Here is a 272,541-nt window from a genome sequence, read left to right as displayed (position 1 = left end):
ACCGGGAGCAGACGGGCTCGGCCCCGGGCCGGTGAACGCCTGGCTCCGGAGAGCATCCCAGAGACAGCTTCGCCTCCATTCCCGTCCCCCCGCAGCCCCGGGGGTCCCGTCCCCTCCCGGCACATCCCTCTCCCCTGCCCAGGTCTCCTCCATCAACCGCGTGCTCAGGACCCTGCCCAGCGACCTCCGGCTGGCGGCCGAGCCCCGGGACCCGCGGGGTGAGCCTTGCCCCAGAGCCCGGAGCCCTCCTGAGCTCCCCGGCCCCTCCGGGAGCCCCAGCACGGGCTCCGGCCCCAGCATCGGCTCCGGCCCAGCCCCTGCCTCTCTGTCCCCGCAGGGTCCCCTCCGGCCGCCCCCCCCGTCCCGCAGCCCCCCGCGGCCCCGGGCAGCCGGGAGCCCCCGCCGGGCTGCCCCGGGCACAGGAGCGGGGGCAGGAACCGGACCGTGTTCTCCAGGCAGCAGGCGGAGGCTCTGGAGGAAGGTGCGCTGCCCGAGCAGGACGGAGCGGGGCTGTTCTGGGGGGGCAATGCGGCTTTCGGGACGGGCTCGTGCCCCTGTGGGCGGTCCGGCCATCGCTGCGGGGCCTCAAACCACCCCAGAGCGCCCCAGAGCACCCCAAACCACACCAGAGTGCCCCAAACCACCCCAAACCGCCCCAGAGCACCCCAAACCGCCCCAGAGCACCCCAAACCGCCACAGGGCGCCCCAAACCACCCCAAAGCGCCCCAGACTACCCCAAACCACCCCAGAGCACCCCAAACCGCCCCAGAGCACCCCAGGGCACCCCAGCCCGCTGGCCCCGCCGTCTGGCTGCAGTCACGTCCCGGCATCTCCCGCCCGGGTGCCGGGGTGGCTGCCCCGCCCCGCCGCCGCTCACCCGATGTCCCTGGCAGCGTTCCGGAGGGGACAGTACCCGGACACCGCCACCCGCCAGAGCCTGGCCGCGGCCACCCAGCTGCCCGACAGCACCATCAGGGTAAGGGGGATCCCCCTCGCTCCGAGCGGGAGCGCGGCCACGTCCCGGTGCCCGGAGCAGCCCGGAGGGGCCGTCGGGACCGGGGCTGCCAGTGCGGGGGACAGGGAGCCCTCCTGCCCTCGGGGACATCCCCGAAGCGCGTCACCGCTGCTGGCGACAGGGGTGGGGACGGGCTCCGGATGGCGGGAGGGACTCCCCAGGGCTGGGTTTGTCCTGGCTCGGGGGTCTCTCCATGGCACACTCCCTGGCACACTCCCTGGCACACCTGGCACAGTCCCTGGCACACTCCATGGCACACTCCATGGCACACTCCCTGGCACACTCCATGGCACACTCCATGGCACACTCCCTGGCACAGTCCATGGCACACCTGGCACACTCCCTGGCACACTCCATGGCACACTCCCTGGTACACTCCCTGGCACACCTGGCACACTCCCTGGCACACTCCCTGGCACACCTGGCACACTCCCTGGCACACTCCATGGCACACTCCATGGCACACTCCCTGGCACAGTCCATGGCACACCTGGCACACTCCCTGGCACACTCCCTGGCACACTCCCTGGCACATTCTCTGGCACACTCCCTGGCACACTCCCTGGCACACTCCCTGGCACACTCCATGGCACATTCTCTGGCACACTCCCTGGCACAGTCCATGGCACAGCTGGCACACACCCCTCACGCGCTCCTCCCAGCAGCTCCAGACGCACATCCCTGTGCCCGTGCCGAGCCTCCCTGGGTGCAGGGCAGCCCCTTCCCGCCCAGCCCCAGCCCCCTGCCGGCCCCTGGGTGTGCAGGCAGTGCCAGCAGCGAGTCCCCCGTGCCAGGGCAGCGCTGCCCATCCCCGCAGCACGGCAGAGCGCACACGAGAGCAGCCCCGAGGGTGCCGTGCCCTGCCCCGGGACACGCCCGGAGCCTGGCGTGTGCTCCCGGCCCGTGGGGTGGGGAGGACGCAGGATCAAAGGCTTCCTCTGCCCAGGACCGTGCCCATGCCCGGGATGGACCCCCTGTCCCTGTCCCTGTCTATTTCTGGGATCAGGATCCTTCCCATGCCCAGAATCAAACCCTTTGCTCTGCCCGTGCCCACGTGCACGCCCGGGATCAGGACACGGGCATTCCTCTGCCCACGCCCGTGCCCATGTGTGGGATCGAGCTCCTTTCTGTGCCCGTGTCCCTCCCGTGTCCCTGCTCGCTCCCGGGCCGTGCCGGGTCCGTGTCCCGGGGCTCAGAGCTGTGCCAGGGCCCTGGGACGGGCGGGGGCCGCAGCCTCAGCTCCCGCCTCTGCCCAGGTCTGGTTCTCGAACCGCCGAGCCAAGTGGCGACGGGAGAGCAAGCGGCAGCTGGAGCCTGGCGGCGCAGGTGACAGCCCGGGCACTGGGGACGGGACGTGGGACCCAGGGGCGCCCCTGCGAGGGAGCGCGGCTGACATTTGGCGCTGGGACCCCGGGGATTGAGCCAGAGCCCCGCTGGGAGCTGGGGAAGGGACACGGCCACTCCCCGTGCGCCCCGGGGAGCCGGGCCAGGACATTGTCCGAGCAGGGACACTGTCCGAGCAGGGACACTGTCCGAGCCGGGACACTGTCCGAGCCGGGACATTGTCTGAGCCACACACCGTCCGGTCCGGGACACTGTCCGAGCCGGGACATTGTCTGAGCCGGGACATTGTCCGAGCCGGGACACTGTCCGAGCCGGGACACTGTCCGAGCCGGGACATTGTCCGGTCCGGGACACTGTCCGAGCCGGGACACTGTCCGAGCCACACACCGTCCGGTCCGGGACACTGTCCGAGCCGGGACACTGTCCGAGCCGGGACACTGTCCGAGCCGGGACATTGTCCGGTCCGGGACACTGTCCGAGCCGGGACACTGTCCGAGCCAGGACATTGTCCGAGCCAGGACATTGTCCGAGCCAGGACATTGTCCCCGCCCGTGCCCACGCAGGCTCCTGGTGCGACTGGATCCCGCCCGCTGTCGGTCCCGCCGCCGCAGCCGCCGCACGGGTAGGACATGGCCGCTCCCGGGGTGCTGGGGACACCGCAACAAGCCCGGGCACGCTCTGGAGCCCGCGGTCCCGTCGGGAGCCCTGTCTGGGGCGTCCGGCCCTCTGCCGGTGCCCTCGGGTGACGTGGTGCCGGAGCAGCTCTGTGACACGGCGCTGTACGATCCCCACGCAGCCGCTCCCGGACCCCCCCGCGGGCTCGGCGCAGCCCCTGCACGGCCTCGCCCCCCACCCGCGCCCCCCGGCCCCGCTGCACCTCTGCGCCTCCGGGCCCTGCGCCTGGGACGACGCTTGCTGCGGTACGAGCGGCCGGCCTGGGCCACGCCGGGCTTCTGGGGGTCCCCTGGGTGTCCCCTCCCAGGGCCCGGCGTGCCGGGGGCGATGCCTGAGCCCCGTGTCCCTCCCGCAGGTCCGGCTCCCGGCGGCAGCCCCGCTCCAGCGCCCTGGCAGCCCCTGGAGAGCCCCCCCTTCGCCCTGCTGCCCCCCGGGCTCACCCCGCTGCCAGCCTGGGGCCTGCAGCCCCGCTGAGCCCCCCGCCCGCCCCCGCAGGGATGGGGCTGTGTCCCGGCAGGATGGGGGCTCCGGCGCCCCCCGAGCCGGGGATCGAGGATCTCCGTGCAGGGCGGGCTCCGGGGGCAGCCGGGCCAGCACGGCCGGGCCAGCCCGCGGCAGGTCCCAAACCGCCTCCGGACGCCGCTGGACCGCGGAATTCAGGATCCCTGATTCGATCCGGGAGGGTGCCCACGCTCCAGCGCCTCCCCCAGAGCCAGGACAGCTCTTTGGAGCCGCGATCCCGCTGGAGCAGAGGGGATGTCCCGGGTCTAGGGACCCCAGCTGGGACCGAGGGCACCGCGGGGGTGGCACCGGGGGTCCCGGCAGGAGCTGGTGACAGAGGGGACAGCCCTGGGTGGCCGCAGCAGCTCGGGGGGCACCTCCCGCAGCTCCGCGTCCCTCGGGGCTCCGGGCTGCTGCCGTTCCCGTTATTAAAGCGCTTTTCCCACCCCGCCCCGAGGGCTCCGCGTCTCCTCCCGAACCGGGCCAGCCGCGCTCGTTCTCCCTCCCGGCTCCCGGTGCTGCCCGCAGCGGAAAGGCGCAGAGACCGCGGTGCTGGGGAGCACGAACAGCGTTATTTCAACACGAACGGGGCTGCGGCACGGGGGGCGGCATGGGACGGGCGGGGGGACAGAGCGGCCCCGGGGCTGCGGCCGCCTCGGGCCCCGCGGCGGCGGCCGAGCCCGAGCGGAGCGGGCGGGGCCGCGTTCTGCAGCCGGAACCGCGTCCGCTCCGGCTGCGCTCAGCCCAGCTGGCTCCTCAGGAACTGCAGGAAATCCCTGAGCAGGTTGCAGAACTGCACCAGGCTCTGGTACGGCACCGAGATCAGCAGAAGCCTGTCCGGATCCGGTGCCGGTTCCCGCTCCTCGGGCACCGGGGGGATGGCTGGCTCTGGTGTCGGCTCTGGCACCAGCTCTGGCTCCGGCTCGGGCACCAACTCTGGCTCCTCCTCTGGCTCTGGCTCCTCCTCTGGCTCCTCCTCTGGCTCTGGTGTCGCCTCTGGCACTAGCGATGGCTCTGGCAACGGCACTGTCGTCGGCATTGTCGTCGGCTCTGTCGTCGGCACTGTCGTCGGCATTGTCGTCGGCTCTGTCGTCGGCTCTGTCGTCGGCATTGTCGTCGGCATTGTCGTCGGCTCTGTCGTTGGCTCTGGTGTTGGCTCCGGTGTTGGCTCTGGCATCAGCACTGGTGTCGGGTCTGTCACCAGCTCTGGCTCTGGGGTTGGCTGTGGCACTGGCTCGGGCTCTGGCGTCAGCTCTGTTACCAGCTCTGGCCCTGGTGTCGGGTCTGTTACCAGCTCTGGCCCTGGCACCACCAGCTCTGGCGTGGGCTCTGGCACTGGTGTTGGCTCTGTTTGTGCCTCTTGTTCTGGCGTCGGGGTCTCCTCAGAAGCCATGGTGACCTCTGCCTTAGGAGTCGGGGCGCACTTTGGCTCCGGTGCTGTACCACTGATGTCTGCAGGGCTCAGGCTCGTCTGGATCAGGATCCAGTTGTAGAAGTGCTGAGTGGAGGTGTAGATTCCGGGGTGCCTGGCTCTGTCACAGCCTCTTCCCCAGCTGTTCAATCCCACCAGCCAGTAGTAGTCAGCTTCATTGTCCTTGCAGACGAGGGGACCCCCGCTGTCCCCCTGTGCCAGGAGAGATGGTTCAGGGACTGTGGGGGGCTGCTGCCACCCCGGGGCCGGCTCCTCTCTCCCAATCCCGGGGCCGGCTCCTCTCTCCCAATCCCAGGGCTGGCTCCTTTCTCCCAGTCCCTGCCAGGTCCGCATTCCCAGCACATTCCCAGTACAGGTCGGGGGCTCTCCCATCCCTGCACACGGGTCCCAGATGTGCAGAGGACAGATGTTCCAGGGTCACATCTGCACTTTGGGTCTGCTGGGGTCACTGGATGGGCGTTGTGGGCAGGAACAGGCCTTGGGGACAAGGGGACATAGGACATGGACCTGCGGGTGGGGAGGGGTGGACATGGGACAAGCTTGGCTGTGTGGGGGGGGGCTCCTACCTGGCAGGTGTCAATGCCGCCCTGCGGGTACCCAGCACACAGGTTGTCAGCATGAACAGCCCCCGCGTACCACCGGCTGCTGTTGCAGAGCTCTGTGTCCATGAGGTGGACCTTTGCCTCCTGCAGCACCATGTTTGGTCCCTGAGCTGTGGGCACAGAGGGGAATGAGCCCCAGCAGCTCGGTACCCATCCCCTCCCCAGCCTGGGGTGAACTCCCTTCCCAGGCCTGGCTCTGCCCCTTCTCCACAGAGCGATGTCCATCCCCCTTCCCACAGAGCGTGTCCAGCTGTGTCCCTGCCCCTTCCCCACAGAGCAATGTCCAGCTGTGTCCCTGCCCCTTCCCCATGACTCAATGTTGTCCAGCTGTGTCCCTGCCCCTTCCCCACAGAGCAATGTCCAGCTGTGTCCCTGCCCCTTCCCCATGACTCAATGTTGTCCAGCTGTTTCCCTGCCCCTTCCCCACAGAGCGATGTTGTCCAGCTGTGTCCCTGCCCCTTCCCCACAGAGCGATGTTGTCCAGCTGTTTCCCTGCCCCTTCCCCACAGAGCGATGTCCAGCTGTGTCCCTGCCCCTTCCCCACAGGTAATGTTGTCCAGCTGTGTCCCTGCCCCTTCCCCACAGAGCGACATTGTCCAGCTGTGTCCCTGCCCCTTCCCCACAGAGCGATGTCCAGCTGTGTCCCTGCCCCTTCCCCACAGAGTGACGTTGTCCAGCTGTGTCCCTGCTGTTGGCCTGGGGAAGGGGCCAGACCCATCTCCCCGAGGTTTCACAGGGCCAGCAGGAATTGTTTGGGTGAGCAGGGACCTTACAGCTCATCCCGTTCCACGCCCTGTCTTGGCAGGGACTCCTTCCCCCAGCCTGGGCTGCTCCGAGCCTGGCCCCACTGGCATCCTGTGGCCGGACCCTCTCTGTGCCCAGCCCGTGTCCCTCTCTGTGCCCAGCCCGTGTCCCTCTCTGTGCCCAGCCCATGTCCCCAGGGTGCCCAGCCCATGTCCCCAGGTGCCCAGCCCATGTCCCTCTCTGTGCCCAGCCCGTGTCCCCAGGGTGCCCAGCCCGTGTCCCTGTCTGTGCCCAGCCCGTGGCCCCAGGGTGCCCACTCCGTGTCCCTGTCTGTGCCCAGCCCGTGTCCCTGTCTGTGCCCAGCCCATGTCCCCGGGTGCCCAGTCCGTGTCCCTGTCTGTGCCCAGCCCGTGTCCCTGTCTGTGCCCAGCCCGTGTCCCTGTCTGTGCCCAGCCCATCTCCCCAGGTGCCCAGTCCGTGTCCCTGTCTGTGCCCAGCCCGTGTCCCTGTCTGTGCCCAGCCCATCTCCCCAGGTGCCCAGCCCGTGTCCCTCTCTGTGCCCAGCCCGTGTCCCCAGGTGCCCAGTCCATGTCCCTGTCTGTGCCCAGCCCGTGTCCCTGTCTGTGCCCAGCCCATCTCCCCAGGTGCCCAGCCCGTGTCCCTGTCTGTGCCCAGCCCATGTCCCCGGGTGCCCAGCCCGTGGCCCCAGGTGCCCAGCTCACCCTCAGAGCACACATCCTGTTGGGGAACTCACCTCTGGCAAAGTTCCAGCCGGCGATGTAGCAGGATTTCAGCTCCGAGACCCTGAGCGAGGCGTCGGGCACACAGCCCAGCTGGATGTAGTCGCTGCACTCCACGGGCTGCTCCAGCTCCACCAGGGCAATGTCGTTCCTGGCCGTGGCAGCCACGTAGTGCTGGTGCACCAGAAGCCTCTGGATGCGTCTCACCACAGCCTCAGGGCCTGGCTGTCTCAGATCTATGGCCCCAATCACCACATCCCACATGGAGATGCCCCTGGGGAGCAGATGGACAGAGGGGTGACAGGGAGCAGAGCCACGGGCTGCAGCAGCCCAGCATTTCCCGGCCTTCTGCTTGCCCAGGCGTTGCAGCGCGATGCAATTCCCTGTTTTAGCCATCGTTTTCAGTGTGCATACCTTTCTCCCCCTTGCCTCCTGCTAAGTGCTGTAAGCTTGACATTAGCAGGGGCAGTGATTGCTAAAGTTCAAAAGATGCTTCTCAGCCCGGGGTTCTGCTAGGTGTCATTGTCCCCTGAGACTCCCTTCACCTGTTTTACACCTATCTTCCCTGTCCCGGGTTTAAAGCACACTGAGCCGTGTGGTCCGTTGGAGCTGTACAGAGTCTAAAATTTCTTTTTCCTTCACCTCGCTAGAGCCTTTCCAAGTAAAATGTTTTTTATTGCATGATGTTTATTTTGAGCAAAGACCCCAGACGTTCCATCCTGTGGGACCCATACCAGGTGGACAGGGAAGTGGCCCGTGGTGCTGGGGGCTGGGCGCCTGCCCGCTCTGGGGACATCTCTGTCCCTGCTGTCTCTTACCCGCCCTGGCGAAGCAGTGTGCGACCGTGAGCACCCACTGGGAGCTGAGGAGGACACCCGTGCACATGTGCCACGTGCGTTTTCGTCTCCCAGGTGGCCTGGATGCTGACGATGCCGGGCCAGGCCCCGGGCTGGACACTGGTGACACCCACACGGGACGTACCAGCAGCAGAGCTGCGGTCGGAATCCAAGGGCCGGAGCCCACAGGTGCCCCTGGAAGCACAAAGCCATCACTGCCCTGCTCGGGGACAGCAGGGACAGGGACCCCCAGGGGCTCCTCTGTGCCCAGGCTGTGCCAGGCAAGCCCCGAGTGTCCCCGAGCCCCCCGGGGCCACTGACCTGCAGGTGTCCCAGGTGCCCCCACGGGCCCGGCCAGGGCCAGCAGGACGAGCAGCCCCAGCAAAGCCATCGGTGCCAGCACAGGTGGCAGAGAGAGCAGAGCTGTCACCTCTGGTGACACCCAGGGCCCTGGCAGTGCCCAGGGTGCCACCAGGCCGGGGTGATGTCACAGAGGGGCCGGTTCCATGTGCGGGGCATGGCGGGGAGGGGCAGCTCGGGGTCACAGAGACGTGGAAGAATGGTCTGGGGACAGCGCCCCAGAGCACCAACACAGGGTGAGAGTGGTCAGACCCTGCTGGCACTGGGCTGGGCATGAGCAGCTGCAGCAGCCCTGAGAGAAGGATTTGGGCGTGCTGGGGGTGAGAGCTGGACCTGACCCAGCCCAGAACCCCCCAGCCCTGGGGAGCAGGGCAGGAAGATCCTGCCCCGTGCCCCCTCAGGTGAGACCCCACCTGCAGAGCTGCCCCAGCCCTGGGGACACAGCAGCAGCACCTGGAGCTGCTGCAGAGCCCAGAGAGGCCCCGGAGCTGCTCCAGGGCTGGAGCCCCTCAGTTCCCAGGGAGCCAGGCTGGGAGAGCTGGGGGTGCTCACCTGGAGAGGAGAAGGATCCAGGGAGAGCTCAGAGCCCCTGGCAGGGCCTGCAGGGGCTCCAGGAGAGCTGCAGAGGGACTGGGGCCAAGGCCTGCAGGGACAGCACCCAGGGAATGGCTCCCACTGCCAGAGGGCAGGCATGGATGGCATCTTGGCAATGAGGAATTCCTGGCTGGGCTGGGATTGCCAGAGCAGCTGGGGCTGCCCCTGCATCCCTGGCAGTGCCCAGGGCCAGGCTGGACACTGGGGCTGGAGCAGCCTGGGATGGTGGGAGGTGTCCCTGCACAAGGAAGCATTCAGTACCTAGTAGAAGACAGGATGCTAATTAATGAAAGAGATTTTTGTGTAATTTAGAGCCAATGAACATTTGTTTCTTTGTCGGCTCAGAATGCACAAACAGGTGACAAACTTTTGCCCTGGGGTCCCTGTGGGGGCCGGAACATTGCTGGCAGCAGCCCCTGGCCAGGGGCAGGGCAGGGCCGGACTCACGGACGCTGAACCAGCGCGGTTCGAGTTTTATTCATCCCGGCGGCTCCGGGGCATTCCGGCCACGCCAGGAGCAGCCCCGGTCCCTCCCGCAGGGGACAGCGGGGACAGGGCCCGGCTGAGGGGGCACTCGGACACACCGAGGGTTCTCCAGCTCCTCCCCATCGCTATCCGGGGGTTCGGAGCACCGGGATGCTCCTCCAGGCCCGCCCCAGGGGGACATCCCCTTGGAGAGGGCTGCAGGGGGGACAGCGACCAGCGTGGGGACAGCACGGGAGGGGCGCGACACTGCTCGTCCCGCTCCGCTGTCCGCAGCGGGGACACTGCTCGGTGTCACCTCCCCGCCCCGCCCGCCACAACTCCCCTGCAGGCTGGCACTGAGACCCCCTCGGGGCCACACGGGGGCCACACGGAGGGGACACGGGGGACACGGGGGACACGGGGCCGGGGTGGGCACGAGGGGATGGGGGAGAAACGGGGAGACAGCAGGACACACGGGGACACGGGAGAACACTGGGAACACGGAGGGGACATGGACGGACATGGGGGAAACAACGGAGGGACACGGGGGACGTGAGGGAACATGGGGAGGACATGAGGGGACACGAGGACACATGAGGTGCGGGATGGGACACGGGAAGAACACAGGGGGACACGAGGGCACAAGAGGGGGCCAGGGGAGGACAGAAGGGGACAAGGGGGGACACGGTGGGACACGGGGGGACACGGGAAGAACACAGGGGGACACGAGGGACACGGGGGACTCCAGGGGACACACGGAGGGACACGGGACCGCCCAGCTGTCACCGCCGTGCGGCGCCGGGCCGAAGGCCACGCCCCAGTCACAGACCACGCTCACATATCGACCACGCCCATTCGGGAACACAGCCGTTCCTCGTCGCACAGGCCACGCCCCCCACTCCAACGGGCCACGCCCACCGCCGCGCTCCGCGGCGAGCGCGGAGACCACGCCCCTCATGGACATAAGCCACGCCCACATCTGAGCGCGCGCACGGCCCCGCCCCGCGTCGCAGCCACGCCCACAGATCGCTTTATTTGGGGCGTGGCTCCGCCCCTCCTGTAACCCCTCCCTTTGCCCCGCCCCTCCAGCGGCTTCCGGCGGAAGTGGCGGCGCGGCGGAACCGGCCGGAGGTGAGGGGGAACCGGGGGCTCGGGCGGTCCGAGGGGTGAGGATGGCGGGGCCCGGGATTGCGGGGCGGCCGGAGGGGTCAGGGTGGGAGTCGGGATGGTGCCCAGGGGCTGACGGTGCGGGGCCCGGGTGGTGTCCGGGGGGTCACGGTGGCCCTCGGGGTCAAGGATGGAGGCTGGGGGTCCTGAGGGGTCACGTTGGGAGTCAGGGTGGTCCTGAGGAGGTGACAATGGAGGGTCCGGGAGGTGTCTGGGGGGTTAGCGTGGTGTCTGAGGGCTCAGCATGGGGGTCCCGGGAGGGGTCAGGAGGGGATCCGGGAGGGGAGTTCAGAGCGGTGTCCTGGGGGTCCGGGTGCTGTCCTGGCAGAGTCAGGATGGTGCTCCTGGGCAGGTCAGGATGGGGGTCCTGGGCAGGTCAGGATGGGGGTCCTGGGCAGGGCATGGTCAGGGTGGTGTTTGTGATCTTTGCTGCCCCTTTTGATGTCCTGGTGGGCCTAGGGGGGTGCTCCTGCCCATCCCAAAGGTGCCCTTTCTCCTTGCCCTGCTCCCCCCAGGTTGCCCCGCCATGGAGAAGTTCGGGATGAACTTCGGGGGCGGCCCCAGCAGGAAGGAGCTGCTGGAGACCATCGAGACGCAGAAGCAGCAGCTCCTGCGCTTCCAGGCGCGCCTCAAGGACGTCGTGCACGCCTACAAGAGCCTGCTGAAGGAGAAGGAGGCGCTGGAAGCCAGCCTGAAGGCGCTCTCCGTGTCCCACGACGGGGAGCTGGCCGTGCCCCCGCCGGCAGCCGGGGACTCCCCGGACGACCGGAGCTCGGAGCACAGCGAGGACAGCGCGGGGACGGCCGCCAGCACGGACACCGCGGCCAGCCTGCCCAGGGGGGACGAGGAGGACAAGGCCGCGGCCGCCCCCTCCCCGAGAGCCGAGGGAGCGAGCGGCGCCGAGGGCGGGAGCTGTGCGCCGGGCGAGCCCGGCGGCGCTGCAGCAGCTGAAGGCGCAGCTGGCCACGCTGACGGGCGCGCTGGCCACGGTGACGCAGGAGAAGTCGCGCATGGAGGCCTCGTTACCAGGCGGAGCGGCGGCAGATGAAGCAGGAGCTGGAGGAGGCGGCGGGCGGGCGCGGCCGAGGCCGAGCGGCTGCGGGAGCTGCAGGAGCAGCTGGGCCAGACCCGCGGCCGCCTCCTGGAGCAGCAGCGCGAAGCGGGAGCGCGAGCAGGGCGACCACGGGCTGATGCTGCGCGAAGCTGCAGGAGCTGCTGCGCCGCCGAGCGGGACGCGCCGTGCCGCCGAGCAGGAGCTGCAGCAGGCCCGGGAGGCGCTGGCCAGCAGCGCCAGCGCCGCAGAGCGAGCCCAGGGCCACGAGCAGCAGGCGCGGCAGCTGAGCCAGGAGCTGGAGGAGCTGCGCAGGGAGCTGCAGGGCGTGCGCGAGGAGAGCGGCAGGGCCGACCCGCGCATCCAGGAGCTGCAGGAGGAGATGGCCGGCCTCAAGAACCACTTCCAGCTGCAGCTGGTGCAGGAGATGAAGAAGGTGATTGCTGGCTGGGAATGAGGCTGGTGCCCAGGGACTGGGGCTAGAGGAGCCAAATTCCCTCTCCCAGTCTCTGAGAGTCCAAAGAATCCTGGCTTGGGCTGATGGGATGACAAACTGGGGAACAGCTCTCTGTGGGATGTATCCAGGGAGTGGGGCTGGAGTCAGACAAATTCCCCTTCCCAATCACTCAGATTCTGGGAGATTTGAAATAAATGGACAGGGTGCCCAGAGCAGCTGGGGCTGCCCCTGCATCCCTGGCAGTGCCCAAGGCCAGGCTGGACACTGGGGCTGGAGCACCTGGGACAGTGGGAAGTGTCCCTGCCATGGCAGCCCTGGAGGGGCTTTGGGGTCCCTTCCCACACAACCCATTCCAGGATTCCAAACACACAAATACCTAAAAAGCCAGAACAGGGAGGTCTCTCAGGCAGGGTTCCTGGGGTGGGAAGGGCCCCTTGTTGGTTTGGAGCAGAGCAGGGACCCCGTGTGACCCCAGGTGTGTCCCTGTGTGACCCCAGGTGTGTCCCCGTGTGACCCCATGCTGCCCTAACCCTGCCATGTCCTCGCACAGACAGCCCAGGCCGAGGAGCAGCTCCGGCAGCGCTCGCAGCGGGAGGAGCAGCGCGTGGCCGAGCTGGAGGCCCAGGTGTCCCAGGTGTCCGAGCTGCTGGGCACCTACGAGAAGGCCAAGCAGAGGGACCAGGGCACCATCCAGAGGCTCAAGGACCGCATCGTGCAGCTGGACCTGGAGAACAAGACCTTGGCCATCGCCGCCTCCAGCCGCTCCCTGGGCGAGGTGGCCGTGGAGGAGGCCACCCTGGACGTGAGCGTGCTCAAGGAGAAGATGGAGAAGCTGCGGAAGCTCCTGCAGGCGGCAGCCGGGAAGGGCGCGGAGGCGGAGGAGCCGCAGGAGCCGGAGCCGGCCCCGGGCGGCGGGGACGGGAACGGGGACAAGGCCCCGGGCGGGCACTGCCAGCAGGAGCTGAGGCAGCTCAAGGAGGAGTTCGAGCGCTACAAGGTGAGGGCGCAGCAGGTGCTCAAGAGCAAGGCCAGCAAGGACGTGGGCCTGGCCAAGGAGCTGGAGGAGGCGCGGGAGCAGCTGGCGGAGCTCCAGGAGAAGCACGTGCTGCTGCAGCTGGCCGCGGACGACACGGAGAAGCGGCACCGGCAGGAGCTGGAGGCCAGGAAGCAGGAGCTGTCCCAGCTGCAGCAGCTGCACCGGCAGGAGCTGGAGCGGTGCCAGCTGCAGTTCCGGGAGCGGGCGCTGCGCCTGGAGGAGGAGATGCACAAGCAGCGGGACCGGGCGCTGGCCGTGCTGGCCGAGAAGGACCGGGAGCTGGAGCAGCTCCGCGCCCTCGCGCTGCCCCACGGCCCCAAGGGCTGCCGGGACGGCGGGCCCGGCCCCGGGGACGCTCCCAGCCAGGACTCCTCGGAGATCCTGCCGCAGGAGCTGCAGCTGGGCTCCGGCTCCGAGCCCACCTTCTTCCTGTACGCGGAGCAGCTGGCGCGCAAGGAGGTGGAGATCGCGGCGCTGCGCAAGCACCGGCACCGGCTGGAGGTGCAGCTGCACCAGCTGCAGGGCAGGGCCCTGGCCGAGGAGGACCGGCACCGCGAGGAGGTGGCGGCGCTGCGGGACGAGATCCAGAAGAACTGCCGGGATAAGAGCAGGGAAGGAGCCAACCTGGAGTACCTGAAGAACGTGGTGTACCGGTTCCTGACGCTGCCGGACGCGCGGGGCCGGCAGCAGACGCTCACGGCCATCCTGGCCATCCTGCACTTCAGCCCCGAGGAGAAGCTGAGCATCGCCAAGAGCTCGGCCCACGGCTCCTGGTGGCCCCACGGGAAGAGATGAGGGCTGGGTTTTGTTCCCTTTTCCGTAAGAGCTCCTCCCGAGGATTGACCAAAACCTCGTCCCAGCCACGCCCACATCTCTGTAGGATTTGGGCTCCAGTTGGGGTTTTTAGCACTAATTTGCAGTGAGGTTGTGCCAACTTTTCCAGCCCCAAAGCCTCTGTGGTGGGAATTTGCTTCGAGTTGAGACTTGATTTGGAAACCATGGAATTGAAGATGCCGAGGTTTTTTAAAGGTGGTTTAAAAGCAATCCCTACCTGTCAGACGTGGCATCGGGTGGAATTCACTTGGATCTTCAAGCTCCAGCCAGGCTGGTGACTCAGGAGATGAAAAGGAAAGTGGGAAGCACTTTAGGTGGAGCTAAAATAGCACCAGGCCATGGAAAGCTCAGGAAGATGGGGCTCAGTGCAGGAAATCTTGGGCATTTCCCCATAAGGTTCTTTTCCAGAGCCTAATTTAACCAGTGGATGCAGCTCCAGGCTCATCCAGGGGCTCAGGCTCTCTTTCCTTCCCAGGGATCCTCTCTGGGCAACCAGGGATTCTAGGAAGGAGAAAGGATCTCCCTGTGGATGATTCCCATCCTGAGGGTGTTGTTTTCCTGCCCCACGTTTGGAATTAAATCCTGGCTGCTAAAGCTAGGCCCAGAGACAGGGATAGGTCTGGATTAACACCCGCAGGGGTCCTGGAGCCCAGTCAAGAGCAGGTTTGGGAGCAGCTCCTGGTGCTGCAGTGCCCAGAGAGCCTTGGGAAGGATCAGCCACTCCTGGCACGGCCAGGGACAATGACAGGGACATGGAACTTCCCTCCTTTGCTCCTTGGCTGTCCTGGCCCTGTCAGCAGCCAAACTCCCTGGATTCCACTCTGGCCAGTGCAGCCCTTGGTGCCAATTTCTCCTCCAAAAAATCCTCAGGGAAAACGTGCCCCGGGCAGAGCCTGTCCCTGCTGGGAGGGGGCCACAGCTGGGGGATATTCCCTCCATCCAGGGATGTTCCCACCAGGAACAGCGGGATCCAGGTGCTGCCCTGGTGGGAGAGTTTGTCCCAGGAATGTCTGAAACGCTCCTCAAGGATCAAAGTGCTTGCTCAGCAGGGGAGAGCCCAGCAGGGCTCCCAGCAGGGAGCAGGGAATCAGTGTGGGATCCAGCAGGGAGCAGGGAATCAGTGTGGGATCCAGCAGGGAATCAGTGTGGGATCCAGCAGGGAGAGCAGGGAATCAGTGTGGGATCCAGCAGGGGAGCAGGGAATCAGTGTGGGATCCAGCTGGGAGCAGGGAATCAGTGTGGGATCCAGCAGGGAGCAGGGAATCAGTGTGGGATCCAGCAGGGAGAGGAGAATCAGTGTGGGATCCAGCAGGGAGAGCAGAGAATCAGTGTGGGATCCAGCAGGGGAATCAGTGTGGGATCCAGCTGGGAGCAGGGATCAGTGTGGGATCCAGCAGGGAGAGCAGGGAATCAGTGTGGGATCCAGCAGGGAGCAGGGAATCAGTGTGGGATCCAGCAGGGAGAGCAGAGAATCAGTGTGGGATCCAGCTGGGAGAGCAGGGAATCAGTGTGGGATCCAGCAGGGAGCAGGGATAGTGGGATCCAGCAGGGAGAGAGGGAATGGGGCCAGAGGGGGGGCAGGGAGGGGAGTGTGGGCCAGAGGGGTGTGGCCAGGAGAGAGGGAGTGTGGGTCCAGGGGGTGGGGGGAGCGTGTGTCGGGGGGGGTGGGATCCAGCAGGGAGAGCAGGGACAAGGCAGGATCCAGCTGGGAGGACCCAGATCCATCCCAGTGCCCTCTGTCTGTCCCTGGCAGAGGAAGATGAGGAAGCTGCTGTGGGGAAGCATCTCCAGGAGTGCCCAGCTCCGTGTCACTGTCACCCTCCTGCAGCTCCCAGTGCCAATCCTCCCTCTGCTCCCCTCCAGCCCCTCTCCCTCCTGCTCCCTCCTTCCCTCAGACCCTCCCTCCCTCTTCCCTCTCTCCCTTCAGCCAATATCCCTGAAATAAAGGTAAAATTCCTCTTTGAGGGGACTCTGGTGGCCCCTGGCTATGGGATGGGCATTGCTTGGGGTTTTTTGTGGATGTTGAACATCCTTGGGTTTAAAATTATCACAAAATCATTAAATCCCGTGATTTCCTGGGAGTGTGAGAATGGGGATGGTTCATTCCTGCACCTGCGGTCGGGCTGTGGCAGCTGAGGGGATGCAGAGGAGTCTGGCACTGAGAATCCTGGCATGGTTTGGGTGGGAAGGGACCCCAAAGCCCCTCCAGTGCCACCCCTGCCATGGCAGGGACACCTCCCACTGTCCCAGGTGCTCCAGCCCCAGTGTCCAGCCTGGCCTTGGGCACTGCCAGGGATGCAGGGGCAGCCCCAGCTGCTCTGGCAATCCCAGCCCAGCCAGGAATTCCTCATTGCCAAGATGCCATCCATGCCTGCCCTCTGGCAGTGGGAGCCATTCCCTGGGTGCTGTCCCTGCAGGCCTTGGCCCCAGTCCCTCTGCAGCTCTCCTTGAGCCCCTGCAGGCCCTGCCAGGGGCTCTGAGCTCTCCCTGGATCCTTCTCCTCTCCAGGTGAGCACCCCCAGCTCTCCCAGCCTGGCTCCCTGGGAACTGAGGGGCTCCAGCCCTGGAGCAGCTCCGGGGCCTCTCTGGGCTCTCCCCAGCAGCACAAGGAGCTCCCGGCTGCTCTCCCGGCTCTGCCTCCTCATTGCCGCTGTGCCCGGGGGCATCCGAGCGCTCATTTGGGCTCTCCCGTGCCTGGGGCTGATCCCTCCCCGCTCCCGGGGCTGGCACGGCGCCGCTGCTCCTCTGGGAAGCTCCTGCTCCTCTGGGAAGCTCCTGCCGCCCCGGCCGGGCAGGTTCCTCCGGCTGCACCGCGGCCGTGTCCCACAGCTGGGCGTGGGGCGAGCCCGGGCAGCAGCGGGAGCCGCTTCCAGCTCCCTTTCCATCCATCCCGGGCTGCGGCCGGGAGGCTCCGGGCTCCGGCCATGGCCAGAGCGCAGGAACAGCCCGCGGCTCTCTCGGATATCCAGGTAAAGGCGTGCGGGGCGCTCCGGGAGAGGCTCAGCTGAGCGCTGCGTTCCCATTCCAGCAAAGCCTGCCCGAGGGGTTGGGCCAGCGCTTTGGGGACACCAGCGGGGCAGGGTGACAGCCGGGCCGGGCTTTCGCTGGGGCCGCAGCGGCTCTTCCCTGGCTCCTGCCCCGCTCTGCCCGGCGCTCTCCCGGGCCCGGGATCCGCCCGGCTCCGGCGGCCGCTCCGGTTCCAGAGGCGCCGTCGGGAGCCGCTCCGGTTCCTCCGCGGGCGGGACGCGGCTTCTCGGCGCTCCCCAGCCCCGGGTGAGGGAAACCTGGGAGGCGATCCCAGCGGGAAAACTCGGGAGAAGAAGCAGGGAAACCCCTCCATGTGCAGCCACCGCAGAGGGGCTGCTGTGGAACCGGCCCTGCCCCTCCGCTGCCCCCGAAACGCCTTTGCTGCGGTTCCTGGGCACGACTTCGGCCAGGGGTGGCCGAGGGACAGAGTCCGGCCGTGCCCAGGGTCCCACGTCGCACCCCCGTGCGGGCTCGGGGTGGCCCCGCTCCCGGCCGGCCGAGCCCGCGCTCCCTCCGCGCCTCCCGCAGGTCCTGGTGCTGGCGGGCGTCACCCTCCCGGCCGCGCTGCTCAGGTGCGTCCTGTCCTGTCCCTGTCCCTGTGCCTCGCCCGGGGCTGGCACCTGGCGCTGGCAGCGGCTCGGCGGCACATTCATCACCCGCCCCGTCCCCTGCAGCCTCCTGGGCAGCGGATCCGTCCTCGCTGTCACGTCCTGGCAGGGGCGCTGCTGCCACATCCAGGTGAGTGTCACCAGCTTGTGGTGATGTCACTGCTGCCACATCCAGGTGAGTGCCACCAGCTTGTGGCAATTTCACTGCTGCCGCATCCAGGTGAGTGCCACCGGCTTGTGGCGGTGTCACTGCTCCACATCCAGGTGAGTGCCATCGGCTTGTAGCGGTGTCACTGCTGCCACATCCAGGTGAGTGTCATCGGCTCCCAGGGACACAGGGCTGGGTCTGGCCCCAGCTAAGCCCGAGTCAAAGCCGAGCCAACCCCGGGTTTAAAGCCCCGGGCAGGGGACAGGAGGTGCAGGACGCCCCACACCCGCCCCGGCCCCAGGAGCCGCCGGGCCCAGCCCGGGAAGGGCCGCGGGAGCTGCCGGGGAACGCGGCCGCTGCCGGCAGAGCTAACGCGGTGCCCTGTCCCCAGCTGCGCCCCCTGTTCCTCCTGGCCCTGGCAGATTTCCTGGGTGCCACCGCGCTGCTGGGCACGGGAACCATCCCGCTGCTGCCGGCCCCGCTCTCCGTGCCCGCCTACGCCGCCTGCCCCTACGGGCGGATGCTGACCACGGTAAGGGGACGCTGCTGGGGACAGCTGAGGCTGGCGTGTCCTGGGGACACTGTCCTGGGGTCCGTTCCTCGGGGTGGGCACCGGGACAGGTCTGCCGGGGCCGGGGTGTGGAGCACGAGGAGGGATCGGCCGGGGGCAATGGCGGTGTCGGGGGCAGAGGGAGGGTGCAAGGAGCCCTGGCGGCGCTGGACACAGCACGATCCCCGGTCCCTTTCCCTCGCCTCTCTCTGCCAGACCTCCTACGCCGTCTCGTTCCTCATGGTCGTTGTTTACGCGTACGAGTCGCACCGCACCGTCCTCGGGGGGCGAGCCCGGCCCCCGGCAGCGCTGCAGGTCCGAGCCCGGCCCGGGCACAGCCGGGAATCGCCCTGGGCACACGCGGCGCTGTCAGGGCAAGGGAGCAGCGGGGCGGTCCAGGGCAGCCCCTTTGCCCGGGAGTTCGGGGTTCCGCAGGTCCTGGCGGAGCGGGGCGGTCCAGGGCAGCCCCTTTGCCCGGGAATTCGGGGTTCCCCCGGTCCGGGCGGGGCGGACCCTCGGCTGCGGCCGCCCCTCAGCCCCGGCTCACGGCGGTTCCCCGCAGGAGCGGAGCCGCTGCCTGGAGAGCGCCTGGCAGGGGATTCCCTACGCGCTGGCCTGGTAGGTGCCCGCTGCCAGCCCCGGAGCGCCCGGGCCGTGCCGGGCTGGCCCGGGGCTCTCACCCGTCCCTCGGCCCTTGCCCAGGCTGGTGCCCGCGCTGACGCTCCTGGTGCAGCTGCTCGCCCGCGGCGCCTCCGCCGCCGACATCGCGCCCGTGGCGCCCTGGGCCGGCTCCAACGACACCTTCAGCCTTTACTGCTCCAGGTAGGGCCCTTCGCCCCCCGCCCTGCCCGGGGCAGCCCCCGGGACACCGGGCGAGGCTTTGGGACCTCCAGCACCGCTCTGTCCCTGCAGCTGCCTCCTCCTGATCCACCCGAACCGGGACATCTGCTCCCAGGTGGGCGCTGCCCCTCCCTCGCTGCCCCCCACCCGCTCTCCCTGCGGGGCCGGGGGGCTCCGGGGGGCTCCGGGGCCCGGCCCCGCTCATTCCTGCTGCCTCCCAGACCGGCGGGGGCAAGAACGCGGGGCTGGAGGAGAAAATCATCTTCCTGCTCTACCTGCTGCTGGTGCTCGGCTGCTGCTCGGTGAGGTCCCGGCCCTGGGGGAGGCACGGGGGTCCCCAGCGCCGCGCTGACCCCCGCCCGCCCCCAGCTCCTGTACCGGCGGGTGCGGCTCCGCTGCCGGGGCCGCGCGGCGCTGCCGCTGCTCAGCCTGGACCGGGACGGCGGCTTCGGGGGCAGGAGCGGCCGCAGCGTCAGCAAAGCCTTGCTGTGCTTCCAGCTGGTTTTCCTGCTCTGCTGGACGCCAGGCAAGGCCGGGGGGGTGTCCCCAGCTCCCCCAACCCTGCAGGGTCACACTGAAGGTGTCCCCAGCTCCCCCAGCCCTGCAGGGTCACCCTGGGGGTGTCCCCAGCTCCCCCAGCCCTGCAGGGTCACACTGATGCTGTCCCCAGCCCTGCAGGGTCACACTGATGCTGTCCCCAGCCCTGCAGGGTCACCCTGGGGGTGTCCCCAGCTCCCCCAGCCCTGCAGGGTCACCCTGGGGGTGTCCCCAGCTCCCCCAGCCCTGCAGGGTGACACTGAGGCTGTCCCCAGCCCTGCAGGGTCACACTGAAGGTGTCCCCAGCCCTGCAGGGTCACACTGATGCTGTCCCCAGCTCCCCCAGCCCTGCAGGGTCACACTGAGGCTGTCCCACAGCCCCCAGCCCTGCAGGGTCACACTGAGGCTGTCCCCAGCCCTGCAGGGTCACACTGAGGCTGTCCCACAGCCCCCAGCCCTGCAGGGTCACACTGAGGCTGTCCCCAGCCCTGCAGGGTCACACTGAGGCTGTCCCCAGCCCTGCAGGGTCACACTGAGGGTGTCCCCAGCCCTGCAGGGTCACAATGAGGCTGTCCCCAGCTCCCCCAGCCCTGCAGGGGCACAGTGGGGGTGTCCCACCAAGGAATGTCCTTCTGTGTCTCACCCACAGCCTTCCTCCTCACCATCCTCTCCTTCACCAGCATCAGCCCTGCCTCGCTCTTTGTGCTCTACGTGTCCACAGTGAGTAAAGCTCCTTTTCCAGGGTTCCCAGGCTGGACATTTGTCCCCATCCCATGTGGGAGCTGTGACAGCCCTTAGGGACACCCCAGGCAGGGTGAGGACACAGCCCTGGGCCCAGCGTGGCTCTTCCCACTGGATTTTGAGTTTGGATTTGGGTTGGGATTTCCCCCTTTGGCTTTTCCCGGGGGCTGGACACGCTTTAATTGGCCACACCAAGAGGAAAGTCCCCCCCCCCGTGTCCTGTGCCACCCTGCCTGGGCTGTGCCTGCAGGGACCGGCAGCCCTGACCTCTGTCCCTGTGTCCCCAGGCCCTGAGCGTGTCCCTGCAGGGCTTCCTGCACAGCCTGGTCTACGGCTGGATGAGGGAGAACTTCCGACGGGAGGTGCTGGCCCGGAGCCTCTCCCTGCAGAGCCCCGGGCGGCTCAAGGCTTTCTACGACGACTCCCTGGGGGCTGCTCCCTGAGCTCCCACCTCCTCCATTCCCTGAGCTCCCACCTCATCCATTCCCTGGGGGCTGCTCCCTGAGCTCCCACCTCATCCACTCCCTGAGCTCCCACCTCATCCCTTCCCTGGGGGCTGCTCCCTGAGCTCCCACCTCATCCATTCCCTGAGCTCCCACCTCCTCCATTCCCTGAGCTCCCACCTCCTCCATTCCCTGAGCTCCCACCTCATCCATTCCCTGAGCTCCCACCTCATCCACTCCCTGAGCTCCCACCTCATCCACTCCCTGAGCTCCCACCTCCTCCACTCCCTGAGCTCCCACCTCATCCCTCTCCCTGGCAGCAGCCCAAAGCCCCGTGGGGATTTGCACATTCCCAGCAGCTCAGGGAATCCTGGGATGGTTTGGGTGGGAAGGGACCTTGGAGCCCCTCGAGTGCCACCTCCCACGGCTCCGTGCCCCAGTGGGATCCCCTGGATGCAGCCCCTCGTGCCTGGAGAGGTTTGGGGAGGGCACAGGTGGGGCTGGGCAGGTCCCACAGCGCTGGAGGCACCTCAGCCCCTCCCTGCTGGAGACCCCCCAACTTCCACAGATCCACAGGGATGGAGCACAGAATCCTGGAACCACTGGAGGGGCTCTGAGGTCCCTTCCCACCCAAACCATTCCAGGACTCCGGGGTATTGGGCTTGCAGGAGATGGGGTCTGGCCTCCTTGGGAGGAATGCAAAGCTAAGAACACATCCCTGAGGGAGAATTCCCGAAGGAGGAGGTTCGGGCTGTTGAGGAACAGCTACAAGAGATGGCGGAGTCCCCATCCCTAAAGGGATCTCAAAGCCCTGCTGTGGCTGTGGCACTTGGGGACACGGTCAGTGGTGGCCTTGGCAGTGCTGGGAATGGTGGGACTCGATGGGCTCCAAGGTTTTTCCAACCCCAATGTCTCTGTGCTTCTGTGATTCCGTGTCTTGGGAAGGGCAGAGGGACACACAGCCACCCCCAGTGCTGTGAACCCTCTGGAAAACCAGGATGGCCACGAGTGACCAGGAGCAGGGACAACCATTCCCCACCCAATAAACCTCCCCAGCCTCCAAACCAGGACCCAGTTTGGCTCCAGGGTTTTTTTAAAACCACGATTTCCTGCTTTACAGGAGGGTTTGGGGCCTGCACGGACACACCTGGGATGTGGAAGGATTTACACCCTCCCGAAGGATATTGCTCAGAACTCCTTACTCCAGCAGGGCAGGGGCTCTGAGACACCCAGCAGCCTCCTGCAGCTCTGCCTGGCTCCAGAGGGGAAATTCAGGAAGAGTTCAGCCCCCTCTGAACCTCCCAGCCCTGAGAATGGGCAGGGACCGATGGAAACAGCACAGCTTGCACTGGGAGCACTGGGAGCTGCCCCAGCTCAGGGCAGGAACAATCCAACAACCCCACCACGGGCAGAGGTGCTGGGTTCGACCCTCCGGGCTCCCACATTCCTCCCAAACCCTTCTTTTAGGCTAAAATTCCGTCCCTGGATGGAGCCCCTGGTGGTGCAATGCAGTTTTGGAGTACCAATGCCCCGGTCCCAGCAAACGCATTCCCGAGGCAGGAAGGGGATCCAGGCACAGGGGCTGCTCTGGAGGCAGGGGCAGAGCAGCAGGGCCCACTGCAGCTCGGCACAGGCTGTGAAATCAGCTTCTCCAGGCTTTATTGGGCAGGGGCTGGCACGAGCTCTCCCAGTGCCTCGGGCAGAGCCCCAGCCCCGCTGTGTCCCTGGAGCTCAGGCTGGGTTTTCAAGCAGAATAAATAGGATTTGGGGCCAGCTCCTCCCAGCAGCCCTTCCCAGGCCCTCCGGGGAGCTCTGATCCCTGCGGATGCTCCAGCCCCTCCTCTGGCTCTGCCCTGGAGAAACAGAGCAGCAATTGTCCATGTCCAGCACTTCCTCCTCCTGCTCCCCCGGCGGTGCAGGGGCAGGGACAGTACTGTCACCTCCTGCCCGTCCCCAGGAGCTGCCCTGAGCACAGCCCCTGCAGGGCTGCTCCTGCTTCTGCCGGGCGGGACGGGGCTGCGGGAATGCCGAGGATCCAAGCACGGGTAAGGACGGAGTGTCCGGGCGGTGCCCCTGCCCTGCCGGCGCCCCCAGGGGCCGGTGCCGCGGGACAGCCCCAGCCCAGCTCCGGGAGCGATCCCGGCTCCGCCCCGCGCTCCGAGCGCCATCCCGGCCGGCCGGGCCGGAGCTGCCCCAGCGGCTGCAGCGGGCTGGCACAGCCTGGGGAGGGTCTCCAGGAGCCCCCCGGCTCAGGGGTGGTGCAGCACAGTCTGCAGGTCCTCGGGCAGCGAGCCGATGATGGTGTCGATGTAGAGACCCACCCTCTGCAGGGTCTCGTCCTTCACGGGCAGGTGCTGGCAGCGAGCCCTCACCTGCGGGAAATGGGAATCAACACATTCCAGGGGCCTTTCCCCTCTGCCGGGCTCTGCCTGCTGCAGCTCAGGATAAAAACGGGCAGGAAACGCCCCCTGAGCCTCGGGAGGGGAAGGACTTCCCTGGATCCTCCTAATTCTGAGGGTTTCACATAAACACCAAACTTCCCTGGATCCTCCCAACTCTGAGGATTTCACACAAACACCAAACTTCCCCGAGCTTCCCAGCCCTCCAGGGAGGGAGATCAAGGTTTTCCATGGCACAGGTGTGATTTGTGCCATGGATTTCCCTCCACCCAGAGAGAGGAAGGAGTGCAGGGGGAGGGAGAGAGGGAAAGGGACTCACCAGCTTCTCCCGCAGCTTCAGCACCAGGTCCACAATCTCCACCTCGGACTTGTCCTTCATCCAGGCCACGATGTCCTAAGGAGAGAGTGGATTCCCTCAGGGACACTTCCCAAGGGATTCCCCTAAGGAAAGCCTGAAGGTGAGCAGGGGTTTCTCATTCCTGAAACAGTGACAGAGCCCCTCCAGTGCCACCATGGGCAGGGACACCTCCCACTGTCCCAGGTGCTCCAGCCCCAGTGTCCAGCCTGGCCTTGGGCACTGCCAGGGATGCAGGGGCAGCCCCAGCTGCTCTGGCAATCCCAGCCCAGCCAGGAATTCCTCATTGCCAAGATCCCATCCATGCCTGCCCTCTGGCACTGGGAGCCATTCCCTGGGTGCTGTCCCTGCAGGCCTTGGCCCCAGTCCCTCTGCAGCTCTCCTGGAGCCCCTGCAGGCCCTGCCAGGGGCTCTGAGCTCTCCCTGGAGCCTCCTCATCTCTGAGTAAACCCAGCCCTGTCCCTGTCACCCACGGCCTCACAGACACAGCCCTGTCCCTGTCCCAGCCCTGTCCTTGTCCCTGTCCCTGTCACCCACCGCCTCACAGATGGCCTCCAGGTGCAGGGCCTCGAGCTTCTGGGTCATCTCGCGGTGCCGCTGCCGGAACCAACCGTCGAAGTTGGGGGACTTGAAGAATCGCCTGTGGAGAGGTCAGGAATTGTGGAATTGTGGAACTGTGTGGTGCTGGAGCTGGCAGGGACCCACAGGGACAATCCCATCCAACAACCCCACCCTGTGACCCTGGGAAGGGGTCAAGGGGACACACCAGGACATGGGCACAGATTCCCAGAGCAGCTGGGGCTGCCCCTGCATCCCTGGCAGTGCCCAAGGCCAGGCTGGACACTGGGGCTGGAGCACCTGGGACAGTGGGAGGTGTCCCTGCCATGGCAGGGGTGGCACTGCAGGGACTCTGAGGTCTCTTCCCACCCAAACCCATTCCATAATTCTATAGTTATTGTTTCTGATCACTTTCTGGGATTTTTTCATTTTCTATCTGTGCATTTCCCATTTTCCCTCCTTGGGTGCCCAACTTCTGCATTTTTCCCACTCCTATTGCACCAAGTGTCTTCTCCATCCCAGTCAGAACGAATTATCCAGGAAAACCCTGGACCAACTGCCCTGCAGGACCTCCACTTGTTTAGAACACACAAACCCCAGGCTGGATTTGCTCTCCCTGAGCATCCTGAGTTAATCCATGGCTGAGTTCTGCAGGCCCCGCAGCTCCCACGGGGTCCCAGTGCTGGCGCGGGTTTGCTGCCCATAGGGACTGGCCCAGCTGGGGCTGGGGTCAGGATTCTCACCTGTAGAGCCCCAGCCAGTCCCCCTTGAGCACACAGGTGAGCTGGGGGCCAGCGTGCTCCAGGCTCTTCATGAAATCCTCCTGGCAGAACGGGCGGATCTGGGGGGGATTCTGCACACGGAAATCCACGTTAGTCCATGGAAATCCATAACAGAGCATCCCAAACGAAACCAGGAAAACAAGGGCTGCACTTCCAGTGGGAAAGGTGCCCAAGGCACTGAGGATAAAAACACCCCAAGGTCGATCCTCACAGGAGATTCCCAGTAATTCATCTCCTGGCAAAACCGGGAATATCTGTCCCAGGAGTTCTTTCAACTTTTTAATGACTTTTTAAAGCAGTAAACCTCCTCTTCCTTCAACGGGGGAGGTTCCCAGGAGTGTGCCCAGCACCCTGTAACCACTCCCAGTCCCAAAGGGAAGGAGGACTGGGAAGAGCATCCTACCTTCCACGGAGTGATGGCTCTCTGCAGAGGCATCAGGCTGGCCATGTAATGCTCCTAAAACAAGAAAAGATAAAAATAAAAAGTAATAACTTACAGGTGAGGAGCCTCTTGTGGTGCCCCTGGCAGTGCCCAAGGCCAGGTGGACATTGGGGTTGGGAGCACCTGGGGACAGTGGGAGGTGTCCCTGGCATGGCAGGGGGATGGGATGAGTTTAAAGGTCCTTCCCACCCAGCCCCTCCAGGGTTCCCTGCTCCAGGGTCTGTCACAGGCTCTGCTCCCCGTCCCCCCAGGTGTCCCTGCACTCACCAGAGGGATGATGAAGCTCTGGGTGAGCTCCAGGAGGTGCCTCCTCAGCAGAGCGCTCTGCACCTCCGAGGGGCGCTTCCGCTGGATGCCCTGCGGGACAGACGGGGTCACCCACAGCACAGCCGGGTCATGTGGGGTCACCCAGTGTCACCCACGGCACAGCCGGGTCACATGGGGTCACCCAGTGTCACCCATGGCACAGCTGGGTCACATGGGGTCACCCAGTGTCACCCACGCACAGCCGGGTCATGTGGGGTCATCCACGGCACAGCTGGGTCATACGGGGTCACCCAGTGTCACCCACAGCACAGCCGGGTCATGTGGGGTCACCCAGTGTCACCCACAGCACAGCCGGGTCATGTAGGGTCACCCAGTGTCATTCATAGCACAGCCGGGTCATGTGGGGTCACCCAGTGTCACCCACGGCACAGCTGGGTCACACGGGGTCACACAGGGTCACCCATAGCACAGCCGGGTCATGTGGGGGTCACCCACGGCACAGCTGGGTCATGTGGGGTCACCCAGGGTCACCCATGGCACAGCCGGGTCACCCAGGTGTCCCCTCACTGTCACACACAACCTGCAGCTCTGCAGCCACAGGAACCGGGTGCGAAACCCAGGTGTCCCCTCCACCGTCCCACACCAGATCCCCCAGCTCTGCAGCCCCAGGAACCCGAAGCTGCGATGCCAAACCCAAACCCCAGATCCCAAACCAAACTCCAGATCCCAAACTCTAGATCCCCAGATCCAGATCCCCAAACTCCAGATCCCCAGATCCAGGTCCCACAGCACAGATTCCACCCTCTACTCAAACACCTGAAAATTTCAAGTTTCACTACACACAACCTGGGTTTTTTTTTTTTTTTTTAATATAAATTATTCCCACTCAGTTTATTGTTAGCACCAGGATTTAATCCTCAATATCAAGTGGAAAGTCCTAAACTGGGCATGATGAACGGTCCCAGCATGGACTAAATCATCCCAAAGTGTAAGTTCTGCTCCTTTGGAGAGCTCTGTCTGCTCAAACTGAGCTCTTGGTTCAGTTTCCCACCAGGACAGAGTGGGAGGTGCTTACCTTCAGCAGCCTTTTGATCAGGGTTTTGTCTTTGTGAAGGAATGTTTTATAGGAAGTGTAGATTCCTGGACGGGAAAAACACGGGATCAGGAAAAATCAGGAGTCACAAATGGACACAGCTCCCTGCTGCCAAATCCCCAAGGGAAGGGTCGGTCCTGAGGGATTCCTGAGGCCTGCACCCACCTGGTTTGGTGTCCAGGGTCTTCAGCTTGGCCAGCTTCTTCACCTTCACCTGCTTGGGCAGGTCTCCTGTGACACACAGCGGGGACAATTCAGGCTCTGTCCCTTCCTGCTGGGACTGCACCTGGGGACACCCAGCCCTGCCCTTGCCCACCCTCAGAGCAACCCCAGCTCCCTTCTCTGCTGGAATTCTGGGATGAGGATGTGCTGAAAACCAGCTCCTCCTCCCCAGGGCTTCCTCAGCTTCCCAGTCAACAAAGGCGCTCGATAAAGGAGAGGAGCTTTCTCTCTCTCCCCACCTCTCTCAATTCCCTGCCCAGGAAGCTCCAGGACAGCAATTCCTGCTCCCCACACCCTGCCCCAGCTCTGCGCTCATCCTGCACATGGCCACAGCCAGAGGTGAGCTCCTGTGGCTGCTGGGCTCTCCCAGGAGAGGAAACCACTGCCAGGGCAGCTCCCTGCAGCCTCCAGCTGCTCTGCCAGCCCCACAGAGCCCTGGGCCAGCTCTCCTTCCATCCTGAGCTCCCCAAGGCTCCTGAGCTCCCCTGGCAGACACCCTGAGCTCTCCCTTCATCCTGATCTCCCTGGTGTAGGTACAGTTTGTGGTGATGGGGAGTGGGGCTGCCCCAGCCCATCCCCAGTGGCACAGCTGGGAGTGCCCAGGTGAGCAGCACTGACAGCCATGGAGTGCCCAGGTGAGCAGCACTGACAGCACTGAGCCATGGGGTGCCCAGGTGAGCAGCACTGACAGCTGTGAGCCATGGAGTGCCCAGGTGAGCAGCACTGACAGCCATGGAGTGCCCAGATGAGCAGCACTGACAGCACTGACAGCCATGGAGTGCCCAGGTGAGCAGCACTGACAGCACTGAGCCATGGAGTGCCCAGGTGAGCAGCACTGACAGCACTGACAGCCATGGAGTGCCCAGGTGAGCAGCACTGACAGCACTGAGCCATGGGGTGCCCAGGTGAGCAGCACTGAGCCATGGAGGGCCCAGGTGAGCAGCACTGACAGCTGTGAGCCATGGAGTGCCCAGGTGAGCAGCACTGACAGCACTGAGCCATGGAGTGCCCAGGTGAGCAGCACTGACAGCACTGAGCCATGGGGTGCCCAGGTGAGCAGCACTGACAGCACGGACAGCCATGGAGTGCCCAGGTGAGCAGCACTGACAGCACTGAGCCATGGGGTGCCCAGGTGTGCTGAGCAACCACCCAGGCAGCAGAGGGCACACAGGTGCACTGCATGAATGTGAGGGCATAAAAGGGTGGGGGAAAAACAGCAAGGGCAGAGGCTTTGCAGCCTTCTGAAGTGGAATGGTGTCACTCTGCATAGACAGATGCCTGAAGCCTTCTGAAGGGGTAAGGTGTTACTGTGTATGGGGGAATGATTAAAGCTTTCTGAAATTGTGTGATGATGCATTGTGTATTGTGACTGTCTTGACTGTGACACCCTGGCAGCCACCCTGGCCCCCTGAGCTGCCCCTGCAGCCACCCTGAGCTCTCCCTTCATCCTGAGCTCCCTGGGCAGCCACCCTGGCCCCCTGAGCTGCCCTGCAGCCACCCTGGGCTCACCTGACATGCGGGGCTCGCCCACCCGCAGGATGTGCGGCCAGTGCTGCAGGGTCTTGATGAAGAAGGGGTTGGTGACGCCCACGACGATGTTGGGCCTGGAAGGAGGGGACAGGCTGAGCGCTGTGGCCCTGGGTGTCCCTGAGGGGAGGTGGCAGGGCAGGGCACTCACGGGGCCTGGGTGCGCGTGGTGTATTCCTTGAACTCGCTGTCGTGGATGGTGAAGTAGGGCCGGAAATCGCAGCAGTAACGCAGCGGGGCCAGGCAGCTGCAGGGACAGGCACAGACCCATGCAGGGTCACCCCGGGCCAGCACAGGGGACAGTCCCTGCCCTGGGGCCGTGCCCATCGGCCTCCTGCCCCCCTGGCCACCCTGGCCTCGTGTCCAGCCGCTGGCACAGCACCCCCAGGGCCTTTCCCAGCTTTCCAGTCCCCCTGTCCCAGCCTGGAACGCTCCAGGGGCTTGGGCTGACCCCAGAGCAGCACCTGGCCTGGCTGAACCTCTCTGGGGAAGCTGCAGGTTTTTGGGGTTTTGTGCTAAGGCAGAGCTCTGAGCTGGGGGGAGAACAGTCCTCAGGGCTGGACCTATCAGGGGAGCTTCCTCTGTACTTCTCTCCATCCTTGATAGAAAATGAGCGTGGAATATTTGCACTTTGTCTTGCAAAGCTCCCTCGAGCACCCTAAACCCAGCCCAGGTGAGCAGCACAGAGTGCATGTGGGAGGGAAAAGCTGCCAGAATTTGCTGCCACAGCTCCCAGTCCCTCCCACCCTGGGGGTGTTACCTGGTGAGGGCCAGGACCATCTCCGAGGACATGGTTGGGGACGGTGCCATCACCACCATGGGCTCCCCCAGCAGCATCAGCTCCCACAGCATCTGGATGTGGATCAGCACTGGCTGGAAGCACCTGGGACAATGGGAACAATGACAGGGTCAGTCAGGATGGACCAGATACAGCTGTGGCCTGCAAGCCCCCCCAGGTGTGCTCCTGGCTGGGAATTTGAGATCTAGGATGGACTTCCAGCATTCCACAGGGAAATTCAGGTGCTTTCACCTGGGCTGTCACTCAGTTGTTTCATACAAGTTTAAAGGAAATGCTCTAAGCAAAGTCAGGCAATCTGTGATCAGAGTGTCATGGAATGGTTTGGGTGGGAAGGGACCTCAAAGCTCATCCAGTGCCACCCCTGCCACTCTGGGGCCTCCTCTGGGCTCTCTGCAGCAGCTCCAGGTGCTGCTGCTGTGTCCCCAGGGCTGGGGCAGCTCTGCAGCTGGGGTCTCACCTGAGGGGGCACGGGGCAGGATCCCCCCTGCCCTGCTGGGGATCAGCCCAGGGCTGGGGAGTTCTGGGCTGGGTCAGGTCCAGCTCTCACCCCCAGCCCCCCTCTGCCCCTGGGGCTGTGCAGGCACAACCCTCAGCTCAAACCCTGCCCAGAATCCCAAAGGAGTCCCTGGAATGCAGCAGTGTTTGATTGTGCACCATCCCTGTGATTTATGGGATGCTCCCAGCAGGGAGAGGGCGGCAGGTGGAGGGGAGAGGGTTGGGAGGAGCCTCTCACCTGAACAGATCCAGCTCATGAACACTGGGGAGAACCAGGGGGGCTGGTAACAGATTCTGGATGAGGAAGGGAGAAAAGGCTGTTAGTAGCTGTTAGTGAACTGTGAGGAGATGGGAGCAGCCTGGCTGGAATTGCCCCAGCCAGGCACAGGGAGCAAGGCTCACACCCTGAGGTGTGCACAGGAGCAGGGCTGGGCACAGCACTCCATCCCAAACTAATTCCTGCGCCTACAGACTAAGGAAGAGTCCCTTCTTTTCCAGATGGGAAAGGCTGCCCATGCCTGCTCCTTTGTTTTCCAGGGTTTCCTCTGGTGGGAGAGCGTTTGAGACACAGCAGAGCCAGCGGGGTTAGAGATGTGGCACCAAACCAGTGTTAGTCACAGCACAGAAAGGGAAAGGGAAGGAAACCAAACAGAGTTGAACCAAAACACTGAAATAAATTCAAAACAACTCCAGGGTGAAGGCAGGAGACCCAGCAGGGCCTGACTTCCCAGGAAAAGCAAGGGGAACAGTGAACAAAGCACCCAGAGTGGGTGCAGAGAGCCCCGAGTGATTCCAGGCAGGAGAGCCTGGCGTGGAACTGCTGAGACCACACTGATCCCAGGCCAAAGGGTTCCCAAGAGGCTTCAGGATCCAGCTCCTCCCTCCGTGCCAGCCCCTCTCACCTCCTGGTTGCACTGCTTCACTGGGCTGGAGCCTGGCTTGTCCACCCGGGATGGGATCCTCACCTGCAGGGCAAGGAGAGCAGGGATCACCCTGGGGTGGGACTGGCAGGGCAGAAAGTGCCCAGCCACCATCTCCAGCTGGAAAGGCTGTGGGGAATGTGGGGTGAGCAGGGATTTCACTCGCAGGAGCACGGAGCACAGGGCCCTTCCCGCAGGCTCAGCCCAGTACCTGGATGACAACTCCCATCACGGGCAGGTTCAGGGTCTGGCCAGGCACCGGCGGTGGCCACTGGTCGATCTCGTTGCACACTGAGGGACACAGGGAAGGGAAGAGTTTCACCCGAGGGAAAATCCAGCTCATCCTGGCATTCTGAAAGGGAATTGTTCCCTTTCCCAGCTCACACATCCCCCTGGCTTGTGGCAAACCCAGAGCTGATAGATCAGGATGAAATGACCCAGGTACAAAAGGCCTGATGGAGGTGCAGCAGATTCCTGGCTTTGGGAATACCCCACATTCCTTGGGAACACCCGACATCCAAACTGACAGCCCCATCCCCTCCCTCCCCACAATGCCTCCTTTACACCTGGTTATCCGCTTGGACAAGCAGGACAAGTTCTTCCCTGCTGGCATTTGCTCCAGAATGAAGCCATTTGGAGCATTCCAGCTGTTTTCCAGGAACCTGCTGATGCAGCCCCTCTATCCCAAGCTGGAATCCCTGTCCCCAGCTCACCTGCCTCCAGGCAGGGCTCCAGCTTGTCGAAGTATTCCGGAGCAATCAGCTGCAGCAGGCACTGGAACAGGTTCACGTAGGGAAGGCGGGACACGAGCACCAGGGACTGGGAATGGCACATTTGGGATCAGGACCCCCCTGACCCCAGCAGTGCACGTTTCTGTACTGCTTAGAGAGGAGTGAACTTAAAAAACCCAGCGTTAAACCCATGGAGCAGCTCCCAAGCAGCACTTTGGTGGAGTTCTTGCTGCCACCTGCTCGTGAGCCAGGATTTGGGAGAGCAAAGGGAATGGGAGCATGGCCTGGCAAAAGAGAAGCTGGAGAGGGAATAAAGGTCAATTGCTGGTGGGTTCAAAGCTCCCCAAAACCATTTCAGGTGGAGAAGCACAAAGGAGCGACTCCTGAAATGGGAATTGGGCAGATAAACAAAGTTAAGGAATGCTGGGTAGGACAAAGGAACTTGGAAAAACAAATCGTGTCCAGGAAGGCCTTTTTTGTTGTGATTGGGGCCTCCTTGTGAAATAAATCCCTGTTTTTTACAGCTGTCCCAACCTAGCCCCACTGGATGTTTCATTGTTACACTGGCTCTCCTCTTCCTCTAGCCATTAATGAATGCATTAATTAGGAATGCAGGAGTCATTTAAACCCCTCCTGTCCAACCCCAAACTTGGCCATTTGAATTCAAACCTCATCCAAGCGTGACAATTCCTTCCCTGAGCAATCCCACTGTTCCAGTGGAAAACTCACTGGTTTAGTGGGGATGGAAAAACTGATTTCTGCATTAGCAGGAGTCTGAAAGGAGCTCCTGGAGGTGGAGGGCACGAAGCTCAGGACACTGCTGGGACTGAGATGTCCCCATGGACCAGCACAGGACAAGGGGGAACGGCCTCAGGCTGGGCCAGGGGAGCTCAGGGTGGAATCAGCAGGAATTTCCCCATGGAAAGGGGGTCAGGCCTTGGCAGGGGCTGCACAGGGAGCTTTGGGGTGCCCATCCCTGGAGGTGTCCCAGGAATTCCTGGAGGTGGCACTCAGGGCTCTGGGCTGGGGACAAGGTGGGCACTGGGCACAGCTGGGACTCCATGGGCTGGGAGGGCTTTTCCAGCCCCAGGGATCCCGGGATTCCAGACTCAGCACTGACCTTCTGGAAGTAGCCCCTCCTCATGGAGCTGTCCTTGACCTGCCGGAAGTACACGTACCCGAAATAGTGAGCAGCCTCTCGCTGCAGGGACAGAGGGACAGGGAGGGACAGAGGGACAGGGAGGAACAGAGAGGGACAGTTAAGGACAGCCCAGCCCCACTGCCACCAACCCCTCCTGAGCCACCCCCCTGCTCTGACACCTCCCAGCCCTCCAAGAGAGCTTTCCAGGGGACACAGGGAGAGACACAAGTGGAGCCCGGCTGGGGGTGCTCACATGGAGAGGGAGATTCCAGGGAGAGCTCAGAGCTAAAGGGGCTCCAGGAGAGCTGGAGAGAGACTGGGGACAAGGGGAGGAGGGACAGCACACAGGCAATGGCTCCCACTGCCAGAGGGCAGGCATGGATGGGATCTTGGGAATTAGGAATTCCTGACCCTGGAATAGAATTCCCAGAGGAAAATCTGGGGCTGCCCCTGGATCCCTGGCAGCATCCAAGGCCAGGCTGGACACTGGAGCTGGGAGCAGCCTGGGACAGTGGGAGGTGTCCCTGCTTCAGTTCCCTCTCCCAGCATTGCCAGGATCCCCCTGCTTCAGTCCCTTCTCCCAAAATAACGGAGGTCTCCCAAATTCAGTTCCCTCTCCCAGTGGAACTGGGGTCTCCCTAATTCTGGTCCACCTCCCGAAGTAGCTGGGGGTCCCCCTGACTCAGTTCAGTTCCCTCTCTCCGATTCAATTCACTCTTTGATCCCCCTGACCTAATTCCCTGTCAAAGCAGTTCCCTGTCCCCTGATCCAATCCCACCTTTGATCCCATTCCCTGTCCCAGCAGTTCCCCGTCCCCTGATCCCATTCCCTGTCCCAGCAGTTCCCTGTCCCTGATCCAGTCCCACCTTTGATCCCCTGATCCCATTCCCTGTCTCAGCAGTTCCCTGTCCCCTGATCCCATTCCCTGTCCCAGCAGTTCCCCGTCCCCTGATCCCATTCCCTGTCCCAGTAGTTCCCTGTCCCTGATCCAGTGCCACCTTTGATCCCCTGATCCCATTCCCTGTTCCAGCAGTTCCCTGTCCCCTGATCCCATTCCCTGTCCCAGCAGTTCCCCGTCCCCTGATCCCATTCCCTGTCCCAGTAGTTCCCTGTCCCTGATCCAGTGCCACCTTTGATCCCCTGATCCCATTCCCTGTTCCAGCAGTTCCCTGTCCCTGATCCAGTCCCACCTTTGATCCCCTGATCCCATTCCCTGTCCCAGCAGTTCCCCGTCCCCTGATCCCATTCCCTGTGTCAACAGTTCCCCCTGATCCCATTCCCTGTCCCAGCAGTTCCCTGCCCTGCTCTCCCTCCCAGTGGGCACAGAAGGAAATCCCTGTGCTGAACCGCTCTTGTCTCACAATTCCCACAGCCAAGAAAAGGAGGATTTTCCGCAGGGACCCCAAATCCACGGCATCCTTGGCTTTCCCCGGCAGTGAGAGGGCCAGGACCCACCTGCAGCGTGAGCGGCGCCTCCCGGTTGTAGCGGCCATCATCCTGGAACGGGGAGCTCCGGGAGCCGCCGGCCTGGCGCAGCCGGAAGCTGAACTGCGTGTCCCCGAGGCCACCTGGGACAGAGACAGCACACAGGGACAGTGGCAGGAATGGCAGAATGGGACAGGCTACGGGGAAATCCAGCAGGGAATGGGGACGGACAGGGGAGAAACCAAAGCAGAGAAATCCAAAAGGGGAGGCAAAGGGAACAAGGAAGTGAAATGGAAATGGAACTATAGGAAAAAGCCTTTCCCTGGCAGGGCGGGCAGGCCCTGGCACAGGTGCCCAGAGCAGCTGGGGCTGCCCTGCATCCCTTGCAATGTCCCAGGCCAGGCTGGACACTGGGGCTGGAGCACCTGGGCCAGTGGGAGGTGTCCCTGCCATGGCAGGGGTGGCACTGCAGGGGCTCTGGGGTCCCTTCCCACCCAAACCGTTCCAGGATTCCATGAAAATGCAGAAACCCAACCCTTAAAGCCCCAGGGCCTGGCTGGATGAGCAGATTTATTTCTCATTGTCCCTTTGTGAAGTATAAACTCAGGTTTGGGAACATTTCTGCTGGAAGTGTCCCCTCTCCTGCTCCCAAACACAGGCATGTGACAGCTGCCACCCCTCCTGGCCACATTGGGAATTCCCTTGGAGCACAGGTTCCCACCCAGCAGAGCACGGCGGCTCTGGCCCAGCTCCCTGCAGTCCCCTCGGCCCTGCTGCACCCCAGGGACTGTCCTTCCACCTGGGACACTTCTGTCACCCCCGAGTCACCCACCTGAGTAGGAGTCTGGGAAGGACAGGTAGCAGATGCTCGTTTTCTGCAAAAAAACAACACCCAGTGAGACCCCCAAGAGCGGCTGGCAAAGGAGGGAGGAGGGGAAGGAAGGGTGGTTACCTCCTTCTCGGTGAGCCTGAAGTCGTGGGGATACACCAGCTGTGGAGAGAGCAGAGCCTGTCAGCCCCTGTGCCCACAGCTCCACACACAACATCTACTCCCTGACCCCAACAGAGCCCACGGGACAGCACCTGGGATGATTTAAACTCTGAACCTGTCTTTGAACCCGGCTTTATTTGCATTTCTGGACAGACCCAAAGGCTCCTGGTTTAGATTTATTCCTGGGAGCTGATGGCCAAGTGAATGAACAGCCCCAAATCCTCTGGGAGCATTCCAGATGTGCAAACATCTGTTCTGTCAGGAGCAGGACAGGACACACAGGAGGGACAGGGTGGAGAAGGAGCTGGGAAAGAGCAGGGGGGTGTGGGGGGATCACTGCAGGGGGGCACTGGGAGGGCTCAACAGCCACGGCTGAGACAAACCCCACAGGGAGGAACCCTATAACCTGGGTTTGATAACCTTGGAGGGCTTCTCCAGCCTGACTCTGTGCTTCTCATAACGCATGGAGACCACAGAGTCAGGGAATCCTGGAATGGTTGGGGTTGGAGAGGACCCCAGAGCCCCTGCAGTGCCACCCCTGCCATGGCAGGGACACCTCCCACTGTCCCAGGTGCTCCAGCCCCAGTGCCCAGCCTGGCCTTGGGCACTGCCAGGGATGCAGGGGCAGCCCCAGCTGCTCTGGCAATCCCAGCCCAGCCAGGAATTCCTCATTGCCAAGATGCCATCCATGCCTGCCCTCTGGCAGTGGGAGCCATTCCCTGGGTGCTGTCCCTGCAGGCCTTGGCCCCAGTCCCTCTGCAGCTCTCCTGGAGCCCCTGCAGGCCCTGCCAGGGGCTCTGAGCTCTCCCTGGATCCTTCTCCCCTCCAGGTGAGCACCCCCAGCTCTCCCAGCCTGGCTCCCTGGGAACTGAGGGGCTCCAGCCCTGGAGCAGCTCCGGGGCCTCTCTGGGCTCTCTCCAGGTGCTGCTGCTGTGTCCCCAGGGCTGGGGCAGCTCTGCAGGTGGGGTCTCACACGGGTGGGTCCCGAGGAGAAGGATCCCACAGAGCCCCTGCGGAAGCGCAGGAATTGCAGCGGAGCAGCAGGAGCCGGCACGGGCCGGGCTGAGCTGGAGCTCCCGTGTCAGCCTCGGGAGCTGTGCTCCAGAAGCAGCTGCTGCTCCAGCCAGGAGCTCCCTCAGCGCCTGACTCTCCTCTCCAGGCTATAAATAGCCCGGGTGGCCCCGTGCAAGGGGCTGGACGTTCACCCAGCTCCGACAATGCCCGCGGATCCCTTGGCCAGCCAAATTCCCAATTAACAGCGCTGCTGATGAGCCCTGCTGAGAGCTGAGCTGAGAGAGAACGGCCACCAAAATCCCGAGGCAAAATGATCCCCGAGCAGCTCCAGGGACCTCAGCGAGGAGAGGGAGGGCTGCGATTGTCCCAGGGCATCCATCACCTCCCTGCTCCCCTCGCTCTGTGCCAGGACCCCAACACTTCCCTGTGGTTGGGACTAATGAACCCCCACCCCAACATTCATCCTGTTAGTTCCCAGGGAATGGTGGCCAGGCCAGGGAGCCCTGGACAGCTGATCCTGGTCCATCAGGAGCCTGTGAATCCCAGGAATTGTGCTTTCCTCAACATTTGCTGCCTAATTCAGAGCAGGACCTGGGACAAGGCTTCTGCTTCTCCTGCTGGATTTGAGGGGGGCTTTGCCAGAGAATGGTTGGAAAATCAGGTTTTAACCTCCAGGGCTGGAATTTATTATCTCAGAGGTCTTTGCCAACCTTAATCCCTCATCTCTGCTTCCCCTTCACTTTAACTCTGCTGTTTCTCTATGTTTGGGGTGCAGGGAAATCACCAAATATCCAAAAGTTCGAAACTTCAAATCCAGGCCAAAAGGAATCTGAGTCACCATAACTTTTCAAAAGCCAAAAAAAGGCAAATGGAAAGGATATTTGGATGTGTAGAAGTCCCTGGATGTCTCCAGAGCAGCCCAAAAGGGCTTCAATCACATCCTAAAGTGTTTATTTGATTATCTGAAGGTGGAGGAGCCAGAAACAGGAATTCTATTTAATTCTGCCTTGATTTGGGTTTGTGGGAATCGCTGAATTCCAGGATCTTTGGGCTCTCCCTCAGAGCATTCTGGATTTCTGAATCTCCCAGAGCTGAATTTCAGGGACCCTCCAGGTTTGTACCCACAGAGACCCCCGGGTTTGTATGGCCAGACCCCCTAAATTGGTACCCCCAGAGCCCCCCAGGCTCCCACAGCTTCCTTCTTCCTGGCTTCCCTTCCCATGTCTCATCCCTGCTCCCTCCCCTTCCCTCTGGGACAAAAATCCACACTGTTTTTCCAAAGGAAGGGGGACAGTGGGGCTGTGTCATCCCCACTGACACGTTCCCAGTTTTCCTAAGTCATTTGTGCCACATAAGGAACATTTTCCCACTGAAACTTATACAGGCAAAGAGAGGAAAGTTCCTTTCCAGGGATGAACAAACTACATTCCTGCATCCCTCATCCACAAAGGCAGACAGGTGAGAACCCACCTTTACACATCAAAACACAACTACAAAGTGTTGAATTCGCCATGTTAATTATTATCCCAGTATTCCTCCCTTTCTTGGGGTATTTCAGGCCTGGTTTTGCAGTAAAAAGGATCAAACAGGTGAAACTCGGGTCTGGAGGAGATTTTTTTATTGACTTTGAGGCTTCAGGGAAAGAAACAAGTGTTCAAGGCAAGGGAGCGGCAACAAGGTGGAGCTGGTTCCTCCTGCTTCCCATTCCCTTTGGAAGCTCCAGCATTTAAAACTGGGAAGGCTGAATTCTCTGAAAACCAGAGCAATCTCCCTAAAAAGGGCAGAGCAAGGAGTGACTCCCACAACCACACAAGAAATAAGAAGGAATTTGAGGTGATGCCTCAGGTTCAGACAAACCCACACTTCCCTGCTTTCCTCAGAGAGCAGCCCCTGAGGAGCCCAGCTCCCCCCAGACCCCCCTGCAGGACCAGCACTGCACATTCCAGGGAACTGGGAACAGCTGTCCAGCCCTTCCTGCCCCAATCCCACCCCTCGGGCCCCACAAGGGGCTCAGCCCTGCTCCAACCCAGCCAGGCAACTTCCCTTCCCTGGGAATCCTGCACGGACACCTCCCTGCGCTGGCTGCTGGGAATGTGTGTCTTTGGAATCCTGGAAATGTTGGGAAGGGATCTCAGAGCCCCTGCAGTGCCACCCCTGCCATGGCAGGGACACCTCCCACTGGCCCAGGTGCTCCAGCCCCAGTGTCCAGCCTGGCCTTGGGCACTTGCCAGGGATGCAGGGGCAGCCCCAGCTGCTCTGGCAATCCCAGCCCAGCCAGGAATTCCTCATTGCCAAGATCCCATCCATGCCTGCCCTCTGGCAGTGGGAGCCATTCCCTGGGTGCTGTCCCTGCAGGCCTTGGCCCCAGTCCCTCTGCAGCTCTCCTGGAGCCCCTGCAGGCCCTGCCAGGGGCTCTGAGCTCTCCCTGGATCCTTCCCTTCCCTCCCAGCCGGGCTCCATGGGACGTGTCACCCCGGGCAGCTTTTATCCCATGACGAGGATCCATAAAGGTCTCTTGGATGCTGCCCTGGCCCCTCCCTGCCCTGTGCACCCCTCACCCCAAATCTCTGCTCGGGCCCCCCTCCCCTCCCTGTTTGCTGTCCTCACCCCAACCCTGATCCTCCTGTCCACACCCCCAGCCGTGATCCCGCTTTCCCCTGTCCATTCCCAATCCTGCTTCTCCCTCTCCATTCCCAATCCCCTCCGTCCCCATCCCTAATTCCCTTTCCACTCCGCCATCCCTGACTCCCTCTTTCCCCATCCCTGCTCCCTCCACACCCCCAGTCCCTGACTCCCCTTGTCACCTCCCTGTTCCCGATTCCCTCTCCCGATTCCCGCCCCTCAACCCCAATCCCTGATTCCCCCTTCTCTCTCCCAACTCCAGCCCCTCAGCCCAATCCGTGATTCCCCGTTCCACCTCCCCATTCCCGCTCCCCTCCTCTCCATCCCGGCCGTGTCCCCCGCTCCCTGAGGCGGGGTGCCCGTGCCCGTGGCGCACCTCCATGGCCTGTCCCAGCTCCAGGTCGAAGGTCACCACACACACGCAGTCGATCCATGCGGCGAAGCGGCCCCAGGGCAGCGGGGAGGCGGCGGCGGCGCGGCGGGGCCGCGGCCCGGCCCGGCTCAGCGCGTCCATGGCGGCGCCGCCCGCGCGCGGCCCGCCCCGCGCCGCGCCCCCTGGCGGCCGGGAGGACCTCGCCCCGCCGCGCCCCCTGGCGGCCGGGAGGTCCCGAGCGCGCCGCCCGCACCACCGAGACGGGAGCGGGCGGGGCTGTGCGGGTGTCATGGCGGCGGCGTGAGGGCTCCGCGGCGCTTGGGTCTGTTGAACCCGCGGCAGCTTCGCCGCTCGGCGCCCGGCCCCTTCCTGTGCCGGCCGGGGCCTGTCGGACCCCCGCGTGTGCCGGCCGGAGCCTCCCCGGTGCCCGGCTGTGCCCCCCCCGAGCCCCCGTTCCCGTTCCCCCCGGGCCCGTCCCGCGGGGCCGGTTTTAGGAGCGCTCCAAACACCGTTTAGAAAAGACGCTGTTTATTCCCTGCCGGACGTGAGGAGGAGATTTCCACAAAGCAGGCTCACGAAGGGGTAAAAAATGGCATCTCTGTTACAGGAGAAGTTGCACAGACCCGCCCCGGTGTAACTCGCACTCTCCACCTGCCTAACGCACAATTCGTTGTGTGACCTAAGCTGAGCCAGCTGAAAGTTGACTTTCACTTGAGAGAGAGTTCTTTTATTGAGCCACTCCTATTGTAGAAGTTACCTGACGCCTCAGTTACGTTTACAAAGGTGAGAAAATGACAGCGATTCCTTTAGGAGCAGTTTTCCCCGGGAATGAGGATGCACCGGGGAGCCCCGGGGCCGGGAGCTGCCCCGGGGGTGTTCCAAGGCCGAGGGCAAAGGCTGACCCGGCATTGTTAGTTACCGTGATCTTTGTGGGATTCCAGGCACGTGAATGCAGTGCACGAGCTGCTGCCTGCTCGGGGACATCTGGGAAATGGGCAATATCGGGGATAAATCACGGATCTGCGGCAGGTTTGCTGAGGAGCACCCAGGCACTTTGGGGGGTTATTTATCGGCAGGGTCGGGCCCGGAGCAGAGGAGGAGTAGGAGCAGTGTAAAGAGAAAGTGTGAGAAGGAACAATTCCACCCTGGCAGTGCCCGAGGCCAGGTGGGACAGCGCTTGGAGCAGCCTGGGACAGTGTCCCTGCCCACGGGACTGGGTGGGCTTTGAGGTCCCTTCCAGCTAAACCATTCCATGATTCCAGAGTGCCCAGACGTGTCCAGGGGACCCCGAGTGTCCCCCCAGGCACCCCAGGTGTGTGGTGTCACAGCAGCTCCTGGCAGGAGCTGTTTTCCTCAGGAATCCCATGGCCAGGCTGCCGAGCTCCCACAGCAGCATCACCCCCGCGGGTTTGGTTGTTTATTTTTGGCACGTCTTTGGCCCCCCCGTGCAGTTTGTTCAGTTGCAGCCCTTTAATGTCCTTGCCCCACCCCTGTCAAACTCCCCTGGACAGGGAGCAGAGGAGCTGCACTTAAACAGTGCCCTGTCCCGTGAACTGCTAATTAATGCTGATTGTTATTTATTACAGGCTTGTAATAAAGCCTGCAACACTGCATTTACACTTGCCGCACTTGGAGCTGATTCGTGCCACACAAGGGACAGGAGGAAAAGATAAGGAAAATATGAATTAAAAATATTGGACATTTTTTCCTCAGTAACTTTTTGTCCCACAATAAAAATCAGTTTTAATCTTGTCCCAGGGGTCTCCCATGGCTGATTTCACTACAGCCACGAGCATTCCCATCTGGCCAAGCAGAAGAAAATTAACTGTGAATAAAAAGGGCAATAAAAGTGCTTAGAACATCTGAGAAGTATAAAAGTGAGGGCTGGAGGCTTTCCATTAGAATGGGAGCAGAGCCCTGTCCCTGAGCAGAGAACTGTCAGGGGCAGAAGGTCACACCCAGCATCCCCATTCCTTCACAGAGAATTTCCCAGAGCCACAAGGCAGGACAGACAAATGTTGGAATCACAGAATCAGGGAATCCTGGAATGGTTTGGGTGGGAAGGGACCCCAAAGCCCCTGCAGTGCCAGCCCTGCCATGGCAGGGACACCTCCCACTGTCCCAGGTGCTCCAGCCCCAGTGTCCAGCCTGGCCTTGGGCACTGCCAGGGATGCAGGGGCAGCCCCAGCTGCTCTGGCAATCCCAGCCCAGCCAGGAATTCCTCATTGCCAAGATCCCATCCATGCCTGCCCTCTGGCAGTGGGAGCCATTCCCTGGGTGCTGTCCCTGCAGGCCTTGGCCCCAGTCCCTCTGCAGCTCTCCTGGAGCCCCTGCAGGCCCTGCCAGGGGCTCTGAGCTCTCCCTGGAGCCTTCTCCCCTCCAGGTGAGCACCCCCAGCTCTCCCAGCCGGGCTCCACAGGAGGTTTCCATGGCCTCAGGACCTGCCCCAAGCAGTTTTGGTTTCCTGTTGTTGAAGCCCCCGAGACCTCAGGACTCCTTTGCCGGCTCCTCTCGGTAGCTCCCGGCTGGAGCCCTGCGGGGCTCGGGCTGTGCCCAGCCCAGGGCTGCTGGTTCTGGCCAGGGGAGGCTGCGGAGCGGGATTTCCCCGCAGGGCTGGGTTTGGTGCTTTCAGGAGAGGCTGCCGAGGGTCCGATGGCAGGGGCCGGCTGGTCCCAGAGCCCGGGCTGAGCTGGGAGCTCCGGCTGCTGCTGGACCATATTTGGGAAGGTCGGCGGTGCAGCCCTGCGAGCGCGGCGCTGGTGCCGAGCGCGGAGCTGCCGGGGCGGCGCTGGGGCCGCCGCTCATCTCCCCGGCAACCCGGCAAACACAACATTGCCCAACCCTGCCGGCTATAATTAACCGCGCGCCCCGGCCCCGCAGGAGCCGCTGCCCTGGCCGCCTGCGCTCCCGCACTGCCGGGCGGGATAGTGTTCCCCAGAGCCGCGAGGAACATTCCCTGCAGCCCCGGCAACGTGCGGGGTGCCGCAGGCCAAGGAATGTGAGTGCTCCTCGGGCTGTTTGTGCTCGGGCGCTCGGAGCTGTGGGATTTGAACCGGGCCCGGTCACTCGGCCCAAAAGGCAGCCGGAGAGAAACGCCGGGGTTTGGAAAAGCTCCCAGAGCAGCGCTGGGTGCTCGGCAGAGTCTGTGGCTGCGGGAGAAGGGAGGAGATCTCGTCCCCTCCTCCCTGCAGGGCCGCTCAGATTAATGTCAAACTGGCGCTGGGAGATCCTGTTCTGATGCCTGCTGGAGCCACCAGATCACGCCTCAATCCTGAGCCAAGAATAGATCCCAGAATTCTTCATCATCCACAGCCTATTCTGGGCCTGCAGCCTCCCACCCAACGTGTGCCCGCTCCCGCTGGGAATCCTGCTGAGGCTCAGCTCCGCTCCCTGCCCCAGAGCTGGGAGCTCTGCAGCCAGAGCGCTCCTTGTGCTGAGGGGCTGCCCTCACACAGAGCACCTGCAGGGAATCCTGCAGTGGTTTGGATTGAAGGGGTCCCTAATGTCCCCCAGTGCCAGCCCTGCCAGGGACAGGGACACCTCCGTGAGTCCAGGCTGCTCCCAGCCCCAGTGTCCAGCCTGGCCTGCCACGCCTGGGCCCAGCCCCTCGTGTCGGCGCTGAGGACATTCCAGCAGTTGTTCCCAGTGGGATCCAGTGCCCTGTGTCACACCAGGGCACAGAACCATGGCCTGGGCTGTCTGTCCCTGTCCCTGCTGGGAGCGGGGAGCTGGCAGCTCCAGCCCCTGCTGCTGCCAAGCCCAGAGTTCAGCTGTATCTTAGCGTGTTCCAGAGGGCTGCAGCAGAGACGAAGGAAGCTGTTCCAAGGTTGGAACTCTAGAAATCAGCTGGAGGAGTCAGGCTGTACAGCCCCAGCCCTCCTGGGGGTGGGAATGGGCTCTGGGGGTGGCTGGAAGGTTTGGGAATTTGCTTGGATGGTTTCGTCCTGTCCCCAGAAGCCACAGTAAGCCACAAAAATGCTTTATAAGCCCATTTCCCTCCAACAGACGAAACAGGGAAGTGAAACTCCTGAGGTTGTGCTATTTTTTCCTGCATTAATGGCCACCAATGTGCTAATTACCACACTGAGTGCCATATAAATTCTAGGAATCCTTCCCTTGCAGCCCTCACACTGGAAAAGCGTCCATAAACGAGGAGTTTTAGCCACTCAGTCATGGGGGACACTTCTAGTGGCATTTTTGTGGCAGCAGTCCCATGGCCAAACCCAGCCTGTGGCAGGGGGTGGCATGGGATGAGCCTTAAGCTCCCTCCCAGCCCCGACCGTTCGTTCCAGGATCCCGTGATTCCGTGCCCCCTGCGAGCAGGGCAGTACAAAACCGTCCCTCTTTTCCCATGGCAAAGGCCACGTTTTCCCTGTAAACTTTAACCACGTGCAGGAATCTGTGCAGGGTCAAGGCCTCAGCGAGGGCAGCACGGAGCAGCTTAGTGGTAAATCTCATGGCAAGAATTCACTTTGGAATGAAGGATTGGATGGCTTCCTGCTGGTTCCTGGAGGATGCTGGCACTTGGAAAGCAGTTTATCCACGAGACAAAGACAAATCCGGGCACGGCGACAGCGGATCCAGGAGCCCAGGCTGCCAGCATGACTCAGAGATCCCTGCTCCCTCTGGCTCCCTTTTCCCTTCCCTTCTCCGTGCTCACCCCACATCCCTGCACACGGTGGACCCTGTCCCCACCCCAGTCCCCTGACCCCCATCTCTGGGGTCCCCCCTTGCAGTAATGCTGGGGCCAGCTGAAAGCCAAGGAGGGGCTCCCGCTGTCCCCCCAGCCGCGGGGTCCTGTCCTCGCGCTCCTCCTGCTCCCCCCGAGGCCGTGACCACCCCCGGGGGCCGCAGCTCGCCCACCCCGGGGTCCCGAGGGCTCTCACTGTCCCCTCGCCCCTGTCCCCGGGGCTGGGACCGCCCCACCGTTCCCCTGTCCCCGCCCTGTCTCCACCATCCCCGACCCCCTGTCCCCGCGTCCCCATCGCCATCCCAGTGTCCCTGTGTCTCTGTCCCCGTCACATCCCCGTCCCACCATCTCCCTGTCCCCAGTCCCCGCCCCCGAGTCTCCATCTCCGCCCCCGAGTCTCCGTCCCCTTATCCTCATTCCGGTCCCTGACTCCCCATGTCCCCGTACCTGTCCCCCACCCCATCCCTGCCCCTGTCTCCCCATCCCCATTCCCGTCCGCGTGTCCCCATCCTTGTCCCACTGTCCTCGTCCCCATTCCGCCCCACTGTCCCCATTCCCGTCCCTGTCCCCCCGTCCCGTCCCACTGTTCCCGTCCCGAGTCGCGATCCCCGTCCCACAGTCCCCATCCCCGTCCTGCGGTGTCCGTGTCCTCATATCGCCATCCCCGTGCCCATCCCTGCCCCCGTCCCCGTGTCCTTATATCCGTGTCGCCATCTCCGTGTCCCCGTCCTTGTGTCCCCATCTCCATGCGCTCATTCCCGTCCCCCTGTCCTCGTCCCCATCCCTGTCCCCGTGTCCCCGCGGTCCCGCCTCAGCCACGCCCACCGCTGACAGCACCGCCCCCAAACGACCACGCCCAACTCAGACCCCGCCCCCTCTCCCTCGGCCCCGCCCCTCTCCCCCGCCCTGAGGGAGCCGCGGCGCCGCCGCCATTTTGGAGCCGCCGCCGCCGCCGCTCCGCCGCCGCTGCCCGCGCAGCCCCGGCCGGCCCAGCCCGCGGGCCCGGCCCGCAGCCCGGCCCGGCAGCGCCCGAGGGCAGCCCGGCACCCGCAGGTGAGACACGGCTGTCACTGCCGCCCTCGCGGGGCCAGGGTCGGGGCTGGGCCCGGCGCCGCGGACTGGGCCCCGCCGCCCCCCCGCCTCCGCTCCGGCCTCCCGGAGCCGCCCCCCGCGCTCCTGGGGTTCGGCACCGTTTGGGGGGTTAAAAACCTCCCCCGCCGAGCTGCTGTCCGGGGCTGGGCCGTGGTCCCGGCCCTCGTTCCGTGCGGATCTGGGTTAAATCCGCCTGCTCTGCGCGTGACAGTTTCCTTTTGCCGTGTTTTGGTGCGTGCGGGGCGGGCTGGCGGGGCTGGGGGGCTGGGGCTGCGGCCTCCAGGTGGTCCTGGAGCTCACCTGGCCGGCCGGGAGTGGCCGGAGCTGTCGGGAGGGGTGGCGGTGGCAAGGTCAGGGGTCAGGTCACCCTTCCTGCGACTCAGATCCCCCTCTTAGGGCTCAGCGTGCACTCCCCAGGGTCTGCCCACCTTCCGGGGGTCCCCTGCCCGAGGGTCGCATCGCCCCCCTGGGGGTCTGGTCCCTTTCCCAAGGGTCAGGTCCCCCTCTCGAGGTTCTCATCCCCCTCCTGGGAGTCAGGTCAGTCCCGGAGGTCAGGTCCCTTCCGGGGGTCAGATCACCCTTCTGAGGGTCCCCCTTCCTGGGGTGTGGTTCCCCTCCTATGGGTCAAGTCCCTCTCGGCTGTCTGGTCCCCTTCTGGCGGGCCAGATCCCCCTCCCAGGGCTCTGCTCCCCTTCCCAGGGGGTCTGCTCGCATTTGCGGGGGTTCTGGTTGCCTTCCCGAGAGTCTGGCCTGTCCTCCGGGGGTCAGGTCCCTCCCGGGGGTGAGAGGAGAGGGATCAGTGGTCCGGGTTCCTCTCCGGAGGGTCTGGTCCCTTCCCGGGGTCAGGTCACCCTTCCAGGGGTCAGGTCCCTCCCGGGGGTCACAGGAAGGGGGATCAGCCTCCCACGGGTGTCACCCTCCTGGGGACCTGCCCACCTCAGGGTGCAGAGTTTGCCCGTAAATGTCACCGTGCTGGTTTTATTAATGGCCAGAAACCGGGGTAGGAGTGGAGGCCCCCTGGAATCACCACAAGATTGATCTGACAGGAAAGCGGCTCCTGGCAGAGGCTGGGAGGGCCCTGCTGAATTTGAGGGCCTTGTTTTGCACCAGCTAAAAAAAAACCAAACTAGGAAGTGAAAAAGAGAAACTGAGAGAACTTGGAGGGGCCTAAGAGGTTTTTCCTCTCTTGATTCCCCGCTTGGAAATTAATGTTTTAAAAACTTAAAGGTTGTTTGCATTGTTTATTTTGTGTCTCAGAAGGGAGAAGGTGGTGATTCCAGCCCTGCCCAGCCCCACAGGTTTGAACCAAGCTCTTAGAAGCAGATTTGGGTTATAAAGCTCTGTTTAAAGCCTGATGAGAGAAGAAACATTTATGTTTTCTCTTATTACTCTGACACTTAAAAGCGAACATGCTGCCAAAATACTTCAGTGGTAAAAAACACCCTTGGTGGATGGTAGTATAGGGATTTCCATGGCAACCAATGGTGATCTCATGGGAAGCAAATTTAAATTTTGGGCTGTCAGTGGGAGCACATCATGGCCTGGGCTGGCCTGGATGACATTTGCTCGGCAGAAGGTGATGAGGGCTGGGTAGGAACAAACTGGCCTGAAACCAAGGCTTGTTCTCTGTGTGTACACTGATATTCCTGGTGCTTTTTGTACTTCTTTTGGATTAACGTTGAAATCCAAGGATGTGGGACGAGGTCCTGGCTGGCAGTGGGGACAGATTGGTGGTGCAGCAGCAGGTGCCTGTCGGGCAGGTGGTGCAGGAAAGGTTCCTGCAGAACCTCATGCTGGGGGAAGGTTTGTTGTGGGATGCAGGAGCTGTGGAGCATCTCCTGCTCAGCCTGGTGTTCCAGGAGCTCTGCGTGTGCTGTGGGAGGGACAGGGTGGATTTCTGACTTCACAAATTGGAAACTGTCAAAAATAATAACGACGAGGCAGCACTGTGTGAGAGCTGCTGCTTGGGGGTTTGTTACCAGGAGAAAAGTGCTCTGTGGGCTTACAGGATTTTTGGGAAGCTCCAGGCCACTGCTGTCAGAGCTTCCCAGGGGAACAGGGCGCTGGGGGGCCCAGCTGTGTTCCAGAGTGGGATCCCCCGGTCCTGATCACACTTCCCTGGTTGGACTGGGAGACAGCTGGAGGGAATCCCATCCCTGCTGTTCCCCACAGTGAGATCCTGAGCAAGAAGGGGGTGTTGGTTTGTTAGTGCTTCCTCTCCTCTTTGGTAGGGAGATACCCCAGTGTTTTCCTGTGGTGCTTTTCCATGCTCTGTGTAGGGAATGCTTCGTTTGAGGTCTCCCCTGAGTTTTCTGGTGGCAAAGGGGACCCAAAACTTTTCTTCCCTGAGCGCAGCAGTGGTGTAGAGGAATTCCAGCATCACAGAACCATGGAATCTCCTGAGTGGGAAGGGCCCACAGGGGTCACAGATCCAGCTCCTGGCCCTGCACAGACACCCCAGCAATCTCAGCCTGTGCATCCCTGGCAGCGCTGTGCAAACGCTCCTGGAGCTCTGGGGCTGTGCCCGTTCCCTGGGGAGCCTGGGCAGTGCCCAGCACCCTCTGGAATAGAGCCCTTCCTGATGGCCATGCTATCCCTGCCCTGGCACAGCTCCAGCCGTTCCCTGGGTCCTGTCCCTGCTCAGCAGAGTCTGGGGCGAGCTCAGGGCTGGGAACAGAGGGATGAGCTCTCCTGCTCTCCTTGCTGACAGCCAGGGGTGCAGGTGGAGCAGCCCTGGGTTCTGTGCTCGGGATCATGACTGTGGATGTCATCCAGCAGGATGGTTTAACAGGGGCTGCGAGTCAGAGTGCCTGGAGGGTAGGAGCTGCAGCTCAGCCATAAAAATGGGCAAACTGGAATGCCAGGAAATAGGAGAGTCTCTTGTTGGAGTAAATCTTGGGTTTGGAACAGGAGTAGAACAAGAATAACTGGGAAATTTGGGTGCAAATGGTGCGGGAGAAACGGGTGAGGTCTGTGAGCTGAGAGCAAAGGAGGAGCTGGGTGCTTCAATCATAGGATCAAGGAGTATCCTGAGTTGGAAGGGACCCACATGGGTCATCCAGTCCAGCTCCTGGCCCTGCCTGGGACCCCCCAAATCCCACCCTTTGCATCCCTGGGAGCATTGTCCCAGTGCTCCTGGAGCTCTGGAAGCCCCAGGGCCATGCCCATTCCCTGGGGAGCCTGTGCCAGGTTGTCAGAACTTCAGAGAACTTTACAGCGAGGAGGGTTTGTGGAGGTCTTGTTTTGCTGGATGCAGAATTCCTGAAGAACTAATTGAGGGGTTAATAGAGTGAGTTAATGAGTGACGGCAGTGCTCCGGCCGGGTTGCCAGACATGGAGCCTCTGCTGGGAGCAGCAGTCCCTCACTCCTGGCCCTATCTATCGGGAACACGGCCCTGCTCCCAGTTGCATTTACGGACTGCAGTGGTTTTACCTCCTTTTCATGGAAAATCCGCAGATGTTGGGGTTTATGGAAGGCTCAGGGAAGGAATGTGGCCTCTGTGTGACCAGGAGTAGCAGCAAAGGCTCTTAAGTGTCTCCTTTGATTCAATATTATTGGAAGCAGGAGTGTGTTGTCTTTCCTGGCTGCTGCTGTGTTTCTTTACTTGAGCTTTTCTTTTTCCCTCTCTGCTCCCTGTTCTTCCCACCCTCCTCCCCTCAGTCCTGATGGACTTCCCTGCTCCTTGTTTTGATCCTACCCAGCTGCCAGCACTGCAATAACCAATATTGACATTATTATCACTGCCTGGACTATTTTTACCTGCACCTTCACTCTGGTTTGGAGGGAAACTTGGGCAAATAAATATCAGTTATCTCAGGAAATGAAGTTTTTGCAGCCAAGCTTGAAAATATCAGACAAAAAAGGCTCAGATTTAGGTGGAATGTGAGTGCCACACATATTACTGTTGGATGAGGTGTGGAAGTGGGAAGTTCCATCTTTGTGTTTGTTAGTGCCTGTTAGTCCCAGATGGAGCAGAGGCACCTCAAGAGTGACAGTAATAAACGTCTGCAGGGCCTGAAGCCTGACCAAAATTGTCATTTTTGTCAGGGGCGCCTTTAAACCAAACCCCACGTGGCACGGAGCCGTGACCGGGGGCTGTCACCACAGCGAGGGTGAGGTGCTGTCAGGAGGAAGTGCAGCTCCTCTGCCTGAGCTGGCAGCTCTGCAGCTGCTGGGCTGGGATTGCTCCTCCTCGTCCTTCTCAGTCTCTCTTTGCTGTGTCCCCCTGTTACCTAAGAGCCGGGAGCTCTGGGGGTGGCTGTCCCCGGTGTCACGGTACCCACACACCCCATTCCTTCTCCTGGAGTCAGCCTGGGGTGCCTGAGGACACCGGGATCATCTGGGCAGGAGGGGAAGCTGGAAGGCATGAGGAGAAAACCTTCTGGTGAAATGGCAAAGGGCAGGGAGTCACTGGGGGCAGGCAGAGCTCAGAGCTCTTCCCTGCCCGGGGCAGAGTGAAAAGCTTCTCTGGCACAGCTTTGCACAGAATCTGCTGAGCTGGAAGGGAGCACAGGGATCACAGATCCAGCTCCTGGCCCTGCACAGACACCCCAATGATCCCAGGGAGGGGATTGCATCCCTAGGAGGGGAGCTCTGGCAGCCTCAGGGCCATGCCCATTCCCCAGGGAGCCTGGGCAGTGCCCAGCACCCTCTGGGGCAGAACCTTTCCTGCTTTCCAGCCTGACCCTCCCTGGCACAGCTCCAGCCATTCCCTGGGTCCTGTCCCTGCTCACAGGAAGCAGAGACCGGAGCTGCCCCTCGGGATGAGGCTGCAGCCCCTAGGGAGGTCTGAGCTTGGTCTCCTCCAGCTGGACATTCCAAGTGCCCTCAGCTGCTCCTCATGTGGCCTCTCCAGACCCTTCCCCATTCCCATGTCCCTCCTTTGGATGCTCCCCAGGAGCTTTAGTTGTTTTGTGTATTGAGGTGCCCAATCCCAGGAGTGGAGGTAAGGCCTCCCCAGTGCAGAGCAGGACAATCCCCTCCCTTGCTGGTGTCCCTGATGCCCCCCGAGACAGGGATGTCCCTCCTGGCACCAGGGCACAGCTGACTCAGGTCCCCCTTGCCATCCACCAGGACCAGGTCCCTTCCCAGAGCTGCTCTCCAGCCTCCCCATCCCAGCCTGTGGGTGGGTGCATCCAGGGCTGCCCTGGCCCAGCTGCAGAATCCAGCACCTGCCTGTGTTAAACCTCACACTGCTGGGGATTGCCAGCCCTCGGATTTGTCCAGGTCTCTGCAGGGCCTCTCTGCCTTAGGCGAGGCAGCAGCTCCTCCCAGTTTTGTACCATATGTGCACTTCCCTGGTGTCCCCTCAAGCTGCATCCAGGTCACCTGTGAAGCTGCTGAAGGGAGCTGGGCCTGAGCTGGAGCCAGGTGGAACTTTGCGCAGGAAAACTTCCCATACATCTGGACTGCTCAGTCCAGGGTTTGTGTGGGCCTGGCAGTGCCCCTGGTGCCTGTGCTGGGACCCTGGGCTCTGGGCTTGCAATGGGATTTCAGTCCTGCAGTTTGCTGCTGCTCAGAGCTCTGTGGCCTGGAGTGACACTGATGACTCCGGAGTCACTTTGATTCTGATTTCCCTGGGCAGCTTTTGGAACAGTGGCAGCAGAGCAGAGCCTGGCACTGGGAGAGGCACAAACCTGCAGGAGTGGGGATGGTCTGGCTGCTGCAGCCACAGGAAGGAAGAAGGAAATAGAACACAAGAAGCTGCTTCAGTTTCAGTTTTGCCTTTGATTCCTTGTGAGGACTGAGTTCTGTCACACCTCAGAGAGCACACTGCTGGCTCTGCTGTGACATTTGGGGTTTTCTTCCGTGTGGCAGTCTCTTCCTTTCCTTCCGTTCCCGTAGCCCTGCACAGCCTGCAGCTCGTTCCAGCTCCTTGCTCGGCTGTGCAGCAGGCTGGGATGAGAAGGTTGTGTTTCCTTAGCTGTTTATTTGTGTTCTCTTCCCTCGGCAGATCCCCCGGGACGCCGTTTAATTGAATTCTTTTATGTTAAGATGGATTTCTTTTCTTTGAGAAGGATAATTGAGCCTGTGAGCTCACAGGTTGCAAACCGTCCCCGTGTCCCCGAGGCAGAGGACGAAGGGCAGGGTTGCCCCGTGCCAGGAGCGGGCAGAAGGCCAGGCTGCCCTGTGCTGGCACCGCGTCCGTGCGGGATGGCAGCGGCACAGCCGTGGGCACGGGGCCAGCACCGGGAGCTCCGCAGCTGGAGCGGCACGGCAGCGCTGGCACCAGGGACAGCACGGGCACCTGGGACCCAGGAAGGAGCACAGTGACAGGGCCAGGGCTGTCCTGGGATTTAACCAGGGCGTGGTTGGATGGCGCCGGCAGCATCGTGGTGCAACGTGTTCCTGGTGTGGCTGTGCCGGTGCTGGGTTCACAGGGAGCAGGACTCAGACACCTCCCCTTCCTGGGAACTTCTGCTGCTGCCTCTGAGAGCCTGCAGCTCCTGACAGCAGAGGGACTGGAGCTGCTGGAGTGAACCCAGACAGGCCATGGTGGTGCTGGAGCCCCTCTGCTCTGCAGCCAGGCTGGGAGAGATGGGAATGTTCAGCCTGGACAAGAGAAGGAACCAGGGAGAGCTCAGAGCCCCTGGCAGGGCCTGAAGGGGCCCCAGGAGAGCTGCAGAGGGACTGGGGCCAAGGCCTGCAGGGACAGCACCCAGGGAATGGCTCCCAGTGCCAGAGGGCAGGCATGGATGGCATCTTGGCAATGAGGAATTCCTGGCTGGGCTGGGATTGCCAGAGCAGCTGGGGCTGCCCCTGCATCCCTGGCAGTGCCCAGGGCCAGGCTGGACACTGGGGCTGGAGCACCTGGGACAGTGGGAGGTGTCCCTGCCATGGCAGGGGTGGCACTGCAGGGGCTTTGGGGTCCCTTCCCACCCAAACCCATCCCATGACTCTGCACTTCTCTTTCACTGAACATGAGTCCCACTGCTGGAAGTTCTGCCAGGCAGTTGGAATATGGGGCTGCAATGTGACGGGGTTGTAGCAGTGGGGATGCACTGGTGTTGACAGCAGCCATGGTTCTGTGTTAGGTTAAGTCAAGCTCAGCCCAGGGAATGGAATATCCAGGTTATCCTGAGAGCCTGGAGCCAGACACCCCATTCCTGCTGAGCAGGTGCTCGGTCTGCACCATTTAGCAAATTGGAAAACACCAAAGGATGTTTTTTCAGCTTAGCTCTGCAGCTTGTTTCCTTTTTATTTTTCAGCTGGAAGATTGTTTTTCTTTGTGCTCAATTGTTATTTACTTCTTCTGCATTCTCCTAGTCCTTGTTCCCTGCCATGGTTGGAATGAGGTGGTCTTTAAAGTCCCTTCCAACCCAAACCATTCTATAATTCCCTGATTTACTGTGTCATTATTTAATGTTGTATTGTCCATGGTATATCCTAATTGTTCTTCCATGACTTTCTAAGTATTTCCCTATCCCCAACAATGTGTTTCATACTTTGCCTTGGCTTTCCAGGGGCTGGAACCTCTCCCTAAGTTCACACCTCTGTGATGTAAATCCCTCTTTCTGAGGTTCAGTGGTTCAGGGTTCCTTTTTTAGTGAGTGGGGGAGCCAGGTGCTCATTCCCTGTCTGTGCAGGGGTCTGAAATAGCTGAGTTGTGCTGGAGAAGCGCTCCTTCCTCTCCTGCCCAGGGAATCTGTGTGACTGACTGGCATCAGTCATCCTCAGCATAAATAGCTGCACCTCGGGTGAGACCCAGCCTGGACAGGGGACACCTGCAGGGCTGGGACAGGGACAGGGACCTCCTCACCTGGGTCAGGCAGCCTGAGGAGATTGGGCTGGGTGCTCCCCAGCAGCTTTTCCAACCTCAACGATTCTGTGACTGTGAGATGCTGATGTTTTGCCATGTCCAAACCCTGAGCTCTGCCTGGGGAACCTTCTTCCTCTTCCACAGCGGGTGGATGAGTTTGCTGCTGGAAGCAGGGAGGGATTCAGAACCGTAGAGATCTCTCTAGGGCCAAAGCACTGAACCAAATCAAAGTTGTTGTTGTGCACATGCCCAGCACAGCTGGTTTTCGGTTCTGTGAGGAGCATGGGGCACAGCTCTGCTGCTCCTGGCATCAGGAGGATGTGGAGCTGCTGGAGCAGGTCCAGAGGAGCCCAGCACGTTCATACAGAGACAGCCTGGGAGAGTTGGGAATGTTCAGCCTGGGGAGGGGAAGGTCATGTGGAAACCTTACAGCGCCTTCGAGGATCTGAAGGGATCCAAGAGAGCCAGAGAGGGACCCTGAATCAGCACTGGAGTGCCAGGACACAGGGAATGGCTTCCCACTGCCAGAGGGCAGGCATGGATTGGTTTAGATTGGATATTAGGAAACAATTCCTGCCTGGCAGGGTGGGCAGGCCCTGGCACAGGGTGCCCAGAGCAGCTGGGGCTGCCCCTGCATCCCTGGCAGTGCCCAAGGCCGGGCTGGACACTGGGGCTGGAGCACCTGGGCCAGTGGGAGGTGTCCCTGCCATGGCAGGGGTGGCACGGCAGGGGCTCGGAAGTCCTTCAGGCAGAGGATGGGGTTTCCCCACCTGCTTCAGTGCCTGGCATGGGGAGGACCCAAAGCTCAGAAGAAGTTTATCAGTATTTTACTGAGTTTGTTCTTTCTGCTTTAGAGAAAGTTTGTTTAATTATGGTTGGTCCCAGACTGCTGTGTGTGACTGAGGGCTCTGGAAACTCAAGGGTGAGGCATCCCAGGAGTTTCCAAAAGCTATAAGGGGCTTTAGGGTGCCAGATGTTGGTGGGGGGTTTGGGATTGGTGCCAGCCATGACTGCACACCCGATTTCATGGCTGTTACACTGTAACTTCCTCTTGCAAAAGAGGCAATTTCAGGCCTTCTGTTTTTCCTTCCCTTCTATCACCTTTGTTCTGACACATGAAATATCTGGTGCAGGGCAGTGATGTTAGTGTGGGGGTCCAGTGTGTCCATGGCCTCCCTGCTCCTGCTTTGCCCTCCATTTCCAGCAGCAGCTCTGCTGAGGAATGTTGTGTCTTGCAGGAAAAAAATGGCCACTTCATTTTTGACAGCTGAATTTTGGGCATCAACAGCAATTTCCCCATGGAAAGGGGGTCAGGCCTTGGCAGGGGCTGCCCAAGGAGCTTTGGAGTCCCATCTCTGGATGTGTCCCAGGAATTCCTGGAGGTGGCACTCAGGGCTCTGGGACAAGGTGGGCACTGGGCACAGCTGGGACTGGATGGGCTGGGAGGGCTTTTCCAGCCTCAGGAATCCTGGGGTTCTTAGAGCTTCTTTGTGCTGTTTTCTCAAATACCTGGAAGCAAATGCTGAAATGAAGCAGTGCGGTTCCCAAGAACAAAACTGTTGAGTTATTTTTAGTTTTAGAAGAGGAAAGCAAGGAGAAGTATTGAATGTATCCTTGGGGTTTGGATCTGTGCTGGAGTTTTCCGAGGAGCAGTGAAGTGAGACGGGATCACCGGGTGGGCACAGGAGACTTTGGCCACGTGGGGAAAATCCTGTTGTGTAATCCCAGTTTGTTTGGAGCTGTGGACAGTGCCCTGCTCAGGAATGTGTCATTTTGGGAAAAGCAGGTGGGATCACCACCAGCCAACCAGCAGGGCCAGTGCTGGGGGAAGCAGGAGGATCTCCAGGGCCCTGCTGAAAGGAGCAGTGCCCTGCTGGGTTTAGGTTTTGATGCTTCAGGGGCAATTCCTGCTGAGGAAATCACTGCAATTCCTGTGGGTTGGCCCGTTCGGAGTCCTGGGGGGAATCACGGGATCCCAGGATGGTTTGGGGCCTTAAAGCCCCTCCCAAGGGCAGGGACACCTTCACTATCCCAGGGGACTCCAGGCCCCACCCAAACCATTCCAAGAGAACTATTGATGATCACTTGTGCAAGGTGGATGTTCAGTTACTTTCCCAATGTTGATCCAATCTCTAGGATTCTTTATTAAGCTTGGAAAAACAAATGTCATCCTTTTCAGTCTTTTGAAATGCTCACCCTACAGATTCCATGGGTTTTATGAGTGGTTTTGGTTATGATTGAGGGAATTCAGTCACAGTGTGAGTGACTGCTTGGATTAGTGCTCCAAGCCCGAGTTGGATGGACATTTCAGCTGGAATGCTGTCCCCTTCCTGCTGCTCCATCCTTCCTCACTTCCCTGCCCTCCCTCCCTGCTCAGACAATCCTGCAGCAATGTTGGAAGCCAGTTTTGGGGTATGATCCAGCTGGTTATTTTTTTTCTACTAATACTGCATGGCAAAGGAAACCCATTTTTTCCCAGCAGTGCAGGTTTAATACCCAGCAGCCGCAGCCTCAGATCAGGAGTGTATCCTGCTGGTTTGGGATTCCCAGAGCTGGTTGAGCTTTGATGTTTCTTTGTCCAGGTAAAACCCACGGAACTCCGAAGGGTGGGTCTGAGAGTTCCCAGGGATTGTTTTCCTTTCAGGATGTTTTATGATGGATGAAGCCTGGCTCATAAAAAGAGGTTAAGTGGTGCCATGCAGGGAGAACAGCCTGGTGGTGCCTTGTTCTGGGAAAGATGTTTTACCCAGTTCTGAGGAATTGGGTGAAGAGGGAGGAATTTCCCCATGGAAAGGGGGTCAGGCCTTGGCAGGGGCTGCCCAGGGAGCTTTGGAGTGCGCATCCCTGGAGGTGTCCCAGGAATTCCTGGAGGTGACACTCAGGGCTCCAGGCTGGGGACAGGGTAGGGGTTGGCCACAGCTGGGACTTGATGCTCTTTTCCAACCTCAGCCATTCTGAGCTCCTTCTGAATTTTAACTTTTTAAACTTTGCATGGCCTGTGTCTGTAATGCCCTGAAAGCTTGAGGAAATGAAAATGCATTTATTTAATGTCCTGTTTGAAGGCTCTGCTTTGCTGGGGCCTTGGATCTGGGTCCATTGTGTGGAGGGACATTGGAATATTCTGGTAGGAGCTGCAGTGTGTGACTGGCTGGGCTGTTCTGGTGAGGTACAGCCTCAAACTCACCTTGGGAGCTTTGAACTGGGATGAAGGACCAGGGAAGGAGCACAGCAGTTGTTTCACTGGCTCACTTGAGGCCGTGTGTTGATCAAATAGGCGTCTGTGGAACGGGCAGCCCTTGATCTCCCCGTGGGGTGCAGCAGGAAATCTCAGTTTGCAAATGCTGGCCCTCAGTCTGAGTACAAAGAGGTGTCTTTTAGTACCATCGCCTTAGTCTGTGTGGGCAGCAAAGATGAAAACATCCAAGGTCCGCGGAAGGACAAAGTGGGATTTCTGTGAAACGCTGCTTGTGCATCCCAGTACAAACCAACACCCTGCTCGGAGATCCCAGTCTGGTCATGGACAGGCATTTCTGTGGGGCTGAGCTGTGGTGACCCGGGAGAAAATGTCACTTGTTGCTCAGAGCAGACAGAGTAACCGGCCCTGAGCGGCATCAAAGTGATGCAGGCAGGCCAAGAGGGAGGAGCCTGGAGTCCTGCAAGGGATGGAAATCAGCGCTTCAAGCACCCCAGGACTTTGTTTTGCTGGTTTAATATTCAAATGCAGCTGCAAATCTCACACTCAAAGGTTAATATTTAATGGGAAGCCCCGAGTCCCCCCAGGGTTCCTTGGGACTGGTGTTGCTTCCGTGGGGTCAGCACAGAGGAGTGGCTGGAAATACCAATCCTGCTGAATTATTGCTGAAATACAGGTCACAAACTGGGAGATTCCTCTGCCCTTAGAGCTGATGTGAGCCCAGCAGCCCACAGAGGTGAATTTTAGGGATGTATTGAGCTCCATGTGCGCCAACTGAGCTGGTAAAAAAGGCCTTTTTTGTGCTGTTCTGTTCCCAGAGCGTTTGGGATCCTTTTCTGCAGCTTTTTCCTGCAGCTTTTGAAGTGCTGCGGTTTCGGTTTCTTCGTGTCTGGGTGTGGAGCAGTTAATTTAAAAAGTAACATTTAAATCAAGAAGCTGTGCAAATTCTGTCTTTAGCATGGGGTAGGGCAGCAATTAGGAGTCTGCTTAACGAGATACTGGGTGAGGATAAGGTTGATGATCAAAACAAAGTACTCCTGATATCATCTCTGTCTTTGGGAGCTTCAGAGGCCGGGAAGGATTAGAAGGAGCTCTTTATTTCGGGTGTAGATTTGTCCAGCACAGAGGCCTTCAAGGGTTTATTGCCAGGGGCAGTTTTTTGTTAAGGAAAAAGCCCAGCACAGCCCCTTTCCATGCAGAGCAGCATCCCACTGTGCCTGTGGTTTTGTGCTGGTGGCTGGGGAACCTCGGGTGGTGCTGAGCTGGGTGGGAGCTTGCAGAGGGATGGGGACAGGCTGGATCCATGGGCTGAGGCCAGCAGGGTGAGGGACAGCCAGGCCAGTTGCAGGTGCTGCTCTGGGGTCAGCCCAAGCCCCTGGAGCGTTCCAGGTTGGGACAGGGGGACTGGAAAGCTGGGAAAGGCCCTGGGGGTGCTGTGCCAGCGGCTGGACACGAGGCCAGGGGGGCAGGAGGCCGATGGGCACGGCCCCAGGGCAGGGACTGTCCCCTGTGCTGGCCCTGCCCAGGGACCCCTGGAATCCTGGGGGCAGCTCCGGGCCCCTCCTGCCAGGAGGCGAGAGCCCTGGAATGGAGCTGGGAAGGGGCTGGAGAACCAGGAGGCTGGGGGAGCTGGGAAGGGGCTGGAGAACCAGGAGGGGCTGAGGGAGCTGGGAAGGGCCTGCCAGGAGGGGACAGCCGGGGGAGCTGTGCTCCAGGGCACAGGGACAGGAGCACAGGGAACGGCCTCAGGGGGGATTTTGGGGAAATTCCCCCATGGAAAGGGCTGTGCAGCCCTGGCACAGCTGTCCAGGGAGCTTTGGAGTCCCCATCCCTGGACTGGATGGCTTTGGAGGGCTTTTCCAACCTTAACGGTGCCAGGATTTTGTAATGCAAATGCAGAGATCTCTTTAATTTGTCAGATATTAAGGAATAATGAAGAAATTCATCTTCATAGCTACCAAGGGGAAAACAAAAGGAGATTCTTGGCAAAGTGGTGAAATATTTTGGTTGAAATTTTATCTGTGAATTTTAAGTGTATGCAAGTGGTTTTCAATAAGCAGCTTGGGGCAGGGAATGTCTCAGGGAGCTGAAATGCCTCTTTTGGGGATGTGTAGCAATGATGAACCCCCAGTGAGTTGGGATCACTGCCTCCAGGCCTCTGGTGTGTCCTGCTTTGCCTTTAGTCAGGGATTCCAAAAAGAATTGAGCAAATGAGAGAGGCAGGGAGCAAAGGGAAAGGTGCTGAATGAGGATGGAGTTATGTAAAATCCTGATGTCAAAGGAGCTGTTTTAATTTTGTGCTGCCACTTGGGAGGGGTCCCAGAGCTGCAGAGCTGTCCCTGGGGGAGAACCTTCCACAGGTCCTGTCCCTTGGCTGTTCCTCATGGCTGGCGCGGGATGGGCTCTGGCATGGTGTAATTTGAGAACAGAGGGGCTGGGTTCATGGAATTGTGGAATCCCAGACTGCTGTGGGTGGGAAAGGACCTCAGAGCCCCTCCAGTGCCACCCCTGCCATGGCAGGGACACCTTCCACTGTCCCAGGCTGCTCCCAGCCCCATCCAGCCTGGCCTCGAGCTGCAGGATTTGTATAGGAAGCATTTCCTTTCCTCCTTTGGAGTTTCTCACCATCCTTGGTGCCTCCACCATTGCTCTGAAGAGAAATCCACAAAGGTCTTGGATTCAGTCTTTGCTGTGTTAAAGATGAATATGGGAATTGTTCCATCTTGGAAGCAGAGACAGAGTGTGTTGCTCAGGAGTCTGAGGTGGGAGCCTAAGGAGGTTGAGAGAGCTCTGAAATAACTGAGTAGCTCATGATTCTCTTCCCCTGGCAGACTGAATTCCAGAATCCCAGAAATACTGAGGCTGGAAAAGCCCTTTGGGATCACTGAGTCCCAGCTGTGCCCAATGCCCACCTTGTCCCCAGCCCAGAGCCCTGAGTGCCACCTCCAGGAATCCCTTGGACACCTCCAGGGATGGGGACTCCAAAGCTCCCTGGGCAACCCTTGCCAAGGCCTGACCCCCTTTCCATGGGGAAATTCCTGCTGAATTCCTGCAGGATGGTGACTTCTTGTCTCCCTTGTTCAGCACTCACAGGAGGAGGACTCCCAGATGTGCCTGCAGCCGCCATCAGGGCTGACCTGAGACATTTACAGGGTGCTCTGAATTCTGGACAGTGTTTGCTTCTCTCTCAAGGAAATTTGGGTCCTTTTTAGGGAAGTGAAATCGTGCAGTCGAAAAATGTTGATAACCCAAACGATCCAGTTTCTTGGGGATAAAAATACTGGCGAGTGTAAATTGTTGTGAGGTGGCAGTGGGGTGTTATGTATGAGCCTGGCACCGCTCCTCGCCTGCTTTCCTGGGAGTGCTTGACAGGTCTGGGAATGGATCAGGGCTGGCTTCCAGCTGGGCAGGGAGGCAGAGCTGTGTGGCAGGAGGTGAGAAAGGGCTGCGAGTGACCCTGGCCCTGCCCTGGGGGTCACCAGGCAGCGGTGGGACACCTGGGCACCCTCCATCTCCCTGCAGGTGATGCACTGCAGGCTCCAGCTTCTTCCCAGGGAGCCCTGGGCTGGGATAACCATAACAATAACAGCAACAGCAGTGCCTCTGCTTGCAGGTGTGGGCAGTTCATTGCCATCAGTAACTGCACAGGGAAGTCCTGGGCTGTGTTTCCTCATCCAGGGCTGCCTGACCTTGGGGAGGGACCTGCTGTGGTTTAGGTGTCTGACTGGAAAGCCACAGCAGCTGCACGTGCATCCTGTGGTGTACCTGGAATCACAGAATCAGGGAGTCTTCAGAGCAGGAGGGGACCCACAGGGGTCACAGATCCAGCTCCTGGCCCTGCACAGACACCCCAGCAATCCCAGCCTGTGCATCCCTGGCAGCGCTGTGCAAACGCTCCTGGAGCTCTGGGGCTGTGCCCGTTCCCTGGGGAGCCTGGGCAGTGCCCAGCACCCTCTGGAATAGAGCCCTTCCTGATGGCCATGCTATCCCTGCCCTGGCACAGCTCCATGGCGATTTGAAAAGATTTGGAGCAGGCTCTGGCAGCACTAGGTGCTGGTTGTGTGCTGGATCAGCTCCTGTGGAAGATTCCCAGAGCTTGGCCAAGAGTTTAAAATAGTAACTGGTCTTGGTGGCTTCTCCAGTTACCAGGATCATTCCAGGGATCTCATGATTTGCATATCGTTTTCCAAATGTCCACATGCAGAGGAAAAGAAATTTGCTGTTGCTCTGACCCTGAGGTGATGAAGGAAGAGTTGAAATGATGTTTGTCAGGAGTGGATTTAGGGATGAGCTGGGGCTGGGAGCAGCTGGCAGCATTCGGGCAGAGAGGGGTGGGCTGGCTGCTCCTCCACGGGGATGGAACCGGAACTCCAGGAAACTGCCAGAGGGCAGGGTAAGGTGGGATACTGGGGAGGAATTCCTGGCTGGGCTGGGATTGCCAGAGCAGCTGGGGCTGCCCCTGCATCCCTGGCAGTGCCCAGGGCCAGGCTGGACACTGGGGCTGGAGCACCTGGGCCAGTGGGAGGTGTCCCTGCCCGTGGGCACCCCCTTGTCTTGTCCCTCCAGGCCTTGTCCCCAGTCCCTCTGCCGCTCTCCTGGAGCCCCTTGAGGCTGTGGAAGGGGCTCTGGAGCCTTCTCTTGTGCAGGTGAGCACCCCCAGCTCTCCCAGCCTGGCTCCAGCCCTGGAGCAGCTCTGTGCTCTCTGGACTCTGTCCAGCAGTTTGTCTCAGCTGTTGTTTATTTACTGTTAGAACCAGTGCCTCTGGGAATATTTCAATTCCTGAATTATGGTTGAGGTTCAGAAGAGTTGGTGGAAGGATCTTTATGTATGTATGTATTTATTTATTTATTTACTGGAGATGAGGAAGCAGCAGAGACCAGAGCCCATCCCAGTGACCCCTGGGCTGTGTGGAGTCAGGGATGGGCTGCAGGAGTTTGTGGGTTAGAACTAACCAGGACTATCTGGAGTGACCATCCTGGTCAGTTGGTGTTTGTGGTCACTTGGCCGTTCTGACTGAGCATTGCGGCGGTGCCTGTGTGGTTTTACAGCTCTTCCACCCTTTAGTCCCTGAATTCCTGGCAGAGACAAGGAGGCTTAGGGAAGAGCTGCAGGTGTCAAGTTCAGCAAATCGATGCAGGTGTTGATGGTATCAAACCCCAGAAAATGGGAGAACCTCTGGACCATTTTTCCCAGTCTTTGCATCACTCACTTCTGCTGGAGAGAAGAAGCTGAAAAGTCCAACTGTTTTAGGCTGGGATAATTTTTTTCCTTTGAGTGTATTTAGCCATGGAAGAGGCTGCCCAAGGAGCTTTGGAGTGCCCATCCCTAGAGGTGGCACTCAGGGCTCTGGGCTGGGGACAAGATGGGGATTGGGCACAGTTTGGACTGGATGGGCTGGGAGGGCTTTCTCAACCTCAGGGATCCTGGGATTTTGTTGTGGCTGCTCTTGAAGCAGGTGGGAAGAGGCTCAATAAATCCCAAAATTCATGTGAGTGGACATTGATTAGGGAATAGTTTGTGGTTGTTCCATTCTCCTGTCAGCAGTGCAGGTACCCTGGGAAATGCTGCTTTTCCTTAATTCCAACAGCTCAAACGCTTCCTTTATCAGTGAAATCTTGAGGGAAGTTCTAACTTATATAAAAGGTTGAATTTAGCTCATCTGGGCTGATAGTTCTGATCAACCATGATAAAGTAACTGAGGCAGTGGGAAGACTTGAAATTTTGTTAAAAATAGTTGGGTTTTGTATGTGCCTGTCCTTTTCCAAATGCTCCCATCCCACTGCTGCCTCCTGGGATGTGCCATGAGATGTATGGGAAAGGCAGGAATTCTGTTCCTCTTGTGAAGCTCATGTTTAAGGGTTAAATGGAACTTTTGATTGTTTTTATTGAGGAATTCCTGATTGTCCTCATTCTTTTCCAGTTCCTTTTGCAGACAATGAACCTTTACCTTGTAGTTGGCTCAGAGCAATGGTGGATATGGATTTGCCTCCGGGAAGGGGCACTGCAGCCTCTGTGCATCCCTTCTCCCTGGTTAATGGGCACTGCAGCCCCTGTGCATCCCTTCTCCCTGGAGAAGGGGCACTGCAGCCCCTGTGCATCCCTTCTCCTCAGGGCAGGGGCACTGCAGTCTCTGTGCATCCCTTCTCCTGGTTAAGGGCAGGGGCACTGCAGTCTCTGTGCATCCCTTCTCCCTGGTTAATGGGCACTGCAGCCCCTGTGCATCCCTTCTCCCTGGGGAAGGGGCACTGCAGCCCCTGTGCATCCCTTCTCCCTGGGGAATGGGCACTCCAGCCTCTGTGCATCCCTTCTCCCTGGGGAATGGGCATTCCAGCCTCTGTGCATCCCTTCTCCCTGGGGAAGGGGCATTCCAGCCTCTGTGCATCCCTTCTGCCCACCCTGGGAAGGGGCACTGCTGCCTCTGTGCATCCCTTCTGCCCAGGGAAGGGGCACTGCAGCCTCTGTGCATCCCTTCTCCCTGGGTAAGGGGCACTGCAGCCTCTGTGCATCCCTTCTCCCTGGGTAATGGGCACTGCAGCCTCTGTGCATCCCTGGTTAATGGGCACTGCAGCCTCTGTGCATCCCTTCTCCCTGGGGAATGGGCATTCCAGCCTCTGTGCATCCCTTCCCTGGGAAGGGGCACTGCAGCCTCTGTGCATCCCTTCTGCCCAGGGAAGGGGCACTGCAGCCTCTGTGCATCCCTTCTGCCCAGGGAAGGGGCACTGCAGCCTCTGTGCATCCCTTCTGCCCAGGGAAGGGGCACTGCAGCCTCTGTGCATCCCTTCTCCCTGGGGAAGGGGCACTGCAGCCTCTGTGCATCCCTTCTCCCTGGTTAATGGGCACTGCAGCTCTGTGCATCCCTTCTCCCTGGTTAATGGGCACTGCAGCCTCTGTGCATCCCTTCTCCCTGGTTAATGGGCACTGCAGCCTCTGTGCATCCCTTCTCCTGGCTCCCCTGGAGCAGCAGGCACAGAGCAGGAGGAGCCCCTGGCAGGAAGATCAGGTGGGATCTCAGGAACAGGTTGTTCCCCAGAGGGTGCTGGGCACTGAGCAGGGCATGGTGCTGGCCCTGAGGGTGCCAGAGCTTCAGGAGCGTTTGGACAGCGCTCCCAGGGAAGGGATCTCGGGGGTCTCTGCAGGTGATCCCTGTGGATCCCCTCCAGCTCAGGATATTCCATGACTCCAAGGACAGTTCTCTGCTTCCATCCATGTGCTGGGTGTTGAATTCCCAGCTCCCTTAAGCAGAGGGGCACAGGGAAGGATCCAGGCTCTGCCAGAGCCCATCCCTGGCCCTGCTGGTTGGACTCAGGGATCCTGGTGCAGGCTCTGGGATGGCTCTGAGTCCTGTGTCCAGCAGGGATGTGTTACACACACAGGAGCTGCACACGTTCTCACAGGAACAGCCACAGCAACAGTGGATCTGCTCCTCCTGGGCTCTGCAGATCCTCCAGCAGGGCTGCTCCAGGTGGAACTTCCCTGAGGAGAGCTTGGGAGGGGAGCTGGGATGTATTGAACAGTTGTTCATGACTTGCTAATGTGTAAATGCTTTTCCAAAGGCACTGGGGAGGTTTTTAGTGGGTTTTAGTCTGCTCTGTAACGAGTTTTCCTTAATTTGTTCATATTATTTGGGCCGTGTCTTTCCAATGACAGCCACAGCTCTTTGTGGATATTTGGGATATTTGGGACCAGCTGCTGTCTCATGGAAGGAGCTGCAGGTCAGCAGCCTCTTGAACTGCTTTGGCTTTTGCTCCCACCAAACTTGGGGTGAGTCCTGTGGGCGTTTGGCCAATGTCCCTCCCGAGGGGACACGGCTCTGTTTGTGCTGCCCTGTCGGTCCTGGCACCTTGGCAGGGTTTGGCTGCCGTGGGAATAAAGCTGGATGGGAGGGAATTGTGATCATCAGCGGCTGTGCCAGCCCCTTGGCCCTGAGGAGCACTGCCAGCAGCTGCTGCTGTCACCAGGCGTGTCCCTTGGCCAGCAGATGTGTCCTGGTGACAAAGGAGTGACATGGGGTGGTGGCAGGAGTGCTGGCTGAGATGACACAGCAGTGACACAGGGTGGTGACAGGAAGTCCTGGCTGTGGTGACACAGCAGTGACACAGGGTGGTGGCAGGAGTACTGGCTGAGATGACACAGTAGTGACAAAAGGTGGTGGCAGGAGTGCTGGCTGAGGTGACACAGCAGTGACAAAGGATGGTGGCACACACAGGGAGTGCTGGCTGAGGTGACACAGCAGTGACACGGGATGGTGGCAACACAGGGAGTGCTGGCTGAGGTGACACAGCAGTGACATGGGATGGTGGCACACACAGGGAGTCCTGACTGAGGTGGCACAGCAGTGACATGGGATGGTGGCACACACAGGGAGTGCTGGCTGAGGTGGCACAGCAGTGACATGGGATGGTGGCACACACAGGGAGTGCTGGCTGAGGTGGCACAGCAGTGACATGGGATGGTGGCACACACGGGAGTACTGGCTGAGGTGGCACAGCAGTGACATGGGATGGTGGCACACACACGGAGTGCTGGCTGAGGTGGCACAGCAGTGACATGGGATGGTGGCAGGGAGTGCTGGCTGAGGTGGCACAGCAGTGACATGGCATGGTGGCACACACGGAGTGCTGGCTGAGGTGGCACAGCAGTGACATGGGATGGTGGCACACAGGGAGTGCTGGCTGAGGTGGCACAGCAGTGACATGGCATGGTGGCAGCAGTCCTGGCTGAGGTGGCACAGCAGTGACATGGCATGGTGGCAGGAGTCCTGGCTGAGGTGGCACAGCAGTGACATGGGGATGGTGGCAGCACACAGGGAGTCCTGACTGAGGTGGCACAGCAGTGACATGGGATGGTGGCAGCAGCAGTGACAGGCATGGTGAGTGTCCTGGCTGAGGTGGCACAGCAGTGACATGGCATGGTGGCAGGGAGTGCTGGCTGAGGTGACACAGCAGTGACATGGCATGGTGGCAGTAGTCCTGGCTGAGGTGGCACAGCAGTGACATGGAATGGTGGCAGCAGTCCTGGCTGAGGTGGCACAGCAGTGACATGGCATGGTGGCAGTAGTCCTGGCTGAGGTGGCACAGCAGTGACATGGCATGGTGGCAGCAGTCCTGGCTGAGGTGGCACAGCAGTGACATGGCATGGTGGCAGCAGTGCTGGCTGTGTCCGGGGTGTCCCTGGAGGCTCTCCAGAGCCGTTCCCAAGAGGATGTGACAGAGCTCAGGGTTGCTGGGGTCGGCCAGGCTGAATCCCTTGGTGTCCTGGCTCTGCAGGGACGTGCAGTGCCTGTGGGAACTGATGGAGGGAGGCTCAGGTTGGATACTGGGAACAAATTCCTGCCTGGGAGGGCAGGCAGGCCCTGGCACAGGGTGCCCAGAGCAGCTGGGGCTGCCCCTGCATCCCTGGCAGTGCCCAAGGCCAGGCTGGACACTGGGGCTGGAGCACCTGGGACAGTGGGAGGCGTCCCTGCCATGGCAGGGGTGGCACTGCAGGGGCTCTGGGCTCCTTTGCCACCCAAACCATTCCAGGACTCCATGGTTGTGGAATGCAAAGCCAACTGAGACTAAGACAAGTTCTCCCTTCCAATGTCCCCATTGCTCCCTGTCCCAGCTTCTTCTGTGCATTCCATGTGTTCTTCCATGGCTCTCCAGCCCTGATCTCTCCAAAGCATCAGTGTCCATTTAAGCCAGAGCTGTGCAGTATTTTATGGAACTCTTGGCATTTGTGGCCCAGCAGAGAATTGCTGAGGAGGTTCTTGTTGGAGGTGTCCCTGCTCATGACAGGGGTCAGGCTGTGCTCCAGGGAACAGGGACAGGAGGAGAGGGAATGGCCTCAGGCTGGGCCAGGGAAGCTCAGGGTGGATGTCAGCAGGAATTTCCCCATGGAAAGGGAGATCAGGCTTTGGCAGGTGCTGCCCAGGGAGCTTTGGAGTGCCCATCCCTGGAGGTGTCCAAGGAATTCCTGGAGGTGGCACTCAGGGCTCTGGGCTGGGGACAAGGTGGGCATTGGGCACAGCTGGGACTGGATGGGCTGGGAGGGCTTTTCCAGCCTCCCTGAATCTGGGATTCTGTCAAAGACTTTTGGGCACAGATTCTGGGGAAAAGGGTGACAAAGTTTAGAAATAAAACCCTGAACAGTTTTTGTTCAGATCAATGCCCTTGGTTTGGATGAATGTTGTACCTGCAGTTAAGTAGTCACTGATTGGATGATGAGGAAAACATTTATTTTCACATGACATTTAATTTCCATTTGATGTGGCAACCTGCTGCTGGCTGGTCTCTGTCTGGGTGTATCCCACAGCACACCAGGAATTCCTGGATTTTAGGAGATTGGTTAAAGCCCAGCTTGGAGTTGTGGGGGAGCTCATGGGCTGAGCCAGGCTTAGCTCTTCTCCTGTGATCCCCTTCCACTGTCTGTGGTTGTTCTGAGCCTCATCCAGCCTGGCCTTGGACACTGGGCTGGGCAGTTCACATTTGCCCAGTGCTGCAGGAGGGGGGGAACTGGGATAACTGGGAGGATCCTGAGTGGCCTGATTGGTGATTCCTTGGCAGGGACTGTCAGTCCCTATGACCTTCCTTTGTGCTGATTGATTCTGTGAAAGTTCATTTAGGGAAAAAAATAAAAGCCTTTGGCCCTCAGGTACCTTTGGTTAATAGTAACTTTTAAAAATCTTTTCCAGGATTGGAAGCTTGCAAAGGAATTCACACTGGATGAAAACCATTTCCTGAAGCTGGGTCTATTCCAGGAACTGTAACCCAAATGTTTCTCTGTCCGTGGAGGAGATTTCACATTTGAAGAAACTTCTACTGAAGGTAGGAACATCTCCCTGTCCTTTTGTCTTGGGATGGTTGGGTGGGAAGGGACCTCAGAGCCCCTGCAGTGCCACCCCTGCCATGGCAGGGACACCTCCCACTGTCCCAGGTGATCCAGCCCCAGTGTCCAGCCTGGCCCTGGGCACTGCCAGGGATGCAGGGGCAGCCCCAGCTGCTCTGGCAATCCCAGCCCAGCCAGGAATTCCTCATTGCCAAGATGCCATCCATGCCTGCCCTCTGGCAGTGGGAGCCATTCCCTGGGTGCTGTCCCTGCAGGCCTTGGCCCCAGTCCCTCTGCAGCTCTCCTGGAGCCCCTGCAGGCCCTGCCAGGGGCTCTCAGCTCTCCCTGGATCGTTCTCCTCTCCACGGGGACATTCCCAGCTCTCCCAGCCTGGCTCCCTGGGAACTGAGGGGCTCCAGCCCTGGAGCAGCTCCAGGTGCTGCTGCTGTTGGCCCCAGGGCTGCTTTGCAGGTGGGGTCTCACCTGAGCAAAGGGGTAGAATCCCCCCTCCCCTGTGGGATCAGCCCAACACTGGGAGACTTCTGGCCAGGGCCTGTGAAGTTCCTCATTTAGGGACCAATTAATTCCCAGTAATGAGGATGAGCTCTGTGATGCTGGGTGCTCAGTTCTGGTGGCTGCTCCTGGGATTGATCCTGGTATTTAATACCTTGAGTCATCTGAGAGGGAATTGTGGAGTCCCAGGGATGTTCCTGGTGATGGAATCTATTCTGAGGAGCTCAGTCCTTGTCCCTGTGCCATCCTTGAGCCTGGGCTGCCTTTTTCCCCATGGAAAGGGGGTCAGGCCTTGGCTGGGGCTGCCCAAGGAGCTTGGAGTGCCCATCCCTGGAGGTGCCCAAGGAATTCCTGGAGGTGGCACTCAGGGCTCTGGGCTGGGGACAAGGTGGGCACTGGGCACAGCTGGGACGGGCTTTTCCAGCCTCAGGGATCCTGGGATTCATGGTGTGCTGGCCAGGAGCCTCCCTAAAACCAGGTTCAACTGGGAAAAAGTGCCTCTCAGAACCTGAGCTCAGGTCCATAATGGCTGGAAAGGGCATGGAACTCCTCTTTCCCTGTTCTCCTGGGCACGGCTGTGGCTGTGGCAGGAAATTCCCTGTGGAAGTGCCTGCCCTCATCCTGGGGCAGGAAAAGGGAACAGGGTGGGATCTCTCACCAGAGTTCCCAGGGAGGAGTGGGAACCATCCCACAGAGCAGCTCAGGGCTCACAGCAGGAGCTGCCCTCTCCTGCAGCAGCAGTTCCCTTGTGGATTCTCTGCCCTGGCATTCCCTGGAGGTGTGGGAGCAGCAGGATCCTTCCAGTGCCAGCAGTGGAGTGGCTGACTTGGGCATTTTCCTCTTGGGAATTCTGTTGGGAAAAGCTCCCCTAATGCTCCAAAGGGAGAGATTTTATGTAAAAAAAGTTCTCCTATGGAAATAGGTGATGAGTTAAAGATGCACAGATTGGAATGGTTAGGTGGGATATTGGGAAGGAATTCCTGCTGGGAGGGTGCTGAGGGCTGGGATGGAATTCCCAGAGAAGCTGTGGCTGCCCCTGGATCCCTGGAAATGTCCAAGGCCAGGCTGGATGGGGCTTGGAGCTCCCTGGTCTTGTAACAGCTTTGGTAGGCCCAGCCTAATTATTTTTGTGTCCCAAGCAGATGTTGATTCCCTGCTGTTCCTCTTGGGAACAGTGATCCTTCTGGAATCGCTCCCAAATCCACTGGTTTGGGATCTGCCTGTGCCTTTTCCTTTTTCTAGTTCGTGTTTATTCATTTCTTCCCTTTCATCCCGCTGCTGAGCTGCTGAGTCACCAAAGGGAGGGAGTTTTGCTCTAAAGCTGTTTGGGAATTCCATGCCCAACCCTTCCGTGGGAATTCAGCTGAGCCATTGATCAGCCTGGCCTTGTCCATCTGTGTTTTCCAGGTGGATTTTCCAGTGGTGGAACAGTTTGCTGGAAAAGCTGATTTGGGGGTTCACGTCCGCAGGTTCAGTGAAGTGAGATTTTATTCCCTGGAGCTGAGATAACTGTTACGGGATAACTGGAATTAAAGGTGGAGACTTCTTGGATGGATGTGTGGTCCTGGTGTTCTCCAGACTTCTTCCCATGCTGGAATTGGAGGGAATTCCCTACGTTTTTGGGGGGTTTTTTGTTGCTTTGTGTAGCTAAGCTTAAAATGATTTATTCTTATGGAGGAAATAGGGGAGATTTTGTATTAAAACTTGGTAAAAAAAAGAATAAGCTTGAAATTCCCATCAGGAATCTGTGTCTGTCCAGGCTAAAATCCACCCTGGATGGAACTGGGACCTGTTCAGCTGGGCCAGAGCTGCTGGAGTTGGGGTTGGCTTTGGGATTTTGTACTGGATGTTACCGGGATGGCAGGAGGATCCCAAAACTCTTTTTGAGAATGTCCCTCCTTCAGCACTTCCATGTGCCTCCACCTAGTAAAAACATTCAGTGTTTTATTTTAGCAGGAATGATCTTAAATGGGCCTAAAAAATCAGAAAATCTTGGGAGTTTTGTCCTGATTTCCAGGTTCAATTACCTGGGGGTTTCCTGCCCCTCTGTGTTCACTTTTCCTGGCACTGGAGTGCACAGAGCATTTTGGAAAGGCTGGAAAATGCTGTGCCTGTGTTTGCTGAGGCTCAGGGGGGCCCTTGGTGACACACACCTGGCTGGGAATAACCCTGGGAGAAATCCCAGCAACCCAGGGGCCGTGGGATCAGGGAGGCTGGGAAAGACTCATGGACCAGGATGTCACCTGGGAGTGACCCTGTCACCAGCACCACGCCCCCGGGTCCCCTTGGAGTCACCTGGGAGTGACCCTGTCACCAGCACCACGCCTCTGGGTCCCCTTGGAGTCACCTGGGAGTGACCCTGTCACCAGCACCACGCCTCTGGGTCCCCTTGGAGTCACCTGAGGGTGACTCTGTCACCAGCACCACGCCCCCGGGTCCCCTTGGAGTCACCTGGGAGTGACCCTAGCACTGGCACCACACCCCCGGGTTCCCTTGGAGTCACCTGGGAGTGACCCTGTCACCAGCACCACGCCCCCGGGTCCCCTTGGAGTCACCTGAGGGTGGCTCTGTCACCAGCACCACGCCCCCGGGTCCCCTTGGAGTCACCTGAGGGTGACCCTAACACTGGCACCACACCCCCGGGTTCCCTTGGAGTCACCTGAGGGTGGCTCTGTCACCGGCACCATGCTCCTGGGTCCCTTTGGAGTCACCTGAGGGTGACCCTAGCACTGGCACCACACCCCCGGGTTCCCTTGGAGTCACCTGAGGGTGACTCTGTCACCAGCACCACGCCCCCGGGTCCCTTTGGAGTCACCTGAGGGTGACCCTAGCACTGGCACCACACCCCCGGGTTCCCTTGGAGTCACCTGAGGGTGGCTCTGTCACCGGCACCATGCTCCTGGGTCCCTTTGGAGTCACCTGAGGGTGCACCTGGCACTGACACTACGCCTCTGGGTCCCTTTGGAGTCACTTGAGGGTGACCCTGTCGCTGGCACCACGCCCCCAGGCTGCTTCCCTGCTGTTCCCACTGCAGTCCCCAAAGGGAGCCTTGGTTTCCTGGAGTTGCCAGCAGCAGGAGGCTGGGTGATCATCCATGAAAAATAAATAATTAAAGGACAAATTCCCCATTGGAATTCCCAGCCAGGAGCTCCTCGGGCTCAGAACATTCTGTGTAAAACACTGATGTTGTCCTTTATGCAAATGAGCAGCTCTGGGGCAGGTACTGTCCAGGACACAGCTCTGGGGAGGGTGGAAAATGAAACAAAACTAAATACAATAAAATAAAATAACACAAAATAACACATAACAAAATAAAATAAAATGTGTCCTCTCCCTAGCTCCTGAGCAGATGGAGAAGGAGAAAAAGAACAGAGCAGAGGTGGCAAAAGGGGTCCTTTGTTTGGGGGTTTTAACAGCAAGTGCATTACTTGTTGGAACTTTCTATAAACTCAGCTGGAATTCTGTTGGCAGGGAATTGAATATTCCCAGCCCTGAGGAGGCAGGGTTTGTTAGTCTTGGAATTCTGTGTTGGAACAGGGAGATTAAATATCTCCTGCATTGTCCCACAATTGAAACACCCCAACACTGTTTTTTATCATGAATAGGAATTAATTTATGGGTTGGAAACTGGTGCTGCTGTGCTGGGACAGGGGGCTTCAATCCAGGTGGGGCCCAAAGACACACCTACAGAAATCACCTTCCCTGGTGCCTCGGGCTGGGGGAGGGCGGGCATGGATGGGATACTGGGAGGGAATTCCTGCCTGGGAGGGCAGGCAGGCCCTGGCACAGGTGCCCAGAGCAGCTGGGGCTGCCCCTGCATCCCTGGCAGTGCCCAGGGCCAGGCTGGGCACTGGGGCTGGAGCAGCCTGGGACAGTGGGAGGTGTCCCTGCCATGGCAGGGGTGGCACTGCAGGGGCTCTGGGGTCCCTTCCCACCCAGCCCATCCCAGGATTCCCTGAGCTGTAGTGCCCACCCAGAGGATCTGTAATTGCTCTTGTTAATGAGCTGTCCCAGAGCCTGGTGCCCACAGGGGTTGCTGTGGGGCTCTCCTTGGCTGCAGCCTCGCTGCTCCTTCCCAGCCCTGCAGCTCCTGCAGAGCCTTGGTGGCAAGCACAGGCCTTGGGGTGGCGCTGGAATTTCCCTGCATGGGGCTGGGAGATGCTCCCTGGAATGTATCTCAGGTCCAACCCCACAGCAGGTACTGACACAGAGCTGCCCTCCTGGAGCCCTCGTGGGTGTTGCTCTCATTGGATATTCCAGAAATAAAATCAGCAGCTGGGAAGGGCTGTGAGTGTCCACCTGAAAAAGGGAAAACATCTCTGCTTTGCTGGTGGCGAGAGTGACCTAAATTTAAGCGCTGAGATGGAAGAAGTAGAAGATACTGTGGAATCAGAGAGTTCTGGAATGGGTTGGATGGGAACCTCCAGTGCCAGCCCTGCCATGGCAGGGACACCTCCCACTGTCCCAGGCTGCTCCAGGCCCCGTGTCCAGCCTGGCCTTGGGCACTGCCAGGGATGCAGGGGCAGCCCCAGCTGCTCTGGCAATTCCAGCCCAGCCCCTCTGCACTCCCGCAGGGAAGGTCAGGCAGCTTCTCCTGGAGATGTATAAAAAGCTCAGGAAAGCTGTGGAATTGCTAGGATTACAATGGGTGTCAGTTTGGAAGGTGAGAATTCTGTGTGGATTCCACACCAATGGAAGGACTGTTTCTGCATTTGGGTTGACTGAGCCCCCAAACCTCCTTCACTGAAGGCCTTTGGTGCCAGATTTTCCCTCGGTGAATTTATAACCAGGCAGAGATGGTTAAAAATACCCAAAGAACAGTTTGTGAGGAACACACCGAGCCCAGCAGTGCTGTCACTGCAGTGTCACGTAGGTTGAACATTCAGATGGCTGCTCCCAACTCCAAAATTCAGTGCTAGAATCCCAGAATCCCAAAATCCCTGGGGTTGGAAAAGCCCTCCCACCCCATTCAGTCCAATTTCTGCCTGACCCCCACCTGTCCCCAGCCCAGAGCCCTGAGTGCCACCTCCAGGAATTCCTGGGACACCTCCAGGGATGGGCACGCCAAAGCTCCCTGGGCAGCCCCAGCCAAGGCCTGACCCCTTTTCCATGGGGAAATTCCTGCTGCTGTCCAACCTCACCTCCCCTGGCCCAGCCTGAGGCCGTTCCCTGTGCTCCTGTCCCTGTGCCCTGGAGCACAGCCCGACCCCCCCGGCTGTCCCCTCCTGGCAGGGACTTGTGCACAGCCACAAGGGCCCCTGAGCCTCCTTTGCTCCAGGTCAGCCCCTTCCCAGCTCCCTCAGCCCTCCTGGTTCTCCAGCCCCTGCCCAGCTCCCTCAGCCCCTCCTGGGGCTCCAGCCCCTTCCCAGCCCCATTCCCAGGACAGGCTCCAGCCCCTCCAGAGCTCTCCAGAGCTGCCCCCTGGATTCCAGGTGGGAAAAACCTGATGTGTACAAGAAACTTAGTTTTTCCCCTGTTCTTTGTCTTGATTCTGTGAATGCTTCATGTGAAGACTCACTGTGGAAGTTTCACCCTGAAGGACTGAGAGGTTTAAAATCTAATGGGAACATTGGGGTCTTCAGCTTTTAACAAGGCCCTGCTCTGGTGACTGGAAGGCAGAGCCCCCTCAGTGTCATTCCTGGGGGAAAATGGGTTTTTAGGAGGACAATGTCCAGGCTGTCCTGTAGCTGATGGTATGCAGAGTGCGACCAGCAGAGGATCAGACACAGGGACATTTTTGAATGCTGGAAAAAGCCAAAGGAATGGATGGAGAGAGTTCTGTGTGCAGAAATGGGGATGTGGGTTAGGTTAAAAACAGCCTTGTGATCCTGGGTATGGAATCACATGGTGCTGCTGGATCATCTGGGAATGTGGCACAGGGACACGGCTCAGCCCAGGGGCTGCGTGTGCAGAGTGTGGGAGCCAGGGCTGGCACTGCCCAGGATGTGTCCAGAGGGAGCTGTGTCCCTTGTGTCCCTGGGGATGACAGCCCCTGCCTGCTGCTTGTGTTAATGGCTGCAGAGGGACTGGGGCCAAGGCCTGCAGGGACAGCACCCAGGGAATGGCTCCCAGTGCCAGAGGGCAGGCATGGATGGGATCTTGGCAATGAGGAATTCCTGGCTGGGCTGGGATTGCCAGAGCAGCTGGGGCTGCCCCTGCATCCCTGGCAGTGCCCAAGGCCAGGCTGGGCACTGGGGCTGGAGCACCTGGGACAGTGGGAGGTGTCCCTGCCATGGCAGGGGTGGCACTGCAGGGCCTCTGGGGTCCCTTCCCACCCAAACCATTCCAGGATTCCATGAATTCTGTACCTGGTGCTGTGGCCAGAACAGGACTGTGAAGGGTTGTTGAGGAGCTGAGGTGAGATGGTGAAGGGCAGAATTGGAAGAGGAAATGTTAAGCAAGAGGAAGAGCCCTGGAAGAGTCTCCTAGGAGTGGTTTGATCAGTGCCTTGCTTTGGTGTGACTCACAGCTTTTCCAAAATTTCAGGTATTAGGAAAGCAAAGTGGAAAAACATCATTAATAGAACTCACACAGAGAAAAATTGGGATAACTGAAGGACAAACTAGGGTCGGGGTAGGAGAGGATGGAAAGGGAGGATTCAAAGTGCAGTGCCCCAAGAGCAGCCCTGAGGGGCTGGAGTGTCCAGGGAATGGAGCTGGGAAGGGGCTGGAGCCCCAGGAGGGCTGAGGGGGCTGGGAAGGGGCTGACCCTGGAGCAAAGGAGGCTCAGGGGCCCTTGTGGCTCTGCACAAGTCCCTGCCAGGAGGGGACAGCTGGGGGGGTCGGGCTGTGCTCCAGGGAACAGGGACAGGAGCAGAGGGAACGGCCTCAGGCTGGGCCAGGGCAGCCTCAGGGGGGATTTTGGGGAAATTCCTTCCCCAGGAGGGTTGGAAAGCACTGGATGGGCTGGAGTCTTCATCCCTGGAAGTGTTCAAAAAATGTGTGGAGGTGGCACTTGAGGACACGGGGTGGCAGTGGATGGGGTTGATGGTGGGACTCGATGGTCTCAGCGCTCTGACCTCAGCAATCCCGTGATCATCTCAGTAGATGTGGAGCAGTAACCAGTGCTTTTGTGACCCCAGCCAGTCGTGTCCCATCACCATGTTCTGGAAGTTTGATTTGAACACAACGTCACACGTGGACAAGCTGCTGGACAAGGAGGATGTGACCCTGGAGGAGCTGATGGACGAGGATGACGTCCTGCAGGAATGCAAGGCCCAGAACCGGCGGCTGCTGGACTTCCTGTGCCAGCAGCACTGCATGGAGCAGCTGGTCACCCTCATCACCCACGAGCCCCCCGTGGACATGGACGAGAAGGTCCGATTCAAGTAGGTATTGGATCCCTGCTCCCGTGGGACATGCCAGCCAGGGGTTCCCGGGGCTGAAAACAGGGATTCCACCTGGCTTCTGTCCTACCATCAGGGGTGGCACCTCCTCGGAGCGAGGGAGGCTTTGAGCACTGGGGATGTTCCAGCTTTTGGGGTTTGGAGGGAATTGGTTTGGTTTTGATGGTTTGACATTGAGTTGGTCTCCAAAAAAAATCCTGTTTCAAGTAATGTCTCCAAAAAAACATAGCTCAGGTAATGTCTCAAATAATCCAATCTGAAATAATGTAAAAAAAATCCTATCTCAAATTAAGTCTCAAAAAAATCTTATCCTGCTGTTGCCTCAAAATCCAAAGGCCCCCGAATAGGTTTTTATAGGAAAGGGAAGCACAAGAGGTAGAAATCTCTGAACTCAATGGGTTTCCAATCCCACAGAACAAAGTGAGCAGGAAAATGAATAAAATCTGGGGTATTTTCAGTGTGCTGCCCTTCCATATCCTGCTGGTTTTAGGGATCACAGCTTTGGGCAGGCCCTGCCTCGCTCAGACCACGCTGAGCTCCTCACAGGGGTTTGCTTCTCACCAGAGTTGTGTTTATGTATTTTTAACCCAATGTATACTCAAAAATATTGACATTTGGGTTTGGGGAGTTTGTTTGCTTTTGTGAAGTTCTTACAAAGTTTCTATAAAAATAAAAGGCTGCTCTAACAATAAATAAATGAAACTGGGCAGGTTTTTCCTGGTGGGGACGGATCAGGGCTGGGGTTGCTGGAAAGCCACAAAAGTGCCACGTTCAGGTGTGATTTTGGGTAAGAGTTGATAATGGTGTGGGGTGGCTGTTCCCAGGTGAGTGAATGCCCAGGAGTACGTGGGGTAATAACTTGGAATATCCTGTGGCTGCTGTGCCAGGATCCTGCTCTGAAGGGTGAATTTGGGACCCACCTGCAGAGCTGCGTCAGCCCTGGGGCCAGCAGCAGGACCTGGAGCAAGTGCAAGGGGCTGGAGCCCCTCTGCTCTGGAGAGGCTGGGAGAGCTGGGAATGTTCCCTGCAGAAGGAAGGGGTCCAGGGAGAGCCTCCAGCACATTGCAGGGCCTGCAGGGGCTCCAGGGAGCTGCAGAGGGACTGGGGCCAAGGCCTGCAGGGACAGCACCCAGGGAATGGCTCCCACTGCCAGAGGGCAGGCATGGATGGCATCTTGGCAATGAGGAATTCCTGGCTGGGCTGGGATTGCCAGAGCAGCTGGGGCTGCCCCTGCATCCCTGGCAGTGCCCAAGGCCAGGCTGGACACTGGGGCTGGAGCACCTGGGACAGTGGGAGGTGTCCCTGCCATGGCAGGGCTGGCACTGCAGGGGCTCTGAGGTCCCTTCCCACCCAACTCATCCCAGGATTCCATGATTGTTACCAAACAGGTGAAGAATGAGGAAAGGGGGGCACAAGGACAGAGGTTTCAAGAAGAAAATTCCTGCTGGGACACCGAGGGCTGATGTTCATGGAGAATTTTCTTGGCAGCTCTTGGGACTCCCAGGCAGAGCAGGCCCAGAAGCGTCTCCAAAGCCTGGAGAGGGGAAGGAGGGTTTGAGCTCATTAGAAACCAGGGAGGCTTTTGGGATAAATAAAGGCTGAGCAGGAAGAATGGACTCTGTGTAAATCCAGATGGAATCCCACTTTGGCTCTTCAGGAAAGCTTATAAAAGTTGGTGAAGTAGAACAGGGAGAAACTCGATAGCTTTAGAAGGATCTGGGGCTGGGGATGCGTGGAGAGGGGATCATCCAAGGGCTTTATCCCTGGAACAGTGGGATGGAGGTTCATAAAGTTCAGAGGGGAAATTGCAAAGAAGAAAAGTCCCCGGTAAATCCCCATCCAAACAGAACTTGTGGAATGAAACACCTGAAGGGAGGCTGGAGCAGGAAAGGAGAGTGTGAATTTTGGGTCTGCCAGTGAGCTGCTGAGCCCAGGGCTGAGGGAAGCTCAGCTTGCAGGGTCAGAGGGGGAGTTCGGGTGAGGTGAGGTCCCTGCAGCCTGGGAACCTCCAGGGCTGGGATGTAGTGCCAGAACGGGAATGGTGAGGGGTTGGGGCAGACCTGGGGCTGTGAGGGCTGCAGGAGCAGAACCTGCTGGGACAGGGAGAGCTCCCATTTCTCCCCTGTCCATGGGATGTGTATCCCAGCGAGGCTCTACACGCAGATCTTCAGGAATTGTAGATGTTTTTTGCTTGGAATGAGCCAGGAAAAGGAGAAAAGAGTCCTGGTGTCCCCTTGGGGCTGTAAGGGATGGAAGGGCTGGAAGGTCCCTCTGTGGTGGTGACAGTGACATCCTCAGCCTCAGCTCCTTGGGCAGCACCAAACCTGCAGTAGTAGGGCCTGAGGGGCTTTTGGAACCTCCAGGGCTGGAACTGCAGGAACAGGAGGAGGCTGCTGGGGGAGGGACTGGTGCAGGGAAAGGGTCAGAGCTCCCAGCTGGCCTGGAAGTGACTTGTCCTAGTGGCTTGTAGGGAATGCAGAGATTGGGAAAGATCCTGGTGTAGAAACGTGGTGTGGTCACAAATCACTAATAACCCATTGTGGGAAAAGTGTCCTCCCCAGAGGGAATCAGTCATGGGATGGGTTGGCTGGGAAGGGCCTCAGAGCCCCTCCAGTGCCACCCCTGCCATGGCAGGGACACCTCCCACTGTCCCAGGTGCTCCAGCCCCAGTGTCCAGCCTGGCCCTGGGCACTGCCAGGGATGCAGGGGCAGCCCCAGCTGCTCTGGGCACCCTGTGCCAGGGCCTGCCCACCCTGCCAGGCAGGAATTCCTTCAGTTCCTGAGGTGTTTGTGGAGGGCAGATCCCCAGAGAGTTCCCATCTCACCTGTGGTGGCTCTGGGTGTGTCACTGCAGGTATCCCAACACGGCCTGCGAGCTGCTGACGTCGGATGTGCCGCAGATCAACGACAAACTGGGCGGGGACGAGACCCTGCTCAACATCCTCTATGACTTCCTGGACCACGAGCCCCCCCTGAACCCCCTCCTTGCCAGCTTCTTCAGCAAGACCATCGGGAACCTCATTGCACGGAAAACAGAACAGGTGGGGATGGCTCTGTCCCCATCCAGGGAATTCCCTGGCACTGCCCGTGCTGTGTCCTTGCTGTGAGCTCGTGGTACTCCTGGACTTGGGTTTAAGGTTGGAGGTGAAATGGGGTCCCTGGAAAGTTCTCAGAATTCCTCAGTGCAGGAACATGCTGGTGTGGACAGACTCTTCCCAGAGTTTTGGGTTGGGATCTGCCACGGCTGGGATATCCCCATGGCACAGCTAAAGCTTCACTTTTCGTGCCAAGGCATTTTGAGGATCATCAGAGTCATCCCAGTCCATAAACAAGGCCTCAGGCTCATCCTTATGGAAGGGGTTGCTGAGGCATGGGCTGAACAGGGATTCAGGAATACTCACATCCCAATAAATACCAGGGTTGTAAATGCTGCCTGGTAGGGAGTTTGAGAGGAAAGGAAAATCCTCCAGCTTCACTTGTTTCCATGGCATTGGGTTTCTCTGTGGCACAGAGGGGAGAAAAGTTGGCTGAAAAGATCTGATTTGGTGTTGCCTTGGAATAAGAATTATTCTCTTGTTCCCTGGAGAGTTCCCAGCCCAAGGTCAGTGGTTGAGACACAAAGGAGAAGCTCTGGGAGCTGGAGGGAGTTGTGAGGGAGTTGAGGGGGATCTGTGAGGGAGTTGTGGGGGATTTGTGAGGGAGCTGTGGGGATTTGTGAGGGAGCTGTGTGTCCTGCTGGCAGCTGATGGAGGCTCCTGTTTCCACAGGTGATCTCATTTTTGAGGAAAAAGGACAAGTTCCTGAGCCTGGTGCTAAAGCACATCGACACCTCTGCCATGATGGACCTGCTGCTGCGCCTCATCAGCTGCGTGGAGCCCACGGCGCTGCGCCAGGACGTGCTCAACGTGAGGGCCTTCCCCACCCGGCCCCTGTCCCTGCCTGGCTCAGGACAGATGGGGCCTGTGGGTGTTTCATCCCAGGAGCAGATCCACCCCTCTGGCAGCTCCTGTTCCCAGGGCTGAGGTCGCTCCATGGGGTCCCTCAGCCCCATTGTGGCTCCAGGGCAGCAGCCTGGGTCACTCCTGGCAGCAAAGGGGTTCCTACTCGTTTTTCCATGGGGTAACCTCTCTTTAGTCCAGCTGGAGAGCTTGGAGAAAGGGAAACTGTGTTTTCCCAGTGTTCAGAAATCCAGACATTGATTGGGACAGTAATTAGTGTAATTCCTTATTACCATGTTCAAGGAATCATAGAGTCAAGGAATCCTGGAATGGTTTGGGTTAGAGAGGACCCCAAATCCCATCCAGTGCCACCCCTGCCATGGCAGGGACACCTCCCACTGTCCCAGGTGCTCCAGCCCCAGTGTCCAGCCTGGCCTTGGGCACTGCCAGGGATGCAGGGGCAGCCCCAGCTGCTCTGGCAATCCCAGCCCAGCCAGGAATTCCTCATTGCCAAGATCCCATCCATGCCTGCCCTCTGGCAGTGGGAGCCATTCCCTGGGTGCTGTCCCTGCAGGCCTTGGCCCCAGTCCCTCTGCAGCTCTCCTGGAGCCCCTCAGGCCCTGCCAGGGGCTCTGAGCCCCCTCAGAGCCTTCTCCTCTCCAGGTGAGCACCCCCAGCTCTCCCAGCCTGGCTCTGGAGCAGAGGGGCTCCAGACTCATCCCTGGAAATGTTTTTCCTTGTAATGGAAGTTTGCTCATTTCCCAGGCAGCTGAGTTTGGGCATTGTTGGGATGAGTCTGGGGGATGTCAGACATGCAGCAGTTTTCCTGGAACAGGAATGGGATGTGAATGGAAATGGGTGGAGATGAGGGGCTGAGCCTGCACGTAAGGCTGGGAGGGAGTAGTGGCAGGGAGCCTTTGGAGAGGACCTTCCTGGTTTGCCTGGGCCAGAAAGGGGGATAGGGAATGGTTTGCATGGAGAACAGGAAGTTGTGGGGCAAGGTGAAGGTGCCGTGACAGCTGTTCCAACATCTGGCAGGAGGTGGAATTGCTGAGTGTGAGCAGCAGGAAGAGCAGGAGCTGCTGGGAGAACGTGGTGGGGTTCTGCCACCACTGCTCAGATGAGGCTGAAGCATTCCATGTTTTCCAGAGGGGCCTGCGTGTTAGTTCCATGGCAGGATGCAAATCCAAATCCTTCCCCGTCCATGCTGATGCAAATCTGAATCCATCCCTGTCCCTGCCTCAGGGATGGGATTGGAGAGGGAAGGAAGGGCTTCCCGTTCCTGCACAGCTTCCCAGAGCCCCTCTTGCTCTGAGTTCCCGGACATCCATCGAGGATTTTCTCTGCTGCTCTTTTCCCTGCAGTGGCTGAATGAAGCCAGGATTATCCAGAGACTCGTGGAGCTGATCCATTCGAGCCAGGATGAGGATGTGAGTGGCACCAGGGCTGGGGATTTGGGGGGCTGGATCCTGCAGGGTCTGGGAGATTTCCATTTGCCTTGTCCCGGTGACCTGTGGAGGAGCCACCGGGGATGGCCTTGGGATGTCCCATCTTCTGCTCAGCACCAGATGAGGGGTTTTGGAGTGGTTTCATCTGCTTTTGACTTATTTTACTCCAAATTTCTTGGTTCTGCTGCTTCAGTTCATCTCAGTCCTACAGCCAGTGAGAATTTCCCTTGCGATTAGGGAGGAACCTGCTGTTCGTGGAAGATCTTTTTAAATCACTTTATGCCATTTTCATATCCTTATGGCCCCAAGTAGGAATTCAGTTGTAAAGTCCAGAAAATGCAGTTCTCTGAGCCCAATTCCCTCAGCTCATCCCAAGCAAACTTCCCTCTGTGAGGGGAAAACTGGGAACATCCCCATGGATTTGTGTTGGAGCAGATGCTGAGGTACAGCAGCTCCAGAGAGGCTTTGCCTGATGGCCAGAACCGGAGGATGAATTCCTCAAACACCCCTGGAAAGCCTTTTAAATCGCAGGAATGAAATGGTGAAGGGTTTTCTCAAGCAGGAAAGCTGAGCAGTGGGAGGAAGGATGGGATGTTTGTGTTGCAGATGTGCAGATTAGCAGGATTGAGGAGAGAAAAAGGAGTCCTCACCCCTGAGCTCCTGAATGGTCACGTTTGGGCCAATCTCCTTTGAGTGCAAAGGCTGTTGGTGCTGCAGCTCCAGGAGTGTCCAGCCCTGAGTGACTCCAGGGGGAGCAGGAGTGGGGTTGATCCCAGTGAGAGCACTCCCAGCCTGGCTTGGTCCCGGCGTTGACGCTGCTCCTGTCCTGTTTCCAGAGGCAATCCAACGCTTCCCAGACCCTGTGTGACATCATCAGGCTGAGCAGAGACCAGAGCACTCAGCTCCAGGATGTCCCGGAGCCAGATCCACTTCTCACAGCACTGGAATCGTGAGTACGTGCTGGGGGCACTGGGTGCACTGGGAGTGGCTCCTGGAGTGCTCTGCAGGGAGCAGACAGAGCAGGGATGTGCCTTTGGAGCTGGAGCACCTCTGAATGGCCTCTTCAGTGATCTGGGGGTTGGGGCTCTGTCCAGAGGCAGGATAGGGGGTCAGGGAGCCCAAAGGTCCCAGCCTGATCCAGGGCAAGGCAAAAACCCAAGGAATTCCAACCTGGAGAAGGGAGGGTTGTGTGGGGACCTCACAGCACCTTCAGGGTCTGAAGGGATCTCAAAGGAATCCCAGGACCTTTAATGAGGGCTGTGATTCCCTGCAGTGGCAGGGGTGATGGCCATGGATGACATGGTACTTACAGACTTTTTTGGTAATTTTAGGCTTTCTTTGTAGTTTTGGAGAGGGCTGTGGGACCCTGCACTTCCAGGAACCATCTCCAGAATTCCTGCTCAAAATAAAGGAGCATTTTGGGCAGAGGGGTTCTCTTACTCCCTTTTCTGCTGAAGGTCACAAAGCTCATTACCCTTCCTGGCCAATTTTCCCAGCATTACAGTGACCTTTTGGGTTCTGGATAACTTTTATCATTCCTGAGCCAGGAATGAATGATCAGCATGAAGGAGGTGGGATCAGGGAATGAGCCCCAAATCCAGGTTCAGGAGCTGCTGACTGGGTGCAATAAAGGGAATTTGGTTCATTACAGAAAATTGCCTCCTTTTCCTGCCTCTGCCTCCCCTGCTCTGCTGACAGAGGGTATTTAGATGCTCCTTATTAAAATAATCCTCCCTCATGAATTATTCAGCTGTTTTTACATTTTTGTCTCATATTTTATTTATACCCATGGAAAGGAGACTTTTTGAACATTAGAAAGTAGTCAGGATTGGGCTGTGAACTCCAGGATTGCTGGGTTTGGCTGGACGTGGGGCTGGGGAAGGCAGGGAAGGGAAAGGGACTTCCTCAGGGCTGGATTTCGGGGAGCTGTCCCTGAGGGACAGAGCTGGGATGTGGTGGGGAACAGGAGCTGCAGGAACTGGAGCAACAGCTGGCAGAACCAAAGGACACAGTCTTAAACTGCGCCAAGGGAAATTCAGGTTGGATAGCAGGAAAAAGTTTTTCCAGAAAGGGTGATAAAATTCTGGAATGGGGAGGTGGTGGAGTCACCATCTGTCTGGGGAGGTGGTGCAGTTACCATCCCTGGGTGTGTTTAACAAGCCTGGATGTGGCACTGGGTGCCAGGGTCTGGCTGAGGGGTTGGAGGTGGACTGGACTCGATGACATTGAAGGTCTCTTCCAACCCGGTGATTGTGTGATCTGGGGAGCAGGACTGGCCTCAGCCTCCTGTTCCTGCCACCCGTCATTCCTTGGTGTGGCACAGGGCAGTGGGAAGAGTGGGATCTTCCCTTTGCCTGCAGTGGCTGCCCAGACAGTGCCTGGCGGGTGCAGCAGGCGCAGCCCCGTGTGAGTGAGCCCTGTGTCCCCAGGCAGGAGTGCGTGGAGCAGCTCCTCAGGAACATGTTCGACGGGGAGCAGAGCGAGACCTGCATCGTCAATGGAACCCAGGTGCTCCTGACGCTGCTGGAAACGCGGCGCTCCGGGTGAGCTGGGACCGCCGGGATTGCTGGGATTGCCGGGATTACCGGGATCACTGGGATCTTCAGGGTCACTGGGATTACTGGGATCACTGGGGCACTGGGATCACTGGGGCTGCTGGGATTATCAAGATTACCGGGATTGCCGGGATTATCAGGATCACTGCCGGGATTACTGGGATCACTGGCATTGCTGGGATCACTGGGATTACCAGGATCACTGGGATGACTGGGATTACCAGGATCACTAGGATTACTGGGATTACTAGGATCACTGGAATTACCGGGATCACTGGGGTCACCGCGATCACTGTGATTACCAGGATCACCGGGGGCTCCAGGCTGGGCTAGGGGTACAAAGGGAAAGGCACTGCCCAGACACAGGGAATGGCTTCAGGCTGCAAGAAGGGAGTCCTAGATGGGATATTGGGAGGGAATTCCTGGCTGGGAGGGTGGGCAGGCCCTGCTGCCCCTGAATCCCTGGCAGTGTCCAAGGCCAGGCTGGACAGTGGGGCTGGGAGCAGCCTGGGACAGTGGGAGGAACAAACATTTGTTAGGTAACTCTTGCTGAGCCGTTTTCTTTGGAAGTGTTTGGGAGTTTGGAACTCCAGGAAGCACTTTGGGAATGTGGTTTGCCAGCTCTGCTGGGAGGTTATTTCTGGTCAGCTCCTCCTGAGCTCAGCACAGGTTTGGTTGTGTGAGCAGCACCTGGGAAATGATACCAATATTAACTAATACGGTATAATAAATAATAGAAATAACTAATATAATAGAATCAATACCATGCAGGTATGGGAATGTGTTCAGGAGCTGAATATTATTATTTTTCATCCTCATTTTTGAAGAGAAAACCACTGACATGGCCAGTGTGACTGGAGGCTCTTTAACAAAATCTCCACCTCTGGATACTGGGGGCAGTTCTGGACCCCAGGAGAAGGAAGATGGAATGCAGGAAGTGTAGAAGGAAAATGGTTTTAGTGGAATTGCTGATTAAACACCAGGTTGGGCACTGGTTTAATATGATAAAGTCCCAGAATCCCAGGACGGACTGGGTTGGGAGGGACCTTGCGGACCCTGGTATCACTTGGTTGTTCAGAATGGGAAGAGGGAATGCTGAGTGACTCCAAGTGAATCCTGGTGTTCCCTCAGGGTGGAAGGCCTGATGGACTCGTACACTCAGGGATTCGAGAGGTCTTACACTGTCAACAGCAGCATCTTACACGGCATCGAGCCCCGGCTCAAGGACTTCCACCAGCTGCTGCTGTGCCCACCCAAGGTACCACCAGCACTCCTGGGACTTCAGACAGCTCCAGCACAGACACGTGGCCAGGGAGGGGAAATCCACAGCAAATCCTCTAGCTCGGGTGTGCAGGGATGAGCAGCAGGAGCCTGAGAGTTGTGTTCAGGGAAATTTTTGGGACTGGGGAGATGGGAAGGGATGGAGAGGAAGAAACTTTCAATGGATAGTTGGATTTTGATATTCTGATTTGGAAGTTAAATCTCCCAGTGGCCCCAGACCCATCCTCTTGGGAAGGTGGTTTAGGTTTCCCTGCTGAGAACATTCCTGAAATGGGTGGGTTCTGTTAAATCTGACAATTCCAGCTGGGGTTGTTAGGGATCATCCAGTGCTACTCCATGCAGGGCAGGGTCACCTGGAGCAGGTGACACAGGGACATGTCCAGCTGGGATTGGGATGCCTGCAGAGCAGGGGACTCAGGCCCTCCCGGGCAGTGCAGGGTTCCAGGGCTCTGTCCCCTCCATGGGAAGCTCTCGCCCCTGGTGGGGTGGAATTCCCAGGGTTGGATTTATGGCCAAGGCCCTGTAGAACCCTGGTGCAGGTGTGCTGGGGGAACGCTGTCCTGCCCTGACTGCCCTCCCTGCCCTCAGAAACCGGCGATCCTGACCACGCTGGGGGTGCTGGAGGAGCCGCTGGGGAACGCACGGCTGCACGGCTCGCGGCTGATCGCGGCGCTGCTGCACGCCAACACGCCCAGCATCAACCACGAGCTCTGCCGGCTCGGCACCATGGAGTTGTTACTTGTGAGTGTCCGGGGCACCGGCGGTGGGACCTGGGATCCCTCCTGTGCAGGGCTTGTGCCGGGGGGCCACAGTCCTGGCATTTCCCTTGCCTGCTCCAGCTCCTCTTCCCCTGGAGGAGCGTTTGTGATCCAGATCTGACTGTTTGGGGTTTTGGACTGAGCCTCACACTTCCTGTTCCATGTCAATTTAGTGGAGAAGGTGTGAAACAGTCTGTGCTGTGTGTGTGAGCTCCTGGAATGATGAGAGATTAATTTTCTCCCAGGATCCCTGAGGCTGGAAAAAGCCTCCCAGAACCTGGGCAGCTGTAAGAGAATTAATTCCACCCTTAGTAGTGGTTTAGTTCCTGTTTTTCCTAGGCTTCATTGAGCCCCAGCAGAGTTAAGTTGTTTAATTCAGTGTGTCTGTGCTGTGAGTGCTGTGTGAGAGGATTCCTAAGTGCTCCATTTATTGGGAATATTCACTGATTTCCCAGCAGACTGAGCGCCCTGGGAATGCAGAGCCCAGCCTGCCGTGGGTGCTGGCATGTAGCAGGAAAACTGTTTGATTGGAATTGCTTGATCAAACAACAACTTGGGCAACAATTTAATATCCCAGAGTCCCAGAATCCTGGGATGGGTTGAATTGGGAAGATCCTTAAAGATCCCTGATATCATTAAAACCAGGAAAATTTATCCTGAGTAAACTCTTCCATCTCTCATTTCTCCTCCAGGATTTATTTTTTAAATACACGTGGAATAACTTTTTGCATTTCCAAGTGGAGCTGTCCATAGCAGCCATCCTGTCCCACTCGGTGCACGAGGGGAAGCCCAGCCCGGGGGAGCCGGGCAGCAAAGAGGAGGCTCCGAGCGGGAGCGCGGCCCCGGAGCCCGCGGAGCCCGCGGAGCCCACACAGCCCCCTGCCGGAGGCACCGAGAACGTCATGGTCACCCACGTGAGAGCTGGGCTGGGGTCACCAGGGTCCTTGGGCTGGGGCTGGGGTCACCAGGGTCCTTGGGCTGGGGCTGGGGTCACCAGGGATCTCTGGGGTGGGGCTGGGGTCACCAGGGTCCTTGGGCTGGGGCTGGGGTCACCAAGGTCCTTGGGCTGGGGCTGGGGTCACCAGGGATCTCTGGGGTGGGGCTGGGGTCATCAGGGATCTCTGGGGTGGGGCTGGGGTCACCAGGGTCCTTGGGCTGGGGCTGGGGTCACCAGGGATCTCTGGGGTGGGGCTGGGGTCATCAGGGATCTCTGGGGTGGGGCTGGGGTCACCAGGGTCCTTGGGCTGGGGCTGGGGTCACCAGGGTCCTTGGGGTGGGGCTGGGGTCACCAAGGTCCTTGGGCTGGGGCTGGGGTCACCAGGGATCTCTGGGCTGGGGCTGGGGTCACCAGGGATCTATCGGATCAGGCTGGGGTCACCAGGGATCTCTGGGGTAGGGCTGGGGTCGCCAGGGCACCTCTGGGGTGGGCTGTTCCAGAGCAGGCACTTGTCTCAATGTAGATTTTTTTATTATTATTTATTTTATATGTAATTTTTAGTGGGTTTTGTTATAATTTATTGCCTTTAAATATTGTTTTTATTATTTATTATCAAATTTTAGTGGGGTTTATTATTATCTATTTTTAGTGTGTTTTATTTATTATAATTTGTGGTGGGTTTTTTATTATTATTTTTATCTATTTTTGGTGGTCTTTATTACTATTTATTATCATTTGTAGTGGTTCTCATGGAGCTGTGGTTGCTTTTGTGCCTTTATTTGCAGCATCCCATTAAAACTCCCCTCATTTAATGACCCTGTAAATCCCTTGGTATTTATTAAAATTATCCCCATTTATTATTGAAATTCCATTTTTTAAAGTAAAAAATACTACAAATTTTGGACAAAAAACTGACCAAGACCATTCCAGCTGTCAGTAGCCAGGCCTCAGTGAGGTGGCTGGAAAATGCCAGCAGAGCTTTAATTCCTGCTGCTGGGGGGCTCAGGAGCAGCCTGGGGATGCTCCAGGTGTTGCTGCTCTGCTGGGATCCTCTGGGGAATAACCAGGGAGGAACTGGGCTCTTGGGCAGGGGAATGGCTGAGGTTGGAGCTCCTGAGGAGCAGCCAGGGAAGGAGCAAGAGGATCCACAGTTCTCCTTTGGAAAATCCTAAATATCCTCCCTTTTTCCCCACAGCTGTTTCAGAAGTGCTGCCTGGTGCAGAGGATATTGGACGCCTGGGAAGCCAATGACAAAATCCAGTAAGGAATTGCTGGCCTGGGGCTGCACATTGACTTTGGAATATTCTTGGAGGATTTCTATTTTAATGGTGTCCAAACAGACTTGGATTTTGGTTAAGATTTGGAACTGGGGTGGTTTGCATGCTGACAAGCCAAATTCCCAAATTTCGGACAGGATTTGAAGGCATGATGGGGTTTATGGATGTTTCCAACACCCCACCCCAAACAGTCTTCTGCTTTCCTGCTTTTTCAGGGAATCCCATGGAATATTCACTTTTTAAACTTGTTTGTTTGTTTGTTTGTTTGTTTGTTTGTTTGTCTTAAAGATACAATTTTATTCTTCCTGGAGTAGAAAACTGTTGGAAATTGGGGTGGCTGAGCATTTGTGGCCTGAATTTCCTATTTTAGCTTTATAAACCCCTTGAATTTTGTGCTGATTGGGCTGATAAGAACTAAATATTCTAAAAGAACTAAAACATTAAAGTGGAAATATTCCAGAGGCTTCGGTTTCTGTGTCCAGCTCAGTGTTTGGTCCTCCCTCTCTATTTTGAGCTCCTCATGGCTTCCAAGGGCTTTGGAGTCCCACTGGAATTGTTTAGGCCATAATTGATGGATTGAGATCTGGATTACATTTTTTTTTGTTGGTGTGGTTTGGAGTTTTGGGTTTTTGGTTCTTTTTACAGCCCCTTGTCCACATAAGGAATTGTGCTGGGCATTTCCTTGCCCACTTCTGTAGGACCAAAAATATCCCTGGGTGCTGCTTGGGAGTTTTCCTGATTAAACCAGAAAGGAACCAGAGCTCATCCCTATTTCCTGCCAGAGTTCCAGTCACCACCACACTGGAAAGAATCTGAGTGGAAGGAAAAAAATAGGGATTTGAGCAGAGGAATCTCAGCTGGGGCTTTGGGAAGGTGGAGTTTCCAGGAAGGTCCTTGGCTGCTCTCAGTGGGCAGATGAAGGCCAGCAGGGACCGACCCTGCATCCCTGGCAGTGCCCAAGGCCAGGCTGGACACTGGGGCTGGAGCAGCCTGGGACAGTGGGAGGTGTCCCTGCCATGGCAGGGCTGGCACTGCAGGGTCCCTTCCCACCCAAACCATTCCCTGGGCTGGTTTGGAGCATGTTTTCACTCTTCAGGAAGGGAAGCAGTGAGGAGCCAGAGCAGGGACTAAGGGCTGCTTGGGGTCTGTGTTGGGAACTGGTTTTATCCCAGGGGGAATCCCATGGTTGGATGGGAATGTCTTCTGTTCTGGGGGAGTCACTGCTGCAATCCCAGTCCCACCCTGGAGCTCTGCCAGTAGCTGTGCTGTAGATCCTTAACTTTGGGAGTTTTCTTCCCTGGGAATTACAATCAGATTTATTTGTGCATCTTTTCCATGTTTAGCTCCTTGTTTGGAGCCCCTCCCATGTTACCTGAGCAGGAGGAGGGATCAGGAGGGAACAGGGCAAAATGAAGGAAGGTCCTTGTCCTCAGGGTGAGCTCACCCCATCCTGCCAGAGCAGGGCTCATCCCTGCGTGGGGCTGAAATTCTGTGGCCATTGGGGCAGGAATTCTGTGGCCAGTGGGGCAGGAATGCTGTGGCCAGTGAGGCAGGAATGCTGTGGCCAGTGGGGCAGGAATGCTGTGGCCAGTGGGGCAGGAATGCCGTGAGCCATTGGGACTGGAATTCTGTGGCCAGTGGGGCGGGAATGCTGTGGCCATTGTGTCTGGAATGCTGTGGCCAGTGGGGCAGGAATACTGGGGCCATTCCCAGGGCTCTCTCCTGGCTCTGTGGTTATCCTGGCTCCATGGGCATCCCATCCTGGCTCCATAGGTGTCTCGGCTTCTTTGATATCCTGGCTCTGTGGGTGTCCTGGTTCTGTGGGTATCCCAGCTCCATGGCTATCCCAGTTCCATGGGTATCCTGGCTCCGTGGGTGTCCCAGCTCCATGGCTATCCCAGTTCCATGGGTATCCTGGCTCTGTGGGTATCCCAGCTCCATGGCTATCCCAGTTCCATGGGTATCCTGGCTCCGTGGCTATCCCAGTTCCATGGGTGTCCCAGCTCCATGGCTATCCCAGTTCCATGGGTATCCTGGCTCTGTGGGTATCCCAGCTCCATGGCTATCCCAGTTCCATGGGTATCCTGGCTCTGAGGGTGTCCCAGCTCCATGGCTATCCCAGTTCCATGGGTATCCTGGCTCTGTGGGTATCCCAGCTCCATGGCTATCCCCGTTCCATGGGTATCCTGGCTCTGTGGGTATCCCAGTTCCATGGGTATCCTGGCTCTGAGGGTGTCCCAGCTCCATGGCTATCCCAGTTCCATGGATATCCTGGCTCCCAGGGTATCCCGGCTCCGTGGGTAGCGGCTGCTCTCTGTTCCAGGGCAGAGGGCGGCAGGAGGAGAGGGAACATGGGGCACCTGACCCGCATCGCCAACGCCGTGGTGCACAACATGGAGAAGGGGCCCATGCAGGCCCAGATCAGTGACTTCATCAAAGGTACTGCCTGCTCCTCCTCTTCAGCCTCCTTCTCCTCCTCCTCCTTCTCCTTCACTTTTCACTGCTCTCCAGGGAAAAATAACCCTTGGGAGCTCCTGGGAGGGCTCACTGCAGGTATTTCTTCAAGATCCTTTCCCATTGGAAAGTGTTCCCGGGGAAATCCCACAATATCCCATCATTTAAAGTGTGGTGAGACCCCATTTGCCTGCTCTTGGTTTTCACACAGTGAGGTTAAGGTTGGACAGTGGGAGGTGTCCCTGCCATGGCAGGGGTGGCACTGGATGGGCTTTGAGGTCCCTTCCCACCCAAACCCATCCCATGATTCCATGACTCTCTGAGGAAAGAGACACAAGGTTAAGTGTCCCCAGATGTGCTCATCAGGGATATTCCCATTGCCAGGCTGTGTCCATCCTGCCCTCACTGGATCCACTTGGAGAACTGTTTTTGTCCCATGGCTTTGGGTGGGAGGAAGGAAGATTTTCCATTTTCCACATTTTCCATCCCCACGGCTCAGCCTCTGCCGGGCTGGGAGGGGGCACAACTGGGCAGTGACAATCTGAGGGCACAAACTTCTGCTCTTTCCTCCTTTTATTATTTCTCCATTTCCCTGCCTCAACCCTCAAGTTCTGCTCATCTTTGTGCTCCCAGTTGTGCTGGGCTGGGAGGGATGGGAGAGCAGGGCAGCCCCAGTCCCCAGGAGAAAAGGGAAGACCCAAGCACAGCTGGAGCCCTGCTCGGGGTTGTTCCCAGCAAGGTGAGAGAAGCTGTGAGTCCTTAGCCCAGGTGAGTCCCCAGGGAGTTCAGCTGGCTCAGAACTCCCATGATTTCTGTGTCCCTCTCATTCCAGAGTTGCCTGAGGACTGCAGGGGCAGGTGGGAGAGTTTCGTGGAGGAGACGCTGACGGAGACAAACCGGAGAAACACGGTGGATTTGGTGAGTTGGTCACTCCAGTGCCTGCTGGGCTTCCCCTAACAGAAGAAAGGGATATTCCTGGTTTTTCTCATTTTCCTGCTTTTGCTGAAGAACGCTTCAAGGCAGAGTAGAAAGCATTTCCATAAACATGTTTCATAAGAGTCCTTCAGCAGAGCTGATCTGTGGTGCTGAGCTGGTCCCTAGGATTCCTTGGGGCAGCTCCTGCCTGGGCAGGAGTTTGGGCTTTGGTGGAACGAAACACTGGAGCTTTTCCAGCTTTCCCTGGTTCCCTGACTGGTTTGTGCTTTCCCAGGTGAGCACCCACCACCTGCACTCCTCCAGCGAGGATGAGGACATTGAAAGTGCTTTTCCCAACGAGCTCACTCTCCAGCAGGTGAGTTGGGAACATCTTCACTATTCACTGTTTGCTGCTCCAGTTGCCTTTGGTCCATCCTGGTCTGGAGCAGCTTCCTGAACTCTGCTCCCAGTCTGTGTTCAGCTCCTTTGGGCTTTCCCAGAGCAGTTCCATGGCCTGGGATCCACCTGGGAGCAGGGCAGGAGGCATTGGGGCAGGAATCCCAGAGCTCTTGTATGACCCTGCTCTGGGAAAGGGTCACAGTGAGGATTTCACACTCTTCCCTGGGATTTTAGTGCTTTCCTGGAGGAGCTCCACTGACTGTTTCTGGAGTGTCTCTGAGCACCCTACTGATGGATTTTTTGGGATCCCTTCCCAGGCCTTCTCTGAGTACCAGATCCAGCAGATGACGGCCAATTTTGTGGATCAGTTTGGCTTCAATGACGAGGAGTTTGCAGACCAGGATGACAACATCAAGTGAGTCTGGGGGTGTTTGGTGGCAGCACCGAGTGAGTCTGGGGGTGATTGGCATTTCAGCCTCTTTGCATCCCATCCTCCCTCTGCTTCAGGTTTACAAATGAGCCTTGTTATCCCTCCTCAGGTTGTAAACAGCTCCTTGTTTTCCAGGAGCCCAGCCCGATCTCCAGAGCCAGGTGGAGAAGCAAGGAAAAGTATTCCTTCATTTCAAAGAGGGATATTTGAAATAAAGCAGGCAACTGTTGTCCAGCCCTGGTCTGGAATGAGTTTAAAGACAAAGCATGAGAGCAAACTCTGGGCAGTTAAGCAGATCTTTTCCAAGGCATTAAATCCTTATTGAAGGAGGAGTGAAGGGACAGTGCTCTGTTGGAATCCATGGAAAATGCAGCCATTTTCCCTCTCCTGAGGAAGGGAGGAGGGATGATCAGGAGCAGTGGCGGTTCAGGGAGACAGGGAAGGAGATTCAGTGTTACACAACTTGCTGAATCCAGAGCTCGGAATTTACTGCTTTTACAGAATTCCTTTAATCCCATTAAAGCTGCAGCTCATCCTGTCTCCTTAGAAATATACCTGGCGCTGGGATAATCCCAGTGGCCATAACAGTCCTGAAATTGGGACCAGTTATGGGCTGAGCAGTGTTCCAGGGGATCCCAGTGCTCCTGGGTTTGTCTCCATCCCAGGAATTTCTTGGGATCCAAGGCAGCACCTCTATCCTTCCCATCCAAGGTTTTTCCTGAGCCTCAGAGATGTCAGAAAATTTAATAAGGCCAAAAAGTTCTAGAAATAGAATCAGAATTGAAATGGACAGAAATTGTTCTGTTCTTCACATAAATATTTTTAAAATAAAATAAAATAAATAAAGACTTTTCACTGCTGGCAAATACATCTCCATGTGAGTGAGGGGCAGGGAGGAGTTAAATCCCTGTGGAGCTGCCCCAGGGGCCTCGTGCCCAGTGTAAAATGAACATGAAGCTGGAAAAAGTCTGCCTGGCATGTTGTAGCTCCCTTTGTGATTGGAAAAGGAGAATGTCCTGCAAAAAGGGGAATATTCTGGGAGTGCTGCTCCCTGCCAGCTGTTTCCAGGTGGTGGACACTGGGCTGGAAGTGAGTTGGAATATTTAAGGACTATCAGTCATGTGTCAGTCCCTGGGATTGCAGGAGTATTGAACAGGAGAGTCTTTCAAAGAAAATTGCACTGGAAAAGCTACAGATCCATGAGTGGGGAATGAACGCTTCCTGAATCCAAATTCTGGGAATTGGGAATTTCTGGGCCTGCAGCACCCTCTGCTGTTGCCACCAGGGGCTCCTGGCTTGGAGTGGGAATTGGGTCATCGGGGATATCCACATCCTGGGATATTCACAGAACAGCACACCTTGGGCTTTGAGACTGAGATTCACAGAATCCCGGGATCCCTGAGGCTGGAAAAGCCCTCCCAGCCCATCCAGTCCCAGCTGTGCCCGATGCCCACCTTGTCCCCAGCCCAGAGCCCTGAGTGCCACCTCCAGGAATTCCTGGGACACCTCCAGGGATGGGGACTCCAAATTTCCCCTGACAAGGCCTGACCCCCCTTTCCATGGGGAAATTCCTGCTGATGTCACCCTGAGCCTCCCCTGGCCCAGCCTGAGGCCATTCCCTCTGCTCCTGTCCCTGTTCCCTGGAACACAGCCCGACCCCCCCAGCTGTCCCCCAGGAAAATCCCTCCAGTGCCCCCCCTGCCATGGGCAGGGAATGTTCTAGGCTGGAATAACCCTTCCCTCGGTGAGGGGACACGGTGGGCAGGAGTGGCTGTGCAGGGACCCCAGCCCAGGAGTGGCTCTGGCTCTGCTGCTGTCCCTGTGGGAAGCACAGGCTCCTGGGAGCCACCCCTGAGGCTCTTCCCTCCCTCCTCCCTCCCAGCGCTCCCTTTGACCGCATCGCCGAGATCAACTTCAACATCGATGCTGACGACGACAGCGTGAGTGGGGCTCTGGGCCGGGGCTGGGGTCAGTGTGCTGCTGGAAAGGTGCTGCTTGCATGCTGAGAGAGCAAAGATTTGGGGGTTTGGGCAATGCAGAGGGGCCTGAGAGAGCTGGGCACTGCTGGCCCCTCAGGGCTTCCTGCCAGGAAATGTTCCCTCTGAGGCAGCACCCCTGGCACAAGGGGGAATCTTCCTCCCTCCCTGCAGTGCCACTGTGTTCTTAGAATCATGGAATCCTGGGATGAGTTGGGTGGGAAGGGACCTCAGAGCCCCTGCAGTGCCAGCCCTGCCATGGCAGGGACACCTCCCACTGTCCCAGGTGCTCCAGCCCCAGTGCCCAGCCTGGCCTTGGGCATTGCAGGGATGCAGGGGCAGCCCCAGCTGCTCTGGCAATCCCAGCCCAGCCAGGAATTCCTCATTGCCAAGATCCCATCCATGCCTGCACTCTGGCAGTGGGAGCCATTCCCTGGGTGCTGTCCCTGCAGGCCTTGGCCCCAGTGCCTCTGCAGCTCTCCTGGAGCCCCTGCAGGCCCTGCCAGGGGCTCTGAGACATACCTGTATTCCTCTCCTGTCCAGGTGAGCACCCCTAACTCTCACAGCTTTAGATGATCTTTCCGGACACAGATTAGGGAAGCATAGGCAGAGATGGATTTCTCATGGATCTAAACATTGCCAGGCTGTTCCTTTCCTTTCTTGGTTTATTGCCCCAAAGCAAAGCAGCAGCTGGACTGTGGTGATCCCAGGTGATCCCAGGTGGTCCCAGTTCCTGAGCAAAGCTGGATTTGGTCAGCCCTGAGACTTGGGCTTAAAGCAGTGTCTCCAGAGACCCTGTGGAATGTGATTTGCCTTTGGTCCTGCAGCCCAACGCCTCCCTGTTCGAGGCCTGCTGCAACGAGCGCATCCAGCAGTTCGACGACAACGAGGAGGAGGAGGATATCTGGGAGGAGAAGGACATCTCCTACGCCACCCAGGTCAAGTCCAGGACACGGTAAGGTGAAAGCAGAACTCTGATTTTCCCCCTGCTGCTGGAAATCTGCACATTTCAGTCCAGGCCAGGAGGAATTCCTTGGGTTTTGTGTCATTTTGGGGCTGTGAGGTTTTGTCTGACACAACCTTGAGCACTTTCCCTGGCACTTGTGCTGGGGGTTCTCCTAAACTGGAGACAGATCCAGTTCAAGGGAATTCATTAACAATGGGAACACCTAATTAATGAGTCTTCCATCAAACACATTAAAAACCCCCACCCTTAGTGTGAAACACTTGGAATTTGCTCCTTCTCTCATCCTTGGAGAGGAGGAGGAGGAGGAGGAGGAGGAGGTGAGACTGAGGGGAGTGGGCAGAACATTCTTTCTCAGAACATTCAAATCAGAAAAGTGAGAACAAGAGGCCTCCCAGGGGCATCTCGGGCTTTGAAATAATTTTTCATCCCTTTGACAGAGCCACTCATTAAAATAAAGTTATTTCCATAATTCCCAATCTGCAATGTGATCAAAGGAAACAGAGAAAACATCCAAGACTTCGCTGTGTCCTTGCCAAGCATCAACAGCCTCAGGCCCTGCCTGGGCACAGGGTGGGCTCCACACCAGTGTCTGTCCCCTCTCTGAGCACTGGTTTGTGTGGTGTCACCAGCCCTGGCTCTGTCCTGCACCTCCAGGGAATGCTGGCAGCAAAGCCCTCGGGAATCTGGTACAATCTCTCTGAGCACCCACAATTGACCTGAGCAGTTGGGGGAAATATTTTGGGGGAAACAACCCTGGCAAAGGCTCTGGGCTGTTTCCCCAGAGACAGGGAGGAGGCGCTGAGGGATCCAGGCATGGCTCATTCCCAGTTCCCATTCAGGTTTGGAGCCTCACAGACGTCAGAGAGCTCCAAGAGTGACCTGGAGAACGGGGACCACGACGGCAGCGTGGACTCGGAGGAGGAGGAGGAGCGGCCACCACCCCCCTCCCCACACAAGAGCAGCACCCCGGAGCAGAAGGACTCAGACTCCTGCCAAGGTACCGGGGTTGGGAGCACATCCCTGGGGCTGCAGGGGTCACAGCAGCACTCACACACTGCCAGCTCCTCCTGGCCAAGGGAAATGGGAATGTCAGGGCTCACTTTGTGCCTCTGGAGTCCCTGGAGCTGCAGCCCTGCCCCGGAACAGCCCTTGAATGTCAGGCAGCCCCACAGGGTGAATCCCATGGAAAGGGTCCCTGCCCATGGCAGGGCTTGGAATGAGAGGAGCTGTACGGTCCCCTTGCACCCAAGCCATTCCATGGTTCTGTGGCTCCCTGAATCCCAGCTCCTTCAGTGCAAATCCCAATCAAAGCAGCAGTGCAGGGATGTGACCTGAACTCCTCCCTGCCCATTCTCCTGCTTTTCCAGCTGTGCTTTGCCTGTGGCAATCCCATCCCTACAGTGACTGGAGCAGGAGTGCAGAGGGACAGGCTTTTCCTGGAATCCCAGGAATGGGTTGGGTGGGAAGGGACCTCAGAGCCCCTGCAATGCCCCCCCTGCCCTGGCAGGGACGCCTCCCACTGTCCCAGGTGCTCCAGCCCCAGTGTCCAGCCTGGCCTTGGGCACTGCCAGGGATGCAGGGGCAGCCCCAGCTGCTCTGGCAATCCCAGCCCAGCGCCTGCTCACCCTCCCAGGCAGGAATTCCTTCCTAAGATCCCATCTAAACTGGAGCTGGAAGCCATTCCCTGTGTCCTGTCCCTCCAGGCCCCTGTACATTGTCATTTTCCATCTTGTGCTCCCTTCAGGGGTTTTCACAACTCTCTGTGTAAATGATGCCATGGAAATGCTGGACAGACACGGTGCTGTCAGCAGAACAATTCCAAGGGACAAAACACTTTCCCAACCATCCGTTTTTCCATGCTTTTTGAGTGCTACACCATTTTTTTGCTCCTTTGTGTTGCCATTGGGAGCACCAGGCAGGATTATCCTGTGATCCTGCTCTCTGCACCCCTTTGGAAGTGTCAGATAATTCCAGTCCATTTGGAAGAACCAGTATGAGCCTCCCAGTCCCAGTGGGCTGTGTATGGCAGCCCAGTCACCCTCTGGAGACTCAGCTGGAATTTGGGATCAGTTTTGGGGATGCAGCCCTGGAGGGGGCTCTTGCACTTGGTTCTGTTCCTGCAGAGCTCTGCAATCCTCCCTCTGTCCTGGGAAAAGCTAAGGAAAAATGCTATTCCAAAGGTGGGATTTGTAGGACTGGAAGTAGGAAGTGGGACTAGAAGTGGAAGGAGGTTCTGGAGGAGGAATTGTCCAGGACTGTGAAAAAAGCAATGGGTGATTTTTAGGATCTTAAATATTGGAAAATATTGGAATCCCGTGATCATTTCTTTACTTGAAACCCAACCATTGGAGATGGAGATGGGAGCTTTTGGCAGGGAATTGAGGGACTTGGAGCTGGGAATCACTGGCTTGGGGGATGAAGCCACCCACGGTGTTATTTGTTTCCATGGATGCCTCTCCTGGTGATAAACACAGAGGGATTTCTGTGGGATACAGACGGGTGTGGAAGGGGGGCCCTGGGATGGGTCCCTGTGTCCCTGGGATCCCGGGGATGTTCCTGGGATGCACTGGGATGTCCCTGGGATGCCACTGGGATCCCAAGGATGTTCCTGGGCTGGGTTGCTGTGTCCCTGGGATCCCCAGGGTGCAGTTGGAATGTTCCTGGGATTCCCCTGGCATCCCAGCGGTGTTCTTGGGCTGGATTGCTGTGTCCCTGGCATGTCCTTGGGATGTTCCTGGGCTGGGTTGCTGTGTCCCTGGGATCCCTGGCATGTCCCTGGGATGTCCCTGGGGTCCCTGCTCTGTCCCTGGGGTGCTCCCGGCCGGCTGTGGCTGGGCTGGCACCCAGGCTGTGGTGTCCCTAGGGGCTGGCTGGACGGCCGTGTTCGAGCCCGCGGGCCCCACGCCGCCCGTGGCCATGGATGTGGGCTCCAGCGTGTGGGACTCGGCCGCCCCGCAGAGCAGCGCCCCGGAGGAGAAGGGCTGGGCCAAGTTCACTGACTTCCAGCCTTTCTGCTGGTAAGAGCCACGGAATCCCAGCTCCCCTGGGGCTTGGGAACCGGGGAATATTTGGGATACGTTTTGATGGAGTGCCTGGCTGTAATCCTTTCTTCTTCCCCTTCCCATCGCTTCCATTTTATTGTTTAATGCTGTCTGATGATCCTTGATCAGGGCTCCTTTGTGCTTTTCGCTGCTTCCCAGTGCTTCTGACTGGGGTGGGACACAGCCCCGCTTTCTGTGTCCTCACTGGGGTAGAGAGCCAGGAAATGAGGTTTAGAGAAATTCACAACAGTGATGGGAAGGGAGAGCAGGGCCGGTGGCTGCTCGTGGGGCTGTTGGGAGGCTTTGGGATGATCCTGGCTCTGTGCTCAGGGCTCTTCCCTCCCCAGCTCCGAGTCCGGCCCTCGCTGCAGCTCCCCCGTGGACACCGAGAGCAGCGGCACCGACAGGACCCCGGCGCAGGGCCAGGACAAGAACTGTGAGTGACACTGGGCCACACGGGCAGCTCTCAGCCCTTGGGAGCTCTGCATGGAGCCCCTGGGGCAGGAGAAACCTTCCTGCAGGGCCCCTGCTCTGAGCGTTCCCTGCGGGATCAGTGAATGAAACAAAGGCAGAGATGCCCAGGGTTTGTTGGGACAGTGTCAGCAGGGAAGGGATGGAACTGTAGTGCGTTGGAGCTGATATCACAGGGACACTTCATTTATCCCTGGAAGTGTCCCAGGCCAGGCTAGACAGGGCTGGGAGCAGTCTGGGACAGTGGAAGGTGTCCCCGCCCATGGTGGCACTGGGTGGGCTTTGAGATCCTTCCCACCCACCCCATCCCACGATTCCCAGACCATCTGCAGTGGCTGCAGGCCCTGTTTGACCCCTCGGGCCAGTCCAGGGAGCTTTCCCGAGGTTCCAGTGTGGGCTGTTCCTCCCCCAGCCAGCACTGCTGCCTCTCCCTGTGTGTGGAACGCGTGTGGGACACGGAAGGCACCGCTGGTGGCCTTGGACAGCAGCTCCTCGGGCAGCTCCGAGAGCGACGACGACGACGACGACAAGGCCAAGGCTGGCACGGAATCCACGGCCACGGCACAGGAGCCCGGCAAGGACAGGGCAGCTCCCTCCAGGTGGGAAGGGATCTGCGTGGGCTGGGATGGCCCCTGGGATGGCCCCACGTGGTTCCAGTGTCCCTTTTCCAGTGGGGTCCGTGTCCCGGTGTCCCCTGGGAGCAGGTCCTGCCCTGGCATGGCAGGGGGGTGCTGGGGGACATATTTAGCACAGGGTTATTCCAAGGAAGGGTTGGGGCTCCTTTGGGCCACTCCATTGTCACAGGAGCATCTCTGTCCCTGTCCTTTGGCCCAGCCCCAGTGTCACAGGAGCATCTCTGTCCCTGTCCTTTGGCCCACTCCAGTGTCACAGGAGCATCTCTGTCCCTGTCCTTTGGGCCATTCCAGTGTCACAGGAGCATCTCTGTCCCTGTCCTTTGGGCCACTCCATTGTCACAGGAGCATCTCTGTCCCTGTCCTTTGGCCCAGCCCCAGTGTCACAGGAGCATCTCTGTCCCTGTCCTTTGGGCCACTCCAGTGTCACAGGAGCATCTCTGTCCCTGTCCTTTGGGCCATTCCAGTGTCACAGGAGGATGTCTGTCCCTGTCCTTTGGCCCAGCCCCAGTGTCACAGGAGCATCTCTGTTCGTGGTCTGGGATCCAGCCCAGGGCAGGATCTGGGCAGGATCGCTCAGAAAAGCAGAGTGAAGGCTCCCATGAGATCCTCCTGCAGCCATGGGGGGAAGGTTTAACCCACTCAGGTTCTCATTTTCCCCTCAGTGTCAAAGGCATTCAATGTTAAAAGCACCAGGAAAGGCTGGAGCAGATCCAGGGATTGGGCAGGTTTGTAGGAATTGGATCCTCAATCCAGCTTGCTCCAATCACAGGGGATGAGATGAGCCCAGCCCAGTCAGCATCTGCTGCATCCACATAGATTTTACTCAGTTCTGAGATTCTGAGGTTTTTCCTCATACTCTTCCATGGATTTCCTCGTGTTTTTTACCTGAGGCCCTTGGTTTGTGCGCCTGACTCAGGATCAGGAGTTTCCTTCAGCAATGCTTGGTGACAGTTTGGGGTCATCCCTGGGTGTGCTCAGCCAGCAGCAGCTCCCGGGGGCCGGGGGCTGGGAAACCACTGGGATTGCAGAATTCCCTGGAATTAGGGCAGGAGTTATCCCAGGGTCTGTTTGGTTGGAAGCAGCTTATTCTGAGAAATGCATTAATTCTGATAATTGCATTAATTCTGATAAATACAGTTGATTTTGATAAATGCGTTAATGCAGTTAATTTGGATAAATGGATTCATTTTGATAAACACAGTTAATTTTGATACATTTTCCTTTGATAAATGCATTTGTTCTGATAAATGCATTAATTCTGATAAATGCACTCTCTGTGCCTGGGAATGGCCTGGTGGGAAGCAGAGGGTGAGGGAAGGCACAGCAGTTCCAGCTGTGCTGAAAGCAGCCTCTCCTTCTCTGGGATTGTGTGGAGTTGGATCCATTGGATCTGATCCAAGCTGTGCTCCAGGTGCCTTTCCTGCCCTGGCCCATGGTGGGGGCACAGCAGGACCTTGCCTGGGGGTGCCTGGGTTCCCAGTAGGATCAGGGAGTGCCCTGAACTGGACTCACAGGGTCGTTGGTCCAACTGCCCAGGACAGCCCAACAATCCCAGTGTTGTCCAGACATTCCTGGGGCTCTGGAGCCGTGCCCATTCCCTGGGGAGCTGTTCCAGTGCCCAGCACCCTCTGGAGGAAGAGCCTTTCCTGATACCCCTCCCTGACCCAGCTCCAGCTGTTCCTGTGTCCATCCTCTTTGAGATGTTCTCACCTCTTCCCTGCTTTCCTGGCAGGAGGGAGGTGTTTGTTCCTGGTTTGGCACATTGGGAATGTTTTCCTCTCCAGACAAGTGTCTGTAGCACATTCCATAGGGATAGAGCTTCCCAAACCTGCCTGCCTTTGCCTGCCTGCTGATTCCATTGTGGCAAAGAGCACCCAGGGCCTCCCCTGACAGGTGTCTGTGGCTCTCCACAGCTGTGTCCATGGCCAGAGATCCCAGGGGAAGCTGAGGGAGGACAGGGGCGGTGCCACAGCTGGGACTGGAGCTGCTTCAGGCCTGGGCTCCCAGAGGGAATCACCACCCAGAGCCCTCCCAGTGTCCTCAGCTCTCCCTGACCACTCTGCCTGCAGTGGGAATATCCATTTCTTACCACGTTCCTTAATGATTCCAGGGAAATCAGGAACATTTTGGAGTCACTCTGTGGCTTGTGACTCTCTCCAAGCACTTCTCCAAAACCTGCACCAAACCCCATTCCTGTTGCTGTAGGAGCAGTTTTCCATCCCCTTGTGCCCCTGGAATAACTGAAATCCGCACAGGGATCTTTAATTCTCCTTGGAGCTGCTCTGGGACTTAGGGTTTTCCTTCCCCTTGTCCCTGGAATCCACGTTGGAGGTCTTTTATCCTTGGAGCTGCCCAAGGCCTCTGTGGATTCCATGGAGAACCAGATGTTGCAGCCCAGTAAATCCTCCAGATGTTCCACCTTCTGTGAGCCCCATCCTCCTCCCAGGGGGATCCTTAGGGAGATGCAGCTCAGGAATTGCTCTCAGCTTCCCAGCTTGGATCCCATTGCCTGGAGAGGTTTGGGGTCCCACCCCTGGGGGACCAGGGGACAACAGGACATCCCCCACAAACTCCTTGTTTGGGTTGTGTCACCCCTGGGTGACCAAGGGTGTGTGTCCAGCTGGGATTTTCCAGGAGCCCGGGGAAGGCAGAGAAATTCCCAAACCCCCATGGGTTCTCAGGTAACTCTGGGATCCTCCTGTCCTGGAAACTTCAGGGACTGGGCTTCAGAAGCTTCTCTCTGAGCCATGGAAATGTCGAGCTCCAGTTTTTTGTGTGGGAAGTGTTTTTTTCCCAGCGACATTCCGGGGAACACAGCTCCCTCCCTGTGTCTCTCCAAGGTGTATTTTGGTACTTCTGAGGATCTTGTGAGCCCTGGAGAAAAGGGAATGTTTAGATCTCATTATTCCTCATTTTAATGTTGTTTTTTTTTCAAGATAAGTGCTCCAGAAATAGAACCCCAGTCTCCAATCTCCATCACATGTCCAATTATCCAGCTGGGATTATTTTATTCCATAAACTCCCCCAGAGCTGGTGACAGGATTCAGCTCAGCCCTCTCCAGCTTTTTTCCCTTTTGTGGAGGTTTGCTCTGGGAGAAAGGGAGAAAGAATTGTTCTGCATGGAAACTGGGAAGAAAACATTCCTGGGGCAGCTCATCCTCTGCCTTGGAAGCCAAAGAATGGGATGTGCACAGAAATCCCTTCTCCAGCTGCAAATCTGGGTGGGTTTATTCCAAATGAAATTGGGAGGGTTTGCTCCTGCAGTTCTCCTTTCCCAGGATTTGAGCTTTGGTTGTTGGTGCCTCCCTGGGGACATTGTCCCTCAGGTGGGACCTCCATGGTCCCTGGAGTGCCTTCAGCATGTTTGGACATCCAATCCGTGGGGGTTTTCCTCCATGGGATTTTAGGATCTGCCCCTAAACCCAGGATTTTCTGGGTGTCCCAGAAGCCTGAGGAGCCCGTGGCAGAGCCTGTGGAGCAGAGCAGTGTCTGTGTCCATGCCCAAGCAGAGCAGGCTGTGCCATCCCAGCAATGGCAGTGGAAATGCTTTGGGAACTTCCAGACTGGATTTGCACAGGAGTTGGGAATGCCTCCCTCGAGGAGCTGATCTGGTGTGTCCTGTTGGGTTTGGGACCTGGAGCCTCCAGGATGTGCCCGCTGATTTGAATCCCAGCTTATTGCCAGTTCTCATTCCCAATGGGATCTTTAGGCCTGTGTGAGGAAAGCAGGAGGAATTTTGCTTTCCCCATTGGAATTTGAGCCCCATTCCAGTGTGAGTCTGCTTTTCCCGTGGGCTGAGCTCCACTGACGTGTCCCTGCCCTCTCCCACAGTGGCTCCGACGGAAAGGCTCCGGAGACGCTTCCCGTGGCCGACTCCAGTGCCCCCTGTGCCCGGAACAGCGCGGCCACGCACACGGACGGGCACCAGAGAGTGGCCACTGCTGTCACAACTGCCACAGAAACGGCCACGAGAGACAGGTGAGCACAGAATCCTGGCATGGCTGGGTGGGAAGGGACCCCAAAGCCTGCAGGGACCCTGCAGTGCCACCCCTGCCATGGCAGGGACACCTCCCACTGGCCCAGGTGCTCCAGCCCCAGTGTCCAGCCTGGCCTTGGGCACTGCCAGGGATGCAGGGCAGCCCCAGCTGCTCTGGCAATCCCAGCCCAGCCAGGAATTCCTCATTGCCAAGATCCCATCCATGCCTGCCCTCTGGCAGTGGGAGCCATTCCCTGGGTGCTGTCCCTGCAGGCCTTGGCCCCAGTCCCTCTGCAGCTCTCCTGGAGCCCCTGCAGGCCCTGCCAGGGGCTCTGAGCTCTCCCTGGCTGAGCATTCCTAACTCAGCCTGCCCTCATGTTAGAGATGCCCCATGCCTCTGATCACCTTGGAAGGAGTTGGAACTAGACAGCTTTTAGGTCTGTTCCCACCCAGGCCATTCCCTGATTCCACACTGATTTTCCCTGTAGTATTCCATGAGGCACTGGGGGAGTTTCTCCACAGGGAGCTGAGAACACTTCACTGGGCAGACAAAACACAACCCAAGGGAGTGGCTCAGGTCCCAGCAGAAAGGCGTTCCCAGGAGGGATGAGGGCAGCTTTGGGAGCTCTCCTGGCCTGTCCCATGTCCCTAAGGCTGCTCCCTGGTGTCCCTGCAGGAGTGACGAGGCCTTGCCCTGCACTGAAGCCACATTGAACGGCCCCGCTTGATGCCGCCGCCGCCCTGGGACGTGTGTGAGCCAGGCCAGGCTGCTCCCTGGTGATGCAATTTGTCAATTCTTTTTTTTTTTTTTTTCATTTTAATTTTATTTTTTAATAAATGCTGCATTGATGAGAGCGAGCTGGCGTTCAGGACCAGACACGCAGATCCAACAGCACCGATCCGTTCGGAAAGACACTCGGCATTGTCGAAATGTAGCATTGAGTTCAGTCCTCACGGGAATGACGGGCTCTTCCCAAGCCTTCTGCCTGATTTGAGTTGTCCCCTTCCCCGTGCCCCTGGTTTTTGTTTTGGATTTGGGGTTCAGTGCTGTTTTCCCAGTGTTATTGCACACAGTATTCAGCTTCTCTTGGGAAGGTAGCAGGTCCAGCGGCGGCCGGGGCCAGCGCACAAATCCCGCAGCCGTGTGACCAAAGTTCCTGATGGAGCTGTCCTCGGGCAGCCTTTGCACCGCTTTGTAGAGCAATAAAGCCTTACCAGAAACATTTCACAGGAGAGGAGGAATGCCAACACTTCCGTGAGGGGGAGCAGGGAGGGCTTGGATTGGGTTGGCAGGGCCGAGGCTGGGGTTGTCCCCGGCCGGAGCCAGGGAGTGACACTGAGGCCCAGCTGTCCAGGGAACGGGATGTCCCTGCCTTCCAGCCCTGCTCCGGCTCTCCATGGACACGTGGTGGATCAGGGCAGGGGCTGGGCCGGGGCAGAGGTGACCTCTCCTGCTGATGTCCGTGCTGGCCACAGAGGACCCTGCCCACGAGGAGGTGACCAGGGGTTTGCTGGCTCTTTGGAGAATGAATTAATGTATTTGCAAATGATGATGGAAATCCTTTTTCTGTTTGTTTTGTTCTGTTTTTAAAGTTTTTAATGGATGCAGGAACAGCAACACTTTTGCACTTTGTACCTGGTGATGACAGCATTGGGGGAGGGCATGGGAGAGCCCTGGGGGACATCCGGATCCCTCAGGGGGGATGGGAGAGCAGGGCCAGGCGAGGGGAGCACCTGGAGCTGGGATACGGGATGTGCCCAGGCTGGAGCTCTGAGCTCACTGCCAGCCCAGCCTGGGGGGCACTTGAGGGGCACTGGGGGGTTGGGCCACCTGGGGCAGCTGAGCTGGAGCCCCCGGCATGTGGAATCCTGAAAAATCCTCCCTTTGGAGCAAAGGCTGGAGCTCGACACGCAGGGAGCCAGACTGCTGCTTTGGGATGCATTCCTGAGGGTGGGAAGGACCTCACACTCCCAGCAGGCACAAATCCCTTGTTTGTGCTGTGGTGTCTGCTGTGGGATGTACTCAGCTGGGCAGGGAGGGCAGTGGGGGGACCAGGTGTTCCCACTGTGGGGCTGCTCTGCTGGGTCCAAGGGCGCCGTTCCCACAGCCCCGCTCAGCCCTATGTGCCCAGGTCAGTTCTGCTCGTAGGGAAAGGGCTGGATCCCTGGAACTGGGGTGCTGAGATGGCTGGGATCCTGGAGGTGACTGGGGCTGTGGGCCACTCGTGTGCTGCTGGCAGGGCTGGGCTGTCCCCCAGCCCCAATTCCTTGGGAATCGGGTGGTGCAGGGCTCTTGTTCGGGAAGTCTTCACTCGCTGCGTGTAATTTAAAATTAATAATTTAAAGTTAATTGCACTGGGTGGGAAAAAAATCTCACTTTGTGCTTTGCTTCCCCTGCTTGGTGTTCAGGGATCAATCCCTCTCCAGCCAGGACTCTCAGACAGGATCAGTGGCTTTGAGGTCCTGATTGGAGACACGTTAAAGTCTTAATTTTCCAAGGATTGGTGCTAGAGTTCTGCTGGACATCGGGCATCCTTGGGGCCCCAGAGCTGATTCCATGGAAGCTGAAGGATCCATGTGCTGGTACAGCCTGGCTGGATCCCGGGGGATGCCAGCGTGCTCTTCCAGCCTGTTCCCTGTGCCTGCCCCAGGGCCAGCTGTGCCCAGATCCGTGTGGGATCAGGGGATGAGGGGAATGTCCTCGGCAGGCACAGCTGGATCATCCTCCCAGCTCAGATCCCTTCCTGTGGGAGCAGTGCTCTGGGTGGGGTCTGAGGGATAGGACAGGGCCTGCCCCCCCGAGCTGCTGAGCTTTGGGAGCAGAGATTCCACCTGGACAGGGATGGGGCAGCAGTGACCCCACGGTGGCTCCCAGAGACGGGGCTGGCTGTGCCTTCTGCTGCAATTCCAGCCTGGTATTCCTCAGCTGTGGCTTTGAGTCCCTGAGTGTCAGTGAGAGCTTTAATAATAATAATTATATTAATAATAATGATTATAATAATAATAATATCCTTGGACATATCCAGATCCGAACACAGCTCATTACTGGGGGCTCATTAGTGGGTTAATTTATTACTTAGTGCTGAGACACATCACTGGGGCTTGGTCAGACCTGTGGAGATGCACAAGTTCCATGGGTTGGGTGCCTGTGGATGATCCCTCCACAGCTGGGATTGAGGCTCTCAGTTCATTCCACCTCTCCACTCCCCTGGAGTTGTTCTTCCCACCAGCCAGGGCCTGATCCAGACCCAGCTCCTGCTGCTTGGGCTGCCGGGGTTTGCAGCTCTGAACAGAGCCAGAGCTGGTTCCTGGCCTGGCTCCAGTGGTTTTGTGGGGAAACCAGGAATGGGAAATCCTTCTGAAGCAGAGCTTCCAGTCCCTCTGGAGACACAGCAGGTGTGGAGGGCTTGGAGTGTCCCACTTGGGGTTTTCCTTCTCCCTGTGCTCCAGGGAAGGGCTTCCCAGGGCTGGAGCAGGATCTCTTGGCTTCTGAGCATGGAATTGCCTGTCCCTGTGTCCCCTCATCCCCTGGCCCTGCTGGGCTCCGTGCCCAAGTGATGAAGGCTCCCCCCCAAGTCCTGCTCCATGCTTCCCTCCTGCCTCGTGCTTGGAGTCTGCCATGTGCACAGGGTGTCCCTGGGGCTGGGATTGCCCCTGGGGCTGCTGAGGGTGTGCCTGGACACAGGTCTGTGCCATTCCATGGATACTCATCCGCACACACTTGCATCTTGTGAGAAGCCTGGGAAGGGGGCACTGGGACACAGTGAGCTGGGTGTTTATCTCCAGGGTCAAGACCAAGAGCAGCAAGGCCAGGTTCCTGGGGGATGGTTCTGGAATGTTCCGTGCAGTGGCTCTGCCCGCCTGGGCGTTGCTGTGGGGATCTGGTGATCCGGCTGTGCCAACTGCTCCACACTGGGATAGGAGGGGAAAGGGTTCCTGGGCACAGTTAGAGCTAAACCTCATCCCTTTGGCCAATCCTGGGTAATCCCTGGATCCTGGCACACCTGTCCTGGGCATGGGAAAACCCCGTGGCTGGGGAGCATCCCCATCCATTGTCACATCAGGTGCCCCTTCCCAGTGTCCCAGGTCCTGTGGGGCACCTGGCTGCAGAGTGAGGGAGGGGAGCAGGGCTGGAGGGCTGGGAATCCCAAATCCCAGTGTGTGTGGGGCTGTGATCCCATGGCAGATGGAGCATTCCTGGGGCTCAGGACAGGCTGGGGGTTCTGTAACCCCTCAGTCCAGGGTTATCCAGAGGTGTGTCCAGAATTCCTGCATGTCCTGGAGATTCTCTTCCCACTGCACCCTGACAGGGCAGCCAGCAGGGAATATTCCCATCATTCCCTCAGCAATTCCATAGCCAAAAACTTCCCTAAAACAGAATCCCCTCTCCTCCTGAGGCAGGCAAAATCCCGGGTGTCTGTTGGGGTCCTGTGTCCTCAGCAAAGCCCAAGGGAATTCCCCCAAGTGTCCCAAGGCTTTGCTGTCCCTGGGATGGAATCCCAAGGTTTCTCCCCGAGGTTCCATCAAGAACATCTCTTTGGAGAGCTGCAGGTGTGCAGGGAATGGAAACCCTGGGGGGCACAGATTGGAAAACAAAGAAAAAAATTACTAAAAAACCCCCAAAAGCCCAGTGTTTCCCTCAGTGTCTGTTCCAAAGGGCTTGGGGATCCCAGTTCCCAGACTTCCTAGTGAAAGGTTAGGAGTGGACGTGCAGGGACATTCCCAAAGAACATATCTGAAGGAAATATCATTTAAATTACTTTCTTGTTCTCCAGTGGCATCCCAGAGTCATTTTTCCCACACTGGCCAGGGAGCTGTCATTAAACCCCTGATTTATCAGTGGCAATCCTTGGAGCTCATCCCTGTGCCAGGCCTTGAAATCCCAACCCCTCAGGGATCCCCCTCATCCTGAGGGGACCTTGCTGCCCCCACTGGGTGGGCTGGGAATTGATCTGTTGGGAAAAACAGAATTGATCTATTGGAAAAAGTGGAGTGTGGTGCTTGGTGAAGGGCTCAGGGTGTATCCTGGGTGTGTCCTGGGTGTAACTGGGGTGTATCCAGGGTGTATCCGAGCCGTACCTGTCTTCCTGCAGTTGTGTCACTCATGGACTGGCTCTGAACTGGTTTAGACTGGGGCTCACTGGGCTTGGTGCTGCCCTGAGAGAATTCCTGGTCCCCTCCTCGCCAGCTGCACCTGCACGTGTTGGGACTGGGAGCTCCTCCTGCCAGTCCCCATTCCCACTCTCCTGGCTCTGTACCACATTTGGGAAGCTGTTCCTGCCGTGGAACATTCCCCATTCCTGCTCTCCTGGCTCCGTCCTGTGCTGCTTCCCTGTGCTCTCCTCTGGGGGGACAGGGATGTGTCCCCCTGGAATCCTGGCCGTGTCCTCAGGGAAGGGCTGGAGGCTGCCCAGTGTCCCAGGCTGGGACACCTGGGGCCCTTGGAATGGGGTGTGATGCTGTGGTGTATCCGTGGAAACCCGGGGTGGAGGGGTTTCCTTGTGACTGTTCTCCCTTCGACTCATTACCGGGATTTTTCCCTTTGCTCTGCCGAGATTGGATTTGGGATTTTGGTGTTCCCAGGCAGGAATCGGCTCTGGAATCAGCAGTGTTAATGAATAATTAGTGTGTAATTACCTGTGTTAGTTAATGACGTGGCAGTGGCAGGAATGGTGCCCTTGAAGCATTGGAACAACCCCAGCATTCTGTCAGTGAAAGTCTGAGATCCTTTGGAAGATGGGTTGGATCGGTTCCCGTTGGTTTTGTCCTGCATAATGTTTCTGACTTCATCAGGATTGTTGTTGGGCTTGGGCTGAGAATGGGATTTTGGATCCTGGTTTTTCCCTCTGTGGTGGGAAGTTCCAGCAAACCCAGGAGTTTTCCAGGTGTATTTAGGGCTGAACTTTGGGACAAGTGGAAAAGGAACAATTTGTCTCCTCCCCGGTGGCTTTGCTCACCGGAACCTCTCTTACCTCATCCAGGAAGGGCTTTGTGGTGTCCCAGCTCCCACCTGGATTTGTACAGAGTTCCTGGTATTCCGTGGTGGTCCTCACCTCTCCCAGCAGTGGGACATTCCCATGGAAACTGTATTTTTGTATTTGATGCTGATGGGAAGAGAGGGATTTTCCTCTCTCCCTGAATTTGGGGCTTTTCTGGAGGGCAGAGCCTTCCCTTCTGTTTTTGATTCCCTCAAATTCCTTGGACAGATGGAAACGAGGGATAAATCCTTTCTCCTGTAATTTTGATGCTCAGAGGTAGTTTTGCAGAACTCTGTAGGAATTCTGGGAATGCTGTAGGGATTCCCCTGGGGGGCTGGGTTTGGTGCTTTTGTAGTGAGGCCACTGCCAGAGGATCCCCTTGGCCGGATCTCATGGATCCAAACATGAGGATCCCCAGGCACAGCAAACGTTCTTTTCTCCATGGAAATGCTTCTCCCACTCTCCTCTTTCCCAAACTGCTGCTGGAGAACCTCGAGTGGCCCCTGGGGTGCTGGGATTGTGACAGGGAATTTTGGCTGCTCCGCTCCAGAGCCCAGAGCTGGGCCTGGAGTTCCCTTGTTCTGTGGTCCTTGTGTGCCTTCCATGTCCTCCTGTGAATTCCTGGCTCCCTGGACTCGTCTCTGGTCCTTGGAGTCATCCTTTGTTCCTTGCAGTTCCCTGATCCTCGCATCTGTTCCATGCTCCTTGCAGCTGTTCCCTGGCCCTCGTGCATTCCCTGCTCCCTGCAGCCATTCCGTGCTCCTCAGCTCCCTGTTCCCACTCCTGCCAGTGACTTTGCATGGACACTTCAGCTCTTTCCCTGCTCCTCTCTGTGGTCCCAGGAATGTTCAAACTCCAATCTGTGTCTGATTGGCCATGGCAGAATCTGGAAAAATGGGGAAAATCCCCTTCCCTTCCCTTCCCTTCCCTTCCTTCCCTTCCCTTCCCTTCCCTTCCTTCCTTCCTTCCCTTCCCTTCCCTTCCTTCCTTCCCTTCCCTTCCCTTCCTTCCCTTCCTTCCCTTCCTTCCCTTCCTTCCTTCCCCTTCCCTTCCCTTCCTTCCTTCCTTCCTTCCTTCCCTTCCTTCCCTTCCCTTCCTTCCTTCCTTCCCTTCCTTCCTTCCCTTCCCTTCCTTCCTTCCCTTCCCTTCCCTTCCCTTCCCTTCCCTTCCCTTCCCTTCCCTTCCCTTCCCTTCCCTTCCCTTCCCTTCCCTTCCTTCCCTTCCTTCCCTTCCCTTCCCTTCCCTTCCCTTCCCTTCCCTTCCCTTCCCTTCCCTTCCCTTCCCTTCGTTAATTTGCAGTTAATTCCCGTGTATTCATCACATCCCTGTAATTCCCATCCCTGCTGCTCTCCTCCCTCCAGACCTGCTGCAGCTTTCCCAAAAAAGGTTCTGCTCCCTCAGACACTTGCAGCTCTGAGGCCCCTTGGATCCAGGAGCTGTTCCAGGGCACGGTGCTGACCCCACTGGTGGTTCCAAAGCAATCCAAAGCCTTGGATTTAGTCTGGAAGGAGCCACCTCTTCCCATTCCAGCTGGGATCCAGTGCTGTTCCATCCCAGATCACAGGAAACAGAGGAGAATGTCCTGTGCTCGAGCCCATGGGTAACAGTCATTCCCAGTTCCCACTGTTGAGTGCCTTAAATCCATCCCAGTTCCAATGGATTTCTGTTCCCTGTGCTCTTCCCCCTACACCTCACAGCTCCTTATCCCACTTAGTGCATTCCTGTATCCCAGTTCATCCCTGTATCCCAACTAGCCCATCCCAGTGTCCCAGTTTGTCCATCCCAGTGTCCCAGTTCATCCATCCCAGTGTCCCAGTTCATCCATCCCAGTATCCCAGTTTATCCCTGTATTCCAACTAGCCCATCCCAGTGTCCCAGTTCACCCATCCCAGTGTCCCAGTTCGCCCATCCCAGTGTCCCAGTTAGCCCATCCCAGTATCCCAGTTCACCCATCCCAGTGTCCCAGTTCGCCCATCCCAGTATCCCAGTTCACCCATCCCAGTATCCCAGTTCATCCACCCCCAGTGTCGCCACGAGCTCCGGGCAGAGCCAGATGGGATTTGGTCACGGGAACCTTCCCTGCACTTCCCCTGGGTTTGGGATGTGAGGAGGATGTTTGGGAATGGGGCCCTGTCAGAATTCAGAGAGCAGAAGGAAAAGGTCCTTTGGGAATGCTCAGCTCCTGGGGTTCCCTGTGGGGCCGTGCAGGGAGAGTTGATCCTTTCCCAGGGGATAATGGAGATCCCGTGGGAGTGGGGCTGTGGGGCAGGGAATGGGAATTCTGTGTCCATTTCCTGTCTGCTCCAAAGGGATCCCAGACTCCAGCCTGGGCATCAGAGCTGCCTCTGAGTAGGACAGAAACTGGGCTAAAAGCACCAGAAAGAAAGGATTATTCCTGATTTTGTGATGGAATGGAATTAGTGTTTAATCCCAAATATTTTATTATTTAATGGAATTTAAATGAAAACTTCCCAGACTGTAAATATTCCCCCCCTCTTGGAATATAAACATTCCCCTGCTGGGTCTGGGGTTTGTGGAATGGAAAGGGATTTTCTGCCAGAGAATTCCCTGGTGAGCTTTTCCCTCTTAAAATTGTCCTTGTGTCCCCTGGCAGCCGATAGTGGCCAACACCGGGAATGCTCCGGCCCCCCGAGTGCAGGGCCAGTGCTGGGATCCAACCTTAAACCTGGACCTGGGCGCAGAGGGAGGGGCTGGAATCAGGGGTTCCCTGGGTTGGGTTGGGGTTTCCCTGCCTGGGATCCCCCTTTTCCTGTTTGGGATCAAAGGAGGCGCTGCGGGGCCGGAGCAGCCGGATGTCCTGGATTTATGGATTTATGGCTGATTTAGGAACAGGACCTGACCCCCCACCCCCATTCCCAAGGGAGCCAGAATCTTCCCTGTGGTTTCCCGTTTGGCTGAGGCTGTGACTCAAACGTTGGACCATGAGACTGATGAGGAGAGACCTTGGGATAAAAATCCTTGGGATTTCAGGGAAGGAGGTGGTTGGTTTCTCCCCCAGCCTTGGGAACAGGCAGGAACATTCCAGAGGGGATGGATCCATGGAGTGGGGGCAGAGGGGACACTGGGGACAGGCAGGAGCATCCTGCCTGTGGCAGCAGGAGCTGCTCTGAGTGTGCCCCTGGCTCCTCCTTCCCTCCCCACGCTCCCATTCCCAGTGTTTGCTGTAAATAGGGAATATTTATAAAAATTTATTGCAGAGATTTCTAAACTCACCCGAATCCCATTTTTCCCAGAGTTTTTTGCTTTGCTGGGATCTCCTGGGGCAGGAGATTTGCACCTTCCCAATGGGCTCTGGCGTCAGTACAAATCAATCCAATCCCAATCCCAGTCCCAGTCGCAGGTGCTGGGCAGGGCTGGGAATTCCAGGGGTCCCAGGGCTGAGAATGGAGCAACTCCTTCCCTTAATTTTATCCCTGTTCCATTTTCTCCATGTGGGAGAGGCTGTTCCAGGCTGGAGCCGTCCCAGGGTGTCCCTGGCGCTCTCGGAGGTTGTGGATTTTCCCTTTTCCTTGTTTCTGTCTTTGCCTTCCATGTCCGACCCGGCTGCAGAGGCAGTTGAGGGGAATTTGGGTGGAAATACGGGGTTTTCCAGGCATTCTCCTTGATGTGACATTTTCCAAACCTTTCCTTTGTCCCTCCTGAGTCCCGGGATCTGCGTGGCCACAGGGGATGATCCCATCCCAGTCCCCAGGGGTTCCTGGTGGTTTTCCCTGGTGAATTTGCTCCAGCAAATCCCTCCTTGGCTCCGCTTTCCCGCCCGGCCTCCTCCGTCCATCCGCACTCGGAGCATTCCATGTTTGCTGTTGAGTTGGAGCCTCGGGAGCCGCTTTGCCAGGGCTTTTCCGGGGCTTTCCCTTGCAGGGGCTCGCCGGGAACATTCGGCTCTGTGACTGTTAGCACAAACCATGGATTCATCCCCCGGGAGACCCCGGTGCCGCCTCCGGCCCAGAACCCCAGACTGATCTCAAAGTGACCCAAGCCAGGCTGTTTGTTGGGAACAATTCCAGATCTCCGGGAGAGCCGGAGGTCCTGGGACCACAGCAGTGCCTGGGGCTGGCAGGGCCATCCAGGCGTCTCCTGGGGGAGCGGATTCTGGCTGGGATCAGCGCCCATCCTGGGGCTCCGTGCCCATCCTAGGGGTCCGTGCCCATCCCGGGGGCTCTGTGCCCATCCCGGGGGCTCCGTGCCCATCCCGGGGGCTCTGTGCCTGGCTCCTAGCCTTGGCTCATTTTGGGAGAAGGCCTTGGGAATGGCACCTCTGCCATCTCCACATCCCGGCTGAGGCAGAGCTGATTCCAGGCTGTGGGATGGGAGCTGGAGCCTTCCCTGGGCACAGGAGATCCCGTAACTCCAACAGCCCGGGCAGGGGGAGGTGCTGCTGCCGCGGGGTGGGGATTCATGGATTTGGGAAGGTTGCAGGAGGGTGCCCAGGCCGAGCCCGGATTTTCAGCGTTGTTCCGCTCCTCCTCCTCTTCCCGCTCTTCCCAAATCCTGCCGTGGTGTCCCGAGCTGAGTCTCCCTGAAAATCTGGCACCGGGTTCATCCCCAGTTCCCGAGGGAGTTCCCGAGGGATGGGGTGTCCCGGCGGGAGCAGCGGGCGGGGCGGACTCGATGCCTTTCTCCACAACCACCGGCCCCGCAAAGCAATAAAACCACGGAGGGGCCGCGGGGAGATGCCGGGATCCGCTCCCGGCCCGGCGCCGGGCCCGGGCGGGCACGAGGGCGATGCCGGGGGAGCCTTCTCACGATGCCAACTGCCCTTAAACTGGGATCCGGGTCTTTGTAAGCAATGTCTGTGTATTATGTGTAAATATGAGGGACAAATTTGAAATTACTGCCTTTTCCCTGTTTATTTTTCTGAGTAATTCCAGATGTACTTTAGTCTCTCTACTGTCAAAACTTTTATATTGTAAATCTGATGCTGGTGGCTTTTTTGGTTATTTTGGTTTTTGGTTTTGGTTTTGTTTCTTTTTTTTTTTTTTGTAAAAAAGCGACCAAAAAGAAAAAAAAAAAAAAAAAAAAAAGAAGAAAAAGGAAAAAAAGTCTGCATCTCTCTATGTTGTCAGTTTTAGGCTGTAAATTCCAACTATCAATAAAAGCTCAAAATTCACGTGCCAGTGCTGGGTTCCTCCATCCTGCAGGACACACCAAGGGTCCCGAGGGGCTCTGGGATGGTCGGGGCCAGGAGTGGGGCTGGACTCCTGATGGAATCATGGAATCCCCGAGGCTGGAAAAGCCCATCCAGTCCCAGCTGTGCCTGACCTGCACCTTGTCCCCAGCCCAGAGCCCTGAGTGCCACCTCCAGGAATTCCTGGGACACCTCCAGGGATGGGCTCTGCAAACCTCCCTGGGCAGCCCCCGGCCAGGCCTGACCCCCTTTCCATGGGGAAATTCCTGCTGTGCCCACCCTGAGGCTGCCCTGGCCCAGCCTGAGGCCGTTCCCTCTGCTCCTGTGGGGTTGGAATGGTGGCAGCCGAGCAGGAGCGGGTGGGACAGAGCGGATCCAGCGTGCTGCAAAGGTTCCTGTGCCAGGATCCCCCAGCAGCTCTGCCCTGTGACACAGGAGCTGAGCCTGTCCTGTGCTGGCCCCAGGCTCTGCCCTATTTCCCGGTGCTCAGCAAGGCAAAAGGAGCGTCTCTCATATTAATTTTTTTATTAAATTCCGTTAGTTTTCTCTTTATAGAATAACCTTTTCCTCTAGGCACAAATACAATACAAGGACTCTGCATGTTTGACACAATGTACAGAAACTTCAATAATCTACAACTGCTCAGGTAAGTTACAAAACCTCCATGTTACACCTGCACAGCCAGGATGGTACAGAGGAACGGGGGGCGACTGTACAAAGAGCTCTGCACTGAAATAAAACGCTGGACTTTAAAAACAAGACGGGTGGAGGGGCTGGCGGAGCTGGGGGGGTCAGTCCTGGGGGTGCTGGGGGGTCCCGGGCAGCAGTGGGGTCGCTGTGACCCCACGGTGCCCTCTGGGGTCCCCCCACGCCGAACCCCCAGTTCACACCAGTGCGGGGGCAGGGGGGGCTGCAGGAGCCAATTCGGTACCGAGAGCCACCCCCGGCACTGAGGGGCAGCAGCAGGGGGGGACAGCAGGGCTGGGACAGGGACAGTGGGACAGGGACAGGAGCTGCTTTCCTGGGGCCCCCCGGGCTGGGCACAGGCAGAGCACAAAGGGGGCACCTGTGGGGGTTGGAGGCAGGAGAGCCCTGGGGCGGGGGGGGTGTGACCTGTGCAAAGGAGACCCTGCAGAGACCAGGTGGCACTTGCAGGGCTGCTGCCCCAGCCCTGCCCCAGCCCTGTGCAGCTTCAGCCAGAGGGGACCCTCATCCCGCGGCTGGTTTGGTCCCCACCCCCCGGGAGGGGACAGAGGGGCACCCAGGAGGCTGCAGCATTTGGCACCTCCCGCAGGGAATGTGTCCCCCGGGACAGCCAGCCTGGAGGTAGAGACTGTCCCAGCCAGGACAGGGACCCCCTGGCCACAGCCCGAGGAGTTTTTTGCCCACTACGAGCAGAGTGGCCACAGCCATGTTTCCCCCCCCTCCCAGGGACACGGAGCCAGCACCTGCAGCACCCCAACATTCCCAGCATTCCCGTTCCTGTGCACAGCTGGGAGCGGCTCCAGGGTGGGACACGATACGGGATGGTCCCGGTGCTCTGTGCTGTCCCCTCTGCCATCCCCTGAGCTGCAGGTCCCGGCTCCAGCAGGATGGGAGCGGAGCCCAGGACTCGCTCCCAGGCCGGGAGGGGCAGGGCAGGTTCCGGGGGCTCTGGCAGACATGCAGGGGGGCAGGACGAGGGGCAGGACAAGGGGGCAGCTCTGCCTCCCCCAGCAGTGTGGGGTGGGGGTGTGGGGTGCAGGATCCCCTGCCCAGGGAGCTGGAGCGGGGCTGGGGCACACGGAGGACACGGGGTCACGACACGGCTCAGACGGGGCCGGGGGCGGGACGGGGCCCCCGCCCGCTTCAACGCGAGGAATCCCTCCCTGTGCCACCCCTCCCCGGACACGCCCGTCCTGCCCGGTGGGTGGGAGGAAGGGCCGCTCCTCCTCTCCCTCAGTCCCGGGCTCGGCCTCGAGCCTGGCGCTGCCTCTGCTCCCGCTGCGGGCCCGGCAGCCGTGCCTGGAATTGCGGCTCCGCTGAGCCGGGCTCACGCGTCCGACAGGCAGCTCTGGATGCGGTCGATCCACTGCTGGGCCAGCTGCACGTCCTGGGCGCAGAAATTGTAAACTCGTTTCGTCGTCTTCAGCTGCGGGCAGAGAGAGGAGGGGCTGAGGGCCACACCCGGGACAGCTCCGGGGCCGCGGCGAGCCCGGAGTGACCCGAGTGACCGGAGTTGCCCAGCGCCAGCCCCTGGGGACACTCACGTCGAAGAAAGCTTTCTCATCCACCGTCTTGGGGGCCCCCATGGTGGGGGTCCCCGGGGTGATGGACTCCACCTCGGCCAGGTCAATGACGCCCTTGCACTCCGTGTCCATCCGGCTGTCGTAGTACCGCAGCTGCAGGAGAGCCGTGATCAGGGCAGGGCAGGGATGGGATGGGACAGAGGGACAGGATAGACCCCGGGGCCCACCCGGTACCTGATGTTTGGTTTTATCCAGCACAAACCACCGAGACTTCCAGGGTTTCATGAAGGCGCCTTTCTTGTACAGAGACCCCTCGTAGGATCTGCAGGGCAGGAAGGGGCCGGAACAGCGGGGTCAGGGATAGAAACCCACCGGGACCCACATCCTGCCCCCCGGGAGGGATCCCCCTCCTGCTGCCACCGTTCCCAGCCCATTCCCAGCCCCGCCTGCCTGTTCTCGCTCTCGGACATCTGGAACTGGCTGTAGAGGGTGGAGGTGCTGCGGCGGCCGCGCGGCTTCCCGCTGGACGGGGTGGAGGTGCTGCTGGTGTCGCTGTCCAGGCTGAGGTTGAGCGTGGAGCCCACCCCGCTCTCCTGCAGGTACACGCCCAGCGAGCGGCGCTGGTGGGACAGCCCCGATGACATCAGCAGGGAGCTGGGGGTCTGCGGGACAGGGACAGCGTGAGGGGGGCTGGCGCTGAGCTCCAGCAGCAGCAGCAGCAGGAGAACCATCACCGCAAACACCAGAACCAGCAGCAGCAGCACCCAGAAGCAGCACCAGCCTGCCACGCCCTGTCACACACCTCTGTCACAGTCCTGTCACAGCCACTGCCACACGATCACAGCCCTTGCCACAGCTACACTGTTTCACCCTGTCACATCCTGTGACAGTGCCTGGCACAGCCCTGTCACCCCCTGTCACCTACCCTGTTGCCCTCCTGCCGCCCCTCCGTGCGCTGGGACGCTTTCACCTTGTCCCACGTGTCCTTCCAGCGCTCCGGGACCTGCCCCAGCTCCATCTCCAGGTTTTGCAACTCCTGTGGGGGGATTCCAGCATCAGCCCCAGAGGGGACAAACCCCTGGGGCCGCTGTCCCTGTGCCAGGGCTCTGCCAGGTGCCATCCCCGGGGCAGGATGCCCACCTCGAGCAGTTTGGAGATGGCGTCGGGCTCCACGCGGCTGCGGTTGTCGTAGCAGGGCCAGATGACGCGGCGCTTGCTCTGCGGGGCCGCCGTGTCCTGGCGATCCGGCTCCTCGGCCGGCTCCGGCTGCCCCTGCGCCAGCTCCCAGTCGTACGGGGGGCCCTCGGACAGCGTCTCCTCCGTGTAATAATCCCACACCTTCAGGTTGGAGATGTTGCTGTACGGCCTCAGCACCTGCGGGAGGGGTGGGGGCAGCTCAGGAAGGGCAGCAGGGCCAGGCTGGACATTCCCGGCCAGACCGAGGGGACAGTGTGTCCACATGGAGAGCTGGGGGCGTCCAGCCTGGAGAGGAGAAGGATCCAGGGAGAGCTCAGAGCCCCTGGCAGGGCCTGCAGGGGCCCCAGGAGAGCTGCAGAGGGACTGGGGCCAAGGCCTGCAGGGACAGCACCCAGGGAATGGCTCCCAGTGCCAGAGGGCAGGCATGGATGGCATCTTGGCAATGAGGAATTCCTGGCTGGGCTGGGATTGCCAGAGCAGCTGGGGCTGCCCCTGCATCCCTGGCAGTGCCCAAGGCCAGGCTGGACACTGGGGCTGGAGCACCTGGGACAGTGGGAGGTGTCCCTGCCATGGCAGGGGTGGCACTGCAGGGGCTCTGGGGTCCCTTCCCAGCAGACAAATCCCAGCTCCAGCTGCTCCTGCAGGGAGGATCCTGGGGTGCTCCCAGCCCCGCTCCAGGTGCCCCCAGCTCTCACCTCCCCATCCTCAGGAGCGTACAGGTAGTTGAAGAAGATGGGAGCTTTCTTGTTGAGGCGGTCGATGTAATCCCAGATGGATTTGGAGACCTGCTGGCCCTTCCGCTCGCCCTTCTCCTCGTACAGGAGCCCTGGGGGACAGAGGGGACAGCGGGTGTGACGGGGGCAGGGGCAGGTGCCATCCCTGGCCCCGCACGCCGCGCTCACCCAGCTCGATGCGCTCGTAGTCCGAGTCCAGCAGGAATGTCCGGAAGCGGTTGGAAATGTAGTGGTAGCTGAGGAACTTCAGGTAGTACTGGCTGAACTCAAACTCCATGGGGAACTGCAGGTGGATCTGCAGGAGAGCCCCAGGATGGCTGGGATCCAGGCACATGGGCTGGGCCGGGCCCTCCCGCCTGCCCCAGGGGACACTCGGGGGTTCCAGTAGGCACTGAGGGGTCCCTCAGGGGTGCTGGGCTCCCACTGGACACGCATGGACTTGGGGGCGCTTGGGGGGCACTCAGGGGTCCCCCCTGTCACTCGGGGGTCCCGTGGCCCAGGTGCCAGGGCTCACCTGGTGCACACAGTCCAGGAACTGGAGGAAGATGGGGGCGAAGCCGCTGCTCTGGCCCGCCAGGGTCTGGGCGCCGCGGTGGCTGAAGCGGTGGCCGAAGGACAGCCACTCCTTCTCCACCAGCAGCCGGAAGCCCTCCAGTGTCCGGTAGTAGGGGTCGGACAGGAGCTGCACCAGGGACACCACCTGCGGGGACAGGGAGCTCCAGGGGCCGTGGGGGGACAGCCACGGGGCCACCCCGGGCAGCGCCGCGCCCTCACCTGCGTGGTGATGTCCCAGCCGTCCTCCAGACTGACCAGCACGGACGAGCCCGTGTCCAGCAGCTCCACCACCAGCACCGAGATCTGCAGGATCTTGTGGATCTGCCAGGGCAGGCCCAGGAGTGAGGAGGGCCAGGGAGTCCCTGGGCTGGGTGTGGGGGCGGTGTCCCCTTCTCTGGAGTGAGGCCACGCTCGGGGCTCACAGGGGCCACCACCCCGCACTCGGACATGGCGGCCGCAGGGACAGGGGACCCTCACCCCCTCCAGAGTGGGACCCCTCCCACGGCTCCACACTGGACCAGCCCCCCTGGGCTGCTGCCCTGGCTCATCCTGGCACTGCCCTGTCCCCGCCCCTCTGGAGCATCCCGCGGGTCCTGCCTGGCATTCCTGGCCAGCAGCTCTGCCCAGCACCATGCAGCTGAGCTCTGGATTGTCCTATGCTTGCCCCTCACACCCGCTGGGTGTCCCCAGGCTGTCCCAGTGCTGCTCTGCACAGGGCACTGGAGCCCATCCTCACCCAGAGCCCCAGCAGAGCCCCCGGGGGAGGGGAGGGCCCTGTCTGTGGGTGACTGACCTGGGACAGCCACTCCGAGTCCTCCAGGGAGCGCAGGTAGGCCACGCTGGGGTCGCTGGAGGGGCAGCCGGGCACGCAGGCCTTCATCAGCTTCTTGAAGCTGGCCTTGACCTGGCGCACGTCGAACACCTCGATGGGCACCACCTCCCAGTGCTGCAGCGGGTCTGGCTTCACGCCCTGCAGGGGGACAGCATGGCCTGGGCTGCCCTGGGCTGCCCTGAGCCACTGGCACCCTCGGGATCAGGGAATTCTCTGGACTGGAAAAGCCCTCAGAGACCGTGGAGTCTCCAGCTGTGCCCCAGCACTGCCAAGGCCACCACTGACCCTGTCCCCAGGTGCCACATCCCCACAGCTTTGAAATCTCTCCAGGGATGGGCACTCCAAAGCTCCCTGGGCAGCCCCAGCCAAGGCCTGACCCCTTTTCCATGGGGAAATTCCTGCTGCTGTCCAACCTCACCTCCCCTGGCCCAGCCTGGGGCCGTTCCCTGTGCTCCTGTCCCTGTGCCCTGGAGCACAGCCCGACCCCCCCGGCTGTCCCCTCCTGGCAGGGACTTGTGCAGAGCCACAAGGGCCCCTGAGCCTCCTCTGCTCCAGGTCAGCCCCTTCCCAGCTCTGTCCCTCCCCGAGGTGCAGGCTGTGTCACCTTCAGCTGGGACTTGTCCCCGATGATGTAGAGCGAGGCGCGGTGCTGCCGCAGGAAGGAGGGCTCGGCGGGGGTCCCGTTGTGCTGTGTGCCCAGCAGGTCCTTCCCCGCCAGGCGGGACCCGATCTCCACGTTCAGGGCGTAGCTGCTCATGCGGCCGCTGGCCCGGATGCTGCCCCACTTCCCTGCGGGAGCGGGGCCGGCTCAGGGCGGGGCCGGGGCTCGGGGGCTGCACAGCCCCACGTCCCCAGCCGGGGGGCCGAGCTGTCCCCGCAGCCCGGCCCGGGGGGCACATGCCAGGGAGGTGCTGGGCACCAGGTTTGCTTTGGCTCCTTCTCCCTCCGGGTGCTGCAGGAATTCCTGCCCGCTGCATTCCGGCCCCATTGGCTCCGTGTCTCGTCACTGGCACTGTCACACCCCAGCCCAGCGTCACCGGGACCTGCCACCTGCACCACAGCCCTGCCCGCTGTGCCACAGCCCTGCCACGTGTGCCACAGCCCTGCCACCAGCTGCGCCCCGCCCCGGCACCACCGCCCCGCACCGCAGAGCCCAGGAGCCCAAAGCAAACCTGGCGAGGCTGCCCGGTACTTACCGTGCCCGTGGCACACCTGGAGCAGCGGGGGCTCGGGGGGTTACTGGGGTTACTGGGCATTAGTGGTGAGGGGCAGGGAGTGAGGGAGTGAGTGAGTGGGGTCAGTCACAGTGGTCAGTCACTCCCGGCCGGCTCGGGCGCGTCCGTACCTCGGGGCGTCTCGCGGCCCTTCGGCGACGCGCACTTGGGGGTGGACAGGGTGATGACCCTGGCTCTGTGACCCAGCCCTGGGGGCACAGGACGAAAGTGACCTCAGCAAGGGACACGGAGCCACAGACAGGGAATGGGATGGAGACGATGGCACCGGGGCTGTGGTGGAGCCCTCCCTCCCTCCCTGCGGCTGCGGCTCGGGGGAGCACCTCCTCTTCCTAAGGAATCACCTGCTCTCCCCAGGGGATCACCTGCTCTTGCCCAGGAATGATCACCTGCTCTCCCCAGGGAATCACCTGCTCCCCCCAGAGAAGCATCTACTCTACGAGAGCTGCCCAGGGCTGGGGGTCTCGGTGAGGCCCCCAGGCAGCGCCCCTGCCCCGTCCTCACCTCCGCGGCTCAAAGTCCCAGGCCCTTCGTCCTTCCCTCCCATCACCTGCTTCATGAGCGATCCCAGCTTAGGCTGCTGCCTCTTGTCGGAGAAATCTGCAGCACCAAGAGAAGGTCAGCTCCCGAGGCCCTGCCCAGCCCCGAGGCCCTGCTGGAGCCAGGCAGGGCCGGGAGCAAGCGGCAGCAAGCGGAGCCCCGGGGATGCGGAGCCAGCGGGGGAAGCACCGTCCAGCTGGAGCCACGGAAAGCCAGTGCCCGGGGCAGCCCTGGAGGAGGGGGCTCGGCCCCCAGCCCACGGTGGGGTCACCCTGTGCCAGCCCTGCCAGGTCACCCGTGCCACCTCAGAGCCGGGCTGATCCGGCTGCGCTCTGGACACGTCCCCTCACACTGGGGAAAGGCCTCGGAGGGGCTGCTGGGAAGTTCTCTGCCTTCAGGGTCAGGGAGACCCCCTGGGCTCCCCAGAGCCCCCAGCCCCTGGTGTGTCCACAGTGATGATGATGGGTGGGATGATGGGACAGCATGGATGGCCCTGGGACAGCATGGATGGCACCAGGACAGGACAGATGGCACTGGGACAGCATGGATGGCACCAGAGTGTGGCAGGACAGGATGGAGCTTTGCCCTGCAGGAAGGGCCAGCTGGGAAGGGACAGTTGGGATGGGACAGTTGGGATGGTCTGGCTGGGAAGGGACAGCTGGGCACAAACTTACCAGGGGTCCCCAGACTGACCCCAGCAGTGCTGAGATCCTGGTGGGAAGGGTCTGTCCCCACTGGCCCCCAGCACAGGCTTTGGCTCCCAGCGCTCCCAGCTCCAGGGACACTGGGATTCCCAAACCCCCACGGCTCCCAGTGCTCCAGGGACACTGGGCTTCCCAAACCCCAGGGCTCCCAGTGCCCCCAGCTCCAAGGACACCAGATGTCCCAAAGCCCATCCCCAGCCGCAGCCAGGCAGACCCAGCTGGAGCTGGGAGCTCTGGAGAGGCGGCGCTGCCTCCTGGGATGTGGGAGAGCAGCTCCCTTGGGATGCAGCGCAGGAGGCAGGGCTGGCAGGAGCCCACCTGTGCCCCTCCCCTGTGCCCCCCTCACCTGCACTGCTCATGTGAGCCGAGGTGAAGCCGCTGAGGGTGTTGCGCCCGCCGGCCTCCGAGTAGTGGGGCATGGAATTGATGACGGCCTGCAGGTACTTCTCCTGCTCCAGGCTCGTGGAGTCTGCCTGCGAGGGGCCTGCAGGGGACACCAGTGTCACCTGGGTACCCCCAGGCTGTCACTACCCAGAACCAGGAGAGGGCAACCACGCAGACCTGGGAGACCCCTGGGTGTCACTGCCTGGAGCTGGGGAGACCCCCAGGTATCTGCACCGAGCCAGGGAGATGCCCGAGTGTCACCTCCCAGAGCTGGGGAGTCCCCTTACTGCCACCTCCCAGAGGCAGGGGACTCGCAAACACATCACACAGAGCTGGAGACCCCAAAGTGTCACTGCCTGGATCCTGGAGACCCCCAGATATCACTGCCTCAAGCCAGGAAGATGCCTGAGTGTCACCACCCCAGAGCCAGGGGACAGCTCAGTGTCACCCCAGAGCCAGAGACCCCAAAGCATCACCACCCTGACCCAGGGGACCCCTGAGTGACACTACCTTGAGCCAGGGGACCCCTGAGTGACACTACCTTGAGCCAGGGGACCCCTGAGTGTCACTGCCTGGAGCCAGGGGACCCATGAGTGTCACCACCTTGAGTCAGGGGACCCCTGAGTGTCACTGCCCGGAGCCAGGGGACCCCTGAGTGTCACTGCCTGGAGCCAGGGGACCCCTGAGTGTCACTGCCTGGAGCCAGGGGACCCATGAGTGTCACTGCCTGGAGCCAGGGGACCCCTGAGCGTCACCACTATGATCCAGGGGACCCCTGAGTGTCACTGCCTTGAGCCAGGGGACCCCTGAGCGTCACCACTATGATCCAGGGGACCCCTGAGTGTCACTGCCCGGAGCCAGGGAACCCCTGAGTGTCACCACCCTGATCCAGGGGACCCCTGAGTGTCACCGCCCCGACCCAGGGGGGATCCCACAGCCCCAGCCCCGCGTTCCAGCCAGGGTGGGAGGGTCACCTGGGGTCGGGGCGTTCTGGGACTTGAAGAGGCCGACGACGCCCTTGCCGTGGAGGCCCCCGGAGCGCAGGAGCACGGCCTTGGTGCGGGAGTTCCTCCAGCACACCACGGGGAAGCGGCTCTGGCGGTAGCAGCGCGAGATCCGCTGGATGGTGTTGTCCTGGATGCTCTGTGGCACGATCAGCAGCCCGGGGTAGCTGTGGACACAAACCCCGGGATGGCACGGCTCTCCTGAGCTGCCTTCCTTAGTGCTTTCATTATTGCTGAGCTCCACCTGGAGCCAGCACTGATCACCCTTCCCCACACTGCCGACTGCTCCTTGGATCATCAAATCACAACTCTGAGTTGGGTAACACCAACCCTGACAGGCTGCACTCAACAAAGCCTGAGGGAGTTAAAGGCTGGACACCTGGGAGCTGGAATTCATGGCCCTCCAAGGACACCAGGGAGCCACTAGGACTCATGGTCATTGAAGGACACAATCGAGTGACCAGGACTCATGGTCATCCAAGGACACATTAGAATGACCAGGATTTATGGTCATCCAAGGACATGTTGAATGACCAGGACTTATGGTCATCCAAGGACACGATGGGATGACCAAGACTCGTGGTCATCCAAGGACACATAGGGGTAAATGAAGACAAAGGAAACACTAACAAAGACACTCCAGTCTCAGTGCTGGAAACTGCCCATGTGGGAAAAACATGATAAAAGCACCGGAAAATTCAGACTAATCACGAGAAGTGAAAAATCAATAATCAGTAGAGGGCAGAACAGCGATTAATGAAGAGGACTGGGCAACTTGGAACCAATGAACATTGGCTGAAAATGTATCAATAAGTGAGAAAGTCATGGGGGGTCCAGGCTGGGAGCGGTTGGCCAAGGGCAAAGCCGTGCTGGCACCAGTTTTATTGATCCCGGTGGCTCTGGGTGTCCTGGTGACACCAGCAGGGACCAGCAGGGCGGGCTCACCTGCGGCAGATGGCGTACATGCGGTTGACGGTGGAGATGCGGAAGGGCTCGTTCTTGGAGCGGGTCAGGCTGCTGCTCAGCGTGCCCAGCCCCAGGCGCTGGTAGTCCCGGCAGCAGGCGCGCTCCACCACGTGCGTCATGGTCATCTTCTCCGACGGCCTCATGGTGCTGCTGGGCGTCAGGGTGCTCCTGTCCAGCTCCTCGGACACTGCGGGGACACGGCGGGGCTGGCACACCTCGGTGCACACACACCGTGTCCCAGAGCAGCAGGAGGAGATGGATGGGTTGGAGCAACGTCCCACCCTGCTGCTGTCACCCGTCGGCCCCAGGAGATTCTCCAGCCAGCCCAAGACGTCCCTCGGTGCTGGGCTCTCTGCCTGGCCACCACCAGCAGCCAAGGGCTGGGACAGCACCGGGAACCAGGAGATGCTCCCACCCTGCTCCCACCGCAGGGACACCGGGACTTCTCGCAGGTGCCACTGCTCCCTGGCCTCCCCAGCGTGTCCCCAACCTGAGATCTCGTCCTCGTTGTCCTCGGGGAAGTGCTGGCTGCCCCGCTGCTCCCAGGCTGGAGGCGTGTACTTCTTGCGGGTCACGTACTGCCGGCCGATCGTCCTCTTGGCGTTCTTCACCAGGTTCTTGGACAGTGTCCTGGGCACACGGAGGGACAATGCTGTCACCCAGGCAGCCAGAGCCAGGAGCAGCCCTCAGCCCTGGTGGTCACTGTCACACGGGAGGGGACGGACGCGTCATCTGCCAGCGACTTGGCCCTGCAGGAGCCCCAGCACCTGCCATTCCCAAGGGATTTGGGGAGCTGGGATGGGGCAGTGCCCCACCCTCCGGATCAGAGCTGCCACAGGCTGAGCTCCAGCTCATCCCAGGGGAGAAGGGCTCCAAATCACAGCAAGGGACAGGGATCCAGCACAGGGACCTGGGGACCCACCACAGGGACCAGGGGATCTATGGCAGGGTCATTGTCAGCCAAGCCTGGGCTCAGGGCTGCAGGACTGTTCCCCAAGTCACCCAGTGCTGCAGGACAATGTCCTTGAGTCACCCAGTGCTGCAGGACCATGTCCCCAAGTCACCCAGCACTGCAGCACTACATCCCTAAGTCACATAGCACTGCAGGACCACGTCCCCAAGTCACCCAGTACTGCATCCCTGAGACACCCTGTGCAAAATCAGTGTCCTCGAGTCACCCAGTGCAGGAATAATGTGTCCTCAAGTCACCCAGCACTGCAGGACAATGTGCCCGAGTCACCCAGCACTGCAGGGCCATGTCCCCAAGTCACTCAGCACTGCAGCACCGTGTCCCTGGGCCACCCAGGCCACTGGAACCCCTACTGTGGGACACCTCAGGCAGGGGATGGCACCACAACAAGCTCCCACTTCCCAGTGTGACCTGTCCTTCCCAGTGGGACTGTGTGGGGCTGGGGACACTGCAGGACAGGGGACACCTGCAGCTCTTTGGGCTCCACAGCTCCCTGCCAGGAGGGGACAGCCGGGGGGTTGGGCTGTGCTCCAGGGAACAGGGACAGGAGCAGAGGGAACGGCCTCAGGGTGGATACTGGGGAAACTCCTCCTGGAAAGGGCTGTGCAGCCCTGGCACAGGGGTGGAGTCCCCATCCCTGAAGGGATTTAAGAGCTGTGTGGATGTGGCACCTGGGGACATGGGCAGTGCTGGGAATGGCTGCAGTCATTGTCCCACAGGGCTTTTCCAAGCCTAAGGATTCTCTGATCTCCAGTGACAAAAACCTGCACCAGGATGGGTCTGAGCAAGGAGGGCTCAGCTTCCTGTGTCCCCTTCCCGGAGTGTCCCCAGCCCAGCGGCTCTGCCGGAGCAGGGACAAGAGGGGGAGTCCCAGAGGCACATGCAGGTGTGATCCCCCCTCCTGGCACAGGTACCTGAGCGAGGGGTTCTTCTCCTTGGCCTTGGGCTGCATGGCCTGCTTGGGGGACTGGCCCACGGTGAAGGCGAAGGTGCCGCGCACGTGCTGGGGGTAGCGCAGCTTGTGCAGGTGCTTCCGGAAGATCTCGGCGCTGTCCGAGGCCACCTCCTCGTCAAAGGCGATCTTCAGCAGCTGGGGAGGCACAGGTGAGGGGTGACAGGGGGGTCAGGCCAGGGACAGCCCTTTCCATTGATCAGGGCAGGGCTTGGATCCACTCAGGAGCACCATGGGCACAGGCTGGACTGAGAGCCTGCCCTACCTCTCCCTGGATTCCCATTCCCTTTCTTCTGTCCCATTCCCTTTCCCCTGTCCCATTCCCTTTCCCCTGCCCCATTCCCTTTCCCCTATCCCATTCCCTTTCCCCTGCCCCATTCCCTTTCCCCTGCCCCATTCCCTTTCCTATCCCATTCCCTTTCCTATCCCATTCCCTTTCCCCTGCCCCATTCCCTTTCCCCTGCCCCATTCCCTTTCCCCTGCCCCATTCCCTTTCCCCTGTCCCATTCCCTTTCCTGCTGGAGTCCCCACTCCTGCTCCTGGGTGTCCCTGCGCACGGCAGGTTTGGGAGCTCTCTCCCAGCACGAGGTCCCACCTGGAATGTGCAGGAGCGCAGCTGCAACCCCTCCTGGATGAACTGATCCGCCTGGGCCGGGATACTGATCTTCTTCTCTTTGGTCAGCGAGGCGATGGGGAAGGACCGGATCACCACCTGCTCCCCCACTGGACACGGGACAGAAAGGGGTCAGTTCATCCCTGCCCCAGCCACAGGCAGGGCCAGGCCACCCCAGGCCACCCCCAGTGTCTGTCCCATCACAGACATGGGTCCATGGGACACAGCAGCCAGAAACAACCAACCCCTGATTCCCAGGGATCACTGACTAGCCCCCTGATCCCCAGGGATCACTGACCCTGATTCCCAGGGATCACTGACCAGCCCCCTGATCCCCAGGGATCACTGACCCTGATTCCCAGGGATTACTGATCAGCTCCCTGATCCCCATGGATCACCAACCCTGCTGCCCAGGGATCACTGACCAACCAACCCCCTGACCTGCAGGAATCACTGACCAGCTCCCTGCTCCCCAAGCATCCCCAACCATCCCTCTGACCCCCAGGGACCCCCACCCCCCTCTCCTGAGGCCGCAGCCCCTCACCCAGGGGGTCGGTGGGGGTTCCCTTGAAGATGATCCTGTAGGTGGTGAGGAACACGGCTCCCTCTGCGGGGAGCAGGGGGCGCCCCCCGATGCTGCCCCCGGCCCCCTCCTCGCGCCCGTCCGGCATCAGGTACACGCGGAGCCCCTCCATCACACACTCCTCCCCCAGCAGCAGGTTGGGCCGCAGCAGCTTTGGCTGGGGGAACAACGGGGGGCTCAGGCCCGTGGGAAGGGTCTCACAGCCTCCCTGGTTCTGCTCCCAGCCCAGCAGGGCATTCCTACCTTCTGGATGGGAGGAAGCCTCTTGCTCTCCCTGTGCACGGCATCCAGGGTCTCGATGTGCATCTGCACGATGTCTGTGGGACAGGGGGTGAGTCCTGCCCTGCCCAAATCCCACCTGTCCTGCCCAAATCCCACCTGTCCCTGCCCGAATCCCACCTGTCCCTGCCCGATTCCCACCGTGTCCCTGCCAAAATCCCACCTGCCCTGCCTGAATCCCACCCTGTCCTGCCTGATCCACCTTCCCAAACTGTCCCTGCCCATCCACTGTCCCCCCAAACCACCCTGTCCCTCCCAAACACCCCTGCCCTCTCCCGCTGTTCCTGCCGGATCCCCGTGGCCACCCCGGTGTCCTCACCCGGGATCATGACGTGCAGCCCCTTGAGGTGCTCGTTGGTGACGCCGCTCTCGGTGCACACCTTGTCCACGAAGCGGTTGATGAACCTCACCACGGAGTTGGCCACGTCCGAGCTCTCGGCGTCCTCGAAGCCGCTCTCGGTGTCGTAGCTCTCGGCCACGCTGCCCGCGATGCTTCCCAAGGGAAACGGGGACGGGTCAGCCCGGGACAGCCCCGGCCAGGGACCATCCCTGCACGGACCCGGGAGAGCTCCCACTCCTCATACGGTCCCAGGAGAACTCCCACTCCTAGTAAAAACCCAGGAGAGCTCCCAGTGCTGACACAGACCCAGGAGAGCTCCCACTCGTGACAGAAACCCAGGAAAGCTCTCACTCCTGGAAAAAGCCAGGAGAGCTCCCTCTCCTCATAGGAACACAGGAAAGCTCCTACTCCTGATGATCCCAGGAGAGCTCCCAGTGCTGATACAGATCCAGGAGAGCTCCCACTCCTCATAGGAGCACAGGAGAGTTCCTACTCCTGATATGATCCCAGGAGAGCTCCCACTCCTCATGGGAACGCAGCAGAGTTCCTACACCTGATATGATCCCAGGAGATCTCCCACTCCTGACAGAGGCCCTGGAAAGCTCCCTCCCACTCCTGACAAGAGTCCAAGACTGTTCCCACTCCCAGCATGGACCCAGCAGAGCTCCCACTCCCAGAAACCCCCCTGGGCGCCACAGTCCGCCTCAATCTTGACATAACCCTGGAATCCCAGCATGGCTGGGATTGGAAAGAACCCTCACGGGGGTCCCACCCCCAAAGGGAGCAGGGACATCTTTCCCTGGCAGCAGCCTGGCCCACCCCACGAGCTGTGTCCCAGCTCGGGTCACCGCGGTGTCCCCAGCACCTGTTGGTGACGAAGCTGTTGCTGACGCTCTCCACGTCGCCCAGGCCGGAGCTGCGCAGCAGGCGGTTCTTGCTGGTGTCCAGGGGCAGCAGCAGGTAGCTCATCCTGTTGGCGTAGTGGATGGCCTGGCTGAACACCGTGCTCTCCTCCTTCTGGATCAGCTCCTGCTGCTTCTCCCGGCTCATGGTGGGCCACAGCCGCAGCTGCTCCGACGCGATCTCCAGCGCCGACTTGGCCTCCTGCGGCTCCTCCGCGCTCTCCTGGGGCAGGGGGAAGGGATGGGGCTGGCTGCATGGACAGACCCACAGGGATCTCCCAGAATTGGGGTGCAGCCCCTCGTCCTCAGCTGAGCAGGCAGCTGGGCTGGGATTGCCAGAGCAGCTGGGGCTGCCCCTGCATCCCTGGCAGTGCCCAAGGCCAGGCTGGACACTGGGGCTGGAGCACCTGGGCTGGTGGGAGGTGTCCCTGCCATGGCAGGGGTGGCACTGCAGGGACTCTGAGGTTCCCACCCAATCATTCCATGATTCTCCAACTCCATGATGAGCCCCAGCCCTTTGGGAAGAGCTCTCCTGGGCCACCCTCCCACCTGCTCCGTGTGGTTCTCCTCGGCGCTGTCCAGGTAGAGGGCCCGGATGTGGTTCTGGACATCACAGTAGAACATGGCCTCCCAGAACTGGATGTTGGTCCACACCACGTGCTCCTGCACGCAGCTGTAGGCAAACTGGGTGATGCCAGGGCTCAGTTTCTGTGGAAGGAGGTGGAAAAGGTCCATCTGCACACAGCCTTTGTGCTGAGCTCTGCACTCAGGTGTCCCTGCTCCTCCGACTGGCCACTGGGAAAACCCTGGGCAGGCAGGAGGGATGTCTGCACCAGAGCCCCTCCAGCATCCCCTGAAAATTCTCTTGCTCAGAGCCCACCCAGAGCCAGAGGCTCATCCCAGCCCAGCCTGACCAATGGGATCAAGCTGGCATTCCAGAGCAACCCCCTTCCCACAGGTGTTCCAGCCTCCCCGGGAGCCTCAGGCCAGTCTGGGCTGGGTGGAACATTCTGGGCAGGAGCTGTAGGCTGACAAGCCCTGAGGGGACACCCCCCTGCAGCCTCTGCCACCTCTGGGGGGATCCTGAGGGCTCCGTGGCGGGGACACTGCGGTCACTCACCCTGCAGAAGGCGGTGACCAGCGGCAGCAGGGCGGCGGCGATGCCGTGCTCGTCCATGGCCGTGCAGTCCTGGGGAAGGAGCAGGGGTGACCAGGGGACATTCCCAGGCCGGCCCCTGCCACGTCCCACGGGAAGAAGGAGCCCCCCAGCCCTGCCCTACCTGGAGGCAGCAGTTCATCATGCGGATGACGAAGTCGAACTGCTGGTGGTCCAGCACGGCGCGGTTCTGCTGCACGTGCAGGTGCAGCTCCTGGGTCAGGCAGTGCCGCGCCGCCCGGCCCTTCATGGCACGCAGCACGGCCGGGAACAGCTGCGGGAACGGGGTTTGTGGGCTGCGATGGGCCTGGACAGCCCTGCTCCCACACAGAGCGGGCCCACGCCAGTGCCACGGGATGCACTCGGACATGGAAATAAAGCAGGGCAGAATTCCAGGTGTGGCTGGCAGGACATGGCCATGGAGGAAGGGGAGGAGCCCAGGGGCACTGGGACATGGAGCAATGGAGCTGGGCTGGTGTGGAGCCACCAGCCAAAATCCCAGGAACACATCACAGGTCAGTGGTGGCCATGGCAGTGCTGGGGAATGGTGGGACTTGATGGTCCCAGAGGGACTGCCAATCCAAATGGCTCCATGGTCCTGTTACTGAGGTGGGAGTGGGGCTCTGCTCCAGGGAACAGGGACAGCAGGAGATGGAACAGATTCAGGCTGTGCCCGGGAAGGCTCAGGGGAGACAGCAGCAGGAATTTCCCCATGGAAAGGGTGGTCAGGCCTTGGCACAGCTGCCCAGGGTGGTTTGGGGTCCCCAACCCTGGAGAGATTTCAAAGCCATGTGGATGTGGCACCTGGGGACAGGGTCAGTGGTGGCCTTCACAGTGCTGGGGATGGTTGGACCCGATGGGCTCAGAGGGATTTTCCAACCTCAGTAACTCAGTGATTCCACAACTTTCTGACCCTAAGCCAACCAGCAGGACATGGACACAGGACAGAGAACGTCCTCTCCATCCACAGAGGACACCAACCCCCCCATCCCCAGCCTCTCTCACCTTTTTGGCCTCCAGCATCTTGTTCTCGAAGACGTAGGAGATGCAGTTCCTGACCACCTCCAGGCGCGGGGCGCTGTTGGCCAGGGCGTTCCCGTTGCGCTCCAGGATGGCAGCTGGATGGAACAGATCCCGTCAGTCTGGGTGGGGTGGGGTGGCACCCTGGGGGGACACCGTGTCCCCCTGCTCCAAGTGACCACGGGGCCTTCATGGGCCTTGGGAGCCCCTGGGCAGCTGAGGACCCCAAGGGGGTCAGAGCTGCTCTTTCTCCATGTTTTACTCCTGTGGTGTGACCCAGAGCAGGCCCCACATACCCATGGGGTGTCCCAAGGGCACCACGGCCTCCAGCAGCTCCCAAAGCAGGGCCTCCTGTTCCCCACACACCAATGGGGGTCCCAAGGGCACCATGGCCTCCAGCAGCCCCCCAAAGCAGGGTCCCCCTGTCCCCCACACACCAATGGGGGTCCTGAGGGCACCATGGCCTCCCACAGCCCCCCAAAGCAGGGTCCCCCTGTCCCCCACACACCAATGGGGACCCCAAGGGCACCATGGCCTTCCGCAGCCCCCCAGAGCAGGGTCCCCCACACTCCACGTACCAATGGGGGGTCCCGAGGGCACCATGGCCTCCCACAGCCCCCAAGGACAGGTCCCCCTGTACCACACGTACCGATGGGGGTCCCGAGGGCACCATGCACTTCTTCTCAGCCTTGACTGCGGGCGGGGCCGTCTGCAGCTTGGCCGTGGCCTGGTCGATGATCCACTGCACGGTGCCCTCGTCCAGGTGTGGGAAGGGCTTCTGGTGCAGGCGCAGGTGGCAGCCCTCCGTGGGCTTCTGCACCTTGTGCATGGTCACTGCAGGGTACGGGTTCTCCTGCACAGGGACGGCTCCGGCTCAGCCCTCAGGCCACCCACCGCGTGTCCCCTCCCGGACAGGAGCCCCCAGCCCCCTGCTCTGCTCCCAGCTGGAATGTGCAAGGCCCAGGATCTGCTCCCCCAGGCCCCAGGGATGCACAGCTGTGGCATGGCCATGAGCCAAGTGCCACCATCCCAGCCAGGCGAGGCTCCCAGGGGACACTCCTGCCCTCAGGCGCTGCTGGGCTGGGGAGGCTCAGGGTGGACATCAGCAGGAATTCCCTCCTGGAAAGGGGGCTCAGGCCTTGGCAGGGGCTGCCCAGTCCCCATCCCCAGAGGTGTCCAAGGAATTCCCAGAGGTGGCACTCAGGGCTCTGGGCTGGGAACAAGCTGGGCACTGGGCACAGCTTGGACTGCATAGCCTTGGAGGCCTTTTCCAACCTCTGTGATTCTGGGATTCTGTGATCCTATAAAACCAGGGAATCCCACTCCCAGGACCTCTGGGCATGTGAGGATGTGCCTGACCACACATGACAGCGCAAGGAGGGACAGGATCTGTCACCAGGAGCTTATGGAGGGAGGACAGAGTGACCAGGACTGCACCCAGGCTCTCCCTGCCCCATATCCCCCAGCACATCCCCACTCCTGCCCGGGGGCTCCAGGACTCACATTTTTGTAGAGTTTCTCTGCCAGCTCCTTGATGTGCCTCAGGATTTTCTGCTTGTTCCCCTCGTCCGCCTTCATGCGCTTCACCTCGTAGGCCACGAGCTGGGGAGGACAGGACAGGGGTGACAGGAGCAGCTCCAGGGCCTCTCCCAAACCCAGGGCCACGCAGATCCCACTCAGGCCATGGCAGATCCCGCCTCAGACCCCATAGATCCCACTCAACCCCACAGATCCCACTCAGCCCCACAATCCCACTCAGATCCCCACTCAGACCCCACAGATCCCACTCAGACCCACAGATCCCACTCAGGCCAACGCTCAGCCCCAGCAGATTCCGCCCAGCCCCACAGATCCCACTCAGACCCCACAGATCCCACTCAGCCCCGCAGATCCCACTCAGACCCCACTCAGACCCCACAGATCCCGCTCAGCCCCAGCAGATCCCGCTCAGCCCCACAGATCCCACTCAGACCCCACAGATCCCACTCAGCCCATGGCGCAGATCCCACTCAGACCCCAGCAGATCCCACTCAGGCCATGGCAGATCCCGCTCAGCCCCAGCAGATCCCGCTCAGCCCCCCAGATCCCACTCAGACCCCACTCAGCCCCACAGATCCCGCTCAGCCCCAGCAGATCCCGCTCAGCCCCACAGATCCCGCTCAGCCCCACAGATCCCGGGCTGTGGGAAGGGAGCTGCCCCGAGGCCCCACCTCGTCGAAGAGGTCGATGGGGCGGTAGGGAGCCCCGCGCTCGGTGACAAAGCCAGCGAAGGCCATCCCCTCCAGCACCTTGGTGAGGAAATCGTCCTCCGTGAGTCCCCGCTGGCCCAGGAACGCCGCCTGCCAAGGAACGGCAGCGCCATCAGCAGAGTGGGTGACACCAAGCCGTGGGCGGGCACCTGGGTGGCACTGGGGCAGTGCCACCTCCTGCCCTGCGCCACCCGGGTGGAAACATGAGCCTCTGGCCCACGGCAGAAGGACAAGGGGCAAGGGAGGGGCTCTGGTGTCACCCTGGCATGCAGAGGCAGGACACAGGGCCAGAGGGCCAGAAGGACTCTGGGACATAGGGGCACAAGAATGCAGGAACACAGGAATATAGGGACAGAGGAATACAGGGACAGAGGGATACAGAGATGCAGAGACATAGGGACACAGGGGTACAAGGCCAGAGGTACTCAGGGACATAAGGTCAGAGAGATTCAGGGACACAGGGACAGAAAGGCACAGGAACACAAGGCCAGAGGGACTCAGGGACAGAGGACTGCACGTGGTCCCTCAGCAGTGCCAAGATCTCCCAAAACACCCAGCTGCAGGCCTGGGCTCCCTCCTGGCTGAGCTCTGCAGGAACACCCAGGCAGGGAAGCGCTCCTGCCCCGGGAGACCTCGGCACGCTCGAGGACAAACACGGGATGCAGGTGGGCTGGCAGGGACGCTGGGGAGGTCACTGCCTGGAAAGGCAGGGCTGTTTCCTGCACTCAGCTGTCCCAGCCTGGCTCAGCCTGGCCCCGAGGAGGCCCTCACCTTGTGGAAGCGGATGACGGGCTCGGGGTGGATGCGGATGATGTGCAGGCACCAGCGGTAGCCCTGCAGCAGCTGAGCAAACAGGCGCAGGAACACGGCCCGGATCTCCTTGTCCTGCAACAGGGAAGCACAGCCTGGGCTGGCGGGGCTCAGGGTGTGGACAGGGCAGCCCCCGGGGCAGGGATGTCCCCCCAGGACGGGATCAGCCCCGGGGTGAGGGCAGGGAATGTGAATGAGATTCCAGGGAAAAGGGGCATGGCATCCACTGCTCTGCCCCACCCCCCGGAGCTGCACAGGGAGCAGAGGAGCTCTCCAGCTCTGGGAATGCTGCAAGCCCAAACATTCCCTGTCTGCTCCACCCTGGCCACGAATCCAGAGCCCACAGCACTGCAGGATCCAGCCACAGCTTGGAGCAGTGGCTCGGAGGGACACAGGGCTGGAATGGTGTGTGAGAGCCAGGGGGAACAGCCCCTCACCCAGGGTCCCTCTCCTCCTGCCCTGGGTGTCCCTGGGAACAGCCCCTCACCCAGGGTCCCTCTCCTCCTGCCCTGGGTGTCCCTGGGAACAGCCCCTCACCCAGAGATGACCTCCTCCTGCCCTGGGTGTCCCTGGGAACAGCCCCTCACCCAGAGATGACCTCCCTCCTGCCCCAAGGTGTTTCTGGGAACAGCCCCTCACCCAGGGACCCTCTCCCTCCCACCACTCACCTGCATCTTGAGGGAAGAGGCAGAAATGGTGGAAGGGGGGAAGGCGAGGTCGGCCACCTCCAGCTCCGGGTCTAGGACCTGCCCAGGGAGGACACTCAGCTCAGGCCCCATCCTGGCTGGAGAAGCCAAGGAGATTTCCCCAGAGACCCCACAGCTGCTGTGGAAAAGGTCTGAGGGGCTTGGAGACAAACCATGGGGGATCAGAAATGCTCTGTTGGGCCTGACCCTGCCTTGGGAAGCACGGCTCCCTCCTGCTCTGCCAGGGAGACCTTCACCCCCCAGTGCCCCCAGGAGGAGCAGGAGCTGCTCCAGTAGCACCTCGGGAACACAGGAGCAGCCAGGCCACAGCTGCTTCCTGTCCTGGGCCAGGAGCCAGCACCACATTCCCAGAAACCTCTGCCAAAGGAAGCCCCCCGGCACTGCAGGACATCAGAGGGCACTGGACTGGGAATGGCCGCTGGGACAGGGGCAGCGGCACCCCAGGGCAGGAATCACAGAGGAACCCCTGCTGCTCCACTCCCAGCTCCCATGGAAATGTGTGTCATTCCCAGGGTGCTGGCCAGAGGCCATTGCATCAGGAATGGTCCCTGTGACAGGACCCCAAGGCAGGGACAGGACCCCAAAGGCACGGGCAGGACTCCAAAGAGGGCCCCAAAGGGACAGGACCCCAAAGGTGCGGACAGGACCCCAAAGGCATGGGCAGGACCCCAAGGGCGTGGACAGGACCCCAAAGGTATGGACAGGACCCCAAAGGCATGGGCAGGACCCCAAGGCATGGACAGGACCCCAAAGGCATGGGCAGGACCCCAAAGGCATGGGCAGGATCCCAAGGCATGGACAGGAGCCCAAGGCATGGGCAGGACCCCAAAGGCATGGACAGGACCCCAAGGCGGGGACAGGACTCCAAAGGCATGGACAGGACCCCAAGGCATGGGTAGGACCCAAAGGCATTGACAGGACCCCAAAGGCATGGGCAGGACCCCAAAGGCATGGACAGGACCCCAAAGGCATGGACAGGACCCCAAGGCAGGGTCAGGACCCCAAGGGCTGGACAGGACCCCAAGGCATGGGCAGGACCCCAAGGCATGGGTAGGACCCAAAGGCACTGACAGGACCCCAAAGGCATGGGCAGGACCCCAAGGCATGGGCAGGATCCCAAGGCATGGGCAGGACCCCAAGGCAGGAATCCTGCTCACAGAGGAGCCCCAGCTCCATTCCCAGCTCCCTGGCCACGTGTGTCATTGCCAGGGGTGCTGCTGGCACCCCAGGGGTGCCGTGGCACTCACCATGGACAGGGCTTCCCGTGTCTGCTGCAGCAGGGGCTCGGGGAGCAGGGAGATGTGCACGCACTCCGGGACGTTCACCGTGCCGCCGTCCAGGTCTGCGATCACCACGTCCAGCTGGGAGGGGACAGCAGTGGGACACAGCCCCACCTCCCAACCCCACATCCCAACCCCACAGCTGATGGGGAGCTATCCAGGGGAGCTGGCTCAGGAAAGGGCTGGGAATGGGCTCTGGCTCCTCCCCACCTTCCCTGAGCACTCCGCGGTCCCTGTGTCCCATCCTGTCCCCAAATCCAAGGACACACTGGGATCTCACACTGCGGGGACAGAGGGACACCTGGCAGGAGAGGGACCCAGCCATTCCCATGTGACCCAGCCACCCCCCTGGCTCCTGTGGGACACCTGGATGCATCCCGGGCAGAGCACACGGAGCCCGTGGCCCTGGGCACGCTGAGGACAGACTGAGCTGTCACCCGAGCTGTGACACCCACGCTGCCCATCCCCAGCCCCTGGCACCAGGCCGGGGAACGTGGCCTCTCACCAGCTCCTGGGTCTCCGACTGGAAGATGGAGTGGACGCCGATGATGAAGGGGGTGGGGGTGCTGAGCACCTCCAGGAGCTGGGCGGGCAGGATGGGCACGTAGGTGAAACTGCAACCAGAAACAGCCTCAAAAGCAGCCCCAAACACAGCCCCACTGCAGCCAGGCCAGCCCTGCCCCACAGCCCAGCCCTGTCCTGGCACAGCCAGACACCATCCTGGCTCTGGAGCTGTGTCCAGGGCGCCCTGGCACCCGCAGCCCCTCGGGCACCACACAGCTCCCAAAGGCTGTGGCTGCCCCATCCCTGTGAATGCCCTGGGAGGGACCGGGGCCAAGGCCTGCAGGGAATGGCTCCCACTGCCAGAGGGCAGGCATGGATGGGATCTTGGCAATGAGGAATTCCTGGCTGGGCTGGGATTGCCAGAGCAGCTGGGGCTGCCCCTGCATCCCTGGCAGTGCCCAGGGCCAGGCTGGGCACTGGGGCTGGAGCAGCCTGGGACAGTGGGAGGTGTCCCTGCCATGGCAGGGCTGGCACTGCAGGGGCTCTGAGGTCCCCTCCAATCCAAATTATGCTGGGATTTCATGATTCCATGATATGATCCCTGTCTGGTCTTGGGGTTGTCAGAGTGTGACCAAGGAAAGGGTATCCAGCAGAGCCATTCACTCCAAAAGAAAAACTTCAGGAAAAATTCCCCATGGAAAGGGGGTCAGGCCTTGGCAGGGGCTGCCCAGGTCTGGAGTCCCCACCCCTGGAGGTGTCCAAGGAATTCCTGGAGGCCACTCAGGGCTCTGGGCTGGGAACAAGGAGGGGATTGGGAACACCTTGGATTTTGTGACCCTGGAGGGCTTTTTCAAGCTCAGGGATTCCGTAACTCTGTGAAAAGGAAGGTTCCTCTGGGACACCAACAGCCTCTCTGCAGCCTGGGGAGGCCAGGCCAGCCTGGAGACAGGAGCTGGCCAGGAACCCCAGTCCATCTGTCCCAGCCTGGCCCTGGCAGAGCTGCCAGGAGCCCCGGGGCTGTCAGGGCTGTGTTCCCACTCCCCGTGGGACATTCCCAGCTCCTGGGGTGAGCAGGGTTCCAGCCATCCCACAGGAGTCACCACGGGGGCATGGCCACCACCAGCACAGCCACTGCTGGGAACACCTCACTCCTGCTCATGGAACCGTGGAATCTCCTGAGTGGGAAGGGCCCACAGGGATCACAGATCCAGCTCCTGGCCCTGCACAGACACCCCAGCAATCCCAGCCTGTGCATCCCTGGCAGCGCTGTGCAAACGCTCCTGGAGCTCTGGGGCTGTGCCCGTTCCCTGGGGAGCCTGGGCAGTGCCCAGCACCCTCTGGAATAGAGCCCTTCCTGATGGCCATGCTATCCCTGCCCTGGCACAGCTCCAGCCGTTCCCTGGGTCCTGTCCCTGCTCAGCAGGGAGGACAGAACATTTCCCAGCACTGCCTCCAGTGCCAGAGCCCGTTTTGCCTGCGAGAACAGGGAGGCAGGGCTGGGAGATTCCCAGTTATTCCCCAGAGCCCAGGAGGCACTGAGGGTGGGACAGGGGCACAGCTGGCACAGCTGGAGGCGCAGGGACCCTCACCTGTACTTCAGGGGGAACATGAGAGCCAGGAGGGCCCGGCAGGCGTCCGTCAGCCTCTGGTAGCTGCTGGAGAGGAACAGGATCTTGTGCTCGGTCAGCGCCGCGCAGAACAGGAACAGCACGTTGGTGATGCCTGGGCAGGGCACAGCAGGGGCTCAGGAATTGGGGAGGGGTCCCTCTGACACCCCTCAGAGACCCCTGATTCCCCCCACTCCCCATCCCTGCATCCTGCCAGGAGAGGAGCTCAGCATCCCCCAGAGAGCCACTCGTGGTTCGGGTCACTGCCAGGTGTGCTCCCCCTTCCCGGACAGCTCCGTCCCTCCTGGGGGCTGGTGGCCTTCCCTGGGGGCACGGGGTGGCCTTTCCTGGGGGGCACAAGGCCAGTGGCAGCCCCAGGCTGCTCCTCCAGACCCCAGCCCCTGTCCCACCCTCCTGGAAAAGGGATGGCACAGCAGGGCCAGGGAGGCTGAGCGGGGCCAGAGCTCGGAGCCACAGCGGGGAGGCGACCCATAGAGAGGTGACCGCAGGGAGGTGACCCGCAGGGAGGTGACCCGGAGGGAGTGACCCGCAGGGAGGTGACCCGCAGGGAGGTGACCCACAGGAAGGTGACCCACAGGAAGGTGACCCGCAGGAAGGTGACCCGCAGGGAGGTGACCCGCAGGGAGTGACCCCAGGAGTGACCCACAGGGTGACCCGGAGTGACCCAAGGTGACCCACAGAGGTGCCACGGGGTGCCACCAGGGTGGGGACACGTCTCACCGAGCTGGCGGAAGAGCAGGGCCACGCTGCAGCTGCTGACGGGCAGCGAGTCATTGATGGGGGTCTGGATCACCTGCCTGTCCCCTGCTCCCAGAGAGATCGTCCTCTGCAAGGAAACACACACCTGGTCACCAGGGCCACCCAGAGAGGGACAGGGCCAGGGCAGGGGCAGCCAGACCTCCCTGGGCACAGGGGCAGGGCCACCCTGCCCCAGCACAACCCCCGTCTGCTGTGGGAAGAGGGAAAGGGAAAGAGAAAGGGAAAGAGGAAAAGGAAAAGGGCAAGAGAGAAGATGCTGCTACAGCACCCACTGGGTGCCTGACTGGGTCCCTGGGCTGAGGGAAAGGAGGGCACCTCCTGCAACATCCCCAGGCAGTGCCAACAATGTCCCAACAGCCCCGAGATCCACCTGCAGATGGGACACGAGGGCTCTCCAGGACATGAGGGCTCCCCAGAACTCAAGGAGTCTCCAGGCCACAAGGGCTCCCCAGTGGTCCCCAGGATCTGAGGGATCACCAGGACACGAGGGCTCCCCAGGATTCAAAAGCTCTCCAGGACACGAGGGCTCCCCAGGATTCAAAAGCTCCCCAGGACTCAAGGGGAATTCAAGCCTCTCCCAGGCCCTCGGAGCCAAGGGAGCAGCTCCTCTGTCCCAGCCTGGCTGTGCCCAGGAGCAGCCCCGGCTCTGCAGCCTCTCCAGTGGAAGGAATATCCTGAGGAGTATCCTGAGGAATATCCTGGGGGAAGGGATGGACATCCCGGGCACAGGATGGGTGCTTCTTCCCTGGTACCAGTGAATATTCCCAGCCCTGAGCTCATTCCCAGGGACACAGGGACACTCAAGTATCCCCAGGCTGTCTCCAGGCCCCTCTGCTCCTCTTTCCACTCCTCTCCAGGGAGAATGCTCCTGCAGGAGCAGCGTTCCCACTGCAGCCACCTCCTGGCAGAACAGCCCCAAAATGCAGGGCTGAGCAGAGCCAGAGCCCTGAGCTGGGCTGCCACAACCCCAGCAGGGCACCCAGAGAGGTGAGCCTGGAATTCAGCCCCTTCCCGGAGCCCAGGGACACCCTGGCTGCCCTCGGGTGCGACACACAGGGACACAAACCCGACAGTACCACCGGGACCTGGGGCTGGGTCACAGCAATTAACAGAGAGGCTGCTAACGAGGGGACAGACCCAGAGCCGGGAGAGAAAAGGTGGGGAAAAGAAGATGGGAAAGAAAAGGAGTTCGTACCACGGCTTCGTCCTCCACGTCAGGCTGAGGTGGGACAGACAGAGAGCACAGTCAGTTAGGACACACAGACAGGCACAGCGGGGACAGGGACACCAGCAGGGACAATGGGACAGGAGCCCACAGACAGGGACACCAGCAGGGACAATGGGACAGGAGCGGAGTCCACAGACACAGAGAGAGACACCAGCAGGGACAAGGGGACAGGAGAGGAGCCCACAGACAGGGACACCAGCAGGGACAATGGGACAGGAGCCCACAGACAGGGACACCAGCAGGGACAAGGGGACAGGAGCCCACAGACACAGAGAGGGACACCAGCAGGGACAATGGGACAGGAGCCCACAGACACAGACACAGAGTGAAAGCAATGCCTACGGGAAGGAGCGCTGGACACGGCAGGAGAGCAGGAAAACCACGGGAAGGGAAGTGCCACCACCAAACTGTCCCCCCTGTCACACAGTCCCTGTTCCCAGGGCGCAGAGCCACCCTGCCCCAGCTGGGGGCACGGATCTGTGCCAAGCTCAGCGAGCCATGGTGGCAGGAGAAGCCGTCCTGCTGCGGTAGCCGCTCCTGGTGCCACTGGGAGGAGCCGGATCCGGGCAGATCCCACGGGAAGGGACTGCAAACCCTGGCACAGCCTGGGCACGGGCAGCACCTCGGGCATGGGCAGCACCTCGGGCATCGGCAGCACCTCACTCTGCCCCAGAGCACTGGGACAGGCCTGGCTCCACCTCCCTCCACAAATCCCAGCAGCACTGCTGCTTCTCCCGGGACCCGCATGGCTCTGGGTGCCAGAGGGAGCCCGGAGTGTGTGGCAGCACCTGCCCCAAATCCTGCTGTGATATGGGATCAGGGACAGCCCCCTCGGGGTCAGGGCACCGCGGGGAGGGAACCCCTGTGGAGGCACGGGGGCCTGTGCTGCTGTCCCAGTGCCCTGCAGTGCTGTCCCAGTGCCCTGTGCTGCTGTCCCAGTGCCCCGTGCTGTGTCCCAGTGCCCCATGGCTGTCTCCCAGTATCCTGTGCCCCGTGCTGTGTCCCAGTGCCCCATGGCGCTCTCCCAGTATCCTGTGCTGCTGTCCCAGTGCCCCATGGTGCTGTCCCATGGTGCTGTCCCAGTGCCCCATGCTGCTGTCCCGTGCTGTCCCAGTGCCCCATGCTGCTGTCCCAGGCTGGCCAAGGCTCCCCCACTGGATCACCCGGGCTGTGGGATCATTCCTGGCCCTCTGTGCTGGGGGAAGGGGAGCTCAGCTGAGGGAAGGCACATGGGGACACAAGCACACATCCACAGGGACATCCCAGGGGCCAGCAGGGCACGAGAGCTCCAGGGCACAAACTGCTGTCCCCAACCTCCTGCCAGGGGCTCCAGCTGGGCTCTCCCTCTCTTCCACCCCCAGGGAGCCTCCCAGCTCCATGTGCTGAGCCCAGCTGGCCCAGAGCAGGGCAGGCTGGAGGGACACATGGCTCTGAGGGGACAGCAGGGGGGTTGGTGGCCTCAGCTGCACGACAAGCTGCTGCTCCTCAGGCCCCCAGCACAGGCACAGGAGCCGGTGCAGACACAGGACCTGGCACAGCCATGGGCACAGCACCTGGCACAGACACGGCACAGCACCAGGCCAGTGCCCCGAGGAGAGCTCCAGGCTCTGTCGTGGCCCTGCTGGCCCGTGTCCCCACAGCTGTCCCAGCCCTGCTCTCACAGATGGCCCGTGACCACTTGGCTCTGGAGCAGCTCTCTCTCCACAGGGGGACCCCACCGGGGGTGAGCACAGAGCCAGACCCCAGGAGTGCCCATGGGCCAGGGAATGCTTGCATGGATTGAGCAGCACCTACGTCAAGCCCCTGGTGCTCCCTCCCAAGGCAGCAGGAGCCAGGACAGAAGCTGCAGCCCGAGCCCCTTGGCTAATTGAGGATGTGAGTGGGATTTGTGCTCGGAAGCACTCGGGAAGGCAGCAGGGCACGGAACCAGGCCCTGCCCACGGGGCCCACGCCAGCATGGGGAGCAGGGCTGGGCTCTGAGGGGACAGAGCGAGGTCAGGGAGGGCAGCAGGACCCCAGGACCCACCTGTGCTCCCCCCGTGATGGGGATGGTGCAGGTCAGCAGGTTCCCGATGACGTTCTCCAGGGACACGCTCAGCCCGTCCACGTAGATGGTGTAGATCAGCCCCAGGCTGTTCTGGAGAGGGGAGCAGAGCAGGGATGAGCAGTGCAGGCAGCTGGGGACACCCCAGGGCTTGTCCTCAGCCACAAACACACCCTGGCAATGCCAGCTCCGGGTCTCCCTCATCCACAGGGATGGGATATTCCAGCCAGGGGCAGGTTCCCATCCCTGCACCGACCCCACCAGAGCAGGAGATGTGTCCCCAAGGCCAGAGCTCCATGGGAGCAGCACTGAGGGGCTTTCCAAAGCTCCAGGAGAGAGGTGACCAGGGCAGCTGGGCTGGCCCAGCCTCCCTGCACCCTCAGTCCCACACAAACCCCAGGGAAGGCATGGCAGGAGATCCTTCCCCAGCAAGAGCTGGCTGAGATGCCCAAAATTTGGGCAATGCCTTTGACAGCACACCTGGACTCTGGTGAGCCCTGGGTGGTCACTGTGGGTCCCTTCCCACCAAAACACCCTATTCCAACTGGGAAGCAACAGCAGTCTCAGATCTGGGGGCACCAGCACAGGGCAGCCCCCAGGACAAGCTGGGAACAAGGGATTCGAGGAATTTGTGTTCCAGGCACCCTTGGGATGCTGGTTTCCAACCACTGAGAAAAAGGGAAAACACAAATACTGGGATTTGGAGAGCAGGGGCAGGCAGACTCTGGCACAATGGAATAATGAGGGAAGAGCAGGATAAATCCCTGCCCACTGGAATAACGAGGGAAGATGAAGTTCAGATTCCTGGGCACTGGAATGAGGAACTGGGAACTGTTTCTGTCCCAGGAGAGCAGCTGGCAGGACACCTCTGTCTTTGGGAACAAGTGAGGGGACCCTGTCCCCTGGAGGTGCCCCAGCTTGCGCCTGGCAGGACCCCACTCTGCAGTCCCAGGCTTGGGAAAACAGATCCTGTATTTCAGAGAATTCCCACTCCACACAAGGCAGGGACACCTCCCACTGTCCCAGGCTGCTCCAGCCTGGCCTTGGGCACTGCCAGGGATGCAGGGGCAGCCCCAGCTGCTCTGGCAATCCCAGCCCAGCCAGGAATTCCTCATTGCCAAGATGCCATCCATGCCTGCCCTCTGGCAGTGGGAGCCATTCCCTGGGTGCTGTCCCTGCAGGCCTTGGCCCCAGTCCCTCTGCAGCTCTCCTGGAGCCCCTGCAGGCCCTGCCAGGGGCTCTGAGCTCTCCCTGGAGCCTTCCCTTCTCCAGGCTGGACACTCCCAGCCCATCCCTACAGATACAATCCGTACCCAGCCCTGCCAAGGCCTCCCCAGGCACACAATGCAGCACCTCTGGAGCCAGCAGAGCTGGCACAGCCAGTGCTCCCAGGAACAGGCTGTTCCTCAGGGTTCCCAGGGTTGGGGCCGGCAGCTGCTCCGTGTCCCGCAGCCGTCCGGGATCAGCAGCAGCAGCTGCAGCCCCACAGCCCGGGGTGCCAAGGGCAGGGCAGGATGGAGCCAGGCTCCCAGGGGCTGTGCCAGCGTGTTCCCACTCCCACGGGCAGGGAGCCTTTCCCAGCACAGCTGCCCCCTCCCCTGAGCAGCACCCCTGCTCCTGACTCACCCGGAACACCTCGGCGTGGTCCAGCCGCGACACCAGCACCAGGCTCTTGGGAGCAAACAGCTGGGCAGGCTGCACCAGGGACGAGGCCCTCCTCCTCCTCCTCACCCTCACCGTTCCTGGCATGGCTCTGGGGCTGCGGAGATACAAACCAGCCCGGGCTGGGGGTTAAGGGATGCTCTTCCCTGCCCCAAGCTCCTAGTGCCAGGGTCCCGATTCCTGTGGCACACGGAAGGCAGGAACCCCCAGCTAGAGCCAAAAGCAGCTGGGTGCTTTTCCACCAGCACTGCTGACCAGCTTGACCATGGATTCCTGTGGCACAGGGAAGGCAGGAACCCCTGGCCAGAGCCAAAAGCAGCTGGGTGCTTTTCCACCAGCACTGCTGACCAGCCTTCCCATCCATCTACAAATTCCTCTGACACAGGGAAGGCACGAACTACCGGCCAGAGCTAAATCCAACTGAATGCTTCTCCACCAGCATTGCTGGTCACCCTTCCCATCCATCCACCCATGGATTCCTGTGGCACAGGGAAGGCAGGAACCCCCTGCTAAAAGCAGCTGGGTGCCTCCTTGTCAGTGCTGCTGGCCACCCTTCCCACCCACCCATGGATTCCTGTGGCACAGGGAAGGCAGGAACCCCTGGCCAGTGCCAAAGGCAGCCGGGTGCTTCCCCGTCAGCGCCGCCAGCCCCCGTCCCCGTGTCCCTGTGTTCCCATGTGTACCCCATGTTCCCATGTGTTCCCCATGTTCCCATGTGTCCCCCTGTGTCCGTGTCCCTGTGTGTGTCCCCGTGTCCCCGTGTGTGTCCCCATGTTCCCCGTGTGTCCCCACATGGCGGTACCTGCGGACTCTCCACGGCCTCCCAGAAGGTGAAGCAGGCGCAGTAGTGCCGCTCCGAGTTGATGTCGGTGAGCACGGCCACGAAGAAGGTGGGGGGGTTCCTCTCGGGGAAGAGCTGCCACCCGCTGGGCTGGCAGAACTGCGGGAGGGACAGGCTGGGCTCAGGACAGGCCGGGCTCAGGACAGGGCGGGCAAAGGACAGGCTGGGCTCAGGACAGGCTGGGCTCAGGACAGGGGAGGACAGGCGGGTCAGACAGCGCAAATCAGGGGCTGCCACCCTCACCCCCGCCGCGGGATCCAGCCCTGAGCCCCGGCCCACATCACCCACCGAGCCTGCAGGGAAGGGCAGCTCCAGGGGCCGGGAGCTGGGAGAACACCGGGCAGAGCCCTCGGGCTCCTGGAATCCCAACCCCGCTGGGCCAGCTCTGGGAATCCCCAAATCCCCCCTGCTGGGGAAGCAGGGCCAGCAACATCCCCTCCTGCCTGCAGGGACAGCAGGATCTGCCTGGAGAACCCCAGACTGGGAGGGGTCGTGATGGGACAGCCCAGCCAGGCAGGAGCCCCCAGCTCCTGGGGAAGGTTCCCCCAGGGCACAGAGACCCCAAACTCTGCACTGCCCCATGGCACACGGACCCCAAACTCTGCACTGCCCCCAGGGCACACAGACCCCAAACTCTGCACTGCCCCCATGGCACACGGACCCCAAACTCTGCACTGCCCCATGGCACACGGACCCCAAACTCTGCACTGCCCCCATGGCACACAGACCCCAAACTCTGCACTGCTCCATGGCACACAGACCCCAAACTCTGCACTGACCCCATGGCACACGGACCCCAAACTCTGCACTGCCCCCCAGGGCACACAGACCCCAAACTCTGCACTGACCCCACAGCAAACAGACCCCAAACTCTGCACTGCCCCATGGCACACGGACCCCAAACTCTGCACTGCCCCCAGGGCACACAGACCCCAAACTCTGCACTGCCCCCATGGCACACAGACCCCAAACTCTGCACTGACCCCATGGCACCGTGGGCCAGACACCCCATGCCAGCACCACACAGAGCCCAGAAGGAAAGGGGACACGTGGGACACGGGCTCTGGAGTGGCTCCAGGAGGTGGCACCACTCCCCTGGCACAGACACGGCCCGGCTGTGCCATCTCACTGCACCAGCCCCTGGCACTGCCCAAAGCCCCTCCCAGGGCCGGGGTAATTCCAGACTCCCCCGGCTTCCCGAGCCTCGGGGGATTTTCTTGATTTCCTCAGGGCTGCAGTTAGTTGGCTGCTGAGGAGCTGTGGAAAATTCCCTGGGTGCAGGACAGCTCCTTCCAGCTCAGCTCCTCCCGGGGCTGGAGGCACGCTGAGGACACGGGAATTCTGCAAACCCCGGGACAGAACCATGGCACCAGGGCCTGGCGAGCTCAGGAGTCCTGCCCCAGCTCCCTCAGGAGCCCAGGGTGGATCCCACCTGAGTCTCCCAGCTGCTCACCACTCCCCGTGCTCACAGCGCCCACAGATCCTCCTGTCCTCCCTGGGAAGAGTCTACGGGACAGGAGCTGGGCTTTGTGCAGATCCTTGGGATGGCAGCAGGAGGGACAGGAGCAGAAAGCACCCCAGGAGCTGCTTCCCACATTCTGTGTCCTTGGAAAGCAACATTCGGGGCCCCTCCATCCCGGGGCTCCTCCATCCCAGGGCCCCTCCATCCCAGGGGCTCTTCCATCCCAGGGGCTCTTCCATCCCAGGGCCCCTCCATCCCGGGGCCCCTCCATCCTGGGGCCTCTTGCCGGCTCCCATGGGGCAGAGGGGAAGGTCGGCTCAGCAGAACACCGGGATGAGCACACGGTGTCACTGTCCTGGTGTCACTGTCCTGGTGTCACTGTCCCAAGGTGGGAGTTGCCCCTCACTGCCCCCAGCCCCACACGGAGATCTCCTGGCATTGTGGGAATGAGGAGCCCAGAGCACACAGAGCTGCTGGGTCAGGATCAGGGAATCAGGGAATCCGTGAATGGTTGGGTGGGAAGGGACCTCAAAGCCCCTGCAGTGCCACCCCTGCCATGGCAGGGACACCTCCCACCATCCCAGGTGCTCCAGCCCCAGTGCCCAGCCTGGCCTTGGGCACTGCCAGGGATGCAGGGGCAGCCCCAGCTGCTCTGGCAATCCCAGCCCAGCCAGGAATTCCTCATTGCCAAGATGCCATCCATGCCTGCCCTCTGGCAGTGGGAGCCATTCCCTGGGTGCTGTCCCTGCAGGCCTTGGCCCCAGTCCCTCTGCAGCTCTCCTGGGGCCCCTGCAGGCCCTGGAAGCTGCTGGATGCCCTGGAACGCTGGCAAAGGTGGAGCTGGTCTGGAGGCCTGGACAAACCCAGCAGGTGCCAAAACACCCCAGAGCTGCCTCCGGACATGGAAAATCCCACACCGAGTCCAGCAGACCTGTGGGATCATGGCATGGAAAATCCTAAAACCCAGTGCTGAGGAAGGATCCAAAAAGGAGAGTGGGATTGGCCCTGAGCCCCACTGGAGCACAGGGAGCCCCTGGATTTACAGGAATCTCCATTCCCACCTGGATGCCCCTGTTCCAGCAGAGACCCTGGGCTGTGCCAGGAATGCCCCCACCAGGCAGCTCCTGGGGCTCTGCAGGAGCAGCTCTGGGCAGGCAGGGAGAGGCTCCCAGGGTGCTTTATCCACACCCTGTGCCTGTCCCCAGAGGAACTCGATCCATTAAAATGAGATATTTCTGCTGGGACTTGCTGCTGGACACTGTGCACGGCCAGGAGCTCCAAAGCCCAGCTCCCTGCACACCCTGGGAACGCTTCTTTCCCCAAAAAGCTGCCAAGGAGATCAGCCCTGACCGCAGGGGCACATCCCACCCGACCCCCGGGACGGGCTCCCGTGGATTTCCCGAGCTGCCTTCGGAGCAGCCCCACGTGCTGCTCCCCCAGGACTCTCAGAGAGTTTGTGGGAAGCCCTGGAGCCACCCCTGCCTCCCAACAGCACAGGGCTCCAATTGTTTAAATTCCAAGGATTTTTTGGCTGGACAGTTTGACCCTTGGGAAAAAAAGCAGCTTTGCTCCTGCTTGGGACAGTTCCCAAGTCCCTGCAGACACCAGGAAACTCAGAGCAGAAAAATAAAAGTAAATATAAAAATAAATGTGAGGTTTTGCCTCAGATTAAACAGCACAGAAAGGTCCCAAATTGTGCTGGAATTTCAGGGGACACGTGATGGGAAGAGGAGCTGGACACTGCTGATCCCAGTAACAATGGCATGAGGAGCCAGCGACCCCAGTGATGATGGGCAGGGACACCTCCCACTGTCCCAGGTGCTCCAGCCCCAGTGTCCAGCCCGGCCCTGGGCACTGCCAGGGATCCAGGGGCAGCCCCAGCTGCTCTGGGCACCCTGTGCCAAGGCCTGCCTGCCCTCCCAGGCAGGAATTCCTTCCCAAGATCCCACCTAAAAGGATGTCCATCCTGGCACAGCTGCCCAGGGCAGTGCTGGAGTCCCCATCCCTGCAGGGGTTTCAAAGCCATGTGGATGTGGCACCTGGGGACATGGGCAGTGGTGGCCTTGGCATCACTGACTGCACTCAGTGGCCTCAGAGGGATTTTCCAACCCAAATAAATCTGTGATTCCATGAACCCCAGGGGGAATGGACAGCATCCAGAGGGCTCAGCCTGCGGGGCTCAGCCTGTCCCAGCCCAGCCTTTTCACTGCAATGGGGCTCCAGCTCCTCCCTCAGGGTGCCTGGAGCTCCAGGGCACAGGGCAGGGACTGGGAAGAGCTCCCACTCCAGTTCAGCAACGAGGGGAACAATCCCACCCTCCTGGATGAGCTGGAGGATCCCCACAGCTCCACATCCCGGGAATGTCCCAGCTCTGAGCTGATCCCAAAGCACTCCGGAGAGCTGTGTCAGGAGGGCTGGGGACACCCAGGCCCTGGGACCCAGCCTCAGGCAGGGCAACAGGAGCTGGGGGTGCTCAGCCTGCACAAAAGGAGACTCAGGGCTGCCCCCAGCACTCCCTGCAGCCCCTGAAAGGTGCCTGTGCCCAGCTGGGCTCGGGCTCTTTCTCCAGCAGCTCTGACACAACCAGAGCACACAGCCTCGAGCTGTGCCAAGGGAAATTCAGGCTGGAGAGCAGGAAAAAGCTTTTCCAGCAATGGGGATACAGTTCTGCAACGGCTGCCCGGGGAGGGGGTGCAGTCCCCATCCCTGGGGGTGTTTAACAAGCCTGGATGGGGCACTGGGGGCCAGGGGCTGGGCTGGGCTCCATGGCCTTGAAGGTCTCTCCCAACGTGGTGATTGTGTGAATTCTGTGTGATTGTGTGAAAGGCCTGGCCATTCTCCTGGGGGGCTGTGGACCCTAAGGCTGCATCCATGGCTCCTCCAGGAGGCATTCCTGCATCCCAGAAGAGGAGGGGTAGCAGGAGGCCAGGAGAGGAGCCTGTGCTGGATCCATCCCACCGTTTCTGGAGAGTTCCACAGCTGGAGATGCACCCAGGGCAGGAGGGAACCGCTCCCTCCTGGCCCCCCAGTCAGACCCCGTGGGATGTGTCCAGTGTCACCCCCAGTGTCACCCGTGGGTCCCCAGGCACTCACCAGCTCGATGCCCTGTGGGAAGGGGTTGTCCTCCCAGTCCTTCTCCGGGAAGCGCTGCAGGATCTGGCCCTGTCCATCCCCGCTCCCTGTGGAGACAAGATGGGATTAGAGGGCAGCAGGGACCCCCGCTCCCCAGGAATGCCGGGCTGGAACAACCCCGGGGTGCTCCAGCTCTCCATGGATGGGGCAGCACAGGAGAGACCCCAGCCCCTCCCAGGCCGAGCAGCACTGCCCACTCCAGCAGGGAACAGCAGAGATTCCAAGGAACCCCGGAGCAAACAGCTCCCAGAGCCTTCTCTGGACGTGGGAATGGTACTGGAGCAGCAGGTCTGGTCTCTCTCCAGGCAGAACTTCCTTCCCTGTGATCCCAACACGGCCAGCACCGCCGCTCTGAGCTGCACTCCCTGCTCCTCATCTCCCTGCTGGCCTTTCCCCAAATAATCCTGCCTGGGGTTTATTTTGGGTTCCTGACAGCTCCTGCTTCCCCGGGGCTTTATGGAGCACTGGCAGCGCTCCAAACCCTCACCTGCCCCCAGCCCACATCACTCCAGACCCTAGGTCCTGCTGTTTCCCATGGACAGCCTGGAAAAGGCCCAGAAGGACAGGCGGGCACTCCAGAACCAGCCGGCTCTGGGACAGCCCGAGGTGACAGTGCCACCAAGTGCTCCTGTCACAGACCCTGCCAGGCTGGGAAGGGCTCCCACACTGCTCAGGCCTCTCCAGAGACAGAGCTGCTCCTGGATCCAGCTGGGAATCACAAATGCCAAGGATTCTGGCCCAGCCAGGAAGGCAGGCAGCCCCGTGGTGGGGAGAGGGGGCTCCTTGCAGCCCCTTCCAGAGGGAGGGATTATCCCTGTCCAGGGACCACCCGGGGCCTCTCCCATCCCGGGAGCCGGGTCCTGGCCATGGAATGGGGCTGGGAAAGCAGGAGGAGCCCCAGGGAAGGGCTATTTTGGGAGCCCAGACAAGTCCCCAGGGCCCTGCTCAGCACCCGGCAGCCACAGCTGGATTTAGCAGGGAGAGAGAAAGAGAAAGGGAAAGGGAAAGGGGCCATTTATAGCCCTGGGCTCAAAATGGAAAGGCTGGAGCCAAACTGGGCACCAAATATCCACAGGGATGGGGTCAACCAGATCCTGCCTGGCCACGTGCTGCAACACCACAGCCCTGCTCTGTCACCACAGCCCTGCTCTGTCACCACAGCCCCGCTCATCCCCCCTCTGTCACCACGTCCCTGCTCTGACCCTGCTCCATCCCCACATCCCCCTGGAGGCAGCCCTGGCCCCGAGTGCTCCCAGCCCTGGCCAAAGCCTGCCCGCTCCCAGTGCCAAGGGCTCGGCTCAAGCTCCAGACAGGAAAATCCCTTGAGATCCACACGTCAGGATTACGGCTCCAAGCTGCATCCTACACACCCAGCCCTGCCACGGCTTTGCTGCAATATCCTCAGTTAAAGGGGAGAGGATACAAGACCAAAAAACCATGGAATGGGCTGGGTGGGAAGGGACCCCAGAGCCCCTGCAGTGCCACCCCTGCCATGGCAGGGACACCTCCCACTGTCCCAGGTGCTCCAGCCCCAGTGTCCAGCCTGGCCTTGGGCACTGCCAGGGATGCAGGGGCAGCCCCAGCTGCTCTGGCAATCCCAGCCCAGCCAGGAATTCCTCATTGCCAAGATGCCATCCATGCCTGCCCTCTGGCAGTGGGAGCCATTCCCTGGGTGCTGTCCCTGCAGGCCTTGGCCCCAGTGCCTCTGCAGCTCTCCTGGAGCCCCTGCAGGCCCTGCCAGGGGCTCTCAGCTCTCCCTGGATCCTTCTCCTCTCCAGGTGAGCACCCCCAGCTCTCCCAGCCTGGCTCCCTGGGAACTGAGGGGCTCCAGCCCTGGAGCAGCTCTGGGGCCTCTCTGGGCTCTGCAGCAGCTCCAGGTGCTGCTGCTGTGTCCCCAGGGCTGGGGCAGCACCTGAGGGGCACAGGGGCAGGATCTCCCTGCCCTGCTGCCCACTGGGCTCAGCCCAGGGCTGGGGGGATCTCAGGCTCCGTGTCCTCAACACAAACAGAAATCATTCCAAGGGCTCCTGAGAACAATGGGAACCTCAGCTCCCGGGGTTTTCCCAGAGCCAGGAGCTGCCACCCTCCAGCCAGCTGCAGGCAGGTACATCCTGATTTTGGGGACTGTCACCAACAGCCTGACTCAGGGACCCAGCACTTCCCTCAGCTGCTCCCGGGGCAGTCTGATCCCAGCTTTCCCACTTCCCACCATTCAGCTCCGTATCGGGCTGCGGGATCGGCGCGTCCCTTCCTGCCCGGGAGAGCTGGACCTGCCCCATCCATTCTCCTGCCATCGCAGCTGAGATCCCTGGGAAAGCCGGAGATTCCTGGGAAAGCACGTGTGCCTGTGAACCTCGGCCCGCAGGCAGCTGCTGCTCCATCCTTCCTGCGGCTCCTGGGGGACACCTGGGGCAGCCCGGCCCCGCCCCGGCCGCGCTGGAAGGTCACGGGATGTTGTTGTGATACAGGAAATTCTAAATAAGCCCAGAGGTAAACACGGGGCTGAGGCACGGCACCGGATGACCCCGGCTGGGAGCGCTGGCACGCCGGGACACGGCCGGACACTGCCGGGAAGGGCGCTGCTCCGGACACGGGTCACGGACACACGAGCGTGTCCCCCGTGTCCCCCCAATGGTGGGACAAGAGGAGCTGCGCCTCAGCCCTGCACACACACCAGCCAGGCCGCTCCCTCCCGGGGCTGGGGTGCTCCCAGAGCCTGCAGGAGGCGCCCACCCTCCCCGGAAAATCCCGGGGGATTCACGGGTGGAGCACGGCAGCCCCAGTCCCTGCCAGCCCCACAGGCAGGTCCTGCTCCGGGGCAGCCACGGGGTCTGGGCAGGGAACCAGCCCTGCAGCAGCTCCTGCAGCCCTTTCACACAACCCACAGAATTCACACAATCACCACGTTGGGAGAGACCTTCAAGGCCATGGAGCCCAGCCCAGCCCCTGGCCCCCAGTGCCCCATCCAGGCTTGTTAAACACCCCCAGGGATGGGGACTGCACCCCCTCCCCGGGCAGCCGTTGCAGAACTGTATCCCCATTGCTGGAAAAGCTTTTTCCTGCTCTCCAGCCTGAATTTCCCTCGGCACAGCTCGAGGCTGTGTGCTCTGGTTGTGTCAGAGCTGCTGGAGAAAGAGCCCGAGCCCAGCTGGGCACAGGCACCTTTCAGGGGCTGCAGGGAGTGCTGGGGGCAGCCCTGAGTCTCCTTTTCCTGAAGAGCTAAATACAACAGAGAGAGAGAAGGGAATTTTTGCGGGATTTGAGGCAAAGGAGCTTGTCTGGAACAAGCCCTGTCCCAGCCCCTCACACCTGACACCCTCCCCTCCCAGGTGACTGCAGGTGTTTCACCACCAGCACGGGACCACTGGTCCGGCCAGTCCCCAGGAACGGCTCCTCTACAGGCTGGGACACGACTCCCACATCCCTGAACCTCGGGAATTCGGGGTGAAATCATCCAGGGGAGCACAAAGTTCACACAACACAGCTCAGAGCTGGGGCAGGCACAGGTGCCCAGAGCAGCTGGGGCTGCCCCTGCATCCCTGGCAGTGCCCAAGGCCAGGCTGGGCACTGGGGCTGGAGCACCTGGGACAGTGGGAGGTGTCCCTGCCATGGAACTGGATGAGACTTTAGGTCCCTTCCACCCCAAACTGTTCCACGATTCCAAGTCCTCCCCACAGAAGCCAGAGCTGTTCCTGCCCTCCTTCCCCCTGGCTCCAACCTAGAGATGATGTCCAGCCAGGAGAGTGTGGAATCACTTTAGAAACATCCAGTACCTTCAGATACCTTAAATTATTCCAGAAACATTCATTTCACACCATTAGTGATGCTCCAGCTCCCCCAGGTTCAGGGGCAGCCTCATGCCTGCCTGGAAGCATCAGCTGAGGCTTCCCAGAGCCTCTAGCTGCAGGAATTATTTATAAATTCAGCAGCTTTACAGCACCAGAAAATCCTTGGTGCTCCAAAGCCCTGCCTGGACTCTCTGAGGTGGCTCCTGCAAAGGCAGGGACAGAGCAGGTGCAAGGCCCCACAACCTGCCAGGACCTGGAGCTGCTGCTGAGGGCACTTGGAGCCAAGCTCTGACCCCAGCCCAGCCTGGGGCTGCTCCAGCACAGGCAAACGAGGCCCAGCCCAGCCCAGAGCAGGGCCCTGATGGGTCTCTTGGAACGAGGCAGGAGCCATGAATCCCTGGGCAGCACCAAACAGGGATTGGGAAATGTCCTGCAAGCCCTGGGAGCGATTGCATCAACCAGCACCAACCAACACAGAGGGGAGCACTGCCAGCAGCCCCTGCCCCATCCCTGGAAACCCCCAGGCCAGGCTGGATGGGGCTGGAGCAGCCTGGCACCAGGGAAGGTGGCCCTGCCACGGCAGGGGTGGCACTGGAGGGGTTTGAGGTCCGTTTCACCCAACCAACTCTGGGACTCCCCGATCCTCCAGTCACTCTGTCCTACCTGTGCACTGAGAGGTGGCTCCTGCCAGGGCCTGGCACACAGCCAGAGCAGGGAGGGCACTGTCAGGGCCTGGCACACAGCCAGAGCAGGGAGGGCACTGCCAGGGCCTGGCACACAGCCAGACCAGGGAGGGCACGGCCCCAGGGCAGGGACTGTCCCCTGTGCTGGCCCTGCCCAGGGACCCCTGGAATCCTGGGGGCAGCTCCGGGCCCCTCCTGCCAGGAGAGCCCTGGAGGGGCTGGAGTGTCCCGGGAATGGAGCTGGGAAGGGGCTGGAGAACTCCTGAGGGAGCTGGGAAGGGGCTGGAGAACCAGGAGGGGCTGAGGGAGCTGGGAAGGGGCTGGAGAACCAGGAGGGGCTGAGGGAGCTGGGCAGGGGTGGAGAACCAGGAGGGGCTGAGGGAGTGGGAGGGGCTGGAGAACCAGGAGGGGCTGGGGAGCTGGGAGGGGCTGGAGAACCAGGAGGGGCTGAGGGGGCTGGGAGGGGCTGGAGAACCAGGAGGGGCTGAGGGAGCTGGGAGGGGCTGGAGAACCAGGAGGGCTGAGGGGTGGGAGGGGGGAACAGGAGGGGGGGGAGCTGGGAAGGGGCTGGAGAACCAGGAGGGGCTGAGGGAGCTGGGAAGGGGCTGACCTGGAGCAAAGGAGGCTCAGGGGCCCTTGTGGCTCTGCACAAGTCCCTGCCAGGAGGGCACAGCCGGGGGTCGGGGCTGTGCTCCAGGGCACAGGGACAGGAGCACAGGGAACGGCCTCAGGGGGGATTTTGGGGAAATTCCGCCATGGAAAGGGCTGTGCAGCCCTGGCACAGCTGCCCAGGGCAGTGGTGGAGTCCCCATCCCTGCTGGGATTTCTAATCCATGTGGATGTGGCACTTGGGGACAGGGTCAGCTGTGGCCCTGGCAGTGCTGGGAATGGTCAGATTCAGAGGACAGAAAGGGCTTTTCCAACCTGACTCCATGGATCCACGGTGTCAGAAGAGAACAGCCCTGTGCAGGACATTCCCACGCCGATGGAGCCAGTGGGATTTGTCACCAGCAGCCACTGCCAGCCCAGGTGGGCCCAAGGACCAAACCTGCCCTGTTCAGCTGCTGGGACACACCAGGGGGGCCATGGCAGGACCAAAGCCTGGCACTGGGGCTGCAGCAGCTGCCCCTGGAATTCCCCAGGATCCGGGATTGGCACGGCCCCAGAGCTGGGCCCGGGCCTGGCCCAGCTGCAGCACCTGCCCCGCGTGGCACCGGCACCGGGCAGGAAAAGCCTGGGGGAAAACGGTGAGGCTGCAGCTGCCAGGAGCTCCCAGACAGGCACAGGCTGTGTGCCACACCAGGGGTGATCACCTAGCATGGTGACATGCCACTCCATGCCATCCCATCCTATGCCATGCCATGCCATCCTGGCCCAGCCCCAAACCCCTGGGACCACCTCCTGTCATCCCTCCAGTCATGTCCAGGAGCTGCATCCCCTTTCCCATGCCTGCATCATAATCCTGAGATGGGATGGGTGGGAAGGGACCCCAGAGCCCTCCAGTGCCACCCCTGCCATGGCAGGGACACCTCCCACTGGCCCAGGTGCTCCAGCCCCAGTGCCCAGCCTGGCCTGGGGCACTGCCAGGGATGCAGGGGCAGCCCCAGCTGCTCTGGCAATCCCAGCCCAGCCAGGAATTCCTCATTGCCAAGATCCCATCCATGCCTGCCCTCTGGCACTGGGAGCCATTCCCTGGGTGCTGTCCCTGCAGGCCTTGGCCCCAGTCCCTCTGCAGCTCTCCTGGAGCCCCTTTGGGGGCACTGGGCACTCTGGGACAGTAGAAGGTGTCCCTGCCTTGGCAGGAGTGGCACTGCATGGGGTTTGATGTCCCTTCCCACCAAGCCATTCCATGATTCTTGGACATGTCACACCAACCTGAGGACATCCAGCCCATCCTTCACCCCTCTGTTCACCAGGAATCATCACCTGAGTGGGGAGCTGGGCTATCCCAGCCCTGGCCATGAGCTCCTGCCTCCCTCCCAAAGAGCAGCAATAAGGCACAGACAGGGATGAGCCAGCCCAGCCCAGCCCAGCCCTGCAGCCCCCCGCCCCCAAGCCCACCCAGAACAACACCCGAGTGTCTGCTGTGGGGACAAAGGAGCCTCTGTTCCCTGGGACGTGTCCCCGAGAATGGCCTTTCTATGGAGGGAACAAAGGGGCCGTTTGTGGGGCTGGGGTGGCCCCGCCGCTCCAGCCACCGCCAGGAAAGCCCACCCAGCCCAGGGAGGGCACACAGCCCCTGTCCCAGCACAGGATGGGACAGCCCTGTCCCCACAGCCCACCCAGCCCAGGGAGGGCACACAGCCCCTGTCCCAGCACAGGATGGGACAGCCCTGTCCCCACAGCCCACCCAGCCCAGGGAGGGCACACAGCCCCTGTGCCACCCTGGCCACCAGCATGGCATGGGACAGCCCTGTCCCCACCAGCACCAATGGCAGGTGCTGGCAGCTCCCTGTGCCAATCCCGGCATCCCTGAGGCTGGAAAAGCCCTTTGGGATCACTGAGTCCCAGCTGTGCCCAATGCCCACCTGTCCCCAGCCCAGAGCCCTGAGTGCCACCTGCAGGAATCCCTTGGACACCTCCAGGGATGGGCACTGCAAACCCTGAATTCCAGTTCCAGCGCTGGACAACCCTTTCCATGGAGAAACTCTTCCTGAAGTGGCACTTACCAGACCCCCAGTGTCCCCTCCAGCTGTCCCCAAGGCCACATCCCCCCTGTGGCATGGCCGCTGTGTCCCCCAGAACGGGACACACAAAATCCCAAGGAATAATTTCCCTCTCGTGGTTCTCTCCATGTTTTAGTGCAATCCCATGGGACAAGGAGCCTGGGAAGGACACAGCCCTTCCCAGACAGCAGGAACCCTGCAGGAGCAGGGTGACAGGGACACCTCTGGCTCGGCCAAAGGGACTTGGAGGGGATTTAGGGCAAAAGTCTCCCAAAGTCACACCCAGAACAGCAATTCCTGTCCTGAGTGCAGCTAACAAAAGGGGAAAACTTAGGAATAAGGGCCTCGCTCCCTGTTTAATGGTCACCTCAGTGATGTCTGAGGATGTGCTTGACCCGCTGGACACAGGGAAGATAAGGATCACCCAGGGGAGATAAGGATCACCCACAGCCTGAGACAGAGAGCTGGGTGAGGAAACAAACTGTCTGCATGCAATTCCAGGCTGGAAAAACTCCATCCAGCCACAGAACGCTTCCCGGGGAGGCAAAGCCCCCAGCCCGGGGTGACTCACTCCCAGTTACAACGTCCTGGAGCAGCAGCAGGGGTGTCACTGCCTGGCCAGCACGGGGAGCTGGGGACACTCCCAGCATGGCACTTCATGGAGCTCCCATTCCCTACGGAATCCAGGGAGCAATGGCTTTGGCAGGCTCAGGGTGAGGGTGTTTGTAGGAAGCTGAAATGAGGCAGGGGAAGGAGGGGTCAGCGCTGATCCCCCCACCCTGGCTCTCACCAGCCCTGTCCCAGGATGTCATTATTCCTCAAACCTCTTCCTAATCCTTCTCAACCTCCCCCGAATCCCCCTCAAATCCAGGAGAAATGCTGGAGAGAGCCATGTCCCCCTGGACACAGCCCAGGGGCAGTGCCAGCTGCCCTGCCAGGAGCTGGGGGTGCAGACTCCCCGGGATCAGGAACGCTGGCAAATCCCTGGCACAGAACACAGCTGGAAAATCCCAGGAGCCTGTGCAGTGTGGGGCTCTCCGCTCTCCCACCACCCCAGATCCTGCAGGAAGATCCCCTTGGATCCTGCCCACAGCCAGCCCTGCTGGGATGGCACTCAGCACGCGCCCCAGGGGAGATCCCAGGATGCAGGAGTGGGCAGTGAGGAGGGAGCAGCCCGGCATGGAATCCCTGCTGTCCTGGCAGGGGCAGATCCTGGGAGATCCCCACCACCTCCCAGAGCTGGGCCTGGGAGCGGGCTCGGCACAGCCTGGGCAGAGCCCAGCTGTTCCCTGACCCCGTTCCAAGGGAGAGCTGTGTTTATCTTTGGAAACATTAAGGCAGAAGAGGAAGTAATTAAATTAAAAAAGCCCCACCTGCTTCCGAGAGCCCGGCGCAGGAAAGCGCCGCCGGCCCCGAGCGTTGCTGGCAGCGGGACACAGACACGGGCACAGCTGCAGCTGCCACTGCTGCCCCAGCCACAGCACGGCTGAGCAGGAGGGGTTCCCATCAATCCTGGGGGACACGGCCCCACAAGCCCTCAAAGCACCTCAAAGCACCTCAAACCACCACCCACACGGGGCAGGAGCCAGAGGTCTCTTTGGAGGAGCCCTCCAGGAAAACTGGAAGCTGTGAGGGCCCAGGAGCTGCTTTAAGGGATCCCAGGGGATCCCTGAAGGTCCCTTTGGACCTCACATCCTCTGGGCTTCCACCAAGAGCAGCCAGGTGACAGTAACACCCAGCTGGGGGGAAAATGTGCAGGAGGGGCCCCAGGAGAGCTGCAGAGGGACTGGGGCCAAGGCCTGCAGGGACAGCACCCAGGGAATGGCTCCCACTGCCAGAGGGCAGGCATGGATGGCATCTTGGCAATGAGGAATTCCTGGCTGGGCTGGGATTGCCAGAGCAGCTGGGGCTGCCCCTGCATCCCTGGCAGTGCCCAAGGCCAGGCTGGGCACTGGGGCTGGAGCAGCCTGGGACAGTGGGAGGTGTCCCTGCCATGGCAGGGGTGGCACTGCAGGGGCTCTGGGGTCCCTTCCCACCCAGCCATGCCAGGATTCCCTGATTCCATGGCCTGGAGCTGGGTGGGTGCTGTGGCTCAGCTCCCCCGGGAGGAGGATCCCGGTGTCCAGCCACGGTCCCATGGCCAGAGCTGCTAAAAGCGTTCTGGGGAGGAACCTCTGCTATTTTTACCTGATGCCAAATTCCAGCAGCTTCCCCGGGGAGCCATTCCCAGCTCCACTGGCACCTCGGGTGATAATTATGGGGATGCCAACATTTACCCACGGCCTAAAAACAGCCCCGGCTGCTCCCATGGCCCCTCCTGCCCTGGGGGAAAAATATGTGGGAATTACAAAATGGTTTGGGTGGGAAGGGACCTCAGAGCCCTCCAGTGCCACCATGGGCAGGGACACCTCCCACTGTCCCAGGTGCTCCAGCCCCAGTGTCCAGCCTGGGGCAGTGGGCACTGCCAGGGATGCAGGGGCAGCCCCAGCTGCTCTGGCAATCCCAGCCCAGCCAGGAATTCCTCATTGCCAAGATGCCATCCATGCCTGCCCTCTGGCACTGGGAGCCATTCCCTGGGTGCTGTCCCTGCAGGCCTTGGCCCCAGTCCCTCTGCAGCTCTCCTGGAGCCCCTGCAGGCCCTGCCAGGGGCTCTGAGCTCTCCCTGGATCCTTCTCCCCTCCAGGTGAGCACCCCCAGCTCTCCCAGCCTGGCTCCAGGGCAGAGCTGTTCCCAACTGGCAAAGGGACACAGAGGGACAGTGGGACAGGATCCAGCCACAGGCAGAGAGCAGCTCCAAGCTCCAGGACAAAAGGCCTCAGTGCCCTGGTCCTGTCCGTGCCGGGCAATTCCCTGCAGAGCAGCCAAGGACAGAGGGAAACCCCAAACCCAAATCCCAGCCAGGGCTGCCCCTCACGGATCACACGTGGGAGCCCAAGTCCCTCCCTGCTCCGCGCTGCCAGGGCACAGGGAATGATCCAAGCCCTGCCTCAGTTTGTCTTGACCCCGCAGGGATCATTTCCACCCGGCCTCTGCCAGCACCAACATCTCCCACAAGGGCAGAAGGAGCTTTTGTTCCCTGTGTCCCACTCAGGCGGCGGCTGCGCGGCGGAGCGCGGCACAGCCGGGGGGAGCCCTGCAGGGAGGGACAGGGACAGGAACCAGGGGGCAGGAATGCAGAAGTGGGAATGGGGTCAGCTTCCACAGGGGCCTCAGCCGGGCTCGGCAGTGCCGGAGCCACCAGAACTGACAGGGGAGGAAATGTCCCGTCAGTGAGGGAACTGCGAGAATTCCCCGAGAACAGCACTGTGCATGTCCCCAAATGTCACATCCACACGGCTCGGAAACCCCAACAGGGATGGGCACTCCACCCTGTGCCAGGGCTGCACAGCCCTTTCTATGGGGGAATTTCCCCAAAATCCCCCCTGAGGCCGTTCCCTCTGCTCCTGTCCCTGTTCCCTGGAGCACAGCCCGACCCCCCCAGCTGTCCCCTCCTGGCAGGGACTTGTGCAGAGCCACAAGGGCCCCTGAGCCTCCTTTGCTCCAGGTCAGCCCCTTCCCAGCCCCCTCAGGGCTCCTCACAGGATCTGTGCTGCAGAAGGGAATCCCCTCCATGAGGGAGGGCCCTCGCCAGGGACCTGCCTCTCCTGGGGCAGCGGGAATGGCAGAGGGTGCAGGAGGAGGAAGAGGCTGAATCCAAGGGGAACTGAAACCCCACCGACCACAGACTGCTCCAGGATGGGGAAATGATCCTGTCTGGAGCCCTCAGCTTCCTCATCGGCATTTCCCAGAGAACCAGGGAATTTTCTGAAGCAGGTACAGCTCCCAGGGAGCACCTGCAGCCCCAGAGCCTGGAGCTGTCCCTCAGCCTGACCCCACAGCCTGGAGAGGAGCCCTGCCCTGCTCAGGCTCGGCAATGCCCATCCCTGGGAATGTCCATCCCCCAAACCCCATGGCACACCACCCCAGAGGGTCCAGCCATGGTCCCAGTCCTGCCCCAGGGACCTGGAGCAGCTCCTCACCTCTGATCCTTGGGAATGAGCAGGGAGATGGGAATGGAAGCACCAGGGAGTGCTGCCAGCCGCGAGCCCTGCCAGGGATTCCTGGGATTAGCACATTCCCAGCAGCTCCTGCTCCCAATGCACCCCAGGAACACCCAGCTCCCCCAAACCCACCTCATCCCCCCACATGGATTATCTGGGAAGGCTGGAACAGGCTGGGAGGAGTCCCAAGGTCACAGAGCCGAGTGGTTCTGCCCCAGAGGGTGCTGGGCACTGCCCAGGCTCCCTGGGGAATGGGCTCGGCCCCTGAGGCTGCCAGAGCTCCCCTCCTAGGGATGCAATCCCCTCCCTGGGATCATTGGGGTGTCTGTGCAGGGCCAGGAGCTGGATCTGTGATCCCTGTGCTCCCTTCCAGCTCTGGATGTTCCAGGATTCACCTGCAGACCTGTCCCTGGAGCCGCTCCCAGCCTGACCCCAGCTCCTGGAGACCAGCAGGACACGGGGCCCTTCCCAGCTCATCCCAGGGGTCTGAAGAGGGGAGATGTAGATGGGATATTGGGAAGAAAACCATACAAAACATGACTCAAAATTCCCCATTTTAGTGGAAGTTCCTGGAGAATGCAGTTTGCCAAGTGCAGAGGGACTGGGGCCAAGGCCTGCAGGGACAGCACCCAGGGAATGGCTCCCAGTGCCAGAGGGCAGGCATGGATGGGATCTTGGCAATGAGGAATTCTTGGCTGGGCTGGGATTGCCAGAGCAGCTGGGGCTGCCCCTGCATCCCTGGCAGTGCCCAGGGCCAGGCTGGGCACTGGGGCTGGATCACCTGGGACAGTGGGAGGTGTCCCTGCCATGGCAGGGGTGGCACTGCAGGGGCTCTGAGGTCCCTTCCCACCCAGCCCATTCCAGGATTCCATGACCCCGAGGCACACCCACACCTGGGCCAGGGGCAGAGGCTCTGTTTGATGGGAAGGGCTGGGGATCAGCCCCATGGGATCCTTCCCAGAAGGAAACACAGCTCTGCTCCTCCACCCAAAGCCAACAGAGCCGGGCAGGGGCTGGGCCCTCACGCACCTGGGAGCCGCCCTGGAGGGGATCCTGGGCAGCAGAGGACAGGCCTGGAACACTCCACGTGCTCCCATGTGACTCAAGGAGCTCCTCATCTCCACCAGCTAAAGTCCCCTGTTTCCTGAAAAAACTCAAATCCTTGGATCACTTGGACTTTGAGGAAGACAGCAAAGCCTCAGTGGAGTAAGGAAGATAAATTCCCCGTCCTGTGGAGCACAGGAGAATCCAGCTGGAGCAGGAGTGCTCCTCACGGATGTGCCTGGCACATTCCACACATGGAGCTTCCAGCCTTGGAATGACAGCTCAGACCTGAGAGAGCAAACACTCATCTCTGCTGCTGCTCTGCCAGAAAAACTGAGAATCGTGGAATCCTGGAATGGGCTGGGTGGGAAATGACCTCAGAGCCCCTGCAGTGCCACCCCCTGGCCCAGGTGCGTGGGCACGGCCACCCCTCTGCCCCAAACTGCTTCACTTCCCCCACAGCAAAACCCTGATTTCCCAGAAAAAGCACTTGGAATTTGACCCAAATAAATCCCATCTCTGGCGTAGGTTTAGGTTTTTCCAAACCCTCAGCAAGTGACTGACCCCCCGTTCAGCCAAACCATCTTGGGATTTACCAAGCTGGACAAAAAAACAACCATTAAAGAGTTCAGCAATAAAATAAACAACCCTAAACCACCAAGACGACGTACGGGTAAAACCAAGTCAGACATGGGGCAAAGGTCAGGGAAAAATGAGCAACAAACTATTGAAAAACACCAAAAAATGGAATTAACGATAAGTTCGACAGAAACACTGAAAATTCAAACATTTTCTCCAATGTCAGCTTCCTGTCCTGCCTGGATTTTCAGGAATATTGAGTGGTGTCTGTGCTGACCCCGTCCCCCCGGGGATTTCAGCAGCACAGCTGGTTCCAGACACACCAGTCCCAGCAAAATAACACCTAAAAGCCCCAAAACCACGGCTAACAGCCAGAAAACGGGGCAAACACGCTGCAAGCATTCCAAACTTGGACATGGATTAAGGACTAAGGCTGGTTTGGATGTACAGAGCTCGGGGGAGGAGGGACAGGAGGGACCCCCCCGCGCCCCGTCCCGGAGCAGAAGCGACATTCCCAGAGGCAGGAATGATCCCAGAGCCCTGGGGATGATCCCTGCGTGGGCACACGGGGCTGGGATAAATCCCACAGACACATCCCAGGCCTGCTGGGACCGCTGCAGGCACGGAGCAATCCCGGGGCGGGCACACGGGACCCAGCACTGACCCCAAAGGCTCCGGGAAAACAGCGGGGCCAAGGGCATCCCGGGCTGATGGGGCCTGGGACACGGGCACAGCCCTGCCCAGGGGCTCTGGGTGGACACAGAGGCTCCTGATGGGAATACCTGCATCAACTAGAAAGTGGGAAAAATGCTCCAAATCTGTTCAGAATGAGACAAGGAGCACTGGAACCGCAGTAGATGAGCCCAGCACGTCCCCATTGCCTCCTTCCCACCCATCCCAGAATGGAGCTGGGATGAGCCCACCATGTCCCCATTGCCTCCTTCCCACCATCCCAGACCAGAGCAGGAGCTGGGATGAGCCCAGCACGTCCCTGTCTCTCGCTCCAGACCCAGGGAGAAGAGTCCACATTTTCCATCAAACATTTCTGGGAAAAGATCCAAGAGCTGTGAGCAGCTCCCAACTCTCCCTGCTCCTCCAGAGCCCCTTCCTCATCCTCCTTTTGCCCAAAGCCAGGGCCAGGGGATGGGATTTTGCTTTTGGGGTGCTGCACGGTGACATTCTCACCTTGTCCCCCTTTTCCTGTCACTCCCTTCCAGCCAACCCAGTGCTTGGAAAATTCCACGAACCCCAAAGCCCTCATGGGCTGGGATGAGGCAGCAGAGCCAAGGAAAATAATGTGCAATAATCCCATTGAAATGATTTCAGGGACAGACAATGGGATGGCTACAAGAGGGAAGCCATTCCCTGGGTGCTGTCCCTGCAGGCCTTGGCCCCAGTCCCTCTGCAGCTCTCCTGGAGCCCCTGCAGGCCCTGCCAGGGGCTCTCAGCTCTCCCTGGAGCCTTCTCTTGTCCGGGGAGCAACCCCAGCTCTCCCAGCCTGGCTGGTGCCACTGTCCCTTAGACAAGCTTGGAATGGCTCAGGAGGACTTACCCTGGCTTATCCCAGGAATTCCCGTGTGCCAAAGCCTCAGCTCTGCTCCCAGCACTGGCACCTGGTGCTGCAGGAATGTTCCCTAAACAGAATTTGGCACCTTCAAGGGCCTGAGTCCTTCCTGAGCCTGAGCCAACAGAGGCAGCAGAACCCCCTGGATGCTGCCAGGGAATGGAGCTGGGCAGGGTCTGGAGCCCCAGGAGGGGCTGAGGGAGCTGGGAAGGGGCTGGAGAACCAGGAGGGCTGAGGGGGCTGGGAAGGGGCTGGAGAACCAGGAGGGGCTGAGGGAGCTGGGAAGGGGCTGGAGCCCCAGGAGGGCTGAGGGAGCTGGGAAGGGGCTGACCTGGAGCAAAGGAGGCTCAGGGGCCCTTGTGGCTGTGCACAAGTCCCTGCCAGGAGGGGACAGCCGGGGGGGTCGGGCTGTGCTCCAGGGCACAGGGACAGGAGCAGAGGGAACGGCCTCAGGCTGGGCCAGGGGAGGTGAGGTTGGACAGCAGCAGGAATTTCCCCGTGGAAAGGGGTGGTCAGGCTTTGGCTGGGGCTGCCCAGGGAGCTTTGGAGTGCCCATCCCTGGAGGATTTCAAAGCCATGTGGATGTGGCACCTGGGGACAGGGTCAGTGGTGGCATTGGCAGTGCTGGGGATGGTTGGACTGGATGAGCCCCGAGGGATTTTCCACCCCAAACAATTCCATGGTTCCATTAAAAACACCCAACGGAACAGAGAAGCACAAGAGCTGCACGTGGGAGACAGGTGGAGCAGCTGCAGCCAGGTGAGCTCCTGACAGGTACAAACACCCCCAGGTGAGCTCCTCACAGGTACAAACACCCCCAGGTGAGCTCCCCCATGCCTGAACAATGTCACCCAGCCCTCAGCACACCCTGAGGTCCCCTTCCCCTTTTTTGGAGCTCCAGCATCCCAGGAGGGTGGGCAGGCCCTGGCACAGGTGCCCAGAGCAGCTGGGGCTGCCCCTGGAGCCCTGGCAGTGCCCAAGGCCGGGCTGGACACTGGGGCTGGAGCACCTGGGACAGTGGGAGGTGTCCCTGCCATGGCGGGGGTGGCACGGCAGGGGCTCTGAGGTCCCCACCCAAACCCATTCCATGAATCCATGTCCCTGTTCTGTGGCCATGGCAGGGTCCTGTCCCCTCCCGGGGGTCCCTGGCTGACCCTATCCGCGCTCCCTCCCCCCGTGCCCATCCCAGCCCCGCTCCCGCCCCGTCTCAGGCAGGAAACCCCGGTAAATCCCGGGATTTACTTGGAGCCTGGCAGTCTCCATCTGGACCTAGAGCTGCAAATCCCACAGCAGCCTTGCCCTGGATGGGACAGGCCCCAGGCCAGCACTGCTCCCAGGACATCTCAGCAAGTCCCCAGGTGCTGCCTCGGGGAGCCACGGGCCCCTCCTCACCCCCTGGCTCTGGGGCAGGACACGATCCCTTCCCTCCCTTCCCAGTGGGAATTCTGTCCTGTCCCCCATCCATCCTTCCCCCCCATCTGGGGTTCCCCACTGTGCCAGGTGTGCTGCCAGCTGCTCTGCCCTGCAGCACTCCAGGAACCCCAGGAGCTTGGGGTCAATCCTGAACAAGGATGTGCCCCACTCCATGGGCTGACAACACCAGGAGAAACTGGGACTGGTTTGGGGCACGGGGGCTCTTTAGTCAGGGGGGTTTTGTTTGTTTTTATAACTCCACAAAGCTATGGATCCTCCTGGAGCTGCATCCAGTGCTTCCAGTGGGACACAGACTGGAATTCCACCTCTCAAACTGGAACTGCCTCCTTGGTCAGGACATCAGCCCCACATCCCTGCAGCCACATCCCATCTCCAGCCCCACATCCCTGCAGCCCCATCCCATCTCTGTCCCCACATCCCTCCAGCCCCATCCCATCTCTGTCCCCACGTCCCTGCAGCCCCATCCCATGTCCCATCCCACCCCCCAGGCCCACACCCCTGCAGCCCCATCCCACCCCCAGGCCCACACCCCTGCAGCCCCATCCCACCTCCAGCCCCACATCCCTGCAGCCCCATCCCATCTCCAGCCCCACACCCCTGCAGCCCCATCCCATGTCCCCATGGACACGAGGTCTCCACCTCCTTTCCCTCACAGCCACACCCTCCCCAGCCTTCCCTCCTCGGATGCTCCCTTCTCCCCCTCCCTGCGGACTCACACACGCTCCGCACGAGGTGTGAAGGAGAATTTCCCCTTTTATGGTGAAAGGCAGCAGATCCCAGCGGGGGGAGCTGCCCCCAGCCCGGCTCCTCCCCGCACACCCTCCCCGGGATGGGCTCCACGGCTCCCAGCTGCTCCCTGCGCTTCCCCCCGCGCTTCCTACAGCTCTGGAGCCGGGAACAGATTTCTCCCAGGATGACTCAGAGGATCCCAGCCCTGTGCCTGTCTCATGACTCCACCCGGCAGGCTCCAGGCTGGAGCGCTGCATCTCTGGGGCTGCCGATTCATCCCCACGTGCCGGGATGACAGATCACATTCCTCCTGCCTGGCCTGCTGCCACCTGCATCCCTCGGGCCAGGAGGAGCGGCTGGCACATGCCCAGGGATGCTCAGAAGGGCCTTTGGGAAAAAGGAACTGCTTTTTCTTGGGAAAAAACTTCCCTGAAAAGGCCAGGATTGCAATCAGGGGATCCTGGAATGGGTTGGGTGGGAAGGGAGCCCAAAGCCCCTGCAGTGCCACCCCTGCCATGGCAGGGACACCTCCCACTGTCCCAGGTGCTCCAGCCCCAGTGCCCAGCCTGGCCTTGGGCACTGCCAGGGATGGGGATGAAGGAAGGAGCTCCAGCAGCTCTTGGAGCTGCTCCTTGAAACCAGACCCGGATCCCAAACACGGCAAACCTTGAGTTCTGCACCAGCATTAAACAAAAGTACAAAACCCCAACACCCTCGATGGAATTCCCCAGAAATCCAACACTTGTGAAAGGCCCTCGTATAAAACCAGAGTTGCCAAGAAAACCTCAGGTCAGAGGGAGAATCCAGAAGAAAATCCACATTTTCTCCCTCTGCGTTAATGGTGGTGAGGTGACTCCACTGCCAGGACTTGGGAGGAAAAAGGGAAAACAGGGATGCCAGGGAGAGTGGGAAGAATGTGGATGCAGATCGTGTGTGACAGGAGCAAAGCAGCCTCCAGACACAGCCCAAACCCATCCAAACAGGGGGGAAAGAAAACGTGAAGGGAAAAGACAGACCTGAGCCAGGAGAGCCGAGAGGAACTCAGAGAGGGAGGAAGGAGAAGTTAGATGGATGGAGAAATGCCCCAGGAGAGCCCCACTCTGCTGGGAGGAGCTGGGGCAGGAGAGGCTCTGGGACACGCAGGGCTGTCTGCAGTGCCCCTGTCCCCCCTGCCCCGCTGGCACGTCACTGGGACAGCGCTGTGGTCACCTGAGAGGCACTCGGGACAAGGGGGAACGGCCTCTGCTGCCAGCTGGAATTAGATGGGATATCGACAAGACATTCTTGGCTGTGAGGGTGCTGAGGCACTGCCAGGCTGCGCCAGGGCTGGGCCAGCTTTTCCACGGGGAAATCCCTCCTGATGTCCACCCTGCCCCTCCCCTGCCCAGCCTGAGGCTGCTCCCGTTCCTCCTGTCCCTGTTTCCTGGGAGCAGAGCCCGACCCCACCTGGACCCACCCTCCTGTCAGGGAGCTGTAGGAAACCACCTGGCTGGGCTTTCCACACACCTCTGCAGGAATTCCCAGCGCTGGGAACACCTGACACATGCCCAGGCAGAGCTGAGAGCCCGCTCCTGCAACCATTCCTGCAGGAACCAGCTCCCACTGCTCCCGTGAGGAACGGGCACTGTCTGACCTCCTTCCTGCTGAGCTCACCTTGATCCCCTCCGGGAGCTTATCCCTGTCCTTTCCAATCCCCTGCCTGAGCAGGGGAGCCCAGCTGCCCTCACTGGGCTCATCCCCTGAAGGCACCAGAGCCCCGGCTCTGCTCATGCCCAACCCCAGCCTGTGGCGAGGCTGAAGGCAGCCATTGTCCTCAGCTAGGCCTGACAGAGCCACTGTGTCCTAGGGACAGCAGGGCCGTGTCCCCACAGCTGCAGCCCAGCCCTGTGTCCCCACAGCCCCGCAGAGGGACAGAGCAGTGGTACCTGCCCTCGGTCCCAGCTCCATCCCTGCCCCTGCAGAGCTCATTCCCAGCGGTTCCAGCTCCTGCAGAGCTCATTCCCAGCGGTCCCAGCTCCATCCCTGCCCCTGCAGAGCTCATTCCCAGCGGTTCCAGCTCCATCCCTGCCCTTGCAGAGCTCATTCCCAGCGGTTCCAGCTCCATCCCTGCCCTTGCAGAGCTCATTCCCAGCGGTTCCAGCTCCATCCCTGCCCCTGCAGAGCTCATTCCCAGCGGTTCCAGCTCCATCCCTGCCCTTGCAGAGCTCATTCCCAGCGGTTCCAGCTCCATCCCTGCCCCTGCAGAGCTCATTCCCAGCGGTTCCAGCTCCATCCCTGCCCTTGCAGAGCTCATTCCCAGCGGTTCCAGCTCCATCCCTGCCCCTGCAGAGCTCATTCCCAGCGGTCCCAGCTCCATCCCTGCCCCTGCAGAGCTCATTCCCAGCGGTTCCAGCCCCTGCAGAGCTCATTCCCAGCGGTCCCAGCTCCATCCCTGCCCCTGCAGAGCTCATTCCCAGCGGTTCCAGCCCCTGCAGAGCTCATTCCCAGCGGTTCCAGCTCCATCCCTGCCCCTGCAGAGCTCATTCCCAGCGGTCCCAGCTCCATCCCTGCCCCTGCAGAGCTCATTCCCAGCCATTCCAGCTCCTGCAGAGCTCATTCCCAGCGGTTCCAGCTCCATCCCTGCCCCTGCAGAGCTCATTCCCAGCGGTCCCAGCTCCATCCCTGCCCTTGCAGAGCTCATTCCCAGCGGTTCCAGCTCCATCCCTGCCCTTGCAGAGCTCATTCCCAGCGGTTCCAGCTCCATCCCTGCCCTTGCAGAGCTCATTCCCAGCGGTTCCAGCTCCATCCCTGCCCTTGCAGAGCTCATTCCCAGCGGTTCCAGCTCCATCCCTGCCCCTGCAGAGCTCATTCCCAGCCATTCCAGCTCCTGCAGAGCTCATTCCCAGCGGTTCCAGCTCCATCCCTGCCCTTGCAGAGCTCATTCCCAGCCATCCCAGCTCCATCCCTGCCCCTGCAGAGCTCATTCCCAGCGGTTCCAGCCCCTGCAGAGCTCATTCCCAGCGGTTCCAGCTCCATCCCAGCCCCTGCAGAGCTCATTCCCAGCTTTCCCCTCTGAGGGACACACAAGCTGGCAGGTGAAGGTGTGGATGAACACCCAGCTGGCACCTCCCAACGCCTGACTGGGCATCCTGATGGGCATTTGCTGCAGGGCTGTGACTGCAGGTTGCTCAAAAACAGGGCAAGGTCCTAAAACCAGGGCAGAGGCTTTTCCCACAGAAAACAGCAACATTACAGCAGCTTTGGAGCAGAGCTGACTCAAAATCAGGGAACTGAGTTGGAAAAGTGTCGGGTCCAACCACTCCCAGCACCGCCAAGGCCACCACTGACCATGTCCCCAGGTGACCCCACCCCTGTGCCAGGGCTGCACAGCCCTTTCCATGGGGGAATTCCCCAAAATCGTCCCTGAGGCTGCCCTGGCCCAGCCTGAGGCTGTTCCCTGTGCTCCTGTCCCTGTTCCCTGGAGCACAGCCCGACCCCCCCGGCTGTCCCCTCCTGGCAGGGACTTGTGCACAGCCACAAGGGCCCCTGAGCCTCCTTTGCTCCAGGTCAGCCCCTGCCCAGCTCCCTCAGCCCCTCCTGGTTCTCCAGCCCCTTCCCAGCTCCCTCAGCCCCTCCTGGGGCTCCAGCCCCTTCCCAGCCCCCTGAGCCCCTCCTGGTTCTCCAGCCCCTTCCCAGCTCCATGGCCTGCCCTGGACAGGAGCCCGGGGAGGTTTGGGAGGGACAATGTGCAGGAGGCCACTGTCACCGTTCCCGTGGATGCAGGGCCAAGCCCCTCGGAGCACCAGGGCTGGGATCAGAAGCTGATGAGACCAGCCCGGCCCCAAGGCCGCCCTGGGGAGGGTGTGACAGTGCCAGCGGCAGTGACAAGACACAAGAGGCCTTATCTGGGCCATCAGCAGCCCTGGCCGGGCAGGAAGGTGCTGCAGAGCTCACGAGGAGCTGCTTTGCTGCACTTCCTGCAGCTGCCCACAGAGACACCTCAGCTGCACCCACACCACGGGCGGCTCTTCCTCCCCAAAATCCCCCTCGTGCTGCCGCATCTCCCTCACGCAGCCCAGACACACGAAAATAACGTGTGAGACTCTCTGAGGAGGCCGCGGGAGCTGGGGACGGGCGGCTGCTCCCTGCCAGGGGACACGTGGCACTGGAGCCTCTCCACACACACACGAACCTCTGGAATTGCTGCGGGAGGGAGGGACAGGCAGGGCCCCACTGCTGCTCCCCACGGGCCCCGACCCCCATCCACAGCCTGCCCCCAAACCAGTGCCCAGCCCCTTCCACAGGGCTCCCACCAGCCCCATAATCCTTCCACAGGCTCCCACCAGCCACCAAACCCCTTCTCAGGATCCCACCAGCCCCCAAACCCTCCAAGAGGGTCCCACCAGCCCCTAAACCCACCAAGAGGGCCCCCAAACTCCCCCAGAGGGTCCCACCAATCACCAAGGACTCCCACAGGGTCCCACCAGTCCCCAAGCCCTCCAAGAGGGTCCCGCCAGCCCCCAAACATCCCCAGAGGGTCCCATCAGCCCCCAATTCACCCTACAGGGTCTCACCAGTCACCAAACCTCTTCTCAGGATCCCACCAGTCCCCAAACTCCCCCAGAGGGTCCCACCAGTCACCAAGGACTCCCACACCCACAGGGTGCCACCAGCCACCAAACCCTCCAAGAGGGTCCCAATAGTCACCAAAGCCTCTGAGGGTCCCAACAGTCACCAAATTCCCCCAGAGTGTCTCCCCAGTCACCAAGAGCCCTCTCAGACGGTCCCACCAGTCCCCAAACCCCCTCACAGGGTCCCACCAGCCCCTAAACCCACCAAGAGGGTCCCAGCAGCCCCCAAACCCTCTGAGAGGATCTCATCAGCCCCCAAACTTCCCCAGAGGGTCCCAGCAGCCCCTAAACCCTCCAAGAGGGTCCCCCCAGTCACCAAGGACCCTCTCAGAGGGTCTCACCAGTCCCCAAACCCCCTCACAGGGTGCAACCAGCCCCTAAACCCACCAAGAGGGTCCCAGCAGCCCCCAAATCACCCCACAGTCCCACCAGTCACCAAGGACCTCTCAGAGGGTCCCAGCAGCCCCCAAACCCTCCGGGCCTCCCCTGGCAGCAGCTGCCGCCCCGGGAGGGACAAACCCACTCAGGATATGGGAAGGCTGGTTCCCAGGAGCAGGAATTCCCTGCCCCGAGGCCAGCAGGCTCTCCAGCTCTGCCACAAGAGCAGCATTTAGTGGTCAGGAGCTCTGGAGCCACAGGAGGAACAGCGCGGCCCTGGAGGCGTCACCGCCGCCATCCCGGGAGAGGTGGCACAAAAGCTCCTCCAGATGCCCCCCAACCCCACGGGATGGTCCCTGCTCCCCAGGTGTGGCAGGGAACCCAACCTGAGGGGTTCTGGGGGTTAACTCCTCCCCTGCAGCCCGGGCAGCTCCAGGGCACGTTCCAGTGGGGTTTGTTTGTGTTTCTAGCGCCCATAAAACCGCAGCTGCTGCTCCAGCCAGGAACGGGAAAAGGGAACTGGCTGCAAGGAAAGGCTTCAGATTCGGGGAAAACACGAGCTGGGGTGAGAGAGACCCGAGAGAAAAGTGCTAAATCCTCACTGGCAGCACACAAAATACCACCAAGAAATGGGATGAGGATCTGGGTACACCACCTGGGTCAGGGCTGCGTGCCCACCTCACCTGCAGCCACCTTCCCAAAACAGGGACTGCCACTCTCCAAGGAATGCCAGACACCATCCTGGTGACAGCAGCAGGCAAGTCTGGCAAGGAAACCCAGCTGGACACGGGAATGTGTCCAAAAGGGGAGAAATGACCAGCCCAGAGCTGCAGCTCTGATTTCCCTGCTCAGGGGCTGCTCCAGGTCCAGCCTGATCCATCCCACACCAATAACAACAACATGGAAAAGGAAGGGCAGCCAGGGGTGTCCAGGGAATGGAGCTGGGCAGGGGCTGGAGCCCCAGGAGGGCTGAGGGAGCTGGGAGGGGGCTGACCTGGAGCAAAGGAGGCTCAGGGGCCCTTGTGGCTCTGCACAAGTCCCTGCCAGGAGGGCACAGCCGGGGGGGTCAGGCTGTGCTCCAGGGAACAGGGACAGGAGCAGAGGGAACGGCCTCAGGCTGGGCACCAGCAGCAATTTCCCCATGGAAAGGGGATCAGGCCTTGGCACAGCTGCACAGGGAGCTTTGGAGTGCCCATCCCTGGAGGATTTCAAAGCCATGTGGATGTGGCACTTGGGGACAGGGTCAGTGGTGGCCTTGGCAGTGCTGGGGATGGTTGGACTGGATGGGCTCTGAGGGGTTTTCCAACCTAAACAACTCCATGATTCCAAGATGAATCTCTCTCCATCCACAAACACACCATGGCAGAGCTGGAGGAGCTCAGGCTCAGCCCTGGCACTGCCCGGGGACAGCTCTGGCCCCGTCACTGCCCCTGTCACTGTCACTGCTTGGCCTCCAACTCCCACGTGGGACCTGCAGCCCACAGAGCTGCTCCTCCCGGGCAGGAGTTCAAAGGGAAGGAGAGGAGGATTCATGGAGCAGCTGGGATCAGAAGAGCCGCAGTTCCCAGGCCTGGATGCAGCTGGAAGCTGTGGGGGCCGGCGGGAGGGGTGACCCTTTCCAGAGGCAGCCAGTGGCTGCACATGGATCAGGGAATCCCACACTGGTCTGGGTGGGAAGGGATTAAACATCACCCAGTGCCAGCCCTGCCATGGCAGGGACACCTCCCACTGTCCCAGGCTGCTCCAGCCCCAGTGTCCAGCCTGGCCTTGGGCACTGCCAGGGATGCAGGGGCAGCCCCAGCTGCTCTGGCAATCCCAGCCCAGCCAGGAATTCCTCATTGCCAAGATCCCATCCATGCCTGCCCTCTGGCAGTGGGAGCCATTCCCTGGGTGCTGTCCCTGCAGGCCTTGGTCCCAGTGCCTCTGCAGCTCTCCTGGAGCCCCTGCAGGCCCTGCAATGTGCTGGAAGCTCTCCCTGGAGCCTTCCCTGCTCCAGGTGAGCACCCCCAGCTCTCCCAGGCTGGCTCCAGAGCAGAGGGGCTCCAGCCCTGGAGCAGCTCCAGGGCCTCTGTGGATTTGCCCTGTCTCACATCCCCACCTTTCCCATGCCGGGCACGTGGGTGGGAGCAGCTCTGCACGTGGCAGGGCCATTCCCAGCCTCTCTTTCCCTGTGCAAATATTGACCCAGCAAACAGCTCCATCGCTGCTGCCAGCCCCGGGGGCTTTTCCACCAGGATTTTGCCAGAACTCAGCTGAGTCAAACCCTGAGTCACTGGGCCACGGCCACACACAACAGTGACATGAACAGATGCCACCAGGAGAGCTGGAACCCAACCCAAAACAGCTGGGACAGCAGCAGGATGCGCCCTGAGAGCCCTGCCCTGGCCTGCAGATCCACTCAGCTTCTCCCACCAGGAACCAGCGCAGGAGCACCTCGGGAAGGACAGGATGTGTCCTGTCTGTGCCCTCACTGCTCACAAAGAGCACCCCAAAACCCGCCCCAAGCACCTCATGGAAAGAGGCAGCCCTGAGCACGGAGCAGCTTCCTCCCGCCAGCCCAGCCACCCCCGGAGCCGCCGAGCCCAGGCCGGGTGTCTGAGGAGGGCACAGGCGTGGGGTGATGCTGCTCCCTGAGCACGGAAACGGAGAAACCACCGGGACTTCCCAGCAGCCGCGGCATCCTCTGCAGGCAGCCCGGCACCCACGGGACACCCACGGGACACTGGCACCTCCTGGGACACCCACGGGACACCGGCACCTCCTGGGACACCCACGGGACACCGGCACCCATGGGACACTGGCACCCACGGGACACCGACACCCATGGGAGACCCATGGGACACTGGCACCCACGGGACACCGACACCCATGGGAGACCCACAGGACACCCACGGGACACCGGCACCTCCTGGGACACCGGCACCTCCTGGGACACCGGCACCTCCTGGGACACCGGCACCTCCTGGGACACCCACAGGACACCGGCACCTCCTGGGACACCCACAGGACACCGGCACCTCCTGGGACACCCACAGGACACCGGCACCCATGGGACACTGGCACCCACGGGACACCGACACCCATGGGAGACCCACAGGACACCCACGGGACACTGGCACCTCCTGGGACACCGGCACCTCCTGGGACACCTCCCACTGTCCCAGGCTGCTCCAGCCCCAGTGTCCAGCCTGGCCTTGGGCACTGCCAGGGATGCAGGGGCAGCCCCAGCTGCTCTGGCAATCCCAGCCCAGCCAGGAATTCCTCATTGCCAAGATCCTATCCATGCCTGCCCTCTGGCAGCTTAAACCCCCTGGGAAATCCCAAATCGATCCCAAGCTGGGTCTTGGCTCCAGTCATCCAGGCCATGCCCATCCAGTGCTCCCTACCCAAAACTTCCAGACTCCTTCAGCCACGGGGTTTGGAATTGAGCTGTCCTGGACTCTCAGGGTATGGGGGATACACAGAGAAAACCCATCAGATCCTGAGGGAAAACCAGGCACAATCCCAGCTCTGGGCAGCTGTCATTCCCAGCCAAAACCCAGCACAATCCCAGCTCTGGGAAGCTGTCATTCCCAGGTAAAACCAGAGACAATCCCAGCTCTGGGAAGCTGTCATTCCCAGGTAAAACCAGAGACAATCCCAGCTCTGGGAAGCTGTCATTCCCAGGTAAAACCAGACACAATCCCAGCTCTGGGAAGCTGTCATTCCCAGGTAAAATCAGGCACAATCCCAGCTCTAGGAAGCTGAAGGAAGAGCCAGGAGAATAAACCCCGTTCATTTACACGGAATAATGTGAGCAATCAGCACACAGTAAACCAGCCCCTGCCATGGAAGGAGCTGGTTCCCACTGCCAGGAGCATTCACTCCACACTTTTCCCGGGAGCCCCTCTCCCATGGAGTGGGCTGGGTGCCTGGCACAGCAGAGGGACACCACTGTGCCAGGCAGGTGGTGTGTCCATGCTCTGCATTCCTGGGCACGTCCCCCACGGCTCCACAAACCAGGAAAAGCATCTGGATGCCTGCCCTGGTCCTGGACAGCCCATGCAGCCAGAGCAGCTCAAGGCCCTGCTGCACAGCCAAAGCCAGAGCCCTTGAGAGAGTTCAGAGCCCTTTTCTGCCCCTGCCCGAGGGGCAGGACGTGGTCCCAGGCCCTGCAGCACAGCCCCAGGCCACGGCGATGAGGCAGTTCCAGGAAAACCCCAGGGACAGGCGGCTCCAGCAGCACCCAGTGACGCCAGGGAAGCCAGCACGGCCCACTCCAACTTTCGGTTTTGTTCCCACAAACTGCACTGAGGCACAGCAACATCTCGTGGAGCCAGGCTGGGAGGGAAGGGAAGGCTCCAGGGAGAGCTCAGAGCCCCTGACAGGGCCTGAAGGGGCTCCAGGAGAGCTGCAGAGGGACTGGGGCCAAGGCCTGCAGGGACAGCACCCAGGGAATGGCTCCCACTGCCAGAGGGCAGGCATGGATGGCATCTTGGCAATGAGGAATTCCTGGCTGGGCTGGGATTGCCAGAGCAGCTGGGGCTGCCCCTGCATCCCTGGCAGTGCCCAGGGCCAGGCTGGACACTGGGGCTGGAGCAGCCTGGGATGGTGGGAGGTGTCCCTGCCATGGCAGGGGTGGCACTGCAGGGGCTCTGCCACCCAGCCCAGCCTGGCATTGTCTCTCTGGAGATGCTGCAGAGCCACCTCAGCTCCCACCACCCCACTGGACATCTCCCTTTCACATCCCCACTGCAAACCCATCCCTGCCCGACCCCAAACCCCACAGGCACTGCACTCCCGGGGCCCTGGCAGTGCCAAGGGGCTCGTCCAGCCCTGGTGCAGCTCAGCCCAGCTTTGTTTACAGGTGGGGATTACAGGGATGGCACAGCCCAGCCTGGCACAGCCCACGGCTCTGCCAGAGCAACCCAACCTGTACAGCAATTAGTCACCGGCAGATGAGCGCCGCTGCCCTTCCTCCCGCATTATCTAAGCAGGGAGGGGGGTGGGAAAACAGAGCTGGGAGCCGGGAATGCTGCCAGCCTGGTCCCAACAACCACAGAACCGGTGTCAGTCCATCCCTGGGGACAGGCTGGCACAGCCCTGGGGACACGGCTCGGACACCTCCAGCCTGGCAGGGCAAGGGGTTTGCTTGGGCTGGCACAGAGAGGCCACAGCTCCTGAGGCCTCGTCCTGCACAGGGGACACTTCTGACTGGGCCATCCCTGCAGCCAGGAGGGTTGGACTGGTGTCCAGGACCTGTCCCTTCCCAGGGGAACCTGGATCCATTCCCCCAGGACATCCTGGACCCATCTCCCCACAATATCCTGGAGCCATCCCCTCCCTGCAGATGAGAGCCAAACCCAAAATAAAGCGAATATTTACACCAAAGGAACATGATGTGTTAAATGTGAACTCTTCCCTTCCCAGTGGCACAGAATCATGGAGCGATTTGGGTGGGAAAGGAACAGAAAGTTCATCTTGATCCACCCTGCCATGGCAGGGACACCTCCCACTGTCCCAGGCTGCTCCCAGCCTGGCCTTGGGCACTGCCAGGGATGCAGGGGCAGCCCCAGCTGCTCTGGGCATGCTGTGCCAGGGCCTGCCTGCCCTCCCAGCCTGGAATTCCCTCCCAAGATCCCACCTAAGCCTGTTCTTCCTTTTGCCTGTCCCACTGCAGCCAAGCACACCACCTGACAGCATCATCCCTCTCCCCCAGACAAATCCCAGGAGACCCCAGGCACACGTGGGACATTTCTGCTCCCTGGGAAACTCAGGCTCTGGCAGTCACAGCAAGGAGCCCCGGGCCCAAGGAACGCCAGGTCCCTGATCCCCACCAGTCACCAACCAGCTCAAAGCACCAGCTTGAGGGTGCAGGTCCCAGCTGCAGCATCCTCAGGAAGAAGATGCAGGAGGAAGGAGACAGGATAAATGGGGTACAGCCACCCAGCATGGCTCCTGAGAGGACGGGGAAGCTGCTCCCAGATGGAATCCTGGAATCCCCCCTGCATCCCCCAGCCCAGCAGGGCGTGAGCCGTGGGACAGCAGCTCCTGCCCATGCCAGTGCCCCAGGACAAGGGGACACTGGGGAACACAACTGCAATAACAACAACAACAAAACACCAAACCAACAGCACACGAGCAGAAAGCCCTCAGGGAACACCAAACTCTGAGCCAGAGCTCTGCTCTCCAGCATTCCCAACACACACCTCGCTCCTGCTGCCCTCCTCCAGGGACCCTGGGATGGGGCTGGGATCCACCCTGGGATTGTGCATCTGAGCCCCATCAGCATCCCCTGATGGACAAACCCACAGCACAACCTGGATCCCCTCCCCAGCTCCGAGCACAGGCTGGGAACAAGCTCAGCCACAGCTGGGAGGGTGCCAGGTAGGAAGAGACACCCGGGGGGGTTCTGCAGCAAGGGCCTCATTTCCTGATTTCAGGGCACCTCACCTCCTCTGTGACGCTGCCAAAGCTCATTTTCCCCGACAGCTCTGGGGGCAGGAACCAGAAGGAAACACGATGGGAAGAGACCCTAAATCCACAACAAGGAACACCCCACAGCCACAACAACCAACAGCATCACCTGACAGCGAGCAGGGATGAGGGACAGGATGGAGGAACTGTAGGGCATCCCACAGATCCGGGGGTCAGGAGCGTCTGAGGCAGGGAATGGGGCTGGGGGTACAGCCCCCCCATCGCAGGGAATGGGGCTGGGGGTACAGCCCCCCCATCGCAGGGAATGGGGCTGGGGGTACAGCCCCCCCATCGCAGGGAATGGGGCTGGGGGTACAGCCCCCCCATCGCAGGGAATGGGGCTGGGGGTACAGCCCCCCCATCGCAGGGAATGGGGCTGGGGGTGCCCGGGGAATGGGGCTGGGGGCACAGCCGCCCCATCGCAGGGAATGGGGCTGGGGGTACAGGCCCCCCATCGCAGGGAATGGGGCTGGGGGTGCCCGGGGAATGGGGCTGGGGGCACAGCCCCCATCACAGGGAATGGGGCTGGGGGTGCCTGGGGAATGGGGCTGGGGGCACAGCTGCCCCATCCCAGGGAATGGGGCTGGGGGTGCCCGGGGAATGGGGCTGGGGGTACAGCCCCCCCATCGCAGGGAATGGGGCTGGGGGTACAGCCCCCCATCGGGCTGGGGGCCGAATGGGGCTGGGGGTACAGCCCCCCCATCGCAGGGAATGGGGCTGGGGGTACAGCCCCCCCATCGCAGGGAATGGGGCTGGGGGCACAATCCCCCATGGCAGGGAATGGGGCTGGGGGCACAGTCTCCATGGCAGGGGCTGTGGGTGCCCACTGCACGCAGCACTGGCAGCAGCCCGTCCCACGGCCGGAGCGGGGACGCGCAGGGCCAGCGGGCCGGGGCCGTGCCCGGAGCACAGCAGTGCCCCCCCAGGCCCAGCCGATGTTTCCGGAGCGGTGACAGCCCGCGCACGGCGGGGGAGGGAGACAGACCGAAAACACCCAAACCGTGAACGCGCCGAGCCGCGCAGGGGCGGCTCCGGCTGCCGGGAGCTGCCGGGGGCCGCTCAGAGCGGCGTCACGGCGGGCGGAGAACGGCCCGGTGCTGCCCGGCCCGGCACCGGCCGCGGCCCGCGGCCCCGGGACGGCTCCGCTCCCCGGCCCGGCTCACCCCGCACGCCCGGGACGGCCCCGCAGCCCCGCCCGGGTCCAGGACCAGCGCGCACCGCCGCCCCGCAGCCCCGGCCCGGGCTCACCCCGCGGCCCCGGCCCCGCGCCCACCGCACGGTCCCGGCCCCGCAGCCCCGGCCGGGCGGCCCCGCGCGGGCCCGGCCCCCGCGTCCCTCCGCCGCTCACCGCGCTTGCCGGGGTCGTATCCCACGAGCACGAAGTAGTCGGCCAGGCGGGCCATGGCGGCGGGGGCGGCCCGGGCCGGCCCCGGGAGCCCCGCGAGGCCGCGCTCGGCTCCTCAGGGCGCCGCCGCCCGCCCGCGCCACCGCCCGCCGCCGCCGCCATCTTGGCCCCGCGCGCACCGCGCCTGCGCCAGCTCCGGCCGCCGCGGGGGGCGGGGCTGCGCCTCCCATTGGCTGAGGGCGGGAGGCGCCGCACCTCCCATTGGCCGTGGCGGGAGGGGCGGGGCCGAATGCGTAGGGGGCGGGGCCTTGTGGGAGGGGGCGGGGCCTGGTGGGGACGGGGCGGGGCCGGTGAGGGGCTTCCCCGAGGGGGGCGGGGGGTCCGGGAGTGGGGGGGACACGGGGACATCCCGGGGTGTGCTGGGACATCCAGGAGTGTGGGGACACCCAGGGGTGTGCGGGGACATCCTGGGGTGTGGAGACACCCGGGGATGCGGAACATCCAGGAGTGTGGGGACATCCCCGAGTGTGCACGGACCCCTCAGGTGTGCACGGCCACACGTGTGGGGATCCTCCGGATGTGGGGGATCCCCCCGTGAGCACAGACTCCCCACAGGTGTGCACGGCCCCCAGGGTAGCCACAGGTTGTACACACCCCCCACTGCACGCAGTCCCCCTGGAAAGGTGTGACCCCACACAGATGTGACCCCGCACACAGCTGTGACCCCCAGGACAGCTGTGCCCTGAGGCGCAGTGTCCCCATCCCGCGGTGTCCGCATCCCGCGGTGTCCCCGGGCAGGCGTTCCCCCCTCCGGCCTGGGGGGATCCCGGGATGCGCGGCCGGTCCCGGCACCCCCCGAGCGGGGTCCCCCCGCACCCGCACCCGCAGCCGGCCGGGGGTGATGCAAGCCTGCCCGGCCCTTGCGCCTCCCGCCCGGCCCCGCCGCGTGTCGGGACATGTGCGGCGTGTCGGGACACGGCTGGCTCCGTGCCGGGCACGGGCCCCCGGCCCCGGCCCCGCCGCCACCGCGGGCACGGCCGCGGGTCCCCGCAGAGCCCCCCGGTGCCCCGCGCTGGGCCCGCTCCGGGCACGGCTGTGCCAGGGCGGCTCCTGGGGACACCCGGGGCTGGGCCAGCGGTGACCGGCGGTGGCATCGAGCCGCAGCTGTCCCTGTGCCATGTGCCCATCCCGGCCCGGCTCGGCCATCGGCCGGGTGCGGCCTGGCAGCGGGGTGGCCGTGCCCTTGTCCCCGCATCCCCGTGTCCCCGTGTCCCCGCATCCCCACATCCCCCTGTCCCTGCATCCCCGTGTCCCCGCATCCCCGCATCTCCATGACCCCGTGTCCCCGTGTCCCCGTGTCCCCACATCCCCGTGTCCCCGTGTCCCCGCACCCCCGTGTCCCCGCGTCCCCGTGTCCCCGGCACGGGGCCACACCCGGCCCGGGGTCTGCAGGGAGCACAGGGGGCCGTGCGGGCACAGAGCAGGGGACAGCCGCTGTGACCCCGTGGGACAGCGACACGGGGCCACCGGCAGGGTGACAGCCCGGGGACAGCGCAAGGGACGGGTGCCCTGCAAAGGTGACAGCGGGGACGTGGGAGCGGAGCAGTGCCGGAGGCCGGGAGCAGGAACACCGGGCTGACCCACCCTGGCAGCGCCCGGGGCCGTGCGGCTGTGACTGACCTGTGCCAGGGTGGGACGGGCACGGGGACACCGCTGGGGTCTGCACCCGCGGGGTCGGGACCGCTGGGGGGGCACCGGCACCGCAGGGGTGGCACTGGCACTGCAGGGGCGGCACTGACACCGCAGGGGTGGCACCGGCACCGCAGGGGTGGCATTGGCACTGCAGGGATGGCACTGGCACCTCAGAGGTGGCACTGACACCGCAGGGGTGGCACCGGCACCGCAGGGGTGGCACTGCAGGGTCCGATGGCGGCTGGCGGTGCCGCGGGCCGTGGTGGCAGCGGCGACACGGCAGCAGGGGCTGTGTGGGACCCGCAGGGGCAGCAGCGGGCACAGGGAGCTCAGGACACGGGGAGGGGACAGGAACGGGGCACGGGGACACACGGCACGTGCAGAGCCCAATCGTGCCGTGTGCCCGGGATCCTCTAGGCAAGAGGTGCTGCTGGGGACCCTGGGGACACTGGGGACTCTGGGGACTCTGGAGACCCTGGGGACTCTGGGAACACTGAGGGTTGCTGGCGTTCCTGAGGACGCTGGTGACACTGGGAACACGAGATGCTGGTGACACTGGTGACCCTGGTGACCCTGGTGACCCTGCCGTGTCTGCGGGCTGCAGGACGCGGTTCCTCCCCTCTCCCGGCGGTTCGCGGCCGTTCCCGCGGCCCGGGCACGGAGCCCGATGTCCCGGGGTGTCGCTGTCCCCGCTGCCCAGCGGGACGCGGCTCCGGGGCCGTGTGCCGCCACCTCGGGTGTCCCGGTGGGCTCAGCGATGGGGTAGCGGCCGCTCGGTTTGGGGGGCCCGGCTGTGCCCCCCGGGTGCTGCTCGGGGGGTCCCAGCCCCCAGAGGAGGTTTTGGGGAGCGGGTGACCGAAGCGGGGCTGCGGGCGCTGCTGCTGCCCCCGCCCTGCCCCGGGGCCTCAGCCAGCAGGCAATTAAGCTAATTAAAGCTTCTCCTGGGTTCCCAGGGCCGGGAGCCAGCACAGAGGAAGAGGGAGAGGGAAAGCGCTGCCGGGCCCCGGGGACAGAGGAGGTGACCCGGGGACGGCAGCTCCCGGTGCGGCTCCAGCTGCGGCACGGGCGGGTGGCAGCAGCTCCCGGGGTGGCTCCAGCGGTCACCCGTGCCGGGGTGGCCGTGAGGGGACATTTGTCACCCAGCACGGCCGGGCAGGGGCAGCGCCCGGGGTCCCTGCAGTGCCCCAGGGATGGTGATCCCTGAGGAGGAGGAGGGCAGGGGAACGGCTCCTGTCCCTGCTGCGGGGCGGGGGCTCAGCTGCAGCCCTGCCGTGTCCCCAGAGCCCCCTCCTCGTGCCCAGCCACATTCTGGTGGCGCTGACCCTGGTGACACGGTTTGGTCCCGGGGATGCCAGCGGCTGGCCCTGCCCCGCACGGGGACCCGCACAAGGGCTGGGCGGGGAGCCCGGAGCCCGCGATGGCGCTGGGGTCGCTGTGGGGGCGCTGGCGCCGTGCCGTGCGGGGTGACAGATGTCACCTCTGTGCCCCGGATCCCACGGGGTGACACCCGCGGCCACAGCCGTGGGGACCCCGCGGTGGCACCCGCGGGCTCGGGGCGGGGCTCGGGGGGCCCGGGGTGTCCCGCGACCCCCCGCCCGCGGCTCTCGGCCTTGTTTTGAGCCGGGTTTTCCCTCTCGCTGGGTTTTCCCTCTCGCTGGGTTTCCCCTCTCCCAGACCGCGGCAGGGATTCCCCGGGGGCCGGGCGGCACCGGGGGTCGCGGCGGGGCCGGGCCGTGCCCCCCGCCCCGCTGGGGACCCTGTCCCGCCGCCCCCGCCCGTCCCCCCGCGCCGGGATCAGGTGCTGCCCCAAATCCCCCCGCACGGGGCCGGGTGTGTGGAGCCTTTGTGTCCCGATAATGCGGAAGAATCCCAGCGATTCCGGGCACGCGGAGGCCCCCGGCCCTCGGCCCGGGCAAGCCGCGCCGGGGGGAGCGGGGACCCCCAGCCCTGGGCTCCGGGCCGGCTCGGGCCCCCGGGGGAGCTGGGGGGGCTCCCCCAATCCCACCAGAGAGCCGGCCCCGAGCAGGGCGGGGGTCCCGGCCGGGGGTCCCAGCGAGGGAAGCTGTGGGGACCCCTCCCCTGCCAGCTCAGGAGCAGGAGCCCCCCGGGACCCCATCAGCCCGGTCTGGGGGAGCTGCTGCCCGGCAGGAGCGGGGCCGGTGTGATCGCTGCGGATTTACATTCCTGAATCGCTCTGCCAGGCCCCATGCGATGCTTCAAACGTGGAGGCAGCCCTGGCAGCGCCGGGGGTGGCGCTGCCCCCCGAGGGGCCGGGGGCGCATGGGGCTGTCCCCGCTGGGTGGGCTCTGTCCCGCCGGGGTCTCCGCCAGGGCAGGGCGGTGTCGGGGTGCCCGGGGGGTGTCCGGGTGCCCGGGGGGTGTCGGGGTGCCCGGGGGTGTCCGGGTGCCCGGCGGTGCCAGGCGGGAGGGCACCGGCAGGGCCCGGCACGACGTGGCACGGGGCAGCGCGGACCCGGCCCGGCCCGGGGGCTGCGGGGGGTGCCCAGAGCCCCCAAAAGCCCGGGCCCAGCCCCGTCCCTCTGCCCCCGGACGGGTCCCTCAGCTCAGCCCAGCCCAGCCCCAGGGCCGCTCCCCAGCCCCGGCCCCGCACCGGGAGGGTCCCGGGGGCAGCGGGGCCGAGTACGTGCGGCACCGGGGCGAGGTTCGGGGCGGGCTCGGCCCTGGGGTGCTGCGGGGCTGGGGCGGTGCCAGGGAAGGAGCGGGGCCGGGGCCGCTGCGGAACCGGGAGCGGTGCGGGGCTGGGGAGGGACCGGGGAAGGTGCGGGGCTGGGGAGGGGGTTGCGGGGGCTGGGACGGGCGCTGCGGGGCCGGGGTGCTGCGGGAGCGCTGCGGTGCCGGGGAGGTGCGGAGCCGGTGCGCGGCCGGGGCTCCGGGGCCGGTGCGGAGCCGAGGGCGGTGCGGGGCTGCTCCTGCTCCCGCCCGCGGCTCCTCCCGTCCCGTTGGGCTCCTCCCGCCCGCCGGCCCCGGCGATATTTAACCTGGGCCGGGGCGGCGAGCGGCCGCACCGAGCGGGACGGAGCCGAGCCCGAGGCAGCGCAGCCCGGTCCCGCTCAGGCACCGCCGGGACCCCGCGCAGCCCCGGCTGCGGCGCAGGCAGGGAGCGGAGCGGGGGCAGGACGAGCAGGGGGCTGTGACCTGGAGCCGGAGCCCAGCGCGACCCCCCGCCGCGCCGCCCGCCCCGTGCCTCCCTCAGCCGCCGCCGCCGCTCGCCCCGGCCCGTCCGGCCATGCGAGCCCCGGCCCCGCTGGCGCTGGGTTGCGTCAGCTTCGCGCTGTGCCTGCTGGAGCTGCCCCACGGCCGGGCCCTGCCGCCGCGCAGGTGAGGGACCCTGCCCGAGCCCTGCCCCGGGCCCTGCCCTCATCCCCTGCCCGATCCCTGCCCCGATCCCGGCCCGCACCCCCGCCCCCATCCCTGCCCGGACCCCTCCGGAACCCCCTGCCCGCATTCCCTGCCCGGGACGAGCCCCCCGCCCTCGCCCCTACCGAACTCCTCCCCGCTCGTCCTGCCCGCCCGCACCTCCTTTCCTCTCACTCCCTTTTCCCGCACCTCCTGCCCGTCCCGCAGCTCCGCGCCCTCCCCGTTCCCCCCGGGATGGGGCCTGGGGGGTCCCGGGGCAGCGTCTCCTGCCGGGCCCCCACCCGGGGGACGCGGTACCGGGCGGGGGGTTCGGGGTCCCGGCCCCCCCATGGGCACTGGGGGCACCGGCGGCACCCCCGGGGGTGCGGGAGGTGCCAGGTGTGCAAAGGTGTGCCAAGGTGTGCCAAGGTGTGCCAAGGTGTGCCAAGGTGTGCAAAGGTGTGCAAAGGTGTTCCAGGTGTGCAAAGGTGTGCCAGGTGTGCCAGAGCCGCGGGGGCTGGCACACGCCGGGGCAGAGACTTGGTGTGTGCCGGAGCTCGGGGTGCCCGTGGCCGGTGTGGGTGGCCGGGGGTCTCTGGGGCCGGGCCACCCCCGTGTGACGGGGCACACCCCACACGTGCGGGTGCGCGTCCCCGCTCGGGGAGCGCGTCCGGGCCGGCCCCGGGGATCCCCGCCTGGCTCGGGGGTGCGGGGGGAGCAGCCCTGGCACCGCCGTGCGTGGGGGGCACCGGGGCAGCCCGGCCCCGCAGGGCAGCCCCTGCCATGGCTGTGCTGGGCTGGGTCCTCTGGGGCACGGGACGAGAGTTAAAATGGGGAGGAAATGTTAAAAAAAGGGAAAAGAGAAGGACGGGACTGAGAGCTGGACCAAAAGCTCCAAGTTCCTTGGAAGTGGGGAGGGGTCCCCTGAGGAAAAGGTGTCCCCGGGACGGGGCACCGAGGCACGGGGGGGGCTCTGTGGCCCCGTGGGGGTGCCCCGAGGCCGGACCCCCCCGCGGGTGCCCGGGGCTCGGGCGTGGGTGCGCGGCCGGGGCACGTGGGTGCAGGGCAGAGCCCGTGGGAACGGGGGGGGCGGAGCCGGGGGGGCTCCGGCGGGACCGGCGGCTGCCCGGAGGTGTCGTGTGCGCGGGACACGTGTCCGTGTGCTCGGGGTACGTGTGTGCCTGCAGGTAGCGGCTGCTTCCTCCTCCTCCTCCTCCTCCTCCTCCGCCCCTCCGGAAGCCCCGGGCTCAGCGCTGGCTCCGGGCTCAGAGGTGCCCGGTGCCCCCGAGGCTGTCGCGGTGCCACCCCGGTAGAGCCCGGGAGCCGCGGCTGTGTCCCCCTGACCGTGTCCCTTCTCTCCTGCAGGGTCCTCCCGGCGCGGAGCCCCCCGGAGCGGAGCCCCGCTCTCCCCGGAGCCCCCCCGGCCCCGCAGCCCGTCGGGACCCTGCGACACCGAGCCCCGGTTCCCCGGCACGGCCCGTGGGCCGCCCCCCGGCACCGCCCGCCCGCCCCGCGGCCCCCGCCGTGGCACGTCCGGCGCCTCACCCTGCGGCACGACCGACGGTGGGAGCCTCGGTGGGAGCCCCGGTGGGAGCCCCGGTGGGAGCCCCGGGCCGCCCGGGGCCGCCGGCACGCCGGGCCGCACCTGGTGCGGGTGGGCTGCGTGCTGGGCACGTGCCAGGTGCAGAACCTGAGCCACCGCCTGTGGCAGCTGCGGGGACAGTGGGGCCGCCGCGACTCGTCCCCCATGAACCCCAGCAGCCCCCACAGCTACGGCTGAGCGGGGGGCGCGCCCCCGCCCCGCGGGACCCCCCAAGCACCGCCGCGGGCTCCTCCGGGCGCCGGAACCTCCTGACGGAGCGCCGGGGTGGCCGGGACCGACAGGAGCTGCAGCGGCACCGTGGGGACTGCTGGTGGCCCGGGATGACCCAACGGGATCCGTGGTGGCCGGCGGTGGCCCCAGAGACCGGAGGCGGCCCCAGAGACCGGAGGCGGCCCAGAGGGACTCACGGTGACGGGTGCTGGCCTGTAGTGACTCTCGGTGGCTCAGAGTGGCCCCTGGTGGCTGGCGGTGGCCCGTGGTGACCCGCGGTGGCCCGTGGTGGCTGGCAGCGGCCAGTCGGTGCGGGGCGGGTCCAAGGGCCGCCGGGAACCGCGCTGACCGCAGCAGCACCAGCACCTTGTGCAAGACGCTCCTGCTGAGTCAGCATTCCCGTGCCTGCCGTGGCACCCCCGGAGCCCCCCCGGGCACCCCCAGCGCCCCAGTCCTTCCCCAGGGTGACACTGGGGGTGGGGACCCTGCGAGGACAGGGGCACAGGGACCCTGCGAGGACGGGGCACCGGGACCCTGTGAGGACAGAGCACAGGGACCCCGCGGGGACGGGGCACAGGGACCCTGCGAGGACGGGGCACAGGGACCCCCTCCGGGCTGGGGAGACGGGGCAGCCCCAGCACCTTCCCCACTTGGGGCTGGCACCTTCCCGGGTGCTGGGGGCTCCTGCCCTCCTCAGCATGGACATTGTCCCCTCCCCTGGCACCTTGTCCCAGCCTGTGTCACACACAGCCCGGCAGGAGCTGGCCACAGGGCAATGTCCCCAAATGTGGGGGGCAGTGGAAAGGTTGGGGTCCTGTGCCCCACTGCTGCCCTGTCCTGTCCAAGCCTGTCCCCTGCTGCACCCTCGGGGACACCCCACGTTGTGTCCCCACAACCTCCTGGGCGCAGTGAGTAGCCCCCAAGAGCAGGCCCCATTCCCCATGAACAGCCCGGCGCCCAGGGCACCCCATCCCTGTCACACCCATTCCCAGGGCACCCCCACCCCCAGGGCTGTCACCCCATGGCCCGGTGGGACAGGGATGTGTCACCCCAGGCAGGTCACCCCATCAGGGCACCCCATTCCCAGGGGCAGCCTGAGCATCCCCCAAGGCGCACCCCCATTCCCAGGGCCCCGAACAGCCCTGTCCTCCCAGGGCACCCCATTCCCAGGGCACCCCATTCCCAGGGCACCCCCATTCCCAGGGCACCCCCATTCCCAGGGCATTCCCATTCCCAGGAGCACCCCCATTCCCAGGGCACCCCCATTCCCAGGGCACCCCCATTCCTGGGAACACCCCCATTCCCCCAGGAATGTGCCTGTTCCCCCAGAGCACCCCATTCTCAGGAACACCCTATTGCTGGGAACGCCCTATTCCCAGAGCACCCCCCTTCCCAGAGCACCCCACTGCTGGGAACCCCCCTATTCCCAGAACACCCTATTCCCGGGAACACCCCAATCCTGCCAGGAGCTCCCCAGCCCCCATTCCCCCGAGCACCTGGGTGTCCCGGGAGGTTTCCACACAGGATGTCCCCTGGGTGCCACACGGACACGGAGCTGGCCCTGGGTGTCCCGGTTTCAGGACAGGATGTCCCAGGAATGTCTCAAGGTGTCCCCTGGGTATCCTGGGAGGTTCTGGGATGGGACCCCATGGATGCCACCAGGAGCCGTGCCCACCCCACGGGTGTCCCAGGACTTCCCACACCCCGTGGAGCTGCCGAGGGGCGCTGGGGGACCTGAAGGGCACGGGGATCCCCAGGCCTTTGTCCCCTCCCCTGGGTGCCCCTGCTGAGCCTGGTGGGTGCCCAACTCCCCCTGGCCCAGGTCGCTGCTTCCCAGGAATCCTGGTTTGTGTGGAATAAACAAAGCGTGTGAGGAGGAGCCGGGATGGAGCATGGTGATCCCGTGGGGATGGGATAAGGGATGGGGCACAGTGAGCCCATGGGGATGGGATAAGGGATGGGGCACGGTGATCCCATGGGGATGGGATATGGGATGGGGCACGGTGATCCTGTGGGGATGGGATATGGGATGGAGCACGGTGATCCCATGGGGATGGGATATGGGATGGGGCACGGTGATCCCGTGGGGATGGGATATGGGATGGGGCACAGTGATCCCATAGGGACGGGATATGGGATGGGGCACGGTGATCCCATAGGGATGGGATATGGGATGGGGCACGGTGATCCCATAGGGATGGGATAAGGGATGGGGCGCGGTGATCCCATAGGGATGGGATAAGGGATGGGGCACGGTGATCCCGTGGGGATGGGATAAGGGATGGGGCACGGTGATCCCATAGGGATGGGATATGGGATGGAGCACAGTGAGTGGGGATGGATAGGATGGGCACGGTGATCCCGTGGGGATGGTAGGGAGGGGTAGGGGGTGGGGGCACGTCCCATAGGGATGGGATATGGATGGGCACGGTCCCGGGGAGGGGGGGTGCCCAGGGATGGGTAAGGGATGCACGTGATCCCAAGGGCAGGATGGTGTATAGGGATGGGTATGGGTGCACGTGATCCCTGGTGATGGGTGGGCTGATCCCGTGGGATGGGGCACGGATGGGGCACGGTGATCCCCTGTGGCTGGGGCAGGGGGTGGGTGACGGTGGCCATGTGCAGGGACAGGCACTGAGTCCCTCAGGGGCAGGAGGTGACAGGCGGGGGCCGTGTCCGCAGGGCTGTGAGGGCAGTGGGGACGCACACGTGTGTGTGCCACCCCGATGCCCGGCTGTGTCCGTGCCCTGTCCTGCCGTGCCCACACGTGTCCGTGCCCACCCGTGCCCTGTCAGCCCGTGCCAGCCCGGGCCGTGCCCTGTCGCACCCGTGCCATCGCGCTGTCCCCGTCCCGTCCCCCCGGGGCAGTGCCAGCCCGGTGTCCCCGCTGTGCCCCCCGTGTCCCTGCGGGGTCACTCGCGGCCCCACCCGGGGTCCCCAGCTCGGGGCCGGGCCGGGGGTCCCCCAGCCCCCTCCGGGCGGGCGCGGGGTCAAACATTAACCGGGGCGGGTTAACTGGTCACCGATTGTCACCGATTGTCCCCGCGGGGCCGGGCGGGCCCCCCGCGCCACCCCCGCCCATAAAAGCGGGGCTGCGACAGCCGCCCCCCAGCCCCGGAGCCCCCAGACCCAGCATGAGCGGCCTGCAGGAGGTGAGCGGGGCGGGGGGCTCCACCGGGGGACAGACACGCCGGGGGGGACAGACACCTGGGGGGACAGACACAGCTGGGGGGGACAAACACACGCTGGGGGGACAGACACACACACATGGGGGGGACAGACACACCTGGGGGGACAGACACACCTGGGGGGACAGACACAGCTGGGGGGACAGACACAGCTGGGGGGACAGACACACACACATGGTGGGGACAGACACACCTGGGGGGACAGACACAGCTGGGGGGACAGACACACCTGGGGGGGACAGACACCCCCGGGCCACCCCAAAGCCGGGGGCAGAGGAGACCCCTTGGCGATGTCACCGCTGCTGGGGGTGCCACCCCGCCCCAAAGGGTGCCAGCCCAGGGGGTCCCGAGGCCACGGGAGCTGCTCCCCAGCCTGGGCAGGGCTGGGGGGACAGGGCCAGCCCGGGGGGCGTCCCACAGTCCCCGAGGGGCTGGCAGGGACCCGCACTCTGTCCCCAACAGGGACCCCCGGACTGCTGTCCCCACCCAGGGACAGCCGGGGCTGGATCCCCCCAGGGATCGGGGATGGCACCCCCAGGTCCGTCTGTGCCCCTGAGGGAGGGGGGGCCAGTGTGTGGTGATCTGTGACACCGTGTGACACCGTGTGACACAGCAATAGATAGTGTGTGACAAAGTGTGACAAAGTGTGATAGTGTGTGACACCGTGTGACATTGTGTGATAGTGTGTGACAGTGTGTGACACCGCGTGACAAAGTGTGTGACATTGTGTGACATTGTGTGACGGTGTGTGACAGCGTGTGACCCCGCGCATTGGTGGGTGACACTGTGACCCCCTGTGACGGTGTGCTCCCACGCGACCAGGTCTCTCCTTGGTGCCAGTGTCCCCCTGTCCCCAGCCTCCTGTCCCTGTCCCGTGCCCCTGTCCTGCAGAGCCTGGGCCACAGGGGCAGGACAGGACAGGACCCTTGATCCCCTCTGTCCCTGTCCCCGTCCCGCAGTGCCCGGGCTGGGGTAGGATGGGAGCCCCGAGCCGCTCCGGTCCCTGTCCCCTGTCCCCTGTCCCTGTCCCCGTCCCGCGGTGCCCACCGGGTCCCCCTGAGCCCCCGTGCCCCGCAGGGTCCCGACTCCTCCGAGGAGCCCCAGCCCGGCAAGGCCAAGAGCGAGTTCCGCAACTACACCGTGAGTGGGGGTCCCAAAGCGGGCGGGTGCCGGGGGTCCGGCCGTCCCCACGGCCGCGCTGGGGGTCCCGCCCCGCTCCCGGGGGGCTCGGGCAGCCCGGGCTGGGTGTGGGACACGGGGGGAGCCCCCGGAGCGCCCCCAGCCCCCGGTGCTGCCCCGCAGGAGGGGAAGCTGATCGACCGCGTGTACAACACCTACCGGCTCATGCACACCCACCAGACCGTGGAGTTCGTCCGCAGGAAGGTGCGAACAGCTCCGGGCCACCGCCGGTGTCACCTGTGTCCCATGGTGTCACCCCCTGTCCCATGGTGTCACCCTGTGTCCCCCGGACAGCGGGGGTGTCCCAGCCCTCCCCCCGCACCCCAAACCCAGCCCCGCCGCCCCATCCCAGCCCGTCTGGGGGCTCCGAGGGGCACCAGCCCCCCGCCCCAAGCCGCGGGGAGGGCATGGCGCTGTCCCCACGTGTCGCTGTCCCCAGAGCGCCCAGTACGGCTCCTGCTCGCAGCGGAGGATGAGCGTGATGGAGGCGCTGGAGCTGCTGGACCAGCTCGTGGACGAGTCGGACCCCGACGTGGATTTCCCCAACTCCTTCCACGCCTTCCAGACGGCCGAGGGGATCCGCCGGGCGCACCCCGACAAAGGTAGGGCCGGACCCCCCCCGTGCCCGCCCTGTGCCCCGCCGGGTGCCCGGCCCGGGGGTGACACGGCCCCGCTTGTCCCCAGACTGGTTCCACCTCGTGGGGCTCCTGCACGACCTGGGCAAGGTGCTGGTGCTGTTCGGGGAGCCCCAGGTGAGCGGCACGGCGGGGAGGGGGCTCGGGGGTCCCCCCCGCGGCCGGGGGACCCTCGGCGGGCGCTCTGACCCCCGTGCCCCCCGGCAGTGGGCCGTGGTCGGGGACACCTTCCCGGTGGGCTGCAAGGTGCAGAAGTCGGTGGTGTACGGGGACTCCACGTTCCACGAGAACCCCGACACCAGAGACCCCCGGTACAGGTGAGCGGGACCCCCGGGGGTTTGGGGGGCGGGGGCTGCACCCCCGTCCCGGCCGGGCTGCGGGGGGTCCAGCCCCTCACCCAGCCCCGTTGCCAGCACCGAGTACGGGATGTACCAGCCCGGCTGCGGCCTGGACAACGTCCTCATGTCCTGGGGCCACGATGGTGAGTTTGGGGTCGCTGGGGGGCTCCCTCCTGGGGGCAGAGCGGGCCCCCCGCCCCAAACGGGGCCCTGGCGCCCCCCGGGGCTGTGCTACCCCCCTCCCCAGTGCCCCCTTTGCACGGACTGCAGCCCTTGGCGTGGGGCAGGGGCTGCAGCTCCCGGGGGGGCTCTGTGACTCTGGGGGGACCCTGCACCTCTCGGGGGGCTCTGCACCCCCGGGGTCCCCCCCGGTGGGGGTCCAGCCCCTCCCCACGCCCCCCCCTTTTCAGAGTACATGTACCAAGTGATGAAGTTCAACAACTTCGCCCTGCCCAAGGAGGTGAGCTCAGCCTGGGGGGGGCGCTCAGGGACCCCCGGGAGGTTTGGGGGTGCGGGGGGAAGCCCCTAACCCCGTGTGCCCCCCACGCCAGGCCTTCTACATGGTTCGCTTCCACTCCTTCTACCCGTGGCACGCCCACGGTGACTACGGGCACCTGTGCTCGGAGGAGGATCGCCGCATGCTGCCCTGGCTCCGGGAGCTCAAGTGCGTGCCCGGGGGGGCTGGGGGCTCGGCCGGGCCCCCCGCGGCTGTGGGGGTGTGCAGCCCCCCGCCCTGACCCCCGTTTGCCCCGCAGCAAGTTCGACCTGTACACCAAGCAGGAGGAGCTGCCCGACGTGCAGCAGCTCCGCACTTACTACCAGGGCCTCATCGACAAATACTGCCCGGGGCAGCTCTGCTGGTGACCCCCCCGTCCCGCGGGACCCCCGAACCCTGCCGAGCCCCCCCAAACCCGGCCGGGACCCCCAGACCCCGCCCCGGGGCTCTACAATAAACCTGCCCCTGCTGCACCCCCGTGTCAGTCCCCCCTCCATGGGGGTCACCCTGCCCCGGGCAGGACCCCCCAAATCCCAAATCCCGGAGAGCTGCAGGGCTGGAATGTCAAAGGCTTTAATTAGAAAATTATAGGAAACCTCTGGGCTCGGGCTGAGCCGGGCAGGGGGGAACCACGGGATGGGCAGAGCCCGCGGGGGGGAGCACCCCAAAGTGCCAGGGTGGGACCCCAAAGTGACCTGAGGGGCTGGGCAGGGTAACCCGAGGGCTGGCACTGCCCAAACTGCCCCAGCCCGTGGGCACAGAGCCCCCACCCGCTCTGAGCCCCTGACCTGTGCTGAGCCCCCCACCGTGGGGCCGGGAGGGGTCCCCAAGGGGTCCCCCGACATTGGGGCCGGGTCCCCAAGGGGTCCCCGGGCACTGGGGCAGGGTCCCCAGACACTGGGACATGTCCCCAAGCAGCCCCCAAACCCTAGGGAGGGGTCCCCAGGCAGCAGGGAGAGGTCCCCAGGAGTGCCTGGACACTGGGGAGGTGTCCCCAAGGGGTCCCCAGGTGGCAGTGGGAGGTGTCCCCAAGCCCTGGCTGTGTCCCCACCCTGCATGGCCACACCGTGCTGAAGGCACTGGCCTGGCCTGGGGTCCAACAAGCGCTGCCCCCCCAGCCGGGGACTCCCTCCCTGCCCCCCGTTTTTGGGGGGCTGCGGGGGCTACTTCTTCCTCTTGTTGGCCTGCCGGCCCTCGGGTCGTGTCCCCTCGTGGCCGTGTCCCCTCCGTGCCCCGTGTCCCCTCGGTGCCCCGTGTCCCCTCGGTGGCCCGGGCCCCGTTACGCGCTCTCCCCGCTCCCGGGCCCCTTTGTGGCGGGCGGGGGGCGGCCCCCGCCGGGCCAGGGCCCGCAGCAGCCCCGCGGTGGCGGCCACCAGGTAGAGGGACCAGAGCAGGACAGGCCCCGAGAGGGGCTGGCACAGGCGGCGCACGGAGCTCAGCAGCCGCGGCAGCAACGCCTCAGCCCGGCGGCGCACGGGGGGCTTGTCCTGGGGGAATGGGGCAGGGGAAATGGGGTCAGGGGGATTGTCCTGGGGGAATGGGGCAGGGGGAAACGGGGTCAGGGGGATTGTCCTGGGGGGAATGGGGCAGGGGGAAACGGGGTCAGGGGGATTGTCCTGGGGGGAATGGGGCAGGGGGAAACGGGGTCAGGGGATTGTCCTGGGGGGAATGGGGCAGGGGGAAACGGGGTCAGGGGGATTGTCCTGGGGGAATGGGGCAGGGGAAACGGGGTCAGGGGGTTGTCCTGGGGATAATGGGGCAGGGGAAATGGGGTCAGGGGGATTGTCCTGGGGGAATGGGGCTGGGGAATGGGGTCAGGGGGATTGTCCTGGGGGGAATGGGGCGGGGGGAAAATGGGGTCAGGGGGATTGTCTTGGGGGAATAACAGAGGCAGGGGGGAAATGGGGTCAGGGGGGCTTGTTCTGGGGGGAAAAGGAGTCAGAGGGGAAAAAGGGGGTCAGGGGGGCTTGTCCAAGGGGACAAATAGGTTCAGGAGGGCTTGTCCTGCGGGAAAGGGGGACAGGGGGGCTTCTGCTGAGGGAAAGGGGGTCAGGGGGGCTTGTCTTGGGGGGAAAGGGGTTGGGGGAATTGTCCTGGGGAACAAACGGGGTCAGGGGGGCTTGTCCTGCAGGGAAAAGGGGTCAGGGGGGCTTGTCCTGGAGAAAAAATGGGGTTGAGCAGGGAAAGGGACTGGGGCTGAGGGAAAAGGGCCAGGGGTTGGAAAAGGGGATCCCGGTGTGGGAATGGGGTGAGGGAACAGGGAGAGGGAGGGAAGAGGGTCAGGGGTGAGGGAAGGGGGATCAGGGGCTGATAAAGGGATCAGGGTGAGGGAATGGGGTTGGGGGCCAAGACAGGGGGTCGAGGTAAGTGAAGGGGTCAGGGAGGGGGAGCTGGGGCCAGGAAGAGGGGGCCAGGGGAACAAGGGACAGGGAAGGGGTCAGGGTCCAGGGAGAGGGAAGGATGGGGGCTCAGGGGTGAGGGAAGGAGGTTCAGGGGCTGAAAAAGGGGGTCAGGGTGGGGGAAGAGGGTCAGGGGGCCAACAAAGTGGGTCAGGGGAGACGGAAGGGGGCTTGGGGGTTAAGGGTGAGGGAAGGTGATCAAGGTGAAGGAAGAGGGTCACGAGCAATGGAATAGGGTCAGGGAGAGAGCTGGGGGCGAGGGAAGGGGCACCAGGATCATGGCAGGGGGGTCGGGGTGTTGAAGGAAGGGGGTCAGGAGCCAGGGGGGGTCTCAGGGCCCAGGGAGGGGTCACCCCGTGCCCACCTTGAGGCCGTGCTGGCTGAGCAGGGACTCCAGCGTGGGGTCTCCCAGGGACACGGCCGGGAAGAACTCCTGCACGTGCTGCCGCCGCCACCACGGCGCTGCGCCCGGGCTGCGCCCGGGCTGCGGGCACAGGGGGCTCAGGGGACCCCAAACCAACCCCCCAGGCCGGGCTGGGGGCACAGGGGGCTCAGAGGACCCCAAACCACCCCCAGGCCAGGCTGGGGGCACAGGGGGCTCAGGGGACCCCAAACCCCCCCAGGCCGGGCTGCAGGAGCCCCTCCCCGCTCACCTGGCCTCGCTGGGGGATGTGAACCAGTACTTGTAGAGCTGGGCCCGCAGGAAGGTGGGCGGGCGGGCGTGGAACGGGTACCGGGACTCGTCCGTCTGCACCAGGCGGATCACTGCGGGACAGGGACAGAGCTGGGGACAGCCCGGCATGGGGGGACAGCCCCGGCATGGGGGGGACAGCCCGGCATGGGGGGACAGCCCGGCATGGGGGGACAGCCCGAACACACCCAGGGACAGCCCGAACACACCCAGGGACAGCCCAAACACACCCAGGGACAGCCCAGCATGGCAGGGACAGCCTCAGCACTGGAGGGAGAGCCCCAGCACGGGGGAAACCCCAAAGACACCCCAGACACAGCCGGGGACAGCCTGAACCCACCCCAGACACACCCAGGGAGAGCCCCAACACAACCCAAGGACACACCCCAGACACACCTGGGGACAGCCTGAACCCACCCCAGACACACTCAGGGAGAGCCCCAACACAACCAGGGACACCCCCCAAACCCAAACAGGGACACCCCAAAACCATGGTGGCATCGATGCTTGGGATGTCCCACCATACCCTGGGTCCCCAGAGCCCCCAGCCCCCGTGTCCCCTGTCCCCCCAGGCCCCATGTCCCTTATCCCCCATGTCCCCTGTCCCCAGAGCCCCCAGCCCCCGTGACCCCTGTCCCCCAGCCCCCGTGTCCCCTGTCCCATGTCCCCAGTGTCCCCTGTGCCGGTGTCTGACCGTCGGGCTGTCCCTGCAGCAGGCGCAGCACCAGGGCGCTGAACCAGGGGCTGCTCTGGTGGGGCCCGAGGGCGGCGAACCAGAGCTGCCAGTCCAGGCGGGGCTGGTGCGGGGCCACCACGGCCGGGGCCGCGCTCACGTTCCCGGGCTTGTACATGAACTCGATCTCCTGGGGGCGGGAACGGGAACGGCTGCCGTGGCAACGGGGACAGGACACCTCCGGAACCCAATCCTACCGAGGGGCCTGGAGTCACCTCAGCCCAGGAAAGGGACATTGCCACCCAAAACCCCGGGATTCTGGGACAGGACACCTCCAGAACCCAGCCCCAGCCAGGGCCTGGAGTCACCTCAGCCCCAGGAAAAGGACACTCCCACCCAAAATCCCGGGATTCTGTAAAAGAGACACCTCTGGAACCTGATCCAATCAGGGGCATGGTTCTGTTCATGGTCACCACAACCTCAGCAAAAGGACATTCCCACCCCAAATCTTGGGATTTTGGGACAGGACACCTCCAGAACCTGATCCCATCCAGTGCCTGGAGTCACCCCAGACCCAGGAAAAGGACATTCCCACCCAAAATCCCGGGATTCTGGGGCAGGACACCTCCAGCACCTGATCCAACCAAGTGGCTGGAATTACCTCAGCCCCAGGAAAACACCTTCCCACCCCAAATCCTGGGATTCTGTGGCTGAATGGTGGCACCTTCAGAACCCAATCCAATCAAAGGCATGGTCCTATCCATGGTAAAGCCCCAGGAAAAGGACATTCCCACCCAAAATCCTGAGATTTTAGGGCAGGACATCTCCAGCACCTGATCCAACCAAGTGGCTGGAGTCACCTCAGCCCCAAGAAAAGACCTTCCCACCCCAAATCCTGGCATTCTGTAAAAGGGACATCTCCAGAACCTGATCCAACCAAGGCCATGGTTCTGCCCCTGGCCACCACAGCCCCAGCAAAAGGACATTCCCACCAAAACCCCGGGATTCTGGGGCAGGACACCTCCACCTGCTCCCGCCCTCTGCTGCCCCTTGGCCTTGGCAGGAGGAGCTCCAGGGGCAATTCCTTGGCAGGAAAAACTGGGCCTTGGGACTCCATGAGCTCAGAGCCCCTTCCCAACCCCGACTGTGTGTCCCCACCCTTGGCTCAGTGTCCAGCTGTGTCCAGCTGTGGCCATTGCTCAGTGTCCAGCTGTCCCCACCCTTGGCTCAGTGTCCAGCTGTCCCCACCCTTGGCTCAGTGTCCAGCTGTGCCCATTCCCATGCCAGCCCAGACTCCCCATCCAGCTGTGCCCATTGCTCAGTGCCCAGCTGTGCCCAGCCCAGACTCACCTGTCCAGCCATGCCCAGCCCAGACTGTGTGTCCACCTGTGTCCAGCCATGCCCAGCCTAGACTGTGTCCAGCTGTGCCCACTCCTGTGCTCAGCCCAGACTGTGTGTCCAGCTGTGCCCATCCAGCTGTGTCCAGCCCAGACTCAGTGTCCAGCTGTGCCCTCTCCTGTGTCCATCCCAGGCTCTGTGCCCATTCCCGTGCCCAGCCCAGGCTGTGCCCACTCCTGTGTCCAGCCCAGGCTCACCGTCCAGCTGTGCCCACTCCTGTGTCCATCCCAGGCTCTGTGCCCATTCCTGTGCACAGCCCAGGCTCTGTGCCCATTCCTGTGCCCAGCCCAGGCTCTGTGCCCATTCCTGTGTCCATCCCAGGCTCTGTGCCCATTCCTGTGCCCAGCCCAGGCTCTGTGCCCACTCCCGTGCCCAGCCCAGGCTCTGTGCCCACTCCTGTGTCCATCCCAGGCTCTGTGCCCATTCCCGTGCCCAGCCCAGGCTCTGTGCCCACTCCCGTGCCCAGCCCAGGCTCTGTGCCCACTCCTGTGTCCTCCCAGGCTCTGTGCCCATTCCCGTGCCAGCCCAGGCTGTGCCCACTCCCGTGCCCAGCCCAGGCTCACCGTCCAGCTGTGCCCATTCCCGTGCCCAGCCCAGGCTCACCGTCCAGCTGTGCCCATCGTAGCTGCCCTCCAGGATGACCTCGGGCCGGCCGCCCACGCCGGTCATCCTGCGGAAGAGCCCGTAGGAATTGACCACCTGGAAGCGCTCCACGGCCCCGAACATGTGGTGGATGCCGGGCCACAGCTTCCCGTTGGACTCGTGCTCGATGTAGGTGAAGGGCACCTGGGGGGGCAGGGGGGCTCTGTCACGGCCCGGGGGGGTTTGGGGGTCCCCAAGAGCCCCGTGGCCCCCAGGCCTCACCAGGCTAACGGCGAACAGGCCCACGGTGGCCGTGGCCATGATGGCCCACTGCAGGGTGGCCCAGAGCTTCCAGAAGCATCCCCGGACGCAGGCACAGCTGGGGGGCACAACTGGGGGGTTATGGGGGCAAAGAGGCTCAGCCCCCCCGGTTTGGGGGGTTAAACCCCCCAGGCTGCATCTGACTGCTCAAATCCCGGAGTGGGGTCACCCCTTCCCAGCTCCCAGGGTGTCACCCCAGTGTCCCCCATGCCCCTGAGGGCACCCCAGTGTTCCCTACATCCCTGAGGGCACCCCAATTCCACCCACACCCTTGGGGACACCGTGGTGTCCCCCACACCCCTGGGATCACCCCATGCCCCTCGGTGTCCCCCACACCCCTGGGGACACCCTGGTGTTCCCCACACCCCTGGGATACCCATTTCCCCAGGGGCCCCTCGGTGTCCCCCACACCCCCAGGGGCCCCCCAGTGTCCCCCACACCCACCGCTACATGGCCACGAGGATCTCCCAGGACAGGGACAGGGAGGCCACCCCCACGAGTCGGCAGCGTCACCGTGCGCAGCCACATGGTGAACTCGTGGTACGTGAAGGCTGCAGGGGGGACAGACGTGGGTCAGGCACAGCCCAGCCGTGGGTCAGGGCCAGCCGTGGGTCAGGGCCAGCCATGGGTCAGGGCCAGCCGTGGGTAAGGGCCAGCCGTGGCTCAGGGCCAGCCCGGGTCAGGGCCAGCCCCGGGTCAGGGCCAGCCGTGGGTCAGGGCCAGCCGTGGGTCAGGGCCAGCCCCGGGTCAGGCACCGTGGGTCAGGGACAGACGTGAGTCAGGGCCAGCCGCGGGTCAGGCACAGCCGTGGGTCAGGCACAGCCGTGGCTCAGGCCAGCCCCCGTGCCCAGGGAGGGCACACAGGCTGTGCCCTGGCACGTACCCACTTTGGAGTCCAGCAGTTTCCTGTCCCAGTCGAGCTCCAGGCCGAAGTAGTGCACGGTCCAGCAGAGCAGCAGCCCGTAGGTGCTGAGCTCCAGCAGCGTGCCCAGCACCGAGCCCAGGCTGGGGGGCCAGCCTGGGGCACAGAGGGGCTCAGAGCCTGCCTGGGACCCCCCCCAGCCCTGGGGTCACCCACGGGCACAGGGCCCGCCTGTGGTGTCACCAGTCCCCTGCCCAGCCTGGGAAGCACCCCCCAAACCAGGGATGCTGGGGGTCCCACTGCTGCCAGTGGTGCAAGGGAAGGAGGAGGGAAAGGCCCAGGAGCAGCAGAACCTCACTGGGATACAGAATTCCAAAGGGTGGGAGCCCCCTGTGGGGTGACAGCAATGCCAGGAAGGATGATCACACAGATCATTTATCTGTTATTATTTATCTTCCTTAATTCCCTCATTCCAGAGGAAGTGAAACCTCCTCCTCCTCTTCCTCCCCCCACACCCAGCTCTGACCCATTGGAACTCCAGCCCCAACACCAGGGAGGATCCAGGGAATCCTGGAATGGTTTGGGTGGGAAGGGATCTCAAAGCCACCAAATGCCAGCCCTGCTATGGCAGGGACACCTCCCACTGTCCCAGGTGCTCCAGCCCCAGTGTCCAGCCTGGCCTTGGGCACTGCCAGGGATGCAGGGGCAGCCCCAGCTGCTCTGGCAATCCCAGCCCAGCCAGGAATTCCTCATTGCCAAGATGCCATCCATGCCTGCCCTCTGGCAGTGGGAGCCATTCCCTGGGTGCTGTCCCTGCATGCCTTGGCCCCAGTCCCTCTGCAGCTCCAGGCCCCCAGGACAGGGAAGTGTCCCCACCCATGGGGGCTGGAATGGGATGGGATTTAAGGTCCCCTCCCACCCCAACCACTCCCTGATTTCACAGGTGTGCCCCACACCCCTGGGGTACCCCTGGGCACAGCCCCTGCCCCGGGGTGAGTGTGGCAGCTCCCGCAGTGTCCCCTGGGTGCCCCCACCCAGCCTGGGGGTCTCACCGCTGCTGTGCCTCCTGCGGGGCCGGCCCAGCCAGCGCCCCACGTGCTCCTCGTCCAGCAGCGAGAAGGCCAGCACGATGGTCAGCACGTTGAAGAAGTTGTAGTTGCCCGTGAGGATGATGAGGACCTGCAGCAGGACCTGGGGGGCACAGGGGGGGTTTGGGGGTGTCACAGGGCCAGGGGGACAGAGGACACTGGGCACACCCGACCAGCACCTCCAGTCCCCCATGGGGACCCCCCGGCACAAAGAGACCCAGGGGTGTCACAGACACATTTTTCTTTACATCCTTTTAAAGTTCAAACCCACTTTACCTTCCTACTAATCCTATCTCACAGCAAAAAGTGAGCACACCAGTAATTAACCAACACTAAACCCTCCACACCCACCCAGAAAATCCCAAATTAATAAAATCCTGAATTAACAAAACGTGAGCACACCAGTAATTAACCAACACTAAACCCTGCACACTCACCCGTACACCACCCAAAAAATCCCAAAATTAATAAAATCCTGAATTACAAAAAGTAAATACACCAGTAGTTAACCAACACTAAACCCTCCACAGTGATTATTAGCACACCACCCAAAAAATTCCAAAATTAATAAAATCCCAAATTTACAAAAACTGAATACACCAATAATTAACGAACACTAAACCCACCACACTCATTAGCACACCATCCAAAAAATCCCAAAATAACAAAACTGGTACACCAGTAATTTCACATTAAACCCACCATGCTCAATTAGCACACCCCCAAAAAATCTTAATAAAATCTGAAATCAACAAAAAGTGAGCACACTAATAAATAACCAACACTAAACCCCCACCACACTCGCTAGCACATCACCCAAAAGACCCCAAAATTAGTAAAATCCCAAATCAACTAAAAGCGAGTACACCAATAATTACCCAACATTAAATCCACCACACTCATTAGCACACCATCCCAAAAATCCCAAAATTAATAAAATCCTAAATTAACAAAAAGTGAGTACAGCAGTAATTACCCAACATTGAACCCACTACACTCATTAGCACACCACCCAAACAAATCCCGAAATTAATAAAATCTGAAATCAACAAAAAGTGAGCACAGTAATAACGAACACTAAACCCACCACACTCATTAATATGCCACCCAAAAAATCCCCAAATTCATAAAATATCAAATTAACAAAAAGTGAATACATCAGTAATTAACCAACACTAAACCCTCCACAGTGATTATTAGCACATCACCCAAAAATATCGCAAAGTTAACAAAATCCCGAATTAACAAAAACTGAGTACAGCCGTAATTACCCAACATTAAACCCACCACAACCACTAGCACACCACTCAAAAAACCCCAAATTAATAAATCCCAAATTAACAATAAGTGAATACACAACAGTAATAAACGAACAGTAAACCCACCACACTCATTAGCACACCATCCCAAAAATCCCAAAATTAATAAAATCCCAAATTAACAAAAAGTGAGTACAGCAGTAATTACCCAACATTAAACCCACCACAACCACTAGCACACCACTCAAAAAACCCCCAAATTAATAAATCCCAAATTGACAAAAAGTGAATACACACCAGTAATAAACGAACAGTAAACCCACCACACTCACTAGCACGCCACCCAAAACATCCCAAAACCAATGAAATCCCAAAGAGCCAAACCCAAACCCCTCCAGCAGCCCCCTGAGGTGCAGCATGCCCACCCCAGCCCAGCCCCGAGGCAGCAGCCCCCTGCCCACCTGGCAGTAGAAGGCGAAGAGGCGCAGGCGGCGCAGGGGCGCGAAGAAGAGCACGGGCACGGCCACCTCGATGACGTAGGTGGCCACCACGCTGAGCTTCTGGAACCACACGGGCAGCTGGTGGGCCAGCCACGCGCCCGGCGTGGGGATGCACTGGCTCTCGTAGTGGTACGTCAGAGCTGGGGGGGCACAGCAACGGGGGCTCGACACGAACCCCAGAAATCCACCCCAATCCTGGGTAACCCCGGCTTCTCCCATGGCAGAGTACAACCTGGGCTAACCAGGGAAAAGCGTCCCGGGGCAAAAATGATTCCAAATTAAGGGGTTCTTTGGGGATGGGGGATACAGGGGGGTCCAGGGGGCTTTCCATAATCTACTTCCCAAAAATTCACCCCAATTCTGGGTAATCCTGGTTTTTCCACCACCACAGAGTACAACCTGGGTTAACCAGGGAAAAGCTTCCTGGGGTAAAAATGATTCCAAATTAAGGGGTTCTTTGGGGATGGGGGACACAGGGGGGCTTTCCATAATTTACTGCCCAAAAATTGAGCTGAATTCAGGGTTAACGCCAGTTTTTCCAGTGCTAACCAGGGAAAAGGTTCCTGGGGCAAAATGATTCCAAATTAAGGGGTACTTCGGGGTTGGGGGACACAGGGGGTCCAGGGGGCTTTCCATAATCTGCTTCCCAAAAATTCACCCCAATTCTGGGGTAATGCTGGTTTTCCACCACACCGGCTAACCAGGGAGTGCAACCAATATTCAAAGTTTTTTTTTTTTGGGGTTGGGGCACAGGGAGAAGCGTCCTTTCCATAATGCAAAAATCATTCCAAATTAATATTAAACAGGGGTTCCTGGGGCAAAAATGTTTCATACCTGGGGTTGGGGAACACAGAGGGTGCTTTCCATAATCTATTTATTAAAAATTGAACCTAAATTTGGGTTAATGCCAGTTTTTCCAGTGCTAATCAGGGAAAAGCTTCTCGGTGTAAAATATGTTTGCAAATGAAGGGGTTCTTTGGGGCTGGGGGATACAGGGTGGTCTGGGGGGGCTTTCCACAATCTGCTTCCCAAAAATCCACCCCAATTCTGGGTAAATGCTGATTTTCCCCACTGCAGAGTATTAGCAATGCTAAAGCTTCCTGGTGTAAAAATGTTTCCAAATTAAGGGGTACAGCAGGATTGAGCGACACAGGGGGTGCTTTCCACAATCTGTTTATTAAAAATTGAACCTAAATTTGGGTTAATGCCAGTTTTTCCAGTGTTAATCAGAGAAAAGCTTCCTGGGGCAAAAATGTTTCCAAACTAAGGGGTACGTCGGGTTGGGGGATACAGGGGGCTTTGGGGGAGCTTCCCATAATCTACTTCCCGAAAATTGAACCTGATTTGGGGTTAATATCAGTTTTCCCCATTGCAGAGTACAAGCAATGCTGGGAATTCTAGAACTGGAATTCAGAATGAAGGGGTACCTCGGGGCTAGGGCACACAGGGGCTTTGGGGGGGCTTTCCATAACCTGCTTCCCAACAATTCCCTGGAATTCCAGGCTAATGCAGATTTTCCCTACCACAAAATAGAATCAGTACTAAACAGAGAAAAACTTCCTTGCAGAAAATCCAAATTAAACAGTACCTCAGAACTGGGGGGCATGGGGGAGGCCTTTCCATAATCTACTTCCCAATAATTCACTGGAATTCCAGGCTAGTGCCCGAACCCCCAAAGCTTCACACCCTCATCAACACCTGAACCCCCAAAAACTGCACCCCGACCTGTGAGCCCCCCAACAGCTGAAACCCCAAATCTGCACCCCTGACCTGTGAGCCCCCCAACAGCTGAAACCCCAAACCTGCATCCCTCCCCAAACACCAGAACCCCCAAAGCTGCACCCCTGACCTGTGAGCCCCCCAATAGCTGAACCCCCAAACCTGCACCCCTTCCCACCTGAGGCCCCAACAGCTGAACCCCCAAACCTGTGAGCCCCCCAATACCTGAACCCCCAAAGCTGTAGCCCCCACACCTGAACCCCCAAACACTGAACCCCCCAAAGCTGCAGCATCCCAAACACCTGAACCCCCAAACCTGCACCCCTCACCAACACCTGAACCCCCAAAGCTGCACCCCTCACCATCACTGACCCCCAACGACCCCTCACCTGGAGCCCCAAAGCTGAACCCCCACGCTGTGAGCCCCCAACACCTGAACCCCCAAACCTGCCCCCCTCACCTGTGAGCCCTCCATGTGGGGCAGCAGCTCATGAGCTTAACAACCCCTAAAACTGGAGAATACCCCCCAAGAACTGAGCCCCTCAGCCCCCCCTCACCTGTGAGCCCCCACCAGGTGGGGCAGCCCCTATAGCTTCACCCCGCCGTGGCGCACCCCATGAGGGGCAGCAGCGCATGGGCCCAGAAGGTCGCGGCGCCTAAACTGGATCCCCAAGCACTGGGGCCCCCTGCACACCAGGAACCCGGCCTCCAGCAGCAGGCTGTCCCTGGGGGAGCCCCCCAACATCTGAACCCCAACTGCACCCCCGTGAGGCTACAGGGACCCCGTGTGGGTGGGCAACCTGGCCCCGGGCCTGCCCCCACGGTGGCGCCCGCTGTGGGGGGGGTTTGGGCCATGGGCTTCACAACCCCTATGGCTGGGAACTGGGTGCCCTGTGTGTGTGGGCCCCCCCCCTCACCTGTGTGGTCGGCTGGGCGGGTGCCTGTGTGTGGGGTCACACGCCAGCCTGTGTGTGGGCTGGGGACGCGGTGTGGCGGGGCGCGGGGTGTGTGAGGCGGGGACGTCCCCCCTGTGTGTGGGGGGACCGCGGGCCCGGCGGTGCGGCAGCAGGCCTGTGTGTGGGGGGGGACACGGGGTGCCTGTGTGTGGGGGGACACGGGCGTGGGGGCTGGGGACACGGGGTGCCCTGTGTGTGGGGGGGACACGGGGTGCCCTGTGTGTGTGGGGCTGGGGACACGGGGGTGCCCTGTGTGGGGGTGGGGACACGGGGTGCCCTGTGTGTGGGGCTGGGGACACGGCCATGCCCTGTGTGTGGGGTGGGGACACGGGGGTGCCCTGTGTGTGGGGCTGGGGACACGGGCGTGCCCTGTGTGTGGGCTGGGGACACGGGGTGCCCTGTGTGTGGGGTGGGGCACGAGTGCCCTGTGTGTGTGGACTGGGGCAGTGCCCTGTGTGTGGGGCTGGGGACACGGGGGTGCCCTGTGTGTGGGGCTGGGGACATGGCCCTGTGTGTGTGGGGGCTGGGGACACAGGTGTGCCCTGTGTGTGGGACTGGGGACACAGGTGTGCCCTGTGTGTGGGGTGGGACACGGCCGTGCCCTGTGTGTGGGGCTGGGGACACAGGTGTGCCCCGTGTGTGGGGCTGGGGACACGGCCATGCTCTGTGTGTGGGGCTGGGGACACGGGGGTGCCCTGTGTGTGGGCTGGGGGCACGGCCATGCTCTGTGTGTGGGGTGGGGACACGGCCATACCCTGTGTGTGGGGGGGGACACGGGGGTGCCCTGCTCCCCATCTCACTGTGCCCCCACTGCAGCCCCCAGAGCCCCCCAGCTGCCCTGTCCTGATCCCCAGAGCCCCCTGTGTCCCCTGCCCCATCACCACAGCCCCCCATGTCCCCTATCCCATCACCACAGCCCCCTGTGTCCCCTGCCCTGTCCCCAGAGCCCCCCACCCCAATGTGTCCCCTGCCCCCTGGGCAGCCCCTTGTCCTGGTCCCCACAGCCCCTTGTACCCCTCACCCGGGTCCTGGGGAGCCCCCACCCTACTGTGCCCCCCGACCCAGACCCCACAGCCGCCCTGTTCCCTGTGTCTGGTCCCCAGAGCCCCCCATGTCCCCTGTCCCACTCCCCAAAGCCCCCCACCCCACTGTGTCCCCAGCCCCACTCCCCAGGACCCTCTGTGCCCCCCACCCTGGGGGCCCCAGGACGGTTCCCCAGCCCTGAGCCCCCCAAAAGCCCCAAAGGCGAGGGGGCCAGACTCACCACTGGAAGTACAGGAACACCTGTCCCACCTGTGGAGAGGGAGCGGGGTGGGGCTCAGCCGGGGGGTCTGACACCCCCAGACCCTTCCCCACAGGGAGAGACCCCTTGGGCCCCCCTGGCACGGGAGCAGCGGGAGGTGGCAGCCCTGCTGTGAGGGATGGCCCCACACAGATCATCTGTTCTTCCTTCATTCCTGATTTCAGAGCAAAGTGAAACCTCCTCTGCCCCCCACACCCAGCTCCAGCCCCAACACCAGGGAGGATCCAGGGAATCCTGGGATGGGATGGGTGGGAAGGGACCCCAAAGCCACCCAGTGCCACCCCTCCCACCATCCCAGGCTGCTCCAGCCCCAGTGTCCAGCCTGGCCTTGGGCACTGCCAGGGATGCAGGGGCAGCCCCAGCTGCTCTGGCAATGCCAGCCCAGCCAGGAATTCCTCATTGCCAAGATGCCATCCATGCCTGCCCTCTGGCAGTGGGAGCCATTCCCTGGGTGCTGTCCCTGCATCCCTTGTCCCTCTGCAGCTCCAGGCCAAGCTGGATGGCCTTGGAGCACCCCAGGACATCAGGAGGTGTCCCTGCCTGTGGGGGCTGGAATGGCACGGGGTTTAAGGTCCCTTCCCACCCCATCATTCCGTGATTCCATCACTGTGCCTCCCCCAGCACCCCAGGAGCTGCCAGGACGAGCCACCCCCGCATGGTCCCCGCTGTCCCCTGCTGTCCCCGCACCTGGTACAGCGACAGGTAGAACACGCGGAGCAGGGCGAACACCAGGCAGTCCCGCATGGAGTCGCAGAGCAGCGCCCCGAGCGCCGCCAGCATTCCCAGCAGGCAGAGCAGCTCCATGCCCTGCTCCGTGTCCAGCCCCAGGCGCGGCCCCAGCCACAGCAGCGTGGGCACATCGCGGAGCTGCTCCCACAGCCCCTTCCCGCTCAGCCGCAGCACCCGCCGCGCCGGCAGCAGCCCCTCGCGGCCGTAGGCAGCCTCTGCGTGCCAGGGAAACGAGCATTCGGAAACACCGCCTGCCAGGAAAACCCGGCTTAAACCCGGCATGCCAGGGAAAACCTGGTATAAACCCGGCACTCCTGGGGAAAACCCGCAATAAACCCGCCATTCCTGGGGAAAACCCGGCACAAATCCCACATTCCCGAGAGAAAACCCGGCATAGATCCCACATTCCCGGGAGAAACCCTGCCCTTCCTCTGAGAACCTTGGCATTCCTGGGAAAACCCCCGGCATAAACCCGCCACTAGCGGGGAAAATCCGGCCGAAATCCCACATTCCCGAAACCCTGCCATTCCTCTGAGAACCCTGGCATTCCCGGCAAAAACCCTGCCATAAACCCGCCATTCCCGGGAGAAAACCTGTCATAAATCCAGCACTCCAGGGAGAAAACCCAGCACAAACCCACCATTCCCGGGAAAACAACCCGGCATCCCCGGGAAAAAACCCGGCATTCCCGAGAAAAAAACCAAAACTAGCATTCCCGGGGGAAAATCCCTGTTTTCCCGGGGAAAACAACCCGGCATAAACCCTGCATTCCCGGGGGAAAAAAAACCGGCATAAACCCGGTATTCCTGGGGGAAAAAACCTGCCATGCCCGGGAAAAATGTGGCATTCCCAGGAAAAACCCGGCAGCCCAGCCGGAACCCCGCCGAGGAGCCGGGGCTGCTGCCGGGACAGACCCGAGGCACCGGGAGTGCGACCCGGCCCGTCCCGGCCCCCATCCCCCGGGAAGAGCCCAGGGGCGGGGCGGGAGCTGCCCGAGCCTCGGGGAAGGGACGGGCGGGGGGCGGCTGTGGGGCTCAGGGGCACCGGAGCCGCTCCGGGACCGCCGGTGCTCCCGGGAAGGGGGAAACGAGGGACGGAAACGGGAGATGGAGGCGGCGGGAGAAGGGAAATGATAACGGGGATACGGAGCGATCGGCCCGCCAGCGGGACGGGGATGGACCGTCCCTGCCCCGGCTCCTTCCCGACCCTGATCCCGGCTTCTCCGGTCCCGCTCGAATCCACCGGCCACGTTCCCAGCCCTATCCCGGTTCCCCCGGCCCCATCCCGGTTCCCCCGGCCCCACTCCCGTCCCCGTCCCGGTTCCCCCGGCCCCACTCCCATCCCTATCCCGGTTCCCCCAGCCCCACTCCCATCCCTATCCCGGTTCCCCCGGCCCCACTCCCATCCCTATCCCGGTTCCCCAGCCCCACTCCCGTCCCTGCCCCGGTTCCCCGGCCCCACTCCCGGCCCCATCCCGGTTCCCCCGGCCCCACTCCCGGCCCCATCCCGGTTCCCCCGGCCCCACTCCCATCCCTGTCCCGGTTCCCCCGGCCCCACTCCCATCCCTGTCCCGGTTCCCCCGGCCCCACTCCCATCCCTGTCCCGGTTCCCCAGCCCCCACTCCCATCCCTGTCCGGTTCCCCGGCCCCACCCCCATCCCTGTCGGCCCCGCCCCCACCCCCGTTCTTATCCCGGTTCCCCGCCCCTCCCGTCCCTGTCCGCTGGCCCCACTCCCGTCCTGTCCCCCGCCCCACTCCCGGCTCCGTGCCCGTTCCCCGGCCCCGCCCGGCAGTGCCCGCCGCGGTACCGGGGATCTGTACGTAGAGGGAGCCGAAGGCGGCGATGTAGACGGCGGCCAGCCCGGCCAGGAACAGCGCCCGCGGCCGCGCCAGCTCCCCATGGCGGCCATGGCGGCCCCGGCCCGGCGGCGCGCGGCGCTGACGTCAGCGGCGCCGTGACGCCATCGGCGCGCGGGGCGCGACACGGAGCGCGGGAAGGACGAAAATGGCGGCGGCGAACGGGGGATGGGGAGGGGCCGGTGAGGGGCGGGCGGCGGGGCCGCGGACACGGCGGGACCGGGATGGGGATCGGGGTTTGGATGGGGAACCGGGGCCGGGGACACGGCGGGACCGGGATGGGGATCGGGGTTTGGATGGGGAACCGGGGCCGGGGACACGGCGGGACCGGGATGGGGATCGGGGTTTGGATGGGGAACCGGGGCCGGGACTGGGATCGGGGTTTGGATGGGGACCGGGACCAGGATCACGATCCGGATCGGGGTTTGGATGGGGACAGGGATCAGGTCGGGATCGAGACTGGGATTGGGATCGGGATTGGAATCACGGTCGGGATTGAGGTTTGAATGGGGACCGGGATCAGGTCGGGACTGAGGTTTGAATGGGGACTGGGATGGGATCAGGATCAGAATCAGAATCACAGTCGGGATCGAGGTTTGGGTGGGGACCGGGATCAGGTCGGGATCGAGGTTTGGGTGGGGACCGGGATCAGGTCGGGATCATGATGGAGATTGAGGTCGGGATGGGGATCGGGGTTGGCATTGGGATCACGGTCAGGATCGAGGTTGAGAGCGCAGTTGGGGTAGGGATTGGCATGGGAATTGGGGTCTGCATGGGGATCAGGGTCGGGATCAAGGTCGGAATTGACGTTGGGGTTGGGATCGGGACTGAGGCTGGGCTCAGGACCGGGGCAGAGTTAAGGATGGGAATTGGGGTCAGGGTCAGGTGAGGGTTGGGATAGGGGATGGGATTGGGGTGAGAATCAGGGTGGGGCCGGGCTCCAGATTGGGGTCGAGTTTGAGGTCAGGATCAGGGTTGGGATTGAAGTTAGGGTCAGGATCAGGTCAGGATTGGGGTCACGGTCAGAGCGAGAATCAGGACCAGGGTCAGGATTGGGGTTGGGATTACGATCAGGGTCAGGATCAGGTCAGGATTGGGGTCACGGTCAGAGCGAGAATCAGGACCAGGGCTGGGACTGGGGTCAGGATTGGGGTTGGGGTCAGGATCAGGGTCAGGATCAGGACCAGGCTTGGCAGTGGGTTTGGGATCTGAGTGTCGGGATTGGGGTGGGGGTTTTGCAGCCCAAGCAATTCCCCGTTGCCTGAGCTGTGTCCCCGTTCCCACCCAGCCGAGCTGTGATTCCTGCAGAGCTTCCCCTGGCGCTGTCCCCTGCCTGCAGCCCAGGACACTGACTCCCTGAGGGACCCTCCTGCAGCGCTGGGAGCTCCCAGGCCGCTTTTGGGGTGTCTGCAGGGGGATCCCAGCATGGAAGAGGTGGATTCCCGCTTCCAGCACCTGCTGCAGCCCATCCGGGACCTCACCAAGAACTGGGAGGTGGACGTGGCTGCCCAGCTCGGGGAGTACCTGGAGGAGGTAACGGGCTCACCCAGAGCCCCTCGTGTCCCCTGCCCCTCCTTTTTCCTTTTTCCTCTCTTCTTCATCTTATTCCTCTCTTTCCACCTCCTTTTCTCCCTTATTTTTATCCCTCCTTTTCTCTCTCTTTTTTCCTTCTTTTCTTTCTTTTATCCCTCTCTTTTCTTCTCCTTTTCTGCCTATTTTTATCGTTCCTCTTCTCTCATTTTTTCTTCCTTTTCTTCATTTTATTCCTCTCCTTCTTTTCTCTCTCTTTTTATCTGTCCTTTTCTTCCTCTTTCCCCCTCTTTTTATCCCTCTTTTTCTCCCTCCTTTTCTCCCTCTTCCTCCTTTTCTCCCTCTCTTTCCCCGTCTTTTTTGCCCTCTTTTTATTCCTCCTTTTCTCTCTTTGTCCTCCTTTTCTTCATTTCATCCCTCTCTTTTCCCCTTCTTTTTCCTCCTTTTATCCCTGCTTTTCTTCCTATTTTTATCTCTCCTTTTCCTTCTTTCCTCCCCTCCATGCCCCGTTTTCCCAGGTGACTCCCAGGGCCATCCAGCCGGGGTGGTGGCCTTGGGGACAATGACACCTTTCCCAGGCTCTCTGCCACCTCCCCTCATCCCTGTGGCACTCCAGGCTCAGCCTCTCCTCCCTGCCTGTGAGGAACAGATTTATAAAGAATTCCCAAAACCTCACAGAAAACTCTCACAGATTTGTACATCTGCATGCAAACACTGAAATAGTGTGTGCTGACTTAAAGCCATAAAATATAAATGACATTGTTGGGAGAGAGATTGAACTAGAAACAAGTTTCAAAATATGGCCTTGCAAAAGAATTCTGGAGAATTAAAATTTTAATTTAATCAAATTTTAACCAAAAACTTAATTTTAGAGAATTCAAACTGGGAAAGATGCACAGTAACAAGACCACATGGAGTGGAAATAGAAGTGATTAGTGTTAGAATTAACAGCAGTATCAGAATTAACATAATTAAAGCGAGTAGTGTTAGAATTAACAGCAATATTAGAATTAACATAATTAATTGTAAGTGATCAGTGTTAGAATTAACAGCAATATTGTGTGGTAGAAGCTAATAGGGTGAAAAATATTTACAAGGTATTGTAGCCAGAAAATCAGTTAGCTTTTAGTAGAGCAGTGCTGAGTTTTACATCTCTTGTGTCTCACCCTTCATTGAGACTGATAACAGAATGAAACCTTTTCAAACACCTCTGTAAAAGCTAAACCCAAACCCTGCCCTGCCCCTCCCAGCTGGACCAGATCTGCATTTCCTTCAACAACGGCAAAACCACCATGAACTTCATGCAGGCAGCGCTGCTCATCCAGGGCTCTGCCTGCATCTACAGCAGGAAGGTGAGCTCACAGCTGCCCCCATGCCACCCCATGCCATGCCATCCCATGCCATGCCATGCCATCCCAATCCCATCCCATCCCAATCCCATCCCATCATCCTGAGCCACCCCGAGTCCCTGGGGTCACCCCAGAATTCCCCCCTGGCTTCACATCATTCATTTCAGCTCATCCTTCAGAAATTTGATCCCTTTGTAGGTGCTGGCAGCCCCAGGGAACAGCAGGAATTTTGCTGTTCTCCAGGGTGGATATGAAATCCTATTTTGTCCCAAAATCGTGGGATATTGGAGCTTTTTGACCACAAAGCCCTGGAATGGTTTGGGTGGGAGGGGATCCCAAAGCCCATCCAGTGCCACCGTGGGCAGGGACACCTTCCACTGTCCCAGGCTTCTCCAAATTCCAGGGATTTCCCCCAGTCTGGCCGTGGAATGGCTGAAAAAAGGGAAAAGAACACCAAACCCCCATAATGGGAGGGGGGAGTCCCTTGGGTGGAAGGGGCTTTCCCAGGAGCTGCTCCCCCTGTTCCAGCTCCAGGTGCTGTTTTCCAGGTGGAACACCTGTACATGCTGGTCTGCCAGACACTGGACTGCATCTCCAAGAAAAAGTGAGTGGGATTTTCCTTCCCAGGGGGGAAATTTGTCCTGCAGAATCCCTGCCCTGATCCTGGGCCATCCCCACTCCCATCCCTGCCCTGGGAGGTGCATCCCAGCCTTAGGAATGCCATCACAGGGATAACACACAGAACCAGGGCTGGCTCTCCTTCTGGCTCATGGGGATTCAGGAGTCCAACGGGGCCTGAGGGAGCCTTTTCCAAAAGGAAAATCCCTTCGGAATGTGCTGCCAGCTCCTCTGGGCTTTAACGCTGACATGAACGAGAGGGAAAACCCCATTGTTTTTTGGGATTTTCCCACCTGGAGGGGCCACAGCAGGGCTGGAGGGACCCTTTGCCACCATTCCATGGATCCTGAGCCCGTTTTTCCCTAGGAGGGAGAGGCTGCCCACTTCCCTGGGCCCCGACGGCCGCGATGCCGACGCCACCTTCACGGAGAAGGAGGAGGAGGTGAGGCGGGCTCCGAGCTCCCTGTCCTGCTCCAGGGGGGCCCTCGGTGTCCCTGCCAGCTGGGGTGACACTGGGGGGGCTTTCCTGCAGTTCCTGTCCCTGGATGACATCCCAGAAACCAGCCAGGCCAGCGTGGACATGAGGAGGGATCAGCAGCCTGCTGTAAGAGAAACCAGTTGCATTTTATGCCTCCTTTTATTTCTCCTTTCCCTTGATTTACTCTTCTGTTTATCCCTCCTTCCTCCTTTTCTCATTTTTTTTCCTATATTCCCTCTTTTTATCCCTCCTTTTCTCCCTTTTATCCCTGTTTTTATCCCTCCCTTTTCTCTATCCTTTTTCCTCCTTTTCTTCCTTTTATCCCTCTCTTCCCTCTCCTTTTCTTCCTTCCTTTCCCCCTCCTTTTTCCTTCTTTTCTTCCTTTTATCCCTCTTTTTATCCCTCCCTTTCTCCCTCCTTTCCTCCCCTCCATGGCACCATTTTCCCAGGTGAATCTTGGGGCCATCCAGCCGGGGTGGTGGCCTTGGGGACAATGACACCTTTCTCGGGCTCTCTGCCACCTCCCCATCCCTTCCCAGGCCGTGAACATCATTCCTCTGACCCCGATGTCCCTGGTGCCCCCGGAAGAGGGGGAGAAGAAGGAAAACCCCCTCCTGAGGTGCCACTCCTGGGATTGTCTCGTGTCCCCTTCCCTGGTGGCATTGTCTCGTGTCCCCTCCCCTGGTGGGATTGTCCTATGTCCCCTCCCCTGGTCCAGTCGGGATCCCTGGGTGGCATTGTCCCGTGTCCCCTCCCCTGCTCCAGTCAGGATCCCTGGGTGCCATTGTCCCGTGTCCCCTCCCCTGCTCCAGTCAGGATCCCTGGGTGCCATTGTCCCGTGTCCCTTCCCCTCTCCAGTCCCTGGGTGCCATTGTCCCGTGTCCCCTCCCCTGCTCCAGCCGGGGTCCCTCAGCACAAACACACAATTCCCGCTGGGATCTGTGGAGGAGCAGGAAGATCCCGGGATGTGTGTGGCCATTTGGGCCAGTCCCGTGCCGCTGGGCTGGCCCAGGGGACGCTGGGGACGCTGGGGACAGCGTGCTGCTGTGTCCCCGCAGCCGGCGCGGCGAGGTGCTGGCCAGCCGCAGGGATTTCCGCATGAACACCTCCACCCCCCACGCCTCCGGCGCCTTCCTGCTGGAGCTGGCCGGGCTCTCCCCCACCCACCCGCAGCAGGAGCAGCGCCTGGGGACAGCCACAGGTACAGGGGGCTCTGGGGTGGCCCTGGCACTGTCGCTGTCACTGCCAGGACTCACTGTCACTGTCCCCAGCAGCGGCTCCGGGATCCAGCCCCGCGGAGTGTCCGAGCGCTGGCACGGCCCTGGTGCGGGCACTGAGCTTCTGCGAGGAGACAGGTGAGGGGTGGCACCTGCCAGGGTGGCCTGGGCTCCCTCTGTCCATCCAGGAGGCTGCAGAGCAGGGTGAGGGCTGGATTCATCCCTGCCAGGAGGGGACGGTCAGGACTGGGCTCTGCTCCCAGGCAACAGGGACAGGAGGACAGGGAACGGCCTCAGGCTGGATTTTGGGGAATTTCCTCCTGGAAAGGGCTGTGCAGCCCTGGCACAGGGGTGGGCTCCCCATCCCTGGAGGTGTTTTGCATCCCTGTGGATGTGGCACTTGGGGACATGGGCAGTGGTGACCCTGGCAGTGCTGGGAATGGTTGGATTTGGGCTCTGAGGGATTTTCCAACCCAACCAACTGCAGCATTCCCTGCTCCTGCCCTCTGCTGCCCCTGCCCTGGCAGGAGGAGCACCTGGGGGGATTCCTTGGCAGACAGGGTGGGAATGGCGGGTCCTGGAAGCTTCTCCAGCCTCTGCCCATTCCCACCCCTCCAGATGATGCAGGACCTGATGATGACAACGTTCCTGGGGCCCCCTTGGGGGATGACATGGAAGTGACCCCCGTCCCTAACGAACACATCGTGGCTCAGAGGGTCTGTGTGGGGCAGGGGCTTGGGGGGCTGCCTGTGCTCCTTCCCTGGATCCCCTCACTCCTTCCCTGGAACCCTGGAGCCCCACAGCCTCTCATTCCTTCCCCAGAGCTCGCCGCTCCTTCCCCGGAGCCCCAGAGCCTTGTGTTCCTTCCCTGGATCCCCTTGTTCCTTTCCTGGAGCCCCTCACTCCCTCCCCAGGCCCCTGGGTCCCCCCCAGCCCACCCCTGTCCCCCAGTCCCTCACTGTCCCTCTCCGTGTCCCCCAGAGCACGCCCCGGACCCGGGGGTACATCCTGCGGGAGAGACCCCCCAGCCAGGACCCCAAAGCCCTCAGCAAGGTAAGGGGGGGCCTGGAGCCAGGGAAATCCCAAATCCGGGCAGAATGGGACCCCTGGGATGCCCCAGAGCCCCTGCCCATCCTCACCCCTGTGCCAGGAGGAGCCCAATCCATGGCAGAGCCTCCACCCCTTCGGAGACTCCGAGGAGAAGCCCTTCAGGAAAGGTATTTTTGGGGAAACTGGGCAGCTCTGGGGGAGCAGGGACAACACAGCCCGAGGTGGGTCATCCCTGGCCACGTGTCCCTCAGTGTCCCCAGCCCCACAGCAGGTCATTCCCAGCCCCATATCCCTCAGTATTCCCAGCTCCATGGTGGCTCCTTCCCAGTCCCATGGGAGGGTCATTCCTTCCTCAGTGTCCCCAGTCCCACAGTGGGGTACTCCTGCTCCCACAGGGGAGCATTCCCAGCTCATGGCAGGTCATTCCCAGCCCCACGTCCCCATCCCCATGGCAGGTCCTTCCCAGCCCCACATCCCTCAGTATTCCCAGCTCCATGGCGGTTCCTTCCCATCCCATGGGAGGGTCATTCGTGGCTGTGTGTCCCTCAGTGTCCCCAGTCCCACAGTGGGGTACTCCTGCTCCCACAGGGGAACATTCCCAGCTCATGGAAGGTCATTCCCAGTCCCACAGGGGGTCATTCCCAGCCCCACGTCCCCATCCCCATGGCAGGTCCTTCCCAGCCCCCCAGTGGATCACTCCCAGCCACAGTGGACGTCCTCAAGTGTCCCTGTCCCCACGCTGGGTCATTCCAGCCCCAGGACATCCAGAGGGGCCCCTTCCCAGCCCCTGGCGGTGGCCGCACACCCAGTGTCACCCGTGTCACCTGCAGGGAGGCCCTTCCTGGTGCCACACGGCCTGGATGATGTGGTTGGAGGCAAGAGGAAGAGGAGGGGCCCAAGGAAGCTCCAGGATTTCACGAGATGGTTCTCTGCAGCCTGTGAGTGATTCCTGTGGGATTGAGATCCAAAAGGATTTAAAAATCTGTAACAGGAGGATTTAACAGCCCTGTGCGTGTGGCACTTGGGGACACGGCCAGGGGTGGCCTTGGCAGTTCTGGGGGGGACTTGATGGGCTCAGAGGGCTTTTCCAACTTCGATAAATCCATGGAATTTCCATCCAATGATTATTCCTGATCTGCTCCCCACAGACAACAATGTCACGGAGGGCCGGAGAAGCAGGAGAAAGGGCCCCACCTTTGTAGGTGAGGGGACATGGGCAGGGACACATTCCCTGTCCTGGGGGACACCAGGGACTGGATCCTGCAGTGGGGAGGGCATGGGGGGGAAGGACACCCCAAAACTGGGGGAATGGACACCAGGGACTGGATCCTGCAGTGGGGAGGGCATGGAGGGGAAGGACACCCCAAAAGTGGGGAATGGACACCAGGGACTGGATCCTGCAGTGGGGAGGGCATGGAGGGGAAGGACACCCCAAAACTGGGGAATGGACACCAGGGACTGGATCCTGCAGTGGGGAGGGATGGAGGGAAGCAAAACGGGGGAAGGACACCAGGGACTGGATCCTGCAGTGGGGAGGGCATGGGGGGGAAGGACACCCCAAAAGAGGGGAATGGACACCAGGGACTGGATCCTGCAGTGGGGAGGGCATGGAGGGGAAGGACACCCCAGAACTGGGGGAATGGACACCAGGGACTGGATCCTGCAGTGGGGAGGGCATGGAGGGAAGGGAACCAAAACTGGGTTGGGGGACACCAGGAACTGGATCCTGCAGTGGGGAGGGCATGGGGGGGAAGGACACACCAAAACTGGGGGGAATGGATATCAGGGACTGGATCCTGTAGTGGGGAGGGCATGGAGGGGAAGGACACCCCAAAACTGGGGGGAATGGACACCAGGGACTGGATCCTGCAGTGGGGAGGGCATGGAGGGGAAGGACACCCCAGAACTGGGGGAATGGACACCAGCTCCTGCAAAGGGGAGGGGCCTGGGATGCCTGGGGGGGTTCTGCTTTGGGGGGGCACAGAGGGGCCATCCCAAATCCCTGCTCCCAATCCCTGCAGACCTGGAGGTGCTGTACTGGCGGCAGTTCAAGGAGCGGCTGGCGGCGCACAGGAAGCTCCAGAGACAGGGGGTGAGTGGGGTGCGGGCTAAACTGGGGAGCCAGCGGGGCTCCAGCACCCCCTTGCCATGCTCTGGGGGTGCTCAGGGGGGGCTCAGGGCTGTTCCTCCCCCCAGGAGCTGCTGAGGGAGCTGGAGCCAGAGCTGGAGCAGGAGCGCGGCGTCGACAGTGAGGAAGGGGCAGGTGCTGGAACCCAAAACCCCAAATCCCCCAGCCTGGGGAGCCTTTCTTTCTTTCCTGGGGGTCTGGGGGGGTCCCAGAAGGTTGGGGGGTCTTAAGGGGCACTGAGAGGGTCTCAGAGGACACTGAGTAGTGTCCCCATCCTGGCAGACGGGGATGATGATGATTTTGTGGAGCACGAGGACATAGAGCCTGAGGCGCCAGAGGAGCTGGAGGAAGGAAACCTGGGTGAGCTGCTGAGCCTTCCCTCCCCAGTTCCGCAGCCTGTCTGTTCCTGAGAGTCCCCTGTCCCTCCCATGGGGTGCTGTCCCCCACTCTGGTGACCCCCTTTTCCCACAGACCCCCCTGAACCTGGCTACGAGGAGCTGGTGCGCAGGAACGTGGTAGGTGCTGGTGTGGGGACCTGGGGGTGACTCCTGAGGGTCTAGGTGTCCCCAGGAGGCTTGGGGGTGTCCCCAGGAGCACGGGGGTGTCCCCATTGCTGTCCCTGTCCCCAGGAGCTGTTCATGGCCAGCTCCCAGAAGTTTGCTCAGGAGACGGAGCTGTCGCAGCGCATCCGGCAGTGGGAGGAGCGCATGGAGCCGCTGCTGCAGGAGCAGGCACGGACCCGGGCTGGGCTGGGACCTGGGGGGCACTGCCTGGGCTGGGCAGGGGGCTGGCACTGCCCTGCCCACCCTGAGCCCCTCTGCTCACCCCTGAACGCTCAGTACCCGCCCCCTGAACCCTCTGCCCTGCCCTGCCCACCCCTGAGCACGCCGTACCCACCCCAGAGCCCCCTGCCCACCCCTGAGCACCCCCTGCACCTCTCTCTCCACCCCTGTCCCCTCATACCTGCAGAAGTTCTGTGCCCCGTTCCATGTCCATGGATAGGGGCTGGCAGTGACCACTGGCACTCCTTGTCACCTTGCTGTCCCCCAGGAGACCTGTGTCCCATTCAATGTCCATGGATAGGGGCTGGCACTGGCCGGTGGCACTCCCTTACCTTGATTGTCCCTTAGGAGAGCCGTGTCCAGTTTAATGTCCCTGCCTATGGGCTGGCACTGACCAGTGACACTCCCTGACCCTCACTGTCCCCTTGCTGTCCCCCAGGAGAGCCGTGTCCCCTTCAATGTCCGCGCCTATGGGCTGGCACTGACCGGTGACACTCCCTGTCCCTTGCTGTCCCCCAGGAGAGCCGTGTCCCCCTTGGGCTGGCACTGACCGTACACCCTGGCTGCCAGAGCGTCTTCTGTACGCTAGGGCTGGCATGAGTCTCGTCCGGCGCCCTAGAGCTGCACGGGGCTGGGCCGGTGGCACTCTCTGGCCAGCCTGGTGGCCGGGCAGCCCCCGTTCGAGGTGTGCCGCTACCTGCTGGCCTCGCTGCAGCTGGTAAGGCTTTGGGGGCTCCCCGGGGGGGTCTCTGGGCGTGCCAGGACCCCCCGGCCACCCCGTGTCCCCTCCCCAGGCCAACGACGCGGAGGTGGAGCTGGCGCAGGAGCCGGGGCTGGAGGCGGCGCTGGACACGGCGCGGCTGCGGCTGCTCCCGGCCCGCCCGGCGCACGAGAGGTTCCAGCACTTCCAGCTGCCCTCCCAGAGAGACCCCGGCCCCCAATAAACCCCCCCACTTTGCTAAGGAGAGGCCTCTTCCCCAGGGGCTGCTGGGGGGTGGCATGGGATTTGGGGGCACAGGGATTGTGGGGAGGGGCCTGGGGGTCCCTCTGCCCACATACCTTTCATCTCCCTTTGGGGAGGGGTCACTTCACTCACCTCTGCAGAGCCCCCTGCCCCACGGGACGCTCCTGGGGGGCTGCAGGGGTCCCTCCCCGCCATGTGACACTGCTGGGGGGCAGTGGGGTCTGCTGGGGGTCCCTCCACCCACCCACATTCTCCCCCTCTCCCTCCACCTGCCCGCTCTAAACTTCCCTTCCCCCAGACCGTTCCTGGGGACACTGGGGGCTGTCAGCTGTCCCCTGTCTGCCATGTGACAGCCCTCAGCGGGTGTGGGCTCTGTCCTTCCCACAGGACACACCTGGGGGCTGTCAGCTGTCCCCTGTCTGCCATGTGACAGCCCTCAGCGGGTGTGGGCTCTGTCCCTCCCACAGGACACACCTGGGGGACACTGGAGATGTCAGATGTCCCCCTCTATATGACACCCCTGCAGGGTGTGGGCTCTGTCCCTCCCACAGGACACACCTGGGGGACACTGGAGATGTCAGATGCCCCCTTCCTGCCATGTGACACCCCTGCAGGGTGTGGGCTCTGTCAGGGCTGTCCCCCTGATGGGACACACCTGGGGGACACTGGGGGTTGTCAGACATCCCCTTCTTGCCATGTGCCACCCCTGCAGGGTGTGGGCTCTGTCCCTCCCACAGGACACACCTGGGGGACAGCAGTGTCAGTTGTCCTCCATGTGCCACCCCTGCAGGCTGTCAGGGCTCTGTCCCCGCCACGGGACACACCTGGGGGCTGTCAGCTGTCCCCGCTCTGCCATGTGACAGCCCTCAGAGGCTGTGGGCTCTCTCTCCCACAGAGCACACCTGAGGGACACTGGGGGCTGCCAGCTGTCCCTCCCCCAGACCCCAAACCACGACAGACCCCACTCTTGGGGGGGTCCCGGCCATTTATTGCCCTCCCGCGGGGGGCAGCGGCTCGTAGGCGTCCATGTGTCCCCTGACGCTGCGCGCCACCTCCTCGGCCGTGCGGGAGCGGCCGTAGCAGTCCCGGAAAACGCCGTCGGGATCCAGGAGGAACGTGAGCACCGAGTGATCCACCACGTAGTCGCCGTCGTTGTCGCGGGGCCCGGCGCTCACGTAGACGCGGAAGGCGCTGGCGGCGGCCCGCACCTGCTCGGGGGTGCCCGTGAGGCCCTGCAGGCGCGGGTGGAAGTCCCGCAGGTACCGCGCCAGCGCCGCCGCGTCGTCGCGCTCGGGGTCCACGGTGACGAAGAGCGGCTGCAGCGGCGGCAGCGCCGGGTCGCGCTCCAGCAGCTCCACGGCGCGGCTCAGCTTCTCCAGCTCCTCGGGACACACGTCCGGGCAGTGCGTGAAGCCGAAGTAGAGCAGCACCCAGCGGCCCAGGAAATCCGCCTTGCTCCGCGCCGCGCCCGACGTGTCCTGCAGCTGGAAGTCGCCCTGGCCCAGCGCCAGGCGGCGGAGCTGCTGGAGGCGGCGGGAGCGCTGCTGCCGCTCCTTCTGCTGCCGCACGTACAGCCAGCCCGCCGCCGCCGCGCCCGCCGCCGCGCCCGCCACGCACAGCCGCAGCCGCAGCGGGAGCCCGGGCCCGCCGGGGGGCACGGCCAGGCGGCGCCGGGGCTGCCACGGGGCTCCTGGGCACGGCCCGGGCTGCCACGGGGCTCCTGGGCACAGCCGCGGGATGGGGCGCAGGGACCGCAGCATCGCTGGGGCTGTGCGGAGCGGCGAGGGGGGTCAGGGGGAGGGAGCCGCCCCGGTGTCCCGTCCCCGTGGTGGGCTTTGAGCTCAGTCCTGTGCCCCAAGTGCCCTCTGACCTCTCATCCCACCCCTCCCGATGCCCTCAGTCTTTCTCTCAAACGCCCCCAACCCAATACACTGCTGCTCTTGGAGCCCCCAGTCTGTTCCCCAAAATCCCCCTGACCCCTCGTCCCTCTCCTGCTGATGCTCCTGGACCCCAACCCTGCCCCCTGACCCTTCACCCCACCCCTCCTGATACCCTTGGGCCCCAACCCCTGTCATCTACCCGACCCCTACCCCATGCCCTGCTGCTCTTTCCCCCCAGCTCTCCAGCCCAAATGCCCTCTGACCCCTCATCCCACTCCTCCTGATGCTCCTGGACCCCAACCCTGTTCCTCAAATGTCCCCTGACCCCTCATCTCACCCCTTCTGATGCCCTTAGACCCCCCACTCTTTCCTCCAAATGCCCCCTGACCCCTTATCCCACCCCTTGGACACCAACCCTGTCCCCCAAATGCTCCCTGAGCCCCTCACCTCACCCCTCCTGATGCCCTTGGACCCCAACCCTGCCCCCCAGATACCCCCTACCCCGTGCCCTGCTGCTCTTTTCCCCCAGCCCAAATGCCCGCTGACCCAACGTCCTGCGGCCCTCGGGACCCCATCCCTGACCCTGCTACTCCCGGACCCCGCTGTGCCCCTCAAACGCCCCCATGCCCCTCATTCCCCCCTCCCGGCGCCCTCCCTCCACCGGCGGTGTGCATTCCCCGCTGACCTCTGGGGCCTCCGCCCGCTCCCCCGCGCCCCGTCCGCCGGTCCCGCCCAGAGCGCCCGCGCCGCCGGAACCGGAAATACCGGAGGGGGCGGAGCCACGGTGGGAAAGGGCGGAGCCACGGCTGAATGGGGCGTGGCCTGTGGCTTGCGGAGCCAATGTGGACGGGGCGTGGTCAAAAGTTGAGGGGCGTGGCCAATATAAAGGGCGTGTTCGGGCCCTCGTGCACTCCCCCCTCCCACCACAAGGTGGCGCCACCGCCCCGCGCCGCAGCCCTCAGACTCGTTGTTGGGGGTGTGTGTGTGTGAATCGCGACATGGCCCCGACATCGCGATCATCGCGGTTTATTGTGAGTCCCGGCATGGCCCGGGGAGCGCTCCCGAGGGCACGATGGTCTCGGCCACCAGCGGCGGCGGGTCCCGGGGGGGCTCCGGGCCGAGGCACAGCGCGTCCTGCAGCTCGCGCCGGCCCTCCGCGCCGAGGGTGCCCTCATGGTGCACCCGCAGCCAGGGCTCGCCTGAGGGAGGGGACACGGAGGGGTCACCGGGGGCTCTGATCCCCCCGATATCCCCCCCAAACGGGGGGCACAGAGGGGTTATCGGGGGCTCTGATCCCCTCAGATATCCCCTCCGGGAATATCCCAACCGGAGTGCACCCTCAGCCGGGGCTCGCCTGAGGGAGGGGCACACGGGGGTCACCGTGGGGCACACGGGGGCCATGGGGGTTTCGGGAGCCCCCCTCACCTGCCCGCAGGTGCTGCCCGGTGCCCACCAGCAGCTCGGCGCCCACGCGGGGGTTCACGGGGTCCCCGGCCCGCGACCGGCCCGCGCCCAGGCGGTGCAGGACCCGCGCCAGGGGCAGCGCCCGCACCCGCTGCACCCAGCCTGGGGAAAGGGGACCAGGGACATGGGCCTGTCAGGGACATGGGGACATGGGGACATGGGGGGACAGGGACATGGAGGGGACACGGACATGGGGGGGACAGGGACATGGGGGTATCAGGGACATGGGGGGGGACAGGGATGTGGGGGTGTCAGGGATATGAGGGGTGTCAGGGACATGGTGGGGACAGGGACATGGAGATGTGTCATGGACATGGAGGGGGACAGGGACGTGATGGGAGACCCCAGCCCAGGCGGGTCAGGACATGGGCATCCTGCAGGGATCAGGGCCTGCCCAGGGATGGGGGGCAGGGGGCACAGATGAGGACCCCCAGAACATGGGATGGGGAAGCAGGGAGCCCCAAGGGGCAGCGTGTAGGGTATGGGGGTTTGGGGACCCCCAGAACACGGGATTGGGAACCAGGGAGCCTCGAGGAGCAGCATGTGGGCCAGGGGGGTTTGGGGACCCCCAAGCACAGAGGATGGGGGGCAGGGGGTGCACGTGAGGACTCTCAGCGTGGGGGGAATAATCCAGGGGGGTCTTGAGCATCCCGGGGAGGAGCGAGGGGATGGCGATGGACGGGGGCAGTGGGAATGGGGGGACCCTCAGCCCCCCGGAGGGGCACGGGGTGAGGGGAGGGTGGGGGGTTTGGGGTGGGGTCCCCTCTGACCTTCCTGCGGCGCGGGCAGCTCCTCGCACACCTTGGCCTCGCCAAGGAGCTGGCGGCGCTGGGCGGGGGTCCCGACACAGAGGCCCCGGGCGGTGTCGGGGGGCACCCCCTGCGCCCCCAGCATGGCCTCGAACGTGCCCAGGGCCGAGCCATCGTCCAGAGCCCGGGCCAGGCGCTCACGGCCCTGCTCGGCATCCGCGGCCATCCCGCAGTGCCACAGCAGCACCCCGCCTGCACCCCAAACGGGACAGGGCTGGGACCCCCGCAGGGACCCCAAAAACCGCCCCACAGCCCCCTGCTCCATCCCGCAGTGCCACAGCAGCACCCCGCCTGCACCCCAAACGGGACAGGGCTGGGACCCCCGCAGGGACCCCAAAAACCGCCCCACAGCCCCCTGCTCCATCCTGCAGTGCCACAGCAGCACCCCAAACGGGACAGGGGCTGGGACCCCCACAGGGACCCCAAAAACCGCCCCACAGCCCCCTGCTCCATCCTGCACTGCCACAGCAGCACCCCAAACGGGACAGGGGCTGGGACCCCCAGGGGGACCCCCAGTCCTGGGGAGCCCCAGACCCTGCCCCACTCCCCCTCTGTGCCCCCCGCCCCTGCTCGGGACAGGGACAATGGGCCAGGGCAAGGGAGAGGGACAGGGACCCCATGAGGGGACAGAGATTGTGAGGGGGACCCTGGAACTGGGGGCTCAGGACCGGACACAGGACCCGTGTCTGCGGACCCTGCCCCGCCCCGTGTCCCCCCCTGTGCCCCCGGTGTGCCCCCACTGACCCAGAGCCGTGACCAGGTGCCGCAGGTCGGGGGGGCCGCCCCCCTCCAGGCACTGCAGCGCCTCCAGCACCTCCAGCGCGTTGCCCACGGCGCGGCCCAGCGGCTGCTCCATGCGGGTCAGCAGGGCCGCCGTGCGGATGCCCAGGTGGGCGCCCACCTCCACCTGCGCGGGGACACGCGCGGGGACAGCGGGCGGGGAGAGCGGGCGGGGACAGGGACCGGGACAACAGGTGGGGACAGAGACAGGGATAAGGAATAAGCAGCGATAGGGACAGGAGCAGCGACAGGAGCAGGGACAGGGGCAGAGACAGGAAGGGTCAATGGGAAGGACAAGAGACAGGGACAGGGACAGCAGGCAGGGATAGGGATGAACAGGGACCGACAACAGGTGGGGACAGTGGGCAGGGACAGGGACAGAGGCAGAGCAGGGATGGGGATACGTGGGGACAGGGACAGGGATAGGGGAAAACCAGGGACAGCGGGCAGGGACAGGGATGGACAGGGACCGGGACAACGGGAATGGACAGGGACCGGGACAGGGATAGAGACAAGGGGGTAGGGACAGTGGGCAGGGACAGAGGACAGAGACAGGGCAGAGGTGGGCACACGTGGGGACAGGGGCAGGGATAAGGAGCAAGCAGGAACGGGAACAGCGACAGGTAGGGGCAGTGGGAAGGAGAACAGGCAGGGACAAGGGACAGCAGGCAGGGGCAGGGACAGGGCAGGGATAGGGGACAAGCAGGGACAGGGACAGGACAGAGACAGGCAGGGGCAGTGGGAAGAACAGGGGCAAGGGACAGCAGGCAGGGAGTGTGGGCAGGGACGGGACACGTGGGGACACGGACAACAAGGGACAGGGTCAGGGACAGGGGCAAGGGCAGGGTCAGGAACAGGAGCAAGGACAGGAACAGTGGACAGGGACAGCAGCAGCGACAGCGGGAATGGCCCGGGACAGTGGGCAGAGAGGACAGGGACAGCGGGAATGGCCCGGGACAGCGGGCAGAGCGCAGGGACAGCGGGGATGGCCCCGGACAGCGGGCAGAGGACAGGGACAGCGGGAATGGCCCCGGACAGCAGGCAGAGAGGACAGGGACAGCGGGAGTGGCCCGCGGGCAGCGGGCAGGGACAGCGGGAGGGGACAGCGGGCAGGGACAGCGGGGCCGGGGGCCCGGGACCAGCGCCGGAATGGCCCGCGGACAGCGGGGGGGAGAGGACGCGCGACAGCGCGCGGGACAGCGGGGAGGCAGCCGGCCGCCTGCTGGGGTGCCGGGGGCCCCGGGGGTCTCCCAGGCTCCGGCCCAGCTCCCGCGCGCCCCGTGTCCCCTCCGGGTACGGTAAAGAGCCGCCTCGCCGAACTTCACATCGAGCACCAGCGCCGAGAGCCGCTCCGCCGCCTTCTTGCTGAGGATGGAGGCTGGGCCGGCCGGGGGGGTCACCGCCCGCGCCCCTCCCGCGCCCCGCGCGTCCCCGTGTCCCCGTGCCCGTACACCCCATGTGACACCGCAGGCTGTCCACGGTACCCTGACGTCCCCGACACCCCGTACAGCACACCGATCCGCGGGCACCAGCTCCGCGCTCTGCCCCACGCCATGGAGCACCCGCAGGATACCCGCGCTGCATCTGCCAGGACCCTGTCCCGGTGGCACCCCACGGACACCCCATGGACACCCCACGGACACCCCATGTACACCCCATGGACACCCCACTGACACCCCATGGACACCCCATGGACACCCCACGGACACCCCACCGACACCCCATGGACACCCCATGGCACCCCATGGACACCCCATGGACACCTCACGGACACCCCACGGACACCCCATGGACACCCCACGGACACCCCATGGACACCCCACTGACACCCTATGGACACCACATGGGCACCCCACGGACACCCCACCGACACCCCACGGACACCCCACGGACACCCCATGGACACCCCACGGACACCCCACGGACACCCCACGGACACCCCATGGACACCCCATGGACACCCCATGGACACCCCATGGACACCCCACGGACACCCACACAACCCACGGATACCCCACGGACACCCCATGGGCACCCACACAACCCACGGGCACCCCAAGGGCACCCCCATCTTCTCCTGCATCCTTTTGGGACGCCGTGAGAACCCACAACCCGCTGGCGCCTGTACCCCGTCAGTACCCCTTGGACACCCCACTGTCACCCCATGGACACCCCGCGGGTGCCCCAGAGGGTCCCCATCATCACGGCACTGTCACCCCCCACCCTCTGGAGCCCCGGCGCTCCCGAGCCCGGTTCCTGCGGGGTGTGAGGGTGCCCCTCCCTCACCCGTCACCCCCCATCCGTCACCTCCTCGGGGCTCTGGGAGACCCGGAATCCGGGAATGGCCTCCAGCTTGTCCAGGGTGCCCCCGGTGTGGCCCAGCCCGCGCCCGCTGATCATGGGCACCTGGGGAGGGGCACGGGTGGGCACAGGGGCTCGGGGACCCCCCTGTTCCCGCCCCATCCCCGGGTCCCCCTCACCTTGCAGCCGCAGGCGGCCAGCGCGGGGGCCAGGGCCAGGCTGACCTTGTCCCCAACGCCGCCGGTGGAGTGCTTGTCCACCAGGAGCCCGTGCCAGGCGGGCGGCCAGGCCAGCGTCCGGCCAGAGCTGGCCATGGCCCGGGTCAGGGCCAGGGTCTCACCCGCGTCCATGCCCCGCAGCCGGATGGCCATCAGCATGGCACCTGCGGCGGCAGCGGCCGGCCGCACGTCACCTCTCGGTCCCCTCCCCTGTCCCCAACCTGCCCCGTGCCCCGCAGCCAGCTGCCATCTGCGCGGCACCCGGGGACACGCGGGGCCATCTCAGTGCCCTCCCCAGGACCCCCACGCACCCACATCCCCTGGCCTGACCCTTTGCCACATCCTGGGGTCCCCCTCTCTTGCCCCCATGGGGTCCCCCAGCTATTGTCCCCTGCTCACGATGCCCTGCCGTGTCCTGGGGTCCCTCTCTTGTCCTCCCAGGGTGCTCCCCCAGCCGTGTCCCCTGCCCAGGACCCCCCGGCACATCCCGGCGTTTCCCTTGCTGTCCCTCCCACTGCTGGGACCGCCCGCTGGCCCCATGTCCCCTGTGCCCGTGTCACTCCCCTGGCCATGTCCCCCCGGCTCTGCCCGCGCCCCCCACCCCGTCCCCGTCCCATCGGCGCATTCCCGGCCGTGTGGCCGTGTCCCCCTCACGCTGCCTCCGCTGCCCTCCGGCCCCGGGCTGTCCCCGGTCCCTCCCGCCCGCACCGATCTGTCCCTGCTGCGCGGTGCCCTCGGTGACGCCGCGCACGAAGCTCCGGATCTCGGCGTCCTCCAGGCGCTCCCCGTCCCGCTTCTTGCGGATCAGGGCCGGGAGAGGGCTCGGGGCGTCCATCCCTGTCCCGTACAGCTGGCACCCCGGTTTGGGACAGCCGGCCCCGCGATGTGGCAGCGGTCACACCCCGAGGTGGCACCGATGGCGCCTGAGCCCGCACGGCCGCGCCCCGGTTGCTCGGAGCGGCCACCCCGAGCCCGCAGGGCCGCGCCTGCCCCGGCGCTGCCGGGACCTGCCCGCTGCCCGGCCTGGCCCCGTGCCCGGCCTGGCCCCGTGCCCCGTGCCCGCTGCCCGCGGACTCTGAGCCCGGGGCAACGAGCGGGGCACGTGAGAGGCCGCGGCGGGGGTGACACGGGGGTGGCACGGGGGGTGACACGAGGGGTGGCCCCTGCGTTCCTCCTTCGCCCTGGACACTCGCAGGTGATGCCCTGCCAGGGATCCCCCCCATCCCACAGATCCCACAGAGTGGGGGGAGCCCTCAAGGCGCGGCGCTGGTGCACGTCCCCTCCCTGTTCGGTGTCCCCAGAGCCCCCCACGGCCCGAGGTCCTGCATGGAATGGGATGGGATGGGACTGGAGCAGGGAGCAGGTTCCTGTCCATCCTCCCTCACCCCTGGCACGTCCCACCCCACCATGGGGTCCCTCTCCGTGCTCTTGCCAGGGTCTCCCTCGGGATGGGCAAAGTGAGGCTTTAGGGGAGCCCCGGCCCCGTGCGACGCAGCGGGACAGAAGCAGAGCGAGCGAGTGCTGCTGTGGTTCGTGTTTGTCACAGGCTGCCAGCGTCACCCGCGTCCCCGCTCTCCTACAGCTGCAAGTCCATCACGGGGACCACAGATTCCGAGTGGCGCACACCGAAGGTCTGTCCTTGTTTGCGGTCCTGCGGGAGGGAGGACAGAGGCCGTGTGAAGCTGGAGGGGCTGTGGGTCCCCGTCCCGCAGCCCCGTCCCTGTCCCCGTCCCCGCTCACCGGCTTGGGGTAGTAGTCGCTGGGGCTGGGCGTGGTGGAGGTCAGGCGGGAGGGGGTCCGCCCCGCTATGGTGCAGCGGGGGGCCCGCACCATGTACAGGTTCGTGTCCACGGTGCAGTACTTGTTGGGTCCTGGGGTCTGCGGGGACAGGGGCGGGTGGCGTCACCCCCTGGGCACCCCACACCCTCGGTACCCGGAGCCCCTGCCCCCACACTCAGCCCCCCGCAGTCACAGCACCCCACACTCCTGGTACCCCAACCCCACGGACCCCTGGCGCCCCACACTCCTGGTACCCCAACCCTGCAGACCCCTGGCACCCCACACTCCTGGTACCCCAACCCCGTGGACCCCTGGCACCCCACACTCCTGGTACCCCAACCCCATGGACCCCTGGCACCCCACACTCCTGGTACCCCAACCCCACGGACCCCTGGCGCCCCACACTCCTGGTACCCCAACCCTGCAGACCCCTGGCACCCCACACTCCTGGTACCCCAACCCTGCAGACCCCTGGCACCCCACACTCCTGGTACCCCAACCCCACGGACCCCTGGCGCCCCACACTCCTGGTACCCCAACCCTGCAGACCCCTGGCACCCCACACTCCTGGTACCCCAACCCCGGACCCCTGGCACCCCACACCTGGTACCCCAACCCCATGGACCCCTGGCACCCCACACCCTGGTACCCCAGCCCCGGGGCACCCCACACTCCTGGTACCCCAGCCCCGCGGACCCCTGGCACCCCACACTCCTGGTACCCCAGCCCCCCGGGACCCTGATACCTCAGATCCCAGTCCGCCGGCAGCCCAGTCCCTTTGCACCTGATCCCCCAGTCCCCCAGCCCCCTGTCCCCCGGCCCTCCCAGCCCCCACCCCCCCATTCCCCCGCCCCCACCTTTTTATTGTCGTCGAAGATGCTGGGGCCTCGCCCTGTCATGGTGTACTGGGGGGTCGATGCCTTGTGCACCAGGCGGGGACCCACCACGGGTGGCAGCTGGTAGGTGGCAGGGCCTGGGGAGGGGACACGGCTCAGGGGGACACGGGGCTTCACCCTCCCACGGCTTGGGAGGGAAGGCTCAGCCCCGGGGCGCTGGGCAGGTCAGAGCAGCCACGGGATGTCGGGGAGCCCAGTCTGGCCCAGGGGGATGGAGGAGATGGGGGGCCCAGACCAGAGGAGACTGGGGGGTCCCGGCCCAGTCCAGCACAGGGGGAATGATGGGGATCCCAGCCCAGGCGTTGGAGGTCCCAGCCCAGCCCCAGGGAGATGTCGGGGTCCCAGCCCCACACAGGGGAATGATGGGGATCCCAGCCCAGGTGTTGGGGATCCCAGCCCAGGCGTTGGGGATCCCAGCCCAGCCCCAGGGAGATGTCGGGGTCCCAGCCCCACACAGGGGAATGATGGGGATCCCAGCCCAGGCGTTGGGGGTCCCAGCCCAGCCCCAGGGAGATGTCGGGGTCTCAGCCCCGGGGGACGCGGGGGTCCCTCCCGCCCCCGTCTCTGTCTCACCTGGCGTCTGCTGGGGTTTGTCCGGGCGGGCGCGGGACCGCACGGAGCAGGCGGGCGCCGAGGGCAGGGTCACCCTGGTTGCCTGCTCCGGGGAATAATAGGCTGCAAGGGGCGAGCGGGGTCAGGCGCCGGGAGCTGCGGGCGCCGCGCGGGGCTGATCCGCCGGGGCTGCGGCCCCTCACTCACTGCTCACTCACTGCTCACTCACTCCTCACTCACTGCTCACTCCTCACTCACTCACTCACTCACTCACTCCCACTCACTCACTCACTCACTCACTCCACTCCTCACTCACTCACTCACTCCTCCTCACCTCACTCACTCACTCACTCCTCCCTCCTCACTCCTCACTCACTGCTCACTCCTCACTCACTCACTCACTCCACTGCTCACTCACTCACTCACTCACTGCTCACTCCCTCCCTCCCTCCCCTCACTCCTCACTCCTCACTCCTCCGTCACTCACCTGGCCCGGGGGTGTCGCTGGCCCGGCGCTCTCGGGGCCGGCCGCCCATGGTGAAGGCGGGGCCGCGTTCCCGGCCCCGGGCGGTGCAGCCGGCGGGCACCAGGTACTGGGGGCCGGGGGAGCGCGGCTCCTCGGGGCCCTCCAGCCTCATGCCGAAGGTGAAGGCGGGGGCGCGGCGGCCGGAGGGGTCGCGCTGGTCTTTGCCTGGGGGCGGGCAGGGGCTCCGTGGGACTCGGCCCCCCCGGCTCCCGTCCCCCGCGGGCCCCGCCGCCCCGCACTCACCGATGCCGCCGGGGACTCCGTACTTGGGCCCGGGGCTGCCGTACACGGCCGAGGTGGGGCCCCGGGGCCGGTGGGGTCTCCAGGGGCCCACCCAGCCGTCGTTCGGCATGGGGGGTTCTGCTGGGGGCGTCTCGGCCTCAGGCTCGGCCCCCCGGCCGGCGGCCTCGGGGGCAGACGCGGGCACCCCCAGCGCGGCGGCCCGGGGCGAGCGCAGCGGCGCCGGCATGCGGGGACGGCCGTGTTGGAGGCAGCGGCGCCGTGGTGACAAGTGACTCCGCGGGGCCGCGGGCGCCGGCGGCGGCGGCGGGGTGGCCGTGGTGTCACAACGGCCGCGGGGTTCCAGCGCTTTGTCCCCCTCCGCGCCCAGCGCCCCGCGGTGACAACAGGGACAGCGCCGGCAAGGAGCGCTGGGAGCCCCGCGGGTGAACCCCGGCACCCCCACGGATGCACCCCAATGGGTACACCCCATGGATACACCCCAAAAATACACCCCATGGATACATTCCAATGGTACACCCTATGGATACACCCCAAAAATACACCCCATGGATACATTCCAATGGTACACCCCATGGATACACCCCAAAAATACACCCATGGATACACCCCAAAAATACACCCCATGGATACATCCCAATGGGTACACCCCATGGATACACCCCAAAAATACACCCCATGGATACATTCCAATGGTACACCCTATGGATACACCCCAAAAATACACCCCATGGATACATTCCAATGGTACACCCCATGGATACAGCCCAATGGGTACACCCCATGGATACATTCCAATGGTACACCCTATGGATACAGCCCAAAAATACACCCCATGGATACATTCCAATGGTACACCCCATGGATACACCCCAAAAATACACCCATGGATACACCCCACAAATACACCCATGGATACATCCCAATGGGTACACCCCATGGATACATTCCAATGGTACACCCCATGGATACAGCCCAATGGGTACACGCCACGGATACACCCCAAAAATACACCCCATGGGTACAGCCCAAAAATACACCCATGGATGCACCCCACAAATACACCCATGGATGCATCCCAATGGGTACACCCCATGGATACACCCCAAAAATACACCCCATGGATACATCCCAAAAATACACCCCATGGGTACAGCCCAATGGGTACACCCCACGGATACACCCCAAAAATACACCCCATGGATACATTCCAATGGTACACCCCATGGATACAGCCCAAAAATACACCCCATGGGTACAGCCCAAAAATACACCCCATGGATACATTCCAATGGTACACCCTATGGATACACCCCAAAAATACACCCCATGGATACATTCCAATGGTACACCCCATGGATACACCCCAAAAATACACCCCATGGATACATTCCAATGGTACACCCCATGGATACAGCCCAATGGGTACACCCCACGGATACACCCCAAAAATACACCCCATGGGTACAGCCCAAAAATACACCCATGGATACAGCCCAATGGGTACACCCCATGGGTACATTCCAATGGTACACGTCATGGATACAGCCCAAAAATACACCCCATGGGTACAGCCCAATGGGTACACCCCATGGATAGACCCCAAAATACACCCCATGGATACACCCCAAAAATACACCCCATGGGTACATTCCAATGGTACACCCCACGGATAAACCCTGGCACCCCCATGGATGCACCCCAATGGGTACACCCCATGGATACAGCCCAAAAATACACCCCATGGACGCACCCCTGGCACCCCATGGACGCACCCCTCAGACCCTATATCTGAACCCCCCTGGACCCCATGGAGAGGACAGGAGGGACACGGAGACACGGGAACACAAGGACAGGGGGACAGGAGGGGACATGGAAGGGGACATGGGGACAGTGGGGGACAGGGGAACGTGGAGACTTGGATGTGAATGACACATGGGGGGTGTGGGGACATATGGGGGGACATGGGAAGAGCACGGGGACACGGGCACACAGGGAGAGGGTGAAGGGGTGACAGGGGGACATGGGGACAGGGGGGACATAAGGGATGTGGGGACATGGGAATGTGGGGGACACAGGGACACAGGAGGACAGGGGGACACAAGGACATGGGGGGACATGGGAACACAGAAACTGGCTGAGACCCCGAGGGGCTGCCTTGGGGACACCCCTCCCTTGGGGACACCTCTGTCCTGGGGACACCTCTGGTCGTGCCCCCCATCACCCCTCATGGGGGACTGAGCGTCCCCATCCCCTGTTGGTGTCACCCGTGGGGCGCAGACACAGCGAAGGGACACGGGGACATCCCGGTGCTTTGGTCACTTTATTGGGGGGCTCCGTGTAGGGGGGCTGGGTGTGGGGGGCGGGGGTGGTCCGGGGGTTGGAGATGGGGCTGGGGGGCAGGGTTTGGGGTGGGGGCAGGATGTGGGGTTGTGGGGCAGGGGTTTAGGATGGGGGCAGGATGTGGGGTTGGGGACAGAGGTCCAGAGGCTGGGGGGCTGCTGGAGGTGGGATTTGGGGGCTGGGGTTCAGGGGTGGTCAAGGGGCTGGGATTTGGGGGCCAGGACCCAGGGTTTGGGGGACAGAGTGTGGGGCAGGGTGTGGGGTGTGGGGGGCAGGGGGTGGGATTTGGGGAGCACCACAGCGGGGGCAGCGCTGGGAGCAGGGTTTGGGGTCTGGGATGGGGTTTGGGGGCCAGGAGGTGGGATTGGGGGTGGGATTTGGGGGCAGCACAGTGGGGCGGGGTTGGGAGCAGGGTTTGGGGTCTGGGATGGGGTTTGGGGGCCAGGAGGTGGGATTGGGGGTGGGATTTGGGGGCAGCACAGTGGGGCGGGGTTGGGAGCAGGGTTTGGGGTCTGGGATGGGGTTTGGGGGCCAGGAGGTGGGATTGGGGGTGGGATTTGGGGGCAGCACAGCAGGCGGGGGTTGGGAGCAGGGTTTGGGGTCTGGGATGGGGTTTGGGGGCAGGATGCAGGGTGGGGGTCGGGCCCCACAGTCGGGGGGCTGCACGGGGGCCCTGGCCCCCCTAGGCCGGGTATTTGCAGATGAAGGGTTTGCGCTCCCCGCAGGCCTCGCCCTCCCAGGCCATGAACCCTGCGGGGACACACGGGGGACACTGAGAGCCCCGGAGCCCCCTGACCCCCCTTGTCCCTCCCTGACCCTCCCTGGCACCCCCTGTCCCCCAACCCTTGGGCGCCCTCACCAGCTGAGCCCTCCAGTGTGGCACAGGGCTGTGCCCAGGCCACTGTCCCCAGGCCATTGTCCCCAGGCCATTGTCCCCAGGCCATTGTCCCCAGCCCCGGCTCCCAGGGCCCCCCCACCTGCCGAGTCCTCCAGGGCGATGCAGGGATGTCCCTTGGGGCCATCGTCCCCCTCCCAGGCCCAGTAGTGCCGCGGGGACCCGTCAGCCCAGAGCCAGCCCTGGCGCTGTGACAAGGGAGGGACACACAGGTGGGACAGGGGACAGGGGACAGGGGACAGGGGCACAAGGGCACAGCACAGGGGCACAGGGGGCACAGGGGACAGGGGCACAGGGGACAAGGGCACAGGGGCACAGGGGGACAAAGGCACAGCACAGGGGCACAAGGGCACAGCACAGGGGCACAAGGGGACACACAAGCAGCCAGGTAGCGCTGCGGGGAGGGCTCAGACACCGGGCTGGCACATGAAGGTGCGGCAGGGCAGGTCGGGGCAGGTTGGGGCGAAGGGAGCGCAGGCAGGGTCAGCCAGGGGACAGCGGGGTGGGACACCGGGGTGTGGCACACCGGGGTGTGGCACAGGGGCACAGGGGGCACAGGGGGACAGGGGGAACGGGGGGACAGGGGCACAGGGGCACAGGGGGACAGCACAGGGGGCACAGGGGCACAGGGGCACAGGGGCACAGGGGGCACAGGGGACACAGGGAGGACAGGCAGGGGCAGCCAGGGGACAACAGGGGGCACACGGGGCACAGGGGCACAGGGGGCACAGGGGGACAGGCAGGGGCAGCCAGGGGACAGCAGGGTGGCACACCGGGCTGTGGCACAGGGGCACAGGGGGCACAGGGGGCACAGGGAGGACAGGCAGGGGCAGCCAGGGGAGAGCGGGGTGGCACACCGGGCTGTGGCACAGGGGCACACACGGGCACGGCTCACTCAGGCCACGCACCCGCCGCTGCAGGCCGATCCAGACGCTCTCCTCCCTCTCCCTGTCCCTGTCCCTCTCCTTCTCGCCCTCCTCGTCGTCCTCTCCGCGCCGCGGCCGCCGCGCCAGGAAGGCGGCGAGCGCCCGGTGCTCCTCGGGGCTGTGCAGCGACGCCAGGTGGCCCCCGCGGGTGGCCTGGCACCACGCCTGGGGACACAGGCACCTGCAGGGGGGTCCTGGGGCACCCCCGAACCCCCCGGTGCCCCCCGGACCCACCTCAGCCCTCCTCCAGCTCAGCGGCTGCCCGAAGTAGCCGTAGCAGTGTCCCCCGAAGGACAGCCACCCCCGGGGACACCTGGTGGCCTCAGCCCCTGGGGGGGGACAGCGGTGTCACCGTCACCCCCCAGCCCAGCTGGGGCGGCTTTTGGGGGGTCAGGGCACCTCCGGCCGTGTTTGGGGGGCTGAGGATGGGGGCGGGAAGCGGAGGGTGGGAGGGGGCACTTTGGGGGTCTCAGAGCGTGGGTGGGGGACCGGTGTGACATTTGGGGTCTCAGGGTGCGGTTTGGAGGATTAGGGGACACTGGGGGATGCTCAGGGTGTGGGCAGGAGGGTCTCGGGGTGCAGTCTTGGGGGGGTGCAGTTTGGGGATCAGGGTACAGTTCGGGGATCAGGGTGCAGTTGGGGTCTCAGGGTGCAGTTTGGGGATCAGGGTGCAGTTTGGGGCGTTCAGGCGGTTGGGGATCTCAGGGTGCAGTTGGGTCCCAGGGTGGGTGGCGCAGCTTGGGATCTCAGGGTGCAGTTGGGGTCTCAGGGTGCAGTTTGGGGGTCAGGGTGCAGTTTGGGGGATTATGGCACAGTTTGGGGTCTCAGGGTGCAGTTTGGGGTCTCAGGGCGCAGTTTGGGATCTCAGGGTGCAGTTGGGGTCTCAGGGTGCAGTTTGGGGGTCAGGGTGCAGTTTGGGGAATTATGGCACAGTTTGGGGATCAGGGTGCAGTTTGGGGGTCTCAGGGTGCAGTTTGGGGTCTCAGGGCGCAGTTTGGGATCTCAGGGTGCAGTTTGGGATCTCAGGGTGCAGTTGGGGGTCTCACCCGGCAGGGAGGGGGGCAGCACCAGGCACCCCAGCAGGCAGAGCCCCAGGAAGGTGGCGGGACCCATCCTCAGCCTTCCTGCAATGGGGGGGCTGCAGGGGCGGGGGGGCGGCCGGGCACCCAGCGCTGCCCCGGCACCGACCCCTGCAGCCCCCACCCCTGCAGCCCCCACCCCTGCAGCACCGACCCCTGCAGCACCGACCCCTGCAGCACCGACCCCTGCAGCCCCCACCCCTGCAGCACCGACCCCTGCAGCCCCCACCCCGCAGCCCCCACCCCGCAGCGCCACCCAGCAGCCCCCACCCCTGCGCGCCCCAGCACCCCTGCAGCACCGCCCCCACGCCTTCCCCCCCTAGCGCCCCCCAGGACTCCCCAGTGCCCCCAGGCCCTCCCCGTAGCGCCCCCAGGACTCTCCCCAGCACCCCCAGACCCCCCCAGGACCCCTCCCCCAGCACCGCCAGGACCTCCCAGTGCCCCCAGCACCCCCAGACCCCCCCAGCACCCCCAGGACGCCCCCATTCCCCGGCACCTCGCAGCTCCCGCAGCTCCCGCGGCTGACAGGGGCCCGGACACCCCGAGCCCTTTATAGGCCCGAGCGGGGGCGGGCTGCGGGGGGGCCGGGCCGGGAGCAGCCGCTCGTGGAGCCGCTGGCACCGCATCAAAGGCAGCGGGCACAAAGGGGACGCTGGCACCCCCGGGCCGCCCCCCTGGGCACCCCTGAGGCCTCCGAGCCCCCCGAGCCCCCCGAGCCTCTCCCCTGGGCACCCCCGGGCCCCCCGAGCCTCCCGGCGCTGCCCCTCCGGTGCCGGGACCCCCGGGGGGAGCGGCTGCGCTGGGGGCACCGCTGGTGTCACCGTGACACAGCCGGGGGTGCCTGGCGGGCTCTGGGGTCCCCTCGGGGCAGTGGGGGTCACCCACGGGCGGGGGGCTCGGGCTGGGCCAGGGCACAGCTCCGTGTGAGCCCCCAGCACGGGAGGGGACACGGGAGGGGACAGGGCCATCCCCGGGGTGCCCCCCGCCCCAAATGGGGACAGGGGGGTGAAGGGGCCGGGGGGGGCCGGGGTGGGGTGCGCTCGCATGAGGGATCTGATAAGGGACCTGATAAGGGACGTGATAAGGGACGTGATAAGGGACCTGATAAGGGAGGGGGAGCGGGCGCGGCTGCGGCGGACACGGACCAAGGGACACGGGACGAGGGACAGACAGAGGGACACGGAGCGAGGGACACGGAGGGAGGGACAGAGGGACAGACAGAGGGACAGACAGAGGGACACGGAACGAGGGACACGGACCGGAACGAGGGACACGGACTGAGAGACAGACAGAGGGATACGAACCAAGGGACAGAGAGGGGGACATGGACCAAGGGACACGGAGCGAGGGATGGACCGAGGGACAGACCGAGGGACAGACCGAGGGACACGGACCGAGGGACAAAACAGGGACAGACAGAGGGATAGACCGAGGGACAGACCGAGGGACACGGACCGAGGGACAAAACAGGGACAGACCGGGGGACAGACCGAGGGACAGCCCAGCCCACCGACCGCAGGGACACGGACCGAGGGACCCCACGGGCCCCCGGGACAGCGGCCGCCCAGCCCACCCAGCGCCCCGGACCGTGAGGTCTCCACGGGCAACAGCCCCAGCGTAGGGGCCAGCGCGGACCCCGGCCGTGGGGGCCTGGGGAAATCAGCCCCAGTGGGGTCGGGAGGGGGATGTCACCCCGGTATGGGGTGGGGATGGGGATGTCACCCCGATATGGGGTGGGGGTGCAGGACCCAGCCCCGGCGCGGGGGTGACAGTGACCCCACGGGACGCTCCCCAAGCAGGGGGATGCCCGCGGGGACGGGGTCTCTGTCCCTGTCCCCTCTCCCGGAGGGGTCTTTGTCCTCGTTCCCGGTCTGTCCCTCTCCCGGGGCATCTCTGTCCCTGTCCCCTGTCTGACCCTTCTCCGGGGGGTGTCCCCCGTGCCTGTGCCCGCTCTGTCCCCTCTGACAGATGGCCCCTGATCCCTTGGCCCCTCTCCCGGGGGTGTCCCCAGTCCCTGTCCCCTCTCCCGGGCTGTCCCCGGTGCCCGTGCCCGGCCTGGCCCCTCGCCCGCCGCTGGCTCCGGGCTGGCGGCGCCGGGCGGCTGCGGGCGGTGGCGGCGGGCAGGAGCGAGCGCGGGGACGGTGCCAGCGGTGCCAGCGGTGCCACCCGGGGCGCGGCGACCCCCGGGCCGGACACGGGCCAGGGGCTCTGCGCAGGGCCCGCCCGTGCCGCCGTGCCCCGCTGAGCACCCCCGTCACCGGCGTCGGGACGGGCACCGGGCTGGGAGCGGAGCGCCGGGCAGGAGCGGAGCTGGGCATGGGCGTGGAGCGCCGGGATGGGGACGGGCACGGGGACGGGGACAGGCACGGGGACGGGGATGGAGCACCGGGATAGGGACGGGCACGGGGACAGGCACCGGGACGGAGCACCGGGATGGGGACAGGCACGGAGCACCGGGATGGGGACAGGCACGGGGACGGGCACGGATCACCGGGACGGGAGTGGATCTGGGGATGGGCGCGGAGCACAGGGACAGGGACAGGGACAGGGACGGGCATGGGGACGGGGACAGGCACGGAGCACCGGGACAGGGACAGGGACAGGGACAGGGACAGGCACGGAGCACCGGGATGGGGATGGGCACTGGGACGGGCGCAGAGCACCGGGACAGGGACAGGCACGGGGACGGGGACTGGCATGGAGCACCAGGATGGGAGCGGATTTCTGGAATGGGCACGGATCACTAGGATTGGTACGGGTACAGGGATGGGCACGGATCACCAGGATGGGGACGGGTACGGGGATGGGCACGGGGCCAGGGATGGGCACGGATCATTGGGATGGGCACGGGTATGGGGATGGGGATGGGCATGGGGCTGGGAATGGGAGCGGATCACCCAGATGGGGACAGGCACAGAGCACCGGGACAAGCACGGGCATGGGCATGGGGGTGATGGGCACGGATCTGGGAATGGCCACAGGATCACTGGGATGGGCACAGATCACCAGGATGGGGACGGGTACTGGCACAGGTCACTGGGATGGGAGCGGATCCAGGGATGGGTGTGGAGCACCGGGACAGGCACGGATCTCCGGGATGGGCACGGCTCACCAGGATGGGCACAGGTACGGGGATGGGCATGGGGATGGGAGCAGATCACTGGGAGGGGGGCAGGTACGGGGGCAGGCAGGGAGCTGGGCATGGGCACGGATCTCTGGGATGGGCATGGATCGTCAGGATGGCCACAGATCACCAGGATGGGGACAGGCACAGACCACGAGGACAAGCAAGGGCACGGGTACGGGGATGGGCACGGGTACGGGGATGGGCACGGGTACAGGGATGGGCACGGATCACCGGGGTGGGCACAGATTACCAGGATGGGGCTGGGTATGGACCACCGGGGTCACCGCCCCAGGGATGGCCCTTTGGATGCCTTCACCTGGCTGGTGCCCACTGGGACCCCTTGAGGACACCCCGTGGATCCAGCCCTGGCACCCCATGGATGCACCCCTGGCACCCCATGGATGCACCCCACATTCCACCCATGGATCCAGCCCTGGCTGCAGCCCACGGCCGCCCCGGGTTCCCCCCCCGTGGCACAGCGGGGTCACACCAAGAGCCTTTATTGGGAGCGGGTCCAGGGCAGCGCCCCCCGGAGCCCCCCCGGTCACTTCCCGGCCGCGGGGGGGGTTTGCCCTTTGTCGAAGAGCGCCGCGATGTCCAGCATGGCCTGGCGGATGTTGCGGCCGAAGCGCTGCGAGTCCTGCGGGCAGTGCCGCTCAGAGCCCGCCCGAGCGCCCCGAGGGACAGCCGGACCCCCGTGCCCACCCTGGGGCACCCCCGGAGCTGCGGGACCCCCGGCACGGCCTGCGCCGCAGGGAGGGTGACCGGGGTGTGGGGAGGGTCCCAGAGGGGGACTGGGATGGGGTGGGGGTCCCACAGGAAAGGGGGGCAGGATGGAGCAGGGTCCAGATCAGGGTCAGGGGTGTCCCAGACCCACAGGTGACCCCCCAGGTGACCCCATGGATTGCAGCTCTGGGGGAGCCCCCCCACCCCCCGTGTCCCCCCTCACCGTCTCGGGGCTGGAGAACTTGCTGGACACGTGGAAGGTGATGAGGTTCTCCCCGGCGATGATGTAGGACACCCCATAACCATCGTCTGCCACCTGCGGGGGGGACAAGGGGCCATGGGGCACCTGGGGGCACCTGGGGCACCCACCTGGGGCACCCACCTGGGGCACCCACCCGGGGCACCCACCCGGGGCTCCCACCCGGCCTGTGGGGCTGGGCTGAAGCCCCCCGGGTCACCCATGTGGGGCTGGGGGCTCCCGGTGTGGGGCACCCCCTGCCCAAACCCACGGGGGGGGCGCAGTACAGACCCCACAGCTGCCCTGCATCCTGCTGCCCCCCATCCCGGTGCCTCCCCTCCCGGTGCCTCCCGCTGTCCTCCCGGTGCCCCCGGTGCCCCCCCGGTGCCCCCCGGTGCCCCCGGAGCTCACGGGGCCGAAGCCGCCGCCGCTGGAGACGTGCTGGGGGAATTTGTCGAGGTCGAACATCTTGAGCTGCTGCTGCGGGGTCTGGCTGGTGGAGAGGCGCCAGGGCTCTGCCAGCACCTGCGGGGGCACTCGCTGCACCCCGGGGCACCCGCTGTGCCCCACGGGGCCCCAGGGAACCCCACGGCACCCCAGGGCACCCCACTGTGCCCCATGGCACCCCATAGCACCCCTCTGCACCCCATGGCACCCCACTGCACCCCAGGGCACCCCACTGCACCCCGCTGCGCCCCGTGGCACCCCGCTGTGCCCTCCCGCGCCCCTCCATGTGCTGCCCGTTCGCTGTGTCCCCCGTGCCCCCCCGGTGCCAGTCTGTGTCCCCCCGTGTCCCTCAGTGCCACTCGGTGTCCCCCGTGCCCCCCCGGTCCCACTCTGTGCCCCGCCAGTGCCACTCTGTGTCCCCCCGTGTCCCTCAGTGCCACCCTCGTGTGCTGCTCCCACACTGCCCCCTCGTGTCCCTGCCCCGTGTGCCCGTCCCCTGTCCCTGTCCCCTCATGTCCCTGCCCCGTGTCCCTGTCCCCTATCCCTGTCCCATGTCCCAATCCCGTGTTCTCGTCCCGTGTGCCCGTCCCCTGTCCCTGTCCCCTCCTGTCCCCGTCCTGTGTCCCCATCCCGTGTCCCCTCATGTCCCGTGTCCCCTCATGTCGCCATCCAGTGTCCCTGTCCCGTCTCCCCGTCCCCTGTCCCTCTCCCCTCATGTCCCTGTCCCATGTCCCCATCCCGTCTCCCCGTCCCCTGTCCCCTGTCCCCCATGTCCCGTGCCGTGTCCCCTCATGTCCCGTGTCCCCTCATGTCCCCGTCCCGTGTGCCCGTCCCCTGTCCCGTGTCCCCATCCCGTGTCCCCCCATGTCCCGTGCCGTGTCCCGTGCCGCGCTGACCTTGGCCAGGAAGGGGCTCTGCGTGCCCAGGTACCGCGACATCAGGTAGAGGCAGAAGAGGTGGCGGTCGATGCCCGCGCCGGTCATGGCGAGGCGATAGAGCTGCTGGTGCTTCTCGGCCGCCTTCTTGAACAGCTGCTGCCGCTCCGAGCGCTGCGGGGTGAGCCCCAAATTACACCCAAAACCTGCACCCCGAATCTGCGCCCCGAATCTGCACCCCGAATCTGCGCCCCGAACCTGCACCCCGAATCTGCACCCCGAACCTGCACCCCGAACCAGAACCCCAGCACAGCCCCCAGATGCAGCTCCTTGAACAGCTGCTGCCGCTCCGAGTGCTGGGGGCCAAGGGGTGAACCCCAAATTAACTGACACCACAAATTGAGCCCAAACCTGCACCCCAAACTGAGCCCAAACGGGAACCCCAGCACAGCCCCCAGATGTGCTCCTTGAACAGCTGCTGCTCTGAGTGCTGGGGAGGGGTTGGGGGGCCTGCACCCCAAATCTGCACCCCAAACTGAGCCCAAACTGGAGCCCTGACACAGCCCCCAAATCTGCACCTTGAACAGACACTGCCCCTCCAAGCGCTGGGGGGGTCCAGGGGTGGGCTGGACTCCAAACTGAACCCCAACACACCCCCAAATCTGCATCCCGAACCAAACCCAAACCTGCACCCCGAACCTGCACCCCAAATCTGCACCTTGAACAGTCGCTGCTGCCCCTCTACACGCTGGGGAGGGGTGGGGAGCTGGGCACCCCAAACTGCGCCCCAAACTGCGCCCCAAACAGGCACCCAGCACCCCATGCGGGACAGGAACCTCAGCGAGGGATGGGGACCCCCGGGAGGGACGGGGACCCCCCGAGTGGCGGGGAAGCCCAGGAGGGCGCACAGGGTCCCCGCGTTTGTCGCGGCGGCACTCACGCTGCGCCGGGGGTCGGCCATGCTGCGCACGAAGGCCGTGGCCTCGGAGGTGCAGGAGCGCACGGTCTCGGTGCGGCCCTCGCGGAACAGCCGCGTCATGGACGCCTCGTAGGTCAGGCAGAAGGAGCCCTTGTCCTGCGGGACGGCGGCGTGGGGACATGGGACGGGCCTGGCTCGTCCCGCTGCCTGCCTGCTGCTGGGCACAGCCCACCTCGTCCTGGCCACGGCCCTGCCCTGGGCCCTGCATACGTCCCGTCCTTCCCTGCTCCTGCGCCATCCCATCCCATGGATCCCATCCCACCCCATCCCATCCCACCCCATCCTTATCTTATTCCATCCCACCCCATCCCATCCTATCCCATCCTTATCCCATGCCATCCCATGACATGCCATCCCACCTCATCCCATCCCATCCCATGGATCCCATCCCATGAATCCCATGAATCCCATGAATCCCATGAATCCCATCCCATCCCATCCCACCCCAATCCCATGCCATTATCCCACCCCATGGATCCCACCCCATTATCCCATTATCCCATTATCCCCCCCAGGCTCCCGTTGGGGTCCCTCACTCGGAAGTGTGCCAGCTGCAGGGCGATCTGGATGAAGGCGTCGGGGCTGGTGCGGCAGCGCTTGATGAGCCCCTTGCCGAAGGTGGAGAACGGGAAGCAGCAGAAATCCACGTCCTCGGCCAGCGCCCGCGCCACCCGCAGCGACGCCTCGATGGCCGCCACCCCCTGGGGACACCGCACGGCATGGCATGGCATGGCACGCGGCATGGCACCCTCACCTGTGCCCTCACCTGTACCTGTACCCACACCTGAGCCACCCGCAGTGACGCCTCGATGGCCACCACCCCCTGGGGACACCGCACGGCATGGCATGGCATGGCACGGCATGGCACAGTACGGCACGGCACAGCATTCACCTGCGCCCTCACCCTCACCTGTAGCTGTCCCCCCGCCCTGTCACCCACCTCGGGGGGGATGTCCCACTGCAGGCGCTGGGGGGGCCAGCTGCCACCTGGGGTCCCCTTGCAGTGCCCCCCCTCGGTGTAGCCCAACTGGAACGTGTCCGTGGCCAGCATGAACTGGGGGGGACAGGGGGCGGTGGGGAGGGGGCAACGACCCCCGGCCCCCCAAAACCCCCGGCCCCCCAAAATCCCCGGTCCCCAAAACCCCCGGCCCCCAAAACCCCCAGCCCCCAAAACCCCTGGTCCCCAAACCCCCGGCCCCCAAAACCCCCGGCCCCCAAAACCCCTGGCCCCCAAAACCCCTGGTCCCCCAAACCCCCGGTCCCACAACTCCATAACTCCCAGCGCCCCAATTCCACAATCCGCCCAGACCCCAAATCCCCAGGACCCTCAACCCGCCAATCCATGACCGCCCCAACCCCGAATTCCCGAGACCCCTGACTGCCCAATTCCCCCCTGACCCCCACCCATGGCCCCCCCCCCCCTCAGTCCAAACCCCAAATCCCCAACCCCGCTCCCAATTGACCAACACCCCCCCAAATCCCCCCGTTGCCCCACACCCCATCCCAACCTCATTTGTCCCAACCCAAATCCCAACTCCCCCACCCATGGCCCCCAACCCCTGAGCTCCCCAAACCCCAAATCCCCAAGCTCCTCAACCCCGCAATCCCCCCCAACTCCCTGCAGCCCCCGTCCCCCAAAACTCCCCTCACCCCAACTCCCTGAGCCCCCAGCCCCCCATTCCAAACCCTCAGAGCCCCCCAGCCCCCCAGAATCCCAAACCTCACCCCACAGCCCCGGGCAGAACCCCCACATCTTCCCCCCCTCCCTGCCCCCAAACGGGGTCTCCAGCCTTGGGGTGCCTTATGGGGGTCCCCAGCTGAGGGTCCCCAACCTGGGGGTGCCTTATAGGGGTCCCGAGCCCTTGGGGCACCCCATGGGGTCCCCACCTGAGAGTCCCCATCAGGGGGTGCCCAGCCCAGGCATCCCCAGCCCTTGGGGTGCCCCACTGGGGGTGTCCCCGCCCGGGGGTGTCCCCGCCCCGCTGGGGTGTCCCTGCCCCATTTGGGGTGTCCCCGCCCGGGGGTGTCCCCGCCCCGCTGGGGGGGTCCCTGCCCCATTTGGGGTGTCCCCGCCCCATTTGGGGTGTCCCCGCCCTATTTGGGGTGTCCCCGCCCGGGGGTGTCCCTGCCCCGTTAGGGGTCCCTGCCCCATTTGGGGTGTCCCCGCCCCATTTGGGGTGTCCCCTTGCCCCGGTACCTCCCAGAGGTGCCCCATGATGGGGGCGTCGGCCCAGGAGTGCTCGGCGTTGGCCCCGACCTTGCCGTTCTTGTAGACCACCAGCGTGAAGGACTTGTCGAACCAGCTGGGGGCGGCACGGGGGGTTTGGGGGGGTTGGGGGGGCACTTGGGGGGGTTTGGGGGACACTGGGGGGCAGAGGGTACCGGGGGGGAGAGGGCAGGGGGCAGTGGAGGGGGGTGAGAGCAAGAGGGGTATTTGGGAGATGGCAGGGGAGGGAGGGGGGTTTGAAGGGGCAGGGGGGGCGTTCGGGGGATCTGGGAGGGTTTTGGGGTGCCCACAGGTGTGGCAGCAGCAGGGATGGGGTGCTGGGGGTCTGCGTGGGGCTCCGATGGTGCTGGGGGGTCTGGGAATGGGTCTGGGGCTGTAGGATGGGGGTGCTGAGGGTGCTGGGCTGAGGTTTGGGGTGCTGGGCTGAGGTTCGGGGTCCCAGCAGGGTTTTGGGGTGCCCATCGGTCACAGCAGTGCAGCAGGGACTTGGGTGATGGGGTCTGGGGGTGCTGGGGGTGATGTGGGGGGGTTCAAAGGGGCTGGGAGGGGGTCCCGGGGGTGTTTTGGGGTGCTCACCTGTCAGAGCAGTGTCTGTGCAGCAGAGAATGGGATGGGTGGGGGTTTGGGGTGTCTGGGGGTGTCTGTGGTGTTTGTGGGTGTCTGTGCATGTTTGGGGTGCAGCTTTGGGGTCCTGGGGGTGTTTTGGGGTGCACACCACGGTCTTAGCAACGACCATGAAATGGACTGGGCTGGGTGGGTGTTTGGGGTGTCTGTGGGTATCTGTGGGTACCGGGGGCAGGTTTTGGGGTGCTCTGGCTCATGCACCGGTCGTAGCAGCGGCCGTGCAGCAGGGACTGGGCTGGGTGGGGATTTGGGGTGCCTGTGGGTACCAGGGGCAGGTTTTGGGGTGTTTTGGGCGCGCACTGGTGTAAGTGCAGCAGGTGGTGGTGGTGTTTGGGTTTGGGGTGTTGTGGGGCTGTGGGACGGGGGATTTGGGTCTCTGGCTCACACCGTCGTAGCAGCGGCCGTGCAGCAGGGACTTGGCGTAGGCGTCCATGCAGCCGGGCCGGGCGGGCTCCTGGCCGTGCTCGTCCTCGTCCAGCGTCAGGAAGAAGGCGGCGCGCTCGATGGCGTCCAGGGCCGCCTTGTTGGGGCCGCGGCTGAAGAACCGCGCCCGCGCCTCGGCCCACGGCACCCTGGGCAGCGCCGGTCAGCGCGGGGCACCCCGCACCCCAAACCCCGCACCCCAAACCCCGCATCCCACCCTGGGCAGCCACGGTCAGCGCGGGGCACCCCGCACCCCAAACCCCGCACCCCAAACCCCGCACCCCAAACCCCGCATCCCACCCTGGGCAGCCACGGTCAGCGCGGGGCACCCCGCACCCCAAACCCCAAAGCCGGCATCCCACACACCCCACATCCCGCACCCCACACACCCCACATCCCGGGTGGCACCAGGGCCATCGAGGACCCCTCAGAGCCCCCCACCCGTGGGGGGTGTCCCGTGTCCCTGTGCGAGACCGGGGACGGGATGGGGACAGGGATGGGGACGGGGATGGGGACGGGGATGGGGACGGGGATGGGGACGGGGATGGGGACGGGGATGGGGACAGGGATGGGGACAGGGATGGGGACACGATGGGGACGGGGATGGGGACGGGGATGGGGACAGGACGCCCTGGTGGCCCGGGGCTCCCAACGCTCCCGGTGTTCCCGTATTCCCAGTGTGCCCATTGCTCCCGGAGTTCCCCAGAGCCCATTGCTCCCACCATCCCCAGTATTCCCAGTATGCCCGTTGTTCCCATTATTCCCAGTGCTCCCGGAGTTCCCAGGTGCCCGGTATTTCCAGTATGCCCAGCACGCCCAACATTCCCAGAGTTCCCGGTATTTCCAGGTACCCAGTGTCCCCAGTATCCCCGTTATTCCCATTCTTCCCATTATTCCCAGTGTTCCCACAGCTCCCAGGCGCCCAGTGTCCCCAGTATCCCCATTATTATTTCCATTATTCCCGGTGTTCCCAGAGCTCCCAGGTGCCCACTTTCCCCAGTATCCCCAGTATTCCCATTATTCCCAGAGTTCCTCGTTCTTCCAGGTGCCCAGTGTCTCCAGTATCCCCAGTATCCCCATTATTCCCAATATTCCCAGATCTCCCGGTATTTCCAGGTGCCCAGTATCCCTAGAATTCCCATTATTCCCATTATACCCATTATTCCTGGAGTTCCCAGAGCTCCCACGTGCCCAGTGTCCCCAATATCCCCATTATTTCCTTTGTTCTCAGTGTTCCCAGAGTTCCAAGTATGTCCAACATCCCCATTATTCCCATTATTCCCATTATTCCTGGAGTTCCCAGAGCTCCCAGGTGCCCAGTATCCCCATTATTCCCATTATTCCCGGAGTTCCCAGAGCTCCCAGTGCTCCCAGTATCCCCATTATTCCCATTATTCCCGCAGATCCCAGTATCCCCAGTATCCCCATTATTCCCATTATTCCCGGAGTTCCTGGAGCTCCCATTATCCCCAGTATCCCCAGTATCCCTATTATCCCCATTATCCCCATTATCCCCATTATCCCCATTATTCCCATTATTCCCGGAGTTCCCAGAGCTCCCAGGTGCCCATTATTCCCATTATTCCCGCAGCTCCCAGTATCCCCAGTATCCCCAGTATCCCCAGTATCCCTGTTATCCCCATTATTCCCATTATTCCCGGAGCTCCCAGCACCCCGGTATGCCCGGCACCCCGCCGTTCCCGCCGTTCCCGGTGCCGCGCACCTTTCCCCGGCCGTGAGCGCCGCCAGCCGCTCCTCGCCGGGCTGCGGGGCGAAGAGGATCCTCCAGGATCCTCTGGAACTGCATCTCCAGGTCGGCGGGCGGCAGCACCTGCCCCCCGTAGTAGAGCCACACCTTGTAGTAGCGGCCCTTGTGGTACACGGCCAGGTGTTTGCTGTCGGCCAGGTGCAGCAGCGTGTCTGGGGGGGCACGGGGCGGTCAGGCCGGCGGGGAGCCCCGGGACGCGCCCCGGCGCGGTGCCGCCCCCCGGCCGTACCCGTCTCCTTTCCGGGGATGCGGGTGGTGTTGAACATCCGCTCCGACTGGTACGAGCACATGGGCACCACGCCCAGGGCCATCATCTGGGGGGACACGGCTCAGGGGGGCTCCGGGGGCGGCCGTGTCCCCAGATCCGCCGCTGCCACCCCCGCTCCGCGCCCCCGACAGCCCCGGGTGACACCGCCCTGCTCCTCTCCCGCACCGCTCTCCCTGCTCTCCCGGGATCCCCAAATCCGGGGGATCCCCAAGGTCCCTCAGCCCACGGGACCCCCAGGATCCCCAAATCCGGGGGATCCCCAAGCTCCCTCAGCCCCACTGGACCCCCAGGATCCCCAAATCCGGGGGATCCCCAAGGTCCCTCAGCCCCACTGGACCCCCAGGATCCCCAAATCCGGGGGATCCCCACAGCTCCCTCAGCCCACGGAGCCCCCAGGATCCCCCATCCCCCTGGGATCCCCCCAAAATCCCCATCCCCCTGGGACCCCTCAGCTCCCCCATCCCCCTGAGACCCCCCAAAATCCCCATCCCCCTGGGACCCCTCAGCTCCCCCATCCCCCTGAGACCCCCCAAAACCCCCATCTCCCTAGGACCTTGCTAGCACCCCCATCCCCCCCAGGTCTCCCAAAACCCCCATCCCCCTGGGACCCTCTGGAGCCCCCGAGCCCCATAGGACCCTCCCCCAGTCCCTTCAACCTAAAGAACCTCCCCAGTCCCATGGGACCCCCAGTTTCCAGTCCCTTTGTTTCCCCAGGCCCACGGGCCCCGGACCCCCAGCCCATTGGGGCCCCCAAGTCCCCCCTCACCGGGGGGATCTCGTCCCGGTCCAGCCGCCGCCGGTAGAGCAGGATGGAGTGCACCGCGTTGGCCGCCCGCGCAGCCTGGATGCGGCTGGGGGGTCACGTACAGAAATCCTGGCGACAGAGGGACACGGCGCGTGTGGCGGGCGGTGCCGGGGGTCCCCGGGGATTGGGGGTCCCCGGCCCCCACCACCCCTACCATGGCGTAGTAGGCTGCTGTTGACCATGAGGGCTGCGGCGCGCATGGTAAACGCATCCTCCCACCAGTCACTGACCTGCGGGGACGGGGACGGGGACAGGGACAGGGATAGGGACAGGGACAAGTATCCCCATTATCCCCCATTATCCCCATTATCCCCATACTATTCCCGGAGTTCCCAGAGCTCCCAGGTGCCCATTATTCCCATTATTCCCGCAGCTCCCAGTATCCCCAGTATCCCCAGTATCCCCAGTATCCCCATTATTCCCATTATTCCCATTATTCCCGGAGCTCCCAGCACCCCGGTATGCCCGGCGCCCCGCCGTTCCCGCCGTTCCCGGTGCCGCGCACCTTTCGCCGGCCGTGAGCGCCGCCAGCCGCTCCTCGCCGGGCTGCGGGGGCGAGGGATCCTCCAGGATCCTCTGGAACTGCATCTCCAGGTCGGCGGGCGGCAGCACCTGCCCCCCGTAGTAGAGCCACACCTTGTAGTAGCGGCCCTTGTGGTACACGGCCAGGTGTTTGCTGTCGGCCAGGTGCAGCAGCGTGTCTGGGGGGGCACGGGGCGGTCAGGCCGGCGGGGAGCCCCGGGACGCGCCCCGGCGCGGTGCCGCCCCCCGGCCGTACCCGTCTCCTTTCCGGGGATGCGGGTGGTGTTGAACATCCGCTCCGACTGGTACGAGCACATGGGCACCACGCCCAGGGCCATCATCTGGGGGGACACGGCTCAGGGGGGCTCCGGGGGCGGCGGTGTCCCCAGATCCGCCGCTGCCACCCCCGCTCCGCGCCCCCGACAGCCCCGGGTGACACCGCCCTGCTCCTCTCCCGCACCGCTCTCCCTGCTCTCCCGGGATCCCCAAATCCGGGGGATCCCCAAGGTCCCTCAGCCCACGGGACCCCCAGGATCCCCAAATCCGGGGGATCCCCAAGGTCCCTCAGCCCCACTGGACCCCCAGGATCCCCAAATGCGGGGGATCCCCAAGGTCCCTCAGCCCACGGGAACCCCCGGGATCCCCAAATCCATGGGATCCCCACAGCTCCCTCAGCCGACAGGACCCCCAGGATCCCCTATCCCCCTGGGATCCCCCCAAAACCCCCATCCCCATGGGACCCCTCAGCTCCCCCAGCACCCTGGGGCTTCCCTAACTCTCCCATCACCCTGAGACGCCCCCAGTTCCCCCAGCACCATGAGACCCCCCAAAATCCCCATCCCCCTGGGACCCCTCAGCTCCCCCATCCCCCTGAGACCCCCCAAAATCCCCCATCCCCCTGGGACCCCCAGCTCCCCCATCCCCCTGGGACCCTCTGGAGCCCCCAGCCCCATAGGACCCTCCCCAGTCCCTTCAACCCTAAAGAACCTCCCAGTCCCATGGGACCCCCCCAGTTTCCAGTCCCCTTGGCTCCCCCAGCCCCACGGGACCCCCCTGGGACCCCCCCAGCTCCATTGGGGCCCCCCAGTCCCCCCTCACCGGGGGGATCTCGCCCCGGTCCAGCCGCCGCCGGTAGAGCAGGATGGAGTGCACCGCGTTGGCCGCCCGCGCAGCCTGGATGCGGCTGGGGGTCACGTACAGGAAATCCTGGCGACAAGGGACACGGCGCGTGTGGCGGGCGGTGCCGGGGGGTCCCCGGGGGGATTGGGGGTCCCCCGGCCCCCCACCACCCCTTACCATGGCGTAGTAGTTGCTGTTGACCATGAGGGGGCTGCGGCCGCGCAGGTAAACGTACTCCTCCCACCAGTCACTGACCTGCGGGGACGGGGACGGGGACAGGGGACAGGGACAGGGACAGGGACAGGGACAGGGACAGGGATAGGGACAGGGACAAGGGACAGGGGACAGGGATAGGGACAGGGGACAGGGACAGGGATAGGGACAGGGGACAGGGATGGGGACAGGGGACAGGGGACAGGGACAGGAATAGGGATAGGGACAGGGGACAGGGACAGGAATAGGGATAGGGACAGGGGACAGGGATAGGGACAGGGACAGGGGACAGGGATAGGGACATGGGACAGGGGACAGGGACAGGGACAGGGACAGGGATAGGGACAGGGATAGGGACAGGGGACAGGGATAGGGACAGGGGATAGGGATAGGGATAGGGGACAGGGGACAGGGATAGGGACAGGGGACAGGGGACAGGGACAGGGACAGGGATAGGGACAGGGACAGGGACAGGGACAGGGATAGGGACAGGGGACAGGGATAGGGATAGGGGACAGGGGACAGGGATGGGGACAGGGGACAGGGACAGGGACAAGGGACAGGGATACAGGACAGGGACAGGGGACAGGGACAGGGATAGGGACAGGGACAGGGATAGGGACAGGGACAAGGGACGGGGATAGGGACAGGGACAGGGGACAGGGACAGGGATAGGGACAGGGACAGGGATAGGGACAAGGGACGGGGATAGGGACAGGGACAGGGATAGGGACAGGGACAAGGGACAGGGATAGGGACAGGGACAAGGGACAGGGACAAGGGACGGGACAGCAGGGGGAAAAGAGCACAGGGACAGGGATGGAGAGAGGGAACCGGGAAAGGCCACAGGGAGGGGGACATGGGATAGGGGACAGGGACAAGGGACAGGGACAGGGGACAGGGGACAGGAATGGAGACAAGGAATGGGGACAGGGATAGGTAGGGACAGGGAGGAGGGTGAGGGGACAGAGATAGGAATATGAAGAGGAATGGGGGACAGGGAGAGGGTACAGGGACAAGGGTTAGGAGGCAGGGACAAGGACAGGAGACAGGGGAAGGGACAGAGATGGGGACAGGTGAAAGGGACAGAAACAGGGGACAGTGACAGGGACAGGATCCTCCACCCTTACTGCTCCAGCCAGGACACCCAGGAGATCCCAAATCCCTCCTCATGCTGCCGGGAGGGGACACCAGTTCCGGGGTCACCGCCCCAGAGGCCGCGGGGTCCCCACTGTCCCCGGGCGTCCCCACACTCACATAGTTGGTTGTCCACCAGGACTTGAGGCGCAGGTACCGCTGCAGCCGCGGCGCCGTCTTCTCCTGGAACTCCTTGGCCAGCGCCTCCATCTCCCGGAACTTGTCATCGTCCAGGAGCGGCCGCACCGACTCCAGGTACTGCGGGGAGGGGACACGGGGTGACCCCCCGCCACCGCCACCGCCACCGCCACCGCCGGGCCCCCTCGGGCCCCCAGCCCCGCGGGGACGGCGTACCCGGGTGATGGTGGCTTTCACGGGGGGCACCGGCAGCTTGGGCAGGGAGCTCTGGAAGCTGTAGAGCAGGGGCTTGCGGATGGACATGATCTTCATCATCGCCTGCGGGAGCAGCAGCAGCGGCGGCGGGAGGAGGAGGAGGGATGGGGTGAGGATACACGGCTCCTACAGCTCCCAAAAAACTCCAGGCACCCATGGCTCCCAAAAACCCATGGCTACCAAAACCTCCACGGCACCCGCAGCTCCCACGGCACCCAAAGCTCCTACACCAGCCACAGCTCCCACGGCTCCCACAGCTCCCAAAAATCTCCAGGCACCCCTGGCTCCCAAAAAACCCATGGCTACCAAAACCTCCACGGCACCCAGAGCTCCCACAGCATCCATGGCTGCCACAGCACCCAAAGCTCCCAGTTCCCAAAGGACCCAAGGCTCCCACACCTTCCAAGGCTCCCGTAGCTCCCACATCTCCCATGGCTCCAACACATCCCGAGTTCCCACAGCTCCAAAGGCTCCCATGGCAGCCGCAGCTCCAACAGCTCCCACAACTTTCATGGCACCCACATCTCCCAAAGCTCCCAAAGCTCCCAGAGCTCCCACAACTCCCAAATCTCACACAGCTCCCACAGCTTCCACATCTCCCCCCACATCTTCCAAAGCTCCCACGGCTCTCACATCTCCCACAGCTCCCACAGCTCCCAAAGCCTCCAAATCTCCCACATCTCCCGCAGCTTCCACAGTTCCCACATCTCCCACAGCTCCCACATCTCCCAAAGCTCCCACAGTTCCCACAGTTCCCAAAGCTCCCACATCTTCAAGAGCTCCCAAAGCTCCCACATGTCCCAAAGCTCCCAAAGCTCCCACAGCTCCCACAGCTCCCACATCTCCCCCATCTCCCACAGTTCCTAAAGTTCCCACATCTCCAAAAGCTCCCAAAGCTCCCACAGCTCCCACATGTCCCAAAGCTCCCACATCTCCCACATCTCCCAAAGCTCCCAAAACTCCCACAGCCTCCACAGTTCCCGAAGCTCTCACAGATCCCGAATGTCCCAAATCTCCACAGCTCCCAAAGCTCCACAGCTCCCAAATCTCCCACATCTCCCAAAGCTCCCACATGTCCCGCATGTCCCGGTGCGGGCGCCGCTCACAATCCAGAGGCGGGTGCTGCGGCTCATGTGCCCGTGGGGCTCGAACATCCAGCCGTGGTAGGAGAGCAGCAGGCGGAGCAGCCTCCGGAAGAGCAGCACGGCCGCCAGCCAGGCCCCGGTGGAGAACACCACGGTGCTGACCACGGTCTGCGCCTGGGGGGTCAGCGCCTCGCTGGGGACACGCGGGGACACGGCCTCAGCGGTGGGGACAGCGCGGGTGGCATCCCTGGAGGTGTCCCCACACAGGGCTGTGCCCCTGGTGGCACTCCCAGGGAGTGTCCCCAGGTGGGGCTGCGCCTGTGGAGCTGGACCCACGGGGATGTCCCTGCGTGGGGTCCCTTGAGGGACACCCCCAAATGGAGACGTCAGAGGCCTCCTGCACCTTCTGGGGGCTGGGGTCCCTCCGTGGGGTGGGATTCCTTGAGGGACATCCCCAAAAGGGGCGAGGATGTGCAGGGTGGAGCCCCCAGGGCTGTCCCGGGTCCCCACGGCCACGCTGGGTCTGGGGGCTCTCCCCGGGACACTGCCGGGGTCCGTGCGGGCTGTCCCACCACGGGCTGTCCCACCGCGGGCTGTCCCCACTGCGGGCTGTCCCACCACGGGCTGTCCCTGCTGGCCGTGCCGGTGCCCCGGGCCGTGTGCCGTGTGCCGTGTCCCATGTCCCGTGTCCCATGTCCGTGTCCCATGTCCTGTCCGTGTGCCGTGTCCCGTGTCCCGTGTGCCGTGTGCCGTGTCCCATGTCCCGTGTGCCGTGTGCCGTGTGCCGTGTGCCGTGTGCCGTGTCCCATGTCCCGTGTCCCATGTCCCGTGTCCCGTGTCCCATATCCCATGTCCCGTGTCCCATGTCCCATGTCCCGTGTGCCGTGTCCCATGTCCCGTGTCCCGTGTGCCGTGTCCCGTGTGCCGCTCACCTGCGGGGCAGCCAGTGCTGGATGCGGGCGATGAGCCCCAGGGACGGATCCACGTGGCAGTAGCAGGAGCCGGCGGTGGCCATCACCACCACCATCCAGCTGGAGGGCGACGCGGGGTACACGCCGGTCAGGAAGCTGTTCTGTGGGCACAGCGGGGTCACGGGGGCACGGGCGGCTGGCGCGGGAGGGGACACGGGCGGCCGAGCCCACCTTGGCGCGGACCAAGCGCTTCTTCCATGAGTGCACGACGGCCAGGTAGAGCTGGCGCACGGCCTCGCGGCTCAGGTGGAAGTCCAAGCCCTCGGGGGTGACCGTGAACTGGAAGGCCACGGCCTGGTGCGCTTCCGCCATCCTGGGGACCCGCCGGTGACACCTGCGGGGGACACCGGGGCGATGGGGGCAGGGGCGGCCACCCCCGGCACGGACCTGGGGGCGGGGGGACACCGCGGGGCGGCGGCGCGGGGGCGGGGGGGACAGCGGTGCCCTCGCGGTGTCCCCGGGGCGGTGCCAGCCCGGCCGTGGCCCCCGGGAGCCCCCGGGCCGCGTCACGGCGGCGTCACGTGGAGCTGGCCCGGTGCCCACTGAGGGAAGGGTCAGCGCTGTCACCGCCCCAGCGCGGCCCCGCAGGGGACAGCGGGGAGGACAGCCCGGCCCCTGCCCCCGCACGCGGCACACGCTGCGCCCTGCCCCATGTCACCTGTCCCGCGTCCCCTGCCCCGTGTCCCCTGCCCCGTGTCCCCTGCGGAGCGCGGGAGGGGCCGCACAGACACGGCCGGGGAGCCCGGCTGCCACCAAGTCCCCATGTCACCACGGGTGTCGCTGGAGACCCCCCCGCTCCGTGGGTGCCACAAAGCCCCCCCAGCTCTGGGACCCCCCGGTGCGGGCACAGCCAGGGCCGAGCCCAGGGGCGTCGGGGGGTGACCCCCCTGTCCCCAACGCGGGGACCTTTCCCACGGTGGCCTTGGGCTGAGGGTGACAGCCACGACCCGATCACAGCGGGGTTGCTGTGCCCTCTGCACCTCGCGGTGTCACCACCGCACCCCATGGCACCCCATGGCACCCCATGGCACCCCACGGTGTCACCTGGCCTGGCACGGCGCCGATGGCACCCCATGGCACGGCGTGGCACGGCACGGCACACCTGGGCGTTAAACCACATCCCCAGCCCTGCGGGGCACCCCGGCACTGCCACTGCCCGGCTGTGCCACCACCCTGTGCCACGGCGTCACCCCGCAGGGCACCGCGGCACTGCCACCGCCCGGTGTCACCGCCGTGTCACCCCGCAGGGCACCGTGGCACTGCCACTGCCCGGCCCTGCCCGCCCTGTCCCGCAGGCCGTGCCCCCGCGCCCCCCGCGTGTCCCTGCTGCGGGTGGCACCGGGGCCGCTCCCGCCGCGTCCCCCCGCCCCGCCCAAGGTCACGGCGGCTCCGGGGCCGGGATGCGCAGCCCCGGGGCGGCCCCGCCCGCCCCGGAGGCCCCTCGTGGGGCCGGGCCCCGCCCGGGACCCCCGCGGGTGACACCGCCAGGGGCCCCGCCGAGGGCAGCCCCGGCCACGCGGGGGCGCGGGGGTCGCTCCGCACGGACACGCGTGGAGCCGGCACCGGGCGCGGCCCGCGGAGGGACCGGGGTTGTGCCGGTACCGGGGGCGCCGCCGCCGCCCCGCGGGGCTCCCCGCGCGTGGGTCCCGTCGCGCCCCGTCCCCGGGCCCGGTACCTGCGTGGGCAGCGCGGGGGCCGCGGCTCCGCGGGACGGCGGCTCCTGCGGCCGCGGCAGCCGGTAACCGGACACCGGGGGGGCCGGGCGGGACCGGGGCCGCTCCGCCCCCGGGGGGACCGCGACACCCGGGGGGACCCCGACACACCGGGACGGGCAGCGGCAGCCCCGGGACGGGGACCGCGACACCCGGGGGGATCCCGGGACACGGAGCGGTGTCCCGGGGGACAGCGACATCCCGGGAATGCGACAGGAGTCCCCGGCCGGGGGACAGCGACGTGTCGGGACAAGGACCCCGACACCCCCGGGCGTCCCCGTCCCGGGACAGGAATGGACATCCCGGGACAGAACGGGCATCCCGGGGATGCGGCGACATCAACAGCCCGGACCACGGAGCGTCACCCCGGGGGGACAGCGGGGACACCGACATCCCGGGGGGATCCACGTCCCGGGACAGGGACCCGGGACAAGGACCTGCATCCCGGGACAGGGACACACACAGGGGACGGGGACACATCCCGGGACACACACACGGGACATGGACACACGGACCAGGACAGGGACCCGGGACAGGAACACACAGGGGGACAGGGACCCCACCCCGGGACAGTGATCCGCATCAGGGACAGGGACACACATCAGGGACAGGGACACGCATCCGGGACAGGGACACGCATCCTGGGGACAGGGACACGCATCCGGGACAGGGACACGCATCCGGGACAGGGCTGCGGGGGCACACATCAGTGACAGGGCCCGGGGCAGTGGCCGCCCCTGTCCCACACTCGTGCCCCGCCTGTCACCTCGAGCACCGCACGCACTGCCTGTCACCTGCCTGCCACCTGTTTGTCACCTGCCCGACCTCTGGCCCCTTTCCCGGTTGTCACCTGCTCGTCACCCCGAGTGTCACCTCCCTGTCCCCTGTCCCGGCTGTCACGGGGACACGGGGAGGGGTCTGCAGCACCCGGGACCCCCACCCCAAAGAGCCCCACCATGTCACCCCCCCATGTCACCCCCCCATGTCACCCCCCGTGTGACCCTTGTCCCCCCCCCCCCTCCCTCTGTCCGACGGCGATTGGGGGGTCCCGGGGGGGCGGATTTGGGGAGGGGGAAGGAAGAGGCGGGAATTTGGGGAGGGGGCGATATGGGGGGCGATATGGGGGGGTGGGAGATTTGGGACGGGGGAAGGGGGGGGGATGGTGGTTGGGCGGGATTTGGGAAGGGGAATCTGAGGGGGGTTTAGGGGGATTTGGGGGGGCTTGGGAAGGGGAATTTGCCGGAGAGGGGGAATCTGAGGGTGGCATTTGGGAGTTTAAGGGGGTGGGATTTGGGGGAAAGGTGGGGGCGGATTGGGAAGGGGAATTTGAAAGTGGATTTGGGGGACGAAAGGGAGGGGAATTTGAGAGGGTGGGATTTGGGGCGGGGGAATTTGAAAGGGTGGGATTTGGGGAATTTGAAGGGGTGGGATTTTGGGGCGGGATTTGGGGAAGGGGGGATTTGAAGGGGTGGGATTTGGGGGCGGGATTTGGGAAGGGGGAATTTGAAGGGGTGGGATTTGGGGCGGGATTTGGGAAGGGGAATTTGAAGGGGATGAGATTTGGGGCGGGATTTGGAAAGGGGGAATTTGAAGGGGCGGGATTTGGGAAGGGGGAGTTTGAAGGGGCGGGATTTGGGGCGGAGGGGGAATTTGGAGGGGCGGGATTTGGGGCGGGAATTTGAAGGGGTGGAATTTGGGGCGGGCTCAGGGAAGGCGGACTCGAGCGCCGGCCCCAGCGCGGCTTTATTGGTCTGAGTTTTACATTCTGCTGTCGAAACGGGGGGTCCCGGGAGCCCCCCCGGCCCCGGAGCTGCGCGGGGGGCACTGAGGTACAAACGGGGGTCCCCCACCCCCTGTGCCGCACCCCAAACCCCCCACACCCACCCCAAACCCCCGTTACTGGCCAGGAGTGCGGATCTGGGGGTCCCCACAGCCCCCACCCCAAATCCCACCCTAATGGGGGGGGTCCCACCCACCTCTGCTGCCGAGTCCCGGGGTGCGGGGGGGGTCCCGGGGCTCAGCCCCCCCCCCCAAACCGTTGTGGTGCCCCCCAAACTGTCAGGGCCCCCCCAAACCGTTAGAAACCCCCCCAACCGTCCCAACGCCCCCCCAGAGGCCGGCGGGGCGGGATTTGGGGGGTCCCCTCAGCAGCAGCGAGCCTTGTGCTGGAAATAGGCCTGGAAACGGCTCTGGGCGTAATCCTGGGGCAAAAAAGGGTAAAAAAGGGTTAAAAAAGGGTTAAAAGGGGGGGATGGATAAAGGGGGGAAAAGGGGGGAGGAAGGGGGAGGAAAAGGGGAGAAGGGGAAGAGGAAAGAGGGAGGAAAGGGCAGGGAAGGAGGGAAAAGGGGAAAAAGGGGGGAATAGAAGGGGGAAATGGGCAAAAAGGGGAAGGGGTTAAAAATGGGGAAGGGGTTAAAAATGGGGGGAAGAGGTTAAAAGGAGAGCAATGGGATAAGGGGGAAAAGGGGGGAAATGGGGGAAAAAGGGGGAAAAAGGGGGGAAAATAGGGGGGCAAAAGGAAAGAAAGGGGAAAGGGGAAAAATGGGGGAAAAGGGGAGGGGAAGAAGGGGAAGAAAAGGGGAAAAGGGGAAAATAGAGGGAAAAAAGGGAGAAGGGGAAAGAGGGAGGAAAGAGCAGGGCAGGAGGGAAAAGGGGGAAAAGGGGGATAAAAGGGGGAAATGGGAGAAAAAGAGGGAAAAGGAGGAGAAAATGGGGGCAAATTGGGAAAAAGGAAAGAAAGGGGAAAGGGGAAAAATGGGGGGAAAAGGGGAAAATGAAGGGAAAAAAGGGAGAATGAGGAAAGAGGGAGGAAAGGGCAGGGCAGGAGGGAAAAGGGGGGAAAAAGGGGGAAAATGGGAGAAAAAGTGGGAAAAAATGGGAGAAAATGGGGGGCAAATCAGGAAAAAGGAAAGAAAGGGGAAAGGGGAAAAATGGGGGAAAAGGGGAAAATAGAGGGGGAAAAGGGAGAAGGGGAAAGAGGGAGGAAAGGGTGGGGAAGGAGGGAAAAGGAGAGGGAAAAGGGGGGATAAAAAGGGGAAAATTGGAGAAAAAGTGAGAAAAGGGGAGAAAATGGGGGGCAAATTGGGAAAAAGGAAAGAAAGGGGAAAGGGGAAAAATGGGGGAGAAGGGGAAAATGGGGGGAAAAAGGGAGAAGGGGGAAGGAGGGAGGAAAGGGTGGGGAAGGAAGGAGAAGGGGGGGAAAGGGGAAAATGGGAGAAAAAGTGGGAAAAAGGAGGAGAAAATGGGGGGCAAATAGGGAAAAAGGAAAGAAAGGGGAAAGGGGAAAAATGGGGGAAAGGAGGGGGAAAGGGGAGAAGGGGGAAAGAGGGAGGAAAGGGCAGGGAAGGAGGGAAAAGGGAAAAGGGGGAAAAAAGGGGAAAATGGGAGAAAAAGTGGGGAAAAAGGGGAGAAAATGGGGGGCAAATAGGGAAAGGAAAGAAAGGGGGAAAATGGGGGGAAAATGGGGGGAAAAGGGGAAAATGAAGGGAAAAAAGGGAGAAGGGGAAGAGGGAGGAAAGGGCAGGGAAGGAGGGGAAAAGGAGGAAAAAGGGGGGAAATGGCAGAAAAAGTGGGGAAAAAGTGGAGAAAATGGGGGGCAAATAGGGAAAAGAGGAAGGAAAGGGGAAAGGGGAAAATGGGGGAAAAGGGGGGGGGAAGAAGGGGAGAAAAGGGGGAAAAGGGGAAAATAGGGGGAAAAAAGGGAGAAGGGGAAAGAGGGAGGAAAGAGCAGGGCAGGAGGGAAAAGGGGGAAACAGGGGGATAAAAGGGGGAAAATGGGAGAAAAAGAGGGAAAAAGGAGGCAAATCAGGAAAAAGGAAAGAAAGGGGAAAAATGGGGGGAAAGGGAGGGGAAAGGGGAAAATGAAGGGAAAAAAGGGAGAAGGGGGAAGGAGGGAGGAAAGGGTCAGGAAGGAAGGAAAAGGGGAAAAAATGGAGAAAGAGTGGGAAAAGGGGGAGAAAATGGGGGGCAAATCGGGAAAAGAGAAGGAAAGGGGAAAGGGGAAAAAGGGGAGAAATGGGGCAAGGGAGGGGAAATAGGGGCAAAGGGGATAGGAGGGGTGTTCAGGGGGGTGGGGCCCCAGAGGGGCACAGTGACCCCCAAGGCTCACCAGGTACCCGAAGTGGATGGTGGAGATCTTGGCCTGCACCACGGACCAGAGCCCCCAGAAGAAGTGTGAGGCCAGGGTGAAGCTGGGGGGAAAGGGGGGTGAGACCCCAAAACCTCCCCCGGGCACCCCAAAAACACCCACGGGACGGGGGCGTGGGGCAGGGGAGCCTAAAAACGGCACAGAAACGCCCAAGAGGGACAGAAACCCCAAATGGGGGACCCGCCACAAACCCCAAATGGGGACACAGAGACCCCAAACGGGGATACAGAGACCCCAAATGGGGGCACAGAGACCCCAAATGGGGGCACAGGGAACCCAAAAAGTGGCACAGAGACCCCAAATGGGGGCACAGAAACCCCAAATAGGGGCACAGAGACCCCAAATGGGGGCACAGAGACCCCAAAAGTGGCTCAGAGGGCCCCAAATAGAGGTACAAAGCCCCCCAAAAATCCCACTGAGGACCCCAGAAGTGGCACAGACATCCCAGAGTGGCACAGAGACCCCCAGTGGAGGTACAAAGACCCCGAAAAACCACACGGAGGACCCCAAATGAGGGCACAGAAACCCCAAATCTTGGCCCGGAGGACCCCAAAAGTGGCTCCGAAACCCCAAATAGAGGTACAAAGACCCCCCAAAATCACACCAGACAACCACAAAGCGGACCCCAAGAGAGCAAACCCAAAATCACACAGAGACCCCAAAAAGCGCCACAGAGACCCCCAAAATCGGCACAGAGACCCCCAAAATCACACAGACACCCCCAAAAGCGGCACAGAGACCCCCAAAAGCGGCACAGAGACCCCCGAAAGCGGCACAGAGACCCCCGAAAGCGGCACCGAGGCCCCCCCGATGCCCCCGGAGCCGGCCGTACCGCTCGATCTCCCGCAGCATCTCCTCCTCCAGGCGCGCCCGCTCCTCCTGCGGGGCCCGCCCGGGGCCGCCCGACAGCGCCGACAGGTAATGGCGGATGAAATGGAGCTGGGGGGACACGGGGGCTGGCACCACGAGGGGACCCCAAAGGGACACCCCAGGGACACCCCAGGGACACCCCGGCCCCAAAGGGACACCCTGGCCCCAAAGGGACACCCCGGCCCCAAAGGGACACGCCCCAAAACAAGGGACACCCCAGGGACACCCCGGCCCCAAAGGGACACCCTGGCCCCAAAGGGACCCCAAAGGGACACGCCAGGGACACCCCGGCCCCAAAGGGAGCCCTGTGCCATCCCTGGGACCCCGGACACCTCGGACAGGTAGTGCCGGATGAAATGGAGCTGGGGAGGGACACGGGGGCTGGCACCACAATGGGACCCCAGAGGGACACCAAAGGGACATCCCCGGCCCCAAAGGGACACCCCAGCCCCAAAGGGACCCCAAAGGGACACCCCGGCCCCAAAGGGACACCCCAGGGACACTCCAGGGACACCCCAGGGACACCCCGGCCCCAAAGGGACCCCTGTGCCATCCCTGGGACCCCGGACACCTCGGGCAGGTAGTGCCGGATGAAATGGAGCTGGGGAGGGGGCACGGGGGCTGGGAGTGGGGCTGGGACCCCCCGGAACCGCCCAGCCCCAAGGGACCCCTCCAAGGAACGTCCCCGGGACCCCAAAGGGACACCCCAGGGACACCCCCCGACCCAAGGGACCCCCAAACACTCGGACAGGTAGTGCCGGATGAAATGGAGCTGGGGGGTGGGAGGGGTTGGCACTGGGGCTGAGACCCCCCAGGGGATCCCCAAAGAGACCCCTCTGGCCCCAAGAGACCCCCCAATGGAGCCTCAGACCCCAAAGATGCCCTTCCCCAGCCCCAAGGGACCCTGCCCAGCCCCAGGGACACCCCCAGGACCCCCAAGGGATCCCCAAGGCCCCCCCAGGAGCCCAAGGCGCCCAGACCTGCTGCTGGCGGCTGGGGAAGTGCTCGGGGTGTGCCTGGAAGCAGGGCCAGCCCTCGTGGCTGTAGCTGTAAACCCACTCGCAGAAGTGATTGCCCAGGTCAAAGCCCCTGCAACGGGGGGGTCACACAGCACCGACCCCGCTGTGACCCCAAACCCACTGAGGGATCAGCACCGACCCCACTGTGACCCCAAACCCACGCAGGGATCAGCACCGACCCCACTGTGACCCCAAACCCAGCAGGGACCAGCACCGACCCCACTGTGACCCCAAACCCACTGAGGGATCAGCACCGACCCCACTGTGACCCCAAACCCACTGGGAGCCTGCAGAGGGGATGAATGCCCCAAATCCCACTGGGATCAGCAGCCGACCCCAACGTGAAACCCCAAACCCACGGAGTGAGGGATCAGCACGAACCCCCGTGACCCCAACCCACTGAGGGATCCGCACCGACCCCCCTGGGACCCACAAACCCACTGGGATCCGCACCGCCCCACTGTGACCCCAAACACCCCGAGGATCAGCACTAACCCCCCGTGACCCCCAAACCCCTGAGGGGCCCACACTGACCCCCCAGGGACCCCAACGGGATCAGCACTGCCCCACTGTGACCCCAACCCACCAGAGCTGCAGGGGAGACCCCCAAATCCCCCCATGGAGCAGAGAGGTGAAACCCCAAATCCCCACGGAGTCATGGAATACGAGCAGGAATCCCCCAAATCCCCCCAGGGACCCCCAAATCCCCCCTGGGACCCACAAATCCCCCGGGACCCCCAAATCCCCCCAGAGACCCCCTCAAACACCCCAGGGACCAGTATGTTCCCCAGGGGCCCCCCAAATGCCTCTATGGGGTCTTGGCCCTTTTGGGGGCCCCCAAATGCCCCAGGGACCCCCAAATGCCCCACGGACCCCCTACACGCCGTTGTGGCAGAGCCACCGGGGCCCCCCAATCCCCAGGGCCCCCAGCGCCGTAGTTGTAGCTGCGGTAGTTGGGGACATGAGGGGACAGCCCAGGGACACGGGGACATGAGGGACCCCCAGGGACAGGGTGTTCGCCTGGGGACAGGGGTCAGCGCAGGGTGGGGGTTTGGGGGGGCCCAGGGACAGGGGCCCAGGGTAGGGGACAGCTTGGGGACAGCCCAGGGTCAGGGGGACATGAGGGGACAGCCCAGGGACAGGGGGGCCCCAGCGGTCCCCAAGGAGGGGGGGCTCAGAGAGGATACCAGGGCTATGGGGACATGGGGACAGCCAGGGAAGGGGACATGGGGGACACAGGGACAAGGGGGACACCTGGCATGCAAGGACACTGGGGACATGAGGGGACAGCCCAGGGACAGGGGGACAGCTTGGGGACAGCCCAGGGTCAGGGGGACATTAGGGGACAGCCCAGGGACAGGGGGACATGAGGACACCAGGGCTATGGGGACACGGGGGATGCAGGGGTTTGGGAACACGGGGGCACAGGGACAAGGGGGACACCTGGCATGCAAGGACACTGGGGACACAGGGATCCAGGGACATGGGGACACCAGGGGTACAGGGACACGGGGGACACTGGGGACACAGGGATCCAGGGACATGGGGACACAGGGACACGGAGATGGTCCAAGGAAATGGGGACACAGGGATACAGGGGACACACCAGGGACACCCCAAGGATACGGGGGACACAGGGACACCAGGGACAGGGGACACCAGGGACACGGGGACACACAGGGGACACCAGGCATGCGAGGACAAGGGGGACACACGAGGGACACAGTGGGGGACCTGAGATAGAGGGGACACCAGGGACATGGGGACACAGAGGGAAGGACAGAACCACGGACAGGATCCCTGCCCCGGGGGCCGGGTGGGGACAGGGGACAGCAGAGGGACCCTCAGGGGGTGGCAGTGACCTGAGGCTCCTCATCTCCTGCTCCAGGTTGTAGCCGCGGAGCTGCTCCAGCTGCTGCAGCTGTGCCGGCTCCGAGAACGTCAGCTCCGCGATCTGCCGCAGGTACCTGGGGACATGGCACAGTGGGGACACCGGGGACAGCGCGGGGACAGCGAGGACAGAACCCGCGGAGCTCCCTGCCCAGCCCCGGCCACCCCAGGGCCACGCCAAGGCTGCCCAGTGTCCCCTCTGTGTCACAAGGGACCCGCTGGGAGCAGCCAGGAAACCCCCGGGGGTCTGCACCTGCTGGGATTTGGGGTCCCCACTTCCCAACCCCAATGGGATTTGGGGTCCCCACTTCCCTGATCCCAATGGGATTTGGGGTCCCCACTTCCCAACCCCAATGGGATTTGGGGTCCCCACTTCCCAACCCCAATGGGATTTGGGGTCCCCACTCCCCGATCCCAATGGGATTTGGGGTCCACACTTCCCAATCCCAATGGGATTTGGGGTCCACACTTCCCAACCCCAATGGGATTTGGGGTCCCCACTTCCTAACCCCAATGGGATTTGGGGTCCCCACTTCCCAATCCCAATGGGATCTGGGGTCCGCACTTCCCAACCCCAATGGGATTTGGGGTTCCCACTTCCCAACCCCAATGGGATTTGGGGTCCCCACTCCCTGATCCCAATGGGATTTGGGGTCCACGCTTCCTAACCCCAATGGGATTTGGGGTCCCCACTTCCCAACCTCAATGGGATTTGGGGTCCCCACTCCCTGACCCAATGGGATTTGGGGTCCCCACTTCCTGATCCCAACGGGATTTGTGTCCCCCCTCACAAGTTCATGATCCCGCTGGGATTTGGAGCTCTCCCACCCCATTCCCTGTTCCCAATGGGATTTTGGGGACCCCACTTCCTGCTGTCAGTGGGATTTGGGTCCCCATTCTGCACTCTCAGTGGGATTTGGAACTCTCCCACCCTATTCCCTGTTCCCAGTGGGATTTTGGTCCCCCCTCCCCATTCCCTGTTCCCAGTAGGATTTCAGTCCCCCCTCCCTGTTCCCAGTGGGATTTCAGTCCCCCTCCCTATTCCCAGTGGGATCTGGGTCCCCCCTCCCCATTCCCAGCGGGGTTTTGGTCACCTCACCCCGTTCCCTGTTCCCAGTGGGATTTTGGTCCTCCCTCCCCGTTCCCAGCAGGATCAGGTCCCCCCTCCCCATTCCCTGTTCCCAGTAGGATTTCAGTCCCCCCTCCCCATTCCCAGTAGGATTTTGGTCCCCCCTCCCCATTCCCAGTAGGACTTTGGTCCCCCCTCCCCATTCCCTGTGGGATTTTGGTCACCTCACCCCATTCCCTGTTCCCAGGGGATTTCGGTCCCCCCTCCCCATTCCCAGCAGGATCGATCACTCCCCCCTCCCCATTCCCAGTGGGATTTCAGTCCCCCCTCCCCATTCCCCATTCCCAGCGGGATTTTGGTCCCCCCTCCCCATTCCCAGTAGGATTTCGGTCCCCCCTCCCCATTCCCAGTGGGATTTTGGTCCCCCCTCCCCATTCCCAGCGGGATTTCAGTCCCCCCTCCCCGTTCCCAGTGGGATTTCAGTCCCCCTCCCCGTTCCCAGCGGGATCAGGCGCCCTCACCCCTCCATGGTCCCAAAGAGCCACTTGGGCTCCTTGTTGAAGGGCATGGCCATGCCGTGGAAGCGCGCCATGGTGATGGCGATCTCGGCCGACACGCGCGGGTCCCGCAGCTCCTCGGTGCGCAGCCGCCGGCTCTGGGGGGGCACGGGGCGTTGGGGGGGCCCGGGGGGGCCCGGGGGGCGCGGGGGACCCCGATCCTACCGGCAGGTACTGCTCCAGGCGGCCCTGCGGGAACACGCCGAAGAGGCGCGGCCCCAGCGCGCGCTCGGCCAGGATGGCGAACATGACGCTCTCGAGCACCAGGGAGTCCACGCCCTGCGAGGGGGACGGGGGCGCCCCAAAAACGGGGACACAAATCGGGACACCGAAACGGGACACCGAACGGGGATCCCCAAAAATGGGACACAAATCGGGACACCGAAACGGGACACCGAACGGGGATCCCCAAAAACGGGACACAAAAAACACAGGACAGCAAACGGGGATCCCCAAAAACGGGGACACAAAAAACATGGACACCAAACAGGGATCCCCAAAAATGGGACACAAAAAACATGGGACATCAAACAGGGATCCCCAAAAACGGGACCCCAAAAAACACGGGACAGCAACAGGGATCCCCAAAAATGGGACACAAATCAGGACACCGAAACGGGACACCGAACGGGGATCCCCAAAAACGGGACACAAAAAACATGGGACGGCAAAGAGGGATCCCCAAAAATGGGACACAAAAACATGGGAGAGCAACAAGGATCCCCAAAGATGGGACACCAAACCAGAACACCTAACGGGGGCCCCCAAAAACGGGACCCCAAATTGGGACACCAAAAACACGGGACACCAAAATGGGATCCCCAAAAACGGGACCCCAAATCGGGACACCAAAAACATGGGACACCAAATAGGGATCCCCAAAAACGGGACCCCAAATTGGGACCACGAAAATAGGACACCAACAGGGATCCCCAAAAACGGGACCTCAAATAGGGAGCCCAAAAACGGGACCCAAAAATGGGACCACAAAAACAGGACACCAAACCAGAGATCCCCAAAATGGGATCCCCAAAATTGGGATCCCAAACTGGGGCACAAAAAACACAGGACACCAAACAGGGATCCCCAAAATGGGATCACAAAATGGGACACAAAAGACATGGGACACCAAAATAGGATCCCAAAAATGGGACCCCAAATTGGGACACCAAAAACATGGGACACCAAAATGGGATCCCCAAAAACGGGATCCCAAATCGGGACACCAAAAACATGGGACCCCAAATCAGGACCCCAAAAACGGCATCACAAATATCGAACCCGAAATCAGGACTCCAAAAAGGGACCCCAAAAACGAGGCCCCAGATAGGGACCCCAAAATTGCACCCCCAAAACGGGACCCCAAAACCAGGACCCCCATACCGTTACCCCAAACCCAAGACCCTAAAACTGGAACTCCAACACCAGCACCCCAAAAACGGGCCTCCAACCCAGTACCCCCAATACTGGCACCCCAAGCGACGGTACCCCAAAAACGGGCCTCCAACCCAGCACCCCAAGGAGCCTCAGAACCCCAAACCCCAGCACCCCCCACCCCACTGGGAGGGCACCCCAAAACCCTAATCCCAGGGGGTCCCTTGGGGTTCCCACGGCGTTTGGGTCTTGGGGAGCTCCCTTGGGATTTGGGGTGTCACTGTCCCCTCACCTGCAGCATGGCCCCAACACCCCCACCCCAGTGGGAAGGCACCCCAAAATCCCAATCCCAGGGGGTCCCGGGGGTTCCCTTGGGGTCCCCATGGGGTTTGGGGTCCCGGGGGTTCCCTTGGGGTCCCCATGGGGTTTGGGGTCCCCACGGGGTGTGGCTGTCCCCTCACCTGCAGGATGGCCCCATAGACGCGCAGCAGCACCTGCCGGGGCTCGTCCCCCACGCTCTGCACGTGCTCGGGCAGCGCGCACTTGTACAGCAGGTTACTGAGCCCCCCGCTGCGGGACAGGGACATTGGGGACATTGGGGACATTGGGGACATTGGGGACACACCCGGGCAGCGCGCACTTGTACAGCAGGTTACTGAGCCCCCCACTGCGGGACAGGGACATTGGGGACATTGGGGACATTGGGGACACACCCGGCAGCACGCACTTGTACAGCAGGTTACTGGGGGACACATTGGGGACATTGGGGACATTGGGGACACACCCGGGCAGCACGCACTTGTACAGCAGGTTACTGAGCCCCCACTGCGGGACAGGGACATTGGGGACATTGGGGACATTGGGGACACACCCGGGCAGCACGCACTTGTACAGCAGGTTACTGAGCCCCCGCTGCGGGACAGGACATTGGGGAATTGGGGACATTGGGGCACACCCGGGCAGCACGCACTTGTACAGCAGGTTACTGAGCCCCCCGCGGGACAGGGACATTGGGGATTGGGGCATTGGGGACATTGGGGCACACCCGGGGAGCGCGCACTTGTACAGCAGGTTACTGGGCCCCCCACTGCGGGACAGGGACATTGGGGACATTGGGGACATGAGGGACAGGGACCCACCCGCTCAGGATGCGCCTGGGCAGATTTTAGGGGGTCAGGGGACATTGGGGGACACCGAAGTGGCACCGGGAACCACGGGGGACACGGGGGGACAGCGACACCCCCGCTCGGGATGTGCTGGGCACCTGGCAGGAGATGGGGACACTGGGAGAGGGACTGGGACACTGGGGACAGTGGATGGGGACACTGGGAGAGGGACCGGGACCCCAGTCCGTGGGGACAGCCGGGGGACACTGGGGGACAGGGACGCTGCTTCAGGGTGGGGCAGCTGGGGACAAGGGGAGAGGGTCGGGGAAGGGACTGGGACACAGGTGTGGGGACACTGCGAGGGGACAGGGACACAGGTGTGGGGACACTGAGAGGGGACTGGGAGAGGGACTGGGGACACTGCGAGGGGACAGGGACACCGCTCCGGGGTAACTGGGGCCGCTGTGAGGGACGCTTCCCTAAACCCCGGGACGAGACCACCGCGGAGAGGGCGGGGGGGGGGACGCCTCTCGCCCGTTCCGCTTCCTACCCGATGGGCCAGATGCCGAACTCGTCCGGGCCGATGAGCTTCCAGGAGCCGGCCAGAAACTCGCGGCACCAGGCGTAGGCCTGCAGGCGGGTGGCGGCGGGGACATCGCCGTCCTCGCTGCCGCTGCCCCGGCCCCCCGCCGCCGCCGCCATGGTCGCCCCTGCCCTGTCCCGCTCGGCCAGGGCGGCACCGGGCAGCCTCTAACCAATAACAACGCGGTTGGCTGATTGACAGTTTAACTGACCAATAAAAGGCTCCTCGGGGAGGTGGTGCGTGCGCGGCAGCCAATGGGTGCGCTCGGCGGGATGCGGCGGAACGTGGAGGTGAAGGCGAGGCTGAGGGCGCGGGAGGAAGCGCTGAGGGCGGCCCTGAGGCTGCGGGGGCTGGGCCCGGAGTGCCCGGTGTGCCCCGGGGCCGGGCAGGGACCGCCCCAGGTGTGCCCCGGGGCCGGGCAGGGGGAGCCGCCCCAGGTGTGCCCCGGGGCCGGGCAGGTGCTGCTCCAGACCGATACGTTCTTCCGGGTGCCGCGGGGGCGGCTCAAGCTGCGCCGGACGCAGGTGAGGGGTAGCTGGAGGGGCTTGGCCCTGGCCCTGTCCTCGCCTGTCCTGGTGCTCACCTGTACTCACTTGTCCCTACTTGTCCCCATTCTCACCTGTCTCTGTTCTCACCTATCCCTGTTCTCACCTGTCCCCATTTTCACCTGTCTCTGTCCCTCACCTGTCCCTGTTCTCACCTGTCCCCGTGCTCACCTGTCCTCACCTGTGGCTGTCCCCAGGACGGCCGGGGGGAGCTGATTTTCTACGAGCGCCCCGACAGCGCCAGCCCCAAACTGTCCAGGTTCAGCATCACCCCCACGGCCGACCCCGAGGGGCTGCAGGTGAGCGGGGCTGGGGGAGAGCTGGGGTCCCTGTGCCACCTTGTCACCCCTGTGCCACCCCTGTCCCCCTGTCACCCCCTGTGTCCCCAGGCGGTGCTGTCGCAGTCCCTGGGCACTGTGGGGTCCCTGTGCCACCCCTGTCCCCCCTGTCACCCGCTGTGTCCCCAGGCGGTGCTGTCGCAGTCCCTGGGCACTGTGGGGTCCCTGTGCCACCCCTGTCCCCCCTGTCACCCGCTGTGTCCCCAGGCGGTGCTGTCGCAGTCCCTGGGTGTGCTGGGCACGGTGAGGAAGGAGCGGCTCCTGTTCCTGCTGGGCCAGACCCGGCTGCACCTGGACCGGGTGCAGGGGCTCGGGGACTTCCTGGAGCTGGAGGTGAGGGGACAGGGGGGTGGCACCCCGGGTGGCCCCGGGTGGCCCCGGGTGGCCCTGGGTGACTGTGGGTGGCCGCAGGTGGTGCTGCGGCCGGAGCAGAGCGAGGAGGACGGGCAGCGCCTGGCGCGGGAACTGCTGCAGGAATTGGGGATCGGGGAGCAGGACCTCATCTCTGGGGCCTACCTGGATCTGCTGCTGGCACAGGGGGACAACGGGGACACCCCCTGAGCCACCCCCCCGGCCGGCCACGGACAGCGGGGCTCAGGGCAGGGGGACCTGGTGGCTGTGCCCACCTTGTAAACACACTGTGCCACCCTATAAACACCCTGTGCCCACCCCATGGACACCCTGTACCCCTATGGACACCCTAAAGCCCTCCACAGACACCCTGTGCTTTGTCCCACCCCATAAACACCCTGTGTCCCTATGGGCACCTTGTGCCTACCCCATAAACACTGTTCCCCTATAGACATCCTGTGCCCACCCCATAAACACCCTGTACCCCCTATGGCCACACTGTGCCTTGCCCCACCCCATAAACACCCTGTGCCCACCCCATGGACACCCTGTACCCCTATGGCCACCCTGTGCCTTGCCCCACCCCATAAACACCCTGTGCCCACCCCATGGACACCCTGTACCCCTATGGACACCCTGTGCCTTGCCCCACCCCATAAACACCCTGTGCCCACCCCATGGACACCCTGTGCCCACCTCATGGACATCCTGTACCCCCAATGGACACCCTAAACCTCTCAACGGACACCCTGTACCTTGTCCCACCCCATAAACACCCCGTGCCCACCCCACAAACACCCCCAGCCCCATAATGCCCCCCAGAAACCCCATACCCACCGCACAGACACCCCCTGCCCTGTCCCACCCCACAGACATCCTGTGCCCACCCCACAGACACCCCCGGCCCCAAATCCCCCCTAGAAACCCCACCCTGTCCCCCCATGGCCACCGTGTCCCCCTGCCCATGGTCCACTGTGTCCCCCCATGGCCACTGTGTCCCCCATGGCCACCGTGTCCCCCTGCCAATGGTCACCGTGTCCCCCCATGGCCACCGTGTCCCCCTGCCCACGGCCACCCTGTCCCCCCATGGCCACCGTGTCCCCCTGGCCTCCCTGTCCCCCCATGGTCACTGTGTCCCCCCATGGCCACCGTGTCCCCCTGCCCACGGTCACCAATAAACTCCGGGCCCGCCCTGTCCGTGTCCAGCTGTGCCCGTTCCTGGGGTCACCCTGTCCCCCCCGTGTGACATTGCCAGGCTCAGGGGTGGCAGCGATGCCCAGTCCTGATCCCGGATTATGTCCGGAGCCTCCGGAAGTGCCGGGGGAGCTGGGGGTGACAGATGGGTGACGGGGGGTGGTGGCATCTGTGCCAGCTGCTGCTGCTGCTGCCACCCCGGCCTGCCTGGGGGAGGAATTGAGGCTGGAAAATCCCCTGGGATTGATCCAGCAGGGCAAAGCCACCCCCCCGTGTCCCCAGGTGTCCCATCTGTGGGGCTGGAAACCCCTGCGGGGATGGCGATCCCAAACCTTTCTGGGAGTTCTCCCAAATTTTCCAAAGGTGGCCCCGGTGGGGCCCCAGCCGGAATCCTGGAGAGCCCTGGAGGGGCTGGAATGGGGCCAGGCAGGAAACAGGGCTGGGAAGGGCTGGAAAATTCCAGAGGGGTTTGGGATTTGGGTGGAAAACTCCAGAGGGATTTGGGATTTGGGCTGGAAAACACCGGAGGGGTTTGGGATTTGGGCTGGAAAATTCTGCAAGGGTTTGGGATTTGGGCTGGAAAAGTCTGGAAGGGTTTGGGATTTGGGCTGGAAAACACTGAAAGGGTTTGGGATTTGGCCTGGAAAACTCCGGAGGGATTTGGGATTTGGGCTGGAAAACTCCAGCTGGATTTGGGATTTGGGCTGGAAAACTCCAGAGGGGTTTGGGATTTGGGCTGGAAAACTTCAGAGGAATTTGGGATTTGGGCTGGAAAACTTCAGAGGGATTTGGGCTGGAAAGCTCCAGCTGGATTTGAGATTTGGGCTGGAAAACTCCAGAGGGGTTTGGGATTTGGGCTGGAAAACTCCAGCTGGATTTGGGATTTCGGCTGGAAAGCTCCAGCTGGATTTGGGATTTGGGCTCAGCCTGGAGCAGAGGCGGCTCTGGGGCTCCTTCAGGACGGGCTCTGGCTCATCCCGGGATTCTCAGGGAAGGTTCTGGAAGCCCTGGGCCGGCCCTGGGGCTCCCTCATTCCCGAGGATTTCCCTTTGTTTCCCAGATTTCCATCGGGCCTGGGCTGGGCTCGGGGCTGGGCCGTGCCGGGCGCTCCCGGATCTGGGATTTCCCGGCTTTGGCTTTTCCCACTTCCAAAGGGAAATTCCTTTTTTTGTGTGGAATCTCAGCTCCAGCCACTCCAACTGCTGCTCCAGGAGCTGATGTTCGGGTGGGAAGTGGTGGGGGTTGGATGTGGAGAGGGGCTGGGATTTGGGGATTTGGGGATTTGGGAATGAGGAGACCCCGCGGATCCGTGGGAGGGACTCAGCTGGCAGTGAGAGGGATGAGGGAAAATTTGGGATAAGGAGGGCAGGAAGGATTGAAGGGATGAGTTTTCCTCAGGCTGGATTGTCCCAGTGGGAATTTCTCCCATTTTTCGGAGCTTTGGTGAGTCCGGGTGGATCCTTGGGATCAACCCAGGGTGGAATTCACGGATGCTGGGAATGGAAACGCTTGGAAAACTCTCTGGGCTGTGCCCGTGGGATCTCCTGGATCCTGAGGGATCCTCGGGATGGGCTGGGGTGTCGTTCCCAGGCAGGCCCCGCCAGGATTGGGGAATGGTGGGATCCTTGCCCATGGAATGCTGGCAGTGCCTCGGGAAGGGCCCCGAGCCCCCCAGGGATCCGTGCAGGGAGAGCCCGGGAAAAGTGGGATGTGCCCCGGGCTGGGGGCCAGGGCAGCTCTGCTGGGATCGGGGCAGGGATCGGGAATGTCCTTGTGGCCCTGCCCAGCTCCTGCCAGGAGCCAGCGGGGATCGGGATCTGCTCCAGGGAACGAGCCCCGGGAAAAGAGGGAGCGGCCTCAGCCTGGGCCAGGGCAGGCCCAGCTCCCGGATTTGGGATCGTTTTCCATGGAAAGGGGTCAGGCCTTGGCAGGGGCTGCCCAGGGAGCTTTGGAGTCCCATCCCTGGAGGTGTCCCAGGAATCCCTGGAGGTGGCACTCGGGGCTCCAGTGGGGATCGGGCCCAGCTTGGACTCTGTGACCTTGGAATTCTTTCCCAACCTCAGTAATGTGGGAATTCTGTGCTCACACCCCCTTGAGAATTCCCAGCACATCCCAGTTATCCAGGGAATGAGCCCAGGGAAAAGAGGGAGCGGCCCAATGGGGATATTTGGGATCATTTTCCGTGGAAAGGGGCCAGGCCTTGGCAGGGGCCAGAGGAATCCCAGAACATCCGGAGCAGGATCCCAAAGGAGCATCGAGCCCAGCTTATCCTTGGAAATCCTTTGAAGTCCCTCAAAGCCACAATTCCCGCTGGGAGTTTGGGAATCCCCAGGCTGGCGAAGATCCTGCTCGGTTTTTAGGGAATGTTTTCCCCATGGAATGGGGCTCAAACACCCCGGGGGAGCTGCTGGAACCCCAAATCCTGGCTGGGGCAGGGCCGTATCCCAAAACCCCAAAGGAACGAAGATGGGAATGGGAATGTTGGGGTGGAACCTGGGAATGTTGGGGTGGAAAATGGGGAGCGGGAATGTTGGGATTGAGATGGGAATGGGAATGTTGGGATTGAGATGGGAATGGGAAAGTGGAGTGGAAACTGGGAATGTTGTGATGAAGATGGGAAAGTTGGGATGGAAACTGGGAATGATGGGATGGATGGGAATGTTGAGGGAAAACTGGGAATGGGAATGTTGGGATGGATGGATGGATGGATGGATGATGGATGGATGGATGGATGGATGGATGGATGGATGGGGGATGGATGGATGGATGGATGGATGGATGGATGGATGGAGGGATGGATGGATGGATGGATGGATGGATGGATGGATGGATGGATGGATGGATGATGGATGGATGGATGGATGGATGGATGGATGGATGGAGGGATGGATGGATGATGGATGGATGGATGATGGATGGATTGATGATGGATGATGGATGGATGGATGGATGGATGGATGGATGGATGGATGGATGGATGATGGATGGATGGATGGATGGATGGATGGATGGATGGATGGATGGATGGATGGATGGATGGATGGATGGATGGATGGATGGATGGATGGATGGATGGATGGATGGATGGATGGATGGATGGATGATGGATGGATGGATGGATGGATGGATGGATGGATGGATGGATGGATGGATGGATGGATGGATGGATGGATGGATGGATGGATGGATGGATGGATGATGGATGGATGGATGGGAATGTTGGGAAGGTTTGGAATGGGCAGTTGGGATGGATGGGAATTTCGGGAAGGGGGCACAGGCAGGAATGGGTCATGGCGGGGAGTTGGGGTGCCCTGGGTATCCCCTGGGCCCTGTGGTGGCACCAAAGTGGCCTCAGCCTCGCTTGGTGACATGGGGGACACTGAGGGAGTGGGGGACACACGGGAACACCGAGACACCGCACATCCCGCGGGTGGCAGTGCGGGGGTCCCATTGCCCGCCCCCCGAACTGGCACGGTCCCTGATGTCGCCTCCCCGCTCCCCGGTGTCCCCTGCGGGCACCAGCGGCGGCCGCTGTGCGGTCCCGGGGTCAGCACCAGGGACAGCTCCGCTCGCGGGCCCCGCGCGGCTCCCGGCCCCGCTCAGCGACCCTACAGAGCGACCCTATAGAGCGCCCCATAGGCCCGATCCCCTAGGGAGCCCTGACCCCCTTGTAGGCCCCCCAGATCCCCTACAGACCCCCCCGATCCCCTATAGACCCCAGACCCCCTGTGCTCTGCTCCCAGTTCCCACACGGCTCCTGTCCACTCTTACCGACCCCACAGACCCCCGAGCCCCTTAAGGATCCCTCAGCAGCCCTACAGAGCTTCGGGATCCCCTAAAGACCCCCCGATCCCCTATAGCGCCTCTGTCCCCCATACAGCCCCCGTTCCCCTCTCGCGCGTTCAGCACCGCGGACAGCTCCGCTCCCGGCCCTACAGAGCCCCGTGCACCCTATGGAACCCCTGACCACCCTATAAACCGCTCGGCCCCACTACAGACCCCCTGACCACCCTATAAACCGCCCGGCCCTATTATAAAACCCCTGACCACCCCATAAACTGCCCTGCCCCACTACAGACCCCCTGAACCCCCTATGGACCCCCTGACCCCCCCATAAACCGCTCTGCCCCACAACAGACCCCCCGACCACCCTGCCCTGCTCACTACAGACACCCTGAACCCCCTATGGACCCCCTGACCACCCTATAAGCCCTCTGGCCCCACTATAGACCCTTGACCCCTCCTGCAGGCCCCTTGACCCCACTATAAAACCCCTGACGTCCTATAGACCCTACTGACC

General features: G+C 62.4%; 16 protein-coding genes and 1 long non-coding RNA gene across 20 annotated transcripts; 6 read left to right on the top strand and 11 right to left on the bottom strand.

The window, feature by feature from the left end:
• Positions 1-4,274: 4,274 nt before the first annotated feature.
• Positions 4,275-8,280, bottom strand: LOC115910619 (acrosin-like). Its single transcript, XM_030960875.1, is given in 7 exon segments — positions 4,275-5,159; positions 5,534-5,679; positions 7,068-7,331; positions 7,875-7,968; positions 7,970-8,084; positions 8,211-8,232; positions 8,235-8,280. Coding segments are annotated over 7 exon segments (1,572 nt in total).
• Positions 8,281-10,413: 2,133 nt separating this feature from the next.
• GCC1 (GRIP and coiled-coil domain containing 1) lies at positions 10,414-15,048 on the top strand. The gene is given in 7 exon segments (XM_030960172.1): positions 10,414-10,439; positions 10,991-11,411; positions 11,413-11,497; positions 11,499-11,546; positions 11,548-11,634; positions 11,636-11,962; positions 12,534-15,048. Coding segments are annotated over 6 exon segments (2,238 nt in total). The 5' UTR covers positions 10,414-10,439; positions 10,991-11,001; the 3' UTR covers positions 13,815-15,048.
• A 7,327-nt stretch (positions 15,049-22,375) lies between these two features.
• On the bottom strand, positions 22,376-39,044 carry DENND6B (DENN domain containing 6B). Its single transcript, XM_030960873.1, has 20 exons — positions 38,907-39,044; positions 34,856-34,894; positions 34,736-34,778; positions 33,934-34,046; positions 32,458-32,538; positions 31,320-31,425; positions 30,818-30,897; positions 30,589-30,651; positions 29,925-29,980; positions 29,153-29,275; positions 28,544-28,639; positions 28,375-28,469; positions 26,809-26,874; positions 26,626-26,690; positions 25,551-25,640; positions 25,245-25,298; positions 24,803-24,912; positions 24,039-24,141; positions 23,466-23,540; positions 22,376-23,119 (listed from the first exon to the last, which is right to left on the bottom strand). The coding sequence occupies exons 1-20, from the start codon at positions 39,042-39,044 to the stop codon at positions 22,997-22,999; spliced, it is 1,719 nt and encodes a 572-aa protein (XP_030816733.1). The 3' UTR covers positions 22,376-22,996.
• A 5,539-nt stretch (positions 39,045-44,583) lies between these two features.
• Positions 44,584-108,717, top strand: PPP6R2 (protein phosphatase 6 regulatory subunit 2). Of its 4 annotated transcripts, none has more exons than XM_030959592.1 (24): positions 44,584-44,646; positions 66,312-66,444; positions 74,044-74,274; positions 77,158-77,344; positions 78,071-78,208; positions 79,606-79,671; positions 80,526-80,638; positions 82,119-82,232; positions 83,376-83,502; positions 84,114-84,266; positions 84,976-85,197; positions 86,416-86,480; positions 88,821-88,936; positions 89,784-89,869; positions 90,162-90,242; positions 90,583-90,680; positions 92,578-92,635; positions 93,499-93,626; positions 94,478-94,635; positions 96,502-96,655; positions 97,027-97,115; positions 97,563-97,749; positions 101,617-101,763; positions 102,438-108,717. In XM_030959592.1, exons 3-24 carry the CDS (start codon positions 74,150-74,152, stop codon positions 102,487-102,489), a joined length of 2,664 nt encoding a protein of 887 aa, XP_030815452.1. In that variant the 5' UTR covers positions 44,584-44,646; positions 66,312-66,444; positions 74,044-74,149; the 3' UTR covers positions 102,490-108,717. The 4 variants fall into 4 exon arrangements, with proteins under 4 accessions (XP_030815452.1, XP_030815450.1, XP_030815451.1 ...); XM_030959590.1 differs by having other exon boundaries at positions 74,044-74,285; XM_030959591.1 differs by having other exon boundaries at positions 74,040-74,274.
• A 4,708-nt stretch (positions 108,718-113,425) lies between these two features.
• SBF1 (SET binding factor 1) lies at positions 113,426-177,816 on the bottom strand. Its single transcript, XM_030960157.1, is given in 43 exon segments — positions 113,426-115,019; positions 115,138-115,269; positions 115,351-115,438; positions 115,567-115,778; positions 116,042-116,152; positions 116,257-116,490; positions 117,009-117,139; positions 117,216-117,342; positions 117,562-117,747; positions 117,822-117,923; positions 118,396-118,572; positions 119,039-119,223; positions 119,780-119,857; positions 120,171-120,266; positions 121,257-121,394; positions 122,269-122,465; positions 123,244-123,451; positions 123,755-123,894; positions 125,149-125,324; positions 125,782-125,909; positions 126,344-126,539; positions 126,626-126,699; positions 126,981-127,153; positions 127,867-128,126; positions 128,453-128,611; positions 129,024-129,092; positions 129,184-129,333; positions 130,065-130,177; positions 130,725-130,932; positions 131,583-131,681; positions 132,290-132,418; positions 133,100-133,213; positions 133,807-133,884; positions 135,093-135,206; positions 135,631-135,739; positions 137,219-137,351; positions 137,978-138,083; positions 141,271-141,381; positions 142,915-143,004; positions 143,006-143,047; positions 143,753-143,890; positions 148,347-148,432; positions 177,705-177,816. Coding segments are annotated over 43 exon segments (5,751 nt in total). The 5' UTR covers positions 177,760-177,816; the 3' UTR covers positions 113,426-114,920.
• A 4,823-nt stretch (positions 177,817-182,639) lies between these two features.
• On the top strand, positions 182,640-185,017 carry ADM2 (adrenomedullin 2). Its single transcript, XM_030960872.1, has 2 exons — positions 182,640-182,731; positions 184,115-185,017. Exons 1-2 carry the CDS (start codon positions 182,640-182,642, stop codon positions 184,527-184,529), a joined length of 507 nt encoding a protein of 168 aa, XP_030816732.1. The 3' UTR covers positions 184,530-185,017.
• Positions 185,018-187,696: 2,679 nt separating this feature from the next.
• Positions 187,697-190,766, top strand: MIOX (myo-inositol oxygenase). Its single transcript, XM_030960871.1, has 10 exons — positions 187,697-187,714; positions 188,828-188,890; positions 189,053-189,133; positions 189,369-189,531; positions 189,614-189,681; positions 189,772-189,881; positions 189,978-190,045; positions 190,313-190,362; positions 190,454-190,566; positions 190,658-190,766. The coding sequence occupies exons 1-10, from the start codon at positions 187,697-187,699 to the stop codon at positions 190,764-190,766; spliced, it is 843 nt and encodes a 280-aa protein (XP_030816731.1).
• Positions 190,767-190,955: 189 nt separating this feature from the next.
• LMF2 (lipase maturation factor 2) lies at positions 190,956-206,852 on the bottom strand (the record flags this gene model as incomplete). The annotated part of the gene is given in 16 exon segments (XM_030960869.1): positions 190,956-191,885; positions 193,162-193,270; positions 193,451-193,562; positions 194,183-194,351; positions 196,163-196,345; positions 196,424-196,520; positions 196,907-196,962; positions 196,964-197,013; positions 197,346-197,480; positions 198,377-198,515; positions 200,133-200,311; positions 202,448-202,479; positions 202,481-202,615; positions 204,111-204,139; positions 204,837-205,092; positions 206,686-206,852. Coding segments are annotated over 16 exon segments (2,172 nt in total), but the record flags the coding sequence as incomplete, so codon positions are not given.
• On the top strand, positions 206,850-216,845 carry NCAPH2 (non-SMC condensin II complex subunit H2). Its single transcript, XM_030959937.1, is given in 23 exon segments — positions 206,850-206,916; positions 208,023-208,267; positions 209,515-209,616; positions 210,162-210,217; positions 210,598-210,673; positions 210,764-210,835; positions 211,249-211,328; positions 211,768-211,910; positions 211,981-212,064; positions 212,545-212,642; positions 212,908-212,979; positions 213,077-213,143; positions 213,807-213,914; positions 214,125-214,178; positions 214,998-215,125; positions 215,128-215,224; positions 215,387-215,464; positions 215,576-215,619; positions 215,734-215,835; positions 216,326-216,374; positions 216,411-216,412; positions 216,506-216,604; positions 216,681-216,845. Coding segments are annotated over 22 exon segments (1,869 nt in total). The 5' UTR covers positions 206,850-206,916; positions 208,023-208,159; the 3' UTR covers positions 216,831-216,845.
• On the bottom strand, positions 209,820-213,153 carry LOC115910718. The gene is made up of 3 exons (XR_004061204.1): positions 213,066-213,153; positions 211,966-212,149; positions 209,820-210,833 (listed from the first exon to the last, which is right to left on the bottom strand). It is a non-coding gene; the product is annotated as an uncharacterized LOC115910718 (long non-coding RNA).
• A 623-nt stretch (positions 216,846-217,468) lies between the features above and the next one.
• LOC115910614 (protein SCO2 homolog, mitochondrial) lies at positions 217,469-218,496 on the bottom strand (the record flags this gene model as incomplete). The annotated part of the gene is made up of 1 exon (XM_030960868.1): positions 217,469-218,496. A coding segment is annotated over one exon (660 nt), but the record flags the coding sequence as incomplete, so codon positions are not given.
• Positions 218,497-219,756: 1,260 nt separating this feature from the next.
• TYMP (thymidine phosphorylase) lies at positions 219,757-225,137 on the bottom strand. Its single transcript, XM_030960867.1, has 8 exons — positions 225,011-225,137; positions 224,264-224,466; positions 224,077-224,189; positions 223,090-223,367; positions 221,748-221,951; positions 220,965-221,195; positions 220,156-220,296; positions 219,757-219,929 (listed from the first exon to the last, which is right to left on the bottom strand). The coding sequence occupies exons 1-8, from the start codon at positions 225,135-225,137 to the stop codon at positions 219,757-219,759; spliced, it is 1,470 nt and encodes a 489-aa protein (XP_030816727.1).
• Positions 225,138-225,878: 741 nt separating this feature from the next.
• Positions 225,879-228,407, bottom strand: ODF3B (outer dense fiber of sperm tails 3B). The gene is made up of 6 exons (XM_030960866.1): positions 228,299-228,407; positions 228,017-228,220; positions 227,551-227,652; positions 226,939-227,054; positions 226,043-226,180; positions 225,879-225,953 (listed from the first exon to the last, which is right to left on the bottom strand). Exons 1-6 carry the CDS (start codon positions 228,405-228,407, stop codon positions 225,879-225,881), a joined length of 744 nt encoding a protein of 247 aa, XP_030816726.1.
• A 2,913-nt stretch (positions 228,408-231,320) lies between these two features.
• Positions 231,321-233,572, bottom strand: LOC115910611 (dromaiocalcin-1-like). Its single transcript, XM_030960865.1, has 5 exons — positions 233,506-233,572; positions 232,694-232,788; positions 232,442-232,624; positions 231,616-231,721; positions 231,321-231,388 (listed from the first exon to the last, which is right to left on the bottom strand). The coding sequence occupies exons 1-5, from the start codon at positions 233,570-233,572 to the stop codon at positions 231,321-231,323; spliced, it is 519 nt and encodes a 172-aa protein (XP_030816725.1).
• A 3,597-nt stretch (positions 233,573-237,169) lies between these two features.
• Positions 237,170-253,239, bottom strand: CPT1B (carnitine palmitoyltransferase 1B). Its single transcript, XM_030959861.1, has 19 exons — positions 253,161-253,239; positions 251,657-251,819; positions 251,447-251,586; positions 250,536-250,707; positions 249,391-249,492; positions 249,157-249,294; positions 247,864-247,941; positions 247,666-247,773; positions 246,824-246,908; positions 246,551-246,746; positions 243,171-243,353; positions 242,128-242,236; positions 240,871-240,984; positions 240,467-240,631; positions 239,892-240,026; positions 238,973-239,125; positions 238,041-238,154; positions 237,615-237,707; positions 237,170-237,305 (listed from the first exon to the last, which is right to left on the bottom strand). The coding sequence occupies exons 2-19, from the start codon at positions 251,795-251,797 to the stop codon at positions 237,210-237,212; spliced, it is 2,322 nt and encodes a 773-aa protein (XP_030815721.1). The 5' UTR covers positions 251,798-251,819; positions 253,161-253,239; the 3' UTR covers positions 237,170-237,209.
• A 1,998-nt stretch (positions 253,240-255,237) lies between these two features.
• On the bottom strand, positions 255,238-265,950 carry CHKB (choline kinase beta). The gene is made up of 9 exons (XM_030960864.1): positions 265,781-265,950; positions 264,586-264,694; positions 262,916-263,029; positions 262,715-262,848; positions 260,911-261,201; positions 259,196-259,304; positions 258,178-258,284; positions 257,307-257,388; positions 255,238-255,398 (listed from the first exon to the last, which is right to left on the bottom strand). The coding sequence occupies exons 1-9, from the start codon at positions 265,930-265,932 to the stop codon at positions 255,342-255,344; spliced, it is 1,155 nt and encodes a 384-aa protein (XP_030816724.1). The 5' UTR covers positions 265,933-265,950; the 3' UTR covers positions 255,238-255,341.
• Positions 265,951-266,068: 118 nt separating this feature from the next.
• On the top strand, positions 266,069-268,081 carry LOC115910093. The gene is made up of 5 exons (XM_030959933.1): positions 266,069-266,337; positions 266,556-266,657; positions 266,748-266,765; positions 266,922-267,029; positions 267,108-268,081. Exons 1-5 carry the CDS (start codon positions 266,086-266,088, stop codon positions 267,255-267,257), a joined length of 630 nt encoding a protein of 209 aa, XP_030815793.1. The 5' UTR covers positions 266,069-266,085; the 3' UTR covers positions 267,258-268,081.
• The last annotated feature ends 4,460 nt before the right edge of the window (positions 268,082-272,541 follow it).

Source organism: Camarhynchus parvulus, chromosome 1A (assembly GCF_901933205.1).
Source record: "Camarhynchus parvulus chromosome 1A, STF_HiC, whole genome shotgun sequence".
NCBI classification, from domain to species: Eukaryota; Metazoa; Chordata; class Aves; order Passeriformes; family Thraupidae; genus Camarhynchus; species Camarhynchus parvulus.
This window is presented reverse-complemented; position numbering and strand designations above follow the sequence as displayed.

Excerpts from the sequence above, each read along its gene's own strand:
- PPP6R2 (XM_030959590.1), top strand. The coding sequence starts at position 74,059 with ATGTTCTGGAAGTTTGATTTGAACACAACGTCACACGTGGACAAGCTG. Across the intron at positions 93,627-94,477 it reads CAGGTCAAGTCCAGGACACG|GTTTGGAGCCTCACAGACGT; the intron begins GTAAGGTGAAAG and ends GTTCCCATTCAG. Across the intron at positions 94,636-96,501 it reads GGACTCAGACTCCTGCCAAG|GGGCTGGCTGGACGGCCGTG; the intron begins GTACCGGGGTTG and ends TGGTGTCCCTAG.
- TYMP (XM_030960867.1), bottom strand. The coding sequence starts at position 225,137 with ATGGACGCCCCGAGCCCTCTCCCGGCCCTGATCCGCAAGAAGCGGGAC. Across the intron at positions 223,368-224,076 it reads GAGGAGGTGACGGATGGGGG|ATGCAGCGCGGGTATCCTGC; the intron begins GTGACGGGTGAG and ends GGGTCCTGGCAG. Across the intron at positions 220,297-220,964 it reads GCTGCCCGCGCCGCAGGAAG|GCTGGGTGCAGCGGGTGCGG; the intron begins GTCAGAGGGGAC and ends CCCTTTCCCCAG.
- CPT1B (XM_030959861.1), bottom strand. The coding sequence starts at position 251,797 with ATGGCGGAAGCGCACCAGGCCGTGGCCTTCCAGTTCACGGTCACCCCC. Across the intron at positions 247,774-247,863 it reads ACAGCAACTACTACGCCATG|GATTTCCTGTACGTGACCCC; the intron begins GTAAGGGGTGGT and ends CCTTGTCGCCAG. Across the intron at positions 246,747-246,823 it reads CATCCCCGGAAAGGAGACGG|ACACGCTGCTGCACCTGGCC; the intron begins GTACGGCCGGGG and ends GTGCCCCCCCAG.
- ADM2 (XM_030960872.1), top strand. The coding sequence starts at position 182,640 with ATGCGAGCCCCGGCCCCGCTGGCGCTGGGTTGCGTCAGCTTCGCGCTG. Across the intron at positions 182,732-184,114 it reads CGGGCCCTGCCGCCGCGCAG|GGTCCTCCCGGCGCGGAGCC; the intron begins GTGAGGGACCCT and ends TCTCTCCTGCAG.
- MIOX (XM_030960871.1), top strand. Across the intron at positions 189,532-189,613 it reads CCGGGCGCACCCCGACAAAG|ACTGGTTCCACCTCGTGGGG; the intron begins GTAGGGCCGGAC and ends GCTTGTCCCCAG. Across the intron at positions 189,882-189,977 it reads ACCAGAGACCCCCGGTACAG|CACCGAGTACGGGATGTACC; the intron begins GTGAGCGGGACC and ends CCCCGTTGCCAG.
- ODF3B (XM_030960866.1), bottom strand. The coding sequence starts at position 228,407 with ATGCCGAACGACGGCTGGGTGGGCCCCTGGAGACCCCACCGGCCCCGG. Across the intron at positions 227,653-228,016 it reads CAGCGACACCCCCGGGCCAG|CCTATTATTCCCCGGAGCAG; the intron begins GTGAGTGACGGA and ends CGCCCCTTGCAG. Across the intron at positions 226,181-226,938 it reads TCTTCGACGACAATAAAAAG|ACCCCAGGACCCAACAAGTA; the intron begins GTGGGGGCGGGG and ends CTGTCCCCGCAG.
- LOC115910093 (XM_030959933.1), top strand. The coding sequence starts at position 266,086 with ATGCGGCGGAACGTGGAGGTGAAGGCGAGGCTGAGGGCGCGGGAGGAA. Across the intron at positions 266,338-266,555 it reads TCAAGCTGCGCCGGACGCAG|GACGGCCGGGGGGAGCTGAT; the intron begins GTGAGGGGTAGC and ends GGCTGTCCCCAG. Across the intron at positions 267,030-267,107 it reads GGGACTTCCTGGAGCTGGAG|GTGGTGCTGCGGCCGGAGCA; the intron begins GTGAGGGGACAG and ends GGGTGGCCGCAG.
- LOC115910611 (XM_030960865.1), bottom strand. The coding sequence starts at position 233,572 with ATGGGTCCCGCCACCTTCCTGGGGCTCTGCCTGCTGGGGTGCCTGGTG. Across the intron at positions 231,722-232,441 it reads GGATCGGCCTGCAGCGGCGG|CGCCAGGGCTGGCTCTGGGC; the intron begins GTGCGTGGCCTG and ends CCCTTGTCACAG. Across the intron at positions 231,389-231,615 it reads CGCCCTGGAGGACTCGGCAG|GGTTCATGGCCTGGGAGGGC; the intron begins GTGGGGGGGCCC and ends GTGTCCCCGCAG.
- DENND6B (XM_030960873.1), bottom strand. The coding sequence starts at position 39,044 with ATGGACGCGCTGAGCCGGGCCGGGCCGCGGCCCCGCCGCGCCGCCGCC. Across the intron at positions 28,470-28,543 it reads ACCACGCGCACCCAGGCCCC|GCCCAACATCGTCGTGGGCG; the intron begins GTGAGTGCCCTG and ends CCCTCCTTCCAG. Across the intron at positions 24,913-25,244 it reads GAGCCATCACTCCGTGGAAG|AATCCCCCCCAGATCCGCCC; the intron begins GTAGGATGCTCT and ends TTCCGTGTGCAG.
- CHKB (XM_030960864.1), bottom strand. The coding sequence starts at position 265,932 with ATGGCGGCGGCGGCGGGGGGCCGGGGCAGCGGCAGCGAGGACGGCGAT. Across the intron at positions 264,695-265,780 it reads TTCGGCATCTGGCCCATCGG|CGGGGGGCTCAGTAACCTGC; the intron begins GTAGGAAGCGGA and ends CCTGTCCCGCAG. Across the intron at positions 261,202-262,714 it reads CTCTTTGGGACCATGGAGGG|GTACCTGCGGCAGATCGCGG; the intron begins GTGAGGGCGCCT and ends CCATGTCCCCAG.